The sequence below is a fragment of the Cydia strobilella genome, chromosome 9, assembly GCF_947568885.1.
Source record: "Cydia strobilella chromosome 9, ilCydStro3.1, whole genome shotgun sequence".
NCBI classification, from domain to species: domain Eukaryota; kingdom Metazoa; phylum Arthropoda; class Insecta; order Lepidoptera; family Tortricidae; genus Cydia; species Cydia strobilella.
Genome location: NC_086049.1, coordinates 4302225 through 4589884, shown reverse-complemented (window position 1 = coordinate 4589884; position 287660 = coordinate 4302225). Strand labels below are relative to the sequence as shown.

At 37.7% G+C, this 287660-nt stretch overlaps 8 protein-coding genes and 1 non-coding gene across 13 annotated transcripts; 5 read left to right on the top strand and 4 right to left on the bottom strand.

Annotated features, from left to right (window-relative positions):
* Nucleotides 1-11762: 11762 nt before the first annotated feature.
* LOC134743871 (uncharacterized) lies at nucleotides 11763-12780 on the top strand. The gene has a single exon (XM_063677497.1). The coding sequence runs from the start codon at nucleotides 12160-12162 to the stop codon at nucleotides 12688-12690; it is 531 nt and encodes a 176-aa protein (XP_063533567.1). The 5' UTR covers nucleotides 11763-12159; the 3' UTR covers nucleotides 12691-12780.
* Nucleotides 12781-13879: 1099 nt separating this feature from the next.
* Nucleotides 13880-24495, bottom strand: LOC134743981 (macrophage mannose receptor 1-like). Its single transcript, XM_063677613.1, has 6 exons — nucleotides 24394-24495; nucleotides 16789-16887; nucleotides 15746-15886; nucleotides 15235-15423; nucleotides 14621-14887; nucleotides 13880-14103 (listed from the first exon to the last, which is right to left on the bottom strand). Exons 1-6 carry the CDS (start codon nucleotides 24443-24445, stop codon nucleotides 13880-13882), a joined length of 972 nt encoding a protein of 323 aa, XP_063533683.1. The 5' UTR covers nucleotides 24446-24495.
* Nucleotides 24496-33456: 8961 nt separating this feature from the next.
* On the top strand, nucleotides 33457-37462 carry LOC134744099 (uncharacterized). The gene is made up of 5 exons (XM_063677789.1): nucleotides 33457-33557; nucleotides 34580-34762; nucleotides 35083-35202; nucleotides 35744-35890; nucleotides 37067-37462. The coding sequence occupies exons 1-5, from the start codon at nucleotides 33519-33521 to the stop codon at nucleotides 37457-37459; spliced, it is 882 nt and encodes a 293-aa protein (XP_063533859.1). The 5' UTR covers nucleotides 33457-33518; the 3' UTR covers nucleotides 37460-37462.
* A 53161-nt stretch (nucleotides 37463-90623) lies between these two features.
* LOC134744097 (protein C10-like) lies at nucleotides 90624-286402 on the bottom strand. Of its 3 annotated transcripts, none has more exons than XM_063677788.1 (3): nucleotides 285944-286402; nucleotides 284174-284311; nucleotides 90624-90634 (listed from the first exon to the last, which is right to left on the bottom strand). In XM_063677788.1, exons 1-2 carry the CDS (start codon nucleotides 286158-286160, stop codon nucleotides 284178-284180), a joined length of 351 nt encoding a protein of 116 aa, XP_063533858.1. In that variant the 5' UTR covers nucleotides 286161-286402; the 3' UTR covers nucleotides 90624-90634; nucleotides 284174-284177. The 3 variants fall into 3 exon arrangements, with proteins under 3 accessions (XP_063533858.1, XP_063533856.1, XP_063533857.1); XM_063677787.1 differs by lacking the exon at nucleotides 90624-90634 and adding an exon at nucleotides 279928-280066; XM_063677786.1 differs by lacking the exons at nucleotides 90624-90634; nucleotides 285944-286402 and adding an exon at nucleotides 277268-280066.
* Nucleotides 168954-174810, top strand: LOC134743980 (peroxidasin homolog). Its single transcript, XM_063677612.1, has 10 exons — nucleotides 168954-169123; nucleotides 169761-170100; nucleotides 170362-170581; nucleotides 170742-170919; nucleotides 171208-171335; nucleotides 171552-171734; nucleotides 171861-172188; nucleotides 172320-172451; nucleotides 172578-174347; nucleotides 174607-174810. Exons 1-10 carry the CDS (start codon nucleotides 168954-168956, stop codon nucleotides 174761-174763), a joined length of 3606 nt encoding a protein of 1201 aa, XP_063533682.1. The 3' UTR covers nucleotides 174764-174810.
* LOC134744100 (inositol monophosphatase 1) lies at nucleotides 180278-181719 on the bottom strand. The gene has a single exon (XM_063677790.1). The coding sequence runs from the start codon at nucleotides 181579-181581 to the stop codon at nucleotides 180751-180753; it is 831 nt and encodes a 276-aa protein (XP_063533860.1). The 5' UTR covers nucleotides 181582-181719; the 3' UTR covers nucleotides 180278-180750.
* On the bottom strand, nucleotides 183017-267348 carry LOC134744079 (myosin heavy chain, non-muscle). Of its 3 annotated transcripts, XM_063677748.1 has the most exons (29): nucleotides 266576-267348; nucleotides 216637-216793; nucleotides 211116-211237; nucleotides 207430-207453; nucleotides 206387-206479; nucleotides 205604-205826; nucleotides 204700-204918; nucleotides 203181-204520; nucleotides 201973-202143; nucleotides 201344-201511; nucleotides 200639-200785; nucleotides 200085-200334; nucleotides 199322-199555; nucleotides 198778-198948; nucleotides 196818-196980; nucleotides 195903-196041; nucleotides 195494-195625; nucleotides 194640-194805; nucleotides 193968-194071; nucleotides 193537-193665; nucleotides 192893-193141; nucleotides 191951-192121; nucleotides 191436-191690; nucleotides 190749-190868; nucleotides 189927-190076; nucleotides 189326-189508; nucleotides 188864-189027; nucleotides 187584-187631; nucleotides 185349-185488 (listed from the first exon to the last, which is right to left on the bottom strand). In XM_063677748.1, exons 1-28 carry the CDS (start codon nucleotides 266918-266920, stop codon nucleotides 187601-187603), a joined length of 5820 nt encoding a protein of 1939 aa, XP_063533818.1. In that variant the 5' UTR covers nucleotides 266921-267348; the 3' UTR covers nucleotides 185349-185488; nucleotides 187584-187600. The 3 variants fall into 3 exon arrangements, with proteins under 3 accessions (XP_063533816.1, XP_063533817.1, XP_063533818.1); XM_063677746.1 differs by lacking the exon at nucleotides 187584-187631 and having other exon boundaries at nucleotides 183017-185488; XM_063677747.1 differs by lacking the exon at nucleotides 187584-187631 and having other exon boundaries at nucleotides 183017-185488; nucleotides 204700-204906.
* Nucleotides 268881-277501, top strand: LOC134744113 (uncharacterized). Its single transcript, XM_063677807.1, has 8 exons — nucleotides 268881-269331; nucleotides 270457-270531; nucleotides 271328-271494; nucleotides 273000-273096; nucleotides 273444-273567; nucleotides 274290-274426; nucleotides 274894-275042; nucleotides 275920-277501. Exons 1-8 carry the CDS (start codon nucleotides 269127-269129, stop codon nucleotides 276100-276102), a joined length of 1137 nt encoding a protein of 378 aa, XP_063533877.1. The 5' UTR covers nucleotides 268881-269126; the 3' UTR covers nucleotides 276103-277501.
* Nucleotides 281765-281836, top strand: Trnaa-ggc (transfer RNA alanine (anticodon GGC)). Its single transcript has one exon. It is a non-coding gene; the product is annotated as a tRNA-Ala (tRNA).
* Nucleotides 286403-287660: the final 1258 nt, after the last annotated feature.

Genomic DNA, 287660 nt, shown 5'->3' with positions numbered 1-287660 from the left:
TTATTAAAGTTGCTCCCAGAAGAGTCTCGGATATATTCGTTCCGCACTCTGTCCAATCTTGTTACTCCGGCTGTCCACCGTAGCATTTTCATTTCAGTCGTGTGCATCTTTTGTTCGTGCTGCTTTTTGACGGCCCAGAACACGGTACCATACATTATGGCTGGTCTTACTGCCGTTTTGTAGGCTTTACCTTTCAGTCGAATCGGCATTTTGGCATCACATAACAATACTAACTAAATAGTATATAGCTACCCAAGTTTTTATCTAATGCGTATTTTTAATTGGGCTGGGTTACGAGACAAATGAAATGATAGGTACATTATTTGTTTTAAGGAAAATTGACATTCCATCGAAACTGAGTGTGTGTACATCGTAATGTACGTTGGGCGGCACGAGGATAGACATAAGTGGTTGGCATCTGATGTCGCAACTCACTTTCGCTCTTCATGTTGAAGGAATAGATGCAACTAGCGTAAGAGACAAACCACGAAGTCAATGCTGCCGATGCCGATAATTGTGGCGCCAGTAAAAATTGGTGTTTTTCAACGTTTAACCACCTTGATGTAAATAATTATATTGAACAACACCATATCAAAATATTTTTCCTCTTATACCCCTTGTTCGAGAAAACGTCTTGTAGCTTTTGGAAAATGAGCCCAAAATTGAGATTGACAAGTTTAACGAAGCCGACATTCCATTTTGGTGGGAGTAGAATTAATTAAAGGTGCCCTGAAAGTACGCGGGCGTGCCCGTGCATATCCGCCGATAAGGCTGCGGCGGACAGCCAGCGGAGCGGATGTGGCGTCTCCTCTCTCTGTCAACGCCGTGCCACAAGATTATAATAGATGGCGTTAGTAGAGCTACTTTCCGTACAAAGATTGCAACCTTCTATGAAGCGCCATACATGTCCTACATCGCGCTAACGTAGTTTCGAATGTCAATTGTAATAAATACAACTCCTAGGAAACTCTCACTGGTCTTCGGTTTCCAGGTACAACACCCGGCTAGAAAGAGTACTCTCTATTGCCCTCTCTCTACTTACCACACGAATTTTAAAAGCTTGGATGGTTATCCTACCGATGCGGTTTCCGCAGGTCAAGCGAAATGCCGCTATAGCCACTACGGTTTTTGCGAAAACTGTTATCATTGACACGGTTTCGAAAACGATCTGAAATAGATGAATAAATATACCAGCATTTCAGTGTGTTTTGTAGAAACAAATTCCTTAAACGGTCAATTAGTCGAAGTAGGATTATCAAGCCCAACACTCCCGTTTAAAAATAGGCGCAAAGAAAAGGAGCACGCTAATAAGAGTCGTGTATACGAAGTTATGTGTTTATGTCCTGTGTGATGCGGGGTGGAAAACCGCCAACATCTAAAAATCGAAAGACATCTGCCTATCGCTCTTGCAATATTCAAGCGATAGTGTAGGGCATCTGATCTCGTACCCAATTGCATGAGTGAGACAGGCATAACACAGTATACCTACCTACTGCACTCAAATTACCATTTACGACGTATTAACTTCATTGGTATTTCTGGCCACAGCCTTACTTAAAAGCTTTCTCGACCGCGTTGCGTAGGACATGTTTCACATTTTTAGGGTCCCCAAGTTTATGAGAACATTCCGTTATTAAATGGGCCAAGATGTAAACATTTGTGGAAGGTAGCAAAAAGGTGGAGTATATTTCAAGTTTTTAATATTATGTTCGATGCATTTTCTCTATTTGTATTTATTATAGACTGGTGCAAGTATAGTAGGCACTGAGTGTCAATAGGTAAAAGGTAGAGCTTCTCGGATCACCTACACATACATCTAAAAAAACGCAGTGCTGACTTTTGTTGTACATGTGTGTAACAATACCACTATATCTATCTAATGTTTGAGGGTATATTACATATTTATGTCTTCAGAAACGGCCCGCATTTTATAAAATGAAATAGCGCTTTCTGGAATTACTTTTGAGGTCAGTATACTTCGGCCTAACCCAGACCTCAAAAATAATTTCCTATTTCCTAATACCTACTTATTAATTATGTATCCTACTAGGAAAGATTGCAGACGCAAAAAGACCGGTCGGGCGGCCAATGCTGCGCTTTAAAGATTGTGTCAAGCGTGATAAGGTTGCCTTTAATATCCCATGGCGACGTGTTGTTCCTGATGGCCAATCCAAGCACGACGATGCCTGGTTTACCTGTTTAAAAGAAAAACGCTTGAGGCGCCAAGAGCAGGCCTCCATCCTGGGGGAGCATACACCTGCCGCGTGTGTGGACGAGGGATCACTCGCGGATAGGGCTATTGGAAGCCAGTTAAACCAGTAATAAAGTAGCTACAGAGCAGTACGGTTGTTTGCTTTCCGACTCCGCGACACACCAGCTATACAGCCACGACCGCAAGTGCCGTTACCGGGATGCTGCTTAAAACATCTGACATAGATGAACATATGCCTATTATTATTACCTACCCTAGTACATTACACATACACACATGGTACATTTTATTCCTTACCTACTGCAGGTAAATATTAGCAAAATCCATTAGATTTTAGGAATGCAACGGTGGCTACAAGGAACTATTGTATGTACACTAAAGAGACATTTGAGCTTCAATCTGATCTTAAGCTAATATTGATTCGACATTATTCCCAGTCCATCTCTCTTTCAACAATATAAGCTGAAAAGCGGGCGAGAAGATAAAGATTACTATTAAATCAATATTACATTTCTATCGTTCGAATATCGCTAGTAGCATAGTTCTGTTAACAAAACGTTGATTCATCGCTTCAGATTGTTGCTAAGGTCCTAGGGTGGATATGATTTTGTTCACTTAGGGATAAGTCTCAGCAATGTTCGAAGCTTGGTCTTCGACAAATAACTGAAATGTACTAGTTATAAAGATAATATTATGAAGCTAAATAGCCTCATAATATAAGTATAAAGGATGACTCACGCTACAACGGTCCGGGCCCGGGACGAGGCGTCCGACACTTCTGTTTTCTAAAGAAAATATCACGTGATCACCGATCACCTGTCACAGAAAGAGAAGTGTCGGAAGCCTCGTTCCGGACCCGGACCGTTCTGGCGTGAGTCGTCCTTAACGACGAAAAAGCTGCTTTTTTGTAAAATAAATAAATAGAAATAAATAAAAAGTCATTTATTGTCGCAGTAAAAAAAAACAGTAGTATTCATTGTATTTTATGCATTAAAGTTTATTTATGCTAAGGTCCTTACTACACATTTTCTGACCTGCGCAAAAATAAAAACATTGACATTGACCGTCAGTTTTGTTACAATTACTAACCGGCCGTTAATAGTACACAGTTAAGTGAAAGCGCGCGTGTACCGAAAATAAGTCTAGGAAAAACTCCAGCGAAAAACGCACCAGGGGTCGTAGCACGGTACGCTTATCACCATGCCTGTCACGTTCTAACAAGTATGTGAGTGCGAAAGTGACGGACTTAGTGATAGGGGAACCATGCTGCGCGGGCAGGTAAAAAAAAATATCCTACTATACCTTTAACGCTGGTCACCCCACCGGAGGCATCAGAGTTATCCGTACATTCCTGAGCTAATCGAATGAGTTTCAGCGCAAATTGCTCACGAAGTTATTGAGTTTTTCCTTGAGAAGGGTTAGTTTTTACCTCGAGATTAAGCAAGAACTGGAACACCGAACTTCGCCACTTGTTGCGGTACCAAGTATGTGTTAATACAGATTTATAACAATAGTTATTTATTTTACAAGGGGCAAAGGTGTTGTTAACACCTTTATTATATTGATAACCGAGCTAACAACATTTTCCAAAATTAAACCAACGCGTAGCGAATGGTTCGAAAAGTGGAATAAAAATGTAATCCAAATGATTGCTATAAAAATTGTATCATTCAAAATCACTAAATACCTACTTAAAAGTCCACCAGCCAGCAAACATGAGGTACCAATATTAAATCACATTTACAATCAGGTCTAACGCGAATTTGTTTTGTTACCTCTATTTACCGCGTCGCCTTAGACCCAATTGTAAATGTGATTTGATATGTGTGCGTGAAAGTTTTAAATGAGGGACCAACTCAAAATTTGCATCAAGTTATATGTACTTTGCCACTTGTAGATAAAATGCAACTGTCTCATCTTTTTGAATACTTTTAATAAAAAGAGCCTTGACGAGTTATTGTAGTGAAAATAATTATGTCTATTACTATTCGTGAAAGTCTACTTTAAGAAGTTAAAATTTAGGACATGAAAGTTTAATATGTGGTGAATATGAACCCTCATATTTGTGAGTGTTGCCATATATTTGTATCCAGTTTGAACCTAATCCACATGTTTTTTTAAGGGATTAATCACACGGATGGACGGGCCCTTTGCCTGGATTAAATTAATTCGAATATTGTTGGCACACGGCCAGAGAATAAATTGGTTTTGGCACAAGCGTAGGTTTATAGAGCAATTTCATTGCAATGTTTTTTCGTTGAAGTCATTTGTTTCAATATAACGGTAACATTCAGATGGCAAGACAAATACAGCAGTATGCTGCCTTTCAACTGAGGCAGAGATGATAGGAGACGTGCGGGAATCAACCAATTAGCATATTAAAATTCAATACAATACATTACAATACAATATTATACTCTTTATTACACACCTCACATAGTTGCATAGTAGAAGAGATTACAAGTACTTATCCCATATCTACAATGACGCTTCCGCTTGAAGATAATTGAAGTAAAAGCCTGACCAGTAATATATGATCACGCGCCATGTTGCGGAATTTCGTTGGAACTAATTTTTTTATACTATACTGAACTGTCACCATATGGGGCATTTTCTATGAAAAGGGACCTTATTATCGATGGCGCTTACGCCGCACAGCGCCGCGCGGCATTGTATTTATATCGGAGCATCGTTTATAATGGCGTAAGCGCCATCGACAATAAGGTCCCTTTTTATAGAAAACACCACATATGAATGATAATAACAACGCGCTAATGACAATGATCACATATATTACTGGTCAGGCTTTATTTATGCAAAAAGAAAACCATCACGTATATGACATTTCATAAGTGCGAAAGATACAGGCTACAGACGAAAAAACGACCAATTATTATCTTGCAAATATACTGTTGCAAAAGCACATAATTTACCCAATTACATATTAAGTCTGAATTAAATACTTCTAATATTTAATGACAGTTGACATCATTACGGTTTTGGTCGCACTTTTGATATTTGTCATTTACCTCGCAGATTTGTGGTTTGGTACTACAAAAAACAGATGCACTGGCAACACTAGTCAGCTGGCATGGCCCGGCGGCATTTGAGTTAAACCAAGAAAAGTCTGCAGAGATTTCGACAACACATGCAGTGCCAGTTTTATTTATACGTCATAATTTCATAGAAGTTTTAAGTTTAAAATAACACCTGCACTGCGTGTGCTGTCAAAATCTCTGCAGACTTTTCTTGGTCTAACTCTACGAGTGCTCTGTATGGTGCATTGGATTCTTAATAATTACATTTACATACCCCAAGAGTTATTAGATTAATGAATGAAAATGCAAACATCAGAGTTTCTATCAAACAAATTGCCAGATAAATAGTAATTGGTGAGCAGTCCCTATACACCCACGCTTTCGTATTTGTCAAACAATTCGAACACCGATCCAAGTTCAGAAAGAAACCATTTGAATAATTCCAACTAGGTACAAAGGAACAAAGAAAATGAAAATATACATAAATGGAAACGTTTAGATACGGAACGATAGGAATTTACGGCCCGATTCGAATTTTAAGATACGTCAATTCAATTTAATCTTTGGGTAATATGGCTCCATCGATACTGTCGATGATTTCGCCAAATCGAGTTAATATTTCATTAAAAACTTCAGCCAGTGTACGGTATAAACAATGAATTATGGCCTCTAGGGCTCGTTAGGGTCTCTTAGGGATGTTGTTCGGTTGTATTGAGCTCTTGTAAGGCGATAGCTGGACTTTACAAGGGCCACATGGGGCTACCTGGCTTTGACACCAGAACGGTGGTTAAGGGTCTCCGGCAAGCTCGGTTCTCCATACGAACGTAGTTCCGCTCTCATTTTAAAACTACTACTTAGCTAGATTGCTCTGAAACTTTGTACTAACAATAGGATAAGGTATAAGTATCAATGTCTGTAATGTACCGTTTCTTCAAACAAAAACTGTGTATTTAATAGGTATTGTATATTAACGAGTCCTTCATTAACTTTATTATCCAGAGAGAAAAATGATATCTGTCTATAGAAAAGCGTTCGTCCACTTTCCTCTTAAGGGCTCGTAGCAATCATGACTGACATTTAGAGTTTGAGTATTTCAAAAGTATGATGTCCGTTCGATAATTTAATTTTCTGTGCGTCGATCTCACGCCAACATAATAATATGAGTGACTGAGAGATTAGAAGAGATATCAATATAATTTCAATATAAAATTTTACTTTCTGCTTACGCACTTATATATGTATATTTGTAAGGTATGTACAGTCATCATTATTAATTAGGTAATTTATAATAATAACCCGGCTAATCTGTAGCGTCTAATATCCACGCATATCCACGTCATAAACCCAATCATTATTCATACTTAATACAGCGCATACGGGAAGTTTATTCCCAACTCTACCGAAACGTGACAAAACTCTTTAATGTGAAATAATTGTCGCATGAAGCTTACGAAGCGATGGGAACTAAAATGCCAATTTGAACGTGATCCTGACATCAAACCGATATTTGAATCTTATTGGAAACATGTCAATTGTCAGTTAGCTGTCATTCGCGCGGGCGTCTCGCTCGCACTAATACATGTGCGGACAAGTCTGAGCGAAATGAACGCGCGACTACAAACTGACTGCAACCCGAATCAATTTGGACTCTGACTGCACGCTGACTGCACGCCAACTGCAACGTCGCAAACAACAAATTGCAGTTGGGTTGCAGTCCGTCTGTATCGGCCCTTACTGATGTGATTCCAATACAATTCAAATATCGGTTTGATGACGTGTGCACGTTCGAATTGGCCTATAACATCCGCACCGGAGCTACGGAGCTATAATATAAAGTTGTAAGTTTACTTACTACTGACATCTTGTTGTTGGTTTTTGTTTGGCCTTGTATCTAAACCACTTTAATCTCACCAAAATAAATCTATGTTTTTCCTACGAATCACAACATCTTTAGGGTTCCGTACCCAAAGGGTAAAAACGGGACCCTATTACTAAGACTCCGCTGTCCGTCTGTCTGTCCGTCTGTCACCAGGCTGTATCTCGTGATCTGTGATAGCTAGACAGCTGAAATTTTCACAGATGATGTATTTCGGTTGCCGCTATAACAATAAATACTAAAAACAGAATAAAATAGAGATTTAAGTGGGGCTCCCATACAACAAACGTGATTTTTGACCGAAGTTAAGCAACGTCGAGCGGAGTCAGTACTTGGATGGGTGACCGTTTTTATAGTTAATGGTACGGAACCATTCGTGTGTGAGTCCGACTCGCACTTGGCCGGTTTTTTAATGTAAATTGCATCGACACTTCATTCGAGGATAAATGAAGTGTCGATGCAAACCCGATAGAGTCACACGACACTTTTCTGTTTGATTAAATGTAAGATTTTAATATAGAATAAAAAAAATAAAAAAGGCGCGTTATATAAATTGATAAAAGATTTACTTTTAAGATAATAAGTTGCATACCTGTATACAAAAATATCGCCTGTGTAATATAACGGCTCAAGTAAAAAATGCATAAGTAAATCTTACTATATCTTTAGCTCGGTAGTTTTTTCATCAAAACTTGCCCCGAGATACGAGATTTCTAAAGTACCTATACCCTCGGTATACAAGATGCCCCAGAATATTGTTATATGAGCTTTAGCGACGGGTGACAATTTTACGAACGCCAAGTTTATTGCGCACATAAATATAATCCGCGGGCTATTTAAGGTAATATACGCCCTACTACTTGGCAAAAGTGCATTAACTACACACTAAACCTGATACAATATAATACCCTAATGTAAAGAAATAAGGTATAAAATTGAATGAATCCTTAAATGTATTTATCGCACTTATGATGCGCCCAGATGCTATGCAAAGGATGCTGGAAATGGCTTTCTAATTTTTAACAATATCTTTGTAGGTAAGCGAGATTAGAGGGTAGAATCTTAGAAAACGTTGTAATTTAATGGTTAATAGGAGGGTAGATAATGTTTTCATGTTCAGGTATTTCATTGGACAAGAATAGTACATTTCGATGCTAGTGCGGAAAGTATGTCATTACTTCACGAGTACCGAGATATCTTGCCACGAGTCGTAGGCGAGTAGATCAGTAGGTAAACCTACAACTTTCATAATGAAACGAACACTATTACTGGTACTTAGGTACTTATCTGGCAAAAGTTTTCAGGTTGTTCCCAATACGACTAGTTAGATCAAGTTAACTGGAGTTAGTAAAACTAAACCCAGAGGTTGATTCTAATTTAACAATTTGTTATCGTTTTGAACTGGTTTTGATCTCACGCACGACTTTCACTTCGTTTTGCATGCAACAATGCGTGAGCTATCTCCAAAGTCGTATTAAAATTTACGCCGACGTTGCAGTTTGCGTGCAGAGGGCCTACCGCGAACCACGTTCGACGTGTTGCTTCTGTGTCGCACTTGTAAATTCGTATGTAAGTGTGACAGGGAGGCAACACGTCGAACGTGGTTCGCGGTAGGTCCTCAGTTCCCATACAAGTTGCAGTCGGGTTACAGTCCGTCTGTACCGGGCACCGGCCCATACGGTTTATTGCCCAAACGTGAGATTAGTTTCATTTTCAATGACAAAAGTAGAATTAATTTATGTATGTATAGGTTGATTCACGAAAGCTGATCGGATTTTGTATGATAGGTAAATTTTACAGTTCAGTACAAATCTCGGGTCAGCTCTTATGAATATACCCCTATTATCTAAGGTGCGATATAAAATAGTAGAAATTAAATAAAATGGAACTAAAAAAATTATATACTAAAGAAATCAATAGCCAAGCTCCAAACTAAGCAAAGCTTGTACCATGCCATCAAGGTTACGCTCTCATTTTAAACTGAAATAACATGAAAATTCAAGTAACATTTGCATATAATTGTCTAAGTGCGACATAAAATAGTAGAAATTAAATAAAATGGAACTAAGAAATTTGAATAATATTTGTTGCCATTTTTAAGCATGTTACGTCAAAAATGTGACAGTTACGTAGGAAATGGCGCCCTTGGTAATTTTCTACAATTTCTTGTCGGACTATACCTATTACCTATAATTTTATTAAAGTTTGTATAAAGAAGTATTACATAACATTCAACTTAGTCGGCTTTTAACTTAACACGTTATAGTTCGGTAGAGTTGAGAAGTGCCCTGAACACGCCTTTGCTAATTAGTTGAATGTTTTAGTTTCTTTCTTGTATCGAGCTTCCGCGCTGCCTGCATAATGCATTTTCCCTGAACTTGGTCGTGTGCTATTTTGCCTCCTTCAGATAACTACTCCCACGTAAGTATATGTACTTACGTGTTAAGAACCTTATAGTACTTATGGGTTATATAAGATTCTTAACACTTAAATGACTGACAAAATAGTCTTGGAGAGAGATAATAATTAAATAATATCTGTAGGTATTATGTAGTGTTTCTATTTCTACATTATTAATTTTATGTAAAAACTAAACCAACACAGATGTAGTACATAATTGTTTTCCATCGTATTTTCTCGGAAACGTTCGTATTTGTCATGCTACTTCACCCTCAGTACTTTTTGTACCGAGACTGACTGAAATAGCAAGATACGTTAGTACGTTTCCGTGAAAATACGTTCGCTCGTTCGTTTTGTCGCGCCTTTTAAGTTTTTCGTTCATTTTTACCCCGAAGTATGGTATCTTTCTGAACGTCATTTCTCTGTCCGTGTTTTCATTTTATTTGCTCATCGCCAAGGGCAGGGCCGGATTTAGGGGAGGGCCTCCACAAAAGAGGGCTCCCCACAATAGACTACGGAAAGATTATTCGAGGGCAGGGGGCCTCCACTCCTTTGTTGCCCCGGGGCCTCCAGACCTCTAAATCCGGCCCTGGTCAAATGAATTGAATTCCATAAGCTAAATGTCTTTGAAGGGGTGTTTTCTTTCAATTCGGAACGTAATGAATGACTGACTTGACACTATATGCACACACCTTTAATTAACTTCAGAGCGTGTTGTAATATCTCTTCTTGTATTATACAATCGCTAGCGTATTTTAGTTGTATATTGTTGTAGCCTATCTATTCGACGTAACATTTAAATTAAGATAATAACACAAATGACACACAACAGGAACATGCGAAGTATATTTTTTTTTATTAATGGAAAAAAGGAAAATTCACCACTTCGGGTAAGACTCGAACTTGTGACCTTTTGTAGAACCGGTCCAATCGCTCTTAATCAACTAGCTGAGCTTCGGTACCTATGTACGAATATCACCATTCTTTTGTTTTGTTTATACTCCTTAGGGAGGCGCATAGTGACATCTACCGTAAGAATATTCTATTTTAACGGCACCGGATCCGGCAGTGTTAAAAACGATTGGAAAGTTCCAAAAGGTCGCAAGTTTGAGTCTTGCCCGAAGCGATGAATTTTCCCATTTTTCGTGTTAACTATAGGTACATAATATATCTATGCATGACTACTATACTACTATGGGTACCCTACAATCTGTCGCAATGCCGTAACGCATTTACTTACTTGCAAATCAAAATATTCTTGGCACCAAATGCAACCTTTTTGCCAAGCTAACGTTTGGGAATCATAAGTTGCAATGCATTTTTACGCTGTGCAAGTATGAGAATAGATTAGGTACATTTATACTGACTTTAAATTTTCGCGTTTCGATCACGTAGGTACTTACTTAATAATTTATGTGTATGTATTTAAAAGGCCTTGTTTGCCAAAACTATACACATTGTTGACAATAACTTGGAGCTCATTTAATGTACCTACCTTGGGAAAGACCTCAAAATGTTTCGTGAATTAGCCTAGAAACCTCACCTTTACGAAAACAGAGATAAGCAAATTATAAAGACAGATAGTCATTTGAAACATAACACTAACCCTAGAACGCGCAAGTAGCCCTAAGCAGGAGTGGCTCACTCCGCGAATTCGTCGCGTCGCTATAAGTACACGCGGCCCACCCCAATTTTGGGGTCTAGCCATAGTAATTGCCGCGCACCGCTAAGGAACGGACGCGTGCTCGCGCTTGCGCCACCTAGCGGTCATTTCGTCGTAATAAATGCGTTTTGTTAGAGAGTGAAACTTTAGTACTATATATTTATTCTATGCCCTAAGTGGAGCCATAAAATCAGAATAGGCATCGTGTAACGTCAAAATTTTGTAATGAATTCACATCCTATCTAAATTAGTTTTTCGTATGTGTAATAAGGATCCAACAATAATGACGTGAGCAAGCTGGCTCTGCAGGGCATTTGCGATGACAGTGTGGCAATTTCATCAGTAATGTCAAAATGTAATGACAGTCCCTCACGTTGTGGTGCAAATTAAACAGGGTATTTGACTACTAGTCAAATCAGTTTCTTTTTTCGAACTATCAAAACGATTTTGTTAGTAGTAGATAACACATGACTGTTTAACTTGTCTTCGTTTCTCAGGTCGTACATACCAGCCTATCATGAGTCCACTTCCTGCACAGAGGTTGCACGCTGATCATCCTTTCACACACACAGCCACAGATTATGCTGGGCCTATCCTGATATTGAATAGAAAAGGTCGCGGCGCTCAACTAATAAAGGCATACATAGTTGTGTTTGTCTGTCTGGCTGTGAGAGCAGTACACCTCGAGCTCGTCACCGATCTGACGTCTCAAGGTTTCATTGCCGCTTTAAATCGATTTATTGCCCGCAGAGGTAAGCCGGCAACTTTACTTTCAGATAACGGTACCCAGTACGTAGGATCATGTAATGAACTAGCTAAATTTCTAAAGGAAAACAGTAATGACATAACTGCTTACTCTGCTGAAAACGAAATAAAGTTCAAATTCGCCCCAGCTTACAGTCCAAATTTCAACGGTTTGTCAGAAGGATCGGTCAAGTCTGTAAAATATCACTTGAAACGCGTTCTATCTATGACTAATTTAGACTACGAACACATGAATTCGGCCTTGGTTCATATAGAGGGGACGCTTAACTCTAGGCCTCTCACTCCTCTTTCTTCTGATCCTTCAGAACTAGCTCCCTTATGTCCAGCACATTTCTTAATTGGACGAACGATCACATTGCCACCTGCACCCCAGGTGGAAGAAACTCGACCACTTACGACGCTCTCCAAATACATGAGAGTACAACAGCTTAAGGCTCATTTTTGGAAAAGATACTCAAAAGAATACATTTCAGAGCTCCAGTCCCGCAGCAAGTGGCGCACTCAAGGTGCGCATCCACAACTGGGCGAGATGGTCATCATCAAGGATGACCGCCTACCACCGAACCGATGGCTGCTCGGACGAGTCACGGCCGTCCACCCGGGCAGCGACGGCGTCAACCGCGTCGCCGACATCCTCACCACTACTGGGACCCTGCGCCGGGCATACAACCGGCTCTGCCCACTTCCATCAACGTTGGATCAGGCAGCTCCTGACCCAAGGGGGCCAGCCTGTTGACGCGCCATCTATGTGTGCGTGCGCACACAGACACCACCCGATCTACGCGGTGCCGCAAGCGCCGGCCCGCCGCATTCTCCGATCCGTAACAGCGCCGACGGCACGCGTCGCTTTGTCGTGCGCCCATACATTCAAGCAATGTCATTTAATCGCTACGATAATTAAAAACGTTAAAAAATCCATCAAGTGTTGTCTCATCATCTCCACAAGAACCTGCGCCAACAAGTATGGAATTTATATGAAACACTAGCATGTGACGTCACAATCAAATTACTTACTCTATAGTTTTATACGGGTTTTAAAATAGAAATTGTGTCTAAAAATAACTGCAGCTGCTACGTTTCTCTATTAATCTTCCGGTGCTTTATTTCATGCGTGTAAAATAATTTATTTTAAATACAGTCAAATACCCTATTATTATGGCGAGAACCGGGAATTCAGATCATCATTTTGGGAATTGGGAATTCCCGATTCCGGCACTGATTACGTATAGAAATCCAGTACCGGTAGCACACCCTATCTTAGACGGACTAACCAGTCCCTATTATTGACTAATCTGCACAGAAACAATAAACAAGGCATTGTTTATTCAGCAACTAAAGAGTGTTCCCAAAGGTTTGAATATTATATACGATTGTAAAAGGTTTTTACTGTAAATTGTAAATTTAACAGATTGGTATCGGAGTTTTCGAAGTATTAAGCTACTAAGGGCCACATGCACCATTCCCTAACCAGGGGTTAACCGGTTAAACCTGGAGTTACCATGGGTACCTGTATTTGACACTGGGTTAACGGTTTAACCGGTTAACCCCGGGTTAGTACAAGTTATCCCTTCTCCATGAAATATACCTCGCTTGCAGCTTTGCACCTGGTACACTATTTTCGTTACTTACTCGGTCCATAAGTTCTGTCGTAAAGGTTTTGGCAAATAAAATGTAATACAAAGGTTTTAATAAAATAATGTAGCCATGATTTGAAATCTTGTTTAAATAAATAAATAAATAAAATAAAATAAATAAAAATCATTTATTTCAGGTCTTAAAAACCCATATTTTACCACATTACAAAAATATAAAACAAAAATGAAAAATATAAAGTAACATTGATAAAAATTAAAATTATACAACATTAACCCTATTATTATTAACCCTACAAAAAAGTACAACAAAAAGTTACAAAGCTATGTGAATTAATAAGAGTCAGTAACCATGTTCTCGTACTCGGACGTTTCCTGGACGTACTCTGGCTGCATCTCGCAGATGAAGGAGCGGGTCCATTGGTCCGGATCGCCGTCGTAGCAGTTAACGTCGTCAAAGCGTCCGTTGATGAACATGGCGCCGCAGAACTGGCTCGTCACGTTGTTGGGCTCGCCGTAATTCCATTCTAAGTAACCAGCATCTTCGAGGGTTTGACCTGATATATCAAAAGTATTTTTGTCAATCAAACTTTAATGGTTGACTCATGCTAGAACTGTTCGGGGTCGGAGCCAAGGCTTCGTTTACGTATTTTATGACGGGTGATGACCACGTGATGCTCTATTGGAAATTGACGTGTCAGAGTCCTCGGCCCGGACCCGGAGCGTTCTAGCGCGAGTCATCCTTTTTTGTCACGTACACTTTCTCTGTAGGGATTAATGATTCAAAATATAAATAATGAGAATTTAGTAGTTTAGGAGGTATTTTTCATTAGATATCATCGAATTATGTGTGGCACTGATACGCTACCATCTCTTAGAGCTGTTAAACTTCACTGTTTAAAGATTCATTGAAATCTTGATTATCATAAGACTTGAAATAACCCTAACACAAGAATTTGGTAAATAAATAAATGAGTGAAAAGAAATCAGATAGTGAAAATACTCTGCTGAACCCCAAATCCCCTACTTCTAAAAAGTGTTTTTAAAATGTTCTTTAACTGAAAAGAAACTCACCGTGAATGGTCATCCACAAGCCTCCTTCCCTGCCCCAGTCAACAAAGCCGATGTGAGCTACTTCATTGACCCAATCGGGCACTTGACCTTCCCTGCGACCGAACTGGTTGGCTCTGAACAGTTTCTTCAGGACTTCAGCTTCTTCGTCACTATTGATGATGGCCAGGTAGGCACCCTCACCGTCGCAGGAAGCGAAGGCGTCCTTCCACCATTGGTCTTCCCTGTGGAACTTGTAGCAGCTGCCGATTTTGGCGTTGTAAATGTAACCTGTAATAGATAACGTAAATTAGTAACAGGTTGGACAGCATGCTGAAGATTTAGCAGGAATTTTGGTTAATACGAATTTGGGATTTTAAATTGCTTAGTGAGATTTTTTTATGGACTAATGTCAGCAAAGTGGTTGTGTCATGGATTTCAAATGCGTAACCCACTCTAGAGACTAGTATCAAGGGTTTTTGGAATATTGGGATTGTGTATTACTTCATCAGAGAACAAACTCTTGGAAATTCGGTCTAAAAGTGAATTTTGAATTTAGTTTCCTGAAACCCTCGAAAGGTAAGCGTTTTATTTTTTGTGTCGAATACTATTACGAAGTTTTTAACAATCTTAATTACCGTTGTCCTCAGGACCACACTTAAGGATCTTAGGGATAACGTCCTTCTTGAAGCAAATGAAGGGCAGTTCGTCGGTGCAGGCGCTGTCGACGAGCATTCCATCTTGATGCATGCTGACGCATGTCTCATCGTTCTTGGACTCTGGTTTGCCGGGCGCCCATGGTACGGGTATCTTTTTCAAAGGAGTACCTGCAAGAAAAACTTATTAGAGGATAACTCTTAATTAATTGGTACTGAACTCAGGGACGCAGCCGTAGTGTCTTAACCGATTAGAGTCAATGTCCGATGTCTATGCTTCTAAAGCTCGGCTCGGTATGAGTCTCGCACGGATTTTAAAAAGTTTCACGCCAAAAACAATAAGTATTAAGAATGTAAACAACCGCAAGACTGCAAAGTCAAGTAAGAAGTTCCACGAACGTGTAGAAATGGACTGAGAGCAACAATTGGTATTTATGGCTGCGCTGCAATGGACTGATTACTCTGCTAAAGATTAAAAAGTCCCGTTTATTACCTCCCAGAGAATAGAAGAGCCCTTTAGAGAATGTGTCGTGGATGCCAGTGAAGACGTAGGACGGCGATTTGGGGTGAGCCAGCATAGCGCCGCTCATGGCCTCCAGGAGGGCCTCACTTTCTGGCGAAGCCAGCACACCACCTGAAAGAGATAGTGATGTGTTATTTACTAACCATAACAGCATTTCCTGCCAAAAAAGAAGGTCTACTAACTTGACAAATTAATGGTAGCCATTTTGAAGGATTTAGTAATTCCTCCAAAGCCATCGATCGTGACTTATACGATGAATGAAAGAGAGTAACAAAATATTTTCTAACATGAAGACACAAACTCCTTTTTCTAAATAAGAATAAATTGGAATCAACAAAGGCGATCTAAATCACAGACGTAAACAACTACCTATCTAGTATCTACTCAGAAGAAAGTTGTTTAAACCTGCATTGTATCAACCATATAGGTATAGGTACCATTTTCAATGTCGTAATAAATTATCTATTGGACCTGGACCTTCATAATTAAGATAAACTTAGTTATTTAAGTATCCAAACTTAGTGCAAAATACTGATTTCGTCTCGTATCAAGAGGTCAAAGAGGTGACTGCAGCTACATAAAATATGCTACTGTATAACATATACTTACGAGAAATAAGAATAATTTAAGTACCTATGATTTTATTCGTGGGTGACTATATTACGCAGTAGTACAGTGGACTTTAACTAGCCCTTGGTCGATGTAGCTTTAATAATATATCCTTAACACAATCAGAACACAGCAATTATATCCAAAAAAACCCTTCCTTAAAGCAGCCCAGCCCTTAACTTGGCCGTAGTGTTCATTTTCTTGATACTATCAAACATTTTCAAAAGAAATAATTCATAGGTTAACATGAAAGCAGATCAAAAGTGTGGTTTTCCAGGTTGTGGCGTACCATGGACATTCAACTTGCTCTTTGCCTGACTATAGTGTTTGTATTTTTAACTACAGTCAGGTAAAGTCAGGTAAAATTTCTTATTTATATATATAGGTAATGTATCACACATTACCTTCCTCGAAGCAGGTCAGGCGTGCAGTTCTCCATGTTGTGGGTGTACCGTGGACCTTCAACCAGCCTTTAACTTGGCCGTAGTGTTCATAGCCATCATCTGCGCACAAAAATGTTTTTACAAATTACTGTACTGTTTTAATAAAGACTTAAAATCCGAAATAGATTGTTTTCGAAATTCGTTAGCTAGTCTAAAAAATATTGTTAGACGTAAGTTGTTTGTTAGTAGCAGTTCTTAATTCTTATATTCTGATATAGATTTTCATTAGTTAAAATTGTGTTTATCTCAGTTAACATAATGTATAATTTATGAACCTCCAGGTATTTTTTGTTGTATTTTTCTTTTGTTGCGGTACATCTTTTGTATCGCATTTTTGATATGTTTATATGACTGTTTAGTTTCTGAATAAAGGAAAAAAAACCGGACCAATCTTACATAGATTAACCTGGCCCCAGACTAAGCAAAGTTTGTACTATGAGTAAAATAAATAAAAATAAAAATAAAAAATAAAAAAGCCTTTATTATTCCAATTCAGTTGATACATAACATGCTATATTTTATTATCGATAGTTTACCTTTAAAATATTTATGTGGTGTTCTAGCAAATAATATTGAATATAATTTATTATTTTAATTCACATTCGTGCAATTACATATTATAATTTTTCATTATTTATAAATTGTTCATTGAAATATTTAGATAAGAATAATTATTAATTACTTAGTGTTTTTTTTTTTTTTAATTTGAACACATTCTTTAGGTGTGGACCCCTCGGCGGGTAAAGGCCTCCTCCAGGCATTTCCAATTGTCTCTGTTAGACGCTATTTCCGTCCAATTTTCCCCGGCTATCTCTACGATCTCGTCTTTCCATCTTCCTTTTGGTCTTCCAGATCTGCGGTCTCCGTCTGGCCCTTTCCATGTAGTCACTCTCTTTGTCCACCTGTCATCTTGGTACCTAGCCACGTGACCGGCCCACTTCCATTTAAGGCCTTGGGCGTAGGATAGAGCGTCGAGTACTTTTGCTTGCTGTCTAATTTTGCTGTGTCTAATCTTATCCTTTAATTTTATTTTTAACATGCTTCTTTCTATTGCTCTCTGAGTAGTTAATATTTTATTTCTGGCTTTTGCATCAAATATCCATGTTTGGCAGCTGTACGTAAGGCATGGTAGTAGGCACGTATCCATGATTTTTTTCTTTACAGATGGGTGTACGTTGGACTTCATTACCTCTTTAAAGCTCCAGTATTTCTTCCATGTCAGAGCGATTCGTCTATCAACTTCTATTTGGTTTCTGTCCTTGTGGAATGACACTTGCTTGCCGAGGTATATGTAGTCGTCGACGTAGTTGATTGAGGCGCCAGCTACGTGAATTGGGTCTTGGGTGTGGTTTGTCATAACTTTCGTTTTGTTTACGTTGAGCTCCAATCCGATGTTGCTACTGACAGCTTGAAGTTCCGTCATCATACTTTCTAGCTGTACGGCGTTTTCCGCGAACAAGTACTATGAGTACTACTACATTATTTATAAGAAAATGGCTTATTTAACTAAAAGGAAGTATTTTTGTACATTAACCGAGTGATTTTTTTTTGTCAAAAACCTTCCCTTTTGGCAGTTATTTAATAATGTAGCCTCGACCAAGAAGAATCGGCTTAGCCGTTTCAAAGCTAGTCATAAATAATTAGAATAACAAACATACATATACCGCCATAAACCATACACCATACCAAAACAAACTAATGCCAAAACGTTATTAATAGCAGCAAAATAAAATCAATAACAAGTTCAATCCAAAAAAAACAAGTTTCTGCGCAAGCTTATCACGAATTGCAATAACATTTCTTGGAATTTTCGGTCTGTGATAAAAATGATGTAAAAATAAATTAACATCCTCATCCTCAAGTTAGAGGTCAATCAATGCAAACAAGGTGTTTGTTAATGCAGTTTTTGAACCATGTATTTAGAGAGCTGTCATTGGATTTTTTAAATCCTGGAGCAGTGGTCTCCTTGATTTGACAACCTTGAACCTTGACAGGATTTGAACTCGGAGTGTACCACGCACCAACAAGCAAAATATCATCATTCGCTTGCCCTTATCCCATTCATTTGGGGTCGCCGCAGCATGTCTTCCATACCTCTCTCTCGCCCGTCATCTCATCATTCACTCGCATTCGTTTCATATCATCAGATCTCTCACACAGTGATGGACTTTCCTTTTATCGGTTTCCCTCTCCCGATACCTCCCTTCACATTCATTCATAATACCTTTGACCGGTCGGGCCTGGGTTCGAATCCCGGTTGGGGCATTTATTTGTGTGATGAACACAAATATTTATTCCTGAGTCATGGGTGTTTCCTTTAGGAAAATATGTGCATTTTTTTAATTTTTTAATTTTTTTTTTCGCGACTTCGTGGTTGGTCTTAATAGTAAAAGTTACTCAATATAATCCCAAAACCTCCATGGCAAAAGAAATGCACTTATTTGTATAGATAAAGATGTACTTAATGCGGGGTACGCCAGGGTGGACTCACTTCTCCGGACCTCTTTAACCTTTACGTCAATGAGTTGATGGGGAGGCTGAGGAGCACTGGAGTCGGTTGTCACGTGGGTGACGTCTGTATTAACAGTCTCAGCTACGCTGACGACATGGTGCTGCTCAGCCCCTCCATTAAGGGTCTGAGAAAGCTGGTTTCAGTCTGTGAAAATTATGTAAATTCTCACGGTCTGATTTACAATGTAGCCAAGACAGAACTGATGATTTTTAAGGCAGGAAGAGGTCCGGATAACATACCGGAAGTGAAACTGAATGGAGAGAAGCTGCGTATTGTGCAGCGGTTCAAATATCTTGGCCATATACTGACGGATGACATGAGAGACGACTGTGACATGGAACGAGAGAGAAGAGCTCTGGCTGTCCGTGGCAACATGATAGCCCGTAGGTTTGCCGGGTGTAGCAGGGGGGTCAAATGTACATTAATATAAATAATATATATAAACGGCCTTCCAAATTTAGTTAATATACACAACATCTTATTTGCAGATGACATTTCGTTACTGTTTGAAATTGATAAAGGCGAAAGTCATAACGATACAATCGAAAAATGTCTTCACGAAGTCAATAACTGGCTAGAAGTTCAAAATCTCGAAATCAATCTCAACAAAACTAAATTAATTCAATTCCATCACGGACTTAACAAACCATTAGAAATTAATATAATAATAAATAACACCAAAATTGAGGAAGTGGACACTTTTAACATGTTAGGAATATCCCTAGACAGTAACATAAACTGGAAAAAACACATAGAAATAACTAAAACCAAAATCTCAAGCTTCCTATATGCACTGTACAACCTTCGTAGGACAACAGACTTAAAAACTGCTCTATCGGCCTATCATGCATTAGCACACTCGCGGTTAAGTTACGGAATCATGCTGTGGGGCAACAGCACAGATTCCGAGGATTTATTTGTCATGCAAAAAAAATGCGTCCGAATAATGGTTGGCATTCAATGCCCTGAAAGCAGCAGACCCTATTTTGAGGAACACGGGATACTGCCATTGCAGTGCCAGTATATCCTATCATTAGCCATATATGCGTGGAAATATAAATATTTATTTAAGGAACCAAATAGTGTCCGGAGAAAATATCAGCTTGTTATCCCCCCTTCCAAAACAAAAATGCTATCCAATAGCCCACAATATACAGCAATCCGGGTATACAATAAACTGCCAAACAAAATCAAGTCGCACAATAATTATAAATTATTTTATAAGGCAATCAAGGAATTTTTGTTACACAAATGCTATTATTCTTTAAATGATTTCTTAAATGATAATTTGGAATAAATTGAATTTCATAATAATAATGTAAAAATTTGTAATTGTAAAAATATTAATATTGGGATAATTTTATGATAAATTATAATTTAATATAATTTAAGCTGGTGAATAATGTATAGCTGTTAAAATATAATTTAGACTAAGTATTATTTAAGTAACTATGTTGCTATGCCCTAACGGGTGCATGTTGTAACCTAAGATATAAATAAGACCTAATGTAAACACATGTATGCAATAAATGATATGACTATGACTATGACTATTATTTAATGCATATTGTCTCTCTTTCTACACTTGTCAACTGTGGGTTAGGTACAGCAGGAAAACGTACAGCGCCATCCGTGTGCAGTATAATAATATATTCCGGACACTGATGGGGCTTTCGCGTTCCTGCAGTGCCTCCACCATGTTCGCGGAAGCCAGAATCCCTGACTTCTTCGCAGTGGTACGCGCGCGTATTGCTTCTTTTTGGGAGGGGATGCGCCGCTCGCAAAACACCATCCTTATGTCGGTGTATCGCAACATTAGTTGTCATATGTTTAGGCACTGGCTTTCCGTGCACCAATTAAGTGTTTTGTTTTTAGTTAAGTATTCCTTTTGGCATTGTAACTTTTAAATTGTATGTTGATATGGGTGTACAACTGTACGTGTTGCCTGAAATAAAACTTTATTTATTTTTATTTTATTTTTATATACATCTATGTCTAAGAAAATGGACCAGCCAAAATGTATGAAACAGCAAAATTTTTTTTGCGATTTCGGGGTTTGTCCCATAAAAGTTGCTCAGTATAATCCCAAAACCCCCCTGGCAACGGGAATGCACTTATTTTTTAGCCACCGTGTATAAGTTATGTATATCGTCGCCTAGAGCACCCATATTACAAGATTTGCTTAGTTTGGGGCTAGGTTCATCTGTGAAGATGTCCCCTAATATATATTTATTTATTTATTTCAAGCCCATGGAACTATAAGATACAATTAAAGTCATAAGCTCGAATTTTAAGCATCATTACTTCTTCAAAAATGAAGTACCTAAGTAGGTTCTCAATTTGTCGGTTTTTTTTTTTGTATTATAAGGCCCAAAGGCCCCCGGTCCTACCCGTAGGACTAAATACTTCAATATAATTTAGACCTTGTCAAATTGGAACAGAGTTCTATTTCTTTTGTGTCGTCAAATTTTAAAGCGAAAGAAATTCAACATTTTTAGGGTTCCGTAGCCAAATGGCAAAAAACGGAACCCTTATGGATTCATCATGCCTGTCTGTCTGTCTGTGTCTGTCCGTCCGTATGTCACAGCCACTTCTTTCCGACACTATAAGAACTATACTGTTGAAACTTGGTAAGTAGATGTATTCTGTGAACCGCATTAAGATTTTAACACAAAAATAGAAAAAAAAAACAATAAATTTTAGGGGTTCCCCATACCCTACTGAAACTCAAAAAAAATTTTTTCTTCATCAAACCTATAATTGTGGGGTATCTTTGGATAGGTCTTCAAAAATGATATTGAGGTTTCTAATATCATTTTTTTCTAAACTGAATAGTTTGCGCGAGAGACACTTGCAAAGTGATAAAATGTGTCCCCCCCCCCTGTAACTTCTAAAATAAGAGAATGATAAAACTAAAAAAATATATGATGTACATTACCATGCAAACTTCCACCGAAAATTGGTTTGAACGAGATCTAGTAAGTAGTTTTTTTTTAATACGTGATAAATCGTAAACCGCAATTTACCTTTCACTCACATTTCACATACAAAATACATTGTTTAAATTGTGTAATGTACGGAACCCTCGGTGCGCGAGTCCGACTCACACTAGGCCGGTTTTTTTTTAATTTATTTAAAATTAAAATTAAATTAATTAATTATTTATTTCATATTTAACTGGCTTTTTTTGTTTGGTTGGCCTAATTGTTTGTTTGGTATTATTTATTTGCAGACTGATTTGAGTTTAGGTTTGTGTTTAGCGTTTGACAGGGTAGGTAGAGGATACAGGTTAATAAATACATAATTGGTTTCTAGAGAAGTCCAGGGAATACTGCATACTGGATGATTTTGTTATTCCAGCCAATCTCATGATCAATCTGGATGAGATTGGCTCAGGACCGGGATAAGTGGCGTACTCGAAGAGAGGCCTATGCTCAGCAGTGGGCGATAGAAGGCTGATATGATGGATGATGATGATGATTTTGTTATTGACTATACTCAAAGATAGATAAAACTCCGTAATAGATGGATACAGTCTAAGTAAAAAACGTGCATCGAAAATCACGAAAATTTGATTCTCGATTAGATGTCGCTACTACCTTTGGCCTACTCTCGTATAGAGGGCGTTGACGGTTTCGTTCGTTATTTAACAATTTAAACGCATATCAGTGAAAGAACATGGGTCAAAATAATAAAAATAATTAATGAAATTAAAAAAAACATTTATCCATATTTAAATACATTTTATCGCATTTTTATAAATCTTCATTTTTAGTTTTAAAGTGTGTCGATAGATGGCAGTGAATTTACGGTGGTTACAAATTTTACTATGACAGTACCGCTCTATAATATTATATCCTCTTTGCTATACTCGTACAATGCGAGGCGAATATGTAGATCTTACTCTTACTGAACAACTTTCAACGAACCTCGACTGAATTACGAAAATATAAAATTAAGAGTCACACCAACCCGCCGCAGAAAAGCCGTTCCCATTCAAACGAAACGCTTTTATTTTAAAACGACACGATGAAATGAAATAACATGTCGTTTATGTATTCATTAATCTTAAGTTTAAAAATAAATTCGTTTTTAGATATTTGTGAGCGTGCAAATTCATTTTTGATACAAGCTTTTATCGCTGGTTACTTTTCTTTCAACACGCAAGAAATACCCGTCGAGACAATTCATAACAGGGAAAGTGGGTCTAATTTAACTTGCAAGATTTGACCCCAAAACAAACATATTACAAACAAACAAACATTGCAAGGGAAAAGGTTACAAAATAGCTACGATCCGAAATAGTTATTTTCACCACACCAGCTGGCAAAAGCTCTCTTGATTGTTCAAAAACTAATGAGAAAGTTGCGTTTTATCCACATGTGTGGCAAAGTAAACAAATGCAAATTTTGAGTTGTTTCCTTATGTTGGCTGGTAGAATTTACTTCTAAATGATGAATTTTAATGATAAATATTTAAAACCGTTCATTTGTATTTGATTTGGTTTGATTTTGTTTGATATTTTACAGTAAGTATTTTCCTAGCGTTGTTGTGGTGTAGTGAAAAATTTTGTGTTTCACTCGGTGGCAAAATTTGTTTAACTCTCGTGCGCTGAAACTCTCGCAACGCTCAAGATTCCATTTTTGATCCACTCGCTAAGCTCGTGGTTGAATTTTGGAATCTTTCGCTTGCTCGGGTATCAATATTACCACGAGGGTTAAACAAATTTTGCCACCGAGTGAAACACAAAAATTTTCACCACACCAACACAAGGAAAATACTAACTGTAAAATATCAAACAAAATCAAAGCAAATCAATTCAAAATTAATGTTATTAAATATTCAAAATCATCATTTAATTATACTACCCAACATAAGAAAACAACTCAAAATTGATTACTTTGCCCCACATGAGGATAAAATGCAACTTTCTTATCAGTTTTTGAACAATCAAGAGAGCCTTTACCAGCTGCCGTGGTGAAAAGTACTGTAACATTGATTAAAGAAAACGAAACGAGATTAAAAAGAGAAAAAAATCTAGTCAAAAAACTTACCAGCGGCCACAGCGCAAATAACAACAGCAAAAATCAAATGCGTAAAATACATTTTTACGCTTTCATCAAACTTTACACTCAAATGGTTCCAAAGGAACTGACTAATATACGTCTTCCAAGTTAATATATATACCCAATACGCACGGGAATATATAGGTACAAGTATACTTAGAGAATCAATATTCTCATATCATTATAGACTCTCTCATTTCCACATACTTACGGCCTATCGTTAGATAAGTAATTAGGTTTTAAGAATTATCAGTATCACAGCTCATACTTGGAACGGAGGCTCATAATGAAAAACCCGCTTTTGTAAGTTCATAATGAAAAACCCAGGGGACTGGGATAAACATAAAGGTGACTGTCCATTTGTAACTACCGCTGCACTGCAGTTGCGACGTTACGCGGTGCCGCACTACTGTAGCAGCACGACTGCGGCTGTTGCGGCGTGCAGTCGCGACAGCGTTCGTTGATGGCTTGTCAATGTCAAGTCATATAATGTCAGCCGTACAAATAAAATACTAATTTACTTTTGTATTTTTTACGTGAAGAAGCGAGTGACGATAATGCTACATGCTACATGAAAAAGAAGACCAGTTTGCCTTTCTACAATAGTCAGAGTCCGACGAAGGCAGCTACGCAATATTAATAAAAAATCTGATATTTAATGGTGATCCTTTATTCAGATAATATTGCCGATTAAATGAAAAGCAATTCAACATTGAATGAGACTTAATAATTGACGAAATACAATCAAATTACTCAAATAAAATTAATGCAGAGGAAAAATTATTCTTAACATTAAGGTAAGTTCACAATGTGAAATTTTCTTCCCCATCCTCTTGCCTAAATGCGTAACCACCGCACACAGCAATCCGACGGAAACGGGACTCATGGAGTTCGTGATATATACGGGGGGAGTGCGCACTTGATCCACCTGCATCACGTATAGGTACTCGGCCGTCAGAAACGTGCGGCTGGATTTAGAAGTCTGTAATAAACGTCCCCTCAAAACCATGCCAGGTAGGCTCTTTTAGCAGGCCTTTTATTGATTTCTGCAAAGTGATTCGTGGGTTCTGGAGATGACGATGCGACACGTAAGAATAAAATTATCCAATGGTGGGCAGGCAGTCGTTCGGTGTTAGCAAAATATTACAGATTTATCTTTCTAAGTATCCATATTAAGCCAATTTTACTTTCTTTAGGTACCAAACAGTGAAGTATGATGAATAAAATAATTTGTAATTTACACTTCATATTGTCCAGTTGCAGGTGTGAATGGGCGACGGCACTCTATGATATGACCGCACCATCCATATAAAACTTGACGGGCGAGACAAGAAATCCTTTATGAAGAAAGATATTTCCCTCACCTTGGCCGATAGAAAGAACTTTTAATAAATTAATTTGAATAATAAATGGTTTCCTCGTGTTGGTGTGAAGAATTACGTTGAGACCTCCGCAACTGTCAATATTCTAAATTTTAAACCATTCGCTTCTCTCGTGGTTCAATTTTGTATCGTTTCGTATGTTTGGATATCAATATGTTACCATGAGGTATTAAATAACATCTTTGCCCCTTGTAATAAAAATAAATAAATAAATCTGCCTTAAGTTATATACCTTAGTTTTATTGGATGTATATAATGTACAAATTTCTAGAGAAGGCGGAGAATGTAAAGTTATAGCAAGAATAGTGCCTGGGCGTGAGCATAGATTTAATAATAAACTATACAATTATTTTCTGGATCAACAAGAGTAGAACCTAAATCAACTTCAACTGAATGCTACTAAACAAAGCCCTCAATGTCAACCTTACGTGCAGAATGTGTATACACTTTTTTGGGAAACAGGTTTTTCGTAAATTAATAAAAAAGTAAAAAATAAGACATGTTTTATTTTTCACAACTCTTTATTAACTTTAGTTTTGTCCGCCATGATCGTGATATCAGCAGCTTGAGCCTTGAACTGCAACTTGTAGGTACCTGGAAATTAGAAATTATCTTTTCAGTTTCATGTTGTATTTTGAATATAACTATGTATTTTTGTATGTATATGATTTATTGCTTGCAAGATGGTTATAAGTTACATATATGTATGTCTGTTTGTTGAATTTAACTTCAAATCAGTAAAACGGAGCTAGTAGCGGACAAGCTGTGTTAAACGGTTTGTCTTTAGATATTCTGGCCACATCATCACAGAAAATAAATAGGTAATAGTGACCCGACCACCAAAATGGACTTTTAAATATTCGTAGTAAAATAATATTAATTTTATACTTACATCGACGTGATCCTCACAGCAATATTGTGTGTAACACTTGAAGTATTCCATTCCACATTTACTTCACGACAACACCGTCTTTCACGTAGGTCTTCGCGGACTATAATTTTTGTAAATCATTCCCACAAGTGGAAACAAGGTTTTTGATATATTAAGCAATCAAAATCTACTGTTTAGGTACTAAAAATTATAAATCAAATCGTAAGAAACTAGCGGTTTAACTGAATTTTTTTATTATGACAATTGATGACAATGACATCTTTGACAATTACGTGAGTGACGGATTTATTTACTATGGTTCGATAACTTTTACTATACGATGACATTATTATATTCAGCCTCGCGAGAAGGTCAAACTAAGGTCATCAGTATATTTGTTGAAATATCTTCAATCCTCGATTATTATATCGCAGCAAATGTCGGAAACTGTTTAAAAACCTAATATCTCGAAATGGTTTTCGAAATAGAACATAAAAAAAAATGAACAATCCTAATTAGAGATTGGATTTTGCAAGTGTAGTGAGTGAGAAGTGCGACTGTGTGCACGTTTTCCCCCGCAAAAAATGGCAGAACGATTTGTACGGTAAGATATCGCTTGGGCTCCTCCCTTCCGACGTGTCGGAAGCCGGTGTTGCTCGAAGGGTTTGCCAGACTATAGTTAACTTCCGAATTTGACACTCTCTTTTTCGGACCTATCATTCTAGTTTCCTAACTGGCTTTGTGATACTCGTATGGCTCAATATAGATTAGCAAAAAAGTTTACAGTAGTACTACAGTCGCCATCAGATATGTCGGAGCGACCGAGGTGCTAAATATATCTGAACATGCACTCTAGCGCATTGACAATAAAGGCGTGTTCAGATATTTGTGAGCTCCTTGGCCGCCCCGATATATCTGCGATATATGGCGACGGTACCATCGGGGTTGTTTATCCGTGGGTGTAATAACTCCTTAGAACGTAGTGGTTATATCCTCTTTGCTTAGAACTACTCATATCTGTGACCCAAAGACATTTCAGTGCAGGTGACAGATTTGACGTGCGGTCTGCAGCCGCAGTTGCAATAATACACTAAATACGCAAAAATGGCCATGCTACGTGCAGTCGGCCTTGTCATTTATTTTACTATAGAAATTGACAATAACACCGACGTGTCGGAGCAGTAGTGCAGCTGCGGTTGGGAAAACGTTAAAATCACCATATTACGTGCAGTCGATATCGTCATTCATTTTACTATGGAAATTGACAATAACACCGACGCGTTCAGGCCGCTGCAGTAGTGTCGGAGCAGTAACGCAGCTGCGGTTGAAAATGGACAGTCACCTTTATTTTATGTATTATCTATTTATATACATAGGATACATGCTATGTTATTTTATACGTCAAACTTCTATGAAATTATGACATATTAATAACACTTGCAAAGTCTGTGCTATCAAAATCGTTGCAAAGATATCTTGCTCTAACTATAATAACAGTAATAACCTGACCTAAACTAAGATAATTGAATATTAGCACAATCGGAATAAGACAAACTCTTGGACAGTGATGAAGAATATCAGCATCATCATCATCATCATCATCATGTCAGCCGATAGACGTCCACTGCTGGACATAGGCCTCCCCCAAGGCTCGGCACTCCGACCGATCCTGTGCCGCTCGCAACCACCGAATTCCCGCGACCTTCACCAGGTCGTCGCTCCATCTCGTTGGAGGCCTACCGGCAGTTCGTCTTCCGGTACGCGGACGCCACTCCAGAACCTTCCGGCCCCACCGGCCATCAGTTCTGCGAGCAATGTGCCCCGCCCACTGCCACTTAAGGTTTGCAATTCTGCGAGCTATGTCGGTGACCCTAGTTCTACTGCGGATATCATCATTTCTGACTCTATCACGCAGAGAAACCCCGATTGTTAATGAAGAATATAATAGAATATAATAGGATAGAAAATATTTATTTGCTTGAATACGTAACAATCAGATCTTATAAATAATTTTTAAGAAAAAAAAACCGACTTCAATGGGGGATGCCGTTGAAAGGTTACTTATTGTTGATGGTGAAAAACAACAACAACAATTGTCAGACAATGAAATTAAAAAGACAGCATCTTTTGCCTAACTAAAAGGAGGTAAAACCACCCACTTTTCTAGTAGCATTTCGTTTTTGTAAGGGTCACAGTTCTAACCTAACCTAACCCAATGTTCTTTTTTTTTAAATTTATTTATCTCAAAGTACAACACAACAATTTTCTTATAATTATATTCATCGCCAAACTGCGATTGCAGTTTGATGGCGAGATAGCGCTCATTTTTACATTTTAAACAGTTTATGCACTTAAAAAACTAAACTTAGATACTATCCGAAAAGCGAACATGCATGGCGATAGTTTATGATGATTATTAAATATATTATTCTGATAGCATTTCGTTTCTGTAAGGGTCACAGTTCTAACCTAACCTAACCCACTTTTCTGATAGCAGTTCGGTTCTGCGAGGATCGCAGTTAAAAAAAAAGTCCAGGTCCAAATTTGGGTCTGTGTCCATAACGAAGAGAATATATCGCTAAACATGAACTATATGTCGTTGAAGAGTTCCGCTCTGATCATCATCAGCAGTTCCACTTCATCAAATGTCACTTTTTTATGTAAATGCTGGATTTGTTGATGAAAATCCAAAAATCCCTACATGTATGCCTTTAACATTTGAGGAGTTCCCTCGGTTCCTTATGGATCCAATCATCAGAACTCGAGCTTGACAAAAATGTGTCTTGAAACTTAACTTGCTTAACAAACATAAAAAAGAAGACAAATCGCCAAATGTGAACTATGCGTCATTAAAGAGTTTCATTCTGATATTTCTGATCATCATCAGCAGCTCCACTTCATCAAATGTCTCTTTTTTAAATGGAAATGCTGGATTTGTTGATAAAAATACAAAAATCACTATATGTATGCCTTTCATATTTGAGGAGTTCCCTCGATTCCTCATGGATCCCATCATCAGAACTCGAGCTTGACAAAAATGTGTCTTGGAAACCTTACTTGCTTAACAAACATAACGAAGAGGACAAATCGCCAAACGTGAACTATGCGTCATTGAAGAGTTCCACTTCATCAAATGTTACTTTTTTAAATATAAATGCTTGATTTGTTGATGAATATACTAAAATCCTTATGTATGCCTTTAACATTTGAGGAGTTCCCTCGATTCCTCATGGATCCCATCATCAGAACTGCGTTTTGACAAAAACGGAACTAATCTATATGTATATACTTACAATCAAAAAAAGAATTTTCAAAATCGGTCCAGAAATGACGGAGTTATAGAGTAACAAACATTAAAAAAAAAACATACAACCGAATTGAGAACCTCCTTCTTTATAAATCTTGAAGTCGGTTAAAAATAGTTAGACACAGTATTCGGTTGGCACAACATCAACATGCAAAATATTTGGAATATCTGGTTTTTGAAATTTGGTATATATGTTAATTAAAGATCCATTTCATGTCCACACCATTTGACATTTGGCGTAGTAACTATTTATTAATCTGTGCATTTGGGGAACTCCAGGAATCGCAGCCACCTTGGAGAATGTGTGCCTTCCTGGAAAAATTCGCATTTTACTCAGAATTTACGTATTCTATGGGACCTTTTTCTCGCATCCTGTACATTTTTTTCCAACATCAGTAAACGCCAATCCTCATAAAATCGAGGGAAGGTCTTCTAAGACCGTTTTCGCGTAGCAGCACAGGATCTGGTAGCTGCTCTCACTGACCCAATAAGAAAATCCATCCTGTATACGACATTGCGTCCCAAAACTATGGGTCATGAAGGGAAAGTACCTTAAATATCGTAGATAGGATATTTTGCTGAAAGAAGCCTTTATGTTATTTTTAAAAGTTAGCAATACTGCATTCAAAGGTTTTGTAAAAATTACTTGCTTCGTCTGGGAATCGAATCGACTTTATGATGCCAATCGAAAGAATGGATAAAAAATATTAATTCTTCTTTAGTAACATAGTATCTTAAAAGAAAGGAATAGACTAGAGGCACTCTAAGAAGTATCCACTGAATATTCTACTTTTTTATTTCGGACATGAAATACTGTCTATTTAAATTTACTACTTTAATTAAATCTCTTGCACGACGAATCGCCTAAAATATATAGTATGTAAGGTATACACGGTGGCTAAAATATAAGTGCATTCCCGTTGCCAGTGAGGTTTCGCCAACCAACCCCGAAATAGCGAAAAAAAAATTTCATACATTTTGGCTGGTCCATTTTCTATGGGAGGGTAAATTCTTTTTTCGCCACCAGCCACACTTATTTTAGCCTATGAAATTATATCAAAAGATTATAAACCTAAATTATAGCTTCGTGGAATGCGACAGTGTATGTACATGTGATACCCGTGGAATGGGTTTGGCAACTGTCAAAGGTTTGCATAGATGGCGCCATCATGCTTGCCCCTTTTTCTATGAGATTTGACTTAAAAGGTTGGCATCCAGGGCATAAAATTTCTTGCTAAATATTTACTTCGACCGGCCAACCCTATTGTAAGTTTCCATAGATACCTAGAGACTATAGTATAGACTATAGGCGACCTAAGTTTGTTTAGCAACAACATTGTTTAAAACAGTCCAGTCTTTTATTGTAACCATGTTACGAGCACGATATCAGGTCAGGGTCCATAAAAAGAGCGTCGAATCGCGTCCCTGTAGCGCCAGTAACGATGTTAACATTTTCAGAGACCGGTTCTTTCATGAAATTTTCCGAGTCATGCACACGGTAGGTACTAGGTACATTAGGGCGTGTATTCTTTTCGAAGATTAACGAACCAGCCCAGATTCTATTAGAGATACCGTCAGTTTCCTCTACTGGCGGGGACGACGGTAAACTATTAACGAATTTAAGAATTGCCAGTTTTATTATAGGGAAAAAAGTAAACCACTTTATACATGGCTCGGCATTTTCACTTAAAAGTGTACCATTTACTTTTTTTCGAAAATCCATCAACTTTTAAGAAGAAGAAGAAGAAGAATAAGTTTATTGTTTACCGTGTCAAACATGATGTTAAAATGATACATAGATTTAGGTTTATTCTACTCACAATCACGAGGACTATCGATTTTAAAAGAACAAAAATGTGTCCCCAAAAAATTCTTTTTGTAACGCATTTTCATACATTTTGTATGGACCGTTACAAAACTGACACCAAAATTTGTCTGAAAAACTGGGGACACTTTTTTTCTTTGTCTCATTCAATAGTACTCGTGATTCTGAGTTTTAATAACCGAAAAGTTGATGGTTTTTCGAAAAAAAGTTAATGGTAGGTACCATTTTTTCTGAAAACCCCCGGCTACCCTTTCTTATTAATAATAAATTGTACGGCAGGTATAAGAGCATTATTAATAAATGTTTGTCAAATATAGCAAAACGTTGATAACTGTTTATCCCTATCTGTCATTTTGATGTTTCTGTTGACTAAAGAGACACAATTTTAACATAGGTTTGTAAAATATAAATAAGTTTTATGAATAAGGGGGTTGACAATATTTCGCTTAATAATGCAATAAGTCTTATAGCAAATAAGTTGCATAAAGTTTTGAAAACTTGCTTAAAAGTGGGATAAATTGGTTTTGGGATAAGTGGGACCAACTAGATAGAAAATAGAATAAAAAGGCAGCACGATTTACAGACAATATTTCGTTCTGATCTTTTGATCTTAGATCTACTTAGTTTCCGAATTATCTTGAAAACTTTGATGACCTCTTTATGTTACTCCATAGTGCCTAGGAAAATAAATACTAATTATACTAACCTTACTCGCTTTACTCGTAATGAGAAGCAAGAAGCAAATACCTGTTATATAGCCATGCTTTCAGAATTTCGGCAGGCGTATAAGATTCGTTTCAGTAGGTAGGTAATAAAACTCTAGATTTGTACTTACAGGTTTTTAGTACACTTCTGACCCGTAACTTAGTTGATCACAAATTGCATAAAAATTACCGTCTGACGTCACATGAATAGGTTACACGAATGTCAAATGAAAAATTAAAAATAACAATAATTGTTATTTTTAATTTTTCATTTGAAATTAAATTATTTATTAAATTACTTGACCGTCACTGGAAGCTTTATAATTGAGAGAGCATATCTGTTTCCGTCGAATTATCACCAGTCTAGTGCTTTATTTGACTCAACTACTCAACTGTCTTTACTGGATTGTTCGTTTCTCCTTGGACCATCTTTTAGTGTTTCTGTTTTTCCTGTTTCTTTTAGCTGTTGACTGGTAGAGAATGCCTTTTGGCATTAAGTTCGCCATTTGTATATGATTGTATATCTTTGTGCAATAAAGTTTAAATAAATAGCATAGAAAACATAATATTGTCTTCGGTTACCGCGATAGTTACTCATGAAATAAAACTATGAAATCGGATTATATCGCGTATATTGAATTTATGATACATCCCGACGTTTCAAACCCTTTCCAGCGTTCGTGGTCGACGGGTGACTGTGGAAAAACTACAATGTACGCGATATAATCCGATTTCATAGTTTTATAACATTGAAAACCTATTTCCTTGAAATTATTTCGATATTATCACATGTTGCAAAATTTGGTTGTAGCCAGTTGCTAGACTAAATTTGTATGGTGCATGTCCAGGGCATGCTATACAGGTTTCTGATTCGTACTTTGATAGAGGAAAAAATTAAAAACATACAGTATTTTATCAGTCATAAGAATAATAAAGATAATCGGGTCAGGGGGCAGTGGCCCCCAAATCGTCAGTCTACGCACAACGGTTTAGTAGATAGGTCTGTAACTGCAAATTTGTAAAAATGTGGTTAAAAATTGTGCTACTTGTTTTTGGTGTTTCGGTAAGTAGCATTTGCGGATATTTTATCCAATAAATTATAACATATTAGACAATTAATATTTGTTTTAGCCGTGATTAGCCTAGACTAGCTAGACGTAGCTAACTCTGCAATGAAGTGGTTATGGAGTGTAGATAGGTAGGTATGCGGTTGAGTGTGCAAAATTAAAACGGAAACATGACATTTTTAGTGGCAGTGCTTTGAAATTGGCACTTCAACTGACTGCTAAAACTGTACCTATCGCAATACCGTACAAAACCCACTCATACGGTTCCCATGCTTACCTAGCCTCGTAAGGCCCACCATACATTTTTTTTTACCTTGTCTATTCAATTGGGATAAGTTGCGTTTGTTTGAGAAAGCAAGCAAACGATGCGACGTCGGGCCACGTTGAGACGTCGTGTGTTGCGACGTCGCATCGTGCCACGACACGACGTCGTATCATGTAATTGTGTGTTGGCCCTTGCGATGTCAGGGAAATTCCCGCCGTAACATAGACAGCCGTTGCAGTGTCTTACTGAGTAGTTTTCATTTAACGTTAGGTAATTTTTCTAAAGTAATAGTGAATTTATAAGAGAAGCGAATTGCAATTATCGCTTTCGGATGGAAACCGTCGGACGGAAACAGTGGCTTCGAGCATGTAGGTTCTCATAGCAACGAAACGTCGGAAACGAGTTAAAAGTAGTTAGACGAAGATAGGGATTATGCAATGGATAACACAAACGCAATTCTTCCTATTCGTGATTCCCATACAATAAGGATTCCACACAACTGCAGTTTACTACATTCGTAATTCTATATACACAGTCTATATTTTGACGCAATCGGGATTCTTTCTATTCGCGATTCTACACAAAATGAGTTTATCGCAACTGCAGTTTACTCCATTCGTAATTCTACAGTTATTTTTTAAACAATAACAGCAGGAGTCACAATTATTTAGCAGTGGCGCAAGTGAGCACGTTTATGGTCATTGAGCTCTCAAGACAACAACAATAGTGAAATAGAAAAAAAATCTCTTACAGGCCTCTAGCTCCCTAGACGTAGGAGGGGTGCTCTCTGGCAACCGGATGGGGGGAGTTCCCCTGGGCATCTCCTTGAGCGAGGGCGAGCTGGATGTAGAAGGGATCTGCAGCAAGCAGGGTGTGGCTTGCCTGAACTGCTCGTTGGCTATCAAGTGTGTGATACTGCCGGTAGGATGGCTAAAGGTTAGTGTATTTTTTTACAAACTCACCTGCGATTTACAGTTATCGCTCCTGCTTTCCAATATGGTTATAATATTGCTAAGGTATACCAACGACGAGAGTTACTCTTCAAAATGAAGAGCCAAATTGCGTAATGTAGTACCACCACCAGACCGGTCTGGATCACTACAATATATCAGACATGTCTGCATACTTGGATATTTTATTAACATTCTTGTTACTTAAAAATGTATTTGCTTGGTTCAGATCTTCATGAGTAACTTTATATGCATGATGACGTAGATGGTAACAATCGATTCAGAAGACAATACCTGTTTATACAGATCCCGTTGGAATCTTGCGGGGAAGGTATGACTTGCAATGCTCGCCTCGGTGGTTGCTCCAAACAGAACGTTCCTGAATGCGACTTTTCCAACAGCGAATATCAACACTCATGTGAACAGGTACATTAGCTATACTTGTACTAAGTTAAATTCTCCTTAAACCCTCACTTTCGGTAGGGATTTTGGTAGGTATGTTAGTTAAAAGACAGTTATAAAATACTAGGCCGTGGTATATGAATGAATGAAATTATTTAATCCAGAAAATATTTCCATATATATAAGGTTAAAACATTTAAAACGAATTACATAATAATATATGATTAAATTAAATTAAATTAAGACGTACACAAACACAGCGTACGTACGAACGTATATGCGAGTACGAATAATAAGTAGGTACCTAAGTACGAAAGTGATGCCACATTATGTTACTTTTGCCTCATCTATTACTTCACCTCGCCTTTGTACCTAAATTTATATGAATTTCTTGTTAACAATTTTTGTTTTGTACAATAAAGTGATTTACTACTACTACTTAACTACTACTACTTCATACATTTTCTTTAGCGAGTATTAAAACTTAAACGTAGTCACTATTCTCTGTTTAGTAATTTGAAGAAAACATAAAGTTTGATAACAAAATCTGGGTTTATCTTTACAGATTGGCATGTTTCCCGATGCGCACGACTGCAGGAAGTTCCACATTTGCTCGCCTCCCGAAGACAGTCCTACTGGTAGACCAGCAGATCACCGCAGCGCCCTGTGTCCCAGACACTATGGCTATAATCCAGCGACTGCTCAGTGCTCGGTAAGAGAAGTTTTTATTATCGATTCTCGCCTTCTGAAAAGTGACCACCGCACGGGTATTTCTCCCAGGCACTACAAATATCAATCTAGTGACTGTTCAGTGGCTAAAAGTGTAACAGAAAAACTTTAAATGTTCGCTTTCTGAAGATTGCGTTAGTGATACCGGCAGACCACTGCCGCCGATATTTTTGTCCCAGACGCTACGACTATAAAATAACGATTACTCAGTAAAATAATGAAAAATCATTATTATTTACAACGACGGGACTTAATCGCGTAAAATAAGTTTTAAATTTACCTCCGACGTTTCGAGGACGGCGTTGTCCCCGTGGTCTCGGAGAAGGCTGGCTAAAGTTGACATCAACATCTTCTAGGCGCGCGAGTTTTTCGAACTACCCGCACTTAAAAACTCGCGCGCCTAGAAGATGTTGATGTCAACTTTAGCCAGTCTTCTCCGAGACCACGGGGACAACGCCGTCCTCGAAACGTCGGAGGTAAATTTAAAACTTATTTTACGCGATTAAGTCCCGTCGTTGTAAATAATAATGAGTAAAAATTGTGAAAGTTTACATCAGTATAATGAAAAATTCCGCATCTGCTTACCTCTTGATGGATAATATTAGATTAATGATAACTAACCGAGCTGTGTACACAAGTAGTCGATAAAATAGGAGAAACCTTTAAATCCCCTAACAAACCGATGACCCATCTATAACCCGACCTGCATTAATAATAGCAGGAGCGTATTCCGCGGACGCATTATATTACCTGCACTGCATAACGACATGCAGCTAATCCAGAATCCCCTGAGATTCCGCGCATTATGCCGACATGCCACTTGCGATGCAATACAATACGTACAGGAATATACATAGGTAACTAACTGCTAATTTAGACTATCCAGTTAATTTGTATGTTGTTAAATTATCATAGTACGCCTTTAATTGATATCCATTATGGAACCTTTTCTCAATTTCTATTTTATGAGCTAGTCCGGAATACTACACTTGCTAATCTTAAAATAAAATAGAATGTGATACGTATTTTATCCGTACCATTATTGATACAGTTACAGACGCTTTTACTTTTGTGCCTTAGGTATACAGTTCCAGCATGCTGAATTATTGATTAGTGGTATCGATTTCCTACTCATCAAAGCATTTGCTATCTCTTTCAGATTCCACTGAAAGACGGCCAATGCGAAAAGAGACCCGTACCCACCTGCACCAAAATCGGTCAAACAGGCGTACTTCCTGGCAGCCCCAACCACTACTACGTGTGTCGCATGAGGTACAACAACCTCCAACCCCAAATATTCCTTTGCCCTCACGGCTGGTACTTCGTCGACGGCTTCTGCCGACCAGAACCTGACGTCAAATGCACCTCTGAAGCTACCACAGTAAAAGCGACCGAAGTGTCTAGATTAGAGAGCTTCTTTTCCACTGAGAAGGCCAGCACGTACAAGCCAGATACCTTCTTGGCTGACAAGTTTGATTTGGCTAATTATGAGGTTGCTGATGATGAACAAAGAGTCACGGCAGATTCCTGGGAGAATAATGTTTCTTGGTAGAGGTATTTTCACAGGGTATCTTGGAATTAGTTGCTAAAATGAATGTCCTAGTACTAGACAACGCCTCAATAGTTGACACCTTCAGTCTTAATACACACATTCAGATGGCAGAATGATGGAAACGTTCTAATTGCGGCAGAAAGCGGCTGCGATCGTCACTCATTTTTTCAAGGAAATTGACAGTGACAGCGTCCGGATCAACGCCGCTGCAGTAATGCCGCAACAGTAATACAGCTTCAGTTGCAATACGAATGTCGCCTTAACGCCTCAACATAACGCTGTTGCATTCGTCATCCGAATGTCACTTAAAGGAAGAACAATTAGCTGACTACAAAGAGGAAAGGGTACGGCCGCTTCTCCATAGAAACGTAGTCCCCATTTTCCACTCTGGATATTGACATTATGGAAAGTATGTTTAAATAATTTGATGTATATCAATCAACCATACTATGCCCATACGTTTGATGTTTACCTCAATACCTAAACTACTTAAGTAAATTAAATACTTACTTTTACTTATCTTAGAGACCATAATCTATAGTTTAAGTAAAAAAATTGTCTACCGTTGTCAAATCTAACAAACCGTTGATTATCATTTTGTCCCTATCCATCATTTTGACATTTTTGTTTGTTAGAAAGAGATAACATTCTACAGAGGGTTTACAGGTGGTTGCTAAGTTTTATAAACATCGTGTAACTTTACTTCCCCAAGTCGCAATAAAAGATATATTAAAAGCAAATATGGTTGATATTGTCATGCTGTTAATAATTTAGCAGGCGCTACCATAACCGAAATTATTGTTTTTAGTATTCTCAATTCTCGAGCACTAACAGTGCGAGCAGCGTTCACGACGGCCGTGTGTCGCGAACGCTGCTCGCACTGTTAGTGCTTGAGAAAGGAGACCTAGGCTCTTTGAAACATGTCGCGCGAGTGACTAAAACAAGCGAGTCTAAACCGTGAAATTATTTAATATCACTAACACATTATAAAACAAAGTCCCCGGCCGCGTCTGTCTGTATGTATGTATGTATATTCGCGATAAACTCAAAAACGACTGAACGGATTTTCATGCGGTTTTCACCTATCAATCTAGTGATTCTTGAGGAAAGTTTAGGTGTATAAAATGCTATGGTTTTGTGTAACCCGTGCGAAGCCGGGTCGGGTCGCTAGTGTTTGATAAAAATCCACTCAGCAGTTTGAAGAGTATCAGTTTTCTTTCAAAATGATGGAAGACATTTTTGTGCGTAGCGGGTTCTTTAAATTTTTAATCACTACATATTATAAAACAAAGTCGCTTCCTGCTGTCTGTCTATCCCTATGTATGCTTAGATCTTTAAAACTACGCAACGGATTTTGATGCGGCGGATAGAATGATTCAAGAGGAAGGTTTATATGCATAATACATCAGCATTGCACCCGTGCGAAGCCGGGGCGGGCCGCTAGTTTAATATATATTTTGGGTTTTGTACGTTGCCAAAGTAAAGTCCTCTTTAGACTATTCTACCCTTAGAGTCCCTACTCGAAACCTCAAGTTATTGTTTAAGCAAGTAGTAATTTTCTTTTAATTTATTCACGTTTAAAACAATGAGAAACAAAGGTGATGGTAAGTAACATGGCTTAAACAATAAAACCATTATTCGCCATTGACGCCATTGTAATCGTGTGTATCTTTCAGACGGACTCGAGAAAAACTCCAGAAAGTGAAGGAGTGAAACGATAGGGTCAATATCGTTAGCGCTTTCGATTGCAAAGTGTAGAAAGCCTTTTACATACTATATAGGGAGAATTAGACCGAGAAAAGTCTGCAACGACTTTGATAGCACACTCAGTGCTAGTGTTATTTTAAACGTCAAACTTCTATGAAATTATGGCGTATAAATAACACTTGCACTGCGTTTGCTAACAAAATCGTTGTAGACTTTTCTTAGTTTAACTTTATTACTATTTAGAGAAGCGGTTAGAGAAGATATGGATGAATAGAGGAATCAGCAAAGCCACCAAAACCAAACTAATGTGCACCCTGTTCTTCTCTATATTTTTGTATGGTTCGGAACCTGGACTCTGAGCGCGAGTACTCGGAGTAGAGTTGACGCATTTTGAGATGTGTTGTTGGCGCAAGATGTTGGGTATTCCTTGGAGGGCGCGCCGCACTAATGCGTCAATCCTGACGGAATTGAAAATCCAGTGCCGTTTATCAGCCATTTGCCTCCAGCGGACCCTTAACTACTTTGGACACGTGGCCAGACGAGAGCCGAACAACCTTGAAAAGCGCATTATGATCTGATAGACCGATAACATAAAAAAAAATTGTCAACTACCCAATTAATAGGAACAATATACACACTTACAACAATTAAAATAAGGTTTGATTAAGACCCAGATATTTATGGCAGAATAATAATATAAGAAGTCATGAAGCCACGCAAATAAGAAGTAACTTTTAGTTTCAAAAACTTAAAAATGTAAAAATGGCAGCCAAGTTTAATATTACTTCACCGACAAAAGAATTGAAATAAACATGTACCGAAATCGGTAGATAATCACTAATCAGTTACCAAACGAATTGATTAGTTTGTAGCAAGGTTTTTTACATATCTACAGATCTTGGCACTTACATACCCCGGTTTGACAGGTGCAATTTGGCTTGACGTTTAAAAAGTGCGAGGTCAAGTAAAACTTACTGTCGATAAAATTATGACGTAAGAATATGGAGTTATGTCTTTTTAGATTATTACTAAGACACCGCGCTCCGTCAGTCTGTCTGTCTTAATTTCAGCGTTTCTGATAATTCGATCTCCAAATGGTGTTAAATGTATTTAATAATACTTTTAATGAAGAAATTATTTGTAGAAAGAAGGTGAGGTTTGTTTGAGGTGTGTATTTGTTGTTGTGTTGATGTTAGAATACAAAAAAAAAATTATTTAAGTACAGGGTGTTATTTTAAATTGAAAATTTTGCGTCATTTTCCTGGTCATTTTTTTAGGGTTCCGTACCCAAAGGGTAAAAACGTGACGGGACAGTTGAAATTTTTACAGATGATGTATTTCTGTTGCTGCTATAACAACACATACTAAAAACAGAATATAATAAATATTTGAGTGCAGCTCCCATACAACAAACGTGATTTTTTGCCGTAAGTATTTTGCGTTGGTACGGAACCCTTCGTGTGCGAGTCCGACTCGCACTTAGCTGGTTTTTTGATATTATAATCGTTTCTACAATAAAATTAACTGAATTACTATTAGAGCCAGACCAAGATAACTCTGCAGCGATGTTTATAGCACAGACGTGAAAGAGCTATTTAAACGTCATAATTTCATAGAAGCTTGACGTTTAAAATAACACTTGTTATTGCACATCTGTTATAAAAAATCGCTGCAGAGTTATCTTGGTCTTACTCTAGATGTAAGTTTAATTATTGCCAAATTGAATCAATCAGAATGAAGTCACCGTCAGATTTGTTTGTTTTGTCAGATTTTAAATGTGGTATTTTCTATAAAATACAATGCAGCGCGAAGCTGTGCGGCGTAAGCGCCATCGACAATAAGGTCCCTTTTAATAGAAAATGCCCCAAATATTTACCTACAGTATATGTTGCTGCCACATGTAGACTAGATCCCAGTGTTTAAGGAATGGTGCATCCATCTTACCTGCCAACGTCAGGATACTATTGTTACCGTCACACAGTCTCCGCAGAAGTCACGCGGATCTGTTGCGTATAATCGCAAAAAAGTCGTCCGTGTGCGCCTCCGCGAACATTCCGGACGCGCTACATCGTGGCAGTCCCATCAGCATCCTGAAAACCACCATTGAGTTTATATTTACCTAGCGACCCGCCCCGGCTTCGCACGGGTGCAATGCTGATGTATTATACATTTATAAACCTCTATCTATTAAAAAAAACCGCATCAAAATCGGTTGCGTAGTTTTAAAGATCTAAGCATACATAGGGACATTAGGGACAGACATCCATTCATCCAGCAGGAAGCGACTTTGTTTTATACTATGTAGTGATTAATCACTAGCACTAGTACGTTTTTGACCCCGAAAAACCGGGATATGCTAATCAAGACGTTTGAAGTGCACGTTCAGATATTTTTGAGCTCCTTGGCCGCTCAGATATATTTGATGGCGACTGCACCTATACAATGTAGTATGTAGGACTCTGCCGGTGTTAGAGAACAATCGCGTCGACCCGCGACCCGTCCCTGAGCGCACAATGCACTCGCTGCACTAGCGGCTGACGAGCAAGTGACTAGCGACTAGCGGTGCCTCTACTCTACAATGTCGGCCTGGGCCGCGGAAGCACGCTCCTCTTACATTTGTGGCGTAAGCGCCGAGCGTGCACGCTCCTGACGCTGTAAACGTACGTTTTGTGGCCCTCCGGTTAGAAAATAATTGTGTTGATCTACGACCCGTCCCTGATGGCTCCTCCACACGTTGGCCCAGCGCTGGACCATCGAGATGGCCATGCGATTGTCGAGAGCACGCACCATGGAATAGACCAAGTGTACGCACCATCGCTAGCCTACTACCTTTGATGTGCCGACGAAAAACCGCCACCTTGGCCATCCCATCGCCATCCCGCCGTACCATAAGCCATCCGACACCACTACCCTCTCTACACACTGGCCCATTTTACACTACACTACACTTGGCCAGTATGATGGCCCATCGTGTAGAGGAGCCATGAGAGACCTAGCGACTAGACCACGCGACAAGCATCAAGCGATTCTTTTGGCGCTGTATCGATGTATGGCTCCTCTACACGATGGGCCATCATACTGGCCCAATATGGGCCAGCGTGTAGAGAGGGTAGTGGTATCGGATGGCTTATGGCGCGGCGGGATGGCGATGGGATGGCCACGATGTCGGCCAACGATAGTGCGTACGCATCTACACGCGGCCCATTCCATAGTGCGTGCTCTCAACCATCGCATGGCCATCTCGCTGGTCCAGCGCTGGGCCATTGTGTAGAGGAGCCATAAACAACGCATGGCGAGTCTGCTTGTCCAGCGCTGGGCCATCGTGTAGAGGAGCCATTAAGGAACAGTCTCGACGACTGATTAGCGGCGGTAGTAAGGTAGTTACGACAGACTACTAATGTGTCTCTGTCACACATGAGACACTGTCTCGTATATTGTTTGTTTTGTCTGTACTTTCTGTAATCCTTCAAGAAAAGAGCGTACTCCCATCTTAAAGGCCGGCAACGCACTTACAACCCCTCTGGTGTTGTGGGTGTCCATGGGCGGCGGTAATCGCTTACCATCAGGTGATCCGTCTGCTCGTTTGCCTCCTATTTCATAAAAAAAAACTGTGCTAAATTTCGTTCATTATATTTGCGAAACCTACTGACATGTAAGGTATTAAGTTTATTAATTTCCACTACCCATACACCATAAGAGATCGCTTTTCAGCGATACGACCGCTTGTTGTTTATCTCTATTTGTGTTGCTCTATTTTCTATGTTATTTTCTTCTATTGAGGTGTGCAATACTGAGTATTTGTATTGTATCTGTAGCGTGTATGCTTAGTGTTAGGAAATAATCACGTCGACCGGCAAACCGTCTAGTGATAAACACGTAGAGCAGACCAGACAGATTTAGGACAGACTGACAGATTAGTAGAACGTAGCTTTGGTATTAGACACTATTACCTCATCATTATTCGTTCTGCGATCACGCGCTGCCGCTTTTTATGATTTGATATGACATATGACACTGGAATTGCCTCAGAATGTATTACAGGCCAACTCGAACGTAAACTGACATCAAAATGAAACATAAATGATGTTATGTAGCTATCGTATATTTCGCTCGTACTTGTTCGTACATGTATTGGCGTGAGCGAGAGGCACGATAACTAAATGACATCATTTTGATGTCAGTGTACGTTCAAATTAGCCTGTAATTCTCCTTAATTAATCGCGCTCACGCATCCGCCCCCGCTGCCGCTTATGCTTAAACGAAAACCTCTGATATTAGACACTAATTGTATCACACTGTAATATGTTTGTAATAACCTTATTATTTCCGCTATCGCTCCCGCCTATCTTTGCGCCTCTCAAGAATGTGTAAAATAACGAAAAACTCTACAGCATTAGATACAGGAACTACCTCTATATTTAGTGCGATCCACCCAATTTGTTCCGAAATCGCTTCCACCTCCGCTACCGCTCATGTTTGCACCAACCGCGAAGGCTAACGGTGTACAAAAAACGAAAACCTCTGACATTAGACACTGGAATTGCATCAGAGTTTGGTGCGATCCGCCGTGGGAACCTTGTCTGTGCGCGTACATCGGTGGTCGGTGGTGTGGAGAAGGCTTTATTTTAATTTAGTTACCCGACTGCTATAAAGCTAAAACAGGAAGTTATGTATTTGACCTGACCATATGTGCCCATCTGTTTCCTCTTAACTACAAAACAGCTGAACCGACATTTATGTCAATTACTCCACCAACAAGAGTGACGAATTCGATGGTACGGCGGTGCGATTTGCTCCGTATTTACGTCTGGAGCTGCGGTGCGCGACGAATCACGTTTAGTACATAAATGCGTACAGTACTACGAAGCTCGGTGTGGCATAACCTGCGGCTCACACCGCATCTTTGTCCGAAAGCCCGAATCATCGTGCAATTCGCACTTTCGCACGGAGAGGCGGAGCCAGTGTCTTATGGCTCCTCTACACGATGGGCCATCATACTGGCCCACTAAGATGGGCCAGCGTGTAGAATAGTAGTGGTGTCGAATGGCTTATGGCGAGATGGGATGGCGATGGGATGGCCACGGTGTCGGTTTTTCGTCCGCACATCAAAGGTAGTGCGTACGCATCTACACGTGGCCGGCGTGGACCATTCCATAATGCGTGCTCTCAACCATCGCATGGCCATCTCGCTGGTCCAGCGCTGATCGCAGATCAATACAATTATTTTCTAACCTGAGGACCACAAATCGTATGCTTACAGCGTCAGGAGCGTGTGCACACAAATCAACGTTCAACAGTACAAAGTTAAAAACCGCAGCATCGGCCGTTGGTCCGAAGTACGGAGCAGTGTGATAATTATTATTTATCAAAAGCCTCCTCCACACGTTGTAGCCGTAACCCATAGCAGCATTTGTCAGCCGAAATGCCAGCGCCGATGCGAATCTACGGACCGCTATGCAACACGGTACGAATGGGTTTGATATTGCATTGCTGGATATGACGTCCTCTCAAGAGTCACACGAACCAACCAAAAAGCCGCTCCTATACAATCGAAGTTACGTTCTCATTTTGAAGCGACATGCTTAAATTACTTACATGAACCTTGACATGAACATCTACGAAACATACTTATATATATATATTATATGTCTGGTTTATGTAAAATTTTTAGTCGCTATTTATTTGTAGGTATTACAATATCTGGCAACGAAAATTATAGTCCGACAATTATTTTTTTTTTAAATAGGAGGCAAACGAGCAGACGGATCACCTGATGGTAAGCGATTACCGCCGCCCATGGACACCCGCAACACCAGAGGGGTTGTAAGTGCGTTGCCGGCCTTTAAGATGGGAATACGCTCTTTTCTTGAAGGTTTGAAGGTCATATCGGTCCGGAAATACCGCAGGCGACAGTTCATTCCACAGTTTAGCTGTGCGAGGCAGGAAGTTTCTAGGGAAACGCACAGTTGAGGACTGCCAACCATCTAAGTGGTGAGGATGGTAATGTTGTCGCGTAGGGCGATGGCGAAAAGAAGCTGCAGGGATTAATCCGAACAATTCCTCGGAGCACTCCCCGTTATACACGCGATAGAAAATGCAGAGCACAATAAATTGTAGAAAATTATTGAAGGCGCCACTTCCTACGTAACGTCACATTTTTGACGTAAAATGTTAAAACATGGCAACAATTTAGTATGCATATTTTTTAATTCCATTTTATTTAATTTCTATTATTTTATGTCGCACTATAGTACCAGACAATTATATGTAAATGTTACTTGAATGTTCATGTTATTTAAGAATGTAGTTTTAAAATGAGAGCGTAACCTTGATGGCATGGTACAAGCTTTGCTTAGTTTCGAGCTTGGCTATTGATTTCTTATTAATCAAAAGCCTCCTCCACACTTAGCAGCCGTAAACCATAACAGCATTTGTCAGCCGAAATGCCAGCGTCGATGCGAATCTACGGACCGCTATGCAACACGGTTCGAATGGTCTTGATAATTGAACAACGATGATTCGTCACATTCCGAGATGTGTTGTCTATGCAAATCAATATTTTTTATAGTTGACCCTTTTGTATAGGTCAAAGCGTTGTCGGTTGATGTCTTACTTAGAGTAACTTGTGCTAGTTTGATGTCGATGGCACTGTATGTGTAAATTGCTTGCCGCGATTTGATTAAATATTTTTCATCACAACAGCTCGTAGGTTATCTTTATTCTTCAAAAACTGATGAGAAATTTGAAAATGCACAAAAGTGGCAAAGTAAATTTATGCAAATTTTAATTTTGTGTTTAGATAAAAAGTACAAAATTGTTGACGGTGTTCGGAGGCTCGACTTTTGAGCGGCGCTTCAAGAAATAAAAAAAACCATACCATTACGCAAAAAACGTCAAAAAGATCACGTTTGTTGTATGGAACTTATGGGAGCCCCACTTAAATATTTATTTTATTCTGTTTTTAGTATTTGTTGTTATAACGGCAACAAAAATACATCATCTGCATGTGAAATTATCACGGTTCATGAGATACAGTCTGGTAACAGACGGACGGACGAACGGACAGCGAAGTCTTTAATAGGATCCCGTTTTTACCCTTTGGATACGGAACCCTAAAAAACAATAAGATTCTACTCGAAACTTAAGTGTCGGATGTTTTTTTGCCCAGTCTCGTAAAAACGTTCAGTTCTTCAAATTTAGACTCAAAAGACTCGAGTTTCTATTCTACCAACACTAATGTTTACTGTTTGACACCAGGATGTGAATGGGGCATTATATTGAACACAACTAGAGGAAAATCCAAATTATTTGACCGTTAGGAAGTTAGTGTTATGTGGCGTTATTCATAAAGGCGCTCGCTACAAGCTTCAATTAGCTATTATTCGTTTGTCTTAATCTGTCATTTTGACTTATGTATTTGTAAGAAAAGCATAAAACATAAATTAACCAAATGAGACTTGTAAAGTTTTATGAACGGGTGGGGTTAAAATTGATTGTGACAGACAGACAGACAGACGGACGGACGGACATCATAAGGGTTCCTTTTGTACCTTTTTGGTAAGGAACCCTAAAAAGCTACAACTCGCAAGTTTGCTGTGTACCTCTCTTTTTAACAACCATGTTTGGTAAAGGTAAATAAATTCGTTATGTCATAGCTATCGGTTGAATATTCATATTCAAAGGTTTCGTATAATTTCAGGTAGCGAAAGTCAATTCAGTTAAAAAGAATATATTGTTTTCTTAAAAATGGATCGGTATGCAAATTAGAAAAAACCCTAAATAAAAACTTCCGTGATAAAGCGATCCGTGGGCGGGGAAAATGCGAAAAATAAATTCAAATTGGTTTAGATTGTGAGTGTTTTGACGTAAGGTAATGTAACAGGGTAATAAATTAAAGGCCTGCTGTTTTTAAAAACATGCTTCTATTTTATTTTATTACCGAGCATAACATAAAAATGCGGACAAGTAAGGACACATGACGAATGACATTTCTTCGTTCCATTTCAATTTTCATATCAATTCATTTCATTCTAATCTCTATGCATACAGTCGATAATATTAATAATAATTTAAGTATCATTATTAAAAGAATATCACTATAAGATACTACATAGTTATTGACACTAGTGCCTGAGACCCTAAAACAAACGCGAAAAACAAAAACCGAATTTTCTTTATCTGATTATCTATCGCTCAAATACGCAAAAGCCAGAGATGCAGATAAGGAAAACTCGATTTTCGTTTTCCGCGTTAGGCCCTATGAAGCTCAAAAACTAAATTAAGTGCGTATAATCTCAAAAACTGTAAGTAGTAGAAATGTAACATTTTCCCTGGAAAGTAGACGGCCTATTTTTCCTCATGCACTTTTTGTATGAAAATTTGGGCCCTCAATGATTTTGTGGGCTATCTATTTAGATTAAGATTTCATGTAGGATTTTTTTTACTTGACTCATTTGGATACTACGGTTGTCTGAACCTGCTGATATACGACTTTCTTGTAACTTTTATTATTAAATAACAAAATAAAAAAATGAAAATTTAAACAACTAAATTAATAAAACCTACCACAAACAGTCACGAGAACTGGGCTTCATTATAACATAATATTCAGAACCTGGTATTAAGTGTATAAACTTGTTGTCGACTGAGAGCACATTGAAACTCGTATACATTTTAGCACGATAAAAATTATCGAGTTTAAATTATAATAAAAACGCTCTACATAAAATTGTTAAACTGCTAGCATTCCTAAAATACATACACCCAAATAAATCGTACCTGAAAAAACCGGCCAAGTGCGAGTCGGACTCGCATTCCAAGGGTACATTACACAATTTAAACAATGTATTTTTTATGTGAAATGTAAGTGAAATGTAGTCTAAAAACCCGTAGGGGTCGGATCAAAAACTAAGTAATTAAGTCCGACACGCTTGACTACACATTTCTAATAGGTTTTCCTGTGATCTATAGGTAAAGAACTACTTTGTGTATTTTTTTTTTTTCAAAATTTTAGAACTAATGGTTTCGGAGATAAAGGGGGGAATGGTCATTTTTTTTATATTTCCTTGAATAACTTCTAAACTGTTCATCATAAAATTATAAAAAAATATATTTGAGTTTCTCACAATGAGCTCTTTCATTTGATATACAACACGATAGAGTTTGAAAAACTTTATTTTTTAATTTTCTCATTTACCCCCCAAAAGTGGTTCCCATGTTTAAATTTTATTTTTTTACGTTACATATCCATCTTTGAGTCACAAACTTACATATGTATACCAAATTTTAACTTAAGTGGTCCAGTAGTTTCGGAAAAAATAGGCTGTGACAGACGGACAGACAGACAGACGCACGAGTGATCCTATAAGGGTTCCGTTTTTTCCTATTGAGGTACGGAACCCTAAAAATTGTTAAACAGATTTTCAAACAATAAACCTTTTCTTTCACTGAGTCATTTTTAAGTGGCTTATTATAGGAACTTTCAGTATTGCCCACAGTGTTGTCTTTTCAAATATTTTCCAGAAGTTTGATTTGTTGCCGTTTACATAACATAATTTGTGTTTCCTAGTTGACTGAGATTAGTAGAGAAATATTTCATCATTAAACTTTGTCCCACTGCTAGAGAACTGCACAAGCTTTATTTATATGTACCTTCTTAGGTACAGTTATGTCTTCACGGATGTGAACTGGAGTTCAATAGAAATTGGGAGAAGAAATCTTTGAATTACATATAAATTTTTGGTTACATATAGGAAATATAATTACATATGTTAATTATTAATATTTCAGTGGAAACAACCTTCTAAAACTGTTACATTAATGTAATCTTTATCTCTCCCTTGACAGAAACGTTAGTGGTAATATCAAGAGATATTCCATATTTTGAATACGGTTCAAATCCACGGCTCCTCTGGATTGATATTCGAACCTAGTCCAAAACCAATTGGTTTCCATACATTTAAATAATCGCTAACAAAAGGTCTCTTTAATTCAATACTACAAGGACCATGAAACGATCTGACTCGGTAGCTAATTTAGTCTATCCAATTGTCTAAGTTTTTGCATCGCAACCGAGCATAAAACAAAAAACAAACAGTAAACAAAGACAACCACAAGCACTGCATTCGTCAATCAACCGAGCAAGCATCAACTACCATTACTCCCGCCACATTTTAAGACACACATTTACCGCCAAAGCCGCACAGACCTCACTACCATTCATTACTCTGCACCTCCACTAACCGGTGCATCGCGACACTAGCGTTCCAAATTTGAAATTTTGAATTTCCGAGTCGGCCATTTTGGAGCTGTCAGTTTTGCGCGCGAAGTGTTTTTTTTAATCGTGCTGTTTTTGTGGATGCCAGTTAGATTTGTCTGCAGTGAGGTAAGTTTTTTTTGTATATAATTTCGTTTGTTTTGTTATAACTTATAACTTGCTGCAGGCCTTGTTTATAGTATCTGACCCAATTAGTCATTGAAGAAGCGTGTTGTTTTAATTTAATTAAGTTATTTCTGAAAACTGTTTTCATAATCGAGGAATTGTAAATTAATACATTATTTTTGGAAATTAAAGTCTGCAGCCGGTACTGCAGTGATGAAATCTGATTATTTAAACAAACGTATCCATCAATTTCGTTGCAATTAATTCGCATCCGATTGTTTTATTGGTAATAATTTGGATAAACATGTTTAATAGGATAGCCAAGGCTAGTAGGTATGCACAATTATCCTAAGCTTCAATTACATGCATATTTTAACACCGGTACACACGATAAATTAAATGAGAAATGTTTTAAGTGTATTATAAATGGGGATAACTGGCTTTTAACCTTATCTGTCAAAACACACTAGTCTAAGCTCAGATTATTGAGTAACAAAATATGTATGTAAGTTTATTTAATAAATGTCATATTTTCGTAGGAAGTTGACCTTTATGGTGGGACTTCCAAACTGCCGCTTGCCAAGTCGGTGCAGATATACAGGGTGGCTTAAAAATAAGTGCATTCCCGTTGCTAAAGAGGTTTTGGGATTATACTGAGCAACTTTTACGATGGAACCACGAAATCGCCAAAAACAAATTTACCCTCCCATAGAAAATGGACCAGCCAAAATGTATGAAAAGCCTAATTTTTTATCGTGATTTCAGGGTTGGTCCCATAGTAAAAGTTGCTCAGTATAATCCCAAAACCTCCCTGGCAACGGGAATGCACTTATTTTTTAGCCATTCTGTAGATTGTTCAGGCTCTTTTGAGGCATTCCACGAGAATGTCACTTACGACATGCCATTCATTTAGTACTTCTAAAAATGCTGAGAAAGCGATTTTTGGTCTGGTAATGTTTCATGACTTGTTAACAAATTGGCAGTATATTTTCGAGCTTTACGCATTTGATTGAGGTAGCTGCCATACAAGGCAAAGCAATTCGTGAGTGACATTCTTGTGGAATGCCCCTTTTTAGGATAAAAGAGGTCTTTTTATATATTATTTTGTTTTATAAAGCCATTAAAACTGTATTTGTGGCTTACCATCAGAGTAGGGTTATGCGTCATGTGAAATAAGTACTTTTTATCAGAATTTCTGTTGGAATTTCAGTGATGGAAAGCCACATTTTATCACAATTAGCCTGTCAGCCAAACTACATCTCATACCGGAGGCATTTAAATTAACTAATCGTAGTTATAATACGAAAATAAGTAGAAAACTTAAAGGTCCCAACCCCGCTGTAACCCAAAGCCCAATCGGTTAGGAATTTGAAAGTAGGAAGCTCAGATTTAATACTACTTAGTACATTTTTTTTCCTTCTCCACTCACAGGTACTTTTAGTAAAGTACCATTTTTATTGCTGCGTCCCCTAGCTTGCTAGACTATCACAAATTTCAATTGCCATTGGCGTTGTTAAGAAAGTACCTTCTGAAAACCTCTAATGTAAAGGTCATGCTCAGCAATATTTATTTTAAAGTAAAATTTACTCAGTATGATCTATAATTATCATATTCGGTTCGGCTCGGCTGCGGAGTATGCGGCCAAACAGAAGCATAATAAAGTACTCTGCCTTGGAACCAACGTATGATTTCATACCGGTGGCGGTGAAGACTGCAGGATCTTGGGGTGCGGAGGCTAATGAGTTTGTGTGACAATTGGATCGGCGACTAAGAGAAAGGGGTTGTGATCCTCGCTCCGGATCGTATCTGGTTCAACAGATCTCCTTGGCAATTCAACGGGGCAACGCTGCCAGTGTCATGGGGACTTTTGGCCCGGGTACAGTCCAAAGTGGGGACTTGGCCTAGTTTAATTTAGTGTTTAAGATTGACAAAGCCTGTTGCGGATTTTAAAATTTGTTAGTACCCAAAGGGTAAAAACGGGACCCTATTACTAAGACTCCGCTGTCTGTCTGTCCGTCTGTCCGTCTGTCCGTCTGTCCGTCCGTCTGTCCGTCTGTCCGTCTGTCCGTCTGTCTGTCTGTCACCAGGCTGTATCTCATTAACCGTGATAGCTAGAGAGTTGAAATTTTCACCGTGGCCGCTATAACAACAAACACTAAAAAATACGGAACCCTCGGTGCGCGAGTCCGACTCGCACTTGGCCGGTTTTATTTCTGTAAGTACTTGACGAAGCCTGCGTTGCTGATCACGAGCTATGTATATATAAATGAATAATGTATTAATAAAGGAACAGTTAATAAAAAAAAAATCTAATGCTGTTATTATTTTTGTCGCAAGTTTGATATCATAAGTACAATTATTATATTATAGACGCCTTGGAAAACATGGCTAAGGGTAAACAACACTACCCTCATTATCTGATTTATAAAATTAAAATTCGTAATGAACTCTTTATTCTAACGCCATTAAAATATTTGTGCACATTGGGTTCCCAATTCCTACTCTCAAACAAGACAGCCTATGTTTTGTGACTTCATCTACACCGAATACACCGATGCAAGTTTATATGGAGACTGCAGTCTGTGTTATTTATTTGTCTCCAAAAGAAACAAAGGCAGTCAACATGTTAAACGAGGGATTAAACATTAACCTACATTTTTTTTCAGCACTAAAGGTTAAACACCAACTGCAAATGACTAATAAGTCTGCTATTTGAACACAATCATAAATATTTGAAAGGTTAATGTCAATTATTCGTTTGTGTACCTTACCACCATTGTTTTAAGAATGGTTTTTGAGTAGCGGTGGGTTTGAATGTAAAATATTATAGTTATAGCATACCACGCTAATAAATTTTGAGGAAGAACAGTTATTGCTAGGCGTTTTGCAATATAATCCTACCTAGGATAACACCTGGGAGCGTCATTTGAACGGTTAAAACACAGAACTAGTATTCCGTGGGTTAAAATCTGATCATAATTAGACATTACTGTCAACGAACCTCGCTTGCACTCGTATATATGTAATGTATACGTGCGAACGAGTTGCACTGAGTACCAAACATCAAATCTAGATCAGATTTTTAAAAGTTCGAATGCCGCTTCAGGTCACTGAGTAACACTTGTTTAACAAGGATATTAACATTTTTTAAGCTCTCAGCCCTTGTGGGAAATGAATATTGCAGCTTCCTCGCATCTATAGAAGCCAGCGCGGCCTGCTCTTGCTCAACAGACAGGCTCTGCAGGTGGAAAATTCCGTTTTATACCGTTTTTTACGGAGTAATAGTATGTAATTTGGATATCTCCTTTATAATTAACTTAAAAGCTTGACCTAGTTTTTCCTTGTATTTTCGTATAAGAAATTCTAATTGCAAAACATTTTAATTTATAAAAAAAACGTACAAATTATAATCTTTCACCTTCAACCTCCTCCTCCTGCTAATACATCAGCGTTTTGCAACACTCGCGGCTTTTGTTTCATTTTCTTTGTTTTGCGTAGGTATATGGCTTGTAGTGGCCATCGGCCAGTTCGATTTTCAAATAAGTTCTAATTTCGCCGGGTTGTACTAAATCTCATTAAAACCCTAATAATATGGTCATAATATGGTACCCGCTGGTCAAGTTGCTGCTCGTTTGAGTTCGTATCCAAAACTGTTCCATAAAGATCTACATCAATAATGAGTTACTTTAGGTGAGGTTTGCATGATATATAATTGGGCAATGTCGAGCATGTGGTGTGAAAAATTATTTATGCAAGTCGGCTTAAAAATAAGCACTTTTGACAAGTCATACACGTATACAAATAAAATATAACAAACATTCACTGAATTTTAAACAAGAAATTAATAATTACAATAGGTAACACTAACAATTAATGAATTATTATAAAATCAGTGTCAAAATTACATACAAACAAGGAAATAAAATGTCAGCACGAGAAATAAAACAAACACAAATATCATGAAGTTAATTCAGTCCCAGGCAGTTTTGTAATTAATAAAATCTTTGGTACATAAACTTTACAAATTAATTTACTTTTAATGTATTTCTTAAATCTTAGTTATACCTTACACCTACTACTTGGCAGTTTATTGTAAAACCGTTCACAATTACCATCAAAAGATTTTTTGATTTTTTGCAGCTGTGTGGCTGGCACTGCTAACTAGTCCTTGTTTCTTGTGTTAATATTATGTATGTCATAATTTCTCTTAAAGTTATTGATATGTTTATGAACATATACAATATTTGCATAAATGTATTGGCAGTATACGGTAAGTATATTAATATCTTTGGGTAAACTTATTTCTAAGCGAATTTCTAACATTCATTTTATAAATTGAACGATTGGCGCGCTTCTGCAGTACAAAAATGGAATTGATATATGTATACGGAAATTATAGAATCGATCGAAGTAGGTACGCAAATTGCGGGCATTTTTCTCTGTCACTCAAATTACACCTTTATTGGAGTAAAAGAGAAAGATCCCCGCAATTTGCGAATTTCGGTTTTCGCGGTAGCCCGTCTGTACCACTAGTGTAAATTTCATTCGATAGCGTGACGAGCGTTCGCGTTTGCGTTATGTCTGTTTTTGTATGGAATTTTGAACAGCGCGCCAAGCGGGACGTTTTGGAAACTGAAAATCTCATACAAAATGACATTTAACGCAAACGCGTACATCACGTCACGCTATCGAATGAAATTTACACTAGGGGTAATTAAAGTCCGAAAGCAGTACATTCTAACGTCACATTTTGTACTCTGTAGTTCTGTACACAAAGGATTGGTAAATATAGGTACTAAAAAGCATACTCCTAACACAAAGTATAATAACTTGCCAAATTTTATGGCCAATAAGAAAGGTCGATTTATGGAGTCATATACTCCATACGGCAAGTTGTAAATTATTTGAGGGCGTAAGTTTTAATTTCACCCTCATTGGTCCCAATTTGGGAATACTGTTCTGGCTATAAATTATTTGAAGCCAGCTAACGAGCGGGGAGCGGAGAGGTTGCGGAAGCGTATTTAGTCCGTAAATACCTGAAGACCGAGCTTTGCTCGGAAAACATATAAAAACTCAAAATTGCGTGTTTTTTGCCATAAGTAAGACCTAGCTGGATTGGTTTTTTGCCCCCGAAAACCTCCGCTATAGCAAATTTCATCGAAATCGTTAGAGCCGTTTCCGAGATCCCCGAAATATAATATATATATCCACAAGAATTGCTCGTTTCTCCGATATAGGAACGGAATAACGACCTTCTGTGTCCTTAGGTCTCGGAGGTAAAACTTAAATACGCGATTAAGTCCCGTTTTACAATTTAATAAAACCAATAGTTGCCTGAAAATAAAGATTTTCATTTTAATTTCAAAAAGAAACACGGCACGCGGACAAAGATTTGGGTGACACAAATAAATTGTTTTCTCCTTAGTTTTAAACTTTTAAGTAATTTATGCGATGTCTCGTCCCTGGCCACCAGCGGCGCGTGCTTGAGCATTTCCTCCTATAATCCTAATCGCGACGGTCCATATATACCATCCCATACGGTCCATATTATCCCTAAATACCTTCATTGTTTTCGTTAGTTTCTTTGAGTTACTAATATGGGGTCATACTCTGGGGAATTGTCAAATGTGGGAAGTACAAGGAATACTTACTTAGCAACCAGATAGGGTATTGTATTCTGTACAAGTATAGTAAACATAAACACCCCTTAATGGACGTGGCACCAATAATGAGACGTAAACCACAAATCGTGTAATATACCTAAGTATAGTCCGACAAGAAATTGCGCCACTTCCTGCATAACTGTCACATTTATGACGTAAAATGCTTAAACATGGCAACAATTTAATATAGAATTTTTTTAGTTCCATTTTATTACATTTCTACTTTTTTATGTCGCACTATATTTAACATGTTTTTAAACACTGCCAACGTTTTACCATAAACAAAAGTCCTAGAGCTGCTTAGGTATAATTTTCACTAGTTTCGGTATGTTTAAAAGAAAATACCGCCATACAGCCCATGACTGGAGAAAACATAGGTAACATATTTTTAATTTGTCCATTATGTTGAAACACCTATTGCAGTATCTTTCATTATGTAAACACGTTGAAACATAAAAGACTAATAGAAAATTTAACTTTTAAAGCGCAGTGGTAGAAATTTCACAGTAATTTTCTCCTAAATGTCTTATGATTGATTCCGTTACCCATAACCCATAATATATGTACCGGAGTGTATTCATTTATTACGCAATAGGGGTCTAGCCAAGATGCCAAACGTTTGCGCTACGTCAACGAAACGCTATCTGATATGTATCTCTATCGCACTAATATGTAGGAGTGATAAAGAGACAGAAAGCGTTTCGTTGACTTATCGCAAACGGTTGGTATCTTCATACTCATACTCATACTCATAATCTTTATTGCATATCACATTGTATCTTAACCTATACTTAACATAGAATCGTGTACAACATGACACCCTGTAGGGCACAGCAAACAGTTTATTCAAGTTTATTCAAGAGGAGAACGAGGTTTTTGTACAAGGTTATAATGGGTACTTTATTAATTATAATTATTGGTCGTGAAAAAATTCATTTAATGTGTAATAGGCTTTTTTAATCAGGTGTTCTGCTAATTTTTTAAAGAACCTAGGCACCCTGTTTATGCCCTAACGCTAGAACATAATTATACGTTATGCGGATGCGAATCTACTACTTGAAACGTTTTTTATGGAAATTCATCTTGATAGTTTTGGTGTTTCTAATTTCAGCCGTACGGTGGTTACTCGTAAAGGTGCCCACTGATTACCAGTCCGCCGGACGATATCGGCAAATTTTTGTTCTAACTGACAGGCTGATATCGTCCGGCGGACTGATATTCAGTGGGCACCTTTACGAGTAACCACCGTACGGCTGAAACTAGAAACACTGAAACTACAAATCGGCCAAAAAATTAATATTTTCCCAAAATGTTGTCTCATCTCAACGTTTAAATTTTGAACTTTATTGCCTTCGTAATATGGGTGATTGATAGTAACTAGACCTACCAAATGTAATTGAGTTGCTAACCACCATAAACATAAAAGCGGTAAGTAGGTACTAAATCTGTGAAAAGTATTATAAATCTCTGTTTTCGGGGCCTCATAACGTGCTACAAAACTGTGCGACAAAATAAATCGTTTTATCGTTAATTCAGTTTAATTTCAACTGGTTAATAGCTAATTACCTACTGCTAAACGCACAATAGTACAACCAAACAGTATAGGTACATGGTAAAAAATAAGTGGAACCTACAATATTGTGTCATAGCTAGGTAGGTACTTAATTATACGAAGTGTTTCGTACATAAACGCCGAACAACAAAATATGCAGTATCTTTTATTGCTATTGTATAATACTAACCATATATTTAAGCTTTATGTGTACTAACAACAATGATCTCAGTTGGTCAATGAATAATAAATTAAATAAAAAAAATAAAAAAACAACTACAATGCAAAAATAGGTATACGATTATAAATTAAATTATAAAATAGGCCAAAAGGGCACTTTTATACGTCATGTAAGGTATTTTACTAGCATTGAAAAGAAATCTACAATTATAAAACACAATTACAAATATCAACATAATGAAATATTATTAGTAGTTTATGTAACTGCTACATAATGAAAGGCATTAAAACTGGAGTGTGGGTTTATGAAACGAACGTAGTAAGTTTCATAAAAGAATCACACGAGTGTTTTAATGCCAATTATGTACAGTTACATACACTGCTTTATCTGCACACATATTATAAACTTTCTATGATATATTTACTAACCTCATATTACAGCCGACATTGAGGCATAGTAGCTTTCTGGCGGAATTCGCGGATATGAGGTGGCGTCTATAATATCTTTATCGCACATTTTACACGAAACTTTTGCTAGTTACTTTAAAAACAACAAAACAAATTATTTTTTACTTACAAACTAATTAAAAGGTAAACTGCACGTCAAATGGCGGCAAAGAAAACTTTTTTTTTTTCAGAGACCAACTAGAGTGGGGGTCGATTGCCATATCGTTCGATACCAACTAACAAGCGAGATTTGTCAAATTTGTATGCAATTGACATTTCATTTCGAATAAAACGTCATCTCGACTGATATTAGAATAGAGGTCAAATCAAATTTCTTTGTTTTTCAGGGACGTTCGAAATTTGAATAAAATAATAACATTTTCCAGATAAAAAATTTGCTGTAACAAAAGAGTTTACCTTAATGTTGGCCATTATTTACGGATTTTGAAGACATCATACAGGGTTTATGATATGTGTGTAGATAAAATTACTTATAGCCTAATTAATTACACAAAACATAAGTACTTTAATTTAAACAATAAACAAAAAATCTAAAATTCTTCAGAGGTGTAATAGTATTTTGTACAATCGTGATATAATAGAGAGCTTTCAGTCGAGTACCCTGTTTAGGCCACCAAGCTTGCTGAGTGGCCTAATGAAGGTACGAGATTGAAAAGCTTGATTATATATATCACTAGTATGTCAATTATTTATAATAATATTAATAAATTAATAATAAAAATAGGTAAGTATCTCAGAAGTACAAAAGACGCGTGCACGGCGTGCATAATATATGAATAGGTATTACTCGTGAAATAGTCGCGCGTTTGTGTCTTTTCCACTGGACCGCGGCGCCACGTGATTGGTCAAATTATTTATAGTTGACTAAACCGTTTCGAAATGAATATTATAGTTGAGTTAGGAGCCCATACATGAAAAATACCCAATTACAGTTTGGTATACGAAATCTTAATTCAACCATTATAGTCGATGAGTAGAAAAAAGTGTTTGGAAAGAGCTTAGATAAATTTTAGCGTTGTTTTACTCATATTTCCATTAAAAACTCTTTTTCAAAAGCATCCTGTATTTAATCTTATACCTTTAAACTAGCAATTCTTGTGTATATTTTTATATATTTCGGGGATCTCTTAAACGGCTCTAACGGTTTAGATGAAATTTGCTATATGGGCGTTTTCGGGGGCGAAAAATCGATCTAGCTAGGTCTTATCTCTGTAAAATGCACATGTTTGAGTTTTTATATGTTTTCCGCGCAAAGCTCGGTCTCCCAGATATTATTTAGTTACAAGAAAAACTTATCTGGATTTATTAATTTAATTTATATAATTTGAAACAACTGCAATAAAGCGTGCCAGCCAGCAGCCGCTAATTATTGGCACTTGCTTCCTATTTATAACGGTATTTAAATGCGAAAGTCTGGCAAAAACTGGAAAAATGCCAATAACTTAGTAGTTAACCGAACCATGTATCAACATTTCACAAAAATAAACCATACTAAGTGCCAGTTGCACCATCCGCACTTGACAGACTGATCAACGTCTCCCGGCGCGCCGCGGCGGTTTACTATGAAACTTTCCATACAATACAATTTAGCGAACTCTTTAACGATGACAAACAGTTGGTGCAACCGACCCTAAATCATAGTAAACTTACGAATACTTACACTAATTCACATTTTTGTTCTAGTATGTTATTATTCAAATCAAAAATACTTTACTGTTTCTAATAATTTACTGCGACAAAAATCAAGTGACGAAGTAAGAGGCACAATCTTTATTCGTGATCTTATTGTTGTTTCATCTGGAACGATATTTCATTCAATTATCTCTTTTAGGGTCCCGTTATCGAATTCGGCGGGTATTTGCGCTACGTTTGCGTGGATTTAATTTCCGGGTCTTTTATTGTAGCTTGTTTTTACAATCGATAGAACGGAGGTACAACGGAATATGGTAGCATTAGGTCAATGCGACGGATGTGTATTCCATAATTTGCATTAATTAATGTTTCCATGATCTTTTTTTTAACTGGGGACAGATGTTTAGTTTTTTTTCAGGGAAACAAAACAGCATATATATATGTAATAAAACTATGAAAACGGATTATATCGCGTATATTGAATCTATAATACATCCCGAGGTTTCGAACCCTTTACAGCGTTCGTGGCCAACGGGTGACTGAGGAAAAATTACAAAGTGCAAAAATACCTACATATTAAAAATAATGAACAATCATAGACTATAAACTTCAAGCCTGGTTGTACATGCAAAATCGGTTCATAAGGCTAGTTATACACTACAATTATTTTCAAGTAAAGATATATATATATATATATATATATCTTTACTTGACCCAGTTACCCGTCGACCACGAACGCTGTAAAGGGTTCGAAACGTCGGGATGTATTATAAATTCAATATACGCGATATAATCCGTTTTCATAGTTTTATTTCATGAGTAACTATCGCGGTAACCGAAGACAATATTAAGCATATATGTATATAATTCTTACAGCGTAAGAAAGATAATTTCAGTTTATAATTTGTATTTAAACGTTTTGTTGATAGTAGAATAATTTTATTACGAAAAAGTGTCAGTTCCTGGTTACACGATGGGTAAGATTTTTTGTTACTTATCTGACAATAAAGTAATACTATGTTTTCTAGTGTATGTTGGCATATTTTTTGCAAGCTTCCGCCCGCTCAGACATCTTGATCGATGTGGGATGTCGTTAGTGTTTCGCTGGTGTGTGAGAGACAAGGCCTTTAATATTTATGTACCTAATCAGTAACATACGCAACTAAAGATTACATAGACTCATAGAACACAGCCCCTGGGTCATAGCTAAGATGTCAATCGTACATCAACAACCGCCGATCGAAAAAAAAATGTATCGGGATGACAGTTACAACGAAAAGTCACGTGACAATTTCCCTACGTCATTTACTTTTCGATTGAAGTTTTCAACTAAGATTCGGATGAACACCTTTTTTTTAAATAGCTAACAGACTCTGTAAACAGTTCCAACTAGGGAACAAATCGATTTATTTTATGAAATATTTTTTTAATTTATGCTTTTTAAGTAGTCACACGACTATATATAAATTATAAACTGAAATAGATAACATACACTGAAGTTAGATTCTAATTATTGCGAAGAAACTGTTGTTAGGATTCGTATAGGAGGTGCAACTGGTGCAAGCACACACTGCTCACCCTTACAGTTGGTCAAAGGCGTCTAGCCTTTCAAAGATAGCATACACCAGAAAATTTGGGACGGGTACCGCCGTGGCCGGGTGGTCTAGTGGTCAGGACGTTAGCTGCGTAAAGGATGACTCACGTTAGACCGGGCCGTGACCGGGCCGGAGCTTCCGGCGCTTTGTTTTCTATGGAAAGCATCATGTCATAGAAAAGTAAGCGCCGGAAGCTCCGGCCCGGTCTAACGTGAGTCATCCTTTACGCGGCTAACGTCCTGACTAGACCACCCGGCCACGGCGGTACCCGTCCCAAATTCTCTGGTGTATGCTATCTTTGAAAGGCTAGGCGCCTTTGACCAACTCTAAGGGTGAGCAGTGTGTGCTTGCACCAGTTGCACCTCCTATACGAATCCTAACAACAGCTTCTTCGCAATAATTAGAATTGATTGGTTATTATTGTTTCTAAGCCTAAACAACTATATTAATTGAACAGAAACAACTATGAGCATCTTTCTTCCCCCTCCCTCTACCTTGTCCCTAACGATTGCTTTCTATTTCCCATATCTAAAGTAAAATCGGAAACTCCGCAACCTATCTCATAATTACCAGCAGATAGTACGCGGGTGAAAGTCTAAGCTAGGTCTAGAAAGCGGGCCTACATGTGTGACCTACACTTACGGCTGACTAACTACTAATAGGTTTCAACAGACCCAGCCTTAAAGGTACTTTGTTCTTTTAAGTGACAGACTATTGCAGTTGCCTATTCCTAGGTACCTAAACAAATTTTAAAATCATAAATATCCTGGCGTTGTCACGGATTTTTGCCACGGCCATAGACCTGAGGAGGCTAACCCCAAGAATTGGCGTAAGCGTAAATAGTTTTTACGAAAGCGACTGGCATCTGACCTTCCAACCCCGAGGAGAAACTAGGCCTGATTTGGATTAGTCCGGTTTCCTCTCAATATTTTCCTTCATCGCAAAAGCGACTGGTAAATGTCAAATTATATCGTGCATGTTCCGAAAAACCAGGGTTTGAACCCACGACCTCCGGATTGAAAGTCGCACGCCCTAATCTCTACCGGGTACATACAATTATGGGAGTTTTGACACAACCACAAATACCTATCTGTTGCCTTCATATTGTCATCCAATCATTTTCTCATATAAACGGGACAATCGATACAAAAAACATTCAATAATACCCTCGCATTCCAATCCACAGATTTATACCACATTGTTCATGGAAAACTCGTCCAATTTGTGCAAAATTGTGCAGTGAGCGGACTACAGTAAATGGCGTTCAAAAGCAAAAATATTTTATTGCAACAACTATAAATAAAGCGTTAGTGCCGCCAAAAACAACAAATACACTCGTTGCGATGACAATCCATTGAATTTTTTTGCTGAAGTGCATTGTATAGATTTAAAACGTACGTTTTTATTTTGTTTTCGGGTTCCGTAGTCAACAAGGAACCTAGGAAGGAAAGAAAGGGGGGTCCAAAATAATGAAATATAATCGTGACAATTAAATTTAACTTAATAAAGACTCAATGAAAATTATTTTGAACATGATCGGTTAAGCAGTTTTTGAGTTTTCGCATAAAATATCAATTTCTTAGTAAAACGACAACTTGTTTACTTTTGAATTGCCTTTGAATATTTTGTTATATCTTCAGATTAAAAGAACCCTAAAAATCGTGTATTATCTGTCATGCCATTTACAGGACTTATATAAATACTTATTAAGAGGAGAGTCTGACTGCTTGGACTTAGTGGCGAAGATGACTACCTTTTTTCGTTCCCGACAACTACTTGCGTGGTCGTAGCCATCGCCTTCTAGCGAATGAAACCTTTCACACGATAGCACATACTCTCCAATCGTCCGCTCTTGGACACTCCTCAACATTTTTTTATCTTTTGCACCTGACTGCGACTTGTTTGCCGACAAAAATCATACTTTAAAAAAAAAAATACGTTTTTGTGAATCAACATAGGTAGCTTATTAATTATTGTCATATTTATCGCTTCTTTATTACATATAGCTTTAATTACTAAGTTTTACATTAGCGCCCTTAGCTGTAATGCTGTAAAATTTTATTTCAATAAATATCAATAAACTTATTGTGCCCCTGTACTCTTTTTAAAGTGTTTAATATTAGAAACAATAACTAATACGAAACTATAGTGTATATAGACACGCAATTTGTCTTAGTGTATCTGAATTTGTAGTTATATTGTGGTTGTATTCGTACAATAAAAACTTTAATGTTTGATAATCGTGATGCTTAAACATTGAAAAAGTTAAAAAAGATTTAAAAAAAAATACTGAACATTTCTATTGTAGCGTACAGCGTGTACCATAGGTCACATAGGAATATTGTTTCCCCGTCGATGGAGAGGACTCCCACTGAAGTGCGCAGCGAAATTGGAATCTCTTAAGCGGAAATATTCCGACAATACGTACAATTAAAACGTTAATTCGATTCCTGACGAACGATATTACGGAGCTTTTGTTGCTTGATTTTTGTGTAAATTTGCGTTGTAAATATGACATGTAAAATTTTGGATAATGATTGTCGGGTTATTGACGCCAACTCTGTATAGATTTATATGTGCGACGTAGAGTTTATTTATTTATTTATTGGGAAACAAACAGCTTACAATCTTACACAATATGAATTAATATTAATAACACACAAGCCAAAACAGTTTCCACTAGTTAATTAAGCGTTTTGCCTTAATTTACTACTACTACTTACTACTATTACTTTGTACTAGTAGCTCAAAGGGAACTTAATGAAATACAAAATGTAGAAAAGTAATTATTCAAAGCAATCAGGCGAACCAAAAGCTATTTAACTTGAATTTTAGCGAAAACTTATGCTTGTAAAGTCGAGAGAAAAAAATAAAAGATACAATACAATACTTACATAAGTATACTAGGTAACTAGTTATTAAGTGCTAATTTAGGGTTTTTTTCATTAAGGTAACAAAATTTACCCAGCTTCATATTGAACACATCAAAATTGGAATATTTGGAATTATACATGGAGCATGCTCTAACTAGATATGAGTTTTTGAAATACTTTGTACGACAGAGTGGAATGGCAAATTTTTGATCTAGTTCGGGAATTAGGACATCTATATGAAATATTGCTAATAAGATATTGCGACTCGATTAGATTATTTAATAATTTAAACAGAAAGATTTGATCTTTTTGCTCCCTGCGCAGCTGGATACTTACCATGTTATCACCCTCAAACAATTTAAACCTATATTTCATCCATTTAATAAATTTATTTTGGATTTTTTCGATGGCATTAATATGCACCGAATATTGAGGACTCCAAACGACCGATGCGAATTCTAAATGCGATCTGACAAAGGCATTATAAAGTAAAATAATAGTTTGGGGATCACTAAAATGTTTGCTTTGGCGGAAAATAAAACCTAACATTCCATATGCCTTTGATGTAATTTTGTCAATATGAGAAGTGAGCTGGATTTCGCTGTCTATGTATACTTCGGTAACCCTATTCAGTCTCATGTAATCTGCTATGGAAATAACTTACGGAACCTTAGCTTTAACTTTGTTAGGCTATATGTGATCAATTCGAGCAATCAACAACATTCGAGCAATTGGAACAATTCGAGTTATTTTAGCAGATATAGCGTCAGCCGCAAATGCCAAAGACGTCGATTTAAATCCAGCCTCGGTCACTCTTTGACTTATATAAATCAAGGAGGTTCTTAATTCGACTGTACTTATATTTTTTGTATATTTATTACGTTATTACTCCGCCAATTATGAATAGATTTTGACGATTCTTTTTTGTTTGGTAGTGCATACATCAGAGTTGGTCGCATATTTTAATTGAAATAAAAGCCACTTATAGGGTTTTTCAAACGGGAAGGGTAGGGCGAAATTTGTTTTTTTTTTCATTCCATGCTATTGACGTTTCAGACCAATCCTTTTTTTACAAAAATAAGTATTGTTATAGACAATAAATATATTTATATCTTTGTAAAAGTGACCAGCTTTCAGCTGTAAATAATAGTTCCTAATCTCTCCGTTGGCGCTAGGTAGGCTCTGGGGTATGACATGAACCATAGAGGTATAATAATATAGAGATGAGATGGGGGAGGGGCAACAAATAACCCGACCAAATCACGTAGATTGTTTTTGGTATGTTGTTGTCAGGGATGTTATTTAAAACGTGTTTTAAATTTTGTCGCATTGTTCTGTCCCTCACGGTCGCACGGGCGCACATCTATATAAAATACTAGGTCTATGACATATCATTTCGGTGTATGCTGGCGCTGCCTATTTACTGTTTTTTGATGGACATATTTCATACATAAATATTTTGCTCCTTTATATAGTCTCCATGATTCTACCCTTCCCGTTTGAAAAAAAACTAGCGCTTTAGTTTTTTGTTATTTTTTTTGTTTTCATAAATTCCATTACGAAGTTTCAGTTTAAGTAAGGTATATCGTATCATCGCTACGCAATGAAAACGAGATGTTTTATTAATAAAGTTCAAGGCAATTTGTAAAACTAGTGACCTTTCAAATATATCTTTCCCTTTGGACATGTGCTGGAGGGTATTTTTTCCGAGGAAATATTGGCTTTTGTAAAAATCGCCGCGCGCCGGTCAAAGGTTATTTGATCTTTACTTCATAAAATCTCTTAGCTGTAGATAATAACTAACTTAGGCACCTACTTTTTTAGGATAAAGAAGACAAAAGACCAGACGAATCGTCTGATGGTAAGCAATTACCATCGCTCATGGACACTTGCAACACCAGATGGGAGTATAATATGAATTTTCTCAAATTATTTTTACCCATAAGACCCTAATCTGTTAAACAAAAGCCATTATTTCTTTTGTATGAGCGGTCAGCTCCCGTTCTGAGCGCGTGGCAAAGCAACAATGTCGTTTGAAAAGCTGCTGTATCGTATAGGTTTTAAGGTTCAAATCTATGTAATAATATGAGCGCTCGCCTACATTGGGGTGGTCGATCGTCCTACATTACAAAAACATGTACATAGACTTGAATCTTAAAACCACCACGATACAGTTGCTTTTTAAAGGACATTGTTTTTTTGTCCCGTGGCTAATGCGAGAGCTAACCGCTCATACAAAAGAAACAATGGCTTTTGTTTAACGGATTAGGGTGTTAGGCGTAAAAATCATTTGAGAAAATTCATACTTATACTTACCGTCATGCAGGTCGCTTGTTTCTGATCGTGATAAATAAACCTTTCTTCCATGCTCTTTGTCGCGTCACGATCGTCACGAGATTCCGTTTCGTCACAAAAGCTCTCGTGGCGTCGGCATTAGCATTAAAAGCTGACAGTTTAATGTCAATATCAAAATCGTTGCACGGACCACGTGATAGTAGCCAATTCGAGAAATATCATTTCGATAATTTTGAGATATAAAGTATGACAAAAATGGTTTCAGTTATATCTGTTGAGATTTTGTTAAGGTCAATGTGTAGAAGACCATCCATAAGCTCTTTCGTCGCATCTAACGCTGCGTCTTACGTGAGCGAACAACTCGCGAACGCGAAGCGAAGTGGCGCGGCGCGGCGCGGCGGGCCCACGGCGTTCGCGTTCGCAACGAGATCGCCCACGTAGGACACTTCTATAGGTATCAAAGGTTTGATTCCCCTTTCGCCGAATCGCGTTCGCGTGCTGTTCGCCTACGTAGTACGCTGCGTAACTCTTGCGTTTGCATACTCCACTTCCAGAAGGTTGATAGAGCAGGAGGAGCGATGCTCTTCCTGACTGTGTCTGAGCAAGTTCTTGCCCTATAGCTGTCTTCCCAACAAAAAAGCCGGTCTTTTCCTAAATGTAATCTAATCCTAAAATAAAATACAAGAGATTTTGATACCGATTAGACACAGAAAAACAAAAATTGTCTCTTCTTCCCGAAAATTAAGGATACTTGAGCCGACTTTTTTATCTTGTCTTAGATTGCCCTAACCCACTCCCGACATAATTTTCGAGTCAAGTGTATTAAAATCGTTATCATTTGAGTATCATCCCGTAGCGGCGCATCCATACAACTTGATTCCCTTTTTTTTTTTTACGCAGGGGTAAATGCATTTACGCATCTCACCCCCCGGGCTGGGGAAGCCGGGGGGGGGTGGTATGTGGGACTCGCTCCTCCCGTACATCCTCTAACCAGAGGATGGGGAGGAGAATACCCACTAACATCCCCTGCGGCGTCACCCTCTCAGACGTTGTATGGGGGCATCATGGGCTCGTGCATTCATTCTTCCACCATGCCCGGGGCAACTTGATTCCCTAATTTGACCCAATTGATCACCTTATTTTGTAGGTCATAAAGAAAAAGAACGTCAATTTACGCCGGCATGCCCAATTGGCAGGACCGGCACTGGTATCATCGATTTCCTTAACTTTTGGGGACGGAAAATACAAATGAAATGAGCAATTGAGCAAATTAATTATGTGGCCTAATCAAGCGAATACGGATATTAATCACTTTTCCAGGTTACATTTCGAGTTTTAAACTTTATAAAAAGTCTATGGCAAAAAAGTAACTTCGATTTTTTCCAAAACATGACATTTCATAAATAACATTGAGTAACTTAAACTTACATAAATTCAGCAAAAAGCTATCAATAGACTAAAAAACATAAAGCAAAGGAAACGGAACCGCAACTATAAATCACGAATGAACCGGATGTACCTAGTACAAAGATTCGAGTGCGCAGGTTACATAGGCCGGATGTGCCGCTGCAGCGGTCGATGCTCCCGATCTATGGTTAGGCCATAGAGCGAGCGGTTTCAAGTTGTCTATGAGTTACTCTAGTTTGGCAAGAGTCGCTTGTCAGTGGAGCATAGGTAGAGATAATCATGCTGTCTTTTTCTTATGCTAGTTTCAGAACCCCAAAAAAAGAATGAGTATTTACGAGTATATCCCTACTTAATATAGTTGGTCAAGCAAATCTTGCCAGGAGAAAAAGGCGGCATATTTAAAAAATGTAGACGCGAAGGGTTATCGTCCCATAGAAAATTTGAATTTCGCGCCTTTTTCTACTAACAATATTTGTTTGACCAACTATATTAATTATTATTATTAAATCCGAAAGTAACTTTCTCTGTCGTAACAGACGCTTAAACCGCAGAACCGATTCAGATGAAATTTGGTATGGAGATAATAGTTGACCGAGGACCGAGGAAGGACAAAAGGTAGTTTTTATTAATAATCATCATCATCCTTCCATGCAGACGACGGCGTGGGCAGAAGCTAGTTGCGCGATAAATTTAGAACGCTCTTATAGTTTCTGAATTTTCTTTATTATCCTGTTTAACTAAACACCCTCAGCTGTGGAAAAGCCCGACAGGAGCGATCAACTTTAATATATATTTATGACATATATAAAATTCAAAATTGATGGGGCCCACTGGGCCCGTTCACAGCTGAGGGGATAAGTATAGGTATTTCGCTAATTGAGCTAAGCGATGACAGAAAACAAAGTAATAGTAACAGTGACTAGTAGGTAAAATGCAGTACCTATAGACCATATTAACATATAAGTTTAGTTACAAAACTGAGAATTTATATCGTTCGATACAATTTAGTTACGAAACTTCATTGCTTCTGTGAACAAAAATAGATTCTACACTTATTTGCGGCCATCTCTCTCTACTTGGTAATTATTATTCCCAGCTGATGGTGGGGTCTGTTTTCCTAGTTTGCCCCTCCCACTTTTCCCAGTTAGAAGTGTAAGTGTCTTAACAACATTGTAACACTCGAGGTCTTTGCGTCAATTGTGTAAAAAACGTTAATACTGAATGATTCATTTCTTACAAAAATGCGCGAATGTCTTTTATTAAGCCACTGGAATGTCATAAAAGTATGCATTTCGTGTAAATGCACTAATTTCGTGAAATACCAGAAACGGTCTCGAACTGACTTCCTGCTTAATCGAGGCGAGCCTGAACCAATTAACTGGCAGAATAAAGTGTAAATTAACCTCTAACTCTATCATTTACACATTCTGCCTACCATTATAACCGTAAGTGACGTTTTAAGACTCAATTCTTTACCGTATTACAGCTTAATCAATTCCTTCAAAGTTAAAAATGTCTTTTTTTTCCATTGCGCGATGCGACAACATTTTTATCTGACGTCTAGACTTCAAATACAAAGCATGCGAAAATGCTATTTAGCAATTTTTCTTATAAAATAACCGTGTCATTTCTTAGTTGCATAAGTAGTTGAATAATTATTTAGTTACTAGCTGTTGCCCGCGACTTCGTACGCGTGGATTTGTATGTTGGTGGTTATATATTCTACATGAGCATAATATAGAACATTAGGCAGCAAAAGATATCAGTAGGGACGGTTAATCATTTGTTAATAATTATACAACGCATGAAATTTGTCTTTCGTTGAAATAACTTTTTTGGAATCTTATACAATGCCTTTCTAAGAAGTTTCAAAGCATTTGTAATAGATTCACCCCCTTTTTAACCCTTTTAGGGGATGAATATTTAAAAACGCTTAAATTACTTTTCTTGTATTCTAATAATATATGCCTTTATACAAAGATTCAATTCCCGCACTCAAAAAATATTTGATCTCCATACAAACTTTCAACCCCATTTTTACCACCTTGGGGGATGAATTTTCAATAAACCTGAAATAAGTTTTTTGCTCTTTTCTATGAATATATTTCTATGAAGTTTCAAGTACCTAGCTTAAAATAAAATTAGGACCACGACAAAATTTCAACCCCTTTTTAACCACTTTAGGGGATGAATTGTTTTCACGCAGAAAACACTTTTCTTGTATTCTAATAAAACATGCCTTTATGCAAAGATTCAAGTCGCGCACTTAAAAAAAATGTTTGACCTCCATACAAACTTTCTACCCCTTTTTCATCACCTTAAGGGATGAATTTTCAAAAACGCTAAAATTACTTTTCTAGTATTTTAATAATATGCCTTTATACAAAGTTTCAAGTCCCGCACTCAAAAAAATTTATGATCTCCATACAAACTTTCAACCCCTTTTTCACCACCTTAGGGAATGAATTTTGAAAAACCCCTTCTTAGTGGATACTTACGTCATAAAAGCTATCTATTGTGAAAAAATCAGCTCTCTAGATCCAACGGTTTGGGCTGGGCGTTGATTTAAGTGAGTCAGTCAGTCAGTCAGTTAGTCAGGACTTTTACGTTTATATATATAGATAAGTTATAAAAGAAAAACTTGTTTGTTTTTCAGACGAATGAAAGTATTAATTTAAAATTTAAAATCGTATTCGTATTATTAAAACTTTACTTACTTACTATTCGTTGCATCACTATTATAAAGCATTATCTACTAGTCCCGATCCCTTGCCCCTGTATTTGAATAAATAACATAACTTAATAAGTTACAAACTTTATTTCTAAATGAACGCCTTAAAGCCTACAAAATATCTAATAGAGTATTTTACAACTTGTACACAATTTAAGTACCTAAATGAAACGTTTAATTAATAGCTTGTAAAACACCTGTTATCAGAAAGCTACACAGAACTTAATAACTCAATTGAAATGTCAAAGCGCTATAAAACCTATGTTTTAATGGCCCCAACGCTTTGGCAAGAATTGGCACACACAATCAAGTGGACAGTGGGGCAAGACGACTTGTACTAGTACTCGCCAGGCGAGTTCGCTAATCACTTAATAACTTGGACCACTACTGGCAATTAGGTACAATTCTTCGTCGCAATCTTCGCATAGTGTGAACAACCGATTTGTAAAGCGATAAAATGATTGAACACGCTTATGAATAAACTGAAATAGATAACATACACTAAAGAAAAACTGACCAAGTCCACCGGTGGCCGAAGCAGGAATTGAACCCGCGTCTTCAGCTTACGCGGCTAACGTCCTGACCACTAGACCAACCGGCCACAAAAACACAAATCAAAAAATATTTCATAAAATAATTTGATATGTGTTCCCTGGCTGGACGCTTATGAATGTTTTTTTAATTCGTTTGTATGTTTTTTGATTAACTCTTAAATGCATGATTTTTCTTTTTGTCCGATTATAAAGTGGTGCTTTCACTTTCAAATTGCCCAAATCCAAATATTTTTTAATACCTAGTACAAACCATATGTGGAACGTCTGAAAGACTTACCCAAGTGGGAAAGGCAGTTATTTCCAATTGAATTTTGCATTAAAACCACGATTATGCAGTAATTTAATCACCCAATATAGCTACCCTTATGTAACGAGTCAACATTTCTCTTAATTTTTGAAAGAAATTTGAATTTTTTAAATATTTACTGACTACGGGCTAAGTCTCCCAGAATCTCCCTATTATATAATCAACGATTTGACTATTGTTGTGTGTGTTCTGAACAGTTATCTGCAGTACGTGTAATAGTTGATTACGCTATGAACACAAAGTTATCCGCTCGATGTACCAACTACTAAACTAACTTCACACATAACAACATAACTTGGATAACTCTAATAGCCTACACGATACAGTTTAGCTTAGGTCAGATTTAACGTTTAGTTTTACGAGCTAACGGGTGTGATGTCTTTATTTTTGGAAATAAGTAAAAATAACTCAGGGTCTATTATATATAATTATTCATTACAGAGTTTCTCATTTTTCCTCTAAGTTTCAAATAGGCCCCTCGCTCGTGGCTATTCTAGCGACCAATTAGTATTTTTCATTTTTCAAAGGTTTTATAATTAGATAGGTATGTGGATATGTTTTTACCCATCACGGAGAAAATATTGAAAATGTACGCCCGCGTGATTATTCCAAAATAATAACTATTCACTGTAGAGTAGTTCATAGAAGTTCGTAAATGGGTGTGGCGTAAATATTCTTATTCTTAAGGGGCCCACTGATTACCAGTCCGCCGGACGATATCGGCCTGTCAGTTGTGCGGAACTGTCAAATTTTTGTTCTAACTGACAGGCTGATATCGTCCGGCGGACTGATAATCAGTGGGCCCCTTTACGTTTTCGCGCAATACATTGTCGTCATATTTGGCGATAAAGTACCGAACTAAAAGAGGTGCAATATAGCAAAGTAACGTACACCAGCCTATGATGATCTGATTAAGTATTTATGTATATAATTTATACAATTCTATTCGGCAATACAACAATACATTTCCCTATGATCACTCAAGCCATATGTGCCTTTGTCATATCACTATGATTCAGATTACTGACTGCCTATCAGCACCGTTATCGGATTAAGGAATAGTACTATAGTACAAAGTCAGTCAGGCCTTTAAGGGATTACGTCTCAAAGCGACACGTGCCACTTAACTAGCGTTCGTTAATGTCAAACAAATAAGGTTATTGATATTGAAATCTATGACAGAGACAATACAGACATGTTATTTACACAAGTCGATCACACATCGTACAATCACACAATTTTGAATTAGCCAATAAATACCGCGCTTATTAGAGTCCCCGGCAGGCTCGGTTCTTCATACAAACGTACTTACGCTCTCATTTTAAAACTGCTAGCTATATTGCTCTGAAACTTTGTACTTATAATAGGATAAGGTATAGGTGTAATTAGATTAGATTAGATTAGATTAGATTAGATTAGATTAGATTAGATTAGATTAATTTATTTCTTATTGGGAATTACATGATATTTAACAATGTCACAATGTATCTAAATAACATGAACTCACAAAAAGATCGTCAAATTGTAAAAAAAAAATAATTCAGTAAAATAATAAAAAAAAAACAAATAACAAAATAAAAAAATTAAAAGTCAAATACAGTGAGATAAAATGTCAGAAAGTAATGATAGTTATACTAAACACAATGTCAAAAATTATCTCTTCAGAGTATAAATAAGCGGTCAAAATATATATATTGCTAGGGCACCCTAGTTAATATAATATCAGAATTAATAATAGTATTGCAAAGTCAAATTAAAATAAAATTCTAATTAACAACTAACTAGTTTCATTATAATCCAACACGTAGTTTTAAAATGAGAAAGAAACTCCGTTTGTATGAGAAGGTGAAATTCGGCCGAGCCTGGGACTCTTAATATCTAAGTTACGAGTATAGTATTATTGCAGGAAAGGAACTTTCTGTAACTTTTCAAAGTGGTATTTTTCCAACTATAAAACTCCCTTGAGTCTAACATATTATAATGATTTTAAACGGATTAGGTACAGTCGCCATCGGATATATCGGAGCGGCCAAGGTGCTCACAAATATCTGAATATCCCTCAATTGTTAGGTATGGCGTTAGACTGCATGTTCAGATATTTTTGAGCACCTCGACCGCTCCGATATATCTGATGGCGACTGTACCTAATACTAGCCGAAGATCCTCGAAAACGGATCGAAACATGTCGAGCGTTTATTCAACTGAATACCTAATACGTGAGTAACCCGTTTTAAATCATTATAATAATAATTAATGGTCTTCTTCTGACGCTAGTTTACGACTAGGTGTGCTCAATTTTAGAAATAACATAGTCTTCTATAAAATGACAGAATTCATGTGTTTTCGATAGTATTTATTTTCGGTACTTATTATATTTTATAGAGATGATGAATTCGTATCGCTATACCGTTGATCCATCGATGCCAATGAAATAAATTAAAAAAACAGTAGGCATAATCAGAAACAACAGCGTCACAGCTTTTAACCACAAACAGGTTCAAGGACTGAGTCTCGTATGGATTAGGGTAGGTTAGGTTTCGGTACATTGTTGTACCGTGAATAACGGTTTAATTTATAATAAAAATATATTATGGGTAACTTAGCTTCTGCCCGCAACTACGTCTGCTTGGGATGATGATTTCTGGATTAAAAATATGTGTAATGTAATTTGCCGGGATTCAAACTATTTCCAAATCAAATGCAAATCCAAATCCAAATCCAATATTTCCAAATAAATTGACTTTTTATTTATTGTTTCTACTTTTATTGTTCTTGTGTGTTGTGTTTTTATTGTTTAGTGTAAGTTTTGACATGTAAATCTACTTATATTTTGGATTTGTAAGTATTTATCTACTTACTCTTATTGTAATTGTGTTGACAATCCTTATTGGAGCTATAATTTTATTTTCATCAGTATTGTTATTATTTTCATTTTTATTTTTATTTTGACGATCATGATAGAAATTCTTATATTTTTGACATTAATGCAAACTTATTATGTAAATTACCTTTCATGAAAAAAAAAAAAATGGCTTTAGTGGTTTAAGGTAGAGGTGAAAGACAAACAGGCAGGTATTACCGTATTTATACCTCTGCCCGCGACTTAGTCTGCGTGGAATGATGATGATAATTCATCAAAACTATCCTATGTCCCCCGGGACATAGCAAATTTCACCTAAATCGGTTCAGCGATTTAAGTGTGAAAAGATAACACAGACAAAATTACTTTCGCATTTATAAAACGTCTATTAGTAGATTACTAAGTCATCATCTACTCAAAGGTTAACTGGAAGAAATCCCTTAAAGGGATAAGTTCGCCTCTGTACTGCCTATCCTGTGCTATATTTGTGTTTTGTACAATAAAGAGTTTATACATACTCGTAGGTACAGATGACATACTTACGACATCATCAGTTGTTTGGAAAAAAAGCCGTCAAAGACCGCTAATACCGGTAGCCGATTAAAACGTTACTACAAAAACCTCGACACATGAACTTGGGTTACACGTGTATCTATTTGGCAGCAGATTGAACCCGGATGTGGTCAGGAGCCGTTACTCCACGCTTCTGGTCAGATATAAGCGGAAGTTGGTCCATTTCACGTCAGTTCTGTGCGAAGTGTGGGTGACCTTTTAGAATTTTTATTTGTTTCTGGGATACGGTGAGAAGCGAAAGTGATTAAGAAATAAGAAGTAAGTTAGCTTTTGAAGTAAAACTTCTTTAGGCGCGACTATTAGAGGGTCTCAAATTTCTTTCTGACGGTAGTAACGCTCAGTAGTGACACACGCACAATAGGACACACGTCAAAGTGCCAACATAGCGATAAACGTCATCGTCAAAGAAGTTTTACTTCAATCGCGCGTAAAGATTACACGCACACACTTTTTTTTTGAGGCGTATTAGTGTGTTTTGTGTGTGTAATTCTGTATGGACATTGAGATTGCTTAGTTCCGGAGAATCTAATCTACATTGCATGTGTAGTTTGATTTCGAAGCAACGTGTTCTTGAGAAAGGTTGACACTTAAAGAAGGATATTTTTTTGTCATATACCTACCCCAGACAATAGTTTTGTAAAACCCATAGACCCCATAGTCCAATTTCCGGGTGACGCCACATGAGCCAGTCATCGTAAACTGCGAGCGAAATCCATTGAAATGACGTACTTTGACTTGACAACAACGTCAACAACCCTAGTACTTCAATGGATTTCACTCGCAGTTTACGATGCCTGCACATGACCCAGTAATTATAGTGCCAATACTTTAGTAATAATAATAGCTTTATGCTAAACAGGCGGACATCCTATATGAGATCCGGTAAGGTGACATAGCTGTGCCCGGTACTAGGTAGATAAACTATAACTATAACACTAATTAAAATAACGGTGATGTCACGGTGATGTCAATCTATCATGCTTGGGGCCTAATTAAGAATTAAGCAAGTTTAGAATGGAGGGCGTTAAGCGTCCTACACTTCAAGTTTTCTATAGAACTTTTATACTGTAACAGCCCAGGTACACCCTACAGCCTTATGAATATTTTTAAATTAAACGAGTACTGGAGCCCGTTTCTCAATAGCTTGTAACTTGTAATACAAGCGGTTTCACTTTCTGACAGCTTTTGTTAGAAAGGGATTTCCACTTGTATTCCAAGCTACAAGCTTTTGAGAAACGGGCCCCTGGTCGTTATGTAAGCACAGCTGAAATAAGCGGTTTCGCTCTCATTTTTCTAAATTTGTACGAGAGCGCTTCTGTGTGGTGACCTCGGTTATTTTATGTGCTGTCTAGTTGTTGAGGTGGTCTGTGGCCATCCCTTATACAGTTTGCTCTCAGTTTATAACTTTTACTAACCAATTAATTTGATTAATTTTAATCGTAGGTATTATTACTATTTAAGTAGACTCACAATAAAACCCATAAGTTTTAACTAGCGCTGAACTCAAGCAAAGAACAGAGTGCTTAAGAAAAGAGCGTACTCCCATCTTAAAGGCCGGCAACACACTCCAAACCCCTCTGGTATTGCGGGTGTCCATGGGCGGCGGTAATCGCTTACCATCCGGTGATCCGTCTGCTCGTTTGCCTCCTATATCATTAAAAAAAACTGCTTTGCGACACAAAACGCTATTTTTAATCACAAAAGTTCTGGCAAATACTCTCCAACGTAACTGTGAGGTAACGTAATTTAAAGCCACACTTTTAAGGACGTTTTGATATTGTACCGTCGCCATCAGATATATCGGAGCGGCCGAGGTGCTCAAAAACATCTGAACATGCACTTAACGCCTTGACAATAGAGGCGTGTTCAGATATTTGTGAGTACCTTGGCCGCTCCGATATATCTGATGGCGACTATACCTTCCTACCTACCTTATCTTGGTCGCAAATTCGGGCCTTGCTCGAAGCGATGACTATTTCCATTTTTTCCTTTTATATAAAAATTGGCAATAAAAACAAGTTCTTTAATATTAATACAGACACTTTCTTTAACAAAGGTACATAAAATTTACATCGCACTCGATCGATAAGATCTCAAGATCAAACTTGTAGCGTATGTAGATCATTGAACAAGCGGCGATACGGTAAAATTCCGAAATATTATTAAACTGGAACCCAACACCACAGCTCAGCCTTCGCGGGACACGCTATTATTAAAAGTATAAAGTTGGATATTGTATAATTTGACAGCAAAATGAGATAAGAAATGTGTAATTGCTACACATTATATTCGTAAGCGGACCTTTTCAAGGAGGTTTTCGTTGCAATCGGCGAAATAAAGGCCATTGCGGCTTTGCATTTGCAGTTTTACGAGCGTGGAAATTTAGATCGGCTTAAGAGTATTAATACGCGATAAAATAATTCTCTACATTACTATTTCTTATTTGTTTTCGAAAATCGGACATGCTATAACCGGGTCTTAAGTCCAAACAAAACGTCGCAGGAATTCGGTGGATGCGAGCGGCACAGGATCGGTCGGAGTGGCGAGCCTTGGGGGAGGCCTATGTCCAGCAGTGGACGTCTATCGGCTGACATGATGATGATTATGAAGTCCAAAATAATCTTAATATTTTCTAAGAGGGTGCTATGTACAGTCACCAGAACCAGAACCAACGTCCTCTGCTATCGCGGCAGGTGCCTGTGCCATTCGGCCACTGGGCCACAGCCTTTTCCAAGTATATGCACTTGATACTGAAGGCTGAGGCGCCCCCCAGCCCCGCAGCCTTCAGTATCAAGTGCATATACTTGGAAAATTTCGACCTATACCGCTGTGGCCCAGTGGCCGAATGGCACAGGCACCTGCCGCGATAGCAGAGGACGCTGGTTCGATTCCAGCCTGGGGCACTGTAGGCCTTGGTCACTATTTCTTAGTATATGAACATTTATTTCAGTTTATAATTTATATAGTAGTGTTTCTACTTAAAATAGAAACAAATTAAAGTATTTTCTGTTAATAATTTAATTTGTCTAATACTTGTAACAGTAATCATAAATTGAACGAAGAATCCACATCATAAATATACTTGTTACATTTCACCTGAATTCTTGCCCGTAGAGCACCAGATCACTTACACTTAGATTTTTTTTTTTATTTATTTATTGATAAAGCATATTAGACGACTCGCGCTTATGTAACATTTTATTTGCTCCCACGATGCTCACATAAAGAAAAAGTGCGGCCGTTTTTCCATATTTGTAGTAAATATAATACAATAAAATATATGTGGTGAGCACGACTTTTTTTCTTATATCTTCAGATAAAGACGCAAACCTGTAAGCTAACTCTGCATGACATTTGCAATGACAAGGTGTGGGAATGTCATCATTAATGTCAAATTACTATGAACATTACTAGCACACTTTGCTGTGTGGAAGTCGGTGCAATGTTGGCTTAGTTGGATTCCAATGCGTATTCTATGGGAGAACATCACTACCGCAAAGATACCGAGTACGTCACTGGCATTCTTCTATGGCGGTACAGTCGGAAAAAAAACGAGTAATCCGTTTTGGACGAAGCATTTTCGCTAACTGAAGGGCCACGGTACAGACGAGAGCGATCGTGTTAATTAATATTTATTAGTTCCCAAGATGAAAGTTCTCGGAAATTTCAAAGAAATTTCAAAGGAAACGAAAGAAACTATCATTTTAGACGTGGAAAACTTCGAACCCTATATAAAAATAGAGAGTAAAATATTTATACTTTTCCAAGTGAAAGTTTACAACTTCGAAAACATAGAGGTTCCGAGACATAAATTAAGAATATTAAGATCGTGTGGTACATGCCTTACTGCGTTTTTAGGGTTCCGTATCCAAAAGGTAATAAACGGGACCCCTATTACTAAGACTCCACTGTCCGTCTGTATGTCACCAGGCTGTATCTCATCAACCGTGATAGCTAGACAGTTGAAATTTTCCCAGATGATGTATTTCTATTGCTGCAGTAACAACAAATACTGAAACGTACGGTATCATCGGTGGGCGGGTCCGACTCGCACCTCAGTTTTTTTAATTCGCTTCCGTACCCTATTTCCGTAAGTGGGTCAAAAGACGATAAAAATCAAAAGTGCATTAAAACGCTGCAAGCCCCCGCCTGCACCGTCTGTCTGTCCATCTCGCGATACAGTTACTAACTGTATCACCGCACTTTCGGCAGAGCCAGTTTTTTTTAATTAGCCCGGCCAACGGCATTACTTTTTATGCTTTTTAATGCCATACTGTATACGGTTTTTGTAGAGCCTTGAGGTTTCAAAGCGCGAGTGCCTTTTAAATAATAATCGTTGTCTGTAATTTTGAATTTTTTAACGCCATTTAGCCTTATTATGGCACAATTAATGCATTCATATTAATAAACGTAAACGCAATCAGCAAAATGATTATATGAAGCCGAAGGCTAAGCATCATACATCGGGCTAAGAGCTAAAACCTGATAAGTCGATAAAATCTGTTTAGGGTTCCGTACCCAAAGGGTAAAAACGAGACCCTATTACTAAGATTCCGCTGTCTATCTGTCACCAGGCTGTATCTCATGAACCGTGATAGCTAGACTGTTGAAATTTTCACATCACAGATGATGTATTTCTGTTGCCGCTATAACAACAAATACTAGAAACAGAATAAAATAAATATTTAAGTGGGGCTCCCATACAACAAACGTGATTTTTGCCGTTTTTGCGTAATGGTACGGAACCCTTCGTGCGCGACTCCGACTCGCACTTGGACGGTTTTTTGTAATTTTATTTTTTGCTTTATTAGAACTACCTGATACCAGTGACTTCATGGAGTTTTTGTTTCAATTAATATATTAGTTTTTTTTTCGATTTAGAAGCGTTGGTAGCATAGCGGTAAAAGACGTGTGACTTTTATTTAATCCGGATGTGGCGGTTTAAAATTATTCGTTATTGTTTTATTGTTTGTACATTGAAACTAATCGCTACAAATGTAGGTATCTTTTACACCACTCTTTTTTACCAATCTTCACCACTTAGATGGTTGGCTCTAGCTGTGTATATACATCACCTGTTTGTTTCATCAGAAACATCCTGCCTTGCACAGCTAACGCAGCGTACTATAGATATACATATTGCATATTTCTGGACAGATACGATTGCAACCCCTCTGGTGTTTTAGGTGTCCATGGGCTATTCGTCTGTTCGTTTGCCTTCTTTATCATAAAAAAAATATGGTTGTCTATAAAGACGGTTTACGGACGATAATTTTGCGCGATAACGTCATAAGAAAACATTGATGAAAAGGCCGTAACGTTACCATGGAGATCTGTCCACAACGTTACCATAGAGATCTGTCCACAACGAGACACTTTTTCGTGCATGCTACACCGGTGTTCATCGATTTATAAGACGTTATCACGTCAAAAAATATTTCGTTTTTGCAATTTTGGATACAAAACCCCTAAAAAACAAAACAGATTGTTAATAATTCTACTAAACCTATCTAAGGATCACTTGCAAAATCCCACTAACCCGGGATTAAGCGGTTAAACCACCCAGTGTCAAATTGTATTGGTAACCATGGTAACTCCAGGTTAACTGGTTGACCCCGGGTTAGTGGAATGGTGCAAGAGTGGCGGTAGAAGTTTAGTAGAATGGTAGAATCATATATTATAGGATTAGCTGTTTAAAAAAATATGCAAGTGAACTTTTACAAGTGATATTTAACGTTGTGTTTTTTTAATCCTAAGGTCATGGTCAGTCAGGCGTTGTTTTAATATAGAACTACAAAAGTTGGCATTTTGATCTACGTACCTATTTTTAATACAAGCTTTTCCGTTGGGGTTCATTGATTCAAGTATATAAACGCAAAAAAGAAATAAATCCCTATCTACTATATGTATAATATTATAAATAGGAAAGTAACTGTCTGTCTGTTACCTATTCACACTTAAACCGATGAACCGATTTAGATGAAATTTGGTATAGAGATAGTTTCAGGTCCCGGAAAGGACATAGGATAGTTTTTATCAATCATCATCATTCCACGCAGACAAAGTCGCGGGCATAATTCAGCTTGTTAAACGGTTTAAGCGTGAAAAGGTAACAGACATACAGACAGAATTTTCACATTTATAATATTAGTAGGGAAAAATTAAAATACTTTTCCCCTTCTCTGTACAGTGTACACTGTGTACAGTCGTGTAGAGCAAAATATGTGATCATATTTTCGTACAGAGACCACCGCCACAAATACCTAAAGAGTGAGCTGTAAATGCTAGAATTTTGAGAATTTCAGGTTGAATTTTAGCAATATGAAAATACAAAATACATTTTATTGTTATGCCCTATTGTGTCTGATTGAACACCTTAATACAAAGAATACAAAAAAAAACAAGAAGAGGTAAAAATCTGTTATAAATTTCACAGTATTTGTTCGCTGTGATGCTGTGTAAAAAAAAATTATCAATAAAAAAAATTACAAGTTACAATTTTACAAGTCTAAATAATGACTCTCGCTAAAACGGTCCGGGTCCGGTACGTCCTCGTGATTCCGAATTCTGCTAACTACCTCATTTGAATTTATCACCCTACTTATTTATATAATAGACATTATAATAGTATTAACATAGTTCCCTTATCCAGTTCCAGGCTACAGGATGTCCCAAAACTGCAAGACCACGTACACGGCTGCGACCACGCGGGACGCGAACAACAACACCCTGTATCACGGAGGCGCGCAGGGCTACGGGAGGGGGTACGGCCCTCCCACAATGGGGACTAATGGGAACTTTCAGGTATTTTTCTGTACATGTACTGAGTTTACTGTGGGACCGGGTTGATTTGTTTAAGGGCGTCCGCTATCTGGCGCGGTTGCACGGAGCGGGTTAACAAAAATTTGTATAAGCAACGCTAACTTGCGCGAGCGCGTACGACGGTTTTTAGGGTTCCGTACCCAAAGGGTAAAAACGGGACCCTATTACTAAGACTCCGCTGTCCGTCTGTCCGTCTGTCTGTCTGTCTGTCTGTCTGTCTGTCACCAGGCTGTATCTCATGAACCGTGATAGCTAGGCAGTTGAAACTTTCACAGATGATGTATTTCTGTTGCCGCTATAACAACAAATACTAAAAACATAATAATATAAATATTTAAATGGGGCTCCCATACAACAAACGTGATTTTTTTGCTGTTTTTTTTCGTAATGGTACGGAACCCTTCGTGCGCGAGTCCGACTCGCACTTGGCCGGTTTTTATTTTTTTGTTGAGTCATTCTATGTAAGCAATGTATGGGAAAATGAAACTAATTAATAAAGTTTTCAAAACTGTGTGACATAATACATCTAGGTGAACTGTTTAAAATTCACCACTCCCTCAGGTAGACACACAAATGCCAAAGACATAATTCAGGGAAATTAGATGAAATTACGGCATAATTACGGCATAACATGCAGTTCGATAGATCGGCCACAATAATTTGTAATTTATTAGTATGTAATTTCATGTGTGTAATTTAGTGTAGGTACTGTTTTGTAACATAACATAGCCTGTAAGTTAATACTAACAACTATGGACTGTAACTGTCAGATTTTTTTTTTTTTTATAATTAATGGACGACTTTTTTCAATTGGAAATATTGAGATATGTACGTTATGGACCAAAGTTATTTTTCATCAACCCTCCCCACCCCTCCCCCCTCTGAGTCACCCCCCACACCGCAAAGGGCCCGAAACGCGATTTTTCTCAATTTTTAAGGAAATCGTTCAAGATACAGAAAAAGGGTGTAGAATCGAAGTGATCCCTAATAAATTTGCTGTCAATCTCTTATACATACTATAGTGCTACTTATAGTTTTTTGTGCAATCTGTCACCAAAGCTGCAAATTATTTAGATTTTAACATTTTTTTCTTTTTAAAGATAACTTTTCTGAAAAAAACTTACGATATCGCCAAATTTTGTTTACTTTTAGTAAACAGTTAATATGCTTATTTATTATTAAACTCCTTCATTTGACAAAGCTATGCCATTTTGAAAATACATCTCTTCAAATATTTTCAGTCAGCGAATATCGTTATACCTCCGGGACGAGTCCGACTCGCACTTGTCCGGTTTTTTTTTATTATGAATTTCAGTGGCATGGCATCTGGTAGTTATCTTTACTGAACCATTTAAAAAAATTACCACGATTCACTCCAACCAAAACCGTATTGTCTAAGAGCTCACTAAGTGTTTTATTAGGTGCATACTAACTTCATCCCCGTCTTTACTAATACACTCAGTGTTTTAGATACAACACATCCACACCCCTCTCAAAATATTATCTCAGAAACCAAGCGGCGTAAAATTTACTAATCGAGTTTCAGAGAATACATCACCGCATATCAGTAAATATACAAAGACTGTATTCCTTAAGCCCGCTCCACAGTCGTGAGCTAATCGCGGCGCGAAGCCGCTAACGCGAGTGTGGAGCGGGCATCGCAGATCTGCGAAGTCGACTCCACACTCGGAGTGTGTAGGGAGCTTTAGAAACATGGTTGTCCATTTTTGTATACTTGTTGATCTTTTATTAATTAGACTGCATTCGGACATAATAGTTATTTACGATACAAGTGCGGAAAAGAGGAAATTCGAAATGAGTGGCGATAAATTAAAACACGGAGTGTTTTAAATCGACACGAGTTGCGAATCACCTTTTCGCACGTGTATCGTACAACGTTTTACAGTACATATGGCCCTTTACACTTTCGACATATGCACGAAAAGTGCTCATTCCCGCACTAGTGCGAAAAAGTAGCACCATATGTACTGTAAAATTTTATAACTATCAGAGCGCGTAGACAACATGCCAATCGTCCGCCGTAGCGTACCGTAGTCATCTCTCTCTATCACTCTTCCGTATTAGTGCGACAGTGACAGTTGCGTTTCATTCGCTACTATCAAAGAGGATATAATAAGATAGAGCGGTACTGTCATAGTAAATTTTGTAACCCCAGTAAATTCACTGCCATCTATACACCTACACCTTAAAACTAAAAATAAAGATTTATAAAAATACGATAAAATGTATTTAAATATGGATAAATGATTTTTTTTATTTGCATTAATTATTTTTATGATTTCGACCCATGTTCTTTCACTGATATGCGTTAAAATTGTTAAATAACAAACGAAACCGTCAACGCCATCTATACGACAGTAGGCCAAAGCTAGTAGCGCGCCCTGATCGAGAATCAAATTTTCGTGATTTTCGAGGCACGTTTTTTCCTTAGACTGTATCCATCTATTACGGAGTTATATCTTTCTTTGCTACTATGGAGCGTAACGATTGGCATGTTGTCTACGCGCTCATTTTGATTTCGTAGCGTATTGTAGCGTATCGAAGCGTAATCGTAGAGTGAGCATCAGAAACAGCGATATACCTACCGGAAGAGATATTAAAATGAGATCAAGTTGTAAAGTTCAAATGAAGCTTGTTATCTTTATAATCAAGTTATGGAGAATATATACAACATTTGGTACAAGCTCAGATAGTGAGGCATTAGATGATTAGACCTACAAGTCATTAGACTGATTAATTAGGTTATCTCGTTGTAGCAATTTCAGCATCAGGGAATCTTACATCCATAGGATAAATGATATAACAACAATAAAATTAGTATGAAATATTATGATAATATTTATACCTGAATATGGGAGGAAGGAGGAAGTCGATAATAATCGTGTTTCGTAGAGGTTTCGCTCGTGTTGGCAATTATACAGGGTCAATTCTAAGACGTGATCAAAAATAAAACATTAATGTCAATTAAAAATTCTGACGCTAATCAACATGGCAACCCTGATACATACCTAATTAATTATTGTAGTTGTCCAACTGCCTACAATAAAGAATAACTAAATATGCATGTAATAGATCTTAAAGTTCTCACCGACGGTTGTTCCAAAGACATTTCATTGTTAGAGACTGGGCGGATTTGCGGAAAGAGAAGTCGTGGAAAATGAACTAATACATTCTATCGGGACAATTCTAACAATGCTTATAAGATGTCACAGCGATATGATATCGATCTATCAGTGTCAAAAGTGACTTTTTTGATTGAAGAAATGACACTTTTAAATGACATTGACAGATCGGTATCGTATCGCTTTGACATCTTATAAGATGTCGTCATATTATGTCTCTTCTTTTTCCACACATACTCTAAGTCAGACATAAGTATATTTGGCGTTTATTATGTGTTTATCATCAATATTTGGGAGACAGAGCTTTGCTCGGAAACCATATGGGGCATTTTCTATAAAAAGGGACCTTATTGTCGATGGCGCTTACGCCGCACAGCCGCATCGTTTATAATAGCGTAAGCGCCATCGACAATAAGGTCCCTTTTTATAGAAAATGCCCCATTTAAAAACGTAAAATTGCGCGTTTTCCCTATAAGACCTAGCTAGATCGATTTTTCGCCCTCGATGGGGACATATAGCAAATTTCATCAAAATCGTTAAGAGCCGTTTCCGAGATTCCCAATATTTATGAATATATACATATATACAAGAATTGCTCGTTTAAAGGTATAAGATAAACCTCAAACCTTTTAAATTCATAACTATACAGAGCCTTTTTTTCCTGAGCGAGCTTTGAAATCTTACTGTTTTGACTCTATATAACATGACAAGATTTCGAGTCTAGGTTCATTCCCCGGTGGCAACAACTTACACGCAGTTTATTACATTTTGCGCAATAAATAATGCACAAGAAAAGTTAGTATTAAGCCATCAAAGCTAAGATTTATCTCCGAGGAATGTTATTTAACATCTACACAAATTAATTATTCAAAAATATACGCACGGTACTGGTAAATTTATGAGTTTCAGGTATACAGGGTGGAAGTAAAGCAGTTACCTTTTTTTAATTTGTTTCTACTGTAAATATAGTTTAAGATATGAAATGATTATACACTTGCGATTTTGGCACAAATAGACACCTTGCATACAAACTTCTATGCAAAGGTACCCAAGCGTAGGTACCTATCTGCAGCTGACTAAAGTTACGTCCCAACATGTACCTAGAGGTAAAACTTAGGTTAGGTTAAGTACGTGCCTCACTTCAAGAACAAGTTAAGTAGTTAAAACTAAATGTCATGAAGTTCTGCTAAGTAAGTCAAAGTTTATCGGTTACCGAATCGAAGCACATTTGATTTCCCATTAATATGCAAATGCGAATGACTATGTAAATGACTTTTCAACTTCTAGCAAATGCTCGGAAAATGCATATTTTAATTACACATGTGGGTTGCAAAATTGGTTCAATATCATATAGATATGGTTACGTCAATTAAATTCTGCAGAGAACATATACTTTCGATGTTAAGAGTCCCCGGCAAGATCGGCCGAATTTTACCTTCCCATACAAACAGACTTTCATTTTCATAATAAAATTACGTGTTGGATTATAATTAAACTTTGCACATACAATGACATGAGGTATATCTAGGTTCGTAATTAGTTTATATAGCTCCAGTTTATAAAACAAACGAAATAGAACAAAAACAAGCTTTGTATGTAAAACTTAAATTCGCTGTCGTTTTAACCATGATATCTGAAGCTACATACACTAATTACAGACATAGCATACCTTATCCTATTGTAAGTACAAAGTTTTAGAGCAAACTAGCTACTTGTTTAAAATGAGAGCGTAACTACGTTTGTATGGAGAACCTGAGCTTGAAATCAGGATAACTAGAGCAATAGCCTCTAATCATTAATGATATTATTACGATGAACCCAAAAAATGTTCTGGAATTATTTTTTAAACAAAATGCCGTATAATTTATTTTTATTTTCGGCCATTAAAACCATATTATATGTCCATATTGTCATAAAAGTTCATCAAAAATCGTGGTAAAAGGGAAATCCCGTAACAAACTTAACTTATTAAAACAGCATTTACAGTAAGTGTAATTATATCTTGGTCAATACGCGAAGGAGTTTGGCAATCCGAACTCGTTGCGTGCGGACATCAGAGCCGGCGATGTCTCGAGATTGCACTTATTATAAAATGTGGAGCAGATCGCGGCCATTGACATGACTATTAAGGGGAAGCAATGCTTTGCACTACCTTCGATTATTTGTGACGTTTTCAACTAAAAAGTACCACATTGTCGGTCGATACTACTTACTTACTCCTCTGGCGCAGCGACCCAAAGTGTGTCTTGGCCTTCAACACGACAGTTCGCCACTGATCCCGGTCCTGTGCAGTTTCTCGCGAGTCTTGGACCTGGACACTGGAGCTCGCGCAGATATCTACGTTGGCGATAAGTTGATTTAATTTTGAAGCTTTATAGAAATAGCGTCTTATTGACAACCAACAATAAGTACCCGTTTGGTTGAAAACGCCACATTTTGGTCTTGTAGTATACATACATATAGGTATGGGTTTTTAAAATCCATAATCGTTTATAAAGTTTTTAAATTTCTGCACAAAATGTATCTGTAAAGAAAAGGAGCTGACAAGTTCGTTGGGTAGATAAGCATGCCAATTTGCCTATTTTTGCTCGATAAAGATCATTGTTAGTTTAAAAAATTATTTGATATGATAGAAATCTTTGATGCAGTTAAGAATAATCTTTGTTTACATATTAAAATATGTCCATTGTATCGTGCGTATACTACACACCACACACATACAGTGTATGCACATTGTCATCTAAAGAGAACGATATACAAATATCTGCGGTAATTACACCATACCAAGCCGCTGATTCCACAAGCACGCATGAAATTGTAAAGATATAATCTTTTGAAATTGAAATTGTTCTCTGACCAAACTCTGAGGGGTGAATTGTATCATACTTAACAACATTTACTATGGGGCCAACCCCGAAAACGTGAAAAGAAATCTGCCGTCTCATACATTTCGGTGAATCAGTCAATGTTTTCTATAGAACAGCTGATTTTTTTTCGCGATTTCGGGATTGGCCCCATAGTAAAAGTTGTTCAGTATGACTTACATATCCACCCCTCAGAGATTATGGTCAGAGATAACAATTTCAACGTGTAGATTCAACGTGTAGTTCACACAAACATAGCCAAAACCCTTTCCCCGCTCCCCCTTAACCGTTTCTCCGTCATAAATGATAATGGGGATCCTAATAGGGCGCCGTTAATTTGGCGCGCGCGATCCAATTTCCCTTTAGCAGAGCACCTTGCTCGACTTCCGCAGAGGGCAGAGGATTCATTTCTTGACATATTCATCGATATAAAAGCGGAGGTTACAGGTTTGAATTCCTGTTCGTCCCGATGAGTCTCGGTACGATACATTTTACTCGTAAGGAAGTAAAAACTAGTATTGCCAAACTGCTAAAGTGAACTCCGTGAGATTTTTAGGGCTCCGTAGCCATTATGGCAAAAACAAGACCCTGATAGTTTCCTCATATATGTACGTTTTGTCCGTCCGTCTGTCTGACCGTATGTTACAGCCAATTTACTCGGAAACTATATATAGTCTATTAAAAATATTGTATCCCCAACAACAACTTTTGAACCGGGCGCTCAAAAAATTTTAGAAATTTAATAAATAATTTTATTTCTATTTTAATAGAAAATAAAGTTTAATAAACACTTTCTTTCCACGAAAATTATTTTCAATATCAAGCCGTTAAATTTCTAAAACTTGTATAAATATTTTAGGCAAAAATATAGCACCTTTTAAAACCTAATAATTATAGTTACTGCATTTTCGAAAAAGTCCCTTGTCCTATGCCACCCTGTTCAATTTATTTTCACGGAGTGATCCCTCCGCGCTCTACTCTGTGACATCGGTTAACTCACAGGAGTCCCAGGTACTTCGAAGGTTAGTTGGAAGTAATTTCTGGTGTCTATCTGTCTGACAGTCTTTATCTGTCATCACCATATATAGGCCCTTAGCCTTACCATTCATACATTTGATTCATACCATACTTACTTGTAACACATAAACACAGCCGCCATGCTGGTAAATCTATAGTCCCTGTCACATTACCTTAAGGTTTATTATTGCTTAATTTCTCAATGATTAAGCAATAACATCATATTCACAGCAAATGACAGCGAAAGTCCTTTTCGGAAGCGTGACTTCGATCAACGAACTCAAACTGCAGGAGAAGGCTGAGCGGGAGGTGCGGCGGACACACTAGCGCCACCTAGCGGCAGACCGGTGAGTTACGAGGTTAGCTAAGCTGGCTAAGAGCGCTGTATGTAGAGGCAGAGCAATGGGTAGTTAATACACAGTTTGTGTGGTAGATGGCGTGGAAATCAATAAATATTTGTTATGTAATGTGACGCTAGACGGCGCGTGCATGTAGAAGAAGGTGGTTGAAGTTTCTGATTTATTTTATGAGATTATTTTCAATTGTTTTGACTTAGATAGGTTTTTCTCTTACATTACATGGATTGGTTTAAAAACTTAGAGCCCTAGTATTAGAGCAAAGATGATATAATAGGATAGAGCGGTACTGTCATAGTAAATTTTGTAGCCGCAGTAAATTCACTGCCATCTATTATCAACACACGATTAAAACTAAAAATGAAGATGTATAAAAATACCATTAAATGTACCTATTTATTTATGGATAAATTACTTTCTTTATTGGCATTAATTATTTTTATATGATTTTGACCCATGTTCTTTCACTGATATGTGAAGGTAGGCCAAAGGTAGTGGCGCCATCTGATCGAGAATCAAATTTTCTTGATTTTCAAGGAACGTTTTTTCCTTAGACTGTATCCATCTATTACGGAGTTATATCTATCTTTGATTAGAGCTACCCCAAAAACTCAATTTAATACTTTCTGAACTGAAAATTCGGTTCCTACTGAATTTGTTATGTAGGTTACACCTACCAATTAATTTTCCTCTCTTTGTTTAAGAGCCGGCACAGACGGCACGCCGACGTTGCAGTTGGTGTGCAGTCGGCGTGCAGTTCCCATACAAATTGCAGTCGGGTTGCAGTCCGTCTGTATCGGCCCTTAGCTGTCATAATTTTATACTTACAATATTTATTTTATTTTATTCTGTTCCAGAAATGTGATACGAGTGAGGGAAATGGAAAGTCGTGATCTCGAGAGTTCGTCCATTACGAAAATACATATAATAGTCTAGTATAAATACCTACTTATATAAGAGATATTATAATGTATTTAGAAGACTTTATACTCACTAGAATATAAGGACTCGACATAAAATATATCTTGCGGTGTTCAAAACTTTATTGATTTAGGGTCATTGCGCTAGTTTTCGCCCAGCTGTAGTTTTCGTCCACTTGAATATAAACCAACATTGCCGCACAAATTTGTACTTATTACAAACCCTAATGTTTAAACAATTTATCTATATACATAAAAGTTTTATTTCGCAAGTAGTAAATGAAAACGGTTATATATTATACTTTGCTAATCCGTGAAGTGGACGAAAACTAGAGCATGGACGGAAACTAGCGCAATGACCCTATGAGAGCAGAATTTTATCAGAGAGGGTCAGAGATAAGTAACTAAATAAAGACTGGTAGAGTTGTCAATGCCAATATGTCGAGATATTGCACTACGGTTTGACCTCTAATTGGCAACATAACTTGCCGCTTTGCCTCTACTTTACTCACGCTATACCGCACCTAAAGAGTAAAAATATACGATAATACAAATACAGAAATATAGATAATCATAGCGCAAAACAAATCATACGGAATTAAGAGTTCGATATAAGTCTACATATAACGCCTCGGCAATAAGGTATATCAAAGATGAGGAAATAATTATACTCCTCTGTTGACGAAACTTCCGATCTCGCATAGCTAAACTGTGAAAGGAACTGCCGCCTGCGGTATTTCTGGACCAATACGACCTTCAAACCTTCAAAAAGAGCTTACACCAAACTTAAAGGCTGGCAATCTCCTTGTAACCCCTGTGGTGTTGCAGAGGTGTCCATGGGCGAAGGTAACTACCTACCATCAGGTGATTCGTCTGCTCGTTTGCCTCCTATATCATAAAAAATATTACTTTGCATTACAGGCTATTACCAATCTGTATAATTCACTTATCTCTGGTCCAGTTAAATAAAACGGCTATCATTTATTATAATATGTATAAACTGATAAAAAGTCAGCTCATTTTTGTATTACAATTGTTAGAAATTGTTAAAATACTCACGAATTTATATGTCATAATATATCTAGATAGCTATAAAGGTATTATAAAAAAAACTATTGTAAAAATATATTCTGTGAAAAGTGTTTTATACATTGTTTTGGTTAAGTAAGAATATATTTAAATTTTATAAATGTTTTGGTGTAAGTATGTAGTTTTATATTTTTATTTTATAATAAATTTGTTTCGGAAATCTAATGTGTTAGTATAATTTTGTATCTTTTAGTTTTATCTGGCCCAGTAGTGTCTGTCTGTTTCAATTAGTTATGACTTACTTATGAGGTAATCAAATTTTAAGTAACTAGGTAGGTAGGTAATATCTACCTACTTTTGCTTGAGCTACCTTTGTTTCTATATCCAAGATAATAAAATAACAGAATCCCTCCCCTTATAGGGTTTTTAGTGGGTAAACTGTGGGTCTAATGAGCCTATACGGGAGTCCCACATAACCATCCCAGGCCCGTCCCCGCGCCTGGGTGGTATGCGAAAAGCATTTTCCCCTCTATAAAAAAAAAAAGGTAGGTATTACCTACCTACTTTTGCTTGAACTACCTTTGTTTCTATATCCAAGATAATAAAATAGCAATTTTACACAGCTCTATTCACATTCCCTAACACTGAACGTTTATTTTCGTAATTTTTAATTACTTTCTAAATTTATATTTTTTGTCGAAAATAACCGTAACCGATTATAACCGATTATCGGTTATTTTTCGGGCATAACTGTAACCGACATCGGTTATGAAGTTTGGCCGGTTATTGCATTCCCTATACCAACCTATAGGTACGTACCTAAGCGAACAACTCGCTAACGCGAAGCGTTTAGATTAAAGTAGTAACGTTGAAAATGAGTGCATCATTTCGCCGTTAAACGTAAGTTAGGCGAACCTAGTATAAGTTTAAAATGTACCATACTTTTTTGAAAATTAATTATAAATTAATAAAAAAAAGCGAAGCGGCGCGGCGGGCCCTCGGCCACGGCGTTCGCGTTCGCAACGAGATCGCCCACGTAGGGCACTTCTATAGGTATCAAAGCCTTGATACCTATAGAAGTGCCCTACGTGGGCGATCTCGTTGCGTTTGATTCAAAGGATTGATTCACCCCGCGCTGCATCGCTTCGCTTCGCGTTCGCGTGTTGTGCGCCTACGTAGTACGCTGCATTAGAATTTGGGGACGGCTGTAAGGTATATGTGGCCAAATACGTCTGCGGGAACACGAGCGCGCACATGCCGGTTGTAAAGTAGCTAATATTGAATTGAATTGAATTGAATACATTTATTTCAGAATTACATCCATATTTTGTTAGTATAGCTTAAGAACTAATGTTAAATTTGTACACAATACTACAACTATATATACATAACCTATTTTCTAAATTTACGAAAACCACACGAAAACCTATAACTTGGCGAATCCAATGCGCCATAGGATTCTCCATCCTCTCTATAATGACCTCCAGAATGCTGTTGGTACTGCCCCTGAGCCTGCCCATCATCGAGACGATTTTCTTTCGCATAACCGCGTGAAAATCGTCTGTATAGGCCTCGGCGAACATGAGCGATGCACTGCACCATGTGGGCAGCCCCATCAACATTCTGAGTGCATTATTATATTGCACGCGCAGGGCATTAAAGGCTTTTTTCGTATACTTTACCCACAGGCTGCTTGTGTAAAATGATTGATTGAAAGCTTTGAAAAGCACAATTTTAACCTCTCTTGAGCATCGAGCAAAACCTGTGGGCGAGCATGTTAGACCTTACAGCCAATGCCCTGCGCTCCCGCTCTATATCTAGGTCATCATTAAGTCTTGCGTTATTATATGACCTAGATATTTCACTTTATCCACAACAGAAAGTGTGGTTCCATGCAGTACAACCGGGGGTACCGAGCTTGGCGTGTAACTTCCAGCCTTAAACATTAGCACCTGACTTTTCTTTGGGTTGTACTGCAATCCATGAGTCTCAGCATACGTCTCACAAACCGCAAGCAGTTTCCTAAGGGCACTGATAGCCGGACTCAGCAGCACCATATCGTCCGCATAGCTAAGATTATTGGCACAAACACCATGTAGGTATATAGCAGCCTGTATATGTGCTACTCAGTTCGTCTATCAGCTTGTTTAAAAAGCTTGGGAGACGTAAGCCTTCCTTGCCTCACACCACACTCAAGCTTATACTCTGTAGACATACTATCCGCCCATCTCACCTGTTTCAATTGATTTTGGTACCAGTATCTCAGTATATTTGTGTATACCGCCGGTGTGCCTGTTTCCTTTAGCTTGGTATGAAAGTCATCACTTGTGTTACGAGCCTTAGAAGCCTGAGCCGTCCTGCATACGCTGGTGTGTATTGGCCTTTGTTGTTAGTTGTTACGAGCATGTGACGTAAGTATACCTACTTATAAACATGTCCATAATAATACCAAACATTACAATCGACGCCAGGAAGCCTGAGCCGTCCTGCATACGCTGGTGTGTTTGGCCTTTAGGAATGACGCCCTGCCCGTGATTCGCCTGTCAAACACGTTGCGATACTGACCCTAGCCCCATTGAACTCATGCATAATGTATGACCGATCAAAACTACTAATGCCATCATAGTCTTTAAGTTTTGCAATTGGTATATCATTTGGCAACTGTATGGCATGGACCAGAAGCTTTGAGTAAAGCTACTTGCTATTTCCGCATTCTGTGTAGAAATGAATCCGAGTCGGCAGACCAAAAATAAAATGACTTCTTAGAGGTATTTGTTCTGTCTTTACCCCGTCGGCCATCTGCTGCGGGTGTGTTCGACAAAATGTTGGCCCATCTATATTTATTTCTGTTTAATGCTGTTGCCCTTCTTTATCGTCTATCTTTAAACGTTGAAAAAAGAGAGCATCGTAAGTATTGTTGATTACAAATAGAATAGAAAAACTTGGGGTTGGGCTTATGTGGCTATTGTTTTATCTTATCGTAGTAGTAGAAGGTATACCTTAATACGTAGGTACAGTCGCCATCACATATATCGAAGCGGCCAAGATGTTCACAAATATCTGAACAAAGCCTCTATTATCAAGATTTTTTAAGTTAAAGTGCATAGTTCAGATATTTTTGAGCTCCAACAAATCTCATGACGACTGTGCCTTCTCCAATCATAAAAAGCAACTGTAGAAGTTCTTGTTTCCAGCCCTAAAATAACCACAACAGTGTTTTTTTCTGATATTTAGGATAAAAATCGCTTCCGCATGACGACACAAACAAAGGAAGTTTTTGCGGTTAACTGCAGATAAAAAAGTCATTTTAACTCCTCAGTGACAATAGTTAATTTAGGGTACCGTGGAGAAATCTACCATAATTAAGTGTCACTTAGTTTACCTGAATTGGTTTTCATTAGAAATGACGGAGTTATATTTTATATTTTTTTATATTTGTTTGGAATAACAAAAACACAACTGAATAGGGAAGATTACTGCAAAAATCTGCCGCCAGGATGCAGCACTAGCACCTATCGAAAACCATAGAGTAACTTATACATACCAATACATACTTTACCCTTAACAGTTTTATTACAAGTTTTCACTATATATGACGTTGATGCATAAAGGCGGTTTGTTTACAGAGGGCCTACCGCGAAACGCGAAAATCGAAATTTTGTTATCTGCCTCTCTATCGATCGTATATGTAAGAGTGATAGATAGGCAGAAACCGAATTTTCGTGTTTCGCGGTAGGTTATGTGATTGTACTAGTGACGGCCTCTACGCAGAGTTTCGCGTAATATTCCCTATTGAGAACCTCCTCCTTTTGACATCTTGAAGTCGTTTAAAAAAAGAATTTTAATGCTGTAACAGGACCCGATATTAATCGTAGCTTCACTCTTGGCGCTTGCGACTCTGTTTTTGTAGGAGTTCTTTAACCTGCACAAATCGCTCTCGTCCGGAGAGTCGTCTAATCTAACGATTCACGCGTGAGACGCCGGCGCCGACTGTCACATCGTCACGAACATGAGTAGCGTAGATAATGTAACCGGTGTCAGCATGGTTGCATTTTTGTCACCTGTCACTATGCCTGTCACTTTCGCACTTACATACTTGTTAGAACGTGACAGGCATTGTGACAGGCGATAAAAACGCTACCGTGCTAAACCGGTCTCGTCCATGACTGCTGTCGGTCAGATTTGAACAAAGCTTATAAGATGTCACAGCGATACGATGTAGTGCATAAATTGTTTTCCACCGTATTTTCTCGGAAACTTTCGTATTTGTCATGCTACTTCAGTCAACCCACCATAAAAGATACAGGTCTGTTAGTCAACCTCAGTACTTTTTGTACCGGGACTGATAAAAAAATAGCAAGACACGTTTATACGTTTCCGTGAAAATACAATTTATACGATACTGATATGTCAGTGTCAAAAATGACGTTTTCGATTAAAAAATCAATCGGACCGTGTGTTCAAAGAGTATAATAACTGCGTGTGTTTTCTAATTGAACGTTTCACGCGTTTCAGTTCAGGTTATAACGTAATTCTTTAAAAGTAACTCGTGTAGATTTTAACAAATTATTATTTGCTAAAAATCAAAGCTCAAAAGCTCTCATCGGTGTGAGCGCGTCCAAAAGCTCATTTCGCCACAAAACAACGCGAACAGGGATCATCGCTCGACCGAGGCCTTATAACTGTACGAGTAGAGCCTCCGGTTACGTAACTAGAGGTAGTCCTCGCGCGCCTGCCGACGCAGGAACACGAGTTCGAGTCCCCGACCTGCTAAACTGACCTTAAAGTTGTGTATGTGTTGTGACCGGCAATGACCTTTTAAATGCAAAGCTTTTAAAAGAACTGTTCCTTAAAAATAATAGTTCTTATAATCAATAATTGTTATACAGATTACTATTAAAATTATAACATAACCTACCGTATCATAATATAATAAAGCCTGTGACTGAGTCAATGTAGGACCAGTTAACTTTTGTTTGTGCTGAACGTGTCATGACGTTGCTGTGACAACATGGAGATACTAAGGTTTGTTTACGAGTATATCTTGTTTTTTTTTTATATAATATCATGGTGGCAAAATATACAATCAATAGGGAATATTACGCGAAACTCTGCGTAGGGGGCGCCAGGGCGCCACTACCACAATCTGAGGGTCTATCGTAAAACAAGAATAGTTATTTGTTATACAAGTTGTATTTTACCCGCGAGTGTAGAATTGAAACACGAGCAAGCGAAAGGATTCTATAGTTGAACCACGAGCGAAGCGAGTGCTTCTAAAATAGAATCCTGAGCGTAGCGAGTGTTTCAACACACGAGAAGTAAAATACATTTGCGCCCGTGTGTAACACAAAACTTTTCACCTCACTATAGCGAGGAAAGTGCAACATCCACAGGCGTTAGATCATCTTCATCACTGGAATCACTCATTTCTTTACGATATTATAACAGAAAACTCTGGAAGTAGTGTATTTTTACGCGAGTCGGTGAGAAAAGGTTTTAAGTAAAAAAATGTTGACAATGTTGACATTTCTGATGTATGAAATGTCAACGATGCGTTTTGAAATTGCATCGACTCAACTTGTGCGATCTGCAGAATTATATTTAACATCATTATAAAAAAACAAACGTTTCTTATGGAATTTTAAGGTTTATGACTTAAATATCATTAAATAAAGCTAAATTTGGTATTTTTTATTAGATTCTCAAACCATTTATTTAATGATAATTAATATCGAACGAACCATTATCATGAGCGTTTTACGTTTGTTATCTGTCAAGCTACTTAAACACGCTCCATCCAAGGTCAAATTACTTTCCCCACTAGTGGATAAAACGCGTTTTTCCCCGCTTGTATTGAAGGATAAACGACAACTTTCCGAGCTAGTGAGGGGAAAAAATTCTTTTCCCCTCACTAGCTCGGAAAGTTGTCTTTATTTAATGATTTTATGTCATAAACCTTAAAGTTCCATAAGAAACGTTTGTTTTTTAATAATGATGTTAAATATAATTCTGAACGCACGAGTTGAGTCAATGCAATTTCAAAACGCATCATTGACATTTCATACGTCAGAAATGTCAACATTGTCAACAAAATTTTTACTTAAAAACTTCTCACGTAAAAATACAGAATTTCCAGTTTTTTGTTATAATATAGTAAAAAATGAGTGATTTCAGTGATGAAGATGATCTACCGCCTGTGGATGTTGCACTTTCCTCGCTATAGTGAGGTGAAAAGTTTTGTGTTACACACGGGTGCAAATATATTTTACTTCTCGTGTGTTGAAACACTTGCTACGCTCAGGATTCTATTTTAGAACCACTCGCTTCGCTCGTGGTTCAACTATAGAATCCTTTCGCTTGCTCGTGTTTCAATTCCACACTCGCGGGTAAAATACAACTTTGCACCCTTGTATAACAAATAACTATTATCTAACATCTCTGTCACTTGCATATTCGAGCGATAAAGAGGCAGATAGCGAATTTTCGGATTCGCGTTTCCCGGTGGGTCCTCTGTAAGCAAACCGCCTTGATGCATCAATGTCATATTTTATTATCTCTGAAAACTTGTCAAAACCTGTTAAAGGTACAGTATGTATAAGTTACTCTATGTTTACTAAAAAGTTTTAGTAAATAAGTAATTAAGTTAACTCAGACCACATTTTTCCACCCTGCGGGCGATTTTCGACGTGATAGAGCACCTGTCACTTTTTAAAGCCGCTTGATTAATTTAATACATGTCATTATCACGCTATTGTGTAACCGCGACCACAATACGCCCGCTGGAGCCAGTGCAAGCATGTATATAGTACATTATATTGAATTTACTAAATAACCAAAACAAAACCTTCAAAAATAATCCAGTTTATATTATTTGTAAGTAAGATATCCGCAACGCAGGCATCGTCAGGTGGCTGCAAATGCAAATCAGCAACACGCTTCGTCCCAAACAAACTAATGATGATATCCGCAACACTTCACCATTTTTAAGCAATAATTTAAGTCATTTCATAATTAATCCGCATTACCAACGTCAAACATTAGACATACGTATCAGGTAATTGACATTACATAAAACAAAGTTATTTTAGTGTACATAGAAATAAGGAAAGGTATATAATATTTACATCCTTAAAAGTTCAAGTACCACTTTCGCATATCCACGTGCGTCAACGTTACATAATGTTTATGTTTTCCCGTATCTCCAAATGCGGATATGTGGCGTTACGTTACATAAATAAAAGTTTACAAAGCTTTTACCTACTTTACACTTAGTCGAGACAATTGACAACATATCCCGTAGATTTCACACTAAGTGATTATTTCAAAGGAGATTGCTCACACAAAATACGGCGGCTCACATAATAGTACATTTCGATGCTAGTGCGGAAAGTATGTCATTACTTCACGAGTACCGAGATATCTTGCCACAGACTCGGGATGAGCGAAGAATGACATTTCCGCACGTGTATCGAACGACGTTTTTTAATACAGTTGCGAAAAAATAAGAAAAACAACAAGTAAGGAATTCGAAACTTTTATATTATTAATTCTGTGGCATCATTGACATTGACATTATGAAGAGGTGTTTTTTTAGCTGGGTGTTATTATTATTAATCCCACTTCAATGAAAGTTTTTTTTTTGTAAATGCATGTTCTATAAAACAGAAACAATTGTAAAAATAAAACATTGTACTATAATTACCCAAATATCGTTAAGATTATTTGTGTATTGTACATTTATAAAAAAAATATCGAATGTTGCCTTTAGAAACATGCAGAAAGAACAAACGCCTCTTCTTTGACAGGCGTTCCTTTCCATTCAGACAACTTATTAAGAACGGTTTTTCAATATTCAATATAAAAAAAATTGACGTGTTATAATGATGAAGAGGTAAGTAATAAAATATAAAATATGTATATTTTTCGTATTCTTACATTAACAGTAGGTTTTTATGTTGATTACGACGTTTAAAGGAAACTAATATTAACACTCATCAATAAGTAGTCATGAATTGGAACAAGTATAAATTTAAAAAAATTGGAAAAGTAAAAAGCACTAGTTCGCGAAAACCAACTTTCCGCACGCTAAACAGCTACGTAAAGTAGCACTTTTTGAGCAACTGTATTAAAATAGTTATTTACGATACAAGTGCGGAAAAGAGAAAATTCGAAACGAGTGGCGATAAATTAAAACACGACCGCAGGGAGTGTTTTAAATCGACACGAGTTGCGAATTACCTTTTCGCACGTGTATCGTACAACGTTTTACAGTACATATGGCCCTTTAAACTTTCGACATATGGACGAAAAGTGCTCTTTACGCACTAGTGCGAGAAAGTAGCACCATATGTACTGTAAAATATATTTCGGCGGTACGGGCTTACACGCGCGTTATTTTTCTCTACATTTGGTCTATACGAGCTTACTCGCGCGTCGTAAGCTCGTATTAAACGTTAGTCTGAAACCCCCTAACACAAATGTAAGAGAAATAATTTTATAGCCGACAATTACTCACTGAGAATACCTATTACATCAAAATGCAATATGTGAACTCCAATTCAGGCTATGAGACATTAAGCCTATTTCCGATCTTTTTGTCATGTCAAACACATTATATGGAGTTCCACGTATATCATGACAATCATATAAATCCAATTGTTATACATTCACACGCATAGTTGTCTAAATTGATAAAAAAAAACGTTTGTGTGGCAACCGCTATTAAACTTTATTGTCTCAATATTGATCAATATTATGCAATCATTTACATTTGGTCTTAAGCAACAACCAAAACCTTAAATTAAAACCAAAAGTAGATAGAGTTAGACCGAGGTAAGTCTGCAACGATTTTGATAGCACACGCAGTGCAAGTGTTATTTTTATACGTCATAATTTCATAGAAGTTTGACGTTTAAAATAACACTTCCACTGCGTGTGCTGTCACAATCGGTCTGACTCTAGAGATAGTAATATCACTGATAGAGAAAGTTAACTTTCCTCGATTGATGGCAGTAGAAAGCTTTTGTTTAAGTTATATATTTATATCGTGACAAGATTTCCGCAATTACTATATCTATTAATGATTCTCTGTGAATAGTGTTCGCTTAGATGATTTAAGAAAAGAAAACCCTTAGTTTTTTTTTATAGTTTGCATTAGCGAATTGTTAATTTTTTAAATAATACATACCATACAATTAAGATAGAACATTTTAGGAAAAACGATTTTCATAAATTAGTTATGATTGACACACTAGGTACTCCCCGACAAACAAATTATTAATAAAATAAATATTTACTTTTCAGATACAAATACATCTTTGCAATTCTGACTTTCTTCTTGAAAAATGTCAACAACGAAAGAACTTCAAACTACAATAGCACAGTACACACGACTCCAAAATGTCCATTTACTAAATTAGTAGAAGAAATATTCAAAATGAGAAATCAAACTAAACTAAGTGATATTAATAGTGAAGGAAAATTAGTGCTCAACTCTATAGCCGATGTGACAACTGATGTTAAAAATTCAAATAAATCAGTACAAGATGCTCTAGTAAATGATATAATAGCATCCATAAATAGAATTAAGAATAACATTACTCAAGGAAACGATGAAGAGAGAAATCTAAATGAAGCAATAATACTAAATTTTCCTAATCAATTAAAAAAAGCTGAACGAAGGAATGATGAAATAAGTATAAAAGGAATAAAAAGTGGTATTGAAGAAAAATTCGATGTCAAACTAAATATATCAAAGCACAATAACAAAAAGAAATCACCAGAACCCAGTACTACTACTACAGAAAGAACAAACTACGTCGAGATTTTGACAATTGAACCAAATAATACAAATATTAATAATACCACATCCCTTAACATAATAGAAGTACTGAAACATCTCATGCCGATGTTTAATAGTACCATGACTAAAGAACTACACAACATAACTATAATAGAAAGAGATCATAGCAAAAATCATTCATTTTCCGCTACGAAGAATGTTTCTACCATTGTAGTTACTTACTGTGATAACGAAAACTATACAAAAGCTAATGTATCGTTCCAGAATACAGAAACAGATTTAAAAATGCCTGACAATGGTACAGATGATGATTACTTGATTGATGATGATGACGAATATGATTATAACGATTTTGTGCCTGAAGTCAACTTAACTAAAAACGAAAAGAAAGATATAATGGAAGCAGCTGAGTACGGAATGCAGAAAATGCATGAGTTATATGCAGTTATGGAACCAAAGTTATATTCTATGGGTATGTTTGCATTGTGACCATATATTGTAAATATATGCCCCAGTATTTAACATTGCCCCATTTTATAATTTTTAGGGTTCCGTACCCAAAGGGTAAAACCGGGACCCTATTACTAAGACTCCGCTGCCCGTCTGTCCGTCCGTCCGTCCGTCTGTCCGTCTGTCCGTTTGTCCGTCTGTCCGTCTGTCTGTCACCAGGCTGTATCTCATGAACCGTGATAGCTAGACAGTTGAAATTTTCACAGATGATGTATTTCTGTTGCCGCTATAACAACAAATACTAAAAACAGAATAATATAAATATTTAAATGGGGCTCCCATGCCTCCCATGCAACAAACGTGATTTTTTTGCTGTTTTTTTCCGTAATGCTACGGAACCCTTCGTGCGCGAGTCCGACTTGCACTTGGCCTGTTTTTTTTAAAGAGGCTGTCAATACCTAATCCGCGTACACTGTTAAAATATATTAATGAGGGTAATGACCATATCCTTTACAGCAAAAACTTAAATTCACCTAAATATTATAAATTATATCCAGCAAGTATGAGAGGACTCTAAAATGGAGTAAATAATGCCAATCTCAATCTTGGTGACAAACCGCCGGTTGTCAAATACTAGAATTACGCCGTCAAAGATTTTATCAATTAGCAAAAGTTTATGCAGTGCAGATTTTTAGTCAATATTGGTTTCACATTACATAGCGGTGCTGTCGGCAAATTGATAGAGTCAGACCAAGATAACTCTGGGGCGATTTTTACATCACCGACGTTCAGTTATTTAAACGTCATAATCTCATAGAGGTTTGACGTTTAAAATAACACCTGCACATCTGGGCTACAAAAATCGCTGCAGAGTTATCTTGGTCTGACTCTAACTCCATTCTTCAGTTTTAATGTCGTCTTTAAATCCTTCCATCGTCGTCTTTATTAGTTAATAATTGTACATATGTGTCGTTTTCAAGCAAAAGGCACCACATTGTCGCTTGCCATAAGGACGCTGTAACAGGTTACTCGTATCATAATTGAGTTATTCTATGTAAGCAATGTATGGGAAAATGAAACAAATTAATAAAGTTTTCAAACTTGTGTGGCACGATACATCTAGGTGTACTCTTTAAAATTCACCACTCTCCCCCACCCGATCGTACGATGTGGTACCTTTTGCTTGAAAACTTCACATATTTTCATTGTCATAATGTCACAACTTCCAGGCCTGTGGTTAGAGGACTCCAACCCCGCCCGGTACGTGGCCGCCTTCAACGCGCCCTCGGAGGATGCTGCCAAGTTCTACCGCTACGGTTATGCTTCGCTGCAAGCTGCTGCCAAGCTGAAACAGCTCACCAGGTATGTTGGAAACTATACGAGACTATAACGGCCCGGCCACGACATCGCGCGGCTGCCATAGATGGAAACGAAAGGTCCGATCGCTGTCTCGCTCCAACCTATGGCCGCCACTCGCCGCTGTCGCGATGTCGTGGCCGGGCCGTAACGCTACATCAAATGCCTCTCCAGGGAAATCTGGGTGCGTTTGAGACAATTTGCATTTCGCCAATATTTCAATATTTTTGTTAGTGTTTAGTGTCTGCGAGAAAAGGGTTTTTATCGGAGATCATGTATTGATTACGTAACAATACGAAAATTTTGACTCCAAATACGTAACCTAACCTGGTAGTAAGTAGCAAAGAGATACTTAACTTATTGATTGTAGAAGAGGTCCTACATAGATACAATGCAAATTTCACAACCTTTTGAAGTTTTGAATTTGTCTTACTCCGGTTAAAATTAATGACAAATTCAAAGTGCTTGGTTCGATTTGCGACTATAAAAAAAAACTTATTTACCGGTTCGTCGCTAGTCGCTTGACTCACGCGCCTGGCCTGGCTCACCAAGACTAATTGAATTTTCGATGCAAGAAAGAACTAAAACCTATTAAACTGCGTCTACAAAAACTGGCACAACGCAATACTGTTTATTTAAAACACAAAATACTTTTGACCAGAAGTATGCTAAGCATAATTATATACATCGCCAATTCGCCATCTATCGGCAAATCGGCTAACTAATTTGCGAGACCGGTAGTAGGTATGTATCCTTTGTCATGTGAACTACCTACTTCTCGGTAGGCACCGTAATATCGTTGACAGTATTGATATTGTTTGGACTATTACAGTGACGTCTTATATTTTCGACGTTTTACAAATATCAATATAAGTAGTATAAAACGATAGTGTACCATGTCAAAATAGTACTTACCTACCAAATTCAAGTATAACAAACCTGAGGGCCTAATACCAACATCAAAAAATATTATCTACTTACCGAGTTTACCTTTCGATCAAACAGACAAAAGCGATAGAGGCAATTTTAGATTTTTCGATGTTGGCGGTAGGTCCTCTGTACCTAAAATAATTTGTCAGATTTGGTTTTGACAAGCAAAATGCAGGCCCGGTTTGATCGATAGATAGATAAACATTTATTTGGCTCTTGCAACAACACACAGTATACATACACTTACCGACAAGTTTTTGCTACTTAATTCTGTTACGCCTTACACTAAAATTTAGTGACTAAATACATTATGAAATACCTAAGCAAATAGTTAACCCAAAATAAACGAACCGTAACATGACACTTTTTACCTGCAATTAAATTGTATTATGAATATTATGATACCATTACATTGAATTACTTAACAAACTTCTTGCTACCAATTTCATACGATTTTAGTAAAAGCTTTAACAATATTACTTAGATTAAATTGATTAAATATATAACTAGAGAGCATGACATCGATGACATAAGATTACTCGGGTTAAAATATTGCTTATCAATCTTGTAATATCAGGTAATTAATACAAGTTCATAATTATTAATTTTATCGCTTTATTATTACATACAAGGTAACACCTCGGCAGGGATTTATATAATAGCATGTGTAAAAAAATTGGACTTAAGTAAATAAACAGCAATTTTAACCCTACTTAGTAAAAATAAGTGACGCTAAAATAGTCAACTGGTTTGATAAACATCTCGCCTTTTTATACTAAATGTAATTACTGTTCTATATGGCGAGTTGGCGACGAATCATTTAACAGAAATGCGTGGTTTCTTGGTAGGGAATTAACATTTGAAACCTGTGGAGCATTTAGGCACCTTCGAAGTTTTAATTTGTTAAGTGATTTATAAGAAATTAGCCTAGATTTTAGTCGTAAATAACACACCCATGTGTGTGTAACCAATTCCTTGCCGAAAAACGGCGAATTAACCATGTAAATCTATCAGCAGATCGAAATCGTAGAAAATGAACAACATATATTATTTGGATGCTGCAGCACCCAGGCCTCTTTTAAATGCGTTTAATATGGAGTCCTAACAACTGAAAAAACAGGAGCAGGCGTTATAAATCATTGGTATAGCATAATAACTCCATAAGTCACATGATAACATATTCGTTAAAACGCAATTTCAAGTTCTTTTTATGATTCGATGCTCACCCAAGTCGTTGATGAACAGATCCCAAAAGCTTTTAAAATCTTAACCATAAAAGCAACTATGTTTCTGATAATGGTAAAAGGACCCAGCTACATCCCTCGGACCCCGGGCCACATACATCACTTTGGCAGAATCCAACAGGTTCAGGGGCAGAAGCGAGAAGGCTAAATGAGTTGAAGAACCGAGGAGAAGGCGTGTTATTTATCGCGTCATAAGAAAGCCTTATTCTGGAACATATTTGGCGCAGTTCTGGGTCTAATATATCCAGGTTTAATTCCTTTTGATATTTAGAGTGGTATACGCTCACATAGTCCAGGGGCGTAGCTAGAGGGTATGGCGCCCGGGGCAGTCACCAAATTTGCACCCCCTGACGACTGACAAAAGTTTCCCTGCTGCTGCCTTTTGCTTATTTTGGCGCCCCCCTTGGATGGCGCCCGGGGCACTTGCCCCCCCCCCCCCCCCCTAGTTACGCCACTGCATTAGTCGCATGCTTGACAAGTAATTCGTGGCTACTAACTATGTGAGTTATGTATGTCACTCGTCGGTTCAGCGGATACATCAAAATGGTATGTTGCAACGATTCGTCCTCGAGGAACGCGTCGCAGGCTGCCATACAATTTAACACTTTAAACTCTCGCGTTTTGTCGGGTCTAAAGCGAGGTTTAGACTAGCAAGAACTTGCATGCAATTTAAGTTACATTGCCGACTACTAAAGTAAACTGTATTCAAAAGGTTGATCAGATACCGCAATGTAATGAAAATTGCATGCAAGATCTTGCTAGTAAACCTCGCTTAACGCGCGCGGGGCTAGTGCAATGCAACCTAGTTGAAACGTCGGAAAAAAGGTAAAATAATGAAATTTAATCGCGTTCGACCCGGTAATGACATTAATTATGTGCCATACTATTTATAACTAACTTACAGTTGTAGTCAATTACAACTAAAGAGTTTAAGTACTATAGCGACACAGGACAGGCATAACCCGAGCAATCGTTTTATTTACGGAAAGGATCATGTCAGGTGCACTGGGGAAACTTCGAAAGCGGAGTAAAGGATGACTCACGCTAGCCCAGGCCGGGCCCGGGTCGAGGCGTCTGACATGTCATTTTCTATGACGGCTGATCGGTGATCACGTAGTGCTTTTCATAGAAAACGAAGTTTAGCGTGAGTCATCCTTAGTTTTGTAAATGACAAATATCTATAAAATACCAAGGCATCTTGCATAGTGTCGCTACAATAAACTAGTTCTAGTTTAGTAGATTGACACTTTTATAATTCCTGCTTTGTAAGTTATCCCAATGCACCTTAGTTAGGTACTTTATGCAGTCTATTCCCAAGAAAATCCCGAATGATGCTTTCTGAATAAGTAGTTACGTTTCAACACAAAAATGAGATTAACCCAAACTAAGTCTAACCCGATCCGAGTCGGATTGAATACCTTAGTTCAATAATCGGTCTCTATGATTTGTATAGCAGTTGGCGTTAAAGCCAACGAATTCTGAACTGCGCCAGAGTGGAACGCTCTTTAACATAACCCGTTGCTTGCCCAACCGCTAGATGGAGACGTTTAGGTACAAATGTCTAGTTTTCAGGAGTTCACGGCTAACTTGGACGCAATATAGTCTTGAAATACCCTTTAGAACTCTTTCCCCACCGCTTTGCGTAGGTACTTAAGACAAAAGCAGACGACCGTTTCTCCATGCAAACTTAGTTCCCATTTTCCTCTCTTCAAGTTTCAAGTCTTTAGCCCTAGTAATAAGGTCAATTTACGCACTAGAAATCAGTACAAATGTAACATTGTAACTGCAAGTAGCGCCAGCACAATAAGCTATAGCAGATCTGCGGGCGTATTATGGTCACGCTTATCATACATGACATGAACATGATTTGCATGATACAGCATCCTAAGCTACTTTTTGAATCTCCAAGTAAATAAAAATAAGAGACTAGCTATATTATAAGAATAAGAATAAGAAAACATTTATTGCCACACAACAAAAGAGAAATTACAGGAATATATTTACAAATAACATAAAAAATTGGATTATGACATATCATTGTGCGATAATAGTGGTCTCCCCAAATATATCGGGTCTAGCGTGAGTTATCCTTAATGGTTCCCTCACATGTATGTCGACGCGCATTCGGCAAAATCCGATAGGAAAAAGCTAGAGTGAAAAAGCCGTCGACGCGTCGGCAGGCGCCGGCCGATGCGAGCCGAGCCGAACGACGACTTTTTCGCTCATATTGCACAGACAAAAAGCTTTTTCTTATCGGATTTTGCCGATTCCGCTTCGACATACATGTGGGGGACCCCTTAAGGATAACTCACGCTAGACCCGTCCGGGTCCGGGCCGAGGTTTTCTATAGAAAGCATCACGTGATCACCGACCCGTCATAGGTAACGAAGTGTCGGAAGCCTGGGACCCGGACCGTTCTAGTGTGTCATCCTTAAAACTTTACTTTCCGCATTTAAACTAAGTAATTTAATCAATCTGGAAATTACATATATGTTGCAACACTTGTATTAGGATTACCTTACGATTTCCATTTTAAGTTTTAAGTATACGACTGCCCGAGATAGCATATAACCGGATGATATTTGCACTCTGAACCGTTATTACCTTTGATGTTTTAACTATAGACAAGGATAACTTGATAATATGAACTGAATTCATACATATAAGCAGGTATATTAGCATTTTCTGCATTATTTACTAGGAGGATATAACCAAACGGAGTAGCCATTAACAGGCGTTCCCCTCTGTCGAAAATAGTCGGCCAATGGTCATACACAATGTATGGACTGACGTTTATCTGACATGGCTATTTTGACGTTACGTATACATTTGACGTTCCCCTCCCCCGCAAAAATTGGCAGACTTTTTTGTACAGCAAATTACAAACAAGGCGTCTCCGTTGGTTATATCCTCCTAGATTATTTAGTCGTACAGTCGATTCACCACCAAAGCTAACAGAAATTAGAACACTTATTACCTATACAAGTGATATTATTATGGCTGATCATACTCTGAGGGGTGCATAACTCATACTGAACAACTTACTTTGGAGCCAACCCCAAAGTCCTACTTTTTATGAAATTGTCATCATCGCCATCTTACAATCATCTGACCCTGACCCTTTAATCTTGTCAATTCTTGGAATATAAGTTTCCCAAGCGGACCCCAGGCACGGTGAGCCGTGGCATAAAGACAGAAAAAAGGTAGGATTACTAATATTACCGTAACACTAAATCAGCGTTAAAATTGTGCAAGTAATATCAGTCACAGCCCAGAATCAAACCTAGACTAATCGAGACTACACCTAGCCGATGCCGATTACATGCACGAAATCCATTGCCGGATTAACCATTAGGTAAACAAAGTAAGTAGTTGCTTAGGGCACCACGTCTAGGGTCTTTAGCCAGCAGTTTTGTTTTTCGCAGTTTAGAGGACAACATTAAGCCTCATCCCAAAACGAATAAGAGGCCAATTCAAACTAAAATTTTGACATCTAATGATGTCAAGGATGTGAAGGAGAAGGCAGAGGACCGACACACATGGAAATCGCTCCACCGAGAAGAGTCTTCTCTTAAATATATGATGATGATGAAATGATATCAGTTTGTTATCGTTCGCTCGACTACGAACGTAATAAACGGGCGAATGACATCATTTCAATACCTCCTAATAAGTATACAGAGGCAAGTGCAAAATCAGGATTTTGCAGGAGAGCGGTTCAAAGGTACAACGGAACGTAACTTCCTTATTTGTTAATGTAGTTCCATAAAATTTTCGATTTGTTCTAGCTAAATGTTTTTGGACAATCTTACACAGATCGATCTAGCCCCAAGCTAAGCAAAGCTTGTACTATGGGTACTACTAGTACCCATATCGTTTATACGTATGCATATCGTCGCCTAGTACCGTACTAGGCGACGATATGCATACGTATATAGATAAATACATTCTTATATACATAGTACATACCCATGACCCAGAAACAAATATCTGTGTTCATCATACAAATAAATGCCCTTACTGGGATTCGAACCCGGGACCATCGGATTCATAGGCAGGGTCACTACCGAATAGGCTAGACCGGTCGTGTAAAGTACAATTTAAAGTAGAATTGTATGTTACCTAATTACCAAAACATTTAAAATTTATCAAAAAATTGTAATTTAAATTGTTATTATCAGTTATTTTACCACGTGGACCCAGTGAGTTGTATGATTTTTTTACCATCCTCCGCGTTAACGGTGGTGCAAGTGACTTGCCTGTATACAATGTTGGAGTATATAAAATGATGTTAGTTGTATCCAAAACGTACACGTACGTTGTTGTACGTCACTTCATTTCCAAAACTAATACGAAATTCGGCATGAAATTTCAGTGGAAGGTAAATATTGGTATTTTAATCCAAAACATGTAAAAAACGTAAAATCATAAAATTGTCACTTGCCTCAGCCTTCGAGCAACGCCGGCTTCCGACATGTCGGAAGGGAGGAGCCAAAGCGATATCTTACCGTACAAATCTTTTTGCGGGGAGAAACGTGCACACAGTCGCACTTCTCACTCACATACAAAATCCACTGTAATGACGACACAAATACATAGAAAATGACACACGTCAAAGACAAATCTTGCACATCTCGGTCTCTTTTTGTGTACGGACGAGTCACAACACGCATAGCCATAGGTACAATATAGCAATATTAAATAGAAATTATAGTTTTAAGTAAACAATGTAATAGATTAAGACGTAGCTTTAAGATAACATTTGCATGCTTAACCAGCAAAATATGTCACTGTACGGGAAAACCTTTCCAATACACCTTTGTAACCATATTTTATGCAAATAAAAGAATTTTTAATTTTAATTTTTAATTTTAATTTTACAGTTGTACCTATGCTTTGGCAGAGGGGAAATAGTACGAATGCCGTCTCCCTTCCCGGTGTTGCTCGAAGGCCTCAGTATACTTAGGTCATTTTTACTTCAAAATGTAAGTTCGAATTGGCCTCTAGGATCCCTTTTGTGTTAAAAAGTTATTGTAATCTAAAAATTTTGCCAGTATTTTCTGTAAAAAAATCACCTAATGGGAAAGAGGATGCCAAAAATGTATTTGTGTCGTAATTTTTTTTTTCATATTGCGTGTTTTATTAGCTTATTCTGTGTTACAATTTATGAAGTAATTAAGAATGTCAAACTTAGATTAACTTGCTTTAGATCTTCAGACAAAACACCGCTGGGCGTAAAAATTATCATTCCATTGTTACAAGCTAAAAGGATTAGGAGTTGCGTCAGGACAGACAACTGCACAAACAAGCGTGGGACACTCAAACCTTGAACTGAAAACTTAAACCGATTACAACGATAACTTTGTTATTATATTCAGCATAAACTTAGTTACTTATTAATACTATTATGGTTGTGTTTATCGTGCGCGATATGACATGATATAAATACCTACCTAGCGCTCGTTTCTTATAAAGTGAGGTGTCAGAATGTGATAAATATAGCATGTTTGATATTGTATAATGTCGAGACTGCCTTTAGCAGTATTTTACTCTGAGCTAGCCACAGGTAAACGCAAGGCTGGTGGGCAGTACCTGCGCTACAGGGATATCTTAAAACGCCAACTTTTGGCCACCGGCATATCATGCGAGTGAGGTGAGTGAGTGAGAGAGGAGATTGCATCTCGGAGATCGGACTTGCGAACTGCTGTCTTGAACTTCGAACACACCCGACTTGAAGAACTTGCCACCAAATGCCAGCTCCAAAAAACTCGGCCCAAGCCCTCCTACCATGACACATCCAACGCATCTGGGCAGCTCTACTGTGTTTTCATGTTTTGTGTTGTCGCACTTCATAACCAAATTTGGATTTGCAAGCCACACTCGCGCCTATGCACGTAATAGTTAAGACCTTTTTTTAATTTGTCAGGATATCGCCGTCTACAGATACGTCTGGGAGGAGTGGGAGGACATCATCATCATCATCAATAAGGCTGATAAACGTGACTATTATTAATACGCGTGACATAGAGATATGACTTTTGTCGTAATTTACACTATAGTGGAGTCAATATAAAGTTTAAGTTACATTAAATGCACACTCAAATTTTTCTACATGGGTGAATTCTATATCATATTGAATACCCGTCTGTAAAGTAACAACTTGATATCAGTTCCCGTTTTTGAGAAATAAAACTTTTTTTAAAATCTATTATACTACTTAAACAATAATTCCCACATAAGATATTTTTCGTAGAAAGGGTTATGTAGCTTATACGACTACACGGTCAGAATATCTCTCGACAATAATGTAAATTATAGATTTATTGAAACAAATTATTATTTTGTAAGTTTTTCATGACCGAGGAACTCCCACACCGAGAGAAAAGTTTACTATGGTGGTTATGAAGTAGTTGTATCGATCATGTTTAAAAATCTCCCGAGTCACTACTATATTTGTAAAATAGCAGCAAGATTTTGGAAACAAACAGCAAATAATGTTCTGCACAATTAATGGACATTTCTAGTTTTTTGCCAGTAACTGCACAAGTTATGGAAGAATAACGTATTTATTTTTCTCTCGATAATTAAATCAATTTCCAGCATAAAAAAATTAAAAAGTATGCGGTATTTCCAGGCATTCACAGAGGCCAATTCTAACTTTATTTAAGATGTCAATAATATATCATTTTGTTATCATTCGCCCGACCGTCTCGCTCACTCCAAAACATATTTTAACTAGTACGAGCGAAACGCACACGCAAATAAAAAAAATTATATCTTTAATAACAAAGTTCGAATTAGCCTCAAGGTATATTAGGAAAGTATACCTTATGGCTTATGGCATTGCGTTAAGGTTCAATAGTTCAATGAATTAAGTGTCTGTCTTTATATGAAAAACGATAGCTGTCAAATTTTTATATCTATTCACAAAACGTTTAGAATACTGGATGCTGTGTCAGATATAAATAGACCCTTGAAGTCTTACAACTATCTATTATGCTTGATCTGAATCTTACTGGTTAGTAAGGACCGTCCACTTAGTTATACTTCGAATAGCCGCCCGGACAAATTATAAAGCTAATTTCGAATTTTAAATTTTGACAATTCACGAGAAGAGTAACGTAACGTCAAACGATATGTTTGTCCCTTTTCAACGATCCTGTCATCTGATGCTTTTAGTAGCGGGAGCTGTGAGAGTGAAAAGACGCAAATGTCAGCAATTCTTACCGCTTGGTATTTGTCAGCGAGCGCATCGCGACATGAAACCAGTATGAACCTGGCCCTCGATTACGTATAATTGTAAGGAAACTTGGGATCAAGTTATATTAGTCTAAGGTCTAACAGTTGAGAATAAGACGTGCTCTTAATATACAGTGTGGAATTTTTTTATGGGCCCTAAAGGGTAGGTGCCTTAAAACCTTAAGTTAGCTCATTTTATTTTTAAAAAGAAACAAAACTGCATTCAAAGGTTTTTTGAAATTCGCTTGTCTCGCCTGGCAATCGAACCGACTAAAAATTCCAAACAATAAACACTCCCTATTTTATTCTACTAGTCGATACCACGTCGATACAGTTAATGTTAATGATAACATTTCTTCAAGAAACATTAGGTCTTACACTCGTCTGTCGTACAAAATTTCCATAAAATCGAATATTTAGTACTCAAGAATATTTTTAGACAAGCAAAATTGAAAAAAAAAAAAAAAAAACCTTTGAATGCAATTTAGTTTCTTTTTAAAAATAAAAGAATGTCTCCTTTAAGTAAAATGAGCTAACTTAAGGTTTTCAGAGAATTTCCCTCCAGGGCCCATTAATTTGATTATTAAATTATAGTGGTAAGTAAGCGCATTCAGTATGCACTTTTGTCTCAGGCGATGCCGCTTGGCACGATTGATTGTTCCTTAGGGCAAATAAAACTGATTCAGCCCGGTAGCCACGAGATCGTAACGCCCCCCAAAAGGGGGGTGAAAGCGTCGGCTCCCCAAGTCCAATCTATGCTATATTTCTTCCTGTTCTTAAATATCATTTTCGTATAATTTAGGAACGAGGAATTCATTTTTGAAAAAATTATTAGACCTTTCCATACAAAAAAAAAGAGTTGTTTACAAAAAATTTAAATGTTATGTAATTTTTTGTGACAATTTTCCCTGTTACAATTACAGTGTGGCGATTTGCACTAAATAAAAAAATTGACAATGTAGCCCATTTATTGTTCATTCTGGAAAATATCACTTTAAAGGAATAGCTGCCGAAACGCCTGTTAAAAAAGAGGCGTTTACTAAGCGGCGTTTTAAGTTTCCAAGTTTTTATTTCTTACTTGTTGTTTTTATTCCTCACTTGTTGTTTTTATTATTTTTTCGCAACTGTGTTAAAAAACGTCGTTCGATACACGTGCGGAAATGTCATTCTTCACTCGTCCCGAGTCTTGCCAAGATACCTATCTCGGTACTCGTGAAGTAATGACATACTTTCCGCACTAGCATCGAAATGTACTATTTATTTCATTTGGGCACCAAGAAGTATGTTGGTAGTAAACCTTTTTGCGAGTAAAATAGTATGTAATAATGATTTAATATAATATTGTTGATTAACTAAAGTTTCATTATTGCGTCATTTCATCTCATAACCCATTGAATTGAATGACCTTTTTCACGTTTTCTGCAGCAATGCAGTCGACTGCAGCAATATTGAAGCGCGACATTGCTGTCGACTGCTACGGCAGTAGCCGTAAATGTCAAAATCAAATTTCCTGTCTGGATTTTGACGTTCATTTAAAATAAATAATCAAAGGGGATCATCGATTTTGGGCCCGGAGGACAAACCATCGCGTATATTATGGTACACTACACAGACGGTTACAGTAATTATAAACGCATTTGATTACGGAAAAAGATATAATATTGGGTGTAAATGAAACGGAAATGTATTATACAATAAAATAAACTATATCTATTATTAATTTCCGTAAATCACACCATCATCTTTATTAGCATAGCATAGCTTAACGCTCAATTTCGCACAAACCGTGAGGTTTTCACTAAGGAGTTTAAAATTCTCTTTGCACTAAACTTTATGGTTGGTAAAAAAGTGTATTCTAATTTGGCACTAACTGCCACTGTCTGTCATTGCTATGTCATAGCCTCATAGCTGACATACGTGAGATATATGCCGCAATGTATGCATTGCGCGTTTTATCGGAGCTTTGCCTGAGGTGTGTTAAGTAAGCGCGCAATCAAAATTAAACATGCGTAAACAATCGTTACGCGTACCGATGAAACTGGGTAAGTTAGTCATGGGAGAATTAACGGTCGACCGCATCGCGAACTCTCGGCAGTTCAAGCGGACCGATCGTCTACCGCGAACATTGAAGTGAGACGGAGATATGGAAGTCGATCAAACGTTCTCTACAGTGAATCAGTACCCGTCAGTTAGTGCCTGCGTGGGTAATTTAAATAGCTTGGACGTCGTAATAATTATGGTTGTATTCCATACAATATTACATATACGTGAGTTTTTTTTGTTATTACACTAACATGAGTAAGAGATTTATGAAGGTGAAACAAAAGTCGAGTGTCCATTTTCTATAAGCAACGAAAAAAAATTCGAAACAAAAATGGTTAATAGTAATTAAACGGATTCATTTACGTTAGAGATTTTTTTGTAGAATATAGTAAATATAAAGAGCTTAATTAACATGTAATTTTTATGTACACATTAGTTGTTATTTTTATGTAAAAAAAAATTTTTAATAAAGAAAGTTATTGGGGGCAGGTTTCTGTGCCAAGCTGGAAGAAAATATAAATACTTAATGAGTATATGCCTGAGAACAGCATATTAGAAAATCTCTAGTGTGGGGATTGATGTTTTGGTTTATTTCTCTATTTTAGTAATAATTTGGATTTATAAAAACAAATTGACATATTTTGTGGAGATTTTTTTCAAAATATATTATTTGTAACATAGGTAATCACATCTCAAAAAATCTCTAATGTGAGAATTAATGTAGATTTCTCATACATTTTGAACTGTGCGGACCGGCCTACTAGTACAGGTAGACCAGGTACTTACTAGATACTAGCTTAATTTACCGTTATTTTTGCTGCAATGCCAATCTTAAGACTTAAATTGATATGATATCATTTATTTATCTCACAATATACAATTGCACTTAAAATTACACATGGTAAATTCTTAGGAATTTATATTGTGATTGTCAGTTTTTTACATTATGAATAATTGAATATGAAAAATAACAGTGACAATCAAAATTGCATTCAAAATTATTAAATTACAATCGTATAATTATAAACTTGTGAACTAATCATGTTAATAAAGTTAGTTCACCACAATTATTACGTTAGATGACCCATTACGATACGTTTAATAGTTCACTCGCATTGAATAGCAAGCGGCCTGTATTATGCTGTACGAGTCAGGTGTCAATGTCATGTTGGGTAACCGGCAATTACATTCGGATGCTACTCCGTTTTTTTTAATCTAGTGACATGGCCATCATAAAACCGACTTAGTGCGTGCGTAGGTTAATGTTTTATGACATTTGTCCAAATTACAAAGGATAAGAAACATCACAACACCAAAAAATTACGTACACCTATAATATTCCTTATTTTTGCCTGATCATTAAAGGAGTCTGCATACTTGGCGAAGGCATTATGACCTGCCCCCTAGAGGGAAAACTAGGCCTTTTTGGATTACGTTACAAGTTTATCAGCAGGTTCATGAATTAAAACGCCATACATTCCATACCTACATAAATTCCAAGAATATTATAAGTACCAGCCTGGATTCGAACTCACTTTTACGACTAAACCTCCTACCATTTTTCTGTTTATTATTACATACCTACTTATATGCCAATGGCAAAATTGAAGCTCGCTGTACGAGTATAAACAGACCAAGACTGAGGACAGGACAATAGTGTGAATTTGGAGACCTCGAGGCTTGGACGCGATCTAATTACCGATGGGTGCGAATTCGACTCACATACTTCACATTACAATGAACATATAAAAAACAAGGGCCAAACTCTTAAGGGCGATTTTGCAGAGCTGTTTTCGAAAGGTTGCCTGTGCCTGTGTACCTTACAATTTAGGTAGTAAAACTAGTCTGTCTGTTATAGAAGTTTTTCAATGGGTCAAGTACGTTTGTTTTTGCCTGACTGTTACAAGAAAAAAAGGAGTATGCTTTTCAAGTTACTCTCAATATCTATGTTCGTATTTGAAAAATAAACGTTAACTAGAAAGATCACAAAATACAGCCTTTCCGGCTGTTAATATAACAATTATCAACAAAAATAAAATGCAAAAAACAGCTTTTAATATTCCACTATTCTGTTTCAGTTTGACCAGTAATAATAAATTACCTACTCATTCTTTAAAACAAAATATTTTGCATGAAATTTGGATTTGCCTCCCCAGTCTCCGGGCTCTTTTATTAAAACACATACAAAATATAACATCTATTTATTTACCAAACTGACATAAACAACAATAAATTCACAGTAAACTTATGAAACATAAACAGTTTCTTTAGAGCCAACAATAAGCCCTCACGCTATGTCGAACCTGTATCGTGTGGACTGTGCAGCATAAAACATAAAATTTAGCAACAACATATTAAAGAATAGATTTCTTTTACGATACCCACTTAATTATAACTTCCAAAAATTTGAACTCAACGTTTCATTGCCCATAGGTATTTCACACTTTTAAGCCGCTCCTATTGTTGCCTGCTTAGAAATCCATTTGAGACCTTTATCGTACCAATATATTTTTTGTTATTTGATTTAACATATTTAAGCGGCACTTTGGACCACACTAAGTCTTATCGGATCGAAACTATTTTCTCGGTTTCCCCGTATCATTGAGATGTGTTTCTTGCGTTGATCAGATTCATTATAAACGCATTGTTGGTGGAATCGAAAGCTGCGCGCACGCCGGCAGCTCTCTAGAAAGCTCCAACCGGTCGCGGGAACTACGGCAAGCATGCGCGGTGCTGTCGGTGGAGTTGACACGAACGTAAAATAGAAACAAAATTATAGATAAACTAAACGCACTAAATATAAACAGATTTAATAATTAGAAATTCTAAATGAAGTGCAAAAGTGCCCATAATGTTCACAACAATTTATTTATTGTGATATTTTGGTATTAGTTAATATAATTTATTTACTTAAATTTAATGTAGGTCACATTGTAGTTACCAACATAGTTTTTAAGGAAATTTGTAATTTATCTCACATTACATACGGGTACATACGGGTATAATACCTGAAATAAATCGTTCAATTTCAATTAATACAAGTTAGAGCAATTTCTTATGGGTGATAAAGGGCAAATTATTTATAGATATGATTATGAATATAGTCAGTTCGAATTAAAAAACCTCATTTTAATGGGCACGTGTACATGTACATGTCATATCAGAATTTTATACTTTAACCAAGCAATGTTTCATTTTCATTAATTTACTTATACTTATGTTATATTTTTGTTGGCTGAATATAAAAATATATAAAGTTTGTCTTGCTTTTCGTTAACCCATAACATGCAAAATCATGTAAAACGGCTCTTACATTGTAAAAGCGTCGAATACAAAATGAGTAGCTCGAGTGCTAACTTAGAAAATGTTTGTTTTACATGGATATGGGAAAGAAACTACTACCAGTGTTATAGACGCAGTGACATACGCTCATACATAACGAGTTTATCTACCCGTCGGAAGAGGAAGTCACATTATGCTGTTATATTGTTATGGCACTAGAACGAGATCGTTGGAGAAAATTATGGAGATTTTATTAGGCTGTTATGCTTTAGAAAAAAATATGTAGAATTATGTGCCAAGTATACTGGCAGTCAGTACATTAGAAGTACCAAGGAAGCAATTACAATATTAATTTTAATCAATCAATCAATTTAATTTAATTCAGATATAAGTATCCATAAGATTGTTGGTAATTACACCTTTACAAGACTTAATTAATGCCCCTAATGCCTTGACGTTTCAACCTAAAATAACCCGAGATTCATCTTATAAACTGAAATAGATGTCATTTAATAAAGAATAAAAAAACCGGACAAGTGCTAGTCGGACTCGCCCACCGAGCAACAGAAATACATCATCTGTGTAAATTTCAACTGTCTAGCCGTGATAACGGTTCATGAGATACAGCCTGGTGACAGACAGACGGACAGACGAACAGAGGAGTCTTAGTAATAGGGTTCCGTTTTTACTCTTTGAGTACGGAACCCTAAAAAGTGACGAAGACCTCCAGCCGGATCCGAACCGGTCTTCACCATGCACTTTTTCTTTAACATATGACGTCTATTTCAGTTTATAATTTATACTGCGAGGCAGCTATCCACGCCACCAGAACTTTCACACTCAATCCGAACAACAGAGACTGCGTGGTCATAAAGCTAGACATTACAAACGCCTTTAATTCATTAGAACGCGATGTACTACTGTCGAAAGCTAAACACAAAGTTCCATCGCTTTAAGGATGACTCACGTTAGACCGGGCCGTGTCCGGGCCGGAGCTTCCGGCGCTTACTTTTCTATGACATGACAGGTGATCACGTGATGCTTTCCATAGAAAACGAAGCGCCGGAAGCTCCGGCCCGGACATGACCCGGTCTAACGTGAGTCATCCTTTATCCTTTTTTGTATCAAGCCTACACGTCCCCATTCAAACTCTTTTTTTACCGAATCCCTCATACTTTCACAGCAGGGAGATCCGCTTGCCCCCCTTATCTTCAGCCTAGCTATCCAGAAAGCAATCTCAAACCCCCAATCCCCACTAAACGTCTGGTACTAAGACGACGGCACACTTGGAAGCAAGCTGGAAGAAATTCACAAGGACCTACTAACGCTCCTTCCACTCTTAAAGGAACTGGGTCTCGAGGTGGACTCGAGCAAATGTGAGTTCTACCCGTGCAGCGCAAACTCTAGAGCGCATTTTCCTTCGTTTAGTGCCATACTTCCCGGACTTAAAGAATATTCCACCCAAAACTTCAAGCTACTAGAATTCCCTATTTTACCCGAAGCTGTTCCCGAAGCCTTTAAGTTAAGGGAACAACTTCTTCTTTTCGCCAAAGAAAGGCTTAAGATGATATCAGCGCATGTGGCGCTTACTTTGCTACGATCCTGCTTCGCTGTTGCCAGACTTACATATTTTCTCCGTACTGTACCGAGCTGGCTACACCCAGAACATACCGACTCTTTCGACCGCGTATTGAAAGAGTCGGCTGAGTGCTTGCTCAACATATCTCTTAACCCAGCACAATGGGATTTGGCTTCCTTACCCATTCGGAACGGTGGTCTAGGCCTACGCCGTGCTCGGGACGTGAGTCTTCCGGCCTTCTTGGCGTCGGCGGCTGGGGTTTTACTACTAGTGTCTTCTTCTTCCTCGCGTTGTCCCGGCATTTTTTTGCCACGGCTCATGGGAGCCTGGGGTCCGCTTGGCAACTAATCCCAAGAATTGGCGTAGGCACTAGTTTTTACGAAAGCGACTGCCATCTGACCTTCCAACCCAGAGGGGAAACTAGGCCTTGCTGGGATTAGTCCGGTTTCCTCACGATGTTTTCCTTCACCGAAAAGCGACTGGTAAATATCAAATGATATTTCGTACATAAGTTCCGAAAAACTCATTGGTACGAGCCGGGGTTCCCGCGACCTCCGGATTGCAAGTCGCACGCTCTTACCGCTAGGCCACCAGCGCTTTTTACTACTAGTGTGACTACTTAAAAAACACAATTCAAAATATTTGATAAAAATTATTTGATTTGTTGCCAAAGTTGTGTACAGATTCATATTAACTTAAATACAAAGTGTGCGTGTAATAGTTTTGTATCGACTCAAAATTAAAATAACAATGGTTTTAAACTTGTAAATAAAAACACAATTTTATTAGGATTAAATAAAGATTATATATTCCTTTTAAAGTATAACTAATTATTTCGGGAGTTATCACGATCCAGGGAAGGAAGAGGCCTTTGCCCTAGCCCGACAGTGGGACACTGAAATAGGTTGGTAAAAAAAATGTAAGACGACAGTTTTTACAGCACAATTCTTTCCATTTAGTGGAATGGTAACTGGTAATACTAAGTGCCTTGTTCATCAAAACAAACGTTCCTTGAGTTCCACTCTAGGACACCGGCGGGTATTTATCAGCAAAGCCAACGACCTCTAGCTCTACAGTCCACCCATGCAGCCTGCACCTTTCCAAGTGCAAGGTGACTTTCACTCGGCGCGTTTGCACTTTCGATTTTACCTGTACCTGTATATGTATGGTCTAAGATAGAACCAGTAACCTATGTACAGTCAGCATCAAAAGACTCAAAAGTAGCTTCACGACAATTGAGTAACATAATAAGTTTATAGTATTTAACTACATAATATAAACTAACACATAAGTTTCACTACATAGTATAAAACAAAGCCGTTTTCCGCTGTCTGTCCCTTTGTATGCTTAGATCTTTAAAACTACGCAACGGATTTTGATGCGGTTTTGTTTAGATAGATAGAGTGATTCAAGAGGAAGGTTTATAAATGTATAATTTGTACAGGTTTTGTGTAAATTTGTTGCACTACCCGTGCTAAGCCGGGGCGGGTCGCTAGTTAATTAGTTTTATTATAATTGTAACTTAAACACTAAGGTAAATAATTTGTTACTGAAACTTTTACTTTTAGTTTCTTCCCTGCAATTTAAGGTAAAATCTGACAACAAGCTGACATTTTAAATTAGCATTTACCATTTAATAAGCGACATAATATCTGACTTTGTTTTTACATTTTTGTGCGACAAATATGGCAACGGTTGCCGTTTTAAAGTGCAATATTAACTTAATTCGTGGCTCTTAATTGTGAAACTAATTTAAAGAACTTGACAACGAAATAACACCACAGAAGGCGTATAGTCAGTATCAAAAGTAGCGGATCAAACAACGCGTCATCCTATAATAGCTTAATAAAAAGTGATGTCTCGCCACGGAGCGTAATGGGGTTGGCAACTGTCAAAGGTTTGCAGAGATGGCGCCATCATAGCTTGCCCCTTTTTCTATGAGATTTGGCTTAAAGGGCTGGCATCCAGGGCATTAAAAAACCAAAAATTTGACACAATTCTAGGGATTGACAGGGCAAGCTATGCTGGCGCCCTCTGCTAATTATTTCGACCGGCCAACCCCATTGATGGGCTCGTTGGCTATGCATGCACCATTAGTTACAGGTGGTTACAGATATATTGACTAAAAGAAGCGTATTTCCTTAATCAGATAATAATATTTCCTTAGTAGGTCAAAATTGTAAACAAACTGCCCAAACTGGTAACCTTAGATTTGTCGAAACTTCTTCGGCCTAAGCCAAAGTTTTCTAACTACATATTATTACCTAACCGCGGTTTACCTTATATATTATGATATAACATAATTATAAAACTTCATAATAATAATTGGTAGCGTGTCCAATTTAGATCAACATGATCGTATTATTGTTATTGTTTTATAATACAGGCTTTTCCCTATTGTTCTACAAATAGTAAAAACGCAGTACATCGTAAAAGTCGGTGAGATTATCTCTCACTCATTTCTACGCTACAAAATAGAGATGCAATTTGTGTTGTTGATTATTTTAATAAATGCTTTAATAACGAAAAATAGAGATGCATCGCTAGCATAGGTATTCTTGTATGTTATTAGTAGGCAATAAAGGTTAGAAATGAACCTTGTTAGAAATGAATTAAAGAATTATATAACAGATTTTAATTTCACGGTTAGTTTCACTAGACTTACGAGTAGGTATATCACCGGGATATGGACCGTGATACAAAATAAGGTAATGACGGTCCATGTCTCGGTCGATATAAGTCTAGAGAATTATATTTTTATCTACTCATAGTTCAGTAACCGTCGATGTGTTGATTACTTGATAACTATACTTTGGCTTAATGGGTTATTAAAAACATAAATATGAAATAACGTTACTTGTATAACCGCATAGATAAATTTTGAGACAAAATACATACATTCATAAGTTCACATCCTACAACTTTTTTAAAGAAGACAAAGCTTAATTTAATACGCAAAGAATAGCAAAATAAATCCGAGAAACATACAAGGAGAATCAGAACATACTAGAATTTAACAGTATGTACAACCGGTCTTAAGCCAAACCCCGGCCAGTCCGGTTGCAACGGAACTAGGATCAAAACCATATTACAGGGGCCCTATTCGAGATGCACAACTGTCAGTTTCGGCTTCAACATCAGTTCAACAGTGGAATGAATCATTTGTTCATCAACTGTGGAAAGTATCATTTGGTTGTACACCAAAACTCATTCATTGAAAAAATTATGCAACAAAAATCAACTTTGTTTTCTTACTACTATACGGTTTAAAATGGCTCTGAACTCTGCGTGGTTCGGTTTGGTTTCGTTGTCACCTAACTGTGGATTGCTAATGTCAAATTTACCTATTTGACAACACACGATTTCTTCCATTCAACTGAAGTTCAACACGAAACGTCACTTAACGCATGTCGAATACCGCTCCTGGTTATGGCATCAAGCACTTCCAAGAATATTGTATCTCTAGCTACAATCTACATACGTATAATATAAGACGATCCAAGAGGTGTACCGTGTACTTCTAGGTATAAAACATATTAAAGACTTTTTATCTGTTTTTAAAATCGATAGTGTTAAGTGAAAAGAATTCATCATTTAAAAGTTAAAAAATCCCTTGTTAATTACTTTTTACTTCCAACAATATTGTGTCACTATTTGATTATTTCATTAGATTTCACGTGCGTAGATATGGTGACAGGGCTCCATCGGCGCGATTTCATATTCCCACAATTGTCTTTAAAAAAACATCTGTGAATGGGATTAAATAGAAACTAGATCATTTCGCGATTGTTAAGTTTTTTGCAGTTTGCATTATTGGTGAAAATGCTTATGTTTATCACGGCAGCATTATTTTAGCTCTCACTGTTTGGAGTTGACATTAATAGTCTATTGAAGTAGCATTCAAAGTGTTGAAGCAAGCAAAGGTTTCTTATGGATAGAAAACAATAAAAGCAGATCTGTGGATATTTATCGACATTAATTCGATTTATATTGTACTAGCTTTTGCCCGTGACTTCGTCTGCGTGGAATCAGTAACGGCAGCTAGATTAAGTTTAGCCTTGATAAAGTGTAATAGCAATCATTCAATTTGAGCATAAGCTTAATTGCTTGACATCAATTATCAGACAATTCATAAAATCTCTCAATTTCTGCCCCCTTGTCACTCTCTTTAGGGATGATTGCCGACATAAAAACTATACTATGTCCTTCCCCGGGACTCAAACTATCTCTATGCCAAATTTCAACTAAATTGGTTCAGTGGTTCAAGCGTGAAGAGGTAACACAGACAGATAGACAGACAGACAGACTTTCGCATTTATAATATTAGTATGGATTAGTATATTAGTAGTAGTATTATTATGGATTTATTGTACCAATTTAACTAAACGTTGCAACGCACTCTTAGCCAACAATAGCATAATGTGTGCTGTCACCCAACGCCCGCTAAGTGTGCATCTCTGACCTGTCGTCGCAATTGGAAGAGGTGAGGCTTGCTAGGGTCAAAATAGCATCATTGTTCTTAGATAACCAGGTGTAGAAATAATTTATTTAATAAGAGGCGTGGGGATCGTTGTACATCATAGCGCACCAAAATAATAATGTTTCCCCAATCTAAAAAAGCCGAACTGGTTGGCTTTGAAGACTTCTGTGAAAACTTTTTAGGAACTTAAATGAATCTAAACATAATTTAGCCTTCGCATCATCATAACCAAACGATTAACCCGTAAAGCGACACACACAGTTTATTATGCATGGTTTTTTTATTTTTGGTTGGAAAAAATGTTTTTATTTAGTTATTTGGATAAACTTAGGCTTTTTTCAGTTGAATCTGTGAGCTGTACATTTGGCAACAATATGCATTTAAGGGTTAACACCTTATTTACCAAAATCAGCTCAATAATTTGACGCTACGGTGGAAAACAAGAGACAAATATACTAACTTATATGTATACGTAGACTACTATAGCTCTCCCGTAAAAAAAGTCTAATGGAGAATTCACCTTCTTACACACTTTTATTTAGCTTCACTCCGTATACCCCGTACCTATATAATATTTGTATAATACTAGCGACCCGCCTCGGCTTCGCACGAGTTACACAAACCTTAACAAATTATACACCTAAACCGGAAGGTTCTTTGAGGAATCAAAGAATCAAAACCGCATGAAAATCCATCTAGTAGTTTTTGAGTTTATTGCGAACGCGAGTTTATCAAATCATGTACCTAAAATGTAAACCACTTCCCGGTATCTGATTCAGTTGAAATTTGAAGTACTACCGTAATTCCGATGACAATGTCATAATATTGCTACCAAGAGAGCTGCTCTGATGATGCAGTCGGAAGGTAGCGAAACTCCTCAATGGAAAAAGACAAACACATCGAGTTTAGGCTCATTAGAAAGGTATCGACTAGTACTCGATGGGCATGCAAATGAGAAGAAGTACGCAATAAAATTGTGTCACAATTTTTTTTACATTTACTTGTTCAGTTTATGAAAAAGTCAGGCAAGTAAGTTTCGCGCCACACCGCATCAGGGGCGTAGCGTAAACCACGCGTAAACTAATCTAGCCGTGGGCGAAGTCGCATCTGCGAGGCCCTTTTCTTTCAATGTGTATTCCCAAGATGATAAAAAGGGTTTGCTTGCGCGAGGCCCTGTTTATGGGCCACTAGTTCCCTGAAATAAAGATTTTCATTTTTTTTTTTAAGTGCGAGGCCGTGAGCCAGGGCCCACTTCGCTCACGCCTAGCTACGCCACTGCACCGCATGCATGCGCCTAATTGCTCCTGCCCATATCGGTGCATGACTATTGATTACCAAACACGGACGCGGCAGTTGATACTATAGTCATGCCTTTGCTTATAGAGGATAGAGGAAAGTGCTTCCTATTGTCACGTACGTTACGTAAAACGAAGCGTTATTACTTATCGACTGCTTATGACTGTTCAGTCAAGCGTAATATGTATTCACTAGCGACCCGCCCCGGCTTCGCACGGGTGCAATGCTGATGATACATATAAACCTTTAACCTTCCTCTTGAATCACTCTAATATTTAAAAAAACCGCATCAAAATCCGTTGCGTAGTTTTAAAGATCTAAGCATACATAGGGACAGACAGACAGCAGGAAGCGACTTTGTTTTATACTACGTAGTGATTTACACCTTTAGGTTTAGTTTAACACCTACTTACGCTTTACGGTCAGTTAGAAGTCGTTCGACTTCCTTTATCAAGAAAAAAGGTATAATGCAGTTTCATGTTAGCAAATGTAACCAGTATTTTTTTTCCTATAATAACTAAATACACCAATAGATACATAGATGGCCAAGCTATACCTACGATTAGATAGTTTCAATTTACACATACAATACATATTAAAATATTTTAGCAGGTTTCTGTGCTTTTTTGTGGCACAGTGCATGGCATCACGAACTTTCTATATCCACGTCTAGTCATCCTTCGATGATTTCACAGACTACAATGATGATTTAAAGCATTCCTAATAACAGAATTTGCCAATCAGCTGATGTGATGATTCACATATGTAACTTAAACTCATGTACAGTGGAAGGCAAAAATATCGATCCAGACAATTGGTCAAAAATATGTGAACACGACTTTATTGTCTACGGTGTAAGAGCGTACACATTTTTTTGAAACTTTGGGAATGTATATATATATTTATGCCCTTGACTGTACGTACAGACACGTTAGGACTTTTGGGAACAAAGGCCCTAAACGTATACCAATGAGGATATAATAAGATAGAGCGGTACTGTCATAGTAAATTTTGTAACCACTGTAAATTCACTGACATCTATCGACATACTTTAAAACTAAAAATGAAGATTTATTAAAATACGTTAAAATGTATTTAAATATGGATAAATCATTTTTTTACTTGCATTAATTATTTTTATATGATTTTGACCCATGTTCTTTCACTGGTATGCGTTAAAATTATAAATAACAAACGAAACAGTCAACGCCCTCTATACGAGAGTTGGTCAAAACTAGTGGCGCCATCTGATCGAGAATCAAATTTTCGTGATTTTCTAGGCACGTTTTTTCCTTAGACTGTAACCATCTATTACGGAGTTATATCTATCTTTGCGTATACCTAGTATAATAGCGGCCCATCTTAAACAATGTTGCAATGACTTGGCTTTAAATTGAAAATCCAACAAAATCATTAAAGCGAAGAACTTCAAAAGTTATGACGCAACTAAAATCTTTAAAAAAAGTAACGACATCGCCTTGAATGGGCCCGTACTCAAAAGGATAGTATTACGAAACGTGTATTCTTTGTGTATGGAAATGGTCAGCTACTTGAGATAATTAGGGAGCATGACTGATGACTACGCTGAGACGTAAGAGTTTAATAAACCTGTTTAAAATAAGAAGATAAAGACATGTTTAATGACACCCGTGAGCCCGGGATGGTGGCCGATACGGTCACTTGTTTACCTAAAAATTATGATGTTGCCAGCGAACTGTAAAAGCCGCCGGTCGAAGTACTTTACAGATGGCGCCAGCACAAGTGTTGCCTGTCAATCAGTTTACGAATAGTGTCAAATTCTTCTTTTATTTTTATTTTATGCTAGCGAAATGCCCTTTAAGCCAAATCCCATAAAACAAAACTAGAAATATATAGGGGAATCCCACGCTGGCGCCATTTATAAAAACTTTTGACAGTTTCAAACCCCTATGAAATGATGACGTATAAATAACACTTGCACTGCGTATGCTATCAAAATCGTTACTTTTCTTGGTCTAACTGTACCTATGTTTCAATTCAGCCAATCTTACGGAGAGTATAAAAGATAGACTTATATTGACCGGGATATAGACCGTGATTACCTTTTGTATTGTTTATGAGCTCCCGATATTCAAAAAATATTTAAGTATAAAGGTTGACGAATTCGATTTGGGTTTGTTCATACAGCTGTAGAAGCTTAGTAGTAAGTAAAAGTAAGGAACATGCCTATACTATAAGGGTCCAGCAAGAAAATTAGTCATCGAAGTCTATTTATATATAGCAAAGGCTAGTGTATACCTTAGTATTCTCTTAAGTTCAGTGTATAAAACTTGAATGTTTTATTTTGTTTTTCGTTATTACCTACAGCCGCTACAGGCTTCTCTGTCCATCAAAGTTTTTACGTGATCGCGTGTTTATATTTTCACCTTAAAACTTTTTTTCGCGTGATTTAACAATTAAGATAAAATTCTGTTAGTGCCGCCTTCATTATTTACTTTGTGATCACATGTACCATGTGCGTTTGAATTACAACCCTTATGCAATAAATATTCCACAATAGAAACGCAAAATGTTAGTTGCCCCCGCTGGAACGTTAGAAAGCCCAGGTTCGACTCTCGAGCCCGACTCTCACTTGATTGCTGGATGCACCCACACTTTCTACGGGCCAGGGAAACTGCAGTGCTATATTATTAATGGCGACTAGATTCAGTAATGATGGCAACGTGTATGGAGAGAGATTTTACTGATTTTGAACCGACGTCTGCATGATTTGAACGACTAGTTGGTCAAGTGTTAGGGTCTACTTCAATAACCGATCGATGGTCCATGGTTTCCAATTAGTGATGGGTCGTTACCAGTAACTTACTCAAAAGTGGGAATATTCCCGGTAATGCTACCAGTAACATTACCCAGATCGGTAACATTGAGTAACTTTGAAAAAATTACTAGAATTGTATGTGCTTTTTTCGTGTTAAATACTTAAGAAAATAATAATGCTATTATTTACAGTCATAAAACAGTCAAGGAATCTCTGAGAGAGTAAATTCCCAATGTTACCGGTAACATTCCCAATATTACCAGGTATTTTTCCAAAGTTACTGGGAACATTACTTTCTGGAAATAATGATTAAAAGTGAAGACTGGAAATAAAGTAAAAGAAAATATGTGTGGTTAATTATTAGAATAAACCAATCAACATCTAAATATATAAAATAAGAAACTGACTGACTGACTGACTGCCTGACTGACATATCAACACACAACCCAAACCGCTGGTTCTAGAGATTCCAAATTTGGCACGTAGGTTTCTTATAAGGTCTAGGGGTGCACTAAGAAATGATTTTTTCAAAATTCACCCCCTAAGAGGGTTAAATGGGGGTTCAAAGTTTGTATGGGGAAACAAGATTAGTTAGACTATTATATGCGAAACTTCACAGGAGTATTCCTAACGATAAATGAATAAACACGTGTTACAGGTTTTTTGCAAATTCCCCCCTAACAGGGGGAAATGTGGTGACAAAGTCTGAAAATCAACATGGGTATTGTTTCTATGGTTTATCGGGTTGCTAATTAGGAAAACAAGAACGATTTTAAAATCCATCGTGACGGACGTGAAAAACCATCTCCCCTGTTGGGGTGCAATGGGGTTGAAATGTCTAAATATCAATATGGGTGTCGTTTTTATGGTTTTTTGGGACGTTAATTACGAAAATCGCATCGATTTTGAAATTGAATAATGTGCTCATGAAAATTCTTGAAAGTACTCGTATTTGTGCCAAATTGCAATTCAAACGGTCCAGTAGTTTCGGAGCAAATCGGTTGTAACAGACGGTCCGACAGACAGCCACACGTGATCTTATAAGGGTTCTAATTTTGCTTTTGAGGTATGGAGACCCGCGTTATCCTAATAGATTTTTAAATTTGATTTGGTGCCATCTCGATCGTCGTCAATCGGTACCTAGGCGAGTGCGGGCGGCGCGGCGGGACGGACGGGGCGGAAGGAGTAAATCATCGGGAAACTTCCTGCATCCGTAATGAGTACATTCAAGGTGCTACAAGAAGGTGGTTTTCTGTTTGCTTCTTATAAGTTTAGGTTTCCATTCTAAGTAAAATGCAAAACATCGTAAGTACATATATATATGTATTCTACCTACGAACCATATACCATATAAACCATCTTTTGTAAGTAGTTATAAAACCATATTTTCTCCTTCCCCTGCCTCCCCCGCACCCTGTACATTAGACAAAACGACATAGATTCTTAAATCACGCGGGCGAAGCCGCGGGCAAAAGCTAGTTTTGTATAACGTTTCAAGTGACAAACGTCATTTTTGAGTTGTTGGAATTTCGATTTTATATTAATTAATCAAATTTGAAATTAGAGTAGTAGTAAAGGGATAATAAATAATGATCACAGTTTTATACAAAATACTAGCTTTTGCCCGCGACTTCGTCTGCGTGGAATTAGTAATTTAGGTAGCTTATTTTTAAACAATCAGCTAGATTTATTGTTTCCCCATACAAACTTCCACCCCTTTTTACCACCTCAATTTTACCCGCTGAACATTCAGCTTGTGGTAGCCCCCTGGTGGGAGATCAGCAGCGTCTCCAGCAGAAACTTGGTCACCAAAGTCTTGCAGGCACCGAGTGACCCATGGGAAGTCACCTCCGGGTGTTCTACGTCTTGGAAAATTCAACCTGATTACAGCAAACAGTATCTACTGCACGTTAAGCGTGTGGTAGCTCTGGTCAGACGCCTGCTTCATCTGGCAGACCTCCAGGTGTTCCAGGTCTTGGAGAACTTAACCTGCCTACAGCATACTCTACCAACTTCAGATTAATGGAGTTTTACCCTCATCAGGTACATCCAGCAGCACTCCAGGTGTTCCAGGTCTTGAGCTATCTCCATCATACACTACCAACGACACTTTGAGCGAGTGTTACCCCTGACCTTTTGTACCCAGCAGCACTCCAGGTGTTCCAGATCTTGAGCTTATCCCATAATACACTACCAGCGGTACGTTGAGCGAGTGTTACCCCTGATCCGTTGCACCCAGCAGCACTCCAGGTGTTCCAGGTCTTGAGCTTTCCTCATCATATACAACCAGCGTCACGTTGAGCGAGTGTTACCCCTGACCCTTTGCTCCCAGTAGCACTCCACAACCAGCTTTATCCATCGTATACTACCAGCAGCACGTTGAGTGATTGTTACCCCTGACCCGTTGCACCCAGGAGCACTCCAGGAACGGTCTTGAGCTGCCTCCATCATACATTACCAGCGGCACTTTGAGTGAGTGTTAGAAGAGTAAAGAAGAGAACAGGATGATTTCGGGCATAAAAACTACTCTACACCCTCCCCAACAATTAAGACTATCTCCATATCAAATTTCATCTAAATCGGTTTTATTGGGTTCCATACAAATTTCCACTCCCCTTTTCACCCCTATCCTGTGTCCCTCACGCAAAATAGGCGCAATAGTAAGACGTCGAGTTGCGAAAACCAAGCACGCGAATATCTATCCTATGTCCTTCCCCAGGACCCAAATTATCTCCATACCAAACTTCATCGAAATCGGTTCAGCGGTTATTGATTCCCCATACAAGTGTCAACTCCCCTTTCCATCCCCTTAAGGGGTGAGTTCTGGGATAAAAAAGTATCCTATGTCCTTCCCCGGTACTCACTATCTGTATACCAAATTTATAAAATTGATCCCATAGCACTTATGTCAGCGAATTAAGAACTATGGGACATATTTTTGAGTAAGTTGTACTAAAAAAATAAGTTTTGAACCTTATTTTATCTCATATAAGTCATCACTATCATCAGTTTCGTATGTTACCGGCTTTTGGGAATGTTACTGGTAACATTGGTAACTTACTAGTAACATTCCCAAATGGAAACTTACTGGTAGCGGGAATGTTACCGCTGCCCATCACTATTTCCAATCCTGGACTAGTTTCAGTTTCAAATACATATCAGAAATTGGTTCTTACCGAATTTTTGAATTAAAATTTCTTTAGGCGCGACTAGAGGGTTACTCAGATTTTTTTTCTGACGGAAGTAACGCTCAGTAGTGACACACTCACAATAAGATACACGTCAAAGTGCCAACATAGCGATAAACGTCAAAGAAGTTTTACTTCAATCGCGCGTAAAGATTTGAAGACACGCACACACTTTTTTTTGACGAATTACACACTTTTGTAAAAATTACAAGGTTTGTACCAAAACTTGTGCTAAATTAACCCTTTTTTATCACGGATCGGAAGCCCTTAGCGCAATCCAAAATGTAAGTAGCATGTAAGCGAAAATTTAAATATATATATTGTATAGCATAGTAAAACTTAAAAATCAGATTGGCTCAGGCTACATTCTGACGCCTCTCCAAGTATAAAAATAGGAACCAATTTATCTCATTCACAAACTCCTCCTGACGTCAGCATGACACAACTTTCGCGATATTTTTTCACACACTATAATATGTAATCACTTTCACCGGGCGTGTAATACGGCAGTGATAAAGCCAAGGTTGTTAACTTTGCGGTCGTTACTTCGATTGTTTCGATCGAATTTTGTTTTAAGGTTGAAGAAAGTTTGTTTATTAGAGCGAGACAGTGAATATTTTCAATTATATGTCCTTCGGGTTAGTTTTAAAATAATGAGTTCACTGTTTTGCCTCATTCAATAAAATAACTAGTTACAGGCAGCAATTATCATTTCAGTCGTAATAATTATTTTCTAAACGAGTCTCAAGACTTTTCAGACTATCAAAGGAAAGAATAAATTACTTAACACAAAAGCAACCAGACAGTTCATTGGTTGATTGTTAAAACTTGTTAAAGAATACTCAGACTACAAGAATTAGATACCCGAGTTACAATAATTCTACGAACACTGATTCAACTGCTCACATCGATGTTCTAGAGAGTGGAACCATTACGGCTAAATTTGAACCATAAAAGTGCAGAATTTCATCCAGGAACAGTCAACAAGCCATCTTGGCGAAAAGAAAGTAGTTTCCGACATTCGTTTCCTTAACCGGTGGAGAAACAAGGCAAGGGCACGCTAGTCGACTCGAGAGATGTTATACAACTCTCCATGTTTGTAGCTGCTGGTACAGTCAGCAGCAAAAGTAACAGATCAGCCAATGCGGCAAAAGTATCTATTCTATTCTATTTTATTCTATTTTCTAATAACTTAAGTCCCCCGGAAAGTTTGGCCGAACTTCACCTTCCCATACAAACGGAGTTTCGTTCTCATTTTAAAACTACGTGTTTGATTATAATAAAACGGCATATACAATGACATGAGGTATATTATATCTATGTCTGTAATTAGTTTATATAGCTCCAGTTTATAAAACAAATGAAATAGATCAAAAACAAGTTTTGTATGAAAAACTTAAATTTGCTGTATTATTTAACTTTGGTATCTGAAGCTACATAAACTTATTACAGACATAGATATACCTTAACCTATTGTAGGTACAAAATTTTAGAGCATAACTACGTTTGCATGGGGATGGTCTGTGGTTTGCATGGAGAACCGAGCTTGCCGGGGAGGGGACCCTTGATAAAAGATATCTGTCTCTATATCAACTAGACTGCCAATCCTGTAATGGACTGGCTGTCAATTAGACTGTAACAGATACTTCTGAATACGAATAGTAAAGATTTATCTCTATTTAGAAAATTATTCCGCGGTGGCAAAATACTTTTAGCGCGTTATTTCATCCACTACTATTGATGCTGACTGTACTTATAATACCTATGTTTAGAACACTAATTAGGAGTAGTATTATCAATTTATCAGGTACGTTCTTCGTCTTGATTTTACTTATGAATGATGGGTTAAACGAGTATATTTTCCGTAAACACGGAAATAGTTATTTGTTTTACACACAAGGGGGCAAAGTTGTTGTTTAACCCCTCGTGTATACTCGATTTTGTCAAGTTATTAGATAATATCATCCATTGATAAAAAAAATACATTTAGTATGTATAGGTTTGAATTACGAGTAAGTCAAAAGTCATTAAACTTCTATGCAAGCCGTGCCCGCGGAAGTTTTGCACATGTCGTGTCGCGTGTCGCGCAGTACTCATGCGCAGATCATGCGATTCGCATGATCCATCGAAATGCGATAACTAATGAAAGTGAATGTGCTACTTTTATTACGCAATTGCGAATTTTGAGTGTCATTCTAACACAACTACTACATTTTATTATTACACGACAGAAAGCTTGAACCCAACCAGTATATTTGAAGGGTACACGGAAAGAACATGTTTAGTCACTTTTTTCGGAAAATAAGATTTTCATTTCAAAATGTAGCTTTTAATGAACTATTAGTTATATCTTTTGCTACCACTGCATACTCGTAATATATATGTAACACAACTTTTTTTTTAGTTAAAAAAGACCTGGTCACGGAATTACCATACATTTTGACAGGGATCCGAATTTTAAAACCGCGATTACTCAAAATGTTACTAAAGTGACTAGACATGTTCTTTCCCTTCATTTAATGTAGTTGGATTGTTTAAGGTGTCCGAACTTACAATATTTATATCTCTTCTGTTTCTTCTGTGTGTTAGTTGTTGTGTGTTTCTGCTGTTTGTAGTTTGGTTTTTCTTCTTTTTTGTATCTCTTCTGTTTCTTATGTTTTTAATATGTGTGTATTGTGGCTAACGAAAAAATGGTTTATCTATCTATTTAAAAAATCTACTTGTCGACGGGCTCCTTGAGGCCAATAACATCTGAGGGCCTAACCAAGATGCCAATCGTATGCGCCATGGCAAACGGTAATGTCTCTATCACTCTTCCATATAAGTGCGACAGAGAGACATTAGCGTTTCGTTCGCTATGGCGCAAACGACTGGCATCTTGGCTAGGCCCCCTGACTTGATAATGTTCTAAGTTTTTAAAATCACTCGTTCCTGTGTCTTTTTAATTGCATATCAACACACGACTCTTACGCTGGGTAGACTGCCTTTATGCAGCTCGCGCAGACAGACTATTCCGACTATATACATACCTACAGGTTGTCCAACTGGTCACTCTATCTATATATATATACTACTATTCTCACTCTATATTACTATTTAAAAGTTACGATTAAGCTGACACCACGTTAGGACTAATAACATTTAATAGCTAATTGTTATCATTCTTTACACCTGTTGATTAAATTAACTTTAGAAATGTCATTCACTTATAAATAAGTAATTGTTGCTGTTTAAGTTGTATTGATTGATAGCAATTCAGCACGTAACTTATAAAGGAGAATGGGCACTTTAGTATGGGAAGTGTACCATGGATGTATACTGTTGAGACATATGTCGTTTTAAAGCTCTTAATCGTAGTATCATTTAATAGTATGGCACCAACCTTAGACAACTTGCAGGGACCGAGCTATACAAAAAAAAAAGTTGCGCACATAAGCAGTTATTTTTCACAAGACGCTTGATATAATAAGTTGTAGCGTATTTTAATAGAAAGGATATGAAGAATGCTTTATGTTTCTTGTATCAACACCAACGATAAAGTATTTAAAGGGATTCAATTAACAGTTTAAAAAAATCGTCATACTAAAAATGACTTGCTGTACAGCGGAATAACAGTGTATACACATGCCATGTATATCATGTAAAAAGTATCTGTATAAGCTATTTTTCGTATAATATAGCTGAGGTCATACGCTTGCAGGAATCGAAATATAACTATTTAATGAGTGAATTAATTGTAGTTAATTACGCCTTAATTTTTCTACTCACCGCTAGATGTCGCTACAAGGCAAAATTCAACTTGACGTAAAGCATTTCTAAAGTGCGGTAATCTCGTCAGTCTTACTCCATCATTAAAAAAATATATAAATAGTTGACCAATGTCTATGGACTTTCTAAAGTAATGTCAAGATGACGCTCAATGTAACATGCAATTTAAAATAATGAACATTGTCATTATGTACAAAATAGCGTATTTTAAATGAGCTAGAATTTTTTCCAACCGAAAGACATTCCATTGATTTATTTCAAACCCGATGTATCTCAGCGAGTACCCCACTACATACCTATATATACCTATGCTCTTTGATGATCTTCACTAGGTAAATAACGCGTAATCGGGGGAATATTATGAGTTGTTGTTACAATGATTGTATATGAAAGTATTATTTTTTCGTATAGCTCCTATGATAGTGATCGTCTCCATGGATAAAAACGAAGGCTCACAATTCTACATGAAGGTAATTTCAATAAAAAGTGCTATTTAAAAAGTATTCAAAAAATAAGTTCCAATACACCTAGGTATTTGATATATCGTATTATCCGCGTATTACCCGTGGTTCCACTGTTTTGTACCACAGTGGGTCCACGGTTTTTTTTCCGTAGACCCACAAGTGTTCGCCAGTGGATCTACGGGTAATTACCCGTACCCGTAGTCCCACTGCACTGTGTCTCTTCTAAGACATATTTGCTTCACAACTTAACTAGACGGAGCCCCGCTTCGCGGGGCTCCTCTTACTGGGCGGTTTGCACTGCGAGCATCTGAAGCTACCTAACAAACCTAACGTCCCGTTTTTTTTTTTTGTTGCCCAGGAAAAATCTTCGAAAGATTCCCCATCGCCAGGGGGAGACACTGAGGATATGTGAGATATCTACTCACTAAAAAACCTGGGGTGTTCGTCTCTCTGCCTTTGGGGTGGAGTCAAGGGCACGCGGCGTCACTCATCCGCAACCCACCAGCAGCTGCCCATTAGGACCCATCACCGGGAAACCTAACGTCCCTACCTACCTACGCTGTTTTCCCCAAAGTGTAATGTTTTCACGGACGTCACACTAAATCAATAGGTAGGTTAGGTTCGAGTTGTAAGAGTTTCAATAGTAGTTTACTCATAGAGTACGTCTGAATGTCGTACCGAAGGGCAAACCGCCCAAAAATAGAGGGGCTCCGTCTAGTTAAGTTGAGAAGGAAATGCAGTGAACGGAAAGGAAATCTTTTTTGCAAGAGAAACAGTGCGACTGCGAAGGGACCGCGGGTAAAAATTCATTATCCGTAGACCCCTGTTTAGAACGGAGCGTTTACGGGGAAAAAAATACCTGTGGTCCTACTGTTTTGTACCACAGTGGGTCGAAGGATATTTTTTTCCCTGTCGTCGCCGTCCTTTTTAATTACACGCGGTTTTCGAACATCATCATGTCAGCCGATAGACGTCCACTGCTGGACACACCGAATTCCCGCGACCTTCACCAGGTCGTCGCTCCACCTCGTTGGAGGCCTACCGGCAGTTCGTCTTCCGGTACGCGGACGCCACTCCAGAACCTTCCGGCCCCGCCGGCCATCAGTTCTGCGAGCAATGTGCCCCGCCCAATGCCACTTAAGGTATTCGAACATATTCATACATTATCTACTTTTGAGTCTTCTGATATAGGTACGCAACCTTGGAAATAGACTGTCATACCTAATTATTTTACTTGCTATTGTTTTCAGAATTTCACTGGCCATATTAGAGGACTTATATTCATTCATCGGATTCATACTTTTACTATATACCTGCCGCGTCAATTGATGGTCTGACAATGAATTAATTGGTAGGTACCTATATTTCTAAATAAATCATTGTGTTAATAAATTATACTTACTTCCAAAAATGTCTACAAACATTTTACGTGACATGTAAATGTAGCGCATCTTTGCTCTGTTCAAAAAGCGCTTTATGGATTTTCTAATAATAAAAAAATTGTTTATATGACTGCCTTTTACCTATTTTCATTAGAAGCGTTTACTAGTTAGGACTTAGGAGTTCTCATGAGGGGGAAAATACCAATGAGTAGTAGTAGTAGTAGTAGTAAACACTTTATGGACACAGAGAATACAGTAAATGCAATATGTGGTGTGGTAACTGGTCGTGTCCACCCACAGCGCCATGGACAGGACAACTATAAAGCGCGCGGTGGTTTTATGCGATATAGGTAAGTACGCAGCGGACAACGGATCTGACAATCAAAAATGTTGACAATAGATTTAATACGTTTTTATGGTAACAGAGTTGTTCATAGGCTTCATAGCAAAATAAATATTAATTCTGAGATACTTGAACTAAATGTTTAACTTGTACGGGACGCATTAGTACCTATAACATCTACTTTTCAGTGCTTTTCAGTACTTTGCAGACTTGACGCCAGAAGGCTTCCAGAAGGCATTCACATTTAGTCACCATCAGGCCAAACAGAAGTTTTAGTTGCGACCGTGAATATTGTATTGTGATTGTACATAATATATGCTGTAGGTATCGAGTTAATGACCCAAGAAGAGACCCATGATGAAGCCCAACTTTTTAAACTTAAGCAGAAACCAATCCGCTTTAGGGCCTCACCTTTATAGGTGAGCTCACCTATAATTGCGTGCGATTTGTTTATTTTTTGATTTAGATTTGCATTAGGTATATTTCTGTATTTGATCGAATGATTAAATTGGTTGACCCACTTAGCAGTAAAGTAAGTAATCTAAAATCGTATGCAATTTTTGCAAGGTCTAAAGAGGCCTTTACAATATAAATCCAAAAATTCTACACCTCTATGGATTCATGAAAAAAATATAAATGACATATACGTTTTTTCTTAAATCGATATTATGTATTACTTATAGACATGTGCGATATTTATAATTTCCATGGTGGAGGCGAATGGCCATCACGCTTTGAGTTGTTGTCGCTGTTCGGGGAGGTTTCCGCGTCACCACGCTCTCAATGACATCGTAAGGAGGGCCTTAATATCCGCCAACATCCCCTGTGTCCTGGAGCCGCCGGGCCTCTGCCGCACCGATGGCAAAAGGCCGGACGGCTTGACTTTGGTGCCGTGGCAGAGGGGTAAGTGCCTACTGTGGGACGCCACGTGCGTTAGCACTATCGCGGCCTTACACCTCGGCCGAACTGTGCGGACAGCCGGTGCCGCGACAGATTTTGCCGCGGTCAATAAGCGGGATAAGTACGCGAACCTGGCCGGTAATTATTATTTTGTACCCCTGGCGTTTGAGACTACTGGGTGCTGGGGGTCAGAGGCTATTACCTTTATTAGGGAAGTGGGACGTCGCATTAGGGAGAGGGGGTCTAACGCCCGCGCGGGTTCGTACATGGTGCAAAGGTTGATGAAGTTTAGGGATCCGTACCCAAAGGGTAAAAGCGGGACCCTGTTGACTACAATGTCCGTCTGTCTGTCTGTCCGTCTGTCTGTCCGTCTGTCTGTCCGTCTGTCTGTCACCAGGCTGTATCTAATGAACCGTCATAGCTAGACAGTTAAAATTTTCACAGATGATGTATTTCTATTGCTGTTATAACAACAAATATTAAAAACAGAATTATATAAATATTTAAGTGGGGCTCCCATACGACAAACGTGATTTTTAGGGATCCGTACCCAAAGGGTAAAAGCGGGACCCTATTACTAAGACTCCACTGTCCGTCTGTCTGTCCGTCTGTATGTCCGTCTGTCTGTCCATCTGTCTGTTTGTCTGTCTGTCTGTCCGTCTGCCTGTCCGTCTGTCTGTCCGTCTGTCTGTCACCAGGCTGTATCTCATGAACCGTGATTGCTAGACTGTTGAACTTTTCACAGATGATGTATTTATGTTTCCGCTATAACAACAAATACTAAAAAGCGGAACCCTCGGTGAGCGAGTTCGACTCGCACTTGTCCGGTTTGTTTTTGCCTTTTTTGCGTAATGATACGGAACCCTTCGTGCGCGAGTCCGACTCGCACTTGGCCGATTTTTTTGCGTAACGGTACGGAACCATTCGTGCGCGAGCCCGACATTTGATAAAGTGGAACTTCTTATATTGACTAGAACCTAAACTCTACATATATAAGGGTTTGGCGTCGCGTTTGGTAGATGCCACGGCCCACGGGTGACCAAAGGTATAGCCAGTATTTTGCCCAGATAATTAGCATCGCCATTCAACGGGGAAATCCGGCCAGCCTGCTAGGCACACTGCCTGCTGGCGGCGAGTTAGAGGGTGTGTTTTGTTTGTAGGGTTTTTTAACGTATAATTTTAGAATAAGTAAGTTGACCGGGTTATAGACCGTGATTACCTTTTGTACTGTTTATGAGCTCCCGATATTTCGGCGATATATCCCGGTCAATATAAGTCTAGTGAAACTAACCGTGAATCATTCAAAACTCTTATAGTAAGTAAGTTGACGAAGCCAGTTGCAAATCTTATTTCTGTGTTATTTTCTGACGAAGCCTGTAGCTGATTGTGAGTTTGTGTTCACCTGACGAAGCCTGCGTTGCGGATATAAAATTACACGTACTTCACGTTTGGCGATTTGTCTTCTGTACCTATAAGTCTACCTATAAGTAAGTTTGTATGTATGTGTCTACACAATGAAGCACATTATACCTATTGGTAGTATTGGAGACTTAAAGCGTGGGTTCGACACCCGCTTTAGCTCTTTGTGTCGGTAAACCTACGCAAGTGTACGTTCCCATAAGTGTGTGTCTACACAATGAAGCACATTATACCTCTTGCAGACTTAAGGCGTGGGTTCGACACCCGCTTTAGCCCTTTGTGTCGGTAAACCTACGCTAGTGTACGTTCCCATAAGTAAGTGTGTGTCTACACAATGAAGCACATTATACCCCTTGCAGACTTAAGGCGTGGGTTCGACACCCGCTTTAGCCCTTTGTGTCGGTAAACCTACGCAAGTGTACGTTCCCATAAGTGTGTGTCTACACAATGAAGCACATTATACCTCTTGCATACTTAAGGCGTGGGTTCGACACTCGTCACCGGTTTTAGCCCTTTGTGTCGGTAAACCTATTACGCAAGTGTACGTTCCCATAAGTAAGTTTGTGTCTACACAATGAAGCACATTATACCTCTTGCAGACTTAAGGCGTGGGTTCGACACCCGCTTTAGCCCTTTGTGTCGGTAAACCTACGCAAGTGTACGTTCCCATAAGTAAGTGTGTGTATACACAGTGAAGCACATTATACCTCTTGCAGACTTAAGGCGTGGGTTCGACACCCGCTTTAGCCCTTTGTGTCGGTAAACCTACGCAAGTGTACGTTCCCATAAGTGTGTGTCTACACAATGAAGCACATTATACCTCTTGCATACTTAAGGCGTGGGTTCGACACTCGTCACCGGTTTTAGCCCTTTGTGTCGGTAAACCTATTACGCAAGTGTACGTTCCCATAAGTAAGTTTGTGTCTACACAATGAAGCACATTATACCTCTTGCAGACTTAAGGCGTGGGTTCGACACCCGCTTTAGCCCTTTGTGTCGGTAAACCTACGCAAGTGTACGTTCCCATAAGTAAGTGTGTGTATACACAGTGAAGCACATTATACCTCTTGCAGACTTAAGGCGTGGGTTCGACACCCGCTTTAGCCCTTTGTGTCGGTAAACCTACGCAAGTGTACGTTCCCATAAGTAAGTGTGTGTCTACACAATGAAGCACATTATACCCCTTGCAGACTTAAGGCGTGGGTTCGACACCCGCTTTAGCCCTTTGTGTCGGTAAACCTACGCAAGTGTATGTTCCCATAAGTGTGTGTCTACACAATGAAGCACATTATACCTCTTGCATACTTAAGGCGTGGGTTCGACACTCGTCACCGGTTTTAGCCCTTTGTGTCGGTAAACCTATTACGCAAGTGTACGTTCCCATAAGTAAGTTTGTGTCTACACAATGAAGCACATTATACCTCTTGAAGACTTAAGGCGTGGGTTCAATACCCAGTGATTTTTTTGTTAGTTTTGTTGTTAGGGACAAGCGGCTGAATGAGTAAAGTTTCCTTAAGTGGTGAAATGGAACTCCTCACGAAGACCAGAATGGTACTAATCCACGACTACGAGTAGTACCTAGGTATTTTACGTCTTGGGGCTAATTGTTATGAGATTACATATATTATGGGCATAAATAATTGTATTAGCATTAAAACTATTTTGTGAAGTTTTTTTTTCCAAGATTATTTGATAATTTTAAACGGACTTTGTACATATGTACTTATCACTACATAGTATAAAACAAAGTCATAGAGTGATTCAAGAGGAAGGTTTATATGTATAATACGATCAGCATTGCACTCGTGCGAAGCCTGGGCGGGTCGCTAGTTCTTAATAAAATTGTAGGAATATTATATAAGGTTGGTTGACATTGGGTTGGTTTTTAGGGTTCCGTACCCACAGGGTAAAAACGGGACCCTATTACTAAGACTCCTCTGTCCGTCTGTGCGTCTGTCTGTCCGTCTGTCTGTCACCAGGCTGTATCTCATGATCTGTGATAGCTAGACAGTTGAAATTTTCACAGATGATGTAATTCTATCGCCGCTATAACAACAAATACTAAAAAGGACGGAACGCACGGTGGGCGATTCCGACTCGCACTTGTCCGGTTTTTTTTTCAGTTTGTGACTTATATTTTAATGTTAAATTAATTGTATTTGTAAGCTATACTTTTAAGAATCGTACGCCGGAAAGGTATATCATGCCTATAGCTGCTGCATGTAAACCACCCTATCCTATCCTATGATTATTATGATAGTTCCAAGTTGGTCCTATTTTTGTCAAAAGCCAATTCTGGTGATGGATGCATCTACGCAGAATTGAGGGAACTCCTTGAATCTTATAGGCATACATAACCCACAAAACATTTGCATTAAAAAAGGGCAATTTGATGAAGTAGAACTGCGGATAATCAGAACGGAACTTTTCAACGATGTGTACCTATTAAATATATTGATAAAGGGTCACTCACGTATTTTAGTCGAAAAACGCTAGACATGTTTCACTCCGTACCAAGGCGTGTCATCAGGAGCTTGCGTTGACGGTGACGTGTACCTATTTCACATTTTGCGATTTGTCTCCTTCGTTAAGTTTGTTAAGCAATGCATACGGTCCAGTTTTGATGATGGGTTTCATGAGGAATTTTTAATACCATGTCAAGCAGTTTTATTCAAAAAAGTGGCGTATGATGAAGTGGAACTGCTGATGTTGACCAGAATGGAACGATTTTTACTGTACCTATTTTTAAGTAATATTCTTGTCAAGGTCGAATCCAGTATCAGGATTGCACGAGGAATTTGGGTATTTTTTTTAACATCATAGGGGTCAGCGGCTAGATGTTAGATATTAGGTAACTTTCATATTAGTATTGTAAGTTTTAGGTTATTAAAATTTAGGCTATACGGATTATGCTTGTAGAAGGTTTCGGTACAAAAATGTTGTAAAACATAACCAGTATTTAAGCCATACATAAAATTTTTAGGTAAACAAGCTTATAGGCGCACAAAAATTAGGGTATTTAATTAATGTTAATCAATATTTTATGCGAAACGTTGTTATGTCAACAGATTTTATGTTATGTGAAAATAGGTAAGACAAAATTATGCGTTTCAATAAAGAAAACCCTGTCCTTTGACCATTTAGGTACAGTCATTTTACCGTAGTACGCCTTTGAAATAAGCAGAACGCGCGACCCTCAGTTCAAACAAGTTTTTTTTGTTTCTTTTTATTTTATACATCTTATACTCACAAAAATGAAAATACCTTATATCAGTGTAAATTAAACATTTTTTTAATTTATACCATTGGTATATTGATTCCAGCGGGTTAAGAATGAATCTGTCCTTACTCAAAAAGTGGAATCAAAGATGACTCTGCGAGTCTGCGTAGATAATGTATTTTATTACAGTATTTTTCAAACACGAAGGGTACACTGACAGATGTCATCTCAGTACAATTTTGTGAGATTTGGCGTTTTAAGGTTATAAAATGTATGTAGGTGACACCTGTCACCGTACCCATCGTTATTGAGAAATACTATAATGTCAACTTTGATAGAACAACAAGAATTAACTGTATTATGTCTCTTTTTCATGCGGTGAAATCCCCACACCCCGGAATGACAACGACGCCCATTTTGTCGACTCTGGTCGACTCCAATCTGATACTAAAAGTAAGTACTAGTAAGCAAGTTGTAGTAAACATTTGTTCTTAGTAAAAATCGACCATGAGCATGTCGGGCCATGCTCAGTGTAGGGTTCCGTAGTTACCATTCTGTCTGAATAGGCTAAACGCCTGCTTAGTAGGCACTATCGCCCTATCTATCTATCATGTAGATACATTACAAGCTTAAGGGACGAGTACCTTTGTTGCGCTTTGTACTTACCCTATTTCTACTAAGAAGAAAAGATTTGGCAATTTGTAAGTAAGGTTACGCAAGCCTGACGCAAGTAAGGTTTTTAAGGAACATTTGTGTCAAGGTCCAGCTTGGATGAAGGGTTCCATGTGGAATTGAAGGAACTTCTTGATGAAACGTACCCGAAGCGCAAAACTGTTTAGTGACATGACTGTTTGACCAGACAGGAACGAGTCTTGCAGATTATTGCATCCCTCATAATAAATACCTAGTAGTAACTTACTAAGTAGGTAAGCTGTGTACTTTTTACAATCTTTGACCATAGTCATAAAAAAATTGTCTGACGGTACCTACTTAAATTAAAAACGAATAAATATAACAGATTTTAATAAAAAGAAACCGCCTTCAAACATATCAAAAAACAAGATATAAATTGTTAATTATACTTTCAGAAACTTACGGCAAGAACAAGGAAGCATCGATGCAAGAAAAATCGAGCAGAATCGAGTTCAAGAAAAAAGCAAATAAAATGTGTACTTGTTTAGTCAAAGGAAGTTAAAAAAGAATAAATCATGATGTGCATATAATACAGAACCAATGGTCCGAACATTAACTATTAGGTATATACGTACAGGCCATAGAGGTCGTACTACTGGTACTAATATATTTCTTCTTTTCAATTATATTTCATTGGAATACTTAGGTACCCTAGGTACATTTGACTCATATGTATATTGGTTCTGTATTCTAAATGCACATGAATTGTTTTAGTGTAATTATTATATTAAATACTGTTGACGGAATGTCAACAGTATTTATTTCTGTACTACTATCACAGAAGATTTTAGGTCCTACGGTAGGACTTGGATTAGTATTTAGGTACTTATGGACAAATGTAACGCAACGTGAGTTTGGGCCTAAAAATCAATCTTTTGTGAACGTGGTGTAGAGAACCGTTTACGACAGAAGTAGGTAAGCGGGCAACATGTTTAAAATGGGATGTGTGTAGAACACCGCATCCACTTAACTATATATTCTTCTGACTACCTTTTTACCGGACACTGCTATCTTGATGCTAAGTGGGACATAGAAACAACCCCCTTTAGACGCATAGTTTAGCATTATGCGTCTAAAGGGGGTTGCGTCTAAACGCAATTAAAACGCCATTTTGTCGTAGCGCGTATTTTAAAAAAAAATACGCATAACGCCAAATACGAAGAATGCCAAAAAACGCATAATGCCAAAAACGCAAAACGCCAGATCACTGTCAGAGTTCAGATCAATCTGTTTCCAAGATTTTTCAATTTTTGTATGAGTACATATCCTTCGCAACTTAACTAGACGGAGCCCCGATTCGCGGGGCTTCTATTTCTGGGCGGTTGGCCCTTCGGGCATCTGAAGCTACCTAACGAACCTAACCTACCTATTGATTTAGTATGACATCCGTGAAAACATTACACTTTGTGGAAAAAAGCCTAGGTAGATAGGTAGGTTAGGTTCGTACCGCCCAGGAATAGGAGCCCCGCGAAGCGGTGCTCCGTCTAGAAAGGGTCGAGGGGTTTCGTACAAAAACAAAAACAAGGTTTGGATGATATCCAATAATTTGCTGGGTGTCATTAGCTTTTGGCATTATGCGTATTTGGTTTTTATACAGCTTTGGCATTAACAGAATTTGGCAATACACGTCTTTGGCGTTTCGCGTATGAATGGCGTTTTGCGTATTTGGCATTATGTGTCTAAAGGATTCGAACGTTCACTTGACATCAAACCGATACTATAATAATTTTGGAATCATATCAGTTAAGCTGTCATTCGCACGGCAATCTTGCTCGCACTAAGGGCCACCCCACACTAGCGTCTTTTGAGCTTCAGCGTCGTCAGCGCTATGCAAAATTGCGTCGCTGCACTTGCGCCAACGTTGCGTCAAGCAGCAACCATAGAGTTGACTAGACGCCGACACTGGAAACTAGTGTGTGGTGGCTCTAATAGATGAGCGGACAAGTCTGAGGAAAATGAACGCGCGAATGATTTGATTCCAATATTATTCTAATATCGGTTTCATGTCAGGTGCACGTTCGAATTGGCCTGAGGGTTATGCATGTACAGTCGCCATCAGATAGAGCGGGCAAGGTCTCACAAATATCTGAACACGCACTCTTAACTCCTTGACAAAAGAGGCGTGTTCAGATATTTGGGAGCACAAAGATCTGCCTCTCGCTCGCACATCGGACCGGCGTGTGCTTTTAGCTTTATGAACGCCAAGAACTAAAGAACTCGGAACAACACCATGAACACATTTTAGGTAATATAGCGTACGCTGCCAAGTAACCTTTCAAGTAAGGTACCTAAGTCTCTTGCGCCCGTGACCTATTTAATTGTGTAACGTTTTTGTTTATGGCTTAACCTCTCGAATGCCGGAACGCGGATCCACGTTAGTAGGTATTGAACTCTAATTATTAATTAATTAGAATTCAATACTTACTGTTCGAATTTCAGATTCGCCAGATTCCTGTTTCGTGGGATTCTCGTTTAGTCGGATTGTGACGTACCTAAAACTTACTGTCCGTGTATTACATGACATGCACCGTCAAACTACTCTGCCACGTCTACGTGACGTCAGAAATGGATGGCTCTATACATTTGTGCATTACCTGTAATGCACGGACTTATCAATCCACGGCAGTAGTAAAAGCGAGAGGCAGTTAAAGTGTTAAGTAAATCCGGCCAAACAGGAATCCGGCAAGTCAAGAATGCACCCGCACCAGCTATCAGACCAGACGCGTCTGCTAGCTGGCGCGGGTGCATGAAGCGGGCACGGGCCGGGCGCACGCGTGGGGGGCCATAGTAGGTAGACGTCCGCGCTAGTTAGCGTTGCTCATACTGTTTTTCGTTGACCCGCCCACCCGCTCCGTGCACCCGCGCCAGCTGGCGGAGGCCCTATGCGAACCTTTTGCAAATGGTCCGAGATTAGCGCACTAGCCATGCATTTCCAAATCTGGATGCACGTATTCACACTTATTACCAAGGTTCGCTTTATATTGAATTGTTCACTCGTCCTGCTAATACTTGTGCGTGAAGAAAAGAAAAGTATGGCGTGAATTATTTTTCAATTTGCATGAATTAAAGATATTTAAAGTATTCAAAAGGTTTTATTTAATAGAATATATATGAGTGAAAGAAATACAGCTAAAAGAAATACCATCGACTTGGGAAATAGTTAACTTCCTCTACAAAAAGTCCCTGATGCAATACATTCACTCCGTGAATTTTGTCCTGCTTTATATGGCAAACGGAAGAAAATAATAGGTAGCGCGTAACGCAAACCCAAATGTTTTACTTGTACATAAGCACCATTCTCCTGCAGAGAGAGAAATGAAAAACCTTCTTACGACTACTTTTATTTTAACATAGAAACTTAGATTATGGTTTGGACACGTGGAAGGAATGAGTGAAAGAAGGCTAACAGAGAGGGTGTATATAGGTAAGGGAGAGGTAGAAACGGGAGCTGGAAGGGGCAGACCTCGTCGGACTTTCTCTGATCAGATCGGGGAAAACCTGAAGAAAGTCCAGGTCAAGAGAACCCTAAACCGGCGAACGTGTATGCGGAATGTTATGAAAGTGAAGGAAGCGAAAGAGGTATGTCAGGATCGTAGCGAGTGGAATGAAAGTCCGTGGTCTCTCTGCCTACCCCTCCGGAAAACAGGCGTGATTATATGTATGTACTTAGATTATATTTTCTTGCCGTTAAACAAATAATTGTGGCATTTCATAAAAACATTATTTACTTATTTATTGCTTAGGAATCTTATTTAATGTTGAACTAAGTTCATATTAAGTTTTTAGCGCGATATAAATACGCGAAGTCTTAGTTTTTGGTTATATTTTTGAGCGTTTAAAAGCGACTATATGGACCCAGCATTAGCCGCTCATTCGGTTCTTCTATTGCACGCAAGATGTCAGTACTAGAGAGAATTTGAAAATACATACTTAAGTAGTTTAATGCGATTTATTCAGCAGGAACTATTCACGAAAAATAATAACGTAGTTTTTCATTATATTTCAGGCATGCAAAGTGATGTAAATGGTTACAAAAGTAACCTTATATGAATGTCATTTTTTTAGTTCCAGTTTACGCCGCAGTGCATGATCAAAATCATGAATAGCATCTTCCCTGGACACTTTCGGAGTTTGGTGTCATATAAGTTATTAATGCTAAAAGTAAGACCTTCCAAATAAGATATGTCTCAATTATATATACCAATAGTAAAAATTGCCCATTCTCCTACCAAAACTCCATCTAGTGTCGGGTAGAACAAACAAAGCGGCATTTACCACAATTAATTAACTAATAAACTAGTTTTATTTCCGCTCCTGCATGGATTTGAGTCCGACTATATTTAAAAAAAAATAGCTTATAATAATGCCTTTTCAGTGTTATATAAGGCTTGTGTATACAAGTAAGTTTCAGGGTTTCGTATCAGTTTTTTAATTCAAGCATATGTTTTATCAATTAATTCCAGTCCTGTACGTACTTAAACGTAGGTGTTGGTATACAGAAGTGTAGCATTTCTCATATTCTTTTATATAAAACACCTAACAACTGGCTACAAAACAAGTCTTTTGTAAAACAACAGTTTATATGCGCCACACTTTTTTTTTAATAGCTCTGTCCCTGCACGTAATCCAAAGTTGGTGTTATACAACAAAATAATGCTATTCGTAAGCCCTTTCAAACGAGATATGTCTCAACAGTATACATCCATGGTACAAATTGCCCATTCTCCTTTGCTTTGTAAAAAAACTCTGTTAATGAGATAATGAAATGAGACCTCATTGAACAGATTCTAAAACCTCTTTTAAATATAAAACTTAACTGGCCACTTCACGCTGATAAATCAAATGACACGTTGACAATGACATTTAAGACAAACAAGCAGTTAAATACATGATGATTATTTTTTAGATAGAATTATAGTTTATTTATTTTGTTCGGTAAATAAAATAAAAATTATGAGAAACTTTCTTAATTTCTATTAAAAGTTAATTGTTCTAGTGTAAAGTACCAACCATCTCGTAAAATTTCTGTAGCTAATTTGTTAGCACCTTATATATAAATAATACAATAATTTCAAATTACAATATCCTTTATTTACCAAAATGAACAAAATTATTATTATTACATACTTATTGTAAACGGGTGTAAAAAGACAGGATTTTCAACGTCAAGGACGATTTTTACCAATAATCCAAATATGAACATTTTAAATCATTTTTAGGGTTCCGTACCCAAAGGGTAAAAACGGGACCCTATTACTAAGACTCCAATAGATTATATTCTGTTTTTTATTCCGTAATCCGTAGACTAAAATGACATTTCTTGTGGTACTAAGAAATGTCATGTCTTACATATGAAACGTCATTTTAGTCTACGGAATAAAAAAACAGACCTTAGTTATCTCAATTTGTAGTGTTATAAAACAACACCCTGAATGTTAAACTACGTCAGTTTTGCGTCAACGTCAAGAAATGTAGAGGAGAGGTGGGCATGACGGGATACTTAATGTTTCAAGTCCAATAAAACTGAAAATGCTATTTTTTTTAAGTTTTTGTTATTTTTATTTTTATCTTTGGTAATCAGTCTTTCATAATCAACACTTACTAGGAACTCTGTAGTTAGATAATAAAATTAAAAATAAATTGAAATGGCCAAAAGTGCCTTCTCTCCATCTTGCCCCCCGAGTATGGTAAGATGGGGAACCCCTACGGGACAAGATAAGAATGATTCATATAAATATTATATTTAGGGCAAATTTTTGGCTTTTGGGTCCATCGTCTGATAACTTCTCACGAACTGTTTTACTTTTATTTCTTAAGTCGTCTGAGAGACAGAAAATGTGTTTACAGCTAACATGTACCCCATCTTCCCTTGTTAATTTTATTGTTTGTTGGGTTAATTTTATTGTTTGTAAAAATTGACATGTAAAAGTGCCCCTGTGGCCTATTTGCTGAATAAATGTTTGATGTTGATTTTGATGTTGAAGAATAAATAAATTCAAATCCGCAAATATTCATCAGTTTATCACTTTAAAACTACGGCCGTCAAGATGTACCCCATCTTGCCCCATGTGCCTAATGAAATTCGAAAGTTTTTTGTAAAATAAACCGTACTTGAAACCAAACAAGTCCTTAGCTGTTAGCGTGATTGCTGGGCCATAGGAATAAATTAACAGTATATATGTGCTGGTGATAATAAGGAAACAAACGCAAACCAAATAAAACACAAAAAGCGGCCAAGTGCGAGTCGGACTCGCGCACGTAAGGTTCCGTACCATAATACCATTACGCAAAAAATGGCAAAAAAGTCACGTTTGTTGTATGGGAACCCCACTTAAATATTGATTTTATTATGTTTTTAGAATCATTTATTCATCAATTGTGCATTACAGGTAATGAATACAGGTGTTATAAACAATTAGTTATAGTTTGTTATAACGGCAACAGAAATACATCATCTGTGAAAATTTCATCTGTCTAGCTATCACGGTTGATGAGATACAGCCTGGTGACAGACGGACAGACAGACAGACAGACAGAAAGCGGAGTCTTAGTTATAGGGTCCCGTTTTTACCCTTTGGGTACGGAACCCTAAAAATAACAAGGAATATGACAAAAACAGTTTTTTTGCAAATAAATAATTAACGACACCATTTGTCTAGCCGGTCACTGTGCGAACTGATTGCTATGATGGCGACGCATCGTCATGCGTTAACGGGATTCTGATGGTTGGTCAGTCGTGTCGCCATATAAAGCCGCTACCCCGTCTTACTCGTCTTGCCCCTCTCTCCCCTACATAAGATAGTGATTAAATACACCAAATAGGTGAAAAAACGCCTCAAGCGTAAAAGAAACCACCAAAAATCATTTTATGTCGCATTACAAGCCTGATTTAGCTATGAATACTAATACCCCCTTATTCGTAAAACTTTACGAGCCTGAATTAGTTAAATTATGTTTTATCCTTTTCTTACAAATACATAAGTCAAAATGACAGACAAAGACAAACGATTCATATAGCTAATTCAATGACTATTAATCATATTAATCACATTATTTAATTTATTTTAACTTAATTTATTATAAATATGTGTTATTAATAACGTAATAATATACAAATATAAGCATAGAGTAATAAATTAATAAGCCTGCAGTATTTGAAATGTCCGTAATATGTACAATTCCAAAATACGGGTTATACGGGTACCACGGATGTTGCGCCACATAATCTCGTATGTCAAGGTGTTTCGGCTGAAAGCGCCCTGGCAGACTTATATATTCCTGAAGAGAAGGTTCATATCTACCGACTGGAATTGGTTTCATGCTGGTATCAGATGGGTTAATTTAGGGGTCCTGATGGTCACCTTTGAGAGCGTATGCCAAGCACTTCCGGCAGGAATCATACTGGCAGATTTCGCTTTTCTGTATCTACCAGTAAATTTCTAACTGATGCCATAGCTTTTATTGTAGTATCAGATGGGTTAAATGACCCCCCCTTTTTCGCACCGGAAGTGGCTATTTTTTTTGTACTTTCGGCTAGTTCCGCCGTGGCAGACTATCAAATTCGGACTTAGCATCAGTTTTATGGGAAACCATTGTGCATCTCATCGCGGTATCACGTTGGTTCGAAACTTTACTGCCGGCTCTCCAACCATAAAGAAGTGCCGGGAAGTTGAACGTTCGGTCACAGTCTGTCGCGTTAATATTTACGTTAAACTAATGAGTGTTATGTGGCCGCTCGGCTCTCACTTTTAATGCCTATTGCTTAGCAAGTCGCGTCTAAGTCTTAATTAAAGTGTGGTTACATACTGTATACATTTACATTACATTCAATAATTAAGAAGAGAGGCAGTTTTGTACAATTTGACCAGTGATTGATTTGATAGTATATTCCATATGAAAGGAACTCAAAATAATTTAAACAAAAAGATGGTACTGAGCCATGTAGTTTTTGTTTACATTTTATTAAGAATCATATGGAATAAACTACTTATAGCTATTAGTTTCATTTGGGAGAGCAAACGATTAGTGGAACCCTGTACGAATACGATGGTCGTATTTGGGCGTTTTCTAAAATAAATATTGAAAACCTGATTTTCACAGATCCCGGTGTTTCTGGGTTCTCTCAACTCAAAATCACTAGCATATTCAATTCTGATTATAAAAAAAATTCCCAAAAATTTGTATGAAAGTACATTCCACTACGTCATGCACATACAAGTGAAAGAAAGATTCACACTAAAACGTGACGAAATGGAATGGACATTTTGGGATATCTTTTTTTAATGGCAGGATGGATAATGCTGTGTATTCTGAGTAGAATGAGCCCAAGAATGTCAAGATTTGAAAAAATCAGGTTTTTAATATTTATTTTATAAAACGCCCATTTGTCTACGTGACAACGTGATAAAGACCGTGTCCGTCTCTTTCAATCGCGTAAATAAACTTATTTTATCACTTGGATAAAGCCATCCATAACTTGCATGTAGGGCTTCGAAGAAGCGGCGTACAAATGCTAAGATTAGACAGAGACTCATTAGATGGGAAGCATCAGAATAATGGTGGATTGCTCTTTGAGGGGAAAATTGACCTACAGTTTATTTATTCGGCATGTCGATCGAATTCTCGAAGCTAATGTGATGGCGATCGTTCACCATGGGCAAGTTCACGGCTGCGATAGAAAGTGAGCGCGAGCATCTGTTATGCGTGCGCACACTTTTACCGCGGCGCCGATTTTATCGGTTCCCGATCCGATACGTGATACTATCGGTATTGGCACCTTTTTTTATATAAATTAACTGTAACTACTAATCAGCGCATCATTAAGACGGGTTGTGTTTGAAAATTTTTAGAAGATGAGACATAAAACCGAAATTAGAACGGAAGGGCAGGTTAATAGATTTCAATGAATGCATCAATTAATTTTCACGAGAATAAGAATTAGGTACCCACGGAAGCAACCCCAGAGTCCGCAGATGCATAAAATTGTAATATCATTTTATATAAGTATGATGAAACTAATGAGTGATGAAAGGATAGACAAAAACTATTACGATTTACGATACCACGCGCATGCGCGGTCTGGGTGTGAAAGTGACTCCGACGCGGGCATTCGTTAGGACACAATCAAATCAACACCCTATAATTATAAGCTAGTTCACAAGTTATTACCTATTAATTTTTTATCGGCATATGAAGTAGCTTTGTTTTCACTGAAATATTTCCAAGCCAGTAAAAAACCTACGCTCTTGTAATAACAAATTATACACATTTTATTTAATTATTTAGGTACAATAAAATGAATCATTTAAGATAAAATAAATCAGACTTCAAAACTTTCTGATAGCAACTATAGCAAGCTTATTTTTATTTCTAGTGTTATAGTTATGGACATCAAAATTCTTATTGAAGGAGTCTGGGAAGCTACAATTAAAATATAAATCTAAGTATTTGGAAAGTTCTATTAATGATTCACGCGCTCTTAAGTATATCTGTCAGGCCAAACTGTCATGTCACTAAACATTTTTGCGCTTCAGGAACGTATCAAGTTTCAAGGTCTGGATCTGAAGCCATCAAGATTTGAGGAATTGGACCTTATGGAACGCATCATCAGAACTAGACCTTAACACAAATGTTCCTTCAGAACTTACTTGCTTAACAAACATAATCATCAAAATTGAAATATGCGTTGTTAAAGAGCCCCATGGCCATCATCAGTAGGTAGTTTCACTTCATCAAATGGCACTGTTTTGGATGAAAGTGCTTGGTTGTTGATGAAAATGCTAAAATCGATATATGTATGCCTATAAGATTTGAGGAGTTCCTTCGATGCCTCATGGATCCCGACATCAAAATTGGGTTTAAACAAAAATGGGACCAACAATGGACTATACATATATAGGTACATTCAAACAAAACATTTTTTTTTAAATCGGTTCAGAAATGACGGAGTTCTGAGGTAACAAACATACAAAAAAATACGGTCGAATTGATAACCTGAATAACCTCCTTTTTTTGAAGGTGGTTAAAATACTTTTAAGGATGAACGTAGGCTGTTTTTGTTAAACTTTTGAGTCTGACTTGTGCCAAGCACTATTTCAATATCAGTATTTGCTCATCTCGCTGCGCGACGAATCGGCGTAATGAACTGTGACTGACTGACTGTGAATCTATCGACTTGTTTTAGCCTTTTTGCCATGTTGTCGTTGTCGCAAAGCGCGCCGGAGCGGCACGAACTTGCTCGTTTCATCAAATTTTCACAATTCCAATAAAACTTTTTATTTATTTGTGGCTTAGTTCTTTGATTAGTCATTGATTGCTTGTAATTGTTGGTAAACCGCAGCCCTCAAATTGTATAGCTTGAGTTTTTCGATATAAAAAAATATCTTTTTTAATAGTAGTAGTAGTAGTAGTAAATCACTTTATTGTACAAAACAAAAATTGTTAACATGAAGTTCATATAAATTTAGGTACAACGGCGAGCTTATCCCTATAAGGGATTTCTTCCAGCTAACCTTAGAGTAAATGAGTGGAAAATTCGAATTAGATAGATAGACAAACTTACAGAACGTACAATAATATTTAAAAAGGAAAACTACAATATTAACGTCTACGAATAACTAAAATACATCAATAGCATTATGCAATAAAATAAATATGTACTAGCCTACATAAATATATAGTACTAAATAAATATTAAATAAATAAATATATATATATTAGCACTCAACCAAATCACAGTTCGTGGGAAAGCCAAAGCTTTTTCAGATTAGCTTTGAGTGATTTAATTCCCAAAACAATACATCTATAGGTCTCTGTGACTCTAATAAATTCCACAGTTATGATTGATTTCAACTGCTTTTTTAATTGAAATCCTGTTACGACAAAATCGTTTCAATCAGCAGTGGATCGATCTACAGCAAAAGTCCATAGTAGTTAATTAGTTATATCTAGTTGGATAACCAGTGTCAGTCAAATTGTACAGTCAGCAGCGGAAGTTGCTAAGCGGGCGAGGCGTTCAAAATTACCCAATAAAGTCGCGTCAAGATCATTTTGAACACCTCGCCCGCTTAGCAACTTCCGCTGCTGACTGTATGTAGGTAGGTAGGTTGCTTACCTATTCTATAATATAATGAAAAATATAATTTAAATTCGGATTTATGTAAAGCCTGATATATGGTGGGTCAACCTTGGCAAGTCTAAAAGATAAATTTTATAGTACTTATATACCGAAACAAGCTCGAAATCAGCGTTACTGACTTGTCCCCTTTTTGTTTCATTTCATTTCAATGCGTATTTGTATTCCATAGGTTTGCTCAACATCTGGAAATAAGGATCTACATCAATAGGGGGTATTGCTGCAATGTTCTGCCACCAGAGTGCAGCACTAGCCCCTTTAGTAAACCATAGATTAACTTATCCATACCTGTACCTTTAAGAGCGCTATTACATTTCGGCGTTGAGCGAGTTTAGGTATTTTACGCGCTGCGGCGGGCTGTGCGAGCTCAGTATGCCGATCCCTTCTACCACGTTTTCCCGCTCGCTCGCACTACAATGATGGATTAAACAATCTTGATCCTTCGTGAAGCATACTGAAAACAATTATAACGACACTGTTTTTGACAAGTTTTCAAAGATAATAAAATATGACATTGATGCATCACGGCGGTTTGTTTACAGAGGACCTACCGGCTACCGGGAAACGCGAAACCGAAATTTCGCTAACTGGGCGTTTTCTAAAATAAATATTGAAAACCTGATTCTTTCAAATCTGGACATTCTTGGGCTCATTCTACTCAGAATCGACAGCATTCTCCATCCTGCCATTAAAAAAAGATGGCCCAAAATGTCCATTCCATTACGTCACGTTTTAGTGTGATTTTTTTCATTTGTATGTGCGTGACGTAGTGGAATGTACAATTTTCATACAATTTTTAGGACATTTTTTATCATCAGGATTGAATGTGCTAGTGATTCTGAGCTGAAAGAACCCAAAAACAGCAGGATCTGTGAGAATCAGGTTTTCAATATTTATTTTAGAAAACGCCCATCTGCCTCTTTATCGCTCGAATATGCAAGAGATAACGAAATCTCTATTTTCTTGTTTCGCGGTCGACCCTCAGATTGTGGTAGTGGCGCCCCCTACAAAGAGTTTCGCGTAATATTCCCTAATCGATGCCAACAAATCGACCCGATTGTTGTTTCATTTTCTGTTTTTTTTTTCGATTGTCTTAGATTCATTATCCGAACTGCGTAAAAGTTATAGATTTAAAACAAAGCGGCGGTTTACTCAATTCACGCAACGGAGGTTATGGTGTTGCGTTTGCTGGTAACAGATGGATTATTACAAATTATTACCAAACCGATAACCGAAATCGAAACGTGCGATTTCAAATTGCCAACTGTCATGCTATCCAACTATGAAGTGTCAAAATGTTTGTGGTTATTTGCGGAAGAGAAAATATATCAATCCTCATTCTAGAGCAAAGATTGAGATTCATAAATACACGGTGGCGCTTTCAGCATGGATCAAACGAGACTGACTCCCATGTACTTATGTTTAGCGAAAATTAATGCTTTGGGAGAAACCATCGACTTACTCGTAGTGTTATTTGTGACCCGCGCAAAGAACTTAACTTTTGTAATCTAATTATTTAAAAAAAGCACAAGGCGGACAAAAAATGTTTAGGATAGTTTTTATTACTTACAAGTCTTTAAAAAATACGTCATTATAAATGAAAACTGAAATCATTTAACTAAATAAAACATATTAACTTCAAAACTCCAGCATCCTTCGTCATCAACAATGCCTCAAGGGCCTATTTTAGATTTAAGCTGGTTATTAAATTCGTTTACGTAGTACCACTGTATATATCTTGTATGTAAATAGAGTTATAAACTTCAAAATGTTCTCCTTTAGATTTGATAAACAAACGCAAACGTTTATTATATTACCAACATGCCGCAGGTCATAATTTTTAACGTACGTACGTAACGGCCAACCGGTATGCAATGCACGTGCTAACGACAACAGTCTTAATTAACCATCTGATGTTTAAAATAAATTGTTTATTTCTATTAAGTACTTAAGCACAGAACAAGTAATAGTTCACTTAAGTCTATTTTACATTTGTGTGCAAAACCTCTAATATGAGATTATATAAGTAGATCCTACTCACAAAATTTCACGAGAATCGCTTGAGCAATGCAAACTGTAGAGAACATCCGGACATACGAAAACATTTTGGCCCAAACTGAAGCGGACACCTTCGCTGACGCTCGGTCAAATATTTGCTCCGGGGTCAAATCGATGGCACTTAAGTTCCTCTATCATTAGCCTTCGTTTAGTTCCTACTGAATGCGACTCTTCCAAGAGGGTTGGCAATCCCAGATTTGTATTTCGTTCTGATAAAACAGGGAGTTTGAAGCAGTTTGAATAAAGTGCAAACTTAGTGTATAATAAGAAAAACGTCCTTCCCACTTTCAAGCTCTCCAGGTTAAGTATATACTAAAGGAGCACAGGGTTTACTTCAGTACCTTACATTCTTCGAAAGCGTCTAACAAATAACCCGTCAACTCAGCGGGAAAACTGGGCCTTCTTATAGGATTAGACCGGTTTCTTCTCAATGCACTCTAAAGCAATGAAAAAAAACCACAAAAACAGCTCTTAAGTTATTTTTTCTCTACCGGTCCATAAGTTAAATTTAGCAAACTCTTATGTGTACCAGAAAACGCGATCTCCAGCTTTAATGTCTGTATGGCTAACTGTCTTGGCCTGAAGCTTAGCAATACTTAGTCCGTGAATAGCAAACGCATTTTCCTAAACCAATAAACTCATGCTAATTGCAATCGGATACTCAGAAAAACTCAATTAGCTGCACACTTTGTCAACGCTGCAACCGCATTGGGAGCTTGGAAGTGGTAGTATTTGAGCGCAGAATACCAGCGCGCGCGCACAGTACCACGCCGCGCCGCGCAGGCGCCGCGCGCGGCTCTAGTCAACGAAACTAAAGACAAGTTCTACGAGACTTTGGTTAAGACTGTCTACAAACATGCTTTAAGACTGAGACTGACTACTTTAAGACTGCAATGACTGACAAACGATGTGTTCATTTTTGTGACATACTGATCGCTCGCGTGACTTTAAAATGTGACAACCTTAATGACGACTTTGTGACCTCAAGTGACTTACTGACGAATTTGTGATATGTGACTTGTGACGGGGTGTGACTTGTGACAGAATGACGATGACCAGTGACAGTAACATTACTTGACGTTTGACTGACTGGATTTTTGTAAGCTGAGGGGAATCAGGTTAGTACTTAGATATTTAAATTTTGTAAATGAATACTTATCTGCATAAAACTTGGGTACTACTTAGTACTGTTAACATTAACGTTATTTTAACATTTCGTTTACGACTGAGCGATCTAAAAACGGATGAACAAACTTAATTAATAAAATTTTCAATTAGATCATCAATTCAATTCAATGGTTTATTGATAAAATACACATTTTACACGTCAAATTTTTTTTATTTAATTTATATTATTAACACATTAATACACATTTTGCATCATCATCTTCCTTGCGTTTTTCCCGGCATTTTTGCCACGGCTCATGGGAGCCTGGGGTCCGCTAGGCAACTAATCCCAGGAATTGGCATGGGCACTAGTTTTTACGAAAGCGACTGCCATCTGACCTTCCAACCCAGAGGGCAAACTGCGCATTATTGGAATTAGTCTGGTTTCCTCACGATGTTTTCCTTCACCGAAAAGAGACTGGTAAATATCAAATAATATTTCGTGCATAAGTTTCGAAAAGCTCATTGGTACGAGCCGGGGTTTGAACCCGTGACCTCCGGATTGCAAGTCGCAAGCTCTTACTGCTAGGCCACCAGCGCTTCCACAAACTTAATCAATTAAATTTTCAATTAGATCATCTTGAGATAAATTATAAGGTTTTATTTAACAACCTAAGTCATTTACTCTAAGGTTAGCTGGAAGATATCCCTTATAGGGATAAGCTCGCCTTTGTACCTAAATTTATATGATTTTCATGTTAAGAATTTTTGTTTTGTACAATAAAGTGATTTACTACTACTACTAAGTCCTTTAATTTTTTTTTAATAATGTAAGACTTCAACCTCTGTCATTAAGGCGTTCATGTAATGATCTGATATTTTTATTTAAAATAATAAATAATCTTGTAGATGCCCCTGAACTTCTACATAATATAGGTTTTCGAGTGCCTCGTAGAACAGAACGTGGTTGTCGGAGCAAAATGCTGTTCAGTGTTGGGACATGTCGCACTAAATATGCACAGCAATCATATATTAAACGCGCATGCAGGTTGTATAATGAAAAGTGTATGAACGCGGATATATTTGGCAGTTCGTTAGGGTTATTTAAGAAGAAAGTTTATTCTCTATTAAATTAGTATTAAAGCTAGGTTAAGTTATCTCATTATTTGTTAATTTCACTGTTGTCTCAGATAGCATTTCATAGTATTAAGTTTTATTAAAAATTTACATACAGGAAACTATAGGTCTACATTGTAATAAATTCTAGCTGTCAGCTTATTCACCTACATGTTTTATAAGACTGTTTGTTTCTAAATAAAAAAAATAAAAAAAGACTTACCTTTTAACTGCATCTACGAGAAGTTAATTAATTCTTATCTAAGACCGTTTCGTAAAAAAATATCTATTTAAAACTTTTATAATCTACAGATTTCAAGAAACTAGGTACCATATTGTACCTATGTAAATACATTCAGGGCAAACAAATCTTGTAGGTACAGTGAAGTGTAAAAATATGGGCCCACATACAAGTTACTCAATAATATGTCCTTAATTCGCCGACATAAGAGCTATGAAACGATAGGGGATAGTACTGCAATGTTCTGCCACCAGAGTGCAGGACTAGCCTTTTTAGTAAACCATAGAGTAACTTATACATACTGTACCTTTAACAGGTTTTTGACAAGTTTTCAGAGATAAGGCGGGCGAAGGGGATACAGAGGACCTACCGAGAAAAGCGAATCCGAAAATTCGCTGTCTGCCTCTTTATCGCTCGAATATGCAAGAGTGACAGAGATGTTAGATAAAGAGATTTTCTTGTTTCACGATAGACCCCCAGATTGTGGTAGTGGCGCCCCCTACGCAGAGTTTCGCGTAATATTCCCTATTGAAACATATTTTTGAGTAAGATGTGTGTAAATTTAAAAACCTAATATTTAATAGGTAGACCCAAATCCATCCATAACACACACTTTTTGAAAAAGGCGTGCTACCTTTTGGGTTTTAATCCGTTTCCAATTAGGTATAGTTAAGGTACCTACCTCTAAAAAATTACGACAATATCTTCAGACGTAGGTCTGTATAACAACACATAATACATATAATATAGGTCATAGGGGTATGTCCAAAATAACAATTCTTTAATGCAGATCCAGATACACGACGGGCGATATTATCTTTTAAAAGCAATCTCTACCAAACAAGCTTTGGGTAGCAGAGTAGCGGACAGGGGTCGGTATAACTACCGCCATGGCATTTTTAACATCGAGTAAGAGCATTTTCTCATTTTCCGACCCGATATCGGATGTCGGATAAGACTACAAAAAAGTAAAATAAATATAAAATATTGTTTGTTGTTTAAAAGAAGCGTTAATGCAAATATGGTCTTGATGTCATAGAGTATTCTCTAGCATTAATAGCAGTCTTTCTCCGAGGGTCATCCGATATTAGGATCGGATCATGTGGAAACGCTCTGAAGGTCACATTACGTCCAAAAGCACCCCAGGGCAAATAATTTCATATTACAACACGCACAACAAAGCGCGCCATATTATCGAACCTGCGCCGGAGTCGAAAGTGGTTTCACTTTCTCTGCGCTCGGCGAATTATCATGCGTGCGTTTATCATATTAATTTTCATGTGGTTACGTAAGGGAACTGGTTAAATTTAAACTGGTCAGCTTTCAAAATTTTGTTGGTTTTCTCGTTGGTTATTTAACCTCTCGAATGCCGGAACCTGGATCCGCGCAGTAATAGACCTGTACCAATAACTTCTGAGGTTATAAGAATATTAATGTTGCTTATTTTTTATATATAGTTTCCAGACCATATACTAAACCTAAAAATAATATTTTGTGTCATCCTAGGTATTTGCTTAGGTAGAAATTTAGGTATTTCTTTTTTCAATCAGCATTCTGTAAAAAAAATATTCGAGACGAAATTCTTTGTTTCCCTGTAAAGGCAAAGTGGCTTCCGACGTACACACGCATTTTGTGTCATTTTCATCCACGGGTATAATGGCATTTAATAAATACCTAATATTGATCCTAAAACGCCTAAAAAAATATTAGAGTCGGTAAGTGAAGTGTTGTACTTTACAGAACATTGTTATATGTTATTCAAACAAATCTGTGTCAAATTCATCCACCGCTTTTATTTAAAAAAATTTTTTTTCTAATTAACACCCTGTATCTGCCACAAAAAAAAATTCATGTTATTAAGTTTACGTCTACAATATTATAATACCACATTGAGACATCATTCATAATTTGGGTCATTTTGATCCACGGTTTTTTTACTATCTGGCAAAATAAAACTCAATTGAGCAAGAAGGGCGTGCGCGGGGAAGGGTACCTACGCGGGTGGGGTGCTTATTATACTTGCCGCAATATCAGCTGGCGACTGAGATCTTAATACTATCTCCTTTACCCTTGTTAAGACCAACCAAGAGATGGCATTATGAGCTGTCTCGCCACTTAGTTTTGCGATACAGTGTATTTATTTCATTCGTAAGCATAATTACATTGTCTTAATCTTACCGTAGTAGGTATATAAATATAATTAAAAATAAACTGTAGGCTGCACTCCTCATACTGACCAACATTTGTGACGTTCCTAATCAAAAGGTACCACTTTCTCTGACAGGTTATTTGTATAAAGATATAATCAAATTTCGTCTTTATGGTAAACGACAAAGTGGTACCTACCTTTTGATTGAGAATGTCACAACAGCGACTTAAAAATTACTTTTGTTTCGATTTTTAGTAGACTTTTTAAGTTTATTTTAAGACGCAATTTATTGTGATTTTTGTTATGTTTAAGCGTGGCAAGCAACATTAATTACATTGATGATGATGTTCATTAAATACAATATTTTTTCATACTATACTGAACTGTCACCCTATACATGAGAATGAACAGCGCCCTCTTGACAATGATCATATATTACTGGTCAGGCTTTAATATGTGTCATAATTTAGTAAAGTCCCCTTTGTGGATTCTAAGTTTCCGAGTTACAGCAGTTTAGTGAAAGCGTTTTTTTTTAAATATAAATTAAGGGTTGAATAAAGAGGAAAGAAAATTTGATTATTTTTGCGCTACGACGCACGGTTTAGGAGATACAGCCCTATAAAGTTTTTTTTATTGTTTTTTTCTTTTTTACATTGTGTTTTTTGTATATTACTTTGAGGTTTCATAAAGGGGAACGAAAATTTAATTATTTTTGCGCTACGACGCATGGTTTAGGAGATCAAGCCCTATTAAAAAAAAACTATTTTTTTTGCGTTTTTTTTTGTATAAATTAATGGTTACATAAAGGGGACCGAAAAGTTGATTATTTTTGCGCTACGACGCACGCTTTAGGAGATACAGCCCTATATAGATTTTTTTCTTTTTCTTTTTTACGTTTCTAAATCTTAATTAAGGGCTTCTTAAGGGGAACGAAAATTTGATTATTTTTCGCTACCATGCACGGTTTAGGAGATACATCCCTAAAGTTTTTTTTGTTGTTTTTTTTTCTTTTTTTTGTCATTGCGTTTTTTGTTATTATTTTGGGGTTTCATAAAAGGGAACGAAAATTTTATTATTTTTGCGCTACGACGCACGGTTTAGGAGATACAGCCCTAAAATGATTTTTTTCTCTTTCTTTTTTGCGTTTTTAAATCTTAATTAGGGGCTTCTTAAAGGGGAACGGATATTGATTATTTTTGCGCTACGATGCACGGTTTAGGAGATACAGCCCTATAAAGTTTTTTTGTTATTATTTTTTTCTTTCTTTTTCTTGTGTTTTTGTATATTATTTAGGGGCTTCATAAAGGGGAACGAAAATTTTATTATTTTTGCGCTACAACGCATGGTTTAGGAGATACAGCCCTATAAAGATTTTTTTTTTAAATTTTGCGTTTTTTTTAAATATAAATTATGGGTTGCATAAAGGGGAACGAAAATTTTATTGTTTTTGCGGTACCACGCACGGTTTAGGAGATACAGCTCTATAAAGTTTTTTTTCCTGGTTTTTTTTTTTTGTTTTTTTTTTAAAGTATTAATTACGGGTTTCTGAAAGGGGTTTTTTAAATTATTTTTGCGCTACGACGCATGGTTTAAGAGATACAGCCCTATAAAGATTTTTTTATTGTTTTTTTTTTCTTTTTTTCTTTTTTACATTGTGTTTTTTGTATATTACTTTGGGGTTTCATAAAGGGGAACGAAAATTTTATTATTTTTGCGGTACCACGCACGGTTTAGGAGATACAGCTCTATAAAGTTTTTTTTCCTGGTGTTTTTTTTGTTTTTTTTTTAAAGTATTAATTACGGGTTTCTTAAAGAGGTTTTTTAAATTATTTTTGCGCTACGACGCATGGTTTAAGAGATACAGCCCTATAAAGATTTTTTTATTGTTTTTTTTTTTTCTTTTTTTCTTTTTTACATTGTGTTTTTTGTATATTACTTTCGGGTTTCATAAAGGGGAACGAAAATTTTATTATTTTTGCGGTACCACGCACGGTTTAGGAGATACAGCTCTATAAAGTTTTTTTTCCTGGTTTTTTTTTTTTTTTAAAGTATTAATTACGGGTTTCTTAAAGGGGTTTTTTAAATTATTTTTGCGCTACGACGCATGGTTTAAGAGATACAGCCCTATGTTTTTTTTTAATTTTGCGTTTTTTTTTTAAATATAAATTATGGGTTGCATAAAGGGGAAAGAAAATTTTATTATTTTTGCGCTACGACGCATGGTTTAGAAGATACAGCCCTATAAAGATTTTTTTTTAAAATTTTGCGTTTTTTTAAATATAAATTATGGGTTGCATAAAGGGGAACGAAAATTTTATTGTTTTTGCGGTACCACACACGGTTTAGGAGATACAGCTCTATAAAGTTTTTTTTCCTGGTTTTTTTTTGTTTTTTTTTTTTAAGTATTAATTACGGGTTTCTTAAAGGGCTTTTTTTAAATTATTTTTGCGCTACGACGCATGGTTTAAGAGATACAGCCCTATAATGATTTTTTTTTTAAATTTTGCGTTTTTTTTTTAAATATAAATTATGGGTTGCATAAAGGGGAACGAAAATTTTATTATTTTTGCGCCACCACGTACGGTTTAGGAGATATTATATTCGTTCAAAATTTCGCGCCGACCTCGAAATTCGAATAAATATGATGAACAAACCGACCAAAACAAACAATGCGCTGTCGCCATTCCGTGCGCTAGCGACTGGTCGCTGCATGCATCACTCCCGCCCGCTCCACTGACCCCCATCCCCACCGCATCATCTATCCATCACGCCGCGTGAGTGAAGTGAAAGAACGAACGCTGGCTCACTCACTTCATTGCAGTGCTTGGCTTGACTAGTTTTTTTATGTGATAGTCAGCAAACGAGCAGACGAGCCGGCTGATGGGAAGCAGTCATCGTCGCCCATGGACATAAGCAACAACACAGGAGCCCTTAAGCATTGCCGACCCTTGAGAACCCTAAATACCCGCTTCTTGAAGAATCCCATGTCGAAGCGCAAAGGAAATACCTCAGGAGGCAACTCATTCCACATTTTGCACGTTCTGGGAAGAAACGAGCGAGATGCCCGCTTATTCTTGGTGTGCCATGTGTCTAAGAAGTGAGGATGAGTTTTGCTCCTTTGGCGGGAGGTGCGTGCGGTGATAGAAACGAGACGATGACACCAGATCAAAAAGTTCTTCGGAACATTCCCCATTGTACAGTAAGTTCGGGATCGCCGACAATACGAACTGCCCGCCGTTGGATGGAGTCAAGGGGAAGGAGCTGGTATTGTGGAGCGCCAGACCAGTGATGAGATGAGAACAGTACTCCATATGAGGTCGAACCTGCACTTTATATAACAAAAGTCGGTGACCCGGTGTGAAGTACTGTTTGGCTCTGTTTTTTGGAGGCCAGTTTGGCTTTTTGTTCCAGATGACTACGAAACTGGACTTCGTTCGTAATGTCGACACCAAGTATCGCGATACTTTTAGCCGTGGTAAGGGGAATGCCCTGAAACTTTGGCGCCGTGACAAATGGGGTTTTTTTTGGCGGAAAACGCGCAGACTTGTGTCTTACTAGGGTTGAACTGGACGAGGTTACGTCTACCTCATTTGGAGACCTATTCAAGGGACGTCTCGATCTCAGACACAAGTCGCATCCTGCACTCCGACACCTGCTCAGGGGGGGGCGTTTGCACGACCTGTATAACAGCTATCACCAGTGCTGTCATCCGCATAGCAATGAATATTGTTAGTAAATAACATATCATTGATATGCAGAACGAACAGGGTAGGCGATATTGTATTGGGAACAAAAAAAAATGTTTCCTTAGCTTGCAGGGTTGGCGCGGTCACTTTTAAGCATTCCAGCTACAAGTACACCCAGTGAAAGGGTGTTTTCTGTAGCTGGGATGGTTTTGACTGCTAAGCGATCGCGCTTAAATCCGGCAAAGGTGAACAAAATATTTTTTATTCACGATAATTACAACCACTGTAGCTGTACTGTAAACAATTTTTAGTCAGTGATTGATGGAGATAAGAAATAAATGTTTATTCCTAGCATAGTTATGTTTTTTTTTAATTATTCCTCCTAAAAAATGTCCTCACGCCGGCGACGCCGCGCCGCGCCGGGTTCAAAACCCAGCGCGCCGCCGCTGGGTTTTTTGGCTGCGGCGTGGATCTCTAATATATAGCTATAATAGCTCTATAAAGTTTTTTTTCCTGTTTTTTTTTTAAGTTTTAATTAAGGGTTTCTTAAAGGGGAACGAAAATTTGATTATTTTTGTGCTACGATGCACGGTTTAGGAGATGCAGCCCTATAAAGATTTTTTTTGTTGTTTTTTTTTTCATTGTGTTTTTTGTATATTATTTTGGGGTTCCGTAAAGGGGAACGAAAATTTTGTTCTTTTTGCGCTACCACGCACGGTTTAGGAGATATAGCTCTATAAAGATTTTTTCCTGTTTTTTTTTGTTTTTTTTAAAGTATTAATTAAGGGATCCTTAAAGGGGAACGAAAAATTGATTATTTTTGCGCTACGATGCACGATTTAGGATATGCAGCCCTATAAAGATTTTTTTTTGTTTTTTTTTTCATTGGGTTTTTTTGTATATTACTTTGGGGTTCCGTAAAGGGGAACGAAAATTTTATTATTTTTGCGCTACGACGCACGGTTTAGGAGATACAGCCCTAAAATGATTTTTTTTCCACTTTCTTTTTTGCGTTTTTCAATCTTAATTAGGGGTTTCTTAAAGGGATTTTTTTTAATTATTTTTGCGCTACGATGCACGGTGTAGGAGATACAGCCCTATAAAGTTTTTTTGTTATTTTTTTTTCTTTTTTTTCATTGTGTTTTTATTATATTACTTTGGGGCTTCATAAAGGGGAACGAAATTTTTATTATTTTTGCGCCACCACGCACGGTTTAGGAGATATTATATCTATATATATAGCTATAATAGCTCTATAAAGTTTTTTTCCTGGTTTTTTTAAAAGTTTTAATTAAGGATTTCTTAAGGGGAACGAAAATTTGATTATTTTTGTGCTACGATGCACGGTTTAGGAGATGCAGCCCTATAAAGATTTTTTCCTCTTTTTTTTTCTTTTTTGCGTTTTTAAATCTTAATTAGGGGCTTCTTAAAGGGGAGCGAAAATTTGATTATTTTTGCGCTACGATGCACGATATAGGAGATACAGCTAATACAGCCCTATAAAGATTTTGTTTCTTTTTTTTTTCATTGTATTTTTCATGTATTACTTTTGGGTTACATAAGGGGGAACGAAAATTTTATTATTTTTGCGCTACGACGCATGGTTTAGGAGATACAGTCCTATATTTTTTTTTACAATGCATGTGCTCGAAAAGTGCGTTTCCTACGGAGCCATATCGTGCGGAAAGTACTGCTTTTCCGCACTAGTGCTTTTTGTTTTCAATTTTTTTTTACAGTACATATGGTGCTACTTTCTCGCACTAGTGCGGAAAAGAGCACTTACCGTGCATATGTCGAAAGTTTAAAGGGCCATATGTACTGTAAAACGTACGATACACGTGCGAATAGGTAATTCGCAACTCGTGTCGATTTAAAACACTCCTTTTAATAATTAAACTTATTTGCCATGACATGTTTTTTTATTTACTCGCACAATGCATAGTAAAACATTGTATGATACACGTGCGTAAAGATGATTTCCGCACTTGTTGCATAAATAGCAATTTTTTTTATCAAAGAATGAAAGAAAGTCACGGTATTAATAACCAAATTTTACTTTAGTGGTACCTTTTCCCTATCACTGTCACAAATGTATGTGGCGTTCACGTAAACGCGATATTTTTAAGATTTCCCTGCGCAATGTTGCCAGCTCGCTCGCAAATCAAACATGTACTTACAGTTCTTTTGCATAATGGTGACATTGTACAATATCTATGAGTTTTAAATAGGTAAAAGATAATTCGACGCATTCTTTGCTTGCTTGTTGCTTGTTGTTGTGTTGTTTGCGTAACTTCTTTAAATAAGTTGCGTTAATTTGGCGCACAGGCGAAGTAAACATGCGTTGCGTACGGCAAGGTCACGCCGCGGCCCCACCCTGCACGGCCTCCGTTGCCCATTCAGACCGCCCGCTAGCTTCGTTTGAACGCAAATAATATTTTTGTAATATTTGTTTATGCAGTGGATGAAAGTGACACAAATTCATACATCTTATTTATCCCGCATTTCAAATTAATAAGATGTAAACTCTAATATCTTTAATATTCTTTTGTAACGGTGACAGCCTGTTACAACAAAATCATCAAATATCTTATGAAGCTATGCCTTAATAAGACACAAAATCATTTAATGGACCTATTTAAACGATTAAATTCGACCTAAGTAATTTTTTTTAACTCTAATTTTTTTTTGTGTCTTTTAGAATATTATGACATAGTATCAGATTGCAGTGGACGTAATTGACACAAACTATGTTTTCACACTAAAAACACTATCCTAAATGCAACACAGTTACATGTTTTCTCTCGAATATTTTTTTCTCCAAGATAATTCAAAATAAAAAATAATTACCACAAAATAACAAATTACTAGAAAAGCAAATTATATATATGACACAAAACAAAATGTAAGATTTACATCTTAACAAAGTATTCATAAGCGAAAACAGAATTGACTTTAATATTTTTATAACCTAGGGGTCAAAATATAGCCAGCGGTACAGGTCTATAAGTATTGAAATATAATTGGTCACGTGTCAGAACCATATTTCACGAGGTCTGGCGTAAGTCAGGGGAGCAATTTGGGCCCCTTAGAGTTCATTTTAATGATAAATGACCTTCCTGACGTTGTTAAAGATTCTATTTGTCTACTCTTTGCTGATGACCTCAAGCTTGTCCGCAGAGTTAATGACAGCTCTGATTGTATTAAATTACAAGAGGACATACACCGAGTGGTCAAATGGAGTCAAACGTATAGGTTAAATTTCAACGTGTCAAAGTGCGCCATTGTCTCATTCACCAGATCTCGGAATCCACTTTGCTACCAATATGTGTTAGGAGAGTCACCGATGCAGCGCGTCAGCGAAGTGAAGGACTTAGGGGTGCTGCTGAAGTCCGACCTCACCTTTCGAGACCATATTGTTTCAGTATGTAAGAAGGCTTTCCGAAATCTGGGGTTTGTAATGAGGCAGGCTCATGGGTTTACTAATATTAACGCGATACGTGTCTTGTACGAGGCAATAGTCAGGAGTCACTTGGAGGGTAATGCGGCAATCTGGAGTCCACACGAGTCAAAATATAGGTTAATGTTGGAACGCATCCAAAATAAATTTATTAGATTTATATATTTAAAATTATACGGAGTATACCCTTTTTATCCGTTAAAGTATCCTACGTTGTTCGTGTTAGGAATGGTAGGATACAATAAACTAGAAGTTAGAAGGGAGCTGGGGCTAGCTTCATATATATTTAAGTTGGTGCGGGGAAAGTTGTGCAACCCTGGAGTCCTGGCAGAGGTGCGTTTGAACGTACCAGATCGGTATGTGTAGCGGCGGCGGCGGCCGAGCCTGCTGGCCGAGCCGCTCGCTCGAACACAACTCCTTCGCCAGGCCCCCTTTACGCGCGCAATTCGGATCCTTAATAGAGTAGCGATCGAGTTAGATTTGTTCTCTGAACGAATTCACAAGGGCTACGCTTTACGTATTGTGCTACTGTAATCTGTAAGCTAATGTATTGTACCTATTTTTTGTGTCAATTTCCATACTGTCGAATTAGGATTTCCTGTAATTGATGGTTGTGTGTATGTAAATAAATAATAAAAAATAATAATAAAAATAAATAATAATTAGTGTTCAATATATACCTAATAACGTCGATCCGCGTTCCGGCATTCTAGAGGTTAAGGAATGTTATTGTTGTACTACTATAGTCACTGAATGTGAATGGTAGGGCATCTTTACTAATTCTTTGCGCGATATGGCGCTTACAACTGCGTATACAATTTTGCGCACAAGTAGGTACTACACCAGTCATAATAACATAGCACCTACTGGTTTTAACACTTTTACAACAGTTTTTACACAAAGTTCCAGTCTTGGTACTTTATTATCTAGTGAGGAGACTAGGCAGTGCTTGTCTGAAAAATCATCAATTATTTCTCTAATTACCTTTTCTAACATTTAGACACTATTTTAAAATAGATTACCGACCGACACTAATCAGCGGCAAAACTGAAACTTTGTGTCATTATTTTTGACCGTAATCACTGTAGCGTTGATTCTCTCATTATATTATAAGCTAATTTGGCATTCTCGTGAAACCGCGAGATCTTCCAATTATTATATTTTTAAGTATAATTCGCTTTCCTAACACACTTTCCGACTTCCTCGTCAGATTGTCGTAAGCATATTTTAACAACTGATGTGTTGAGTTTTCACTCTCGTTACAAGCTTATGGTAATTTGAAAAGTTTTGGCCCACACACATAATTTTGTCTAGAATAGGTCGCTTCGAATAGGTTATCTATTTAATGCAATAAAGTATTAAATTTATAGGAGTGAGAGTGGGCCGGATTCGACTGTGACATTCATGAATACAATATTGGGAATCCAATATAGTAGGTAGCGAGGTAGCTGACCACTGCTGCTGAGTAGAATATGTATTAAAATTAAGAAAAAAACATGTTGGATCAGTTGGATCAGAAGAGCGTATTTACATTTTATCCGCAATAATAATCGCCAGGACAACAACTTTAAAAATCTTGTAAGCTCAATAAGTTTACACTCAAAGCGCATTCTCTCGTTGCCTGGGCGCATCAGCTAGCGCCTACATGTAACTCAGTTTTCTTATCACCTTCCCAAGATTCAAGTTTTAAATCTGAATTTGCTTGCATCGAGATTTCTGCAAAAAACAGGGCACATGTTGTCATGTGCCAGCTTTTCCAAATTAGTGTATTGTATCTTGTCCGCAGCGGTGATGGCCTGGAGAGCCGCACGGAGGACCCTCAGTTCCCAGCTGCCAGCGCGCTGCGGCAGTCGCCGCTGCTGCAGCACTGCCCCCTGCGGGGAGCGCCCAAGTGCCCTCCTGCCTCTAAGAGGTACCTATATGTTGACTTTTTTAAGTGGACTTAGACTTCGGTGACCATCGTAGGTCGACTACGGTCATCCACTTATTTTACTGACAATTCTTTAACCTTAAAGACAGGGTTTACTGATGATCAGATAAAAGTGTTAACAGGCACTACTTTTTTGTGGGAGAGCTAACATCTTGGACAACACAGGCAAGTTCGTGGAACTTTACTACGCGCCACCCTTAATTTCTATTTACAACCCGTAGATGGTATTTTAAAACTTTGACTTCCGCGCGTTTCGCACCCCCCAAATGTAGGGTGATTTGAAGACGTGACCATGTTATGTGACGTGAGCACTAAGGCCAACATTCATAAGAACAACATCTTAAGCATTCAGCGGTCATTGCTATACGGCATCGAACAAAAACCTGAAATTCGCAATTACAACTCTACCGCATTAGGCAACAGAACTTTTACTCCAACGGTAAACTTTGTTAACATCTTTCGTGTTATCGATCTGTAAGCCTTGTGGTCTCAACACAATAGATTTGTAACAATGGTGTCACCGCGCTCTAACGACACTTGACTACAAACATTTATATAGCAAATCAGTTATTCAATCAGAAACGTTCATTGTCACAATACAATTAACATTATTTTCTAGGTACCGAACACATGATGGCACCTGCAACAATGTGAACCGCCCAAGATGGGGTTCCACTATGACCCCTGTCCAGCGTTTCCTTCCCCCCTCTTACTCCGACGGTATCCAAGCGCCTCGCCGTTCGGTTTTCGGCTCAGCTCTACCCTCAGCCAGAGAGATCAGTTCCACTGTCCATGAAGACCAGCATGTGGAAACCCCGGGTATAACGCATCTGCTGATGCAGTGGGGACAGTTCTTGGACCATGATGTGACATCATCGTCGCAGTCGCGAGGGTTCAACGGCTCGGTTCCGCGGTGTTGTAAAGATGGTGGGCGGGACTTCGTTCCCCGAGAGTTCTTGGTGAGTTTTTGGTAATTTAGTGTTTTTAGACATCTGTTTAAGTCCTGAAGGGATGACTTAAGACAAAACACCTTCTCTCTCCTCTATTGAGAAACTCCGACAATTCTTTTAGCTTCTTTTAGTGTCATTTTTACCTATTGACGAGGAATAACATTTAACTATTCAATTAAAATGTTATTATAACAGTTTAAATTATAACTTGTTCAGTGTTCATCCCTGCCAAAACGTTCGACATATTAAAACTTTTAATTTTTGTAACAGCACCCCGAATGCATGCCCATCGAAGTTCCCCCCTCCGATCCATTCTATGGACCAAAGGGAGTGAGATGCCTGGACTTCGTCCGGTCGTCCCCCGCACCCCGCGACGACTGTGCCCTGGGCTGGCGCGAGCAGATGAACCAAGTGTCGGCTTATATAGACGGGTCGCCGCTCTACGCCAGCTCGGCGCGACAGTCGGACAAACTGAGGCTGTTTAGAAACGGTACGGCAACATCACGATTCAACTTGATCCACAATCTTGCAAAAGTTATCAAACCCCTGTCATATCTGCCTGTTAACAGTTTCAGATATATAATTCCAAAGCTTGTATGGAGATTGACAAAACTCTCTGCAAGTTGATCATCTTTTCATTTTCTCTCCAGGAATGCTCCAGTACGGACGCGTTCAGAACCGACGTCCGCTGCTTCCCCCCGAGAGACGAGACGAGCTTTGCCGCGGCGGCGCCGTCTCCTCGGACTGCTTCAAGTCAGGAGACGCCAGAGTCAACGAGCATCCTGGACTGGTCGCCGCTCACATTGTGTGGCTTAGGCAGCATAATAGGTAACATCATAAGATATTTCTTTTGCCAGTCTTACATAACTTTCAAAATAATCCAATTAAAATGGAATCAGGCAATTGTGATCTCTTCCATACTGATAATACTGATATATGTGCATATTTTGGAAAAAACGGTTATTTTTGAATATCAGATCTAACAGGCGGCAAGTTCTAAAGCTGTTCAGAATAACTTGATGTCACTAATATCATACAAAACCAAACCCTACCCTTTCCAGATTATTTCAGTTCACTTTCCTACTTCAGATTGTTACCAAATCACTTTTTATATAGGATGGCGCAAGAACTGGCGCATCTAAACCCTCACTGGAGCGATGAGAAAGTATACCAGGAGACGCGGAAGATTGTCGGCGCCATGATCCAGCATATCACCTACAGAGAATTCCTGCCAATCGTATTAGGTCAGCCATTACCAACATTTTCACAGCAACATTATAAGTTGGATGTGTTTCTACAGCACCCTTTTCTTTCTTTGCTACTTTGAAGATGACGACTGACTGACCGTACCATTTTCTCATTTTCTCGGCCTGTCTTAACTTTACTAATGCCAAAAGTGGATATTTACACTGCTGCTAGCTAAAAGTTTTCTTGTTCTAATTACATTTTCTTGTATTCAGGTCAAGAAGTGATGCGTCTGTTCGACCTGGAACCCTTAAAGAAGGGCTACTACAAGGGCTACAGCCCGAAAATCAACCCAAGCCCTGCGAGCTCATTCAGCTCGGCTGCCTTTCGATTCGGTCATAGCCTGGTGCAGCCATCCATGGTGCGGTACGACCGGTTTCACAGGCCTATGCAAAACAGTAAGTTTTGGTTTAAATCTGCTTTTTTCTTCCATTAACCCTTTGCGTTCAGGCTAATGAACCATCTAAATGGACATGACATTGTCCATAACCTTCAAGAACTAAGTGTCAAATGCCTCTTCACAGACGTCTCTCTCCACGACGAACTCACCAACCCCTCCAACATCTGGAGCATGGGCGCCGTCGACCGCCTCCTCCTCGGCATGGTGAACCAGCCAATCCAGAAACGCGACGAGTTCATCACAGAAGAACTGACCAACCACCTTTTCCAAACGCCCTCTTTTGACTTTGGAATGGATCTGGCCGCTATCAATATTCAAAGGGGGAGAGACCACGGAATAGCACCTTATACAGCTTGGCGGGAACCGTGTGGACTGTCGCCTATAAATGAGTTTGAGGACTTGTTTAGAGTGATGTCGCCGCGTGCTGTGAGGAGATTGCAGAGTCTATACAGGTAGAAATCTGTTTACTACCCTCGTAAATATTTATAATTTTTAGGGTTCATCTTTAAGTCGTCATAAGAATAAATAAATAAACTTTCTTAGTAGTTCCTTTCCCAATCTAAGTATTGAGTTGTTGTTTCAGGCACGTGGATGACATTGACCTGTTTACGGCAGGCATGTCTGAAAGGCCGGTGGTGGGAGGGCTGGTGGGCCCTACATTTGCCTGCATTATCGCTCAACAGTTTTCGAACCTTCGAAAAGGAGATCGATTTTGGTAAGTTTATAGCTGAATCAGTACTGTATTTTGGTTGTGAGTCAGTAGAAAGAACATAGCTTCATTATTCACCGTTATGATCACCGGTTACAAAATACGTATATTTAAAAGTGTATGTTGTTTTAGGTATGAGAACGGAGGATTCGAATCGTCTTTAACACCAGCACAATTACAGCAGATACGTAGGATATCGTTTGCCCAAATCCTGTGTCGTACCCTAGACACTATAGACAGCATTCAACCTTTCGTATTCCTTTCTGCAGACAACACTGACAACGATCGGATATCCTGCCTTAACGGCTTACTGAACAACTTTGATTTATCGCCATGGACTGACGTTAACTCAAGCAATGATATTAGTAAATCAGACGATGTAAGCACTGAGCGACCAAAGAGAAAGACTACTACAACTACCAAACGATCTACAACAAAACACTTTACCACAAAAAAGCCCCAAAAATTTACTGCTACTAGTAAAACTCCTCAAAAGAAACCAGTTCCTGTTGGAAATAATACTCATAATGCGGCTAGACCGAAACCTACACATAGACCTAATAAAACTGACAGCATTAATGACAAAAGCGCAACATTGACTGACAAAGATGTGATAACGACAACTGAACAGACTGTACAAAAGATAGACGACAAACTTGACTTTAAAAATAAAAGTCTAAGATATGAAGAAGCTGACGCGCGACGCAATAACAATAAACCTACAAAACAATACGGGAATGACTATGACGATGACGAGGAAGTACATAGTGTACAATCTGTAGTTATAAATAACTTGCAACATAAGCGACCCTACAACAGACCAGTAATAGCTGTGACTGAAAACATTGATAAATATACTTACTTAATAAATTACGTGCCTAGACCCACACAGTCTTGGCGAGGCACGACAAGAAGAACGACGACAAGACGACTAACAACAAGACGGACGCACGACCGAGACGTAGTGAAAGTGACTTATCAGTCTTATGATGACACGTACGGTCGACCCAACAAACCGTATTACTACAACAGATACGACGACAGACATGACAATTACAATAGACAAGACGACAAAAATGACAACTACGACAAACAAGACAACAATAATGACAATTACAATAGACAAGACGATAATAAGGACGATTACAATATTAGACTTGAAGGCAAAGAGGAGGATTATAGCAACAGACAAAACAGACCTAATACGAAAGAAAATAATTTCTCTTCTGCTAGGTCAAATGACAAATTACAGACATCTACTACGAAAACTGACGCAACTATTGACAAAATCTCCGTTGCTGACAATATTAAACTGACGACTGTAAATCCATACAAGCTAGTAACATTTGGTTATGTAGGTACATACAAAGGAGACACGACAAATGACAAAGAGACAAAAACTGACTCTACTGAGACAATTAGACACGAAGTAATAAGTAAAGACTTCTCGACTTATGAAGACGACAGACTAGATACGGACGAAAAGAAAAACATGAAACTGTCGACATTTTTCCATTACGAGACTGCGACTAAACCTTACAACAATTTGAGACCGACAAGACGTTACGATGAGGATCAAATACCTGACTACTCAAAGACGAACAGCAAATATTACTTCGTTAGGAACGTTTTACGAAAATATCCAGACTCAACTTTTACAGACAAAGCTGCTGACGAGACTAAAAAGAAGGAAATATTAAAAGAAAACTATAACAGCCCAGGGCAACCAGTGCCTGTGATAATAGAGGAAAGATCGTCGGCTGACAAACTGGCGCTGCTGGAAGAGGCAGAGGAAAAGTCGGCGATCCCAGATCCCGAGAGACTGAGGGTGAAGATCACCAAGCCATCGAGTCCTGCTAAGACACCGTCGGTGGCTTTTCAAGTGATACCCAGTGAAAACAAGTAAGTGGCACACTATCTAAAATTACAACCCAAAACATATTAATGAAGCACGCTATAATTCCTTCGATTTTACGTTCTCTCTCTCTCTGCTTTTTAACTTCTATCTATCTATAGTGTTCGCGAGTGTTATGGCTATCCGATCTATACCTAGTTATGGTTCGATTTTAATAAATTATATGTCATTGGATTCGTAATGTCTAATCTTCCACGACCACAAATTTCTTTTAACAAAATATAAAATTACGTGTTTTTGTTTCAGTCCGTCTCAATGGGCGACATATGCAGAGAAAGACTTGCCCGAGGGTCTGCCGCACCGCATGCCACCGATGAAAATCGACCCGTACGCATTAAAGGAGATCCCCAGACCTTTCAACTTCGGGAACTTAAGGAGGCGACATTCTGGAAAGAACCACTAAGCCAAACTTTACTTAATTATCCCCTTATTCTTAAACTTTACAGGCCTTTATTAGGTTTTTTGTGTCCACGTCAAAATGTCAGACTTAGACAAACAATTAGTAGCTAATTGAGGCTTAGCGCATGTTAATCATGATGTTACTCAAACAAGCTGTAAAATTTTATTGTAAATAGGTAGAAAAGCGTGCTTAACTTTGTTGACAATGAGATTAGTTATAAACGACAGACAGATGATAAGACTTAAGAAAATAAGTAAACAGTTGTAGGTAACTTGCAAACATTGAAGATGAAGACATTAGAAATACGTATGTTAATGTAATAACGGCGACACTCCATGAGAAATTATTCAATGTTCCATAAAACTTGGTTTTAGTAAGGTTATATTATAGACATTATAGTCAAGGAATTTGATTTCTGTGCCACTTTTTGGATTGCCACAGTGACATTCAAAGTCGGGAGGGATTCATAATGTCACTGAGATAAGGTACGAAGCAAATTCCTTGACCGAATATCTAATACATTCTTATTAAACACGATCTTTTCGGACATGTGACATGACTGCCGTGACAAAAGTTGAGCAATCAACTACCACGTCGGCAAGGACAACAAATACAGGGAGTGAATGATGCTCAAGACATTCGTGACATGAATTACAATGACGGACGTGACGGGCAGACAGGTGTATGACTAAACTGTTTTAAATGTTAGATATTACTTAATGACAGCAGACAGGAGCAAACTGACGCAACAAACTATATATTTCCAAATCACTGTATAAAGTGTATAATTCATAAAATTTGAAATTTAAAATTTTTAAAAGGGCTATAGGATAATGAATAAAAACAAACTAAAACAACTTGGGACTATAAAATACTTGACTGACATATAATAATACTATATCAAAGTATCTAATACTTCATGAAAGTGAATTTAAATTATTTTTGATTGGACGTTTGAATGACTAATAACTAAACCATATGGAAATGGGGCTGAAACATGACTGACTGATGGACAACTTACGGAATTGGTCTATAATAAACAAAATAATAACTTTGTGACCAACACTAAACATCTTATTAACGGGAATTTGAACAGTCTAGGCTGGATCGAATTTAACTTCACCAAAATGACTGAAAGTAGCATAACTGGCAAATTACTGACTGAATTTAATGACTGACCGACAAATCAATATCGAAGCTGACCGATTATGACAATAAGTAGGTACATGACTCAACTAACAATGGAAACTGACCCTTCGGTAAACTTATGAGAATGACGAATGACTAAGGCTAGTTAGTCCTAGGACTAGACTCAGGTAGCTGGAATGACTGAAAATTCAAACGAATTGTGACTGAATAATGAAACTAGCCGACAGACATTTAACGAAACCGTACCAGTAATGATCAAGTAAACTATTATTTGACACAAAATACTGGATGACTCGACTATTATGTTTATGCCAATAATCTGAACTGATTGACATAACTCACTCACAGAATAGACTAGCACGTATACATACTGAAGTGACTTACCGATCTATTCGTTATGGGAAAGGACATGACTAAGAAAAAAAAAAGAACATATTGTAACGGACAACATTAGTAAACGATTGAAAATAAGAAGTATTACTGAAGACCTGACGGAAACAAGACAATAAGACAACTCGACTGTAACGACAAGTGTTATATGACAATTGGACATAATCTGACTGACGCGGCTCACAACCAAAAACTGATAATTTCGACCTAACTCGTTTTTACTAGAGTGTACTTTAAATGACTGACCATAAGTTTGACTAATATAGACCGAAATGAACGACTAAATGGAACTGAAAGAGATATAGACTGGACAGTATCATTGAAACTACAGGGTGCCTAGCCAAGATGCCAATCGTTTGCGCTACGACAACGAAATGCTATCTGTCTCGCTATCGCACTAAGATGTAAGAGTGATAGAAAGACAGAAAGAGTTTCGTTGTCGTAGTAAATGCAAATGATTGGCATCTTGGCTAGGGACCTAAGTGACGTTTTTGTAGTACCTAGATAGGTAAGTACTATATTACTGTGGTACAAAATAGTGGTACTAAATAGTAAGTAGGTACCTCTATAGTAGCATAACGCTCTGAGACATATTGACAGACATGAATTATAAATGCATTCTGGTTAAACCTGACAATGACTGTAACCGAAGCCGACTCTAACTAAGACTGACTATGAATGACACTAAGTCTGACATTGACTATAACGAATGAATGACTGCAATGACGCTTGATTGAAGATGACAGTAATACATTTGTGGCCATTAACAGTTTCATCTACCTGTCGATATTTATACAGGTATATAACTGATTTCGACTAACTGACACTGGCTGCTACTGACAGATACTGACACTGACACTGACAGACTGACATTGACTAACTGATACGAACAATTGAACATATTTGAAAACATACACTGACTGCAACTAATTTTGATTAGGTAATTAAGACTGACCGTAATTGATTTTAACTAACTAGCTTTGACTGTCGCAGACATTAGTTATGTGTCACTAACGGTTGCTGAGTCTGACTAACTATAGTCTGGCAAATCAAGTTGTTAGTAGAAAAATGCATAAAATTCAAAATTTGCATGGAAGATCGATACTCTTAGTGCTTTTTCAGAATTGCCTTCTATTTCTACTGAAAAAAACTAGTTTGCCAGACTATAACACTAAATTGTCACTGATACTGGACATAACTGGTATTGGCTAACTGACATTGACTGCAACTAATACTGACATTAACTGACGGTAACCGACAAATTGCCACTGGCTGCAACTGACACTGATTGTCAATTTTACTGACTATAAGTAACTAAATAAAACTGTAATAGTGAAGGAAGCGAAAGAGGTATGTCAGGATCATAGCAAGTGGAAATCCGTGGTCTCTGCCTACCCCTCCGGGTAATAGGCGTGATTATATGTATGTATGTATGTAAATAAAACTGATTTTTACTGCACTGTATGCCGACTAGCTGAAATTGACATTGACTGACTGACACCGACTGACTGATCACTGGTAACTAAGTTGACTACCGCTATAACTAGTAACGGCTATATCTGACATCGACTAACTGACATTGACAGCTACTGATATTGATAGATACAGACTGTCAACTGACTGCTAGCGAATTTGACTAACTACAACTGACCGTCATCGTGACTGATATATTTTGACAAACTGGCGCTATAACCGGATGCTACCGACTTATCAGCCGCGAATATTGACTAACTGACATTGAACGTTACTGCCGACTGACACGGCCTGCATGACTGCTAGCTAATTTGACTAACTACAACTGAGCGTCACTGATTTTGACTAACTGACATTGAAAGTTATTGACACGGACTGACTGACTTAAATATAACTGAGCGTCACTGATTGTGACAAACTGCCGCTATAACCGAATGTCACTTGACTTACCTGCTGCGGATAACGACTAACTGACATTGACTGACTGACTGTTAGTTCACCTAACTACAATTGACGGTAACAGATTTTGACAAACTTCTGCTGCGGATATCGACAAACTGACATTGAATGTTTCTTATGACTGACTGCTTGTTAATCGGACTAACTTCAACTGACTGGAACCGATTCTGACTAGCACTGAACACTGATACTGACTATAACTGATTTTGACTAACTGACATTGACTGCAACTGAAATTGCATGACTGATGGTAACCGACAAATTGCCGCTGACTGCAACTTACACTGGCTACCGAGCGATATCGACTTCGACTGCGACGGCGACGGCTATCTGACACTGATTAAAACTACAGCCCAGGTAGCATTTATACGTCATTATGACTTTATGATGACGTCATTATTACGTCATTATGACGTCGCTGACGTCACTGCTACCTGGGAGGTGACTAGTTGACCGTTACTTGTACTGACTAAAACCGACATAAACTAATCAACAGCAAAGCGAAGAGCACCGACTAACCGACATTGACAGTCAGTGATATTGATTAACTGACTCTGACTGTAACTGACTTTAACTGACATTTGACTACAACTTCTGACCTGACACGGACTATAACTACTTACGTAATAAACTTGAAATTGAATTCACTGTACAAGAGATGCCAACAATATTAACTGACTTAAATATAGTTACTGACTGTAACAGATACTGACAATATACCTATTATACACTCATTCACTGACTGTGGCACTTAGTTTGACAGTTACTGACTGAATGGAACTGATACGGACAATTTAGATTAAATAACTGATACTACCTACCTACCTACCTACTGACTGACACTGACTGTAACTAATTTTGACACTGTCATGAATTGTTACTGGTTATACTAATTCTGCCTAACTGACTGATACTGAATGTCTAACTGTGACCGACTGTAAACGACAGGTAGCTGACTGAATAATTTAATTGAACGTGAATTGAGATTATTAATAGCGATATTTAAATGTAGAAGATTAGGTAGGTATAGTAGAAAATACTGACAACAAAATACAGACATAATATGATGTCTTAAACTACAAAATAAAGACCACAGCTTGCACAAACCAGCTAAAATGACGTGACCGACTGACCTACTTTAAAATAAGTACATAGGGCCCATTATTCTATATCCAGATATTTAAGGAATTATTCATATGAATAACAGTTTAAGTTTATATGGACACGGAATAACGGCCCTTAACAGACTGAGAGCGATCTACGTATGACAACAATTTATTAGTAAATAAGATATAATTGGTTAAGTAGAAAAGTGAGGTTTCCAAAAGATCCATATTCATTGAAAATCTAGTTGTTCTCAACTTTTCTATTTAACTGACGAAAAATTGGATTGTTTCAAATATAGATATGTAAGTTTTAATCAGTGTGGTCAGCATTTATTAACAACATTTTTGTTTTTAAGGTTTTTTTCACCGCAGCAAGTACATTATTGATTTATCTAATGCTGACTGTACCAATAAAAAGAGCAACGAATTTATTTACATTTACTTACAATGATGAAGAATCTCACTATAGTTACGTATTTTAATGTACTAAATAAGTTGATAAAATGTAATGTTTTATTTTTAATAAGGAAACTACTTAACCACCAATGGTTTATATATGTGTAACTTCTTGTAAACAGTTTGTTATATATTTACTTATCACAGATATGAATATGGTTTTACATAAACGAATAAATGATAGAACAATGTTGATTATATTTGTATATTGAATATCAATAAAGTATGTAAATTAATTGAAAATCCTAAAGATGTTTTTTGTCAAGTTGAAATAACTTATTCTAGTTTTGTAGTGAATAAAAGATCATACAACATTACTTACATCATTTTATTACATCACAACAGAATATATATTTTTGTATGCTTATAATTCCTAATAAATTAAAATCCGTAACAATAAATGCCAATATAGTTATTCTAGTGAAAAAACAGATAATTTAAGGGAGATAACCTATCTTTTAATAATAAATGTCTAAAATATCAAGATTCTTGATCTTAAATAATTATGTGTATTATGGTCTTATTCATTTGGTATGATTTTTGATCATTACTTGTATGTCACTATCAAATAGTGATTTAAATAAATAATATTCTAAATTTTAATATTAAGTAAGTACAGTGAATTCTAGAACATACTAGTCACATCAACCATGAAATAATAATTCATAGTAGGTATGGTGGAGGAATTTTATTTCAGTACCATTTAGTACCTTGTCATAGAAACTAGAAACTTTCATATTGATTGTCACTATGACAAGGTACGAAATGGTACTGAAATTAAATTCCTTCATTATACATTGCTCATAAATATGGTAACTCTAAATAATTTCTACACAAGAAGCGCATGTATAATAAACTGCATTATTTACTTTAAGTGACTGTAAACTTACCGATCAACTTACATAACCAACTTAGCATCAGTAATGACTTAATGAGACTCAAATCACATCCGTGTATTTAATCTCTCTCAGGATAAAATTGGCACAAATTTTTTGCCATTTCTTGTGCCAGCTCTTCAGTGCTTGCACACAAGACCCTACGAGATAGAACATCAAAGGGGCCCCCAGCGGGATCAATACAGACGCCACCCGCTTCCCGGACAATAATGTCACCCGCAGCTATATCCCAAGCATGTATACCAAACTCAAAGTTAAGATCGGCCCCTCCCAATGCCACCATGCACATATTCAAGGCAGCAGATCCCAAGGTTCTTATGCCATGGGCCTTAGTAATTACCATTTTAAAGTTTTCAAAAAGGACTTTTTGTCTTTCAGGGTCTCGACTTGTACCAGCCTCTGTCATGATCAAAGCTTTACTCAACTCCTTAATTTGAGACACATGTATCTGTCGGCCGTTATAAAACGCACCTTTACCTTTCTTTGCTGTGAACAACTGCTCCAGGATAGGATTGTACACAATACCAGCAACTGCCTCCTTGTTGATAAGAAGTCCCAAAGAGATGCAGCTGTGTGGAAAACCATGGACAAAATTCATAGTTCCGTCGACGGGATCTATTACCCATGTGGGCGCATCAGTTAGCTCGCATTTAGCGCCATCGGACACCGCTTCCTCGCCGATAAACATATGATCGGGATATAGTTTTGAAATCCCTCCTATCAAAGTTTCTTCTACCTTTTTATCTATTTCTGTCACCAAATCGATATCACACGACTTCAATACGAAGTCCTTACATCCAGTAATATGATCTTTTATAAGGTTTCCGGAAGTTTTTACTAAAGACAGCGCCGACTCGAAGTATTCGTCGACTAACGCAGACTGATCTGCCATCGTGCGAATGTGGCCGTGGAACGGTTTAAAAACGGATCGTACAGCAACACCCAGCACTTGTTTAGAACAAGTTAATTTAATGATACTATTAAATAAATAAATTGTGACTACTTTTGTAATGAATTTCCACTATAGCCAGTCGCGAATTGGCATAATTGACATTGACATAACTGACAGCTGTGACCTTCAATATTTTTTTATTACGCTCCAAAACACGCACAGCAAATATTACACTTGTCCAATTTCTTTGTCCAATGTGTATTTGCATCTCGCATTTTGCTTACTGAGAGAGTGAGACGCAATCCATATTCGACCAAGATATTGGGCAAGTGGAATAGAATACCCTCAGAATACCGACCTAAGATATGACATGACCTTAAAGGATATAACCAAACGGAGACGCCTTGTCTGTAATTTTTTGTACAAAAGTTTGCCGATCTTTGCGGTGGAGGCATGAATTTCGTATAACTGGATCGGTCATGAGGGGTGGGGGGAAATGACCGAACGGGATAGTCTTATGTATCTTTTAGTAGGAGTAGCAGAGAAAGCGCTGTTATGGTTTGTCCTTGTCAGTCTCACTTTTTTTTAATTCCCCACCGTAAATTTAGTATGGTTTTTGGTGGGCTACAAATTTACTCGAACAATCATATTGCCGCATTACGTGTGTTTTGTCCCTCACGGGCGCACGCGTATAGCTCATCTATGTAATATTTTTTCACCTTAGCAGCTCGAACAAGCCTACTTTCGTCACTCCCTGGAAAGTGAAACAAAGTAGCTAATGTAATTTAGTGAAGGCCATGAACTGCCACTTCATACTTCGGGGTCTATTACAAATTAGGTGAAAAATTATATGTGTCACACGAGAGCAAAGTTATTTTACATCTCGTGTTTTTGACAAGAACACTCAATTTTTCACCACACCCATGGAGACCGTATAAAGGAGCCAAATCTCTATGTATGAAAAGTGTCCATCAAAAAACAGTAATTAGGCGGCGCCACCATACACCGAAATACTACCAAAAACAACCTACGTAATTTGGTCGGGTTATTTGTTGCCTTATATGGTTCATGTTATACTCATGTCCCAGAGCCTAACTAGCGCCACCGGAGAGATTAGGAACTATTATTTAAAGCTTAACGCGGTCACTTTTACAACAATTCTGCCATAAGAGATTGCGATCCTTTCTATACCATCCATAACCACACCACCGCGAGCAAAATACCATCTGTAAAACATAACAAATCAAACCAAATGAACGCTATTAAATATATCATTCAAAATTAATTGGATAAAATGCATTTTTCTCGTCAGTTTTTGAAGAGTAAAGAGAGCCTACAAGCAGGGGTGGTAAAAATAATAAATTGTATGCAAGGCAGGCTCTCTCTCCTAATAGTACGTGAGGGAAATGAGTTGGTCAAAAAATAAAACCAGTGATTAAAAATCATGAAAAATTGTTTAATTGGCATACCAACTGATAACTTGTTACAACCTATGGCCAATTTTACAATTATCTATAATTGTTAATAATTAAATATAATATTTATGTAAAATATGTTTATGCTTCAATGGTTTACTTACATTTAAATTTTATATTATTATTCAGAAAAAGAAACTATATAATTAGACTTCGGTAAATAGTCATATAAAATGCTCGCAAAGTTACATCGGGTGTATCAAAATTTCTCGCGTAGGAGAATGTTAACCATATAAAAACCTAAGGCCACAATTTATTACTATGTGTCTTATCTAAGTCTAGAGTAACGCAAGCCGTGTCGACGCCTGGCAACATTGCCCGCATGCCGAGAGCGGTGTATTTACAAATCCAAGGAGTACAAGGGATAGTTAAAATCTGTTAAAACACCCACGAGGCGTGGCGGCAGCGGTAGAATTTGTACTGTATATAAAACTGTAAATTTGTATAAAAACTGTAGCAATTATCGTTGTATTAGGGCAGTTATTACAATAAGTCATTGGACAGTTCAACAATAGCTTGATAAATCAAGTGATTTTTGACTATTTTTGGACTGACCGCTAGTTTCCCCGCCACCACGCCGCACACAGAAAGCTTACATGTTCTTACTAACTAGGTATCATTAAATTTGTATGGCAACTAAGCGCTCAGTGACAACCACTGATATTATTTACATGTACAAGCAACCGACTGAGCGCGGTTGAGCCTTGTCGAACATCGCACATTGTCGAATACGTCGAAAATAGCACGCGCTCAGTTTGGAAGCAAAAGTGAACCAGAATGCGGATTTTGGGGGACTCGATATTGTCGCAACAGTCTTCATTACTCAGTCGCTTTAATCAAATAAACCAATTACTATGAAGTACTTTTGCCACTATTAATAATACTTTTTTTTTTTCTTTTTTTTTAATTTCATCACAATATCACCCAATGAGTAATTTCAACATTTTACCCACTAGACTAGGTCAAAGGTAAAATAGCAAACTCAACATTGTCAGGAATGTTCCGTTAATACTGGATAGTGAATGCTCCAATTTATAAAAATGCTTCATATATTATGATGGCGTAAAAAAATTAAATGCGTAGAGATTCGCAAACCGTTAAACGCATAAAATAATATTTATAGGTGCATCCATATAGAAATTGCTTAAATAACGAAATAACTAACACAACTCGACAGTGTAGTAAACAAAAAAAGATGTACAATATTCGTATAAAAACAAATCCGATATGGGCGCATCTAAGTCGCAAATATTTTTACAAAACATGCAAAATGTTTCTATTTCATTAGGACAATTCATTTTCAGGCGATATGGTTTGGGGTGCACAGTAATATACATATTACGAGCTGACGACGCGGACCTAACTCGGTACTAACTTAGCAACACGGCTACAAAACAATATAACATTATAATTACTATTGGAAACAAACATAATGTAAGACAATATTAACATAATTTTAAACGTAATGTATAAATACAAATTTTCTGTAACATTAACCATTCGACGAACGACATTTGTACGAACTTCACTATTGCAGTAAATTCACAATTTTGGTCTTAGAAATCAAAGTGAACAAAAAAATTAAAGTATTTCAGGCGTGATACAGACACGAAAATATAACAATGAAAATAAAAACGCACTTAGATACAATAATAGAAAATAAAAGTTGAAATATTTGTATTACCCAGTTCAATAAACCTCTACCATCTTTTCATAAACTTCTTGCTTAAATATATCATATAGCCAAATGCAATGATAAATAGCAAGCATTCCTTAACGATCATATGAGGCGTTATTGACAACTTCACGTACTAAAACCAGATATTTGAATAAACATATCATGGTGAAGTTCGATAGATATCGCTACATGATCAAGATTAAAATAGTCAATAATCATCAGGGATCAGAAATTCGGATACATATACGAATATCCCTGAATAATACTCGTTTCTTATGTAAATCAACTGTACATAAGAAAGTTAAGAATATTGTCAAAGCGAGGCTAGTCAAATACCAAGGCTTTTGAAAAACTAGTACCTATGCTCGTAGTTAGCTGACCCGATTGAAATAGTATAACTTTAGTAAAAATGCTGTAAACCTGTATTCTATGTCCGACATTTAACGTAAGCTTTTTGTCAAGCGCTAACCCGTACATTTCCTCTCAGCCGATTTGTACATCAGTTGTGTTTCAATGGCAACTTTTTGTGAATGATTTAAGTTCCAAATTGAATTGATTCCTTGAAAGGTTAAACGAATGCCCTACATGTGTTGAGCCGTGTTGCCGTGACGCGGTCTACTCGACGCTGTTGGTGGTGTCGTTGACGTCATCGAAGGACTCGTCGCCGGAGCCGCCGCCGGGCGCGAGCGAGGACCGCTTCATGCGCGACGAGGACGAGCCGCTCGAGAGTCCGATGGGACCGCCGCCTTGCCGCCTGCAACACAGATTCTAACATTACTCTTTTGAACTTGGCTCCATAATAAATAGCGACCAGATCTGGCGAATGTGTCTTTCGCGAACCGCTTTCGCACTGCACGCGCGCAGTTGGCGTAGGAGCTGCGCGACAGTATCTCGTCCGCAAAATAGACTATCCTGTTTTTCTAACTTTATGCAGAGAGTGGCGGGTAGTCTATCTCGCGGGCGAGATACTGTTGCGCCGCTCTTGTGCTACGCCTACTCGTTTTCATTTTTCAAAACGCACGCGAACAGCCAGCAATAAGTTAGCGAATGGAGAATTCGCTACATCTGGGCGCACCTGTAAAATTATTGCGTTGGAAGGGAAGCGACAAATATGTAACACGTGGGCGATATTTGGCGCTATAGTTATTTACATATAAATGTTGGCCTTCTTTCTGTACATGAAAAATTAACTGGGATATTACTATTAACATCTCTCGAAATTATTCTTTACTTGCAATTTTATTAAATAGTGTAAAAGCTACTAGACACAATACTTAAGGGAAGTTTAATACCTACATAATTTGTTAGTCTAAATACATTAAAACTAATATGAAAGTTAAGTGCCAAATCGCCATCATGTAAATTTAACTTGCATGACAAAGAGATCAAACCCAAACAACACAATGATATGGGTTTTGCCCATGAAGTGATCATGGAAAGACGGCACAACAAACATTCTTATTACATACTGAATGACGTAAGTTGATGGATTTTTTTATCGGAGTAACAAAGATCCTTCCAAATATAATGACATTTAGTGACACAAATAATGAAGCTCTTGTATACTTTATCGCGAATAAATTAAGGTCTATATAAATAGTAAGCACTGTTTCATTAAGACAATGAGGATATAATAAGATAGAGCGGTACTGTCATAGTAAACTGCCATCTATCGACACACTTTAAAACTAAAAATGAAGATTTACAAAAATACGATAAAATGTATTTAAATATGGATAAATGATTTATTTTATTTGCATTAATTATTTTTATGATTTTGACCCATGTTCTTTCACTGATATGCGTTAAAATTGTTAAATAACAAACAAAACCGTCAGCGCCCTCTATACGAGAGTAGGCCAAAGTATAGTCACTATATTTGAAAGGATTTTATTACAGCCGATTTTGTCAACAGCAATTTATTGCGAATACAGACACCCATTCCTTTCTAAAAATGTGCGTTTGAAAGAGAGGTATGCCGTATCCAAACAATAAACGCAAGTACTCGTAAATGTAAAAATGATGCTCGTTTTCAATGAACGTAGGCTGTTATTGAAACATATGCGTAAGCTTACACATAGAACATTATGCTGGTTCGACAATATTGTATAGTAAAACAAAAGACTGATGACGAATAAATGATGGCTTCATATAACTTTGACTAGACATTTTTATTGCATAATTAATAAGTTTTAGACCCTTAGGTTATGTTTAGTTTTAAGGTATTAATTTTATCTTCCTTCCTTTTTGTTTGTTATGTTTTATGTATTTTTGATTGATAAATGATTATTATTTTACTTTACGAAAAACGGCACTGAAAATGTATAATTTCCATCATATGTAGATCATCAATAAAATAATTTTATAATTACATAATATTATTGGTGAATAATAATGATGATAAATGCGGTCCTAGTCCCCGAAGGATTAACCTCTATTAACCGCAATGTGCAAGCAAAATATATCAATTTAATTCGATTAAAAAAGTAAGGAAAAAAAGCGAAAGTAAATTTACTAGAAAATTTGCTAACGCTGCGTCCTACGTAGGCAAACACTAGCGAACGCGATGCGAAGCAACGCGACGCGGCGCCGCGGCGCGGCGGGCCCACGGCGTTCGCGTCGACACTTCTATAAGTATCAAAGGATTGATTCACCCTGCTCCGCGCCGCGCCGCTTCGCGTTCGCGTGTTGTTCGCCTACGTAGTACGCTGCAAGGGTTTAGATTTTAGAAGGCCCGGACGTGAAACTTATCATCAATTCGTCATCATAGTTGCCAAGTATTGCGACCAGCACAAGCCGTGGTTAACTGCATGGCAAGCTGTAATCACCATAGTATTGCCAAGTCTTACTGTAAAGTTACCGCATCCTAGTCCGAGTGTGACTCGTCGCGCGATGGTCTACACACAACACACGACATTATATACATGTGTAAACTAAGGACCTCCAAGGCAAAAAAAGATGCGTCCAGATTTGTAAAATACGGCATTCGCAAACCAATTGTGAAACGTTTTGCGGTCCGCGTACGGCTAGCCACGTTCGCTAGATCTGGACGCACCTTATAAATATCATTTACAATTCTCTATACGAAAAATACACTTGATTAACATTTTTTCCACTTGGCTTGTGGCCTTGCTAGGTTACTAGATATTTCCTGAAAAAGGTATTATGTTAAAACGATAAAAAACACATACAAAAATGAATTAAGGTGGCAAACGTTAGTTTTGAGTTATTTGAATTATCATTTTGCGACTATTGATTAAATTTCAAATTCGATTGGCAATAGACCATTTCCTGGCATCTTGCCACACCAAAGGTTATTTTTTAAACATCAATACAAAATACTACAACATGAACTTTGAAGGATGTTTCATTAACAAAAATAAAATAAGAGAGAAAAGAAAGTCACGTGCAATATTATTTGGTGTCTTTTCACTAAACAATAAAAAGAGTACAACAAAATATTAGTGCCATTGACTTCAAAAAAAGAAAATTAAAAAGAAGCTGAGAAATTAAAGGTATTGTATAAATCTACCAAGAAGGGAAAAGGGACAACACCAAAGTGCATGGGGTAAACTAAAGAAATTCTTGCGATACTAGGTCACAGCGTGCCTAGTTACACTTGTGCCTAGGCACAGCGTGCCTATTGGCCCTAGGCACAGTGTGCGTTAGATATCCTCATAAAGCTGCAGCCACTGTCCAAGAGGAAAAGAGCGCTCGTAGTAGCCATCTTTACGGAGGCCCAACTGTACGAGCGGAGTTGACGCTCGAGCGGGGCCCAAACACCAAAAGGAGTTCTTGTTAAACAAACGTATCCGAGCAACCCGAGTCTTGGGACGGACTACACGCTGCATAGAGTTCTTTACCGCTTTCCGCCATGCCGCTGGGCAAGTACGATCGCAAAGGCCGAAAAACTGGTCATTCAACCGCGTGCTGTCCAAGATTTTGACCCGAGAAATAGATTATCACCATACGGGTCAGAGAGGGATGCACTCACCGTAGCTTGTTGCACTCGCGCGTGAGCGTCTCGAGGATGTCCTCGAGCTCGCGCTGCACCTTGTGATTGCTGACCTCGTTGGACCTCTTCCATCTCCTGTGGCTACAGTCGAGGGACAGAGAGGGATGCACTCACCGCAGCTTGTTGCGCAGGTTGTTGCACTCGCGCGTGAGCGTCTCGTGCGTTTCGAGGATGTCCTCGAGCTCGCGTTGCGCCTTGCGCTTGCCGACCTTCTCGCGTTGGACCTCTTCTTCCGCTTCGTCCAGCTGGCGTTTGAGCGCTTTCACGCGGTTGTTCATCTGTAAAAAGAAATATAGTTTAGAGAAAACTATCCAACTCACTAATATCTGTCATAAACAAGTTTAAGTTTTTATCGCCTACTGTACTTTAGAAACTCGAACACAATGAGGTTTTATCACCCAGTTCCTTTATTTTATCTTCGGTCTAATACAAAATTTGTACCCAATCGAATCTCAAAAAGTGGTTCTTACCTATCTAGTTTCATACACACTAACAAACACAGCAGTGTGTCGCATGAATTGTTCTCTTTCTCGCTCATTAGACAGTGCCTTAACTGATCGTAGCAGTCGTGGTTACCTTCTCTATCTGCTCCTTGTACTGGTCGGCATGGCGACGCTCCTCGTCCAGTTGAAGGGCGAGTTCCTTCATCTTCTTGTCGAGCTTGCGCGACGCCTTCTGTTGCGCGAGGCGCTCCCGCGACTCGGCCTCTAACTGCTCCTCCAGGTTGGCCACCTTCAGTTCTAGCGAGGTGATTACGCCCTGGATACACATAGGTATTAGATATCGTATTTTGTATCTATCTAATCTATCTAGTGCGTTTGATGAATAAATGTGTAGCATTTCAAGTAAAATAATAAGTATGGAAGTGTGACTCCTGCTCTACTAAGCCTTTATGTAAAAATAAATATTTAGAAAGGTTTCTGCTCGCATAACGTGCGATCGGTTTCCGAGTGGTTCGCTAGTTTTTAGTCAAATCTAAAAAGATTGGTTCCTAGTTCAGAATTTGTTTTACACCTTCTGTCGGGTCGGTTGCACCAAACTGTTTGTCATCGTTAAAGAGTTTGCTAAATTTTATTGTATGGAAAGTTTGATAGTAAACCGCCGCGGCGCGCCGGGTGACGTTGATCAGTCTGTCAAGTGCGGAAGGTGCAACTGGCATTAAGTGTGACAATGTTACCTTGGTCTTGGTTCTCTGTGCAGTCTCCAGCTCGGCCAGCTTGGCCTTGAGCTCCTTGTTCTGCCGCTCCAGCACCAGCTTGCCGCTCTCCAGCTTCTGAGTGGCGGACTTCTCTGTGCCGAGCTCCATGGTGATTTGATCGATTTGGTTCTAAAACATTGGAAACATTAATGAGTGCGATGTCAACATTGGGAATTAAATTTGATTTGATCTGCCATTTTGTGAAAAGAAAACCCAAAACCTAAAACTTTCTCATAACCCGAAGATCTTTGTCTCTTATTTGTCCAATGTGTATTGCGTCTCACATTTTGCTTAATAAGATAGTGAGACGCAATGACATTACAGTAGAATCCGCTTATAATGACATTGAAGGGAAGTGACAAAAACTTGATACTAAGCGGATGTCATATAAAATATAAAGCATAGTTGATTATTTGATTAACTTCTTATTTTCGTTAATTTTTCCAAATTAATCTCAAATTCCATTGTGAGAGATGAGTTTTGTTAACCTTGTATCAATTATCAATATCCACAAAAACCAGCGAATTTGTCAGTATCCCCGGGACATAATTTCATAAAAATAGGATTTATAGGTAAGCAATTTGTCACTATACGCGAAGTCATCTTATCCGAATTTGTCACAAAGAATATTATATGGAAACCAAACTTCGGTCAGCTAAAAGTAGGGTATGCAATCCGGATCCGAAATGTATGATAATCTGGATCCAGATCTGCGGATCTTCCCAAACATTTCAGATCCGTCGTGCAAACCCTAGTTAAAAGCTTCAAATCAGTTAAGAGCAGTTAATAAGATGGTCTTACCTGTGCCTTCCTAAGGCGGTCATTGAGTATTTCGTTGTTGGACTGTTCCTCGTCCAGGTCCTCCTCGAGCGCCGCTATCCGCGCTTCCAGCCGTTTCTTCTCGTCTACTAGAAGTGTACTCTGAAAAAATATACAAATATTCAATGACACAAGTAGGTGTTGAGTTTTTTTCGAGTTAATGTAGTGGAAACTTTTCGTTTATATAAATATAAAAGTGACTGTCGTTTCTAAATATTGATTTATTTGACTGATTGTATTAAATAAAAATCTCTTCACATTAATCGAGGTGATCCAAAGCAGACATGCCATTTTATTGACCAAGCAAGGTTTAAACGCTATGATGTGATATGTCTACACTTTGGGCTAAAAGTTCGGAAACAAACTTCATGTCGCCATTATGAAGGGCTCTGCCGCTAAAAACCTTTACCTCAAAATAGCAAGGAACGTCTAATTCTGGTAAGCAAGCACAAACATTGGAACATATATTTCGTAATTCGTCAGGATATCAGTCATACTTTTGGCCAGAGACGTGAGCAAGATTTCAGTTTCATTTTTGTTTTCGTTCAGTTTTCATTTTCGTTTAGTTCCCGCTAACCGGCCCCTGCCATTTCTTCAGTATGCTGTAAACCCTCGGCCTTCAGCGCCTAGACTGAAACTCCTTAGTTGCGAGTAGTGATGATGACCGACCTTGCTGGCGGTGTTGTTGAGCTCGTCCTGCAGGTCGTCCCGCTCGGCCTCGGCCTGCCGTCTCGCTCGCTCGGCGCCGGCGAGCTCCTCGGCGTGCTGCAGCGCCTCGGCCTCGAGCGCCTTGACGCGGCGCTCGGCCTCGCGCGCCGCCGCGCACGCCTCCTCCTTGCCGGCGCGGGCCTCCTCGGCCTCGCGCACGGCCTCCTTCAGTTGCTGCTGGAGCTTCTTCAGTTGCTTCGTGGCGTCTTCTTTCACCTTTACAACAATTAAATAAAAGTTTTTGAAATAAATTGTGGATCATTTTAGGTAGCGTTTTACGACAGATTAGATCGGTAGCTCTGACATGAGCTCCTACATTACCAAGTAACGGAATTACTCTTCAAATCCATTCCGAGACGTATCAGCCGGCGTAGATGGCGCCACATGTGCGCCATACGGTAACTAATCGACTTCAGCTATCAAAGCTACAGCTACAATAAATACTTGTGACCGTATTCCTTAGCCCACATGACTACCTTGTTGGCCAAGTGTAGCGCTTGCTCGGCGTCCTTGAGCTCGCCCTCGAGTTTCTTCCTCATGGCGAGGGCGGCGGCGCGTTGCTTGCGCTCCTCCTCCAGCTCGGCCTCCAAGTCGCGGAGCTGCTTCACGATGCCGCGTCGCTTCTCCTCGCCTTGCTCTTCTTTGGCCTGAAATTAGAGGTACAGAGTTAGGATTTTCATATACTTTAAAGTATTCAGTTGACTTTATGATACACTACATTCGAATGAAATTTCCACGTAAAGAAAAGCTCAAGATTCTAAGTAAAACTGGCTGCACCGATAATCATTATCGTTTTCATTTTAAACTCAGTTTTACAAATCTACTTATACGGCCACAACTTACATTATATTTTGTTTTAATAAGAGTGGTCAAACTCAACCGAGTGTTTTTTTAATTAACTTCCAGTAGCAGCTAAGCATTTTCAGCTACAGATCACCGTTCATCGTATGTCATCGACACTCGTGGGTCGGAATTTAACAGTAATTTTGTCTAAATCCTACCGACCGCGCCAGTAAACTAACTACATCATGCTCACCGGAAGATCCCTCTCAAACTGCGCCCGCATGGCCTGCATATTGACTTCCAAACGCAGCTTAGGATCCTCACTCAACTACAGATCATCTTCAATCTCCTCATTCTAGGCCCGCAGCTCAGCCAGCCTGGCCTTTACCTCGTGGACGTTACTTCATCCCAACGACCGCGCCAGTAAACAAACTACATGCTCACCTGAAGATCCCTCTCAAACTGCACCCGCATGGCCTGCATATTGACTTCCAAACGCAGCTTAGGATCCTCACTCAACTGCAGATCATCTTCAATCTCCTCATTCTAGGCCCGGAGCTCAGCCAGCCTGGCCTTTACCTCGTGGACATTACTTCATCCCACCGACCGCGCCAGTAAACAAACTACATGCTCACCTGGAGATCCCTCTCAAACTGCGCCCGCATGGCCTGCATATTGACTTCAAGGCGCAGTTTAGCATCCTCAGTCAGCTGCAGATCATCTTCGATCTCCTCATTCTGGGCCCGGAGCTCGGCCAGCTGTGACTCGAGCGCTCGCTTGGCCTTCTCCAACTCGTGGACGTTTTTGTCAGCGGTTCCTTGCGTGTTCGCAAGCTCGTCCAGCTCGGACTGTAGGAGGCGCTTCGTGCGTTCTAGTTCTTCGATCTGCAAAATAAAGTAAAGTATTATATTCAGGTAAAGGTTACATATACCTAAGACCCATTATTAAGCATATGTTTGAGTGCTAGGAAAGTTGACACCGCATATGCGGGGCACCATAGGGGCACTCTCTTCGCTCTGCGCTCCATTATGCCGAACCGTGCAAGGGACAGGGTCGGCTCGTGCGGAGCGTATAATCTATGAGGTTTTAACAAATTAATATATTTGCCAGGTAAATCATTCCTGCTCATTTTGGCCAAACAATTGTTACTGCTAGAAAGAGGAATTGATTAAAAACTTAAAAAATAAGCGAGCGAGGTTTCAAAGTATATACTTTCAGAATAAGTTAACCGTCTCAATCACAAGTAGATTATAGTAAGGTGTTAATAAAGGGGGGGTACCTTTTCAGCGGCATCGTCCAGTTCCCTGGTGAGCGAGAGCACTCGGGTCTCCTTGTCGCGCGCCTCGCGCTCCGCCTGGTCGCGCTCGGCCGCGTAGCGCTCCGCCACCGCGCGCTCCTCCGCCACCACCTGAAACGGATCTTTATTACTAATACGTCACATATAAACTAGCTTTTTGCTCATTTTTAACAAGCAAAAACGTCTGCGAACGATGCTATTAAACTTAGAATAAATTTGAAAGTGGAAAAATTACTACCTTGGTTGCGCTGGAGTATCGATAAAGAGGCCGTGAGTTCAAGTCTCAACCGAGGCAGTAATTTTTCCAATTTTAAATTTAGCTTGTTGCTGCTGATGCTGATTATGTTCTTTAAACCCCTTAAAGCGAAAGGGCTCGTATTGTTTTTATTAAAATATAAGAACTAGTAACATACCTTGTCGAAGCTCTTCTGTTTCTTCTCGAGTTCCATGACCTTGCCGCGTTGCGCTTCCAGTTCGATATTTGTGTCTTCCAATTCGGCTTGGATCTTCTTTTTACCTTTAACATCACAATAATAACATTAGAATTAAGACCAGTTCCGATTGCAATAGGCTTGATAAAATGTGCCACTTGACATACGTGATATGACGTGATACGTCATATGACATTTAGTAGTCACTTTTCAATGACCCAACTAATCCCAATAGGCCCAATTTCCCCTTTCGGTAAGAATGTGAACCTCTTTTAGAGAGCCGTGATTAAATCCGAAATATCGCTTCGAAGATAATGAATGCGTCCACAGGTAAATGACTGACATAACAATGCCTCAAGAGGTCCGGACACAGTAAACGAAAAACCTAAAATGTCCCTGCTGAGCTTCTTGCGTGCTTCTTCCAAAATGGCGGCCGCTTCTGCTTCTTCTACCGCCATCTTCTTGGCTTTGACAGAGCCGCGACCTGATATTGTATCTAACCATAGTATCTTATCTTATGGTTTTCGGGGGCCCTTGCGGACATCCGTCAACTAGTCAAAAGCTTTTTCCACCATCTCCATGTGCCAGATGATGGAGCTCATAGGTAGCATTTTGAATTCCTTTGGATTGTATCAAACCGTAGTAAATACTTACTCTTGTCAAGCTTGTCGTTGGCCTGTTGAAGCTCGTCGATCTGCCGGTGTAGCGCCTCGATATCCTTGCTGAGTTTCTTGCGTGCTTCTTCCAAAATGGCCGCCGCTTCCGCTTCCTCTTCCGCCTTCTTCTTGGCTTCAGCCACTTGTATGGTGAGTGCGACGACCTAAAAGTGAGATAAAATTTGCCATAACATCAAATTATTTAAGAAAAATTTTTTTTAGGATAGCAACAGTTATCTTTCGCTTTGTCAAGCAACCTCAAAGTAAGGTTGAAAGAGTATTCAATTACGATGTTTGATGTGCCAAATTAAAAAAACCGGACAAGTGCGAGTCGGACTCACCCACCGAGGGATCCGTACTTTTTAGTATTTGTTGTTATAGCGGCAACAGAAATACATTATCTGTGAAAATTTCAACTGTCTAGCTATCACGGTTCATGAGATACAGCCTGGTGACAGACAGACAGACGGACAGCGGAGTCTTAGTAATAGGGTCTCGTTTTTACCCTTTGGGTACGGAACCCTAAAAATGAAAACATATAACTTCATGCGACATGAAATTGATTTACATGCAAAATATTTTAGGGCAATCTTGTTTATTAACATTAACATTTCTACTAATTATGAATAAATGGTATAAATGAAGGAGCTAATTTGAGTAATGCTCGCTAACTATTCGCGTGCATGTGCATTGTACAACATGCACATCCCTTGCTTGCTGTACGATGTGCAGTGTGCATGTTGTAAACACGCAAGCGGTTTATTAACGGCAAGCTAATAGCGGTACACTCGCCAGAACGCAACACAGCTTTAGGTACTTTGTTTGCCAATGAACACACAGTGAAATTATTACCTGTTTCTCGAAGTTTTTCTTCGCCTCCTCTTCTTCGTCCAACTGGTCGCGGGCTTGTTCCAGCTGTTGCTCCACATTGCGCAAACGTGTTTGCAGGGCTAGCTTCTGTTTGGTTTCTTCCTCCAGTAGGGCCTGGAAATACAATGGAATCAGGCTACAGATGTGTATTTTCAAGGACAGCTTATTTTACGCTGTGAGTTTTCCTCATTATGGATTACGCCTATTATGGGCCAGAATGTGGCTGGCCAGGCCAAACTTGGTCTTAAAGGTCTTCTGCAGGTATTACAATATAATTGACTAGACGCGTTATACGTATTACGCGTAAGAGGGCTTCGGTCTCTCTTTACGTTATTGGCGTTTGGCATATCTAACAGTGCATGTTTGGCATGTTTGGCAGTGCGGAGTGTACCTGGCCCTCGGCGTGCTGCGCGCCGATGGTGGCGGCCTGCTTGACGGCGGCAGACGCCTTGAGCTCGGCCTGCTCTAACTGTGCCAGGGCTTGCTCCGCTTCGCTCTGCAGACGGACGCATTTCTCTTGAACTTCCGCTCTGCAAAATAAAACGACTGTGTTGTAACACACATACGGGGCAGCTAGGGAAAGCAAACCGGTTTTTAATTGTATGGAAAAACCGGTCAATAACTATCATACAAAGAAAAACCGGTTTGTATTCCCTACGGGGCACACATAACACAGGAAAATCAAAACGTGAAGCTGCACTTGGCGACTCCCTCAACAACCAAATCTACATCGAGCATGGCTTTCAAAGATAGTCTGTACATAACGTACCTTAAAACGGGGTGGCATTCAAATGCAGGGGCGACTTAGAATTTTTAGTTTTTAAGCCATATATTTTTATGCGTGATTTTTACAGTAGGTGAACATCAATACATAGTAATCTGACTAGTTACATGAACAGTTTCAGTAAATAATGAATAATGGTAATTTTGTGGCCGTTTTAAAACTATCAAAAGAGCCCCAAATTTTCCTAAAGCGGTACAGGACTCTCGACATTCATGTTTTTAACGAGCACTTTTAAGCATACTAAGTGCCAGTTGCACCATCCGGACTTGACAGACTGATCAACGTCACCCGGCGCGCCGCAGCGGTTTACTATGAAACTTTCCATACAATAAAATTTAGCGAACTCTTTAACGATGACAAACAGTTGGTGCAACCGACCCTTAGCTACTCGTCGACCACGCATGTGGACGAAAACAACTTGTCCTGGTTTGTAAAATGTAATTTAATCTCCGTTGAACGATTACATTTAGGAGGAATCCCTTTGTGATGAATATCCTTTGTGATCCTCATTGAATCTCTTACCGTGATCTGTCGTTCTCCTGCAACTTAGCAGCCAGTTCTGCCAGCTGAGCTTCGGCCTGCTTGCGTCGGCGCTCGCCTTCTGCTCGTGCCGCACTTGCCGACTTCAGCTCCGTGGCTAGGTCGGCATTCTCCGCCTCTAAAACTTGCTTGGCTTTCTCCAGGCCTGGAATAAATTATGGAATTTGTGAATGATATAGATAAAAAAACATCTATAGAAATTAAATACATTGCTTGACCAAACAGATCCATTGATATCGAGCTAACATTTTCCGAATTTCGCGCCTTCGAAATAGTCAGTCAAACTATTTCACAGACGGTTGTTGAGATACGTTAGAATTTGTCTCGGCTAACATTGGATCGACTTTGTCTTGTGTCTGAAAATGCTATTGTAAAATAGTCATATTTTCATATCATAGTAATTTGACATTTACATATCCACACGGTCACTGAAAAGTCTATGCAGTGTTAGCTTGGCCCGACTCTAGAATTTTTGTTCAGTGGGTTGGCATAGTGATTTATGCTTATAATCCCTTTTCTCACTTTTAAACTACACAGGCCTGCCAACCAATTACTAAACACTATAATTAAATTTAATTTTTGAAACGGTACATTCGACGTTTTTCCCTGATCACCAAAGACAGTGGAAATATTACTAACGCCTGATTTCCTCCTACGCTGAAGTCGGTCGAGCGTACCGTCGGAAGAAAAATCTGCCGCGGATGTCAGCGTCGCTGTGCGAGGGCCCATAGAATTGAGTTAGTTCGTACGCTCGCCCGACGTCAGCGACCGATGTCTAGGAGGAAATCAAGCCTAAAACCCGCCCGACAGTCCGTATTTTTACTAGAACACATGGCAAAAAAAGTTATTCACACTGGACATGGTTTGCATCTGCTTGCGAAGGCCTCCCCGGCTCTGAAGGCGAACACATATTCTGCCAATAATCCCTAGCGAAATGAAACGATCGCCCCTCTTCCAACGGAAACTCTGTCACACTGAGCATTGTGTCGTCCTTGTACACTTGAAACTTCCCGTTCTTTATTCGTTTATCGCCGGACATTGTTTAAAAATATAAATTATTTATCAGAAATTAATGTAGAGCTTCGAAAAGTTTGACGTTGATGATGTTATAAAATGGAACGTGTTTGATTTCAGTGTCAGTGTCAGATGTTGTTGACATAGAGTAAACTTTAAAAAAGGTTGTGATTGGAGAGGCTAAAAAGTTTAAATGACTGAAAGGAAGGTTTTATTCTAGAATTAAAATTTCACTAAACTTTTTTGTAGGTTTCTTCTTTTTATTTTCGGACCAGATTTTATAGCTTCCGCATTTTAGGAAGACTTAAAAGCAATGAATATCGAATGAGTGGAGTCAAAAACAGGTAAAAGCTGATACAGTAAGTTATGAAGATGATTATCCAAATTAAAGTAGTAACGAGTTCGTATTCCAAACAAAACCATACATTACACATGTTCAACCTAATTGATCGAGCGAAAGTGAAGGTCTCCGTTTCAGCAGCTTAGGCAAAATTCTTTCGTTTGTTCTCGTCTACAGGTTTCATATTCTCGTGTCCTTTAGTGAGCAGGTTGGATAATTATATAGATTTTTTGTCGGTTTTCTTTTTCGAAATTTTTCAAAATGAGGTTCGCGAGGTCTACAGTTCACAGCCATAAAAATGAAAAACCCAGAATTTGCCACTGAAATGTATACCTATAGTACAGGGAATAGAGTTGATTTTTATTTGTTTGAAAATTTAACGAAACAAAAGAAATGCAACACTGTTCCAATTGAATATGGTTTAAATTTCATCGAACTGAAGAAGTACTATAGGTAGGACCTTGGGCCTTAAAAGAGGATAAAAAAAGTCTATCATCGTCTGTACAGTTATCTGTCATTTTGTCCGCATTATTGCAAAGAAGAAGAAAGATCTATGGTCAGTTCAGAGTGTTAACATTTGTTACTCACCAGCTTTAGCCTTCTTGATCTGCTCGTGTTGTTCCATGAGCTGCTGCAGTTCCTGAGAGTGCTTGTGCCGCTGTTCAGCCAATGAGCTCTCGTGGGTGGTCGCTTCTTCTTCCAGGCTTCGCTTCAGGACTGCTACTTCCTGCTCGCGCTTGGAGCGGAGCTCTTGTTGAGCTGTTGGTATACAACGTCACTAAAACATATGTTTTGTAAAAAATCATCGCAAAATATGTTCAAAAGACAAACAAAGTGGTCGGATTTAACTTCACGGTTATTATTAAATTGTTGTCGAGGTGTGAAAGGAAGAAAATGCTTACTAATTAATTATGGACGATGGTTGGATACCGACAAATAAAGGAAAGTTTATATGCAAGATCGATGTCACCCAAATGAGCCGGTTTGCATGTCGCATTGGAACTTCTTAATTTTTAACCAAGAAAGCCAACCTTTGTCAAGGTTTCATATATATAATAACATTACTTTTCTATTATATCAACAATAATTGAATAAAAATAGTAGAAACCAATGTTTTCTGTAATAAACTCACCAGCTGTGGTATCCAGCGAGTCGAGCAGCTCGCTCTTGAGCGCCTCCAGCTCCTCGTTGAGGTCCCGGCGCAGCTTCTCGGCCTTGGTGCGCGCGGCGCGCTCGGCCTCCAGGTCCTCGTGCGCGTCGGCCAGCGCCGACTCGGCCTCGCGCGCCGCCTTCTGCGCGGACGCCCGCAGCGCGCCCTCCTCGTCGGCGCGCCCGATCGCCGCGGCGAGCTCCTCCTCGCGTTTGGCTGTACAAATTATAAAATATTATATTACGATAAACCACATATTTCATCAAACCCAATTATAAGCGAGGAACGAAGCCTATCGCCCCTTTCACAATTTGGTTCCATATTCAGCTGAGCATTGGCCCTGACCGAGTCTACCCTCTGCCGATAGTCCTCGTGTTCCTCTTCACCGACAATTCTACTTGAATAAGGCCTCGGCCTTCAGTTGACACCCCTGTGTTCACCGTCACATTATATGAGAAGGACAGTCATATTTCAATAGAATATGATGCTAAGTTCGCTCAGCATATGGTGTCAACTGGAAACCCAAGGTGGGTATCCCGCTTGGATTTCCTAATAATAATAACTCACCCGGTACGATCTACAGCTCATCCGACTGCGCTTTCCTCTCGATCTGTTTCTTAACATCCCGTAGCTCAGTTTCCAGCTTGCACCTAGCGCGGTACTCCTGCCCGAGCCGATGGTCCTTACACTTCTCTACTACATACTCCTATTTGAGTAAACACTAGAAAAATGTCCGTCAACTTACCCAGCACAATCTGAAGCTCATCCAACTGTGCTTTCCTCTCAACAAGCTGTTCCTTAACATCTTGCAACTCTGTTTCCAGCTTGCGCTTAGAGCGATCCGCCTCCTGCCTGAGCTGGTGATCCTTAAGGAGTTTCTCTTCTAGCTCGGCGATGGCAGACTCCTGCTTCGCCTTTAGCTTGCCGAGATGTTTAGCCTTTTCTTCTTCTTCGGCTAACGCTTGTGAAAGGTCGTTGGCACGTTCTTCTAGAATCTGTGCGGTTGAATTGTTGGATTACTTTTCATATCGTAAAAGAGTGTAAAAAAAAACATCCACAATTTTACGCGATGAGAAGGCAATCGATTTACATGGATATACATAATCATTTCTATAATGTGCATAACGACAAACACAACATTAAAGAAATGATTTTACATTGACTAAGTGTCATCAAGTCAGCTCAGTCGCAGATCCTGGTCTGACAAAATTAACCATTAAGTAACCATACGTCAGCGTCTGGTAGCTGTATTCTACATTACATTGTAATGGACAGTATCAATGTAGGTATCAGACGTACCTTCTTCTCTTTGACGAGTTTCTGGTTGGTGTCGTCGCTGAGAGCCATGTCTTCTTCCAACTTCTTGAGCTTGGCGTCGCATTGTACTCGCTCTAACTGCAACTTCTGCCGCGCCGCCTCTTCCTCTTCTAATTGCTCTTCGAGGTCCTGAATGAATACATATTGGTTACTTTGAGGTATTTTCTTTTATTTTTAGGCTTACCTTATTATTTATAGGCTTACCCCCTTATTCGTAAAACTTAGCAACATCTTACATAACTCTGTTAAATTTTGTCTCTTTCTAACAACCAGTTATGTCAAAATGACGGATAGGTACAAACAATTATCAACGGTTTCTGGTTTGTTAGATTAGACAAACGTTTTTAAATAACTCCATTGGTGTTTTGTGATGATTATATGTGGTGATGATTGTCTCTTATGATAAATCTACAGTCTTAAAGTATTCTAATTCAATTAGTTCTCGTCCATATTTTAAAATAATTGCCCAGACGAGTAGAAAACTTTCATTTACAGTACAGGAATACACAAGAGGTCGAGATGTATCTCAGAGTGGCCATGTCGGAGTAAGATATCAAGACCAGACCCAGACTGTCAAAAACTTGACTTATGTATTTGTAAGAAAGCGATAAAACATAATTTAACTAATTCAGGCTCTTAAAGTTATAAGTACGAATAAGGAGGCCAGATATATCTCTCAACACATACCTGAATGTTAAGCTGCAACCGTTTCTTCTCCTGCTGCAGCGCGCTACACCGCTCCTCCTCCTCCTCGATCCTGCCCTCCAGGTCATGCAGCAGTTCCTCTAGCTCCTGCTTCCTGGCCGCTGCGCGTGCGCGGGATTCTTCCGCTTCGGCGCATAGCTCTAACTCCGCCTGCATAGTGGGAATAAGGGATTATGGAGACATGGAAATCTTACACTAAATATTATTACAGGATTTCGGAGCTTTAGATATGACTAATGATAAGTTTCTACATTTAAATTTCAAATCGTGTATGTTAAACGGTGTCAAATACCTTTCTGGTAAGATCTTACACGCAGTGGCGGAGCGTCGATAGACTTCCTACCGGCTTGACTAATTTGAGATAATTGAACACTTCATCCAATTCGTAAATACAAAACAGGTCAAATTTCTCCGGCTTCCCCAATGAGTACGTTAAATATATGCGCCGCCACTGGCACAGAGTATACTTTCGATCCATTTGAGTATCTGATTTTTATCTGGCAATTTTACTCTTAACTTCTGGCGTATATGGGATTCCAGCTTGTCCTGGATCTGTCGGAGCTTGTCAGCTCCTGTTTCATCACCTCCTGAAAAGTACACTAAGATCTTACCTGCAGCTGCTCAGCCAGCTGCGTCTTCTCGGCGCTGGCCTGCTGGAACTTCTGCTCGTACTCCTGGCAGCGCTTCATCTGCGTGTCGAGCTTGTCGCGTATCTGGCGGAGCTCGTCTTCCTTCTGCGTCAGCTTCTCCTCCTGCTTGGTCACTTCTAGGAGAGGTTTCACCTGGAATGTTTGGTAAAAGCTTAGTGAATTGTCGGCAGTTTTATCTGATGCCTAGATAGATCTGTCTTCTTCTTTTTAGAAAACACCTATGTTACTTTCAGAAGAAGTTTTTAGTAAATATTGTTTTTTAACTGTCAACTCAAACGCCAGCGAAGCGATTATTAATGATTGCTTGAAAATAAAAATTTACTTCTACATCCCATAAAAAAATATTTCCAATAGCTGCTGTGTGTCCCCCTTTAAATATTTTTTTATAGATCTACTGTCTATAACAATAAAATAATACAAATTAATTACAGGTGTTCATTTTTAGATGTATAGCATTATAAGTCATTTTATCCTAAAAAAAATTACAAAACGAAATACAAAGCGAACGAAAACGAACCACGATAATATTGTTTAGAATTAGATAATAACAAGTAGCTAGATTGAACTTCGAACCCTCCCAACAAATAATCAATCTACAAACATTCACCAATCAAAACTAAACAGTATAAATAAACTTACGAGCGGTGGAAAGATAAACTTGATAACTTCGCACCATTTTACATACTACAGGCTGATGAACAAGTGGGTATATTTACATAACTTTCGCATTACACCGAGGCTGTTGCCAAAACTCTAGGTCGGTTATAATAAATAATTGTTTTAGTTGAACGCTGTTGGACTTGGCATAATAATAACACCTGTTGTACTTAGAACTGGGTTAGTGAGTCCCACGTTATTGTAACTTTGACAATGATTGCTTTTATATTTATAAGCACGACAGCCGAGTATTATGATTTATGTCCCTATTTGATTATCATATGACAATTGCCCGTATAAGTTGTGATCGAATATTAACAATACGCACTAGATAGATCATTAGTTAACCTTTTGAACGTCACGCGTATCGTACGTGACGCATCATCGTGAGCCTTATAGGAATGCACGAAGGTTGATATTGGGCTGTACCCGCGCGCGTCAGTTTATGGCTTTACCGATCAGGGAGGGTAGATAATTTTTATCACATACGAAGCAATGAAAATAAATCTTACCTTTATGTATAATCTCCACCATTGCCAATTCCTAAGCTTGAGATAAGCAGCGCAGTTCCTCTGGATGATTCTGATTGCGTTCAGCTGCTGTAATCTCTTTTGGTAGTTCCGTCTAGCTAGGAACCCTCGGCAGAACGCCTGGAAGTTTACAATTAAGTCCGTGATCTTATAATCTCTTTCCTCTTCCAAGTGGGCCAGTACACCAGCCCTGAAGAAGATCTTTGACTGACCGACGCGGTACAGGTTGTGGTCGAGCTCTAAGGCCTCGATCATTTGCTCGCACGCCTTCTTTCCGTCCATGAAACCTTTAGGGATGATGTTGGGGGTGAGCAGTTCATATCGCTGTCTGAACTCCTGGAATGGAATTCGGTTAGGGAAACCTTGTCTGCATATCCTAATGCCCTCCAACACACCGTTGCATCTGAGCTGATCCAAGACAAGTGGGGCTTCGATTTTACCCGCCCTCTTTTCGTGGTTAGGAATGATACACCTGACGAAGTTGGGATTTGTGTTTCTGAGTGTGGCCATAAGTTTTGTCAGCTGCTCCTTGTACAGTTGCGAGACGGTCCTGAACATGCCCTTTCTCGTTCTGGCACCGAATTGAGTGTCAGTCATGGCTTGCTGTGCCATTCCGACGATCTCAGCGTCTTTCCAGATGTGGCACACGAAAGGATCCTGGGAAGATTGGAGAAGGGATACCACATTTTCGTTCAGCGGGTCCATGTTCTTCATCAACCATTTCTCAGCGGAATAGTCTACTTTACCAGCGTAATGGATGATCGCGAAGTCAGCGATGCCTCGGAAGTCGGTCTTCATGAATTTGGGGTGGACGGAGTGAGCGGAGACCAACTTTTCGACAAATGTTTTATCTGTGGCTTTAGGGAACCAACATTCCTCGTCTAACAAGGCCATGATGCCCATGGGTTTGTCAATAAGGTCGATAGTCGGCTGAAGATCGAGGCCGAAGTCGATGAACTTCCATTCGATGCCTTCCCGCTGGTATTCTTCCTGTTCTAGGATGAACATGGTGTGGTTGAAGAGCTGTTGGAGCTTTTCATTTGTGTAGTTGATGCAGAGCTGTTCAAAGGAGTTGAGGTCGAAGATTTCAAAACCGGCCATATCGAGGATGCCGATGAAGGAAGCTCCTTGCCTCTTGGTCCTGTCTAGAGACCTATTGATCCTGTTGACGAGCCACCTAAAGAGGCGCTCGTAGCACGCTTTGCCGATGGCTTCCACTGAGAATTCCACTTGTTCTTTCGTCTGCGCTTTCGTTACGAAGTCGCGACCGACCTTTATCCTCGGTTTGAGGAAGGCCTTTGTCATCTCCGTTACAGAGAGACCTGAAAAAGACAAACAAAAGGTTACCCTTCAAATAACCATGAGAAGAATGTTTAATTTTTTTTTGTAAAATGTTTCATCTAATAATAATGCTAATATAGCTACAGCACCTTGCCGTTAATGACACATACTTTTCGGACATAAGTCTATAAAGCATTAATTAAGATAAATACCAACTTACCGAGTAAATGAGCAATTTTTTGAGCAACAGTATTGTCAGGCAGCGTAGCCTGGTCGGAGTTCCTCTCCTGCTTGAATTGCATAGATCCAAACAGCAGCGTCGCCGACACTATTCTGAATATCGAGTTGAAGTCCTCATTGTTCATGCCCATGATGTTCATGGACTTGATGGTGGCTTGGAACTCCAGGGCGTCGTCGATCCCGGGCACTGTAAAGGATTCTACACTAAGTGTAAAGTGGATGTCGTTCAAATTTGGAAGAATGTTAATTGATATGTTTCAAAATTATAATGCCAAAACGGGTATTGTTTTCTCATCAACATGGAAAATAATACGACAAGGATTTTAACTATAAAACTCCCGTGAGATTCAAACATATTAGATTATTTTAAACCGGGTCACTCACGTATTATTAAGTCGAATAGCTCGACATGTTTCGGTCCAATTCACGAGACCATTCGAGATTTTTGAGATTTTCGTAAATTGGACCGAAACATGTCGAGCTATTCGACTTAATAATACGTGTACGACAAGGATTATTTCGAGCGTTTGTTTTAAAATGTATGTATTTAAATATTAACTTTTTAGCATTATTTTAAAAATATTTCCGTCGCATTGAAATGGCAGTTGTGTTTTTAAAGCTTAATAATGCTAAGTTTTGTTGGCGATACAAAGATAGGCAGGAATACCTAAGTCAATTAGATCTTCGATATCAAAGGTTGAGGGAGGTCACTAAAAGTAAACGTCGATCAGCAGCTTATTATTGCTATTATAAGAGACGGTACATGTTGACAGCCAGATTTTGAATTTGTTTAAAGATTTTCCAATATAAAATATATATATAGTCATTTCAATGCAACAAAAATAATTATTCAAACCAAGTAAAACTTTCAAATCCAACCGTACCTGGTAACGCAGCATTAGACAGGAAATGGTAACTTTTCGGGTCTTCAAGTATATACTCCGCGCGTTGCTCCGACGTCGCCCCAGTCAGGAGCTGGTAGAAGATGTGGAAGGTCCGCTCGTCTTTCGCCTGGCGAATGGCGCGCGACTTCTCCAGAAGGTACGTCTCGATGTTCGCGCCGGCTATGTAGCCGGACGCGTCGAAGTTTATTCTTATGAATTTGCCCTGGAGTGGAAAAAGTATAGTTAGCTTTGAGCTGAATGAACACGACATGTGATCGACAGCCCGCCTGCTTCCGGCCGGGCGTCCCTACACTACATCTACATCTAGCTTTGACACGCTGGACCGCTTAACGCCGAGAAACGCGGTACTGTATGTTCTGTGCTAGAATAAATTTTGTCGTTAGATATGAGAATTGAGAGGAAAACAGGCATATGTGGATCAGGCTTGCAAAATTTGGTTTCGAAACACTACACATTGCTTGAAGTAAAACCAAAAGACAAGGTTTGGAATGAGCTTTCGTGGATGGCACTATCTATAGTATGTATAGTAATATAAGTATAAAATATTTAGATAGAATTGGTTTACGAGTATATTGGTTGGGATTGGTTCACTAACACGAGTTTTACTCATAATTTTAAACTTACACGGAATTTACGTACAGACTATTATCTGCCTGTGACCACGAACATAATGTCACGTTCGAAACGTCAGGCCATAAATAAACGTAAGTTTTTACGCGATTAAGTCTCGTGTTAGTTTAAAATTTGAATTGGTTTACTTACGAATCTTGATGAGTTGTCGTTTTTGACTGTTTTAGCGTTACCAAACGCTTCAAGTATGGGGTTGGCTTGCAATAATTGTTGTTCTAATTCGCCCTGAAAGAAAAACATAGATTGAATTAAGTCTGTTCAACAACACTGTCAGAAAAATACTGACATTATTCGACGGGTATTGATGAATGTTAGTACAAACACATGACAGAAGCGTGGGAGGGTTAAGGTGTATGTTAGGGTGAACAATGAATTACTACCAATTATGGTTTAGCAAATTTTACCTCAAATGTGGGTCCATTGGTCTAAGGGTTAGCATGAAATGTAATGTTGGCGATATTAGAAGCTAAATTTAAATTTTATTTTAAAAAGATTATCTAAATATTATGAGTATTATGACTTTTAACTAGAATCTATCGGGTGTGGGGAAGAGTAATTAAAATGGATTTTTTATGTATTATTTTACGTGTAGTAAAAATGAAAAGTTTTTATCAAAAAGAAAGGCCTATTAAATAAAAAAAAGGAATTCTATTGTATTTAAAAATATCTAAAAGAGAAGGTTCCCAAAAATATGTTGTTCTAGTAGGACAATGAATTTAGAAAAACATTTGAAATTAGAAATGAGCAAGCAAGCCCAAAAGTTACTTCATTAGCGCCCACAGTACTCGTTTTGGTATAATTAACAGTAAACGGGTACGCCGGGCGCTAATGGCTAACCCATTCGATACACAAATAGATAACATGAACTAAGTCATTCTGAACTCGGAATGATATAATATCTAGACGGTAAGGACCCAAATCCGAAAAATATATATATACATAAATGTTTCACATAGGATACACAACGCAAAATAAAATAAATGGAAAAAACTCAAGTTCGTGTCCCGTCTACGCTAATTTTGTACCGCCAATGTATGGTCACGCCATACTTGATGTATTTGGCAAATTTAGCGTAGCTTTTCACTTATGAAAAAAAAACATTTTGCGTTACATATCCATATAATCCCAAGCGTATGTGGCGATGGTATAAGTTGGAATTTCCTCATTGGACTTACTATTATCAACTGTGGTGAGGGTCCCTGCAGTAGTTCCAGGCATCGGGGACGGGAGAGAAAAATATACATCAGTGCATGTTCAGAAGTACAGTACAAATAGACTTAAACTATAACGGCTGTTGCTAAGTACAAAAGCAAGCACTAAAAAGTTTTTATTTCGAAAGCAAGGAAATAGTAGATTGTTAACCAAGGGACGAAAGGCACTCATTTCTGCCGAGGTATTTTGGCGCTCGAATGCAGTGAGAGCGCCAATAGTCCGAGGCAGAAATGATGCCTTTCACCCGAGTTAAACACTCTACTTTTCATTTCGAATACGAGGAAAGTAAAATGCATGTATTTTTTTTAAAACATGACTAAGTATACATTTTTATAGTATTTCTTGAGGGTACTTTCAATTAACAATTCAGACAAAAGTATCGTTATTTATGGAATGGAGAGTCAAATATCAAAATGAAAAATTTATTACAAATCCATTTAAACTCAAATTTCAATTGCGTATCGTAAAAAAATTAAAAAAGTCGTACTTCGAACGTAAAATGCTCTAGTGCAGACACGTATCATTTTCTGCGCACCTTTTAGAACAACAATGACCCTCTTTCAGAGCATGAGAAATGAAAATAACTTTTTCACTTCTCATGCTCGTAAAGTTCGATTTTAAGTCGTGCGTAGACGACATAAAATCGCCTTTTAAGCTCTAGTAGTAAAATCATCTATTACGACCTTTATTCATTGACTTATCAATAAAGTCCAAAGTCTGCCATACAAACTGTCAGCCCTGCCGGCGCGCCCCCGACCGGCCCCGAGTACAATTTTCTTTAGTCTTGAATAAATACGGTAAAATAACCTACAATATTGGATACCTATTTTTGTATATTTTACTCACAATCGAAGTAAAAAGTAGAGTGTGTAGACCAAACATAAATGTCCATTTTTATCTTCGACTATATTGACTCAGGTAAAAATGGATCGATTTATGCCCTTGTTGTACAATCTACTATTTTTATCCTTGCTCCAAAAAGATTTTTTTTTTAAATCCAGCCGTACACACTCAAAATAATTAATTTGTATTTTCACTTTTTGACACGATTTGTACATTTCGTACTTAGTAACAACCGTGAATAAGTAGGTAAAGAATGAGAAAAGTCTTGCGGTTTGTGACCTGACCAGTTATTGCGTCATAACATTTTAACAAGAGGTCGTTTTGGTGAACTGGTTGTAAGGAATCGGTGTGACATCATTATTACTATCTTTGTCGCGGATGCCGTACCGATTCTATACCGCGCGATAAGCCAGACAAGGTCCTTAAGCGGGCGGTTGTTTTATGCAATAAACACAGCGTTAAACGCATGCGTCAACAGAAGTTAGGGAAAATAACAATGCGCTTACCGCTGTGTTTACCTTTAAAAATAATGTATGGTCTTTAAATTATCTGATGTAAAACGGGTGTGCGGCAAACGCATCGCGTTTAACGCTGCGTTTATCGCATAAAACAACCGCGCTCTTTAGTTTTTTTGTTTGTTCATATGCAAGAATTTTCTGTAACAATGTATAAAAGGTGCTATACAGTGAGTTTACAAGCCACCTCCGACATGCAGGTGTGCTAAAATATACACTCTTTTAAACCAGGATGTGTCGAGTCTTTTAGAGAAGGGAAATAGCGAAAATTTACTGTTACTGCGATGACGCTGGCTTCATATACGCAACGTATCTGTAGAGTTTACCACATATTCGACCTTATGTATATAGTCATAGGGTATGAAATAGCCTTACGTTTGATGCTAGCGATCACTAAAACTTACCCTCACACGGTAGTCAAACCAGTAAATTTGTGAGAGCTTGAGTAAATAAAATAAAGTTTCTCATAATAGGCCAAAGCTTGATGTTATTTGAGAAGTCAAAATACAACTTAAATTTGTGTAAATCAATAATAAAATTCGTTTTATAATGAGAGTACTGTAGGAGCGTTCTCATGTCCAATGATAGAGACCAAGATCCTCTCGGGTCAGTGACCCTTTATAAAAAATAAAGCCTAACCAGTAATATATGATCATTGTCAAGACGGCGCTGTCATTCTCACTCATATGGTGACAGTTCAGTATAATATGAAAAAAATTGTTTCAATGAAAATCCGCAACATGGCGCGTGATCATATATTACTGGTCAGGCTTTAATTAAATTCGAATTTAACTGTACCTACACAATGTTAGTGTGTCGAACATAAATATATTCACCATATTTTCCGCATTACAACGACCACCATTTTAATTATAATAATGACACGAGACGTTACTCATATTCATAATACCTATTAGCAGGCGTACTCGACAAATATGTCACTCTGTAGGTGACCCCGAGGCGACATTGCTAAATAATCCTGCATACCATAGATGGTGCATTTGTTACAAATTATACGACATTTTGTTGGTACACTTAAGCGTAAAATATACTTGAGAATCATTTTATGCTGATAGCCAAAATGTTTATATTTCTCGATACAATGTTGCAGACTAAGTCCCCGGGATCTGGGTAAAATTGCAAATAAGTATTCGATGGTCGTAAAAGTTCCTTGTGCGGCCAAATTTACAGTCATAATACATTCGTAAACGTTACGAAACGTTATTCGACCCTATTTAGACATATTATTTAATTTTATTATCAGCTGAAACGATACCTTAAAAAGTTTAATAAGTTTATACGTGCAGCAATGTCAGATTAGTATAAATCGCACCTGACTGTACCAAAAAGGCATTTAAACGAACATGGCAAGACCATCCTTATGTAAGCATGCGAACGATATGGGGCTATCGTACAAGGTAACTTACAAGAATTAACTCATTTTTACATCAGCTTTTAAATAATACCTTGTGTACTGAGAGACAAGGTCGGAAATGCTGTAGAAAGCGTATGTGATAAGTCTTTTTGAAAGTGTCGTATATATCACTCCGATATATTTACGAGTCTGTACACTCAATCGATCCTTGTCTTATTAAACCTTAAATGGGATTTATCTCACGAGGTGTGAAATCGAGTACGAATAGTCCAATTAGTACAATTTAATGTAAACCAATCGGGATGCAATAAAATTTCGAAGCAAGTGTAAAACTTTCAAGATACAGCTACACTAGTTGATCACTGTCTAAAATGTACCCTACATGAATGGCAGTAAGTACAAAATTGTACTTCAGCGAAGCCAGATAATGGTAAGCTATGCCTTTCATGGAAACTCTCTAAAAACCTGTCCTGTAATTTAGTAATCATAATTATGGTTATAAATATTTAGTCTGCATTTTCACCCGGGGTTTTTTTTTCGTGCCAAAATTACTTTTATAAAATCCATTTGTCTATGCTATAATAAAAAAGTTTCATGTCTTCAATCCCGCATAGGATTTGGTTTGGGGTTGGGTTTTCGATATCGTTATCTATTTGCAATGGAGTCAGTTTACACTGCAAAGTTGACAAATATAAACATTTGGCAATTCATGACGCATTTTCCCAATAAACGTGTACTTAACCAATACTTTAGAAGTACTAAGTCAATAGAGAAATACAGATTTCATTACCAAAAATACTCGCGTGTTTTAAAGTTCCGAAAAACCGATAGTGTATACGCTTTTATGTAAACATTATATGACAAGTAGTTTATATTTGATTAAGGATCAGTTAGGAATTCATAAAAACACTCTCACCGCTCCAGATCCTTTTGGTTTTGAGGCAGCGACGTAAGCGAGGTACTGTATGACTTTTTTCGTATTTTCTGTCTTTCCGGCGCCCGATTCTCCTGTACAGAGGATGGACTGATCTTCGCGATCTGAAATACAGGAAAAATTATATGTATAAGTAAACATTAAATGCCTAAATACCTAGTTGCATTTCTAAACTAGCGACGCTACTAAATTGTTAAAGTTAGTTATGGAAAATCGAAACGAAAGACCACAAATTAATTTGGGTGTTATATAGGGTCGGTTAGACTGAACTGTCTTTCAATGAGTTCAGTTCTTTGCTGAGTGTCGTTCGTCCGTCAATGGTGGTTGGTGCAACTCGCCATTAGTGTCTATTTTATTTTTAATACATTATGGGCCGTATACTACAATAAAAAAAAAAACAAATTTTTCAAAGACGCTTCAGCAAATTGGCTTCTCTATTTCTTTTGCACACAGCACACAGCAAGCTTGTCAGTGACTGCCATGTTTTCTCCTACTGAATCTACTGATCATATCAAAAAAAATAAGATGATTGACGTGAGAACGTTCTTCAACAAAGTTTACTTCAACTCCGTAAAAGATGCGTATCTAAATGTCACCGGGTCATCTTTTAACGACACCTAATTAACGTCACATTGTTGTTTAATTATGAGATTGTAGTATGCCAATGGTTTATTACAGTGCGTACAAAACTACATTTACATTCTTATAGTATTTTGTTATTGCTGCAGTACTTATACAGTTCCCTTAGGTCTAGGCCCTAGACTCTAGGATATACAAACTAATTGACCCGCGAATCATCATAGCTTCTTTTCCACGAGCTGGAATTTATGGAATTAGGCACTTTTCGCGGAACCTTGGCCGCGGGAAGTTTGTAGTCCGCTAGCTTAGGATGTCCGATGGTAAGGGCTGTCCTCAGATAGAAATCCCTTAGGCCTTCTGCTCTAACCGTAGACTCTATAGGGTATACAAACTAATTAACCCGCGAATCATCATAGCTTCTTTTCCACGATCTGGAATTTATGGAATTAGGCACTTTTCGCGGAACCTTGGCCGCGGGAAGTTTGTAGTCCGCTAGCTTAGGATGTCCGATGGTAAGGGCTGTCCTCAGATAGAAATCCCTTAGGCCTTCTGCTCTAACCGTAGCTTAATATTTCGTAGGCGACTCTTACTTAAAACTTTCCATCCAAATAATTTGAATTCTAGACTTAATATGTTTAGTTTTTTGTAGGCCCACTCAACATTTCCAGAGTCCGGATTCAAGGCTTTATATGTAATGATACGAGTATGTATTATCTTTGTCCAGCGGGCAAGTCGTGAGTCAACGCATCAAACTCATAACAACCTAAACAATGCATTTGCATACGGAACCGCAGCGTATCTTCGCCTTTGTTTACTATCATTATGAAACATCGTGGGCGTTTCTGGTATGACTTAGTGAGTGACTAAAAACTGATCCATCGAGGATTAGAGTCAGGGAATCTAACCTTGCGTCCAAAAACGCAAGGTAATAAAGAAACATGCATACAAACATGAACGCTGAAAACAATACACTCCTTTTTTTGGGCAGTCGTGTAAAAAGGATGATATCAGCTGCTCCCCATTATCATTACGGTCAGTTGCCTAATCTTGAGTCAACGGTAAAGCCAAAGAAGTACGTTTGCCATGAAATCTGAGTGATCTGCGGGCTTAGCACGGTAGCATTTTTATCGCCTGTCACCATGCCTGTCACGTTCTAACAAGTATGTAAGTGCGAAAGTGACAGGCATAGTGACAGGTGATAAAAAAACAACCATGCTGACACCGCTGATCATTTTAAGCTATAGGAAAATATGGACGAAGAGAACTTTGGCACCCCATGAAACCTCAACGGTTTCACGGACTTAAACTTGATGCTCGCGACACATTTGGCTGTGCAAAACAATGATTGAGATGCAACACTAGTATTTGGCCAAATATGTACCAGCATGAGACCTTTGTCTCAATTGCGTGGCGAAAATGACGGATTGTAATATTCCCGTAATATATATTTTTTTACTTTATTGCACAGTAAAATTTTTCCAAAAGGCGAACTTCATCATTATTCAGTTTATTGTCTTTAACTACACTCGTTGCCGTCTTTGTCAACTGAACAGCCTTATGAATCGATCCTAAACAATGGGTTGGCACGGAACCGGCGCATCCTCACCTTTGTTTACTATCATTACGAAACGCAAACACCGTGGGCGTTTCCCGTCGGACCTAGGTTCTTTCTCTTATACAAGCGAGTGTTTCATTCAGAAGAACCAATGTAAACTGTGACCTCAACGTCCATATAGCTGTATTGGATCCCAAGGTCATGTGTGCTGTGCTGGTTAGTTAGAGGCAAAATGCTCGACTGTATATTTATAAGCAGTGGGAATAAAACTAGTACTTAGCGAGTGACGCGATCGAATGCCGTAGGTTCAAAGGGTTAAATTAGCTAGAAGAATGTGAAAGGGATATCAGAGGTGAAGCGAGAGATAGTTAAGGTTATCGATAGTTTTTGTATAACATTTTAAGTGACATTGTTGAAAAAAGAAATATTCCTCGGGACAATTTACTAGTTCATTTACTACTGGGTACCGACCTACGCTAGTTTAGTAAGGATTAATTACTAAAATGAATATAAGCGCTACTTGCACCATCCCACTAACCCGGGGTTAACCAGTTAAACCTGGAGTTACCATGGTTACCAGTACAATATGACACTGGGTTAAAGGTTTAAAGGGTTAACCCCGGGTTAGTGGAATGGTGCAAGTGGTGGTGGATTTTGGATATACATTTTGTCGTCTCGTTAATTCGGGAACGGGAACCTAGTCTCAATAGTTACAACAAGATTTTTAGGTGAAGTGACATTTTGTGTAAACTATGGTGATGCCTTGGTCAATTGTGGTCGAGGTCTTAAAAGAGCACTTTAATAACATGTCACATGTCGTCATAAGTAAAAAAAAAAACAAAACAGGCTCAGCACTACGAAGCCGGAGATAAGGCCGACGGAACCATTTGTCTAATTGTTCACTAATGGGCGCGCCTATCTCGCTTTGTGGTTAGTTCGTGATTCAAGAGGAATGCGCTAAATGTTATGAGCGGTATTTGAACGTGCATACAAGTCAGGACGAGGTGTTGAACAATACAGGAGCATGTCTCATAAAAGTGAGTCGGCTTCTGGTCGGCGAAAACACATTCGCTGTGATTTACAAGGAGCCACGACCACGACTATGTAGCCTAACTCTGTATTTATACGGTGGAGGTCAATATAGTCACTGCCAACCTTGTATCGAACTCGTATCATGATTTTATTAAAACATTGAATAGCTTGCGTCCAATTTGAGCTCTCTATTGCCATTTAGGTCCTTTGTCACTGGCCTCCATTTTCCATGTAATCGAGCATTGAGGCGACTTAAGGTTATGTCAACTGGAGCTGCATAACTGTTGCGACATTACTGCTGCAGCTTTGATGCCGCCGCTATATCTGTCAATTTCCTTGATGAAATGGATGCATTAGGCACTGCCACTGTCGCGATTATGACGTTCGAAACCGTCACTCATTTTATCAAAGAAATTGGCAGATATAGCAATGCAACTGCAGCTAACCTCCGAATGCCACCTTCAAGCAACAGGCTGTGTCATTGATGGCGATAGAGTCTGTGCGGAAAGAGAAGAGTCGTGGAATATATAGGAACCAATAAATAAAAATAAAAAAATAAAATAAATAAACGTTTATTCAAAGATCTTACTTACAACTAAATACATATTTTCTTCTGCCAAACCACACAGTGGTTTGTTGGCAGACGAGGCTTCTTTGCGTTTGTGTTAGCGGTTGATATGTAACTTAACTTTATCTTAAACCTAAACTTACCTACTTAACCCTTTACTGCATGCGCAGCCTTATATGGTTGTTATGTTTTTAGCTATTAAAGTTTGCTTTTAACCAAATACTTATTTTATTTTTGACATGAAGTAAGGGGTTATCTCGGTGTCATGATGGACCAGAGTCTCTCTTGGGTACCTCAGGTGAATGAGGTTAGCAGGAAAATGTTTGCTGCAACTGCATCACTCCGCAGACTCCGTAATTTCTTGCCTTACGCCACTAAGATTGCGCTAGCTCAATCCCTCTTATTGCCCATATTAGATTATGCCGACATTTGCTATCTGGACCTTACGGAGGACCAGCTGAATAAGCTCGAGCGCCTCCAGAATCTCGGTATAAGGTTTATATTTGGTCTGCGCAAATTTGACCATGTGTCACAGTTCCGTTCTCAGCTCAAGTGGCTTCCTATTCGTCTTCGCCGTGACTCTCATGTTCTCGCCCTTCTCTATGGCATTCTCTTTAACCCCGCTACACCACCTTATCTCAAAGAGCGTTTCAAGTATCTCTCTTCTATCAGATGTTCTCAGACTCATATTCTTGCTTCTCCCTCATCTACTTCTAAATTTTATAATAGCTCTTTTACCTTCCGGGCTGTTCGGCTGTGGAATGCTTTACCAGTAGAATTAAGATTAGCTAAATCTCTCCCCATATTCAAAAATCAGCTAAAACTATACTTTCTATCTCTGCCTTAAGTTGCCATTTTATATATTGTATATATGCTTGTATAAATATATATTATATATATATATATATATTGTATTGTATATTTATTTGTGTGTTAGGTTTCGTTTTAATACTTATATGTATAAGTAGTAATTGTAGTATGTGTGTTTGTGTTTAATAGTCTCCATATTTAAGCTCTTTGCACTACCTGTTGACTTTTGTATGAGTTCTACATTTCCTGCTACCCAAAGGTTGTCTGGAAGAGATCGCTTTTTAGCGATAAGACCGCCTGTTGTTACCTGGTTCTATTTTTTCTTTAAATATTTCTTTGTAGTTTTACATGTATGTAAAATGTATAATTTTGGTGCAATAAAGAATATTTACTTACTTACTTACTTAACTTTCTTATCTGAGCGTACAGTTTACAAATGTAATGTATTATAAGGGTTATGTATTGTAATGTATTTGACCCTTTATTCTATTTAATAAAAAGTAACTTAATTTCTTTTTAAATGTTTGTTTTGTCATCCTTGTGGTCTTTAAATCCGACGGCAACTCGTTATAGATCATAGGGACTAAATATTTTCTACATCTTTGGCCAAAGTAATTCGTAAAACTAGCCAACCAGCAATTTATTACTATCTCTGTTTCTCGTTAACCTTTGGTCGACTCTTCTTTTTCCGCACAGACTACATCGTGGCATTCTATCTCCCCATCGTACACGGTGGGTGTCTCATAAGTGTAACGCCTGAGTGGACGCTCAAAGCGGAGCGTTCGGCGGGGCGTGCAGCGTGGAGTCGGGCTCACAAGTGATGCGAGCAGCGTGCACTAAGGCCGCTCCTATACGTTTGCATTTGTTTAACATGCACGCTGCACGCCCCGCCCCGCTGCATGCTCAGCTCGAGCGACCACTCAGGCCTTACACTAAGTACTAACTAGTGGAATACTGACCTTGTAACATAGAGCGGTATGCTGTGTCGGTGATGGCAAACACGTGTGGCGGTACCTCGTGCCTCTTTATGCCTTTGTACCTCTCCATGATCTTCTCCGTGTAGATGGGCAGCTTCTTGTACGGGTTGACCACCACGCAGAAGAGGCCGGAGTATGTCTGCGAAAGACATTTTTAGGTTAGCATCTTTAATATTTCTATCCATCATTAAACGGGAACAATTTTAAACTTATCAACGTGTAAGACCCAGTAACAAATAATCGTGACCATAAAATAAAGTGAATCTTATTGGACCAACAAGCACTATAGCTTCGTAGGCAGGTCATCCAACTGTTTCTGTCCGTACTGATCTATAAATATTTTGAAATATGTCTCACGATAGTTTAAGTTCGATTGTTTCTGTCTAATCTTTAGATTTAAACCCCATGTTTCTTCTTCTATTCCGAATATCACTAATCTGGTAACGTGAAGTCTGCAAGACCCTGAACAATTGAATAAATATCGTACTACCTAGATACGAGTTGGAATAGCATCTTAGCAAGTAATGATGAGATATTAGCGATACGACCTCTGTCGTCAATTTGTACCTCGGTCAGATAGTATGGTGTTGTTAATTAATAATTAATGATGTACATATATTGCAATTCGTTTCAACGCCCTCTGGAACTACGAGAAAGATATAGCATAGTAGGCCAATTCATTTTTGGAACAATCTTCACTTCCCATCAGGAGGGACGATTATCAATGTCTTGTTAGATTTTAATGTGAAAACCAAATATCAACAGCTTCCCTCCCTTGCATTCGTATTCAGTGTGCTTGGAAAAGTTTTAAGAGAACATTCTTGGGTTCAAACATATTCCTCTCATACAAATGTTATTTAAGTACAAATTGTTTAGCGTAATCAGTGACGTGTCAGTAACACACAGCCTTGGTCCAACCCAATGAGCAACAATAAATCAAATCAGCGAGCCAAATGATCAAATGATCTCAGCTTCATTACTGGGTTCTAGATCCGGATCTGACAAGAGGTAAAGCAGATTGATTTATTTGAATGCAGTGGAATACCACTGCAGTTGTAGCATAATTATTTGATTGATGATATAAGGATGATTTTGGATATTTTACAATGCAATACGCATACTCTCTATTGCACACCGCAGTAAAAAAGCTAGGAACAATGTACACAGACCACAAGATCGAAAGAACGTTTCAGAGGAACGAACCTTTAGGCGGCAGAAATTATTCAGTTTTAAAATGAAGGGCTTTCCTCATTTGACAATTATTTTTAGACTTGGACTTTACTTAAACAAGACTTTAGATAGAAATGACCGATTCTGATCTTAATCCCTGGTCGAGCTTGCTGCCAATGTTGGCTAATTTAATTAGGTTTCGCCGATTAACATATCGCAATTGTCAAGGATTTACAGTTGAACATTACTTGCTAGTTAACACTACACATGCTAAAACAAAAACGGCTTCTGTCCCTAAATACTATCTATACATCTTATCTATACTATTCATCTTATAGAACAAAGTCCCCCGCCGCGTCTGTCCGTTTGTGTGTTCCCGATAAACTCAAAAAATACTGAACGAATTTTCATGCGGTTTTCACTTAATATCAATAGTGATTCTCGAGGAAGGTTTAGGTGTACAATTTGTTAAAGGTAACCAGTGCGAAGCCAGGGCGGGTCGCTAGTCGAATCTAAATTGCCTTCAGCATTCCTATCAATTAAAATATAATCAAAAACATTATTTTATACATTCAGGCGCCTACTGAAGTTTTGTTAAAAATGTACCTTATCTCAAATAGAGAGGATCGATTTATAATGTTCACCGTTTAGAACTCCCAAGGTTTAATATTTGACCGCGCCCGCGAGTTCAAAATCAATTTAATAAAATGTATTGCGTGGGGTTCCAGATGTATTAAGAACGTATTGAGTTTATTGGTATTTCATCACTACAATCATATGACAATAGATGGAACGAGAAGAGGATGACATGGGTCAGTTGATTGCAACTTGATACAAGATCATCTCGTGTGGAATATCTCATCATTTTAAGTCGAAGTGAAAAAAAAGGAACATTTATTAACCGATTTTTTTTACATTGTAATAATGTTTTTGTGCATAGAAGGATCCTCTGCGGGTTCTGGATAGGTTCTCCTCCTTTTAGTTCCTCAATACTCTCAATAGTTAGAGATATAATAACCGTAGCCCAGTTGTAAGATGTCTGAGATTAAAATCCTGTTAGAAGACAAAGGATCAGAATTTAAAATACTAAAACCCAGTCAGTGATACACCTACTATCATAGAGGTAACTTATACGGAGTTACATCTATCTTTGCCTACTATCGAAACACATACTTCGCTAAATAATGATTTATGTGAGTACAGTAACTCAGTAAGAAGAGGAGTAACTTGTATTTCCAACACTTGAGGGAAAAAACAGCATTGCATCGATACCACGTACCAACGAAGACGAAAGTGACTTCCCCATCCGCTTGCAAGAAGTGATTCACACAGATTCGCGAGATTCCGTAGTGTTAGGTAATACTGGAATGCTTTCTAGAGCTAATTGATGAGACATCAATATGTCGTTAGAGAATATGAGTCATGGGAATGAGTACTTCCGATTCAATCGGGTAGGGAGGTTACATACTTCTACTAACAACTTGCCGCACCTTTCTCAATATGACGTAAAGTAAACATCACATCAGTATTTTGTAAATAAACGAATAGTGGTGGATCTTCCAAAATGACTCGAATTCGGGTCCCGATTTGGATCACTTTTTTCTCGGAATTAATGTCTTTAGCGGTTTCGTCGTTGGGTTTTTCCTTGGCGATTGTCTCATTGTTGTGTATAACGGTTTAAAACTAAACTTCTCACACGAGCGTATTATGGCACGGGAAAACAATGCTCTTGTCTGGGGTCAAGTTATCGTCAAGGAGCTCATTATTATAAGATTTGTAAAGACAGGATTGGGCCAAGAACGCAGTAAATAAAGTAATGCGTATACAGGTCAAGCAAGGAGCGTCGCCGACAATAAAGTATGCGCAATCAACCAATTACATAGAGAATTATTGCTTTGAACTAATTGCTGTGATCGTAAAACTATTATCGGGACAAATCAATTTGCTGTAGTAGTTTATAATGGATGGGTTAGTTTAGGCGCTCTAAGACTAAAGTCGTTAGATTACACCGTAGTTAATGATACAGTATCCAACAAGTCCTCGGGTCAATGTTGCTTAAAAACGACATACACATCAGCTCAGCTGTTTTTTCCAAAATATTTTTCATAGCATACAATAGGGATCATGGCACATGTTGAATTTTATAACAAAATCTAGTAAAATAGATAGCAAATGAACAATTTATCACAATAATGTGGATATTAAAATAATATATGGAAATGATAAAAAAATACAGGATCTAAAAGTTTCAAAATTTAGTTTTTTTAAACTGCCAAACAGGAATAGTTACCATTTTGAGGATACCGTTCGATTCCTTGCATTTTATCCAAAAAAATATTGTATGGCAACTATATGCATACACGCAATAGGTATTCACCCACAAAATCGCAATTTTACTTATTTTCCATACATTCAAGATGGGCTTTCAGTGACCTTACATCACGTTCACTTATCGTTTTGTTAGGAGCGTTTCGCGCGTGAAGTACGACTGTCGGACTGACTATCATTTCTGACTTTTCTTCTCTTCTTTTTTTTTTCTTTTGAATAAATATTTCTGATTTCTGATTTTGTATTGCTTTAACGTAATGGGTCCCATATAGACATTTGATCCCAAAAACAAACCTGATCGATCGATACCATTAAAAAAAATTGTCATCAAGCGTATTAAAAAAAACTTCCGGCGCGGCGTCCCACGTTATTTTTTAGGCTTACGTATCCAAAATGTCAAAAGTGTCAAAACCAGTACTGTCTGTTCTGTTCCTGTTCAGCCATTAGTCAGACCCATTTTACTCGGAGACTAAGACTAAGACTTTTGTACTTAAATGACTAAAAAAATAGTTTTAAATGACTCCATATAAATAACCTTAGGCTTAGATAAATTTATTTTAAACAAACCACATCGTAATTAGTTGTATTGACCATAAAAGCTTTCTCGAACTTTCGTGAAAAAAGCGTATAACTATTATCTCTTTCTGAAACTACTAGATAGAAATAACCGGATCATTTATCCTGTTCCCATCACATGATACCCGTGACCATAATATGCGTTCTGTATAATTATTAAAGTAACGTAAGATATCCGTTATCTCGGTCGGCGACTACAAAGCGCGCTTGTTTGATAACATTATCGGGGGCAATTGGTTCGAATCAATTTGCGATCTGACCCGGCGTCTAGAGGACGTGTATGTGTAAACACGGTTATTGTTTAGCTATTCGCACAAGGATTTTAATCTATTTACTAAATCGCATTGACTGAACCGAACTTGACATTAAGAAAACAGTCCTTAAAAGGAAAGAATTCAAAGATCTAAACGTTAACCTAAATAGCAAAGATATCTTCAAAACCGGAAAGCTCGATTACGTAAATATGGACAATCAAACTGAGGATAACAAAGAAACAAGCCACATTTCTATGTGAAACATTTAAATTGCCGAAGGCTACGCCTACAGATAAAGTGTAGGTAATAGAGCGTAACAAATTTACACAAAAGGCTGCGCTGCGCGAGATGAATATTCGAATAAATTAGGTAGACAATTAACTTAATAGTAAACCTAATTAAGGAGGTAGATACATTTAAATAGTGGCCTGATAATAATGCTGCTTCGAAGTTTGAGTTGGATTTTAATAATGTTGTGAGGTAGCTGTTACATTTTAAATGATACCATTTAAAAAATAAGACCAAAAGACCAGAAGTAATTTTTTTTATTTATTCAGAAATTCAATTTCCATAATATATTAGTTACTTATTCTATTAACTCTTAACCTATGTTAGTGACAATATCTATGTATGTAATCTATCTATACTTTAACTATTATAAACATGTAGGCTACTCCAGTACTTCCAGAAAGCGCCATCTATCCTGTCTGCGACTGTGCCTGCAATTTACCTGCAATTTGAAATTTTGTAATTTTCAACCGGCAACATTATTTAGAGGGGAACTTGACCTGTGTTGCCGGCTTAGACTTCATAAATAGATCTCAGGTTGGCATTGAATACGATTGGGCAAGAGTGTCAAAGCCCATGAACACTAAACTTTCCCGACCAGCCATATGTCGCAGCAATGTATCAGTGTCGCAATAGCAAAGCACAAAAACTGCAGCGGCACGGTTTCCACGAGGCGGGCTCCTTATTCGGTATCTCCTTACTAGGGCTCTCCTAATAAACGGATTGAATGCTATACAGCTATGCTGTAAATAGCAGCGTTTAGCTGTGATTTGGCCTGCTGCTTTAGTATCTTGGCGATGGGTTTACGATCACCTACATCCTTATATACGTTTTATTTGTCATCGTTTTGTTGAGTTCTGATAAAGAAGATCACATTAAATTTGCAAAATTGCGTACATCATTACTGGCCATGTGAACAGAGCGTAAAGTAAAAGTGTTAACAATGCGCGCGATGCGCGATGACATAAATGTGAACCAATTTTTTTATATTTGATTCATGTCAACAGTCGTGCTACAAAAGAAGCAGAAGGGGTAATACGTACTCAAAATAATTTCTTCTTACAATATGCCACATGTACCTACATATTAGTTTCAATAATAATGCAATATCGAAATCATTTGACCCTTGCGGCTTGTACACTACATGAAAATGCATCAACCGCCCAAGGAAAGTGTTGTTCGCCAGTGAGGAACAGCATAGTCTCGACCGTTTAACCTTCCAACATCGGTTTTGTTAGATAGTGTATCTCTACATCTCTAGTACCTAGTAGTAGTAGTAGTGTGTAGTGCCTATTCAATGGCGTCCGTCAAACTCGAAAGTAAAACCGAATGACCCAGTCATCAGTATACGCCGATTGTCATGTGGTGACGCGCGTGCACAAAGAAAAGGTAATGTAGGATGACTCACGAGTTCACCATCCAAGCGTTTGGCAAAATGGCCGCTACACTTTACGAGCGTTTTTTATGGTCAACTGGAATCGTGAAATTATGGACATAGTTGCGAAGATTTTATGGTGCTAATTCTGCGACCAAATCTGGTTTGGATAATAAAATGGTAGTAATTATAATTATACTCACTCAGCTTTTCTATAAAAGTATATTCCATTTGAATAAACATGTCGCAAAATGGGAAACTTTGAAAAGAAAAGCACATGTTTACGACTGAAGTTGTTAATTAGGCACATACGCCTAAATATGTACAACATAAGCAGCATATTTTAGGAATACAGTAGAAAAACAATTAAAGATACTGAAAAGAGGATGAAGATGAGCATAAGCAATTAGTTGCAGTCTTTTAGTAATTTGCAACAAGACACCTAGCTGAACGCCATAAAATAACAAACCAGACAAAAACCAGAGGAATTCAAGCAAAACTATGAAATCATTAGTTTGCCTAATGTGAGTAAGCATTAAGAGACGCAGCCTTGAAGAATATGTATAAGGTATGGCTTGAAACAAAAAGCATTTACAAGTGTACTCGTCAAATCATAATCCAAACGGTTTTGTCTCTCGGAATAACAAGGTTGGTGAACTAATAAACAACACGTAATACAAGGTAATTGAGGATATAGGGGACAGAAGCGCGATAAGGAGTGCAAAAAGTAAAATGACAAGATTAATGTGCTGATAAATGTATTATACAACAAATATCCTTTCAATGCTGTTTTTCTAAACTGTAATGAAACTCGTTCTTAGTAAATCTCGAACCACTCAATCACGTAAAACCTGAAGTACTAGTTATTTTAACTACAGATTTCACACAAAGCCTCTTCACTATGGGAAATGATAATGATATAAGACTATAAGGTGCGGTTTTCCGGTTCTACACATTTAGTTTCATTATTTTGCGTTATAATTGATATTTTACCTATCGTCGATTTCCATTTGCAGCACTGTTGTTGAAATAATGTATATTTCAAATTCCGTTGTTCTTGTTGTTTCTTATATTTGATTTATTGGATATTATATAATTGATTCACTGTAATTAAGACTTATTGCATTAGTTGTCACATCAAAGCAACATCAAATAAGTCTCAGGCCCATCTACAATTCTAATAACAGTTCTATGAATCTATGCATCTAAACTAGAATTGTGATCTCGTCTGAATACAAACTTGTAGGATCAAAGATAATTCCAAATACGTAACGGCCATACATATTCTCGACGCTGAGTCACACCACACCGGCATAGTAACGCGCATCTGTTCAAACTGGAAGCAAGGCCGTGCGAGGCCGACTTTAATTACTGCACCATGTCTATTAACTATGGGTTAATAAGCGATTGAAATTTTACGTGGGAGACGCATTATACAATAAAGAATGTTCCGAGATGTCCTAATGATATGTATTTACTTATTTCGGACTCTTCTACCATTCGGACATCTTAAAAATTCAAACATAAATACAGCTATTAAAGCTGGTAAAAAAATTCATCAAGGCAAATTTATGTTATCAGTTTGGCGACAGTGATTTACTTTATATTGACGCAACAGGAAAAATATAAATTCGAATAAGTTTGCTGAAAACCAAATGTTTCAAGTCCAACAATATAAATAGAAAAGAGGGAGGCCAAGGAGAACATAAAACATGTGAAGGAAAAGTAAACGTTATTTTATATCAGGATGCCAAAGACAAGGTTTACATTCATAAAAACTGTTGCACTGATAAGCTATTAAGTATAAGATGATGGGAATGTTCTATATAGATGTGACTTACAATTGCATTAACTGATGAGTTTAAATAACAAAATGGAATTGAACTATGGCAGATTAATAATTTCGAAAAGGGTCACAGGACAGAGCTACATTTACATTCAAAACATACCACCTCGTTAGTATAATTTATTTATTTCGAGCAAAGAAAGGTACGTTAGCGCCGCAAGAGATATACAAGTACACCCACATAACCTTAGCATGACTTAGCTCAGCCTTATCTTACTGCTTATTACAATGACTTAAGGTTCAATTTCAAGTCTAAAAACTCAAGTTATGACTGACATGTTTTGTACTATAGCAAATACAAGTAATGAAGGTACACATTTGCATGGATTTGCAAATATGTCGCTCTAGTTCGCTTAACTTAGAATAAAGTAAGTACATTTTAGTGACGCTTCAAACACTGGTGATGACAGGGGCACTTAGCGCATCGTATACGCTATAAACGCTAATAAGTGATGTGTTTATTATATACGTTGCGCTTTTGTTATATGTATTAAATTTTGTTGCTTAAGCTGTGCGTTATTACTCGTATTTTAAGCGCCAGTATAGCCTAACCGAACCCTCATTGATAAAATTACTGTAACTTAATACACCTGCGTATAGAAACAAATTTAGTAAATGGTGACTCAGAATCAGATTGGTTAATGATACGCAAGAATGGAAATGGATCCATTGATTGAAGAATACTATTACGAAGGGTTAATAGCAAATAGGAAATGTCTTGGTTATTGACCTTACGATCCCATTTTGGTAACAGTGGACTTAAAAGACCCATAGTAGTGCATGACAATAAACATTTAAACAGTCACCCACGCACCCCAAAAAGGAAACTGTAATCCGTCAACAAGATGTTTGAGATTTACCAGTAAGGAGCTGTAATGGAAATTATGGAAATGTAGAAGCTTAAAATGCCAAGAAGATTTGTTGGGATGGATAAAAGATAATCAGTTGTACCAATAATGTTTTTATTGTTGTTAATATTCAAGCAGCTTTGGAGAATTCATAAATTAAATGCTGTATTAATCTAAATCTGTTCTGTTTTCTTCTCTATCTGACGGTTGTATAGATTTATGAGAGTACCTTAAGGAAGTATCTTGGGTGCAAAAACGTTTTCCATTTTGCTTTCTTAAGGCGCTTCGCGCAGTTTTTGGCCAAAAACTGTTACTTTTTAGAGCTTATAACTTCTAAATGAGTCAACCAAAAATTATGAAAAAAATATATATGCATCTTCACTCTATGGACAACAATCGCAACATTTGACTTTATTCCTGAAATTTGTAGTTTCACCGAAAAAAAAAATAACACGACAGGCCGTTTTGCGGCTAACTTTGCTTATAACTTCTAAACAGCTTAATCGATTAAAATTATTTTTAAACTAACAAAAATGTTTTAACAGGTTCTACAAATGCAACATAGCTTTTCTTAATCAAAAAATATTTTCTTAAGAAATCGAACGTTTTTCCACATTTCATGCGTATGCAGCCTGAAAATGGCGTGGCCGGCAGTCGTGTGCCAGCTTTGAGACGAGGAGGCTGTGTCGCTCGTCGCTCCGTGCCTTCCTTGCACTATGTTCGCTTATGCACAAGCAAAGTGCTATAATATCGGAGTTATTGTGGCCAAAGAATAAATAACTGCAGAGCGCTGATTTGGTTGCGACGCGCATTAGCGAGCGCAACACGGTATTTTGCGGTCTATTACAATGAATGTAATGATAATATCCGTATATATTATACTATAATATACGTATGTTTGAGTAAACATCATTTGAAATAAATAAAGAAATGTTTTCTAACCGTCATATTATTATAATGTCATTCAAGTTTTACGTTTTGAATAATGTTCCATTCCATCTCGAAACAATAAATAATTGATTTAACATAAGCTACCTATTACCTATTACGTTGTATGTATGAATAGTACCTGTTAAAAAACATTGTTTTTGTAGTTTAAAAATAATTTTAATCGATTAAGAACTAGCAAAACGGCCTATCGTATTTTTATTTACGGAAAAATTTACTATTTAGTTTATTGTAGGTTTAGTTAAGTAGTAATTAGTGTTAAATAGTGTAATTGGAGTATGTACCCAGTAGTTTCGGAGATAAAGGGGGGAATGCTCATTTTTTGCCTATTTTCGTGAATAACTTCTAAACAATTTAAAAGTGCTTGTTGCTAGGCCTATTTGAATAAAGAATATATTGAATTGAATTGAATTGAATTGACTGTTTATCCTAAAATTATAAAAAATATACATTTGTGATTCTCACAATGAGCTCTTTCATTTGATATGTAACACGATATAGTTTGTAACTTTTTTTTTAATTTTCTCTTTTACCCCCCAAAAGTGGCCCCCGTGTTTAAAATTAATTTGTTTACGTTACATGTCCGTCTTTGGGTCACAAACTTACATATATACACCAAATTTCAACTTAATTGGTTCAGTCGTTTCCGAGAAAATAGGCTGTGACAGACGGACAGACAGACAGACAGACGCACGAGTGATCCTATAAGGGTTCCGTTTTTTCCTTTTGAGGTACGGACCCCTAATAATGATGATATTCCCACGTAATGATTGAGAAAACTTCGAACTTCGAAAAATAGTAGTAGTATATGAAGCTAGTAGGTACTTTAATTTTATAAGTTAACTATTAATGGCATTATTTAAATTTATTTATTACGGATAAAAAAAAACTGTATAAAATAAACGCACTGTACGCCTCAATTTAGTACATACCAAGCTTTAGCTATAAATCTTATTCCCGTCGATTTGACTTAGGTATTTATTTGTAAGAAACAGATAAAACACAAATTAACTAATTGAGGCTTGTAAAGTATAATGCATAAGGGAATATATTTTTATTATAATTTACGACCTCCACTACACGCATGATCTACTCATACTCAAACAACAAAATATCTGCAAAAGATACACAAATACGAGGTATAGCGCCAAATGCCGCGCGCCTCTGGGCTGTAGGTTATTCTTTGAACCTCGTTCCGCCGCAGTCGCCGCACCGAGACGAAATTCACGTACGATCGCAGTGAGCGGGGTGCGGGTACAGAGACGCTGAGACGCTCAAGGCCAAATCAGCGAGAATCGTCTTAAAAGCATGAGTCTCAGGTGCGCTCGCTACTGTTGTAAAACAATTAGCATTGCGATAATTCGTTCATTATCAAAGCGTCGCGAGCGTTGAACTCACGCGCAGGATATAGGCTCGTTTCGCGTATCGCTGCGCATCCGCTGCGATACCAGAGCAGATCGAACAGTTTTTACTTGTTGCTTTAAGATGCATTCGAGAATTTATTTCAAGACTAGCTTCCGCTCGCGAAGAGTTTGTTTTGCATTGCCCTTCGTTGAGCGGAAAGTCCAAAGTTTTGAGTAACAAGCAAAACCTAAAACTGTAAATTCTTCTGGCGTCATTATCCTGGTACAGGCATCATATTCCTGGTCCAATTTATTGCAATTAATTATTGTTTCTAAACTCTTTACTTAAAATAGGTGCCTTACGTATAGTTCAAATTGTATTTCGAAGGTGTTTCTTATGTCACAGTTATTTTTGTCAAAATCGAAAGAAAAAAAATGACCCGGAAAATGACACAAAAAAATCATTTTTAAATACACGCTATAATAAAAATTTTATATTGTAGAAGGCTTACTACTCGATCGACGAATTCATGCTGTCTATGCGAAATGATCATTGATCCCATATCGTAACTTCTTCTAAACATTTATTTTCTGTTCTGTTGTCCTTTCTAGACTGTATCATGTACCTAGTTGTATAAATACTTTCTATTATAAATTTCTCAGTGTATTAGTTCGCTGTAATGCTGTGTAAATTTTTTGAATTAATAAAATAAAATAAAAAATAAAATATCAACTTATTATTGTGAATATTAAATTTATTTTTATTTTATTCTTAAGAATTTGAATGACTTGTAAAATGTATTTTATTTTACCAATAAAGATCTGTATATCTGTATATTTAGGTATAATGTAGTAACTTTGATATTAATTATATTCGGTATTTCTCCCATTCCCACGTAACAGGCTGAGCCTAGGTTGGGGATCACTGTACTGCTTTTATTGAAATTTCTGTATTTCTTGAAATAATTATATTTTGTTTTTTTTTGAACAAAATCATTTCATATGACAGGTCTCTAAATTGACTTCTAATGACGAGTAATGTAATGATGTCGAGATAAGAAGAAAGTATGTAAGTAAGGAGTTCAAATAGCTAGGAGAAACTCTTGACTTCATCAAGTCTTAATACCTTGATTAACTATACTGGGATTATAGACTTATAAGTTTATCTCAACATTCTCAATTAAATACTTAATCAGCTTAAAGCACACCCAGACAAGCCGATCTAATCGGCTTCCAAGCCTCATACAGTAGCGGCAAAAAATCTGTCATATTCCTATTTTTTTGCAGGTTCGGTTCGAAAATTCGTGATATTAGACTTTAGACATTATATCATGTAAATAATGATTGTATCATCATCACGATCATATATATATACTTACGTCCCACTGCACGTAGCAACATAGGTAGCCACGTTAGCACAATGCGGATTGGGGACTTACCACACACACCAATATGTATGTTATAAATGTTGAATTCTTTATTTGAAAACACACAAAAGCGAATCTTACCAACAATAAAACTTAGATGGATTTCACCCTCGTTAGCCTCTGGTTAGAAAATTAAATCGAATCATTACTTTACAATTTAATACCCACCGGGCTACCGCGAAAACTCGGGCAAACTGAATTATTTTAGAAATGTACCCTAGTTTGATCGAACTGTCCTTTTCATACGTCCCTACATTGTAAATTGCTTCGAAATCGCTAGAGCCGTTTTTGAGAAATTACCAAAAAAATATGCAAATGCATCTGAAAAAATATGATAGATTATTTTCCGCTACTGTACAGTCAAGGGCAAAAATATATATACATTTCCAAAGTTTCAAAACTATGTGTACGTTCTTAAACCTTAGACAATAAAGTCGTGTTCACTTATTTTTGAGCCATTTGTGTGGATCGATATTTTTGCGTTCGACTACTTGTGTATTCTCTTTGCAGGGGCCGGCGAGTCGACTTTTTAGGCGTACTAACAACAGCAACACTGTAGGCCTTGACTTGCAATTTTTTACGAACTGTTAACAGTGCCGAAGATATGAATTACCTGATTAACGTGATCTCAGGACTAGTAAGCACCAGCGTAATCGGAGAGCTTTTTTGTATAGGTACAGGATCTCATAGACGTTCGCCTCACTTCTACGGATAAATGTAGGAATGATTCCAAAGGGTGCATCGGTCTGTTGAATGTGACTTTGGTTTTAAAGAGTTCATTAGTGCCTGTTGGGTTTTGGTAAATTAATTCCATTGTTTTCGGGCATTTGAGTTACGGTTGTACGGTTTCGAAGGACTGGGTGGAATGATTTTTAGAAAGGAGATTGAAAATATACGACTGACGGGGAAAGTCATTGAAGGGTGTTATATGTGGTGCTGGTTGTATTTCTCCGGTTTTCCGGTCCGATTTTCAGCTCAAACAGCTTGAAGGATTTGAATGTGTTAGATTCTTCTTACCGAGTATAAAAGTGATATAGACAATAATAAGTCAACCTTTTTTTGTTATAAGGGATTCCGTACCCAAAGGGTAAAAACGGGACCCTATAACTAAGACTCCACTGTCCGTCTGTCTGTCACCAGGCTGTATCTCATGAACCGTGATAGCTAGACATTTAACATTTTCACAGATGATGTATTTCTGTTGCCGCTATAACAACAAATACTAAAAGCAATAGATAATGGTACGGACGGTCCTACTCCTCCTAGTCCGACCCGCACTTGGCCGGCTTTTTCTTTCTTAAACTCCCCTTGTAGTAATTGCGAAAGAGGCAAGGCGAAAATGAATTGCTAATAAAAATCACGAACGAAGGTAAATCATTAAATTTGGATACAAATAAATCATATTTACAAATTATAAACATAAACTAACGCAAAAGAAAAACTTCGGCAACGCCAAACTTGCGGCCTTCAAGGTTTTACAGCGACCATCCGCCCTAAACCTAAACAGATGTCGTCATATATGCCATAAAGATTAAACGGTGATATAACCCTGATAACATAGAAACTTCTGAACATGACGTCATCACCAGAATTAAAAGTCGTTTTTATTTAAGCACATCTCGAATACGTTCGAAGAAAAACAAACATGGTTTGTCCGCAATACACTTGGGTGTTGATTTTGCACTAATATACATCCGCTACTTTTGCAATTTAGGCCATATGCATAAGTGTTACCCGCATAGTACTCCTCTCAGCATTTTTTACATAAAGTTATAGCAAAATGTTGCTTTAGCATATAATATATACACCTATAGGATATGTAAATTTTCATAATTCGAAAATTTGGTTTCTGAGGTCAAAATTTTTACTTTCTCTGAAAGTCATTTTTATGGAACCACACCCTATTCTTTTCAGAATTATTATAAAGGCCTCACCTACTGGATTTACACGGCAGGAAAAAGGCTACGAAAAGTATGATATCTTGCAAAAATTAGATTGAAACATTTATGTACGTGAGTACCTAACTCATTTGCAGCAGAGCTGAAGCCAGATTAGGACAGTATTAAAGTTCCCCGTCTGACCTCACGTCAAAAACGAATATTCCAAACGAATTGAATGTAGCAGACGGGTTTGGGGGCCATTGCACCTGCCCGCGGAGGGGAGGCCACCTGTCGACCTCACAGGGTTTTGTTTGATAATTCGGGACACATTTTATTGGTGCACAATCGTGACTCGGACGAGTTTTGAGTGGGCGTTAAACATTTAACGTGAGTCCAGAACAATTAAGGAATCGTAGAATTATTGGTACCTACAGATAATTCTTCGTACTTTAGTTTGCGGAAAATTACGGTAAGATTTTTAGAGACATTTCTTTGCTACCCCACAAATAACGGATGTTCAATTCAATTTAGCGTCAACGTCTCTATTTATTTCACTGAACTAAAGACTAACAATATTGAAAAATGCGTATATTTTAATACGTTTTTGTTGATTTATTTATTTGTTGACCAATACGTTGTTTATCGAAATCAAATATTTTTCGGTTAATTATTTGATTAGATGAGCATGTAACCCAGTAGCAACAATGTTTGATATTGCCTTACTATTAACAAATATAGATATAACTCCGTAATAGATGGATACAGTATAAGGAAAAAACGTGCCTCGAAAATCAAGAAAATTTGATTCTCGTTCAGAGGGCGCTACTAGTTTTGGCCTACAGTCGTATAGATGGCGTTGACGGTTTCGTTTGTTATTTAACAATTTTAACGCATATCAGTGAAAGAACATGGGTCAAAATCATAAAAATAATTAATGCAAATAAAAAAAATCATTTATCTATATTTAAATACATTCTATCGTATTTTTATAAATCTTCATTTTTAGTTTTAAAGTGTGTCGACAGATGGCAGTGAATTTACTGGGGTTACAAAATTTACTATGACAGTACCGCTCTAGTATAAGTTACTCTATGCTATTAAGATGTTTGTACTGGATAATTTCATTGTAAGTTACCGCAGTCAGACGTCGCCGGCTTCTAAGTAATAGTCTCATCAATTTTCCAGTCTACCGCGGATTCCCTTACCCCTTACTTATTTATGAGCTGCTGGTACCGATAATATTTTTGCAGGAATTAGTATTTTTTTAGGAAACTTGCCAAATCTTGGTCGAATATAAAATGGCTGTAATTTATCGCCGATAAGTAGCATCCCCGAGCGTGTTAAGGACATTCGTATTGATAATAAAAGCAATCGCTTAAAGCAGACAGACTTTAATTAGAACTGATGTTTACTATCAATCAAATTGGCGCCTCAAAACCAGATGGCAATTTAACCGGCTATTCTCCGAAATCAACCAACAAATTGCAACGGTGAAAGCACGAGATGCGTCACTGAAACCCTCGAGTGGTGTGATTGTGTTGGTTAGTCATTGGAAAAATCTGCACCGAACGTGTTGTACTATTTAATCGATTACAACAGATTTGGCTACGCTAACTGATGAATGCGTCATTCCGGATATCCGAGGTGACGATGACACTTAAAATTATTACTAGCTACTTTTATTACTGTGTAAGACAAATTTCGATACTTGACTTGCCTCTGTTTTCCTTTTTTAAATCTGTGAATATACGTTTAACGCTTTCAAACACTTAAAGATATAAAGAAAGGTTCTTGATAGAAGCTAATTTTATAGCTCGGAAGGAATAAGGTTTGAAAAGTTCTATGATCATAATTTATCCTTTTCACACTTTAACAAGTAAGAATGAAGCACCCGCTAAGTCTGCTTTTAGAAACATAATCGCCAATGCTCCAGACGTGTTAGTGTAGGGTACCAAACAACACATTTTATGGAAGGCTTAACGTCTTCGGCGAGCCTTGCAGACTATGGCCCATTAGGAAATAGGTTTCCACACGTATGGTTTATAGGGCGTAAGTCTTCTTAAGAGCATCGGTGTTTCCTAGATGGTAAAGTCCTACCTAGACCTAGTGTAGACTAACGACTAGTCTGTTTATAATTCAACATACCTCAACAATAGACTTATTTTAGTGTTAATTGTACTTAAGTATAAAACTATGCAATAACATAAAAACTAAAATAATGAGGAGAGTAATAACGTTAATGATAAGACCAGTAGTCAAACCGATAAGGGCCGGTTGATGAACGATGACAGTTCTGAGCAAATCACTGGACCACACGCGGAGAAATTAGAAATCAACTTCAATTGCCATCCGACCTACTGATCGCAAACTAAGATGCATTTGGGATTTGATACGGCTGATGAAGACTAACAAATCAATATTGATTTCATCTGGAATGCTATGTAAGATGGCTGATGACTAAATGTCAGTATTTGAATTAGAAGAAAAATAAGATACTAAGAAGGACAAAGACAGGATAGAGTACATGATGAAACAACTAGTAATAGGAACCGTAGTAGGCACGACTTTTAGCAAATGTGCAGAACGACCCGACTACGTACCTACAAAGAGAAAAACAAGTTCTTCCGCAAAAACAAGATTATCAGGTCAAGCAAAAGACAAGGACTATCATTTATCGGTCTCATCTGGGAATATTTATGGGACCCGTAGTCTAATGAAGTCAACATTTTAAAACTCAGGTATGGCGTACATTATTTGGCTGCCACCGCTGAAAAGGTCGATCCCAGTCTTGGGTGCAGAATATCATAGTATTGTTTGCTTCTCTACATGATATTTATGTAATTTTTTGAGCAGTAATGACAAACCGGCTACTTTTCCCCAGCGATGAACATTCCACGCACCCCATATCACAGCAGAACAATGTAAACGCATGATTCACATATCAAATTTCCAGCCTATCGCTCCTTGGGCCACCGACCGTGACTCACTTCAAGTTAGGTATGTGAAGCCTTCCTTCTTTGAATTATCTAAAATCTCTCGTTTGTGCAATTCATTAAATGAAAAAGGACATAGTGGGCGAAGAAGGTTATGGTGGCTCTTCCTAATGTCCTATCCTGTCTCTTTCTAATATACAATACAATACAAATCTTCTTAATTGCTCACCAATATAAAAAGGACATGACATACAAATTAAGCACTTAAACTATGGTAGACAACAGGCGGTCTTATCGCTAAAGAGCGATCTCTTCCAGACAACCTTAGGGTAGTGGAGACAAGGCAAAAAAAAACAAGTAATGTGAGTAGGTGATGCAGTGAGTGATAGAAATTGAGAAATAATAATACCTAATAATACACATACATAAATAGCAAATAGTATAAACTACATATACTACCATACATAAATAAATATCATATATAACATATATACATAAATAACATATAGCATATATACACTTATACATAAAGATAAACCATGTTACTCCATTCATGAAAATGAAACCTTGCTTGAGTATTAGATGTAGTAGAGTTAGATCCTGTTATTATCAATTCAATTCATAATAACAGGATTGAACTCTACTACATCTACTCGTGTAGTACGAAAATAATTATTACAAGGTGCACAAAAAGACCCTGTATTTTTTACAATTTCTTTATTACAGCTGAAAACGGTTCATCATAAATATTCGATTCCTCATAATGCATTCCTACGAAATTAGTAACATTTGTTACACACACCTAACGGCAAGGTTTGTATTGAATTTAATTAAATTGTTATTCACCTCAACTCAATACATATTTCTTGAGAAAAGCAAAAACCTTAGTCATTCCATTACTTTGATTACGCAAAACCTTTTGAAATGAGGTTTTGTGTACGTGATCAGTTTTAACTGGTGACTTAGTTACAGAAAATGCTTGTTCTTGGTATTTTATTAGGGTCATCGGTAACTATGACGAGTCGAGTCATAACATCCTAATTAAAATATTACAATGTCAAGCCATATGTCTTTGTATACAATAACGAATGTGTATTTGAAGACAACCAGATTTGGAAATTGTTATCAAAACAGACTCTTCTAGAGGGACTCTAGTATGTATGTAGGTACAGTCGACGACTGTACAATGGTACATAAGACTATAAAAACTCAAAATATAATTGTGATTTCAGGGACTTTGGAGTCTTTCTTTACCAACGCCACGCCTATTAAGTATAACGCGCTATTATAAACCTTATAATGCATGATGTCTATATTACATTGTAACCGTGCGCGTCAGTTGACGTCTTTGGCGGTTAATGATCAATGATCATGATCTAGAATTCTAGATAGTAAGGATGGACCTTACTAGGTCCGCATGAAACCTTACCAAAAAAGAAGAAAATATCAAAAAACTTTTTTATGTAAACTAAGTAAACATTACCGGGAAAACATAAACACCGAGAGGTGTTAGTCACTAAGTTATTTGCGCGTTTATTTACTTCATTATCAGATTGCTCAAGGGGTTATTTTAGGTCGACACAGTTTCGAACATCCTTGGAAACCAGAATTCGGAACATCTCTCTCACTCACTCTAACGGTGGTCAAAGATCAAGTGAGAAAGACAGCAGAAAAATCCCGAACGTCGAAGCAGATACCTTCAGTACATTGACCACGTTTAACATGTTTGCATTTTGGCTAACGACCGCTTATTTAGGGTTGCCAAAAACTATAAGTCAGCTTGTTTAAGAGACAATAAAAACTCTTTAAATAACGATATTGCGCTAAGTGTTTCGGGATTTCGTAAACTGGGCTTAAAAAACACATGTTTTTGATTAAGTACTAGTTTCGTAGAAAATGTATCTATATTTTTAGGAAAAGAATGTTGTCTTACATATATATTGTTAAAAATGATTTTAATCAATCTAATTAAATGTCCATCAAACATAATTATACGGAACTCTGTTTATTCACACCGTAATACTACTTGGCAAAGTTCTTGAGAGATGTGTGATACGTACGAGTATATTACAAGTTATCGGACGACGAACGCCTTTGTTAACTTTAAAATGTAAGAAATGAAATGAATGACCCAGTTGTTTACGTTCGTGCGTTGAATTGATGCAGTATACTGTATAAATATATACGAACTTGTTGAATATCTACACACGCAAATCACGCAATATTGACTGTTCAGTATTTTTAGCAAGGAAAGATACGTTTGAAAAGAGTAAAATGTTCGAGTTCGCTCTCTCGAATTCAAAAGTAACGAATATTTTTAAGTACAGTCGCCTTGAGATACTCGTATATCGAAGCGGCCAAGGCACTCACGAATATCTGAATACGCCTCTATTGTCAAGGCGTTAGAGTGCGTGTTCAGATATTTTTGAGCACCTCGGCCGCGCCGCTATGATTTATCTGATGGCGATCTCTCATCCTTTCTTGTAATCATTTCATCAAGTTCCCAGGTTATTAAAATAAGAATTAGATAAATATAGTAGAGTATTATATAAATATCTGCTTTTCTGTGCTATTGATACTCTATAATTTATATTGTCCCTACCGCGACAATATCCTCTCGTAATATGTAAAAAAATACCTATAGTAACAGAAAGTATCTGATGCGTAGTAAGTAATTAGACTTACTTATAGAGAAGAATATAATATATAAAATATTAACGTCGGCGTCGCCATATGATACTGAAACTCAAACATTTATTTAGCAAATAGGCCACAACTGCCACAAGGATACATTTACACGTCAAGTTGCAAGCAATAAAAATAAAACACCAAAATTTGTAAAATACAATTAGGTACAAATATGAATTTAATGAAGTATTCGATAATTACTAAGAGATTCTTTCTTCATATTACATTTTAAACGAAGAACAGCATCAACCCTATCGTTGAGTTCAGTGCATTGACTCGTGTTCGGAGGAAAACAATAATTCAATTCACATCAGCATAAAGCCAGTCTTCTAATTAGATGCGAGCCACCGATGCTTTATTGGGAAATTTACAGTAATAAACGCATTAAGTTTGGTGGATGCAGTTTTCTTTTTGACTGCACCGAAGGTCATTGGTCAGTCTAAGAAATAAACGTGGTATTTTTTAAATATGAAATTTCTATGTTCAATAGTTTTAATGGTGGCGAGAAATATACATGGTAGTACATATACATACATGGCAGGGCATGTAAGTTAAATAAATCTGAAATTTTCAAATTAGTTGTAGTATTTATGTAATTGAAGAGCACTTAGCGATCTTTTGGTCTGGGAAATCTGGGATATCTAACTTTTAGGAAAATTTCATACAAAAAATTAAATCCATTTCGAATACTTTTCTTTTCATTCTCCATGTTTACCATCCATCCATCCATCTCAAAAGATACATAACAGATATAAACTCGATTTTCCACTAACCGCTCGTCTTCCTTCGACCTACGCATACTTTTACCTAACTCGTCTCTGCCCCATCTGTCATGTTCACAAATTGACCAGGCACAGGCCCGTCAGCAATCAAATCATGATACCCTAAGGGCCTCATCTCGGCACTAATTTGATGACGTTACCGTATCAAGATCGCGGACGTATCCAACATGGAGTGGGTTGTCGTTATCTTATGTGCACGGTTAAGGTATAATACAAGTAAAATTGTAAAGTGTAATTAACTAAAAGTTAAGTTTATTTTAGTATTTTTTTCCGTCATGTTCGTGTTCGTGATAAATACTGATAATAGCTTGTGAAACATAGCGTTTCGGTTGCCTATAGCGTTGTAGCAAAAGGACTTATATCATAGTCGGCAATCCCTCCTTTCCCAGACTCCAATATATTGTATGATTTGCATACACATGCACATGCAACGAAATTTAAGGTTCGTTATTTTCGCCCGAGTTTGTAACATTTCATAAGTTGCACTGTAAATAATTATTCAAAATTCTAATTAAGAAATAAAATGTAAAAATCGCGTGCAACTTGTCAAAAAAAAACTAATTACTTATGACACTTATGTCATTATCGTCAATCGTGTGTTACTCCGTCGGTCTAACCATTCGTGTGTAGATAATTCTGAATGATTTGTGAAATCCTACGTACTGCATGATCCCCGAACTAGTATTTATCCTTTTTAAAACCCTAGTTAAAAATAGTTTAAAACCCTGATACCTACACTCTACACCTAAGCGTCATATAAAATTAGTTGTTAAAATTAGACGCATATCAACGTAGCAGTCAAAACATCACAAAACTCGCTAAATACATTTTAGGTAAAAAATAATAATGTTAATTAACTTTCGAGTTTTTTCTAAAAGGAACTAAGATTCAATAAGTAGAAAAATTTAGGACCTACAGAAATTTTGATATAAGCACTATAAGCAGCCACACTAATGTTTTATCGTAATGGTTAGTTAACCGATTAAAATAGTCATTATGATGACAACAATTCACACTGAGCTCGTGCGCATGTCGATTTTATTAGAAACATGTAAAAAAAAACTACAAGCTGCTTGAAACAAAAAAAGGTCTTATCTGCGTTATGATGTAGTGAGACATAATGACATTTAGTTTTGCAAGGTTAGGACGACCGTTAAAATGACTCATCGGTTAGAGGTTGATGATTGTGGATATAAATAGAATCACTCGTTAGAACATTTTGGGTATTTTTGCTATGAATGAATTTTCTAATGATTTCGGGTTTTAAAACAGGTGTACCGACATTATTAATCAGACAAATGGAAGTTGCACTGGCCTACCGCAAAAGCTTAGCAGAGCTTACAATAAGTTTTACGTCCGAAATGTCCGTATGTAGGTATTGTCTTTAACTACTTGCTGATGTCCAGTTGAGGTGCAATTCGCAATACTCGCAGTCTTATGTCAGTTCGATAACAATCCAATACCTACTACCTACTTATGTCGAAAAAACTTTTACTAAGTGTTTCTTCCCAGAAACTTATGTTGACAACTAACGGCATACGTGTCTTAATCTATTAACCTACGAATACGGTCTTAAAGCTTCACAGATCACCCCGAACACGAATTAATGCTTATCCCTACTGAAGCTAACATCACACGTTTTACGACCGCTAAACAGTCAATATGCACCTTAGAGGCAAGGCCGTGTGTTCCCGTAAGCTTCGCGAGCACGGGAGTGTTGTCAGCAACGTGACCATGAGATCCGTAACAACACCACACAATACTAAGAGCACAGGAGCTGGTAAGAACTGGAGTCTTATAGTCAGAGAATCCTAATCACCTTTTAGGAAACTCTCTGAAGTCTCAGAGAACCAGTTGAGTATGGTTTACCAGTTAGTTAAACTAGTTTTTAAGTGTAATTCTAAGCTGCATGTTTTCTATGTACCATGTATGTTGTGGAAATGAATAAAGTTTTTATCTATCTATCTATCTATCTAGTTTTATATGCTAGTTCAGAGTTGTTACTCGTGACTGGCGTGAGTAGAGTCCCTTTCCTTTTACGGGTCTTTTTGGAGCGGGATTCCAAAAGGACTCATATTCTTGTGTCTAGGGGTAATTAACAAGTCACACATGTACTCATCCCTTTCCTAGAATTGCATTTGTCCCGGTAGTTGTTGGTTTGTGAACAACTATAGAGGCTTTAACAGACTACGTCGTCAACTTTGGTGGTACTTAAAACTATGATAATACAGAAGACTCTCAATTCTCTTATCAAGTTGAGACGAACTCTACTTTCGACAGTGACTTTACCAACACTAGAAAAGTAGAGCGTGCTGATACTGGTTCTCCGTAAACTTTGTCTCGACCTCGGCCGTGGTCGGCTAGCTGTTGAAATAGCGCCTAACACTGGCTGGATGCCAACCGCAGCTATCAAATGCAGGATGAATTCCTACAGGCACATACTAGCATTAACAAAACACCCAAGTCCTAAGGAATAAAGTCCATAATTAAACAAACAGAGGCAACATTTTCAAGGAAAACGATTCAGTCAATTATAAACCTTATATGAAAAGGACAAGATTGAATTTTGTTTTGAGATGGAAAAGTATTGACGTTGTTAAAATACTGCATCCTAGTCCTATAAAGGTGATGCGTCTAGACTAAGTAGTTGTAAGTTTGAAGCATCTCTTTGTAAGCGATATTGATGTTACGTGATGACAGAGGGTTATAGTGCTTGGGGGATTCAAAGCATACTTGGGTGTGTAATTATTTTGTGAGACTCCACGTTAAAGCTATGCCATCCCATTGTTTATGTGTAGGGTAAGATGGTTGATACTAGATTACTCCATTTCCTAATGCCCGTATCTCGAGTAATAACTGTGATACTCGTACATATTTGATTTGTGAAGTATTGTAAATTATTATTCAACTTTCATTATGTTATACTTCAAAATCTTAACCATTCTTACCATTTAGTGCAAGTAACACTTTTCCCGTCCGCCGCCGTTGGCCGTCGACTGGACAGAAACGGCTTTGGACAGAGGGCATGGCGGTCTTTGGTGTCGGAGGCCAAGATCCACTTCGGGTCGTCGCGCCACAGCAGTAAGTAACACTTTTAAATGAAAAATGGGAATTGACTCACTGTGCGACAAGGGGTGGGTTCACGAAATCACCCGGTGGTCTGCATTAAATCAAATATGGAAATCATCTGCTAAATTATTGGACTCGTTGGTTATTATATGCTCAAACGACTTGCGATCTTCTTGAAAAGAAATATTTGGTCAATGAATATACTAAGTAAATAAGTTAAAAAAAAATTTATAATACACATTTTCTAATTTCAGATTAGGAAACATCCTAATTAGACAAGTCTTAAGCCCCTATTACAGTGTTTTCCTACAAAGGAAATTTCTCCAGGCATTTTTAAAGCAAAATTAACTTTTTATTCGCAAAAAAAATTGCATTGTCACATTGTCAGGGTTCCTTTAGCGAGCTTTGGCCAACTGTCAACCTGATCCAGTCGATCCACGCCTCAATAACAAAATAAATTTAAATTAAAAAAATAATCAACGAGTCAATCAATGTCATGTAGAAGTACCTTATTAAATTAGTTAGAAAGAAAAAATATAAATGGATTCATACAACTATATATTTCGGATAAACACATTAAACTTTAATAATCGTAAATATTTGCCCACGCAGCAAATTCACTTAAACAGATCTCTTTGTCATTGTGTTCACTTTATTGAATATTTACTTAGGTTACTAAAAACTTGTTGCCAAGGGGCACCTTTTATGCCGAAAAGAGTATTAGATATATTTTGCCTTTTCTCAGAATTTGCGATAATTACTGTACACCACCAACCACCAAACCTCTGTCAACCAACTTACCCTACATAAAATAGTGAGCTAGGCTAAAGTTATAATGAGGTTGCGTTGTTTTATCAGAGTTCCAATGGCCATATCCGGTCTCTATCGTCAGATCAGCTCGATGTCATCTTAATAATGCATTGTCATCGGTCTTTCATAACTATTTCACCAACAAGCGGTCGAAAATGGTTTGGCAATTTTGAACACTTCTCATAGATATACCGTTTTACTGAGGCTGTTTAAACTAGTTCAAGTCCCCAAACTCTGCTAGCTTCTACTATAAAATTACCGCACAATTTCTCGATGACCAACCGTCTGAGATAGGTAAGTACTTATATAGGAACATTGCAATTTAAATAAAAGCTTGTAAAAAGTTTACCATCGGTCCATTGGACATTTAATTGTGTATCTGTCAGCACAATGCGAGAAGATTCTGATCTTACACGTGTTTAAGGCGAGTCTATTGACATGAATAAAAAATACGTGTTGTAATCAAACATGCCCGTGTCTTACTCGTATGTCGTCGCTCTTGTTATTGCTAGTGTATTTAAATTAGAGACTAATGGCGTTATTCAGAAATGCCTGTCAATTCTAACAAGCCCTTGATAATCGTTTAAATATACTTCGCACCGATTCACCATACGTACAATTTGTTCAAGGGATCAATGCAAATAACATTTCGTCAACTACGGACCGGTTCTTATAAAATCTAGATAAATATATGATTTCAATTACAACCATATTTTAGGATCTCCGTCTAACCTAAGAGGTTTGACCCAAGCGGCTACATTTCAAATTATATAGAACTATGCTTCTTTATAATTTTGTCAACCATGACGAATTTTCGTTTTTTGGTGGACGAACTTTCTACCAGATAACGAAAGCGCCTTCAAAAATGTCTGTCTATCAAATTATATTCGGAATAATGACCAAATTAAAACATGATCTGCATATCAACTGTAACCAAATGCAAAGTTAAGTAGAATCCCAAGACTAAATTCTCGCTGCTCGACAGACTGTATTAATTGCTATGCCACTGGCCAGAATCAACCAGTCCACAGATGTATGGAAGTAACTTTCAATAAATAGTTAACTAAATCAACGGCATTGGCTCGTATAATCGTTCAATTATCCTGTTGTCCCACACAATGACACTCGCACATTTTGGTGCGGTCGTTCACCCCACAAGATTATTAAATTATAACGTTGCTATATTGTGCGCGTAGTGTAAAATCATTAGTAGGTTTAATACATATATTTTTTCGATGCTATTATTTGTATACGTCAAGATGATAAAAAAAGGTTTGCGCTTTATAACCCAGTTGACTTCAGTAAAATTAGTTTTCTTCAATTCAGAGTAGATCATGGATTTCGTCTCCAATGGCAAGCAATTCATTGTGGTTTATTAATGTTTAATTAAATTTTGATAGTTAAGTTGATAACAAATTAATTAGTAACTATAGAAATAACCACATTTCCACATTTAGTAATAAACATTAAAGTAATTTAAATTTTAAATGAGCATACTAAAGTTATGGCCTGGTCACATACATGCTAATGCGGAAAAATGTATGATTAATCAGTGACCACAGGAATTTAATAGCCGTCGTGTTTTGAGAGAATGAACGCTCGAACAGACGAATACAATCCATAGTTACCGGCAATGGAGCTAGAGTTCATTTTCCTTGATTATGAATTGTTATTATTAACGAGCTCCTTTGTGCACGCTGATGAAAACATATAATAGGAAATACCTGTAGATATGCCATATTCCGATTTCGTTGTTTCCCAAAATAGGCCATTATACATCAAGTCATATTGAAATGTAAATTGCGTTCTATTCGTCATCTTGCACATTGGTAAAATAATAAAATTCCAAATACATCATCAGTTTATAATTTTTCAATTTGCAACATCGTCAGCCTAGGCACATTTGCTTGCATATTGATTGCAATCTGAATTATTCGAAGGTCCAAAATAAATGTTGATACGTGGATGCTAGTAAATTACTTTTAGTTTATAGACCATCAATATGTCCTGCCGAACTGCCCAAAAATAACTGCTATGTAAAATAATCACTAATTTCAGAAGACAAATTCACATTGCCCGAAGCATAAGCAGATTTATTCTCCATTGACTGACTCAGCTCAGTAAAGGAAGGTTTAATTCAAAACGCAAAATTTATTTCAAATCGAAGGAAGTATGAAATAAATAAAAATCCTCAGAATCAACATTTTTTTGGTATCTTAGTTTTGCCAAAAAAAAATACTAATAAGTGCAACATATGATCACATGAATCACATCGCATTCCAAGAACGAACTGAACCCATATTGAACCTCAATAAAAAAACGGCTTATTAAGAGAGAAAAACAACAATAATCCAAAGGAATGTAAGCTCGCAAATTTACTGGCACTTTCAAATATCCGGTATCAAACAGCCCCATTGTCATTCGAAATACAAAAATTTAAATTGGGACCGCGTCCGAGCACCGACCTTGGTCTCGTGAGGACATTGGGGGGTGCCGGGTAGGGGGGAGCCAGGATCACCGCACGAACTGGTCGAAAAAACGTTGAAACAACTAGCTAAACGTTAAGTAATGTCCTTGGCGCACCTTGTTACATTTGCGGTTGGATATTTAACGTTCTCTAAATCAGGAGTTCTTATTGCCAAGAGATTAGGACTAAAAAAGAACAAGGTATGTTAAGGACTTTATTAGTGGATTGTAATTTAAATTGGTTGGGCGCGTTGATTTAAATTCCAAACAGGTGGGATTGTCCGTCGTATGTTTAGTAGCAGTATTTTAAGTTTCAGAACATGTCAAATTTAATAACTATGGCCCTAAAGTTCATTTGTTAAGTACTCATCATGTAAACATTTAAAAACATGCCAAAAGAAGCTTTAAACTCATATCAGTCACAAAAATGTATAACAAAACTTTTGCAGCAATACAAGCGGAAATGGGGATGACCTAAGAAAATAGCAAAGCTAAGAAATGAAACAGCGAGCCAAGAATGGGCAAATCCATGAGAACAGGACAAAATGAACTTCTCCATCACAATTCAATAGGTGTAACCAAAAATAAATATTAAAGTAATTGAACGAGCTACTCGTGATTCCATCTTCGCCGTCCATCACCAACCAAGTAGCGGGGAATGATTAATTCTTAAATTATCTTTAGGGCGTTAATCAGCACACTCCATTAGGTAAGGCTAGAATCAATAGCCTGTCAGTTCGTAAAGAAAAAACGTAATGAGGTTGCATTAAGAACAAAGCCGGTCAACCTCCGAACCCTGTTACAGAACCAGACGACAATGACCAACGCGCGCTATTGCAATAACGTGAATAACGGAACGTTATATAAAGAGCATTGCAATTACAAAAGAGCCGGCATCACAGTATAACAGAGACAATAAAGCGAATAATCGAGAAGGAACAAACTGATGTAACGGAAGATTCATGAATTTGTCGTAGGCTTAGCTTGTTTTTTTTTTACAGTGCCAGCTATTGACCTGTTTGAATAATTTTTCCAAGTGATAGGGTCTGACCAGACCATAAGGTGTAAACTTCATCGGTTCATAGCTTATCCAATTTCTTCTTTAAAAGGCCAAGGTCATGTCAGGAAATACAGCCGCCTAGAAAATTCTATTTTTCCAGCAGATCAGTTTCAGATAACAGGCAATACGCTTAGGTCTACTTCCAACAGAATGTAAAAAGTACTAGTCAACTATAGCCCTAGAACTAAGTGCTTACTAAAGATAAGTGGAGTTTAAATCGATAAACAGATGCGAGCTAGTTGATTTCAGAGAGATAATTATAGTCGTTCCGATCTTAACTACAGGTGATCATAACATTACCATGTGTGTATGTGTCATAATGACTTGATTAAACATCGTGATAGTGAAAGCCACTAATAGATAGGTAGCTAAGTACTCTGACAATCAAAATCAAAAATTTGTTGTGTACTGTAGTGGAACTATTGAAAGATATTATATAGGAGTTTAAGGTTTTTGTTCAATCACTATTCGAAAATTATGAATTAAGATACAACACCAAAGGTTCAAACTCTTGACAAAAAGTAACCACTATTGTTATAAGCATGTATTTGTAAAACCTCTGTAATGGTATTTGTGTTCGTACTCTTAATTAAGGTAACATCTGTATTCAAATATATAATCTAAATTTGACTGTATATGCTTATAATGTATATTTTGGCAAAGGGCTGTCTCATTTCAAACATGAGAGAGAGAATCATACTATATTTTTCTTACACTAGTACTAGCACCCAAAAGAAAAGGATGTATAGTTTTTTTTATTCTTATATTTACTGACAATTTGGTTTGACCAACTATACATCATGTTTGTGTTAATCTCCATAATAAATTATATATAATAAAATAAATTATAAAATAAAAACAACCTGAGTAGAGAACTCAAAACAGCGACATTTATCTTCCCTGTTACGATATCCTCATTCAACTCCTTAAATCAAGTGGAATCAACAAAAAAGGCAGTTCCATTAAAACCCAACAGTTCCTGTGACCCATTACCCGAAACCGAACGGTACCATAACCGGTCCGACCTCTCTCGTGTTACCTCAGATAACGTGAAACCTCGATATTAGGAGCCAATAAAATAATTAAAATCATGTAGAGGAGGCGGAAATTTGAAGTGGTTATCTATCTGTAGCTTTAGTGCTTATTTAGATAAGCATTTGAATTGACTGGAGTTACAATTTACGATTTTAAGTGGCCGTTGACAGAAACAGATGGACGTCGCACAAAACAAGCTTTCGTTTCTTATATTAGAACTATATAATCCACAAAACTGAAAAGCCTTTGTAAACTGGATTTTCTTGGGTTGTTGCTGTATTATATCCAAAATCGCCGCATTCTTTGCTTACACGTAATGTGATTACAATGACAATTATATCTGTACAAATAACAGCCGTACTGTACCGTAAGTTCATAAATATGTTTATATTTCTTCACCTTAATCCATTTCAATAAGGTGAAAAAAAATTAAGTACATATTTATGAACTCGACGGTAGTCCTTCTCAGAAAAAACGTATTAAAATCTCACTGATTGACTATTGCTTCTTATGTAAGCAGAAGTTATCGGGAACTTACCTGCAAATAAAAAATAAGATTAGAAATGTGCAATGGATAGTCAATGATATCGTTATCGCAATCATAAGATACACGGTGTTAACTTCGGCGTACATAAGAAAACTAAATGGTACCTATAGGGGCTATAGGTAATAGGCTTGATGACAAATTATCATTAATGGTATCAATCGATCAAGTTTGTTTTTAGGATCAAATGTCTATATGGGACCCATTGCATTAAAGCAATACAAAAGTCAGAAATGATAGTCAAAGTCCGACAGTCGTACTTCACTCGCGAAACGCTCCTAACAAAACGATAAGTGAACGTAACGTCAAGGTCAGTGAGAGCCCATCTTGAAGTATGGACAAAACGAGAAAATTGCGTTTTTGTCGGTTAAATATTGCGTTTATGTATATAGCTGTTGTACAATCTTTTGTTGGAAAAAAGGAAGGAATCGGTTACCCTTACTTTTTTCCTTTTTGGAAGTTAAAAAAAACTTAAATTTTGAAACTTTCAGGTCCTGTATGTTTGTATTATTTTCATATATTATTTTAATATTCACATTATTGTAATAAATTGTTCATTTGCTATCTATTTTACTAGATTTTGTTATAAAATTCAACATTCATCCCTATTGTCGTTTTGGATTTTTTATTAGCTGCTGCATATACAAAAAATTTGGCTGTTTCATACATTTTGGCTGGTCCATTTTATATTGGAGGGTATATATTTTTTTGCGATTATGTGGTTGGTCCCATAGTAAAAGTTGTTCAGTATAATCCCAAAACCTCCCTGGCAACGGGAATGCACTTATTTTAAGCCACCCTGTATAGCGTTGTTGTAAGTGTTGTAACACAGACATTATATCTTAGGCAATCAAACCATGACATATCAATGTCATTGCGAACATAGGTAGATTCGTTAGGCCGAGATAGTACTTGCGTTTATTTTACTAGCAAATATGAACTCGTACTAAACACTAATAAATATGTACACAGGCCGTAAGGCAAGTGTACACACTCGTAATGGCTTTATCAGATAAAATTAATTTATTGATTATCTTCAAAATGGTATTAATTAGAATACTGTCTTTGAGAAATCAAATTAATTTAAGCTCAGGATTGCACCCTTGAAATTAACGTAGTTAAAAAAACACGGTGTATAAATCCTACAAATAACTATATTTTAGATTCTAATCAAGAAGATAAAAAATCGAATACCGCAAAGCAACAGCGATAAGACCGCCTGTTGCAACCTTTATTTACATTGTAAATCGGTTTTTGGATTTGTTTTCATTTGGGGTGCAGTAAAGATTAATCATTTCACTTACTTACCTACAGTCAAAGAAAGTTAGGGTTAGACCAAGAAAAGTCTGCAACGATTTTGATAGCATACGCATACTACACAGTACAAGTTTTATTTATACGTCATAATTTCATAGAAGTTTGACATTTAAAACAACATTTGCACGCAGTGCTATTGCTATCAAAATCGTTACAGACTTTTCTTGGTCTAACTCTAGTCATTACTCAGGCTTGAAAATTTTAACGAATTAACTACTTACAAGACTCAGACATAATGCTTAAAAGCATATCATAGACATTATTCGTACAAAGTAATAGATACCCTGTGGGCGGCTAACAGCGTACTACTAGCGTACCGTATCGGATCCCTTTGTTATTGAAAGTCATAATGTAATGATTGTCAAATTATCATTAGTCATAATTCTGAAACCGTTAACATTTCAGGATTTTCGTAAGGTTATCCTATAGATAGGTCAAGTTTTTTATGGCAATCCTGAAAAGTTACGCGTTTCTGAGAAAAAATTAAATTATTGGGAAACAATAGAGACCCGTAGCGTATACATACTTAGTTTAGGAGTCACACGAAACCGCCGCCAAAAAGCCGCTTCCATACAATCGAAGTTACGCTCTAATTTTAAAACGACATTTGTGACGTTTTCAACCAAAAGGTACCACATTGTCGCTTGTCGATAAGGTTGATTTCGAATTGAAGCTATATGGAAATAGCGCCTTATTAACAACCGACAATAAGTACCCTTTTGGTTGAAAATGGCACATTTAAATTACATGAAACTTGGCTTGAACATTAAACGTAACATATATATTTTTATAAAAGGAAAATAAAACTTCTACTCGCTCTAATTTCTTTTTATTATGAGAGCGACTCTTCTTGATATTATTGACCTCGATTGTATGGCGGCGGCTAGGTTCGTGTGACTTGATTCCGACATTACAGTTATTATAACAAGTGCTGTAACTATTATAATATTCCATAATCTGAGAAAGCGCGCAATACCCGCACATATAAAACAAAGGTCATGTTTGATAACAAACGTATAGGAAGAGTGATAGCGTATAAACAATAGGTGTACCACGTCGCGTGACAATGGATGAATAAACGTAATATCGGCGTGATGTCATCGCGTGAGATGGAACCGCATTCTGGAGATAATGGAGGAAGACTAGAATGTTTCTTATTTGCCTTTTTAAAGTATTCGCGCTTTTAAAATACAGCACCATTTTGATGTGAGAACCTGCTCGAAAGTTCTGCGAAATGCTCAGTAATGTCAGGCAAAATGCCCCTTGGTGCGATTTATTTTAGTCGTGACGCAGACAAAAGGCACCTTTAAGTGCGGTGCGTCTCAGTCCCCAAGCACTCGCAATCTTTATCAGAAGTATAATTCAGACATGACTTCAATCTTTTTATGACATGACATAATGTTCTTTTGTCGCCGACACTTTCAGCATATTAAGCAATGACGCGGTTGGACCAAATAAATGGTTAACTATTACGCCGAAAACACACCTACCGCTTCTGGCCATGTCATGAATCATTGAAATCGATTCAAATGATCAATTCTTTGCAAATTAGCGTCCGTTACATTTCGAATGTGCCTTTTTGACACAGATAATTGACCTTTCGTAAGTCTTATTGCAAAGGAGTAAGGTCTGAAGTTGGTCAGTTAAGTGTGTTAGCAATCCGCCCTGAACTACGCTATTTGTTTAACTAACTGAACAGCCATCAGATAATTTTGTTTACGTAAGGCTGTACTGCGCTTCGTTAAGCCACGGTTCAGTCTAATTAGGGCTCGGTAGAAGAGATTTATGAATTGATCAAATGTTGATATAGTATTTTGTGTCTATGATAAAGTATTTTAATTGGAAAATCCAACTGTAGGATTTATTTTTCCTAATGTCTAAATCTTGTTCAGCTGTTGCTCTTGTTACGATACATAGATGTAAGAGTACGCTTGACATTTTTAGAATACCCCATAGAGTTTATAGGATTAGCAACTCTTATGTAGCTACATACGAGTACATCAGCTGATGTAGCACCTTTTAAACTGCAAGAACTACGGTATGCGCTTACATGGCCTGTACGCTTTTTTATCCCAAATAATAAGCAGAAATGTATAGGCAAAAAATGCATATCTTGTGTTAGGTGGAAGCGACTTTAAGGGACTGTGCACACTCGATTATCTCGCCGGGCGTTTTAATACAAATCATCCGCAAAGTATATTTGACGTTGAATAGCGTACAACTACACAGAGAGCCAACGTCCGATCAAATCATATAACCATATTCGAAACATGCTTCTCAAGAAATGTAGAAATCTTAATAAGTCTACACAAATGGCGTCGAATCGCCATACTGACCCTTCTGACGACATTCCTGGAGAATTTTCAATCATTAACCGATGGTCGGTCGAGTGGTACCGTTACGGCGATTACACGTCACAGCCTCGTGTCCTGTCCAGTCCAACCAGATGGCAATACCGTCGACCCACTTCTCGAAGGTCCCTCGACTTATGCCATTTAAGGTACGGCAGGGTTACGCAAGCCGGGTGACTCTGTGCGAACTGCCATGCGTAATTGTAATAACATTTCATCGTAAACGCGATAATCTCGCAAATCGTTTTGGACATGTTTGATATGGTGTTAAGATATACTTGCTTTATATGGATTTGGAAGGACTTTAAAAATGGACAACGCAGTTATCGGAAATTCCGGGTCTTATGTAAAAGCTTACTTTAAAAAAAATCTCACGTAGGTGCATACAGCTTACCGAATTGTAAACAGTTGCAACTCCAGGGCTGTTACGCGCCCGTAGCCGATCATTTAAAATCCTGTAGCCCTTTCAGGAAGAAATTCATACCGTATTTATTACCCTTGGAAAATACTTCGTCAAGCTTCATCATTATAATTATTTACACCTGAAGCGTTCGTGGGAAAACATGGAAAACAATGCACAAGTTTTGCACGCCTGTGGAACCTTATGACGCAGATAAGGCAAAAGACGATAATGTTTCTAAAGCTCAGAGCGCGGTCTAATATCGTGTATTATGGTTTCCCTAGCGTTAAACAATGCGACCAACACTTCCATTTACATCTTGTAACGCAACGCAAAATTCAAAGCATTAGCGCCACAAAAGTCCGTCTCAGGCCAAGAAACTCCGAAAAAAATCGAGCCAAAAGACCTCAATGAGCGTTGATTGCGTACCAAAGCCGTTTACAGTTAATCAATTCTACACCATCTTGTGCAGGTTACTCAACGTGTTGTGGCATATGGTTGGCTAAATAGCTAAAATACGGCCTTATAAGGTCTGGACATATGGACGGAGCGTGAGTCGTGCTGACATGTCCTTTTGTTAGTTGGAAAGTTTAGACGCCTGTTAAAGGCCAATGAGGTTGTTTATTTACCGAGCTGCTGTGCAAGTGTGCAGCTTGTACTCAAGAGTGGATATGACTCACTATATAGGCTATTAATATCGAGGATGAAGTGCATATGTTGTCCCGTTTTTATACTACCGTCAATGAATCATCTATTCATCAGAGCCTTGCACGTGTGAAAACTAGAAATTAATAAAAATGTTTTAGCGCCAGGAGCTTTTAATGAGATAAAAAGTTTTCAATGTTAACTTCAAAGGACGTTCCTAGGTCTATATGATTTTTTGGATGCACAAATAACTGTATTTAGCCTTTGATCCGATTTGTTCGGAAAAGTCCTATTGGTATTTTTAAATATACTGATTTTAACGAAAAGAAGAAGAAGAAAAGAGGCATTTACAAAGTGCAAAGAACTATAAAGCTTGTAACAGTTGTAACCCAATTTCATTATATTTCACAATTTATATGAAGGCATTTAAAACCAAATCTGCTATGCTAGCTAATCAAATCATGTCATTACGGGGTTGGTGTGACAAGAGTCGTAAAGAGAACGTCCGTGACCAAATTTTGAGGAATTACTCGCACGTCTTTGACAAGTACGGCCTTACGGTTTCTTCATTATTCCCCGTTCATTGTCCGTTGCTACAGAATGATGGATCATCAGTCACGTAATCTTTTACTTTCAATGATGGCATTGATGGCACAAGTTATTATGAAGATTGCAATGAATATGTAATAACATGTTTAAAGGGATAAAGGTGTTATAGGACTCGAAACACAAAGAGTTACTCGTAAGGAAGGAAGGAACGGTAACGTTTTTCGAGTGGAGTATAACATGCTCGTTTATCTATTTCTTTGGCAGGGCAGGACAGGGCAAGCTTTCTAAAGTAGCAACATGTAGAGGAAAGAAAAAAATGGAAATCCTCTAGAAGTCTAGAATAAATTGAGCATATGCCACAACTAAGATTAATTTAGCGACAGCCGCTAACTCGCTCCCTCAGTCGATGTAGCCTTCTCCATTTGCCGTGTAAGAAATGTCATAATCACTTGCTAAACGAAAGAGACGAACCGAGACAAAGACGAGCCGGAACACGCCTTAACAAAGTTCGCCAGATTCAATTTGAGACGTTAAAAGCTGCTGCTAATGAAGAGCATTCCGTTTCGCGCTAGGCAATAAAACGATTAATTAAAGTCTCTCAAGAACATCACGGGACAAAGACAAGAACTGATTATCCTAAAGTTCTGTTCAATATTCAGCAACATGCTAAGCTACCATGGAACGTATTTTTAAGATTTTAGGTTTGAAAATGTAACGTGCGGTTATGATAATGGATTGCATGGATAGTGATGTGATGAGCATAATGCTTTGTCGAGCCTCTCGCGTAGTGCATCATTCGCATTGCGGACTAAACATTTGCAATAACGAAATGCTAATGGCAATAAGCGGGTTGAATGTTATGACCGTAATAAAATTGTTAGATTATTGCCATTCCTTTCTATTAAGGCTTATAGTTTTATCAGAGTACCTAATGCAATATTAAATTTTAGAAAAAAACACAATAAATTGTAATGATCATCAATGGATAATGTTGCTGTTTAAGGAAATCCCGTTGTCTTTTTGTTATATAATCAATTAATCAATACCATTTATTACTCTGTGACGTTTTAATTGAAAACCTTTAAATTATTCTTGTGAAAATTGTAAGGTTTATAAAGAATCTCTTCAATTAAAACTTAATCGATAGCATCCTAAAATTCGTCCGATTTTTCCCGGATTTTTCAATGAAAATTATGTACCCTACCCCGGACCCTACTTGGGGAAGCTTTGATGAAATGACAATCAAATTTTTCACAACAGCGGTTACCATGTATCCACCCAGATTAGATAGCAATCCCTTTTTGGAATTTAGCATAAACCTTACGTTACTAACAGTGAAACAGAAATGTCAATCCTTTTGCGCTTTTCCGCGCAGAAGATATATTGAACCGCTTCCATATACCGCACTCTAAGGTTGCCACATAAGCGAATGTACAAAACCTAACGCCTTATGTGCCCACCAATTATAAGTAATGGCATATTGGTTTGATCCGACGTCATACAACTTACGGCACAATCACGTCGACGTATATGGCGACGTCTAAATCGCATGTCGTTTGCAATTTGTTAATGCCGACCTGATTGAGCAACGGTATAAAACGCTGCGTATTAAATTCTTTAGAGGATTATAAATGGGACGGCGAATATAGTCAGAAAAGCAAGTACGTGTAAAGCGACACTGCCTGCACCACCTGTTCGATATTATTGGTTATTAAATAGTTTTGTCCTCTTGCTTTATACAACGATTATCTAGATATCGAATCAAGGAACTGTTTAAAGAAACGATTGATTAGTCTGAGGCAATCGGAGTAATTTGAGTTAAATATGGCGCCGGCAGCTGTCATCAAGCATATTTCAATGATCTACGATACGTATACAAACGGTGCAATTGGACTTAAGAACTTAAATAACCCAGTTCATTTCAGAATAATTTTGAAACTACCCAACATATACTGAAGCCTCGACAGTTAAAATAGCATATGCATATCTTATACCTAAATTACAAGAAGAAAAAGGACTAGACTTCGCCATAATCTATTATGTAAACGAGAAAATTTTTGGGACTCAGCATACAGTACAATCAAAGTTGTTTTATAAAATTGAGGAAAGGTTGACGCAAATTCAAGGAATTCTTGATGTCATATGTGATAACAAAATCAGTTACTTAATATTTGTACTAGCCATGACTCAGTGATGATTGAATCAAAGTATACAATGTTTGGAATAAAATTGTGTATGACATATCAAAACATTACTGAATATTTCCTAAAAACCTTTATATTTCTCGAACTATTGAGACCACTAAATTGATCCAGCATCTACACCACATAAATTCATCAAAGATAGTAAAGAGTACGTTCAAACATTTATTTAATGCATGAAACATATCAACGACGTGACTGCTCTAGAAATAGCCTTTGCATACGTAGGTTCGTACAGTACCTTCAACGTCAAAGATATTTTTATATTATTGCACCTTACTGCGTTGCAATAAGGCGGAAAAAGTATACATATCTTAGGCGATACAACCGTACAATACAACAAGCAACGTGAGAAACAATTACCAGTTGAAATACCCCCTATTGGAAGGACATAAGCACTGTAAAAGCGTTAGTATGTTGCCTAGTGTACTCGCAAATATCGTATCTCGAAATATTCCCCGTACAACGGTTTCATTCATATTTAGATTTATACCTAAGTGTGCGATGGCGAGATCGTGGATCACGTTTTTCAAGGAGGTGGAGTAAAGTAAGGTATAATTATTGAGCAAGGCTTAAAAATTGCTTGAAAACTGCGCTGTGGAATGAAGCTCTGAAAGAGGTTACGTATAGTATAGCATTCTGCTTGAATAATTATTCTGCATACTTCTACAAGTTAAAGTCGGGCGCTAACACTCGAGGTAAACCACAAAACTTTACTTCAATGTGTAAATGTATGTCAGCATAGTGCTAGTATTCTAGTACCTAAATCCCTTCTTCCGTTGCAAAAGTCTATAGGTTACATAGTCGCTTGTTATCAAAAGACAGACCATCTCCTTCATTCATTATTTTACAAATTGTGGCGTAGTTATAAAAAAGCAATTACTGCAATAAATAGAAATATCCAGGACTTTCTAGACGACTTGGCACTTTAATGAAAACAAACGTGAATGACGACATATATATAAGTTCCATTGACGTTTGCATGGGAACGTCCATTATATCACCACCCGTTTATAAAACACTGCTGTTCTATATTTACGACAGATGAGCTCATTTTAAAACTAATACAAGTACCTAGTAGGTAAGTAAATTGTGAACTTACATATATTATCACTATAGCCGCATATCACTATAGCCCGCTGAAATATCTTCCCAGAACTATGTCCCAGGACAAAATTTACTAGGAAAATGGTAAACTTCCCAGTAACATACTCCTGGGCCAGTTTACCATTTTCCTAGTAAATTTTGTCAATCAAGGGAACATTGAATTCATACTGAACGTGCACCTAAAATCGACTGAGAGGTGGATAGTTGACAGAAAAGTCGTAAGTGTCATGAAATTGCCGACGCTTACGCTATGTTAAACACGATAACGATATGATAGGATTCCACCTTGAAATTTTACGATACATTTACATTTCTAGTAGAATCGGAAAATAGGCAATAAATATAAGGATATTTCCCGGTAACATTAGTATATATTTTTGGAGGTGAAAAATGTCATTGCAAAATGTGATGATGATTTTAAGATTTCAGGATATAATTTACATAATAATTCATCTCATATCTATACACGAACGAGCTGATGTTTATTGGACCGAATAATAAATATGTAGGTATCCCTTATTTCATTTTCTAAAATTTATTTAAAAGAATCACTACACATTTCATTTGTTTCCTACATTGGGTAAAAGCAAATAACTATATGCGAAAATCGTAAAGTTTAAGTCGACAATCTAAAAACGACTGGCAAAACATGTACACAGTAATGTTTGGTCCAGATGGCTAGGGGTGGGTGGCCGGAGTTTTCCCTGCATTGCAGATAGAATAGCGAGGCATTGGGCAAACTGTAGAGTAATTGCAGAAATCAATAAAGGATAGAAAATTCCGATGTTACGACTGTCAAACGATAGACCGTTCACGGGATTTATTTGCAGTGGCGTAAGTGATCTTACTACAAGTGATGTCAAACATATGTTTATTACTACTTTACCAAATTAAATTGAAATTAGATAAAAAGAAAAACCTTTCAAGGTTAGAGATCATTTTACGATTCCGTACCCAAAGGGTAAAAACGAGACCCTATTACTAAGACTCCGCTGTCCGTCTGTCTGTCACCACCACAGTCACCACTCACCAGGCTGTATCTCATGAACCGTGATAGCTAGACAGTTGAAATTTTCACAGATGATAATTTTTGTTGCCGCTACAACAACAAATACTAAAAAGTACGCAACCCTCGGTGAGCGAGTCCGACTCGCACTTGTCCGGTTTTTTTTTATTTTTTGTTCCTATATAGGCGAAATTTCTCTGTTACAGTATCAGTGGAGTTTGACTTAATCTAGCGCCACATATGAGAACAGCGGAAATCACAGAAGTTTCAGTCTGGATAAGACATACAAATCTTATAGGCATTTTTTATTCCTTTCCTTTTCGGCGGTGTAACTATAAGGAAAGTGAATTTTTCTCACAAATCATGACTGTTTGTCGAAGATCTTTAAACATAAGGTTGCTTTCAGCATTAGGGACATATGTCCCTACTGACTGGACTGTATAGGTATATACAGTACGAGGAGTATTTTAGCACATTGCCGACGCATTTAAGCAGCGTTATCCGTGCCAAAACAAATCTTTCGTCCATCACACGCCTACATGATCGAAGCCAGACTAGGTTATATTTTTTAGCACGTAAAAATAGTATAATATAAAGCCACTACACCTAAGGATTTGTGTCGTTTTCATATCTGATGTATAAACAAAACACAAATATGGCAAAGGATAGGCAGTACAAAGGCGAACTTAGCTCATTCATTAAAATAATGGAACTAGTAAAATTCCTATGGCATACGTCAAATGTTTACATAGCTGCGAGACTTTTAACATCTGTAAGTGAAACGAATAAATTCCTTATACATGTTTGTCATCGATACTGTATTTCGCTGGCGGTAAAAACCAACCCTCCTACTTTCTTTTTGAGCAGGTTTAGGTATAAATAAATTTACGAAGTGCCCCTAGTCTATGTTAGTATACACTGCTACATCTAAGTAAGTAGTCCACATCAGTTTCCAGTACTTCACGAACAGGTAAATAGAGGCTCTTTTGACAATTCAATGTATAGGACTTAGGAGTGTTTTAAGACTTAATAGAATGTACACAGAGGCAGCATCTAGGGTATAAGGGTATAGTCACAAAATAAGTAATAGTATTATCATACAGAACAGCCACGCACCGCCCCGCCCCATTTCGAATAACCTCGCCCCGCGACAGCAGATTGACGACCTTTTCCCGACCGCTCAGTACTGTTTTTAAGCAACTTACTCACACAATACGCATGCCGCGTATACAGACGTGCCGTTCACACATAGAAACGCAAGTGATTTTTGATGTATAGCGTGTCCGCCCTGTGGTATAGTTGTGCCCTCCGTTCTACTTATAGGAGAACTTTTAGAATCTAAAATGCGCTATTGCATGAAAAGCTATCCAATTTTATGTCTGCATTGTTATAGAGAAGAGCCACTGCTTAATTTGCGTTTCTATGTGTGCCGTTCACACATAGAAACGCAAGTGATTTTTGATGTATAGCGTGTCCGCCCTGCGGTATAGTTGTGCCCTCCGTTCTACTTATAGGAGAACTTTTAGAATCTAAAATGCGCTATTGCATGAAAAGCTATCCAATTTTATGTCTGCATTGTTATAGAGAAGAGCCACTACTTACTTAGGTTCACACATTTTAGTGTAACTGTTTGTCATTAGGCTGATTTATCTACACGCTGAGTCACAGAGACATGTTAACACTACGCTACATTACAAGTATTTATCCATCTATCTTCCTTGAATCGTACCATATTTCTCTCGCCATATTGGTGCAACAAATCAAGCATGAACTACAATTTCCGAGCCCTTGGGGTCTACGTTTGAACCACAAATAATTTGTCTGCGACGTCTGAAAGTTTAAACCCTGTCTGCGCCCTCGGTACGGTACAAATATACCAGTATTTTAACCCCATACATATCCCAAGTATGTTTAAGTTAGGCGAGTAAAAGGTGTTATCTATTACATGTATTTTATAGCAGCGCTCTCTTGGAATGACCATCCAATTTTTTTCGTATTGAGAAATTCAGCCACGCTTGAGCATGTTGGTATTGGGTGAAAAGAAAATATTCATAGCGTAATTTCACCCACTCATCATGCTTTTTTTATCACGTAGTTATTATGTTGCCACGTTTCACCGTGTTTTTTCCCGTCTACATTGGGGAGCTCGTGCTAGCAAAACTCGTTGGATTGTATAGCAAATAGCAATGCATATTTGAGAGGGCACTCCAAGTTGACTCCGGTTGATTGACCTGTGTCGCGGTTCACGGTAATTGGATTGAGAGAAGTTTAGCATAGTTAATCGTGACCAGATTGTTGCGTCAGAAGAAAAGCTCCATATCAGCAAAGTTTCTCCGATTATATCATTTGATTTCTTTTATATGCAGTTATTATACTGCCATGTTTCACCGTGTTTTCTCTCCCGTACATCCCCCGGGCTAGTCTACATTGGGGAGCTCGTGTCAGGATTGTATAGCAATGCATATTTGTGAGGGCACTCCAAGTTGACTCCGGTTGATTGACCTATGTCACGGTAATAGGATTGGGATGACCTATTGATAACCTCTGCATTGAAATAATTTGACTACACCACTAATATAATTATTATAATTTGACAATGTCATGTATTCGCAATCGGACGTTTATTGTGGCGATCACCAGTGATGTCCAATTATCTTAAAGCTAAACCTAGTAGGAATACATAAGGTAACATCGTTGCCGTCACTATATTATATTATATTATACTACTTGTTATGATAGGAGTGATCAATTAAAATTAATATTACTGTTAATGACAATAATAAACAGTTTGTTGGAAATAGGCTACACCGATTCCATTTACTGGTGTAACACAACACAACTACGCTGCAACGAAAACACTACATAATTTACGAAGTCAACTAGGGCAGAATTAAAAATCAATGTTTTCAAGCATAAGTTATCGATTTTGGGACAAGGTTTATTATAAATCGTAAAACTAGTTTCAATAAAGTTGGTGCTATTTTTTTAGTGCTAGATTTGGTCCGACTTTATCGAGGTTTTTATAGGAGTCACAGACGATGATGATAAACTTGTTTCCAAAATCCTGTTTTACCAGAGAACATTTTGATTTAGGGTCGGTTGCACCAAACTGTTTGACATCGTTAAAGAGTTCACTAAATTTTATTTTATGGAAAGTTTCATAGTAAACTGCCGCGGCGCGCCGGGTGACGTTGATCAGTCTGTCAAGTGCGGATGGTGCAACTGGCACGTAATAGTCTGCTAATATTCAAAATGCATGATCACTTTCTAATAGCAACAATGGTAGAAAACAGGTTGCTATTTTCTTATAAATTTAATGATCAGAAATAGAATATTGAAATTACTGTACTGCGATAGATTGATTAGCCATTGTTATCCCATAAATAAAACCATAACCAGATGGATATTTTTTATTTTCCCCAACAGTTATGATTCATGAATGACTAACGCGTAAGCAAGAAATGAACTCTTATCAATTTATCATTATCATTCTATAAAATAAGCTGTAGATTATTGTATTTAGATAGCCATATTCGTACAAATAAAAATTTAAATATCAAAATTGTTATCTTTAAAATTTAATAATAAACTTTGATGTCATTCCAGTGTCTAAGTTTAAACAAAGATAGATATAACTCCGTAATAGATGGATACAGTCTAAGGAAAAAACGTGCCTCGAAAATCAAGAAAATTTGATTCTCGTTCAGAGGGCGCTACTAGTTTTGGCCTACAGTCGTATAGATGGCGTTGACGGTTTCGTTTGTTATTTAACAATTTTAACGCATATCAGTGAAAGAACATGGGTCAAAATCAAAAAAATAATTAATGCAAATAAAAAAAATCATTTATCTATATTTAAATACATTCTATCGTATTTTTATAAATCTTCATTTTTAGTTTTAAAGTGTGTCGACAGATGGCAGTGAATTTACTGGGGTTACAAAATTTACTATGACAGTACCGCTCTAGTATAAGTTACTCTATGGTTTAAATGTTAGGTACCTAAGGTAAGCCAGTAAAACTAAACTTCATAATGAGTCATTGAGCTGTAAAATTAATTGACCGAGTGAAGCCATGGTGTCCATTTCAGTTTAAGCAAAAATCCTTTCGCGTGTCCAGATGTTCTCCTCCGCAGGTCCCATTTCTCTGCCGGTTCTCGTGAAATTTTGTGAGCAGTTTCAATAGTGAAATATAGTTTTCTTGTTTTTGGAGTTCACGGAGGACCATGGAGGTTCACGAGGTCCACAGCTCACGGAGCCGAACTAGTGATAATTGGTTATTGAACGGCTTTTGAAACCAGACGAGAGAAGGACATATTTGCAGGATGTCGATTATCGCGAAGGTCGTTCGAAGCTCCTGATTTATCATTCACATCACGTCATTCCCATAATAGCTGTTCCCATAGATAGAAAAAGTAATTCTTTTGCGATTAAGTCGTTCCATGGATCATGGTTTTGAAAATCTCGTATTTATACCGATCAGATCACATCAAACGACTGTAAATGGACTACAAAGACCGTGCAAAGATATAATTGACCAACTTGCAAGAGAATGAGCTGTCGATCTACGTGTCTATTTTAGATGCCCCACGCGCAGAATTAACAACTTACTTTCACAAACTCGTTTCTATCAAACGTGTTATTGTAGAAGCAACCTTGGATCGTAAAACATAAAGTACACGATTCAAAATTACGTCACAATGATGTGAGCTTAGGAAAGAATAGCAGCCAGTTGGTTTATTGTTTTAATTTTATGTTTAAGTTCCGGAACAGCTTTACTGTTTGAGCTCTGAGCATACTTATTCTTAATGCAGACCTAAAATGTGTAAACACCGTTGCAAAGTCAATATTTCTATGAAAATGCTACTTCGCGGTCTTATCAGTCTATTACGAAAATTACGACATCGACACATTCTCTTGGTATTAGTCAAATGCTACTTCCGGGCATCTTTCTGAATAATAAGTGATTCAGTAGTCTTTGGTTTTAAAAACTATAGGATCAGGTGGTTGGAACTCGTCGCCCTCGTTGGTTCGCGTCGAACCAAGGTAAGTAAGTAATCCAATAACATGCCTAAAGAAAGAGGAACATGCCTAAGCATGAAAGCCAACCAGATGCCCGTTAGCACCTTGTTTATGAAATGTTTGCCCTAATACGTGACTCATACCCAGTTATCGGCACTAAACGTGACTTGCGATGGATACAACAGAACGTGTGAATTTGAACGTTTAAATCTTGGCAGCGAATGGTAAGATTGGTAAGCAAAGGCTGCTTTATAAAGTTTTTTGTGTCTGCTGAACAGCATTATTCTCCAGTACATCAATATATTGTAGCGAATTAAGATCTGGATACGCTTGCGAGTTGAGGTTAGATCCCTCACGTGGAAAGGACTATCAGGCAAAGAGTGCCACAAGTACCAAGGCGCTATAACATCTGTGGAGGTTAAACGCACGTAGCGTATATTCGCGTGGGCCGCATCCCCGCTCTCTCCCCGCCAGGTCAATGACTGCCGGGGCCGTTTCGGCCGGGCGCGGCGCGCCTCACCTTGACATTCATCTCGAGCACGACGCTTTGCCCAAACGTTTGAAAACTCTACTAATGTCAAATGAACGCTCTACCACCACCCTAAGCTCTAATCAGTCGCCTACGCGATTCGGCCGGTTGACCAGAGTTCACACATCGAAGGTCCGTGTAGACGAAACACGTCTGCCTGCTGTTTATGCTTGCCTGGTACAAGAAGTTCGTTTTGATGAAGAAATTGAAATTAAAACCGGTTGTTTTTGCTCGGGCTTTGAGTTGAGACACATCAATGGATTCGGCTTTAGTGGATTCGTCTGTATTATTTAATAATAAGTGGATACTTGGTTAGGTTAACTATTATTGCCAAAACATGCCCCGTTAGAGTTCAATTAAATTTGATTTTCGATAGATTAGGAAAGCACACTTAGCCAAAAAAGAAACTATGATTTAATCTACACTTTTTTATGAAAACAATAGGTATCATGATAAAATTCTCAAGGAAATATTTCTTGTCTTAATCTAATATTTGTTCAAACTATCTACATAAATTGAATACTTAATAAGGCGGATATTAGATACGGCTTCATTCGTATTAATTTCCATTCCTAACTGTTGCCATATACAACTACATAATGAAATCACTAAGCAAGAACTTAACAACAGTTGGTATGTATATCCAGTTAATGATTTCATGATATGACATGATTAGCTTATTAAATGAATAATTATCATGAAAGCGTCTTTTTAGTAAACATCAAGCGACCCAGATGATTTCATGGCATGGTTGACATTTCGGATGCATGGAGCTTACATAACCACGCGAGTATTCAAGTGCTTCAAGATAATTTACTTACCCATTGTCTTTAGGTTACATTACGACATTTACTAATGTGCGTTTACTTAACCTACATGAAACACAAATGACCAACTGTAAACACTTCTTGGAATAGTTATAGGTGCCTATTAGCGTTGACAGTTGTAGGGGCACGATCGAAGACAAAATTACTAAGTGGACACTTTGCAGTCTTGATGAGATGATAGATAGATAGAGTTGGCTGTGGTAGTGATTGATATGTGCGAAAAGAATTCATAGACAAGACCTTGTGGGATCATATTTGCATTGTTACGGTTCGCACTTCACTTATTTTTTTCGTATACATTAGTTTGGCTGATTGAGTTTTTCTGGGGTGTAGTTTCTGTCTATGTAGATAGTATACAGATAACCGAACAAGAGTCAGAAAGTCAGAATTTCCTTTTACACCTATGGGTTTCTTGAACAATTAACTCTGGTTGGTTGGACTGCTGGAGCACAGTAAAGTTATATTAAGAATTCCTTAAGTATGTAGTTTAAAATCTCGCAGGCCTGTAAGGGTGGAAATGTTTCAGCAAATCTAACATTTAGGTTTTCCTGGTGAAGGTACAACGTTGACCATCACTCAATGTTCGCAAACTTAATGGTGCGTGAAATCCTTACATTTAAATAACAAAGGTGCGTGTACCATAATGCCTCAGTACTCCAAAACAGCAAGTCCATACTGATTTTGAAGTGAGATACGCTTTTTCGGTCCAGTGGAGAACCATTAAGGCACGTACGGTGACGTTGGTCCGATTGTTCTGATAAACTCGTTTATTATCCGCTCGCTGTTATGCAATCCTGGTGTTAAAATTAAACTGTCTGACTATGATTTAATAGTAAAATAATTGGTGGTGAGGTTTATGTATATAAGAGTTACGTTTTATATATACTAATTAGTAAATTAAAAATAAAATTACTGTAAAAGATGATGGAAAATCTTGACAAGTAATTGAAGCTCTGCTTTTTCGGTCAGTGAAAAACCAAAGAAGAATATCTACGGTAAATGATTTCTTAATTTTAATACGTGTCTCCATGTATAGGCGTAGCAAGCGAAATTGGACCTGCGAGTTAAGTCGTATCTGACAAAGCACAAAAATACAACGAAATTTAGTTCTGCTAACTGTAAGAGACTTTGGACTCTGTGAACTCATTTCGATAATACGCATCAGTTTTTTTAAAGCCAATATTGCGTAAAAATTACGTGCTTCAAAACATATTTAAAGTTAAATTTTTGCACGTTTTTTCCGATATTGTAGTTAATAAAAATTACCTGTATGATATGATCATGAGTCACTAAACTTTAAATATAAACATGAGAGACCTATACAGAGCGGGCTTGGAGACCACTTTATAAATGAAAAGATTGTTCAACTCTAGAAGCTGATAAGAGGAGTGCTAAGTGATAAGCAAATACCTAAATCCTCTCACCTGTGCATATATAAAATCTACAAAATCTGTCTCACATGGATATACATTGTTTGTGTTTTTACTATAAAAAACCATGTTAGTTAATCAAAAAGATACTTAAAACATTTCTTAACACAACATTAAGTTTGGATAATAATATGATTAAGGAATTATTTATAAAAGGTACAAAGTGATGACCAGTATGCAATCCAGCCTGCAATAAATTAAATATTATGTTAATTTCTTGCAATTTATTAAGCTAAGCTAAGAAATTTTCTTTATAAGAAAAAATAAATTGCTGCAATTAAATCTCAGTCCAATTATGAGTGAACAAGTCCATAAATAAAATTGCTCAAGAGAATTAAAGATGTGTTACTTTTTAACTTGGACCTATACATAATTGCAGTTCATACTTATATTTAATTATGTGATAACGATCCACAAGCATAGCATGATGTGCTGTAGGTATAAAGGATATTTCATAATATTTTGAAAATATTAAAGAAAATTGCCTGTCATTTGGTTTCTACAGAACTCATGTGGTACTGAATTTGTATGGCATACACCTACATGTATATACAAACCATGGCTTTTGATTATTATTCACACTTTAAAACTTATTTTACGCGATTAAGTCCCGCCGTTGTGAATAATAATGAGTAAGAATCGTGAAAGTTTAAATCAGTGCATGGACACTTAGGACAATGACCTCCTTCATAGATTTTGACAAGCAATAAGTTTATTTAAGGTCCCCGTAACCTGAAGATTGGATGTTTTAACAATTTGTCTAGTTCACTTAAAAGAGCTTTTACACAGCAGGATTCCTTATTCAGAATTGCAACAGTAAAATGTATTACAAGTAGCAGCTATAACAGTAAAATCTGCATTGTATTACTTAGATTGCAAGTAAATTAATGTTTTACAAGCATAAACTGAAACAGGTAGTAAACATTGTAGGTGTCTATAGTATTATAGCTACCCATTAAACGTTATAATATTAATTAGAAAACCTATGATTAGCAGCTATGCTGATTTTATAGGAAAAATAAATACCTTTCGCATTCTCTGTTAACACTATTGCTTAATACAGCAGTTCTCACTTTTTTGGTGATGGAACCCTTTTGGAAAGCGAAATATTTGACGAAGCTCCAAATAAAAAAAAATCGTTTGTCACCGTGGACCAGATATACCTACAGAAGACCTGTTTTTTATTTTATTATTACAGCCCCAGTAGAGGCTTTGCGGAGCCCTAGGAGTCCGCGGAGCACACTTTGAGAATGGCTGGCTTAAAATGATATAACACACTACGGTTACGTTAGAAAACATAGTTACGTTAGAATAATGTGACAAGTTGTCCATCACATAGTTGTGTACAAAACTAATATGGAATATAAGGCCAATACAGACCAGATGCTGTAAAGTCTGTGTTACTGTATGTACAGTATTATCCAAAACTCCAACATATATCTGACAAATAATATCTTTCAATATGTCTGGAGAATGCATGTGTGGAGTCTACACTGTAAACTGAAGTTATGCTGCTCTATACACATTGTGTAGTTGTGCCTGTACACAAAATCACTACTAAAATCGTAAATGCGAGTAACTGTTTCTCTGTCTGTTTGTTACCTCTTCATACTTAAAACTTCTAAACTAATTTAAATGAAGCTGGTATTTAGACAGTTTGAGACCCCGGGAAGGACATAGGATAGTTTTTATCAACGTTCATCATCATTCCACGCTGACAAAGTAGCAGGCAGAAGCTGTTGACTGTAAATTTGTGCATACATGACATCTACATCAGTACTAAGTTTCAGAAAGAATTTTAAAAGGAATATGGTGTGATTTTAAATGTTAAGTCAGACTGCAGTGCCATGTTACTTATTTAAGTTCTTAAATTAAGTTATGTACACAATATTTTGTATAAACTTAACTGCAAGTTCTTACATCATCAATAGGTAACAAAAAACTTTAAAGTATGATGACTTCATTGTTTAAAGTGTGAATCATCTTAACTTAAAGCTAACAAAATTCTTATTCATGCTTGTCCATTGTCCATGTTGGAAAGCAAAATATTTGACGGAGCCCCAAATTAAAAATTTTCTTTTGACAAATTAACTGTGGACCAGGGATATAGGAGGAAGGAGAGCTGTCAATTGATTTGTTTTCGATTTTTTTCAAGGAGCCCCCACATATGCTTTGCGGAGCCCTAGGGGTCAGCGGAGCACACTTTGAGAATGGCTGTCCTAGATGTATAATTATAAAATGTGAAAAAAGGTTTTATGGGCATATTCAAATAAAAGAGGATCATGCTATTATTAAAAGGACTACAAGGATAACGATAAGGTAATATTTGTAAATTTTCCCTCTATTAATAATAAGACCTCTGCGCAGGGATAAAGTCACACAGTTTATTAACGAATAAACAAAAGACACTTAACATTCATTGTTAACCTTTTAAAGCAATGGAACAACTGAAGTATGATCAATGATGACTTTCAAGCAGCATCACTGAGGGTGTACTGTGAAAAGCAAAAAATCGAAATTTCAATATGCTTTTCTACCGCATGAATATGAGAGAGTAATAAGCAGATAACGAAATTTGGATTTTGTTTTTCACTATAGACCCACTGGTGTCTTTTGAGTATCAACCTTATAAAAAGGGAGATATGTAACTAACTAACTGGGTGTATCTGATACCCCAACCTCACTCTCGATGGATGGAGTGCCTAAACTTAATGGGCCCACAAGTTAAAACTGTTTAATAAAAATTTGTTAATTTTAAAATTAATATGGTATGATCAGATCCTCTTACTCTTGCAATCACATTGCAGGCATGGAAAACAGATGTAATAACAAAAAGACAATTATTGTTCTTAAGTTTGAGGTACTTACATAAATGAGGCCGGAGTAGTATCTGTCCTTAATGTTATGCAGCACCGATGCTTCATTCAGGCATGTCAGCTCCGCCATGTCCTCCACCTTGTCAAACTTGGGCGGATTCATCTTCTGGATGTCATCTATCTGGACCAGCATCCGCTTCCCCGACTCGGCGATCTCTACTTCCACCTCGTCTCCTCTTTCCCCCTTGATCCCGGCCGCCACGAACCCTTGGGTCTCGTGGGGCACCCATACTAAGCGCTTCTGCGTCCATTCCGCCTGAGTGGCCGGATCGTTGAAGCTGTTCCGATCCACCGACAGATACCGGAGCTCCGGGTCGTTCCTATCCATGTCAACCATCGCGAACCACGCCGCGCGCCTCGACTTGCTTTACTAACGCCGGCACTGAACACATTAAACGGTCGCGCCGACCGACACTGCACCTCACAACACTTTTAAAAATGCACCCGCGTTCCGAGACCGCGCGAGGCGCTGATACAAAATGAAGATTGCGACTGACAGGCGGCGGAGTCGCCGACGGTTACGGTAGGAGGGATGGACCGGTCGACGCCCGACTTCACGTTGAGTTTGTTCTTAATTCGTATAAGATTATTGTTGTAAGACTTAAAAGTAACGCTGTTTCGTTCACTTATCTTAACATAATTTTTGTTATAGACATAGTTTGTGAAGAGAAACGGAGAAAAATAGTTTTTCCACTGATAAATACTAAATAGCAGGAAGAAACGCAGCACAAAATCTTGCCGATTCGGTTTTTTGTCGTTGAAATTTGTTTTATGTTACTCAAATCACATCAATGCGGCGGCCGTTACTGTCTATTTTGGGATTGGCTATGTTGTAGATTTTTTTTTTTCTAAACTCGTAGTTACCAATGAAAATGGGTTTAGTAGTCTATGGTACGTTAAATAGACATTGCAAACATGCTTATGGCAAATAGAAAGATGATTTTTTTCGTTGGATTTTGAATCAGTATGAATTATAAGAAAGTTTTACTTGCAAATGCTTAAATAATTAAAATCAGTTATCCAAATAAAAAAAATATTATAATTTATTTTTCCATTAAATAGTATAAATAAACGACCCTGCACACAATGCGACAAATCACAATACAATAGGGTTACCAGTAAGGTAAAAAATTATGTAAATAAAATATTTCTTTTTTATTCTATATATTAAAAAAATTCAGTTGAAATTTTTTCAGTTAAGAGAGCGCGTAAACCCAGCAAATTAGAAAGCAATAAAAAATACGGCACGCCGTGCGAAACTTGCGACGGAAGATTTGACGATCGCGCGGATTTTATAGTTTTTCCTCAATAACTCTGAAATTATACTTCTGAATAAAAAAATTTCGTTGCACAGATATTTTATACTAAAATTATACTGTTGTGGAATGCTGGGTAATGATATAAAATTAAAAATAAATGAAAATTAGACATGTTATCGTGATTTTTTGTCTATGGAGCCAACTTGAACTTTTTAAGGTTTTGCTTGCATTCTGCCCTCGAAAATATAGTCTAGTTTCTATATGATTTTTTTAATTGCCTTTGCCCTTCATTAAAACGTTTAAAAATTGAAAATAAAAACTGCAATTTTGCAGGAGCCTCCTCTTAAATGCCTACAATCCGAAAAAAACTTTCACTTGCATCGTGGTTTCATAAAACCACACAATTACTTTTTTTTTTCAAATACCTTTTCAAACACCTATTTTCTTGCTAGACTTGACACAGTATTGGTTAGGAGTAGTTATCTAAAATTGCAGAACGTACGATAATAGTTTAAAAAAGAAATTTTATCTGCCCCTATAATCTCTACTACGTACGTGACGTCGCGAACGATGGTCCGTATGACAGTTCCTCCAAATAGCTTTTGAATAGACCTAATTTAAATATTATTGAAGAAATAGGTTTTTACCGTATTTTTGTTACTTAATTGTTACATTTCTAAATAAATAAATGTTTAAAACCCAAAAAAAAGGTAGAAACATTTGACATTGACAGTTACTCCATACAAAAATGAACTGTCATAGGGATCATCATTCGCCGCGTCAAGTATAAATGGCAAAAGCGATTCTTTATAAAAAATAAATTAATAAAAACGTCGCTTTATGCTTGCAACATTCTGCTTAAAACCTTGTGTGCAGGGTCCTTTATTACTGCTTGTCAAATGCCATTAAACACCAAATCAGCTGACGATGACAGCTGTCATTTTAAAGTGTAATACTATTTAAATGAGAATACCAAAAAACTAGTGTAATTTCATAACGTTTGCCGACTTTGTAAATTTGATTAGTAGCAATTCATTGCTCAATAGTTGAATGTATTTCACGAACCGGTTGATTGAATAATAAGCGAATAACCTTGAATTACTATCCAATTTGTTAGTGTTGATACACACGAGTATTTCTTTTATCTAATCAAGCTTGTTTTGACTTTAGTTTCTGATCTCAGCTGAAGTCAGTCAGTCAATACAGAGTTCAGTCGAGCGGCATAGTTAGGTTATTTATTTCACGTTTCATAATTTTCATATCAAATTTTAATTTTATTTTACAATGGCATACATAGTAGATATGCGTTCTGATACCGTAACAAAGCCTACCAAGGCGATGAAACATGCAATGGTGAATTCTGCGTTGGGAGACGATGTTTTTGGAGAGGACCCAACGGTGAATGCCCTGGAAAGTAAGATAGCAGCTTTGATGGGGAAGCCTACAGCGTTGTTTGTGCCTTCTGGTACCATGTCCAATTTGATTGCGAGTAAGTTTCATTTATAAGTTACCTGTATTTATAAGTTTTGTGCAAGCACTTTTCAATTTGTTAAACCCACTTGAATGTTACCAATTGTTACTTTCACAAACAAGACTGACTCAGTAATAAATATGTTAGTATGTGCTTTGCTTGAAGGAATGAACCTGTCAACTACGGAAGCCGGGTTTACTTATAGAATTCCAATTTTACCCAAATTTTAACGTTCCTGTAATTTCTAAAGTATCTACTAAGGCTTAAGTGGAGTCCTATGGTGTTAGATTAAATGTTTGTCAAATGTAACAAACCATTGATAATTGTGGCTTTCCATCAGAGAAGGGTTTTTCTGTTGGAATTTCAGGTGGAAACATCCTTATTGCACTTGAAGCATAAGGGACCCTTCTGTGATAGAAAGTCACAAGTGTTCATCCCTATCATATATTGACATTTCGATTTGTAACAAAAGACAAAATTAAACACAGGTTTCCTAAATTGTGAAGTTTTATCAATAAGGGGGCTAAAATCTATGTCTACTAAACTAATAAACTCAAGTAAATGTCTCAGCTGAGAAGTATTTATTTCGGCACTTGCCACATTTCAATAAGAGCCACTGCAGACTAGCATCTCCTGAGCATTGGCGTCTAGTCAACACTATTGGTGCTGCTCGATGCAACATTGGCGCAACTGCGCAGTAACGCCACTATCCATAGCGCCGACTAGACGCCGACGTTTAAAAGAAGCTAGTGTGGGGTGGCCCTTAGGAAGCTTGGGGCCACTGGGCAGATTTCTAATTGTAACTATTTTCATCATCATCATTCGCTCGCCCTTGTCCCGTTCACTTGGGGTTGGCGCAGCATGTCTTTCTCTTCCATACCTCTCTGTCACCCGTCATCTCATCATTCACTTGTGTTCGTTTTATATCATCTCTCACACAGTCCATCCACCTTTTCCTCTCCTCATACCTCCCTCCACATTTATTCTTAATACCTTTCTCGTCACATGACTTTCATCCCTCCGCATCACATGCCCATACCACGTTAGGCGATTTGCCCTTACTTTTTCTGTCATAGGTGCAACTTTCAGGCTTCCTCTTATAATTGTAACTATTTTATTAAACAATATTTTTCCTTATTTCAGTCATGGTGCACTGCAATAAGCGAGGCTCGGAAGTCATTGTTGGAGACAAGGCACACATTTACAAATATGAACAAGGCAAGTCGTGCTCATCTTTCATATATTTACATCAAAGAGTTTTAATTACAGAAAGTTAAAACTCAAAAAAATCGTGCATCGAGTTTAAGAGCTGATGTAGATAGTGCTGTATACATAGATCTGTACATTATGCGGTAATTCTGGCTGTCAAAAGTTGACCGTTGACAATTCAGTTACCTCAAAACTATCTCAAAACTTATAACACGATACAGTGCAATATAGTTCAGCCATAATACTTTGGGCACAATTTTTTTTACACTTTATAAGTACACTTTATGGCCTTTGACACCTTGGTAGAATTGCTTCGATGAGTTCCTATTAGATGACTGTGTAAACTGACTTTAAAATGTATCAAAAATAAGATTCTCAGTTGACTTTTTTTCTACACCTACACCCAATACTGTTAATTCTTTATAAGACACCATTTTTTTTTTATCTAACACTAAGGTTTTAAAACTAACACGGGACTTAATCGCGTACAAACTTACGTTTATTTATGGCCTGACGTTTCGAACGTGACGTTACGTTCCTGGTCACAGGCAGACTGGCGAGGATTTGTATCAACATCTTCTTCTTCACGTTCGAAACGTCAGGCCATAAATAAACGTAAGTTTGTACGCGATTAAGTCCTGTGTTAGTTTTAAAATTATGAGTGAAAATCGTGTTAGTTTAAATCAGTACACTATCAGGTTGACAGAAATTATGCAAAATTGAACCATTTAAACAAAGTTAAAAATCATGTGGGAAATATATTCCCTCTATCTTATAAAGGCTTAAACATCTATGTCGTCTTCAGGCGGCGCAGCACACGTCGGCGGCTGCCTGTTATCCACAATGGAGAACAATCCCGACGGCACCTTCGACCTGGAGAAGATGGAGAAGCGGATCCGAGGCACCGACATACACGAGCCAATCACGTCGCTTGTCTGCATTGAGAATACGCACAACGTTTGTGGCGGGAAGGTAAGCCAAATAATTTTAATTAAGGGGCGTATAACGTCAGCATGTAACAGAAGCCATTTCGATGTATAGGTGCGTCTACCCTAGGCGAGCTGAGCACGAGCCGAGCACAAATTCGTATAGTGTGTACCGACGGCCGAGCACGAGCACTTATAGGAATTTGTGTTCCGCTCGTGCTCGGCTCGCCTAGCGTAGACCCACCTTATGCAAAACAAGGAAATTGCGATTTTGTCCGTAAAATATTGCGTTTATATATATAGTTGCTATACAATTTTTTATGTATGGAATCGAATGGTACCATTCTTTTTTTCCCTTTTGGATGTTTAATACATACATTTTGAAACTTTGAGGTCCTGTATTTTTATTATTATTCCAATATACTTATTTATTAAGTTTCCAATTTATTTTCTATCCATTTAACTAGTAGTTATAAAATTCAACATGTGTGAACAACCCTATTATTTACGCACAGGCGCATAAATTAAATAGGTGAGGTGCAGTGCAGAGGTTACCAATAAAATAGATAAAGACTGCTTTGACCGGACAATAATTGCCTATGTTAATTATATTTGAGCACTATTTCGCACTTATCTATCAAATTAATTGGCGGTGTTCTCAGCTGGTTGATAATGTTCATTAGAGATATGCAGGTACCAGAGGCCAGTAAATAGAAAAGACCGACAACTTCCGTACAACACCGCGTTCTCCGTTGTGTCTTATATTATAATTGTTGTAGGTGGCGTTATTTACTATTTTTCCATTTTAGCTTTGCGTGTATGAAAACTATCACCTTGCTGCTATTTCTGACATATAGGGCCTAAAGAAAATATAAGCTATATGAATTTGAATCACTGACTGTGGTTTGACTTTTCATGATGTGGCCAACCAATAATTAAATGATTGCCACATCATGAAATGATCGTCTCTTACATCTAGCCACGACACGTACATACCTACCAGTCATCAAAATAGGTTCACTTGCTTATGCAAGTTTATAGCGTTCGCTTATGATTAATATCTCGCTTGCAACGCCACCTATTGGGCGACAAGGAGATACATTCTGCGAGTGTGGAGTCCCCCAAACAACAATACACATGAGACAGTGTCCCTTATGCTCTACTACGTGCACTGAGGAAGATCTGAGGGCTACACCTCGAGGGCTAGAAGTGGCAAAGCATTCTTCTTCTCTTCTTCATTTTCTGTTACCCCCTGCTGGGGTGTAGGGCTCGAATCTTGTTCTTCCATTGACTTCGGTCTTGGGCAGCTTGAGCTTGGGTAACCTCCTCTCACCCCATCCCCAATACACCCAGCTCTTGCTCCACAGAACGACGCCAAAGCATTGTCTTGTTTGTGTTTGTCTGGCAAAGCATTGGCAGACAAAAATTTAGTTTTAAGAAGTTTGATCCCTTTACATGAAAAAGAACGCCACCTATCGGTCGAATTTCCCTGAAATAAAGAGGAAATTGTGTAGTGTAGGTGTAACTAATTGAGCTGAATGTGGTTTCTAGGTGCTGCCCATGAAATGGCTTGATGAGCTGTCTGTCATCTGCAAGAAACATTCATTACCTATACATGTGGATGGAGCCCGCATCTTCAATGCGGCAGGTAAAATACGCAAGTTTAGTAATTTGATTTATTTAAATTGATAATAGCGCAATATCTTTCCTAATCTTGGAGTTACCAATTGTACATTAATGTAGAATCTGATACTTGGTACCTACCTTTGGCAGTGACAATGCATGGCCGCGCGCGCACTTACTTCACATAAAAATTGACGGGGACTTACGAGCGAGGACGATGGAAGTGTCACCAGACTTCTACGAAAATGTGATGTTTATATCACTTCAATACTTTGTTCTGTCAATGTTGTTACAAAGTTACCCTCGTCGGTTAAAAATAGTTTTCAACAGTGGTTCGTTTTTAACTTGTTTAACCACAACTTTCTTTTTTAGCATACCTAAATGTTCCCGTGAAAGAAGTAGTCAAGCACTGCGATAGCATATCCGTGTGTTTCAGCAAAGGCTTGAGCTGTCCGGTCGGCTCAGCGTTAGTGGGCTCCGTACATTTCATTGAACAGTAAGTATGCCATATGGTAGTGAGGTAATATAACCCATTGAGTCTCGCTTACGCTGTATTGCGATGGCAGAAAAGTTACCTCCGAGTCCCATGGACGCGATTTCATACAAAATGTATGAAAAGTGAAAACCCCCCGAAGATTTAGAGGTTTTTATCATTGTCTTTGGCTTGGAATCGAGGGGGGTTATGGTAACTAGCCGGCCATACATCAAAACTTGCCAAGACAAATGCAAGTTTCGTTTGTAAAAATAAATATTCAGAATAGAATATAATGGGAAATCTGATTATAGGTCTCTCTTTCGTAAAACGTCAACGCCTTTGTTCCCACTCCCTTTTTAGGGTTCCGTACCCAAAGGGTAAAAACGAGACCCTATTACTAAGACTCCGCTGTTTGTCTGTCACCAGGCTGTATCTCATGAACCGTGATAGCTAGACAGTTGAAATTTTCACAGATAATGTATTTCTGTTGCCGCTATAACAACAAATACCAAAAACAGAGTAAAATAAATATTTAAGTGGGGCTCCCATACAACAAACGTGATTTTTTGCCGTTTTTTGAGTAATGGTACGGAAGTACGGAACCCTCAGTGCGCGAGTCCGGCACTTGGCCGGTTTTGAAGTTATAATGTCCATTACCAGCATACAAGGACTAGAAAACTCTCCAGCCATTAAAATGTTATCACATTTCACATCAGCTCATTAGTTCTTATTTTTTATTTCAGAGCGCGACGCGTCCGAAAAATGTTAGGAGGCGGTATGCGGCAAGCCGGAGTGTTAGCGGCGTGTGCACTCGTAGCGCTCGATGAAATTGTTCCCCAACTGGAGTTGGACCACAAACGCGCAAATAGAATGGCTAAAGGTAGAGCATAACACATTAACAGCGACACTCATAACCTCTCCTGCGTGTGACTGTCCGAAAAGTTACCGAACCGAAGTATGAACTGAGTTAACTGAGCATAAATGTACGTTATGTCTTTGTAATACGGTTTAAGAATTGTCAGTCAACAGTGCGGAAGATGGAACACGACCGGGCTCTGTTTTGAGACATCACTAATTAGTCGACGGAGACGTAAGACGACTCGTGGTCTTTAGACACTAAGCGTTCCCATAGGGAGCGTACATGTCATGCAGTATCAATGCCAAATTTAAGTTTTCGATATAGCCCACAAGCCTTTCAAACCTCCTTCATGTGTTCATAAATTGTCGTACCTAAGTGGCATTTACATATTGATTATATTTTATTTTCCTTGTGTGTGTACAGACCTACTATCAAACCAAAAAATTGTTGCGATGCCAGACTACTGATAAAAAAAATCTCAATTCCAGTAATCGAAGGCATGTTCCTCAAATGCTTCACCGTGGACGTCCAAAACCAGCACACCAACATAGTTCTTGTAAGACTCACACCGAAATGTCCCGTCGGAGCGGGAAGGGTCGTGCAGAGGTTAGCGCAAGTGTCGCTGCAGGAGACTCAGGTTTGTACTGACACTTGACTGTGGACCTTATGTCATTGTAACAAGGTTTATGAAGTTAGCAGCAAAGATGATGATTGTATAAGAAAGTGGGCGTCCAGAACCAGCACATAAACATAGGTAGTTCTAGTGAGACTCACACCGAAATGTCCCGCCGGAGCAGGAAGGGTCGTGCAGAGGTTAGCGCAAGTGTCGCTGCAGGAGACTCAGGTTTGTAGTGACACTTGACTGTGGACCTTATGTCATTGTAACAAGGTTTGCAAAGTTAGCAGCAAAGATGATGATTGTATAAGAACGTGGGCGTCCAGAACCAGCACATAAACATAGGTAGTTCTAGTGAGACTCACACCGAAATGTCCCGCCGAAGCGGGAAGGGTCGTGCAGAGACTGCAGAGTTTAGCGCAAGTTTCGCTGCAGGAGACTCAGGTTTGTACTGACACTTGACTGTGGACCTTATGTAATTGTAATAAGGTGTATGAAGTTAGCAGCAACGATGATGATTGTATAAGAACGTGGGCGTCCAGAACCAGCACATAAACATAGTTCTAGTGAGGCTCACACCAAAATGTCCCGTCGTACAGAGCTTAGCGCAAGTTTCGTCCTCCATATCTCTAAGCCGTATAAACCGAAACCAGTCTCAAAAACACGTATTAGAGAAAGACGTTTTAGAGAAATTACCAAAAAAAATATGCAAATGTATCTGAAAAAATATGATGGATTTTTCTCTGCTACTGTAAGACTGGGACAGATACCTACCTACTGGTAAATATCGGCGGTGGCTACTTTCTATCACACTGAAGACCAGTCAGTTACCGGGATGGTTTTAGTCAAACAAATACATACATCCATATTGAATCTAATTGTCACATTTGTGTTACAGGGCGACTGCAAAACGGCAAACGACGAAGGCGTGATTCTAAAAAGCATCATATTCGACGACCAAACTATTCGCTTTACACTCCACAATGGCATAACAGATGAGGACCTGTGGCTGGCCATCATGAAAATCACCTACGTGTTCAAGGAGATTGAAGCGGAGGCGGGGAAAGCTACTAAAATTTAGGACGTTTAACGGGGCTGGCCGGTCGAATTATTTTACAGATGACGCCACCATAGGGACCGTGCGCGTTGGAGGGTCTGCCATCTTGTGGCCTGAATCGGAAACATAAACATGTACATTGCCAAAACAAGTGCTACCATCTACCGTTCTCGTACGTTTTCTTGTGCATAGTAGGTTCACATTTACTCCTCGCGACAAAAATCTGACGGCTCCCATGCTGCCCTGGTTTTACCTGTCAATCCTACGGATAGTGTCTTGGTTTTTTTGTTTTCTCCAAACCTCATAGAACAAAACTAGAGATGTAAAACCTATGCTGGCGCTATCTATACGAAGCTTTGACTGATGCCAACCCCATTGATACAGTCCATGACTACCTGGGCTCACAATAAAAATAAAAACGCTCCGCGCATCTAATCTAAGCGTTGATGGCCATGTGTCTAGTTTAAAATGGAAGCATTTTTGTCATAACCGTCGCATAAGGGTTGGTTGAACTACGCACAATCGGCGAACTCATTAATGTCAAATATGGCGCTGGTACCGATAGCAAGTTTAATTCTATACAAGAAAATGGTACCATTGGTAACGAATTTGATTCAACCGACCTTTGCGGACCAGTAACGTCTAGCTTTTTGCTGTTAGGGCTCGCCTCGCTTTCAATTAGAATCTCTTGCAATATTGGTATATCATACAAACCAACACATTGACTAGTATTTGTAAACCTTAAAACTCGACCAAGACTGCGTTTACAATGTGGCTTGCAAAAATACTAAAGCATTTATTTAGGATTATGTTAGGCGATATATTTATTTTTATGACAATAAGAATTGGTTAGATAGTATACCGTACCATACCTATATAGTTAATTATGGGTTATTCCCACTAGTTACCACCAAGTTGGACTAGGATTTTTTTACCACTGGTAACTATGCCCAAAAAATTTACTCGTAACATTGTGGCAAATTTAGACAATAAATGAAGCAAATTTCATATGCTGTGCCAATCACGACTTTATATTAATAATTATAAGGTTATTATTCGAATGTAAATGAAAATACATACATATTAAGTAAAGTTATGTAGAGTTAGACCACGAAGTCTGCAGAGATTTTGACAGCATTACCAGTATTATTTATACGTCATAATTTCATAGAAGTTTGATGTTTAAAATAACACCAAGGGCCCGTTTCTCAAAAGATTGTAACTTGAAATACAAGTGGAAGTCCCTTTCTAACAAAAGCTGTCAGAAAGTGACATCGGCTTGTATTACAAGTTATGTACAAGCTTTTGAGAAACGGGTGTGGTCAAAATATCTGCAGACTTTTCTTGGTTTGACTCTATGACAATGTTTATTGTTGACGTTATCGGTAAGTACAATACAATGTTGTGATGAGATATACTTATCAAATATACAATTGTTATACATATTCCTTTAATCAATTTTATTATTTACCTCCTAGTTGTAGCTTTTACCTATTACATATTTTACAAAACTATCACCTGCACAAACAGCCGTAAATTTTTCCCACTCTTTAAACATAAGACAATATTATCTATGGTTTTTCATTTCATTTCAAATACATTATTGTGGATTTGTGGCAGAGATAAAGTCTCCGCACGAGCTCCAAGGATTTTAGGTGAACCCCCATCCTCCCAAAAATCCTCGGATCTCTCAAAAATACTATATATTATGATTTATAGGTAATTAATTTCGTTATCATAAGCATACCTTGATAAAATACTGATACAAAACGAGTGGGCATAGCACACTGCTTCGCAATTCAGAACGACGTCCGATGCTGCGATTTTTAACTTTGTACTGTAGAATTCGTATGCAAAAATCGCACGGTATACTTAGAGGATATAACCAAACGGAGTAGCCATTAACAGGAGTTCCCCTCTGTCGAAAATAGTCTGCCAATGGTCATACACAATGTATGGACTGACGTTTATCTGACATGGCTATTTTTACGTTACGTATACATTTGACGTTCCCCTCCCCCGCAAAAATCAGCAGACTTTTTTGTACAGAAAATTACAGACAAGGCGTCTCCGTTTGATTATATCCTCTAAGACGGTAATAACACACTGGCTCCGTCTCTCCGTGCGAAGGTGCAAATCGCACGACGATTCGTGGTTTCGGACGAAGATGCGGTGCGCGCCGCGGGGTATGCCACACTGAGCTCCATGGGTACCGTACAACCGTACGGATTTTTGTACGTAGACGCGATTCGACACGCACCGCAGCTTCGGACGAAGATACGAAAAAAAATCGCACCACCGGACCGTCGTCGCCGCTCGCGAATTCGTCGCTTCGCACTTCGGAACGACATGCGACGGCAGTGTGCTATGCTCCTTAAAGATACCTTATTTAGAAAGTGTTTATCATAAGAATATAAATATGTTTAGCCTCGTGAGATCCCACGTACACAATTTCCCATCAATTCTGAACTTTTATTGATTAACTAACGGTTCCAAATTCAGAAACATAACAACTGATTTATATCTCAGCCGGATAAGTAAAAACTTCAAGCTTAAATTTCAAACTAACGAAAAAGTCCCTTTTTCCCTTGTCACTGAGATTAAATTCCATTTAAATGGAAGAGACTTATATATATTTATTTTTTCAAAATACACGACAAAACTAATATTAACAGGGGCTTGAGACTACGAGCATTGCTTCCATTTATTCCTATCACAATAATTCAGTGTTATTATCTTGACTCGAGTCTTGAGTCTAAATTTGAAAAACTCGACTCCTTGTTACAAAAAAATGAGTTCTCTGAAAAGGCTAGTCTCCACAAAAGACTTGGGTCTCTAACAAGTTGAAGTTTTAATTATATCCAGAGGAGTCAAAGGACTCGAGTCTTAACCAACACTACAATAAATTCACAAATGTCACACTCCATCACAATCAAACAACCATCAAATAATCCTATTCTGTTCGTTCCACACCCTCACCAACTCACTGTGATCACTGTATCCATGAGAGGCTATCACTTCGCTATACTCCTCGTTACTACATTTCTTCTTGTAAAAATAAAAATGTGGACAATGCGTCGGCTCTATGCCAACCTTTTTCGCGACTATACCCAAATATATATCATCAAATCTGAAATGCTTAACATATAAACTCCCTATGTACATTATTTTAATAGCTTTGTTAGATAGGACGTAAGCGCCCGCAGTGACATAAGACGGCCAACGGTTCCATGGATATTCATCTCTAGATACTTTCCATTTACTAGTAATATATCTATGCGGCGCTGATTTAAAGACGTAACCGGCGAAAAGTAGTCTGTCTCTTTCGGTTTCATAAAAAGTCGTGCTTAATCCTGTTGGAGGTTGCTCTGATACATAGTTCAAAAGATTACTAACTGATATATACATATCGTCATCTGTGAATAAATAATAATCTGCCGTAGAGCAATGTTCATACGCCCAGCGAAAAGACATCATAGTCTTAATAGTATTGTTATAATAATTATCATGAAAATCTATCTGTATTATATCCTCATGTTCGTCCATTTCTTTTTCTATCATCCTTTGCGTTTGGGATTTCATGTCATTTATTCCAAGAAAGAAGAGGATTTTGACGATGCGTCCTGGTAGATAGCTCTCTTGGCCATAAGTCTGTCTTATAGCTTTCCTGTGTTGAAAATGATTTATAGCAGATTTGACTAATATAAACAAGTCAAGTTTCTCTACAGCATTACATTTTCCAAAATTACTAAGAAACCTATATGGGTATATGTTTATAGGAGTTACACTAGGTTTATTACCAGCTAATATATCGACAACAATTGGCCGAATATCCGTGTTGAGTGGATAGTCAAATTCACTGTCAAAATCTCTTGAGAACACATAGTCAGTAACACCACAGAAGTAGTAAAGAAACACGAGCACACACACAGTAAACACGTAGAGATTTCTTCTCCTTTTCATTTTGGATTGTTCATTGATTTTGCATCTGGAATAGAGACAATCTTCATTAAATTCGACTAGTAAAAATATGCACAAACCACGTTAAAACACCTAACATGATTTGCTCTTATCTACTGCACTAATTCATAATAGCACGAGCCGACACATCATAACTTCATATATTTGTTTTAATTACTCTACACCAGAGACCGATAAATAAAAGAATTGTCAACCTCTATACAAGTAGGTAATTATCTACACTTCTGACTACATCGTTGTACGTAAAGAGACAGCAATATTCTGCATTAATTGCTTCGAAGCAGTACCACCTATGTACAACAACGATAAGACATGAAACTTTGTTTAGAAATTGGATGTCTCTGGCTTAGGGTGGTATTCCATCTGTCCAATGTGTATTGCGTCTCACATTTTGCTTAATGAGAGAGTGAGACGCAATGACATTGGACAAAGAAATTCGACAGGAGTAACGTAAATATACCACAATCCACAAAACGAAGTGTGACCCCATGGTCACACTACGACGATCAATGCTCACGCCCCTTTTCTACCGTGAGCATTGATATACTAAGATCGTCTATCTACATATATGTCTCTCTTGCATAATTCGCGCGATAAAGATGAGATCTGATCTGTCAGAGCTTCGTTACGACGTTGCGTTTACGGAGGTCAGAGAACCGTTTTATACATCGTATTTTATATAGTATCTCGTAGTAGTATTTTTCACGTACGTTTATACGTTTTTAATGTCTTGCGCGTTTGCCTATTATGTTTTCACTTGATAACATAATAGGCAAGCGAAAATACCTAATTATGTACCTACATTTAAAACTTTCACATTGTGAAATCTCACATATTGTCTCTGTACCTAAGACACCTGAGAAAATTCACACAATGACAGTCCTGCCACAGTGACCGGAGTGATAGTTGAAGTTATATCAAATATAAAATCATTCCCGGACCGATCGGACCCCGACCGTATAGCCGAGCGGTTCAGGCACCTGTCCGGTAAACGGGGGACGCTGGTTTGATTCCAGCTCTGAGGCTTTGGTCATTTTTTCCTTCGTATATGACATTTATTTCAGTATATAGTTTAAATAGTAGTGTGTCTACTTGAAAAAACACAAATTAACATATTTTCATAGAAAATAATTTAATTTGTTCTTAGAGTAAAATCATCCCGTACGCCAACGCGTCCTGCTCCTGCCTGTCCTGCCGTGTAAGGCACTTGTAAGGGCGTGTTTTTTTAACAAACTGATGTTATTTAATTTAGTCGTTGTGTTGTATCTTCTTGCTGTGTAACTTTTTCTTATTTAACTACTAGCTTCGCACGGGTTACACAAAAACTTTATAAATTATACACTAAAACCTTCCTCAAGAATTACTCTATTGATAGGTGAAAACCGCATCAAAATCCGTTGCGTAGTTTTAAAGATCTTGTTTTATACTATGTAGTGATTTGTGACTGTTATTTTTATGTTTTTTTTTTGTCTGTTACCTTTCGTGATTCTTCTCACTTGATGTTCCTCATCGGAAGATCCAGCAACATGCTGAGATGACGCCATTTCGTGGCACTTTAATTTTATTCTGTTTTCTTTTATATTATGTAATGTCTCGTTTGTTTGTGCTTACGAATAAAATTCTATTCTATTCTATGTAAATGTTAATATATTTTTCCTTTTTTTATTGTGGGTCGTCACAGTTGAATTCGCGTCGATTGACGGATGGTCAGCTGGCGCAATTGGTAACGCATTGGACCGGCAATCCAAGGATGTGGGTTCGAGTCCCACGTTGACCAGAGTTGATCATCGTTAATTTTTTCATTGTGATTGACATCTGTATATACAATTTATAGACTATTCTATGTAGTTGTATGCAGCTTTTAAATAAGTCGTCTTGCTTACCTGCAGACTGCAGAGTCAGTGTGGGCATCGGTATCGCCTAGGTCACAATGGCACACTGCACAGTGTTCGGACTAATTGACTCAATGATAGGTACCTGTCCTACATGATCTAAGTTAGGTTAAGTCTTGACTACTAGATTGGATAAGTCGGTGTTGTTAATAAGACTGACTCAGGTGTTAGTATATGAAAACTGCTTGTTATTTTATTACACTATATATTTTCACACAATAGACTATGAACACCACAAACAATGGTTACAAGGCTTATGTATTGAGTTCGTTATTATCAAGACAATGATGTGCGTAAGTAGTACAGTCGCCATTAGATATATCAGAGCGGCCGAGGTGATCAAAAATATCTAAACACGCAATCTAACTCTCAATAGAGGCGTCATCAGATATTTGATACCTTATTGCAACCAGATAAGAGCTATAACCGCGAACTGTTTTATTTGTTCGGTCTTATGCCTCTTATCCCTCGAATAAGCAAGAGCGATAGAGAGGTAGATAACGAAACTTGTTAGCGGTAGGCCTTAGGCTCTTAGGGTCTGCAAATGGTCAGTTAACTCTGTTCCTGTTAGAATAGAATGTGTGAAGTGTTTGTTTGTCTTTTGCAGAAAAATACGCGATTTTGCATCGTTGTAGACATGCGTCCTGCGTCAGCATTATAGAGACTGGGTATGGGTTGATACATTACAAGTATTACGAACAAATTAACTTTAAATCATTTTTGTATGAGCCTCAAATATACCTACACGTATAAAAATCAGTAAGAATGACTGATTTTTCATTATGTGTTTGGCATTGGCAAGACTCATGATAATACTGTTCTTTTTTTTAATGATAGGATTATTCTCAATATTCTCATATATTCCCCTATCTGGTTGCAATAAGGTATCAAATATCTGGTGAGTACCTTAATAACAACCAAATAATAAAATGAAATACCAATGTTTTTCCAAGCCAATAAATCCGAATTTCAAAGTAATGTAAGAAATATATATACCAAATTACAAACAATACAATACAATATACCTTACTTCCTCCTTTTGATGATAAGATCATACTCTATAGTCTATGCTCTATACTAATCCATATCCATACTTCCATACTTGTCTGTTACCTCTTCACGCTTAAATCACTGAACCAATTAAGTTGAAATTTGGTACAGAGATTGTTTGAGTCCCGGGGAAGGACATAGGATAGTTTTTATCCGTGAAATAATCCCTTAAGTTGGTAAAAAATATCTCACTTCTACCCCGAAAGTGGGATAATTGGGGCATAGCCTGTTAATGGATGTAAGCATTTTGCTCAAATTGAATTATCGCCTTTAATTTTTAAATCAGCATCAGGGGTTATAATTGTCTCTCAAATAAGGAAGTTTGTACAGGGAATCAATCAAAACCAGATTGGATAAAAAAGAAGCTACCCAAATTACTAATTCCACGCAGACGAAGTTGCGGGCAAAAGCTAGTACCAGGGGGGTGTCACTGCGCAGTTTAGGTATATTTGGCCGGCGCACCGCCCGGGAAGGTGTATGGCAGTGGGCTGCCGCTCGGCTCGCACGATAGCCGTGTCACGTGGCGCTCGCGCAAAATTGAAAATACGCAATGGCTTCGAAACCTAAATCGCGATCTAATCTGTATAAAAGATAATGTTCTGTTTACGGATGTCTGAATAAACGGAAGAACAAGGAAGCAGAAAAAACATATTTTTTAAATAAATTCCGGTCTATATTGACCGGTCATATTTTCAAAGGAATAAGTACTTCTGTGGCATACCTACTTCCGTGAGAATCAGACATACTATCTCCGGCTAAAAATTTTATGTTTACAGAATCAACGTTTGTAATTCCTACATATTTATCTTAAAAATAATAAATCAGTAAGTATAGGTATAGGTACAAAAACTTGTCAAGTGACAACCCCGTGCCGACACTCGCAGCTCGGTCATAAAACTGCCGCGCAAAGAAGATTCACGGTTCGTGCGCGGTTATAAGTTTCAATTTTGCTTGCAGGCCGCCGCCTACACTCGCCAGTTTTATACCTTAAATCTGGCTTTTGTGAAGGAGTGAATTTTCTGTACGGTAGTACTATTAGTTATTCTGTGCTAGTACAGTATAATTTCATATTAATATTGGAATTATCTAAAAAAAATTGATTAAGAACCAAACAAGGAAACAAAAATTGCCAAGCCATAAAACTGGAGTTTTGAATATAATTAGAAACATACCAAATTACAAAGATGTGTCCACAGTGGAACTGATGGAGACCGGTGGCAGGTAGTGGCTGCGGATCTGGTTGTGGAGGCGGGACACTTCAGCATCCAGGCTCTCCGTCTCACGAACTAGTTGAGTGAACTGCACTACACCTGGAAGTATTAATGAGTTTAAACATATTTACTAATAGGCATGGGACACGGTAGCGGCAGAATATGGTTTTAAACAAATCAAATATCATTTATTTCCACATATGACCATCAAACCTTCAAGAAAACATTCAACAAACATTTTACAAATGGACAAAACACAAGTGCAGGGCATTGATATGCACGTATCAGCTATTTTAAGCTGCCTGTGCATTCATATACAGGGTGGGCACAGGGATTCCGACAGACTTTAACCGTGGATTCCTGGCAGTGTTACGAAAGAAAAATGTTATATCAACATGGGTCCAAAATTGCCTAATTAATTTACTTAATTTCTGGAACAAAATAAATCAATTAACGATAGTACTAACTTGTGAACGTATCTTTAGGCATAGTAATCAGATTATCCTATGACTTTAAATGTAAAACTTTGACTCATGTGACAAGGCTACCTATCATTTTTAAGTCATTTCTAGTGACTGAGGCTATGTTTACGGCCAGTATGTTATTACCAGAAAAAGTTTGCACACTACTCGATACTTTGGTAGAAGGTAAGTTGATAATTTTGGAGTACTTCTTGAGATTAGATCATTGCACCAAGGTATGAGAGTTCGTTTAGTCGTATCATGGTTTTTTACACAGCAATCGCCTCGCTTCCAACAATACACATAAAATTAATTTCCCTAAATACCTAAAGCAAACTTTTTGCTGTCTGCTGTTATTGGCAGTCTAGTTTATAGCAGGTGACAGGTAAGTTTACTATTTTTAACACTTCTGCTTTGCATGTGTGATTGTTTGTGTCTTGGTATGTATGATTACGTCACATTATAAGGGCGTGTTAGCCTTGAGTTTTTTTAACTTCGAAATTACTTAAATAATTGAATATCTCGTAAATTAGGCTTTCTATGGCATTGTTATATTACTTTTTTTTATCCAAATAGGCACTAGAATTCATGGTTAAAGTGTGTCGGAATCCCTGTGCCCACCCTGTATATAATAATAAAAGAGCGTACTCCCATCGTAAAGCAATATACTTACAACCCTTCTCATGTTGTGGGTGTCCATGGGTGATGGTAATCACTTACCAACATGCGATTCGTTTGCTCAGACAATGAGCTCCGGCTATATCATGAAAAAAAACTGAGTCTGGATACACACCAACTAACATACATGAATAGCTTAGAGCTAAAACCATCACTCGCTACAAAGGCTTGGCTGATTGACTTTGTTGTGTCACCTGTTATGGTACAGATGCGCTAAGCCAGGCCCAGAAACAAAAATGGAGATGGGCTGGCCATGTTGCCAGATAGACCTTACAAGCGACAGCATGGAGAGGTCCAAAAAAGAAAGCAAAGACGGCCATTGGCACGCTGAGCTGACATAGTTAAGGTAGCAGGGGCCAACTGGGTATGGGAGGCCCAAGATCGAGAGAGGTGGAAGATTCTGGAAGATACCTCATAAGAGGGTTCTGGTGTGATTTTTTCATATCCTAGACTAAGTTTTGCAAATAAGTTTATATTCATATTTTTTACCCAGAAATAAAAGGCTTTTTTATTTTATTTATTTTTATGGTACAGGTTTTGGCAGGTGAAGTAGCCCGGGTCCCGATTCCGATCCCGGAAAAAACATGCTTACCTTCCCGGGTACCACTGAATCCATGTCGCTTGATAGTCTCCATCTCGATCTGCACCACCATGGGGAACACAATCTGCATCATTTTCAGCATCTCATTGCCCGCGGCTTCCTTAGCTTCGTCCAGTTTGCACGAGTAATCAGGGGAGTCCAGCGCGTCAATGATCTCGGACAGAATCTGCCGGATCTGGTCAACGGACACGTTCTGCGGCGATGCCATTGTCAGCAGACTTCATGTAGTGATTGATCGTCGGTATTGCTATTGCAGACAAAGTTAAGTCTGTACTTGTGTAAGCAGTAGCACTTGCTCGTTTCGTCTTGCTAATAAAATAAACAACGAGTTTTAACGCAAATAATTACAGTAATAAGAACCATTTATAAGTTTCACAGTTAGGATTGATATCAAAGCCACCAAACTTGAGAATTGATAAGATAAATATAAATTATTCTAAAGATTAACGCTGATGATGAACTCCGATGAATAAAATCATTGGACTTGACAATTGACAATGACAGACAATACAAAACAAAAAAAAAATCGTTTAAAACTATAGCTTAAATAATGCCAAATTGCCGAAACATTATTATAGTTGGTCAACCAAATTGTCAGTAAATAAGAACAAAAAAAAACAATACTCATCCTTTTCTTTTGGGTGCTAGTACTAGTGTAAGACAAACATAGTATGATTCTCTCTGTCTACAGTGTCAAACTTGTATTTTGTGAACATTAAAGTCCTAACACACCATCGCACCGCACCAAGGTCATTGTGCGACGTACCCATAAGTAAGAGCGAGAAAGAGATATCGTTTATCTATGAAAAACATGGAAATAATTGACAACACTGGCGCACGTGTGCGGCAGTCTGTAAGGAGGATCGCACCGTTTTGACGGTTCGGTGCGATAGTGTGGAAGCCCACGTCAGTACTACCTATTCCTAAAACTGCTCCAAGGTCGCGGTGCGGTGCGATGGTGTTATTTCGTACCACACCATCGCACCGCACCAAGGTCATTAACATACTGGTATGCAAATAAAGATCTCTATCTCACCCATAAGTAAGAGCGAGAAAGAGATATCACGTTCTCGCTCTTACTTATGGATGCGTCGCACAATGACCTTGGTGTGGTGCGACGGTGTGTTACGCTTTACGGCCTATAAACGCTTGCAAGCGCTTTATGGCCCTCCACACTCATGCGCGAATTGCGACGCGAAGCCGCGAACGTGAGTGTGGAGTCAAGTTCGCTAATCAGCGAAATCGACTCCACACTCGCGTTCGCGGCTTCGCGCCGCGTAGTCTGGAGCGCGCTGTGCAGTCTAATGAGTATGGATGGTATAGATGGTATATAGTCTCAAAGAGTAGTATAATATGTATAGTCTCCATGCTAATGAGAATCTGACATCCTCAGAATAATGACTAAAGCAAAGAAGCCGGGCAAAAATAAAAGCTTGGTAAAAGATATCGTATTCACAACACGTTATTACTTTTTGTCTATGAGTGAGTGAGACAACAATCCGCAAGTTCTTTCGTTTTTTTCAGTATTGTCATAAGATGAACTGAGGGAAATGTCAAATGGTCCTATGTGGTTCTATAATATAATCCAGCCAAATAAAATATAAGTTCGTTATTTCACAGGTAGGTGTCAACTGTAACAACTTGACATAGTCGTATTATTTTAGTTGAAATATTTCGGGATGTTTCAGCGGTCATCTTGGTTTATTTT

What these genes read in the sequence shown, in the direction of transcription:
- LOC134744113 (XM_063677807.1), top strand. Translation starts at nt 269,127, where the DNA reads ATGGCATACATAGTAGATATGCGTTCTGATACCGTAACAAAGCCTACC. An exon ending in CATTTACAAATATGAACAAG is followed by an intron (nt 270,532 to 271,327) that starts GCAAGTCGTGCT and finishes TGTCGTCTTCAG; the next exon opens with GCGGCGCAGCACACGTCGGC. An exon ending in TCCGTACATTTCATTGAACA is followed by an intron (nt 273,568 to 274,289) that starts GTAAGTATGCCA and finishes TTTTTATTTCAG; the next exon opens with AGCGCGACGCGTCCGAAAAA.
- LOC134744079 (XM_063677746.1), bottom strand. Translation starts at nt 266,920, where the DNA reads ATGGTTGACATGGATAGGAACGACCCGGAGCTCCGGTATCTGTCGGTG. An exon ending in AGAAAAACTTCGAGAAACAG is followed by an intron (nt 194,806 to 195,493) that starts GTAATAATTTCA and finishes TCTCACTTTTAG; the next exon opens with GTCGTCGCACTCACCATACA. An exon ending in ACAAGGAGCAGATAGAGAAG is followed by an intron (nt 189,028 to 189,325) that starts GTAACCACGACT and finishes TTCTTTTTACAG; the next exon opens with ATGAACAACCGCGTGAAAGC.
- LOC134743981 (XM_063677613.1), bottom strand. Translation starts at nt 24,445, where the DNA reads ATGTATTTTACGCATTTGATTTTTGCTGTTGTTATTTGCGCTGTGGCC. An exon ending in CCTGACCTGCTTCGAGGAAG is followed by an intron (nt 15,887 to 16,788) that starts GTAATGTGTGAT and finishes TATCTCTTTCAG; the next exon opens with GTGGTGTGCTGGCTTCGCCA. An exon ending in GTGTGGTCCTGAGGACAACG is followed by an intron (nt 14,888 to 15,234) that starts GTAATTAAGATT and finishes TATCTATTACAG; the next exon opens with GTTACATTTACAACGCCAAA.
- LOC134744100 (XM_063677790.1), bottom strand. Translation starts at nt 181,581, where the DNA reads ATGGCAGATCAGTCTGCGTTAGTCGACGAATACTTCGAGTCGGCGCTG.
- LOC134743980 (XM_063677612.1), top strand. Translation starts at nt 168,954, where the DNA reads ATGTGCCAGCTTTTCCAAATTAGTGTATTGTATCTTGTCCGCAGCGGT. An exon ending in TGCCCTCCTGCCTCTAAGAG is followed by an intron (nt 169,124 to 169,760) that starts GTACCTATATGT and finishes ATTATTTTCTAG; the next exon opens with GTACCGAACACATGATGGCA. An exon ending in TCACAGGCCTATGCAAAACA is followed by an intron (nt 171,735 to 171,860) that starts GTAAGTTTTGGT and finishes GCCTCTTCACAG; the next exon opens with ACGTCTCTCTCCACGACGAA.
- LOC134744097 (XM_063677786.1), bottom strand. Translation starts at nt 280,041, where the DNA reads ATGAAAAGGAGAAGAAATCTCTACGTGTTTACTGTGTGTGTGCTCGTG.
- LOC134744099 (XM_063677789.1), top strand. Translation starts at nt 33,519, where the DNA reads ATGTGGTTAAAAATTGTGCTACTTGTTTTTGGTGTTTCG. An exon ending in TGCCGGTAGGATGGCTAAAG is followed by an intron (nt 34,763 to 35,082) that starts GTTAGTGTATTT and finishes CTGTTTATACAG; the next exon opens with ATCCCGTTGGAATCTTGCGG. An exon ending in CAGCGACTGCTCAGTGCTCG is followed by an intron (nt 35,891 to 37,066) that starts GTAAGAGAAGTT and finishes TATCTCTTTCAG; the next exon opens with ATTCCACTGAAAGACGGCCA.
- LOC134743871 (XM_063677497.1), top strand. Translation starts at nt 12,160, where the DNA reads ATGACTAATTTAGACTACGAACACATGAATTCGGCCTTGGTTCATATA.